This window comes from Acomys minous (genome assembly GCF_964271855.1).
Source record: "Acomys minous genome assembly, chromosome: 9".
In the NCBI taxonomy this organism is placed as follows: Eukaryota; Metazoa; Chordata; class Mammalia; order Rodentia; family Muridae; genus Acomys; species Acomys minous.
The window spans coordinates 60,525,918-60,814,275 of record NC_140490.1 but is presented as its reverse complement, the minus strand read 5'-3'; the positions used below and the strand labels follow the sequence as shown (position 1 = coordinate 60,814,275).

Here is a 288,358-nt window from a genome sequence, read left to right as displayed (position 1 = left end):
TGTGGAACAGGAAGGGAGGCAGGGAGCCTGTCTCTGTACTCCAGAACCCCAGCCCTGTCTTGTGAGTCAAAGGCATCTTCGACAGACATTTCTCTTCAGGATTTATCAGTGATACTTTTTTCCAAAAATTCTTTCTCTTGTCATATCTCCAAACTGGGCAATTTCCCCCAGTATCCAGGAACATTAGGAATTCTAATATCTGACCTCATTGAGAATAGCATATTTGGGAAAAAGAAACAATTTTAGTGTGTGTGTGTGTGTGTGTGTGTGTGTGTGTGTGTGTGTTTCTCCAGGCTTCATAAGAAGCAACATTTGAGGCCTAGAATAATAAAACATTTTTTAAAAAGTTGTAACCCCATGAAACAAATGGCCAAACCTCCATACAGACACAAAGGTACAGTTGTTGAGCGTCACTCACGGGTTCTGTAATTTACGAGATCAACATGAAATTTCTGAATTCTATGCTAAAATCTCAAGAGGAAGTGGTCCTTGGTATCCAAGTGTGTGGCATTTCAGGTGTTGACGGCCCGAGCTCTGCTCCAATGCTTGTTCCCAACTCTTTCCTGCCTGCCCGCTGTGATCTTAGCTCACAATCCCTTCTTATTTTGGAATGCTTTGCCCTATGTGGCCTAATTTTAGTCACCCCTTAGGGCACTGGTCAATGGTTCTCCTTTAAAAATCCTGAGCTCACCAGCCTCCTTTCTTGAAGTTCTGTTTCAATCTTCTGAGCAGCCATTACTGTTTGTCTGACATGCGCGTACCATGGGTATCTTGGCTATAGATACAATGAGAAGATTTGTCTGAAAGTGTTCACAGAGCGTCTTGCACTGCCTGGGCAGTGGCCTCTGCATGAGGGCTCAGGCTGGTTAACTTTCACAGTGGCCGATGGAATTTAGCCTTTTGTTCTTTTTAGTCCTTCCCTCTTCCATCTCTCCCTGAGCTCTTGTCATCTCTGCCTCACCTGATGAGAAGATGCTACCACTTAGCACCTGTCCAGCACTGGACAGGTGGAGTATGTGCCCTGTTCACTCTTCTGCCCTTAGCATCCAGCCTCTGCTTGGCAGGCGAGAGCCCCATCCTGTAGCTGAGTTGTAGTTAACAAGATGGCAGTTTGATAAAAACGACAAACTGTTTCAGCTTTTAGTAACTTATATTTCTGTCACTTTTTGGTATTCCTCTCAGCCTCCAGCTGAGCATCTCTGCTGTCCTCAGGGGTGTTTTGCAAATACAAGGCCACCCTATGCAGGGACTGTCTTACTTCCAAGGAGCAGGTACACCCAGCACATCTATCCTTTGGCTTGGAAGCAGTTGGTCCTCTTTTACCTGTGGAGTTGCTTTCCTTGGTTTCTGTCGCCCAAGACCAACAGCAGTCCAAAAATAAAATAAAATAAAATAAAATAAAATAAAATAAAATAAAATGGAAAATTCTGGAAGTAAACAATTAAGAAGATTTAAGTGATTTGCTGCTTTTGAGTAGTGTTATAAAAATCTCATCCTGTCATGTTCTGTATTTGAACATAAGCATCCCTTGTCTATTGTATCCATGCTGTAGATGCTTCCCATCTGTGAGTCTATAGCATCTTGAATGTCTGATGGACTGTCACAGTGTTGCACTTGTTGGGCACATGGTGGACCTAAAGTGCAAGAGTGGTGGTGCTGGCTCTTTTTATGCCAAAGAGAAGCTGTAAAGTACTCCTTACGTATAGCTATGAATGTCTACCTGGACATTGTACATAAAAAACAAAACAAACATCTGTGGTTTTAGGAATCTACTGTTGTATCCTGAAAAACAGCCCTCTTGCATGAGTAGGAATGATTGTGTTGTCATCAGGCAAGGCAGGCTCACCTAACTTTTAGAAATATGGGCATCCTAAACCTGTATTGATTTCCTCTCTTCAGTGAGGCATGCTATTATCTCTTTTGAATGAACTCTTCATTCTGTAACTTTATAAATATGTCTTAAACATTTTTCTTTGTATAGAAGAGGTATGTTCAGTGTAGACATGTTAGATAAGTAAATAAAATGGAGAAAAAATTAAAATGCATGATTTCATCAGCCAAAGATAAGCATTGTCAGTGATATGCCTGTCCCCAGTGTCCTCCTGATAGTCTTTCAAAGACCTGGGTGTGGCCTGGGTGTGGCGTCACATTAGCACAGGCATTGCTGCTACAGTTTGGAGATTTTTGCTGAGGTTTCCAGGGCATTATTGGCTGAAACCTGCTTTTTTTTTTTAAACGTATACATTTATTTTATGACACATGAATAAAACAAACTATATACAGCAGGGAGAACCATGAGACAACCATGAGTTATTATAAATGTTATATTCATAGTGATTTGGCTATTTGTATTTGTCAAACTTGAAGTAAACATCTTTCTATCTTGTTGCATCTAAATTTCTGAATGAAATTCAATATCTATCATATCTCATCTCTGTTAACGTAAATCCATTATCTTGATCTAAAAAGATCTTATCCCCTAACCAACTAAAATTGATTGTAAAACTAAACTGTCTGGTTTTCAAGCCTCCCTCCCCCAGAGACTTGAGAAGGAATAAAACTTAAATGCCTGAGTAAACTAGTAGTGCAGGTTGGCAGTTTCCAAAATGAAAAAAGTGAATGAGACAGTTTATTGCCTAAACAGTCACTCAACACTCTATAACATTGGAGCCTCATCTTCGGTCTTCTAGCCCAATATCTCTGCCAGACTTATTTGTGAGGCAGGACTGTTGAGGACTTGCTTACCCTGTCATGGCAGAGTTCAACCATCGACTCTGCCTGAATCTAATCTTGCCCATTTTTAGGCAGAATTCTGTCCGTGACAGAAATGAGGACATTTTACCCAGTGCCTGGTTTGCCACATTTGAAGCCAACTCTATAAGGAGGTTCTTTGATGCTCATCATCTTCTTTGAGGTCAGCTGGGTGTTGTCAGGAGTTAACTTGTCTTGTTGTCAAAGAATCTTTAGAATAATGAAAACATCTTTAAACGCCATATTCTGTGGGGTCTCTGAGGCTTTTGAAGATCTTATTTAACTATTTTTACCTTATATATCTATAGAATCATTTATCCGTTAGATTTAGGATATATATTCTTGTGCTAAATCAGACTAGTATTTGACATGACCATGATTTGCATCAATATACAAAATTCTATACCAATGACTTAGCGATAACCTTCTTTGTGAGTAACATTACGGCCTTGGGTTGAAGAGTAGGTCCAACCATCTACCTTCTGTTCTATCCTTCCTCTATAGTTCTATATCCTCCTTTCTTTCTTTTTCAGCTCCTATAACCACCTCATGATGAAAATAAGCATTTGTAGACTGAGAGAGCAAACAGAAGCCTACCCAACCCTCCTTAGAGGGAATGGGACATTGTTCTTTTAAGGTGAAACCTGATTTCTTTTCTCTTTTTTTGCATATGTGTATGTGTGGTGCACAGGCATGTATGTATGTGTGCTTGTTTACATGTATATGGGTGCAAGTGTGTGAGTACATGTATGTACATGTGGATGTGGAGGCAGAGGTTCATATTCTGTGTCTTTCTTAATTCCTCTCTGTCTTACACACTGAGTTGGAGTCTCTCACTGACTCATGCTCACATTGACTGCCCTGGCTAGCCAGTTTGCTCAGGGAATCCCCTTTCTCTGTTTCCCATGGGTGTTCTGAGAATATAGGTAAACAACCATGGCTACCTAGCTTTTACGTGTTCTATTATTAACTGTTCACTTGGTGATCCCGCCTCTCTATCAGTAGCAAACTATACTTCCATATGTACACAACTTCCATATGTACATGAACATGTACACAAACATACACATACCATACTTTTGCCCAACAGCCTTCCAGAATGTTCTCGCAGAGATCTCTGAGCAGCCCTTTTATCTACGACAGGTTCTTACAATATATACATCATTGCAAATTTAGCAGAAAACATTCAGAGCTGGGCATGCCATTTTTTAATATATAAAATAGCTCTACTTATTCTTTGAAGATATGTTATTATCCTTTCTTATCCCCTGTCCTCTAGTCAGTTTGCTGGAAAGTAGTCTTGCTCTTCCTGAGAGGCGAATTCCTGGGTCATTGATGTGTGTGTGGCTGGAAACACCTGTGCTTTCAAATGTAAATTTTGTTTTCACTCAAGGGCAGCGAGGCCACCAGGTCAGAAAATGCTCAGCATTGCAGAGCTAGATGATTGCTCTGTGTTCCCAAAATGGGGACACACCATGTTGTGCGGGAATCCAGGCGAAGAACCTGTGTTCTCAGGAGGCAGAGGTAGCGAGGGAGACTGCCTCTGTGGAAAGGAGCAGATGAGGTAGAAGAAAAGCCTTGTGGGACATTTCTGATTTGTGCCTCTGGGCCAAATACTAGCTAGGACAACTATATAGTGTCTCAGGGTGTGACAGCCTCAAACAGGGTGTGTTTAGGGTGTGACCTCCGTGTTAATTGATTGTGTGTGAGTGTGAAATCTCTGGTCTCACTAACTCTGACAAGTCAGAGTTAGCTATCAAGTTTGGGGAAGGAATACACCAAGGTCCAGGAAGCCCGATGCAGTGCACAGCCAGCTCACAGATGACATTCCTGTGTGGTGTCTACCAGGTTTTTCTCAGGCCTTACCTGTCACCAATGCTGGTGGCTCAGAATCCCCCTTGCCACTTGTACCTGGGTGGAGCTGAGGGCTCCTCTTCTAACTCCAGGATCAATTAGCCATAGGCAAGAGAAGCCTTAGAATTCATTGGCAGAAAAAAACAAAACAAAGCAAAACGAAACAAAAAAAACTATTGACAACATTACCTAACTCTCAACCCCCATTTACCAGAGGAGTACTTGGAATCTCTTAAGAGGGGAGGGGGAAAGTCTTGGTATTTAGAGTTCATTTTCCCTCACCACACATTCTATTTTTGAGGCTCTTATACATTTTATGCAGCCGAGGCTTTTTGCCAAGGATTTTCCAGCCCCCCACCACACACCACCATTTAAGGATATGGGCTTACTGTCTACAGTGTCTCTCCTGGGTTTGCCCGCTCTGTGAAGAACACAGCTAATTGATGGTGAATTTGACCACAGAAGCCTATTATTGGAAGTGATTGAATTCAGTAAGATTTATGGACTAGGTTTTTTTCTTCTTCTTCAAGAATTATAAGCTAACCCCAAATTACAGCAGGAATGCTTAAAACTCAATAATTAAAAGCAAAAAGGCAGTCCCTATGGAAAAGAACCGTGTGGTCTGGAAGCTATCTTTCAAATTGAAGTGGAGCAAGTAACTCCCAAGAATTATGGATACAAATTAGCTATATTTGATCACTGGATCTTATCTGTTCTAATTGTTCTCCATTCTGCGGTTTCTGCTTGGTGAATAGGGCACTTGGGTTGGAAGCTCAGTGCTGGGGGGGCTGCACTGTAGTGGTGGTGAGGGCAGGCTTCAGGTTTGGGGAATGTGGAGGAAAACAGAGGAGAGAGAAGGAGAGGAGAGGAGAGAGGGAGGGAGGGAGACAGAGAGAGAGAAACAGACAAAGAGAGAGAGAGACAGAGAGGCAAAGAGAGAAACAGAGACAGAGAGAGACAGGGAGAGAGAGAGAGAGAGAGAGAGAGAGAGAGAGAGAGAGAGAGAGAGAGAGGAGAGAGAAGCAGACTGAAGGTAAGAGGCGAGAGGGATAGGAGGGTAGAGAGAGACAGAGTTCTGAGATATATGCATTTCTACAGACAGAAGTCTTACACAGTCAGACCAAACACAACATATTCTTTGATGTGCAGTGTTCTGATTGTCAGTGGGAATGATTGATGTGAACCTGAGAAGAATTTGAACTTGACCAGCAAACAGCCAGAAATGATGACCTTATCTACGACTGAGTCAAAACTCTCCAGACCACAGTAATTAGGAAATCAGTGGTGGCAGGGGGTGTGCTGGGGGTAAGGTCTCTGGAGGAGGGCCTTTCCCACAAGAGTACTGACACTCTGGAGTTCTCAATGGATGAGAAATATGGCAAGAATGTGCATCACATTTAGTGTCTTTTGTCCTTTTCTCTGATTCGGAGTAAAAGTAGCAAATCAAGGGATGTGAACCGCAAGTAAACAAGAGTTCTCTAGGGAGCCATGTGGAGCAGGGCCCACTGGCCTGGCTTGGGGAATGTTGAGCTCGTTCTCTCTTCCCAGCTGCTTCTTTCCCAGAACCTCAGCCTGGAGTAGATGTGGCACTTATTATTACAGAGGACAGGGTGGCTTGGCACACGCTCCTGAATTCAGTTCTGGCCTGATTCAGCAAGAAAAACAAGTCTTGTAGTCTCACCCCGTCCTTGTGGGCATCTGTCACACTACCCTCTCGCATGTTTGCACACACAGACACATGTCCATGCCAAATCATTGTCTTGCTCTGATGGGATGTGAGCATCTTGGGAAGGTCCCAGGTAAGATGGGAGAAGTGCTGGGGACAGGATAGAGAGAGAGATGGTAGAATCCAAGCCTTCTTTCACAAATATCAGTCTCTGTGTTCTTGGTTTTGTCACAAGGGCTCAGGCATATGTACACTGCAATATCTATTCAGAAAGGAGCCCTTTGACTTCGATTAGCCTCTTGCCTTAGCTCCCCTGCACCCTGTGTGACAATACACCTGAACTCAAAGGAACTAATGCTGTGAGATATGGAGGCTTCATATGTACTGCAGCTCCCATCCACTGCATGCCATGTTGTGTGTATGTCTGTGTGTGTGCATGTATGTGCATTCACAGTGGTGTTAAAGTGCTCCTTGGTGATAAATAATCTCAGAAAGTTTTAGAGCTTCCTGCATCTTTCTGACACACTTAAGATGCTTGCATAAAATTGGATTTTCTTCCCCCATGTTCTCTTCTTCAAGAAACACGTGATTTTTCTGTCCCTAGACTAAGGATAAAGTGTCTGCTGCTCTGCATATATGCGGCTGGGCCCCCAGCACAGGCATGCAGACCTGGCTTTGCCCTGGCTATGCTGACTGAAGGTTGTGTTTGGCTGTCCACAGGTGAGGCTAGGGTGAGCTTGCTCCAGTTACGTCTATAGGGCACAAAGCTCCAGCCCAAGGAGAGAAATGGTGAAGAGGTTTTGTGGGTAATCATTTTCCCACCCCTTTAGGGCAAAGCTCCCTATTGTGGATGCAAGGAAGAAATGTACCCATTTTGATTTTCTTCGTAATATAAGGGAGTTGTGTCTCACAGACTTCTCTGAACAGCTTTAGAGACAAGTTGTTCTAACCTTACTGGGATGTTCACTGTTACCTCCACAAGAGGAAGAGACAAAGAGAAAGTATGTCTTGGAGAAAATAAACAAGATTTACTGAAGCCAATGCAGAAGCTGTTTTCTCGTGGCTTTAGAGCAGGCAGAGAATTCTCTAAAGATCACAAAGCTTGCCAAAGTCTCCAGTTTCCAGGCAGAATTTGTTTCAAGTTTAATGCTTTACTTTCAGATAGTTATATGGCCCAGGAATGTGGCTCGATGGGCAAGCGTTTGCCTAGAACTCTCAGAGCCTTGTGTTTGATCCCCAGCACTTCGTACATGGAAATGACCTTGTACTAAGCATCTCTCTCTCTCTCTCTCTCTCTCTCTCTCTCTCTCTCTCTCTCTCTCTCTCTCTCTCTCCTGCATCACACATCTATCTATCTATCTATCTATCTATCTATCTATCTATCTATCTAATTTGCTGCAAATTGTTGGATTTTATGCACTGATCATAATTTATTATTTATTTGGCATATAAAATATTTAACATATAAAAACTGTATGCGCTTATTTTTATAGACCCCACTGTCTGGGAACAACAACACATGCACAATCTCCCTCCAAATCTCTCTCCTTCTTCCGTTATTTCAAGCTATAGTGCTTATTTACTTCTTGTTTTTCTTCAACTTGAGGCAACACATTCTTCCTTCCCTCTTCCCTGCTCTAATGCTATGCGTCAAACCCAGGGACACATAGGATAGATAGGCTCTGTACCATCAAGCTATGACCACAGCTGTAAAACAAACCTTAAGAGAAAGTTTCTCCCTGACAGCCTGTAGATTTAGAGCATTAGAAACACCAATGGATACTTATGTTCATTAGCTTGAATTTTAGATGTGTTTCTACCACTCAGAAGCTCATTCAGCTCCCAACATAGATGGACCTGGTCATGTCTGTTTCCGTGACTGGATTAACTATGTAATTGTGCATTAATGGCATAAATACAGGACTTTGCACTATGTCCTTATTTCTTGCCCACCATGTAGTTGGGAATATTTGTTTGAAATAGTGACATTGTTTTGAAAATAAATATCACTTTCGTGAAGTGAATGATGAGTTTAATAGAAAGAAAAAGGCAGTTAAAAATCATGGTTCAGCCACTGACCTCTAAGAACATATATCAGTGGACCACAGTGGAAGTCCTGGATGTGTGGTATCTCCAGCAGGTGAGAGACCACATGTGTTTCACAGGGAAGTATCTCTGAGCTGAGGAGAATCCCGGGCTGAGGGAGAAAAGGTCCCTACATCCATGTCCAGGATTGGTGTTTAAAGACACACCAAGGCTTCTAACAGTGTAGCTAACCATGGGAGACTGTGGGCTCTCAGTCTACTGAAGGCTCTCCCTGGCCTCCTTCCTACTTATGGATTGATATGGGGAGTTCCCTGATGGTCAGCTGTGATGTCACTAGAAAATTAGTGACAGATGCGTGGTATTTTCAGAGCAATCTGATGTCCTGGCTTTTTCTCAGATGTTGCTTTGTGGATGTTTCTGGCTTGGATGTCAGTGTATTTGGCATGGACCCAGAACCCTGAGAGCACCCAAGGCTGAAAGTGATGTGTTAGGGACAGAAGAACCAGCAAGCCTTGGACTCAGCATGGCTTCAGGCCATACCTTCAGTTCGAAGGAGCTATATTTGAAAGACAAAATAATTCTTTTCTGTTCTATATGCAATCCTTGTAGAAACAACCATAGTCTCAGGTGCCCCTTTTCTGGGTTACCAGCAAGGCAGTCTTGCCCCACTTGAGCATTGGGACTACCTTGGCTTCACCTCACGTGTTATAAAATGTCTCTTAAGGAAATTATGTCATATTCTGAATTGACTTGGGACTGTAGATTTTAATGTTTTTTTTTAAATAGGTATAATTCATCAGAGTTAATTACTTTCAAAATTTTGGAAGTTCCTACTCATACCTAAATAGTAACATATAACACTCAAAAATTTGGGCATTTCTAAGTGCACGTGATAAGATTTTTTTTTTTTTTGAGCAGTGTTCAGAGCTGTCTGTTTCTTTTCTTTTTCTTTCTTTTTTGGTAGTTATTTTAGTTGTTTGCTTATTTATTTATTTATTTGTTTATTTATTTTGAGACAGGGTTTCTTATCCTGGATTCACTTTGTAGACCAGCCTGGCTTCTAACTCACAGAGATCAGCCTGCCTCAGTCTCCTGGAGTGCTAAGATTAAGGGTGTATACTACCACATCTAGCTGTTTGTTTGCTTTCTTGGTGTTAGGAGTAGAAATCAGGGCCTCATATGTGATAAGCCTGTGCTATACTAATAACCAACACCTGTTTAGTAGGACAGTGACGTACATAATCAACTGGGACTAATCTTCTCCTTACTACAGATTCATTAGATTTACTGTGAACCAGAAGGAGTTACATGCACATCACCAGGCCTTGCATCTCTGCTGTCATGGATCACGGTGACACCAGAGCCCATGCAGAAAAGGCCCTTGATGTTATGTTAGCTGGGCTGTTCCAGGTCTGCAGGAGATTTCCAATTATAAGATACTCTGATAAAAAGAGAAGGAAACTTCCTGAGAAAATGAAAGCATGCACAGCCTCTGTAAATAAGGCTGTGTCTTCACAGACGTTTTGCCCTGGGGGGCTGGGTACAATGGGTTGTCTGGTACTGAGTCATTGGCAAGTGTTAATTAGCCACTAACAATCAGGAAGTCCCCGTTTCTCCCTGGATCCGGGGAGAGAATATCTTCTCTCATGGACAGTTCCTTTCCTAGGTTTATTGTGGTGCAAGACCTTACCCAGTGCTACCTGAAGCTGGCCTCTGTATTTACTCCCTCCCATCAAATCTCCTGTCTCCTTAGTAGCAAAAGTAGGGCTCTATGTGTCACAGGAAGGAAAAAGTTCTCACCTTCTGGTTCCAAGTCAAGGGTCATTACATTCACCTGGGTTCCCGTTTTGAACAGCAAGAGTGATGCTCCTGAACATTTATGTGGGAAAAAATATTTGTTTGGGGGAGGGAATAATATAAGAGCTATGTTAACTTGAAGAATACCTTCTATAAATTTGTGTTCTCCAAACACTGATGGATACAACTTTTTTTTGGAAATAAGGTCTTTTACAATGCAATTAAATTAAGGTGAGATCTTGTGGGAGAAGGGTGAGACCCAAGCACAACAAACCTAGTGTCCTTATGAAGGGGGAATTTGGGCACAGGCACACCCACAGGCAGAGTATCATGGGAAAAGGAGTGAAATTGGCATGATCTTCCTACTAGTGGAAGAACGCCAGGGATTGCTAGTAACTTCGAGAACCTGGGCAAAGGGCACAGAACTAATCTCACTGGAGGTTTCTGAAGGGAATAGTCCGCCTCCTACCTGTATTCAGACTTATGGCTACAGGAATGGTGAGAAAGTAAATGACCATTATTCGAAACCACTCAGTTAGAGGTAATCTGATACCGGAGCCCATGGAAGTTAATACAGGGGTTTAGATTTGTGAATAAGTATGAAGGGACCTTATTAAGTTATCTGTGCTATAAAGCCAAACACAGAGACTCCATACCAGCTAGATTCCAGTAGCATTTAATCATCTTGTTGACAATAGTGTGGGTGAGTGTGGGGGGAGGGGCTCTACAGTTGTTTTTAATTTATCATTCCTCATCCAGTAACATTTCCCTAGAGAACGAATGTGTCGTTGTTTTCCTTCCTGGCAGATGATGAAAGCAAAAGGCAGCTCATTCTAGAGGAATACGACACACCCACTCCTCACCCCAGCTGGACACTACAAAGAGTGGACAGTCTTAAGGGCTACACCAATCTGTTTGTTCTTCAGTCATTTTCCAACTCACTCCCCCAAAGTCCACACGCAGAGCATGGGCTAGGAAGGGAAGGAGGGGAGAGTGACTGGTCCACTGCTCCAAGTCCATGATGATTTACCTGCCAAGTTTGTTTGAGAGTTTTCACCAACAGTCCCAGGGCCTAGAAAAGTCTTTTCAAGGCAGTCTTAATCCCAAGGCTTTTCTTTGGTCCAGAATCCCAACAAAAGAGATTTAACATATGCATGTATTTAGGAAGTTACTAAAATAATAAGTCTACTGAGGGTGAAAAGTGCTACAGTCATTCAGAAAATTGTTGGGATCTCCCAATGCCTGAGTTTCAACAGTCCAATCCACGCCCACAAAGAGAAATGCTGGAACCGTTCAACAGAAGACAAATGCAGGAGCCTATGGCAACACAGTTTTTCCTAACCCCAAGAATAGAAAGAGCCCAAATGTTCTAGCATGTGATGTAAAAAGATATTGTGATGTGTTCATAAGATGGAATGCTACACAACTATGTTAACAAGCAACACAATACCATCAATGACTGCCACAGCCACAATGTGATCAAATAGAAAAAAAAACAGAAAAGGAGTAATGCCTGCACATAAACATAAGGGCAGGAAGACAATGGGGCCTAAAGTTATACCTTAGGATAATGTTGATAGTGATGTGACTAGGGCCATGAGCAGCTCAGAGGGGTGCAAGTAACATCTGTCTGTTTGTCAGTCTGATGCTGTTGGCATAGCAAAAATTCACTCATCTTCTCACTTGAGTATGTGTCATCTCTTTGGGACTCTGTGGGACAGCCAGGTCAGTAACATTCAGTAGTGCAGTGTAGACACACAGGAACAGTGAGGTACACTGTCAAGAACTTAGGCAAAAACATTCTAGAAAAATCTCTTCAATACATAGACATCTGTTGACACTTGGGGCGGCGGAGGGGGACAGCACAAATCCTTTCCTTCTTGTCACCATCAAATTCCTCCTGAGCCTTGGGGAAATTCAGTCTGTGGGATGAACTTGATCCGAGTTGCCTTTTGGATCTCATATTAAGTTAGGGTCACCACAGGAAGTTATGTGCACCAATGTTAATAAGGATGGGAAGTCCAAAGATGGCTTCCCCAAAGCTTATGGGCAGAACCTCTTAAAGGTTCTATACCATCCCCAATACTACCAGCCTAAGGACCAAGCTTCCAACCACGAAGACTCAGAAAAGAAACCACATCCAAGCCATGGAAGCCCCATCAGGCAGCTCTCAGGAAGGAAGCTGAGGAGGAATAGCCTAACTTCATCCTCCATATCATAGCCAGATGCAAGACAGAGAAGAAGGGCAGCCCGTAGGTGAGGCCCAGGGAGCACCAAGAGGGCAGCAGAGGAGATCTGCAGAGACCAGGCCAGAAAGGATAGGCAGATTCAAACTGCTGGCTTAGAGCCCTAGGGCTGAGGGCACTGCTAACACCTGCTACTTCCTGGCTCAAGAGGCCCATGACTGACTGGAGAACAAAATGGAACTGAGCTTACCCAACTCTTTATCATTAGGTGTCGTGTTAGAAATGTTTTCGCAGGTGCATGGTAGCACATACCTGTAATCCCATCATTTGAGAGGCTAAGGTTTAAGGATCACTATAGCTTCGGCTGTATAGTGAGACAATGCCTCAAAAAAATAAAACAAAAATAAAGAAAAAGAAAAAAAAAAGTCTTGTTCACTGATACCACAAAAGGATGTTCAGCTAATTAAGAAACAGAATGAAGGCCAGGTGTTGTGGCACAAGCTTTAATCCCAGCAATCTGGAGGCAAAGGCAGAAAGATATCTGTGAGTCTGAGGCAAGCCTGGTCTATACAATAAGTTTCAGAGACCCTATCTCAAACAAAACAAAACAAAAGAAAACTAAACACCCAAATAACCAAAATTCAAAAACAAAACAAGACACCAGAATTGATTCCTTGAAGAAGGCTAACTAACCCAAGGGAAAAATACATAGCTAGTCAATTTGTTATTTTTTTTTTTATCTCCTTTCTTGGAGTTTGTTAAGCACAAATGCAACAAAATTTAAAATAGACAGCAGAAATTGTTGAACAAAGAGTGAGCAAAAAGGTGACCTAAGAAGATTCTGTAAGTGCATTTGGGGTGTGTGTGTGTGTGTGTGTGTGTGTGTGTGTTGCAGAGATTGAAGAAGCCCAAGCCGAGGGCTTTACACATGCTAGGCAGGTGCTGTTCCACTGAGACACACCCCAGCCTCAATAACTGATGTATGAGATGGAGACAGAGACTGGCAGAAGGGTGGGAGATGAGATTCCAGCCCCTGGCTCTCCCTCACACCCTGTCTTTTCAACATAATAAGCTGTACCTGTATTGCCAACATGCCAGTGAGCATTGCAGGACCTGACATTTGCTTGCTTTATATTAGCCTCAGCCTTGAAAAAATGAGGAAGAGATGGCGAGGGCACTTGCACGGTTATGGTTCAAGCACATGGGAAACAGGAATTATTCTCCTGGGGTATAAATTACACTCAGAAATATGCTCACAGAAGCAAATAGCTCAGTGAATTTTCACACCATGGATATGCCTGAAGAGACAGACACCAGGCTTTGACGTCATCTAGAGCTTTGTGGGCGTTCATCCGACAAGTTAGGCACAGAACCATGGGTGAGGTGGGGGTAGAGAGGTTCATGGCAGCCATCGTAAGGGTGGAGAGGCATAAATCAGACAAGCCTTGTTTCTGGTGTTTTTGGAAAACTGATTGCTAAAATATGCTTGCATAGAGTCCTGGAAAGGAAAGAAAAACAAGATAGTTAACTGGTTTGGACTGAATCAAAGACTATCCAGGAAGCATTATGGCGTATTCTATAAGAATAGTGGTGTACCAGTCAGTTGTGTCTGATTTTCTTTATTTATCTGATTGAGGCAAGACGCTCTGAAAATGTCCCATGTGGACATGTTAGGCAGATGTATTTAGCATTTTGGGTGGCTTCATGTGAAAGGGGATGCGTTTGAAGAAACTGAAATCTTGAGGCTGACAATGGACTTAATAAAACTGTCCAGCTTCATTTTCCCCACTTTATCACCTGAAATGTAGTAGAGTGAGTCAGAAGAAAAGTAATCTAATACAGACTGCCACTCCATCAAATTCACGTCACAGTGGGCCATAGACTTAATGATACTGACCAGACTTTACAAGTATTGGGTTCTCTTGGCCCATTAATAATATTTAGGGTGTGTAGTAACCACAAATGAAGTTATGGTGGTGGGGCCCATAATAACGAGCCCTCGGGTCGTGGGGCTTTTCCGACTTCTGGTTATGTTTTCCATATAGGATTACATAATTGGCTAGAGAATGCATAATGGTTTGGATGTAATAATGGCACAGTCTGACTTGCTAGTGGTCTCTCACTCTCTGAAAAACCAGATTCATCCAAAAACTTTAAAAACCAAATAAATATCCTGTCAAGTGATTACTGCATTCCAGTTGTCATCTGGCTTGTAATGACTGCCTGTCAGTGTTCTGTGATGGCCCAGGCATAAAATAAATCTTGTCCCGATCCTCCATGTCAGCACAGGCATTAAAGACCATAAACCATCGTCTGCCTAATCTGTCAGTCGCTCCAATGTCCTCAGTCCAGGCTAACATAAACCTGCCTCTGGCCCCAGCAGTTGCCAGACACACATTTTATGCTCGTGTTTCCCTAGGCCAGATGAAAGCGATTATAAACTACAAGGGCTCTTTTGATAGGGCCTTTTAATAGCCATGTTATTTTTGATGGGGATGGCAGGGAGCATTGAGCACAAGGTGGGTGAGAAGTGGGCACCGTCTTCTGACACCGACCCCCCCTCCCATCCAGGGGTTGCTTTGGGGTCCTTTCCCTGTCCAGCCTAGGAGCTACCTCCCACATTTCTGTGTTCAGCCTCCCTCTGTCCTTCCACTGGGAAAGAATGTTCGACATTCCAAGGAGCATCCTTGATGTCTCGTTTCACGGGTTCGCTTCACACAGCAGTGCGCCTGAGCTGTTAACTCTCATACCTCAGTTGTTTGTCTTGGCAGCTCCTCTTGTTTTGCTAACTTGGCAGAAACAGGCCAAAGCGGCCTCCCTAGCACACAAGGGAAGAGGTAACATCTGTCATCCTCCAGGCAGTGGGGCACCCTGCTGAGACCTCGGGCCAGGGCTGTAGGGCATATGCCCTTCATCTTCCTCTTTCTCTGAGCTTCAAAGAAAATGCTGAAGATTTTACACAAGCCTTCTGAAGAAACTTTGATGCAAAATACATGAGAAAGTTGGTAGAGCTGAATCAGCTGTGCTTATACGGGAGCAAGTAGGAGGTAAAGGGCACTGAGGGCTGCTTTTGCTCTCGGTCATCTCTGTGAGGCATCTTTTGGCACCTTGCCTACATCATAAGAAAGGTGTCTGTGCCGGTGGTGGTGTGATTTCCATGTGTCCATTTGCCATGTCCCTGGTACTCTTTCAGGGGCCAGGGACATCAGTCTAAGCAAATTGTCCCCATTAATTTGGAGATCAGAGCTCATGAAAACAGATGAATACTACATGGTGCGCCCACATGGTCCCTCACAACCATCTGTAACCCCTGTTCTAGAAGATCTGATGTCCTTTTCTGGCCTCCACAGGCACCAGGTATGCATGTGGGACACATAAGTCCTTGCAGGCAAACCATTCATATACAGAAAATAAAATAAATTAATTCATTAAAAAAGAATATGTGAACAAGAAACATTTTAAGTAAAGCATTGCTGCTTCAGACACAAGAGAGCTTTTCTTTTACTTTGATGCATTACGTTTTTGATCTTAGAAAAAATCCCCTAAACTCAATTTTGAAACTTTTTTGTTACAAATTCTCTTGAAAGTAGCATCAATGACCATAAATAGACTTATCATCTCTTTTCTAAGTATTTGTCACTCACCTGACAGTCCTATTTAATCATATCTGTCACATAGTCATTAAAAGATATTAGTTTAAACAAAACTTCAGTGAACTCCTGATACTGTTAAAAGCCAAACCAAAAAACCAAACCAACCAAGAAACAGCAAACATTAAATTCTGTTTTTGTAGAGGTTGTCCTTTTAAATTTTTACTAAGAGCTGGTCAACATTCTAACAAAGTATAATTGCCTTCAATAGAAAGCATAAAAAATACCCTTACAAACAACATTTTGTTAAGGTCAACCTAATTACCTGTACATCTTTTCTTATAAGATGCTGTTTTATAAGCCTTATATAAATTTATATCTATACTCCAGACAAATTATGAATAAGGTTGTAATCATTGTATATTTATTCATTAAAACATAACATCTTAAAAGCAAGAAAAGAAGATCAAAAATTCAGATACTATTTCACTATGCTGCATATGTCAGAATTTATATTGCCTTATACTATGTAGCCTATAAGAAAAATTTCTGTGACAAACATAAATATTGAGTCTAAGAATCTAATGAATACAAAAGCTCTAAATCTAACCTTACCTTTTTTGTGAACAAGGGTTTTAGCTTGGTTATTTTATTATGTGTATAAAATCCAGATCAGATATTAACATATGCAATTGCATAACATTAATTATAGCAAAATATATTTCATAATTAGCAATGGGTTGATGACGAATGAAAACTTTCACACTCATGTAATTTAGGCCAAAGCTGAAAAATCAATCCCTTATGTTTACATTTTAAATTTACCTAGAAAAAAATCAGTTTCAATTTTTCTGAGGAAAAAAAAAATCCCAAGGATTTAATAAAAGCTCATCTTAACAATATAGTTACCTTTTAAATACAAGATATAAATCATCATCTCTCTTTTGGGCAATACTCAATAGCATGGTCCCTTTGTCTATTTCACTTGGAGTAATATATAGCTCACTGCAATTCTCATTACAAGGAGATTTTCCAAGAGATCTTTGACAAACATATTTACCATCTTTTAAAAAGAACGTGTGAAAGTCAGAACCCACTCTCCACTCAACTGTGGAGAATGTCCTGTCCATTGGCTAGATCTGGGTAGGGGTTTGAAGTTTACGACCTGTATTGTCCTTGGCTGGTGCCATAGTTTGAGCAGGATGTTTTAGTTGTAGAACTTGGATTAGTGTAAAGCACCTTTATCTTCTTGGTTAGGTTATTCTTTATTATTAAAATGAATACACTTAATCCATTTCCAGAACCTGTTTTGGAGGAAAATCCTTATCAAGATCTTATATAGCCAATAACAAATTTTGTAACTTAACAAAAATTATTTTATGGTTCAGTAAGTGCTGCTTTACTCAAAATAGATTGCACTTTCAGCAGAGCGTCTTAGATGGCCACTGTCTTTGGAGAAGGTGATCTGTAGGAGATCAGATGCCCTTCAATGCTGTATTCAAAGCAGCTTAACGATTTATGAAACATTTTAAATATATCCTCAAATACTATTTTAATAGATTTTAAGAATTTAATAGCACTTAAGTTTATATGGCAGGGTAGGCTTATCAGATCTTGGAACACACTCTACCTAAACTGGTGACAAATTGTGATTCTCTGCTTTTATTTTAGATCTGTGCTGCAAATCATTTTGTGTTCTCTTGCCCCCTTCAGAGATTTTTTTCCTTGTCAACCCCAGTTTCCAGTATTTACATTTGAAAGCACGAGATCTACCACTAAGCTCAAAATTAATATTTCAGTATCTATATTTTTAAGACCTTGAAGAATCAGTTTTTCATTCTAGAGTTAACTCTTCTGTTGCTGTTGTCACCTTGTTTTTATTTTTTTAAGATAGGATCTCTCTATGTAGCTCTGTCTGGCCTGGAGCTCCCTATATAGATTAGGCTGGCCAAAACCTCTCAGAGACCTGTCTGCCCCTGCCCTGCCTCTAATGAGATTAAAGGCTACCACATGACACTGTAGTTAACTCTTAAATGGATGCATTTCAGCTAACTGGTGTGTGTGTGTGTGTGTGTGTGTGTGTGTGTGTGTGTGTGTGTGTGTACGTGTGCATGTGCACATGCGTGCATAGGGGTTAAGAGGTGGGGAGAGAAGGAGACAACAGCTTCTGCAAATTAATATATTCCAAAACTCAAATCTTATGTATCCATACATCTACAAGGTCAAATCAGGCACGGCAAGAATATAAATTTTAGGATGCAAGAAGTTGAAAAACTATAAAAATGAAGCAGTCATTAGTCAGCTTTGTTTAGGAATTCTGGGACTGAATTAAATTTGCCCTGTACTATTTTCGACACTAGATATGATGCAACAGTTGTCTTAATTCAGCATGACACCAGAAAGACCAAAAGTCTACAAATGATTATTTAGTTAGAATCCTCCGTGGGGGCGCCAGGGCAGTACGGGGCAGTACACTTTTCATAATTATACAAATTGCAGTAGAGATTGTCTCGACACCCCATTCCCTGTGTCCCTTTATCTCGCCTCTGTTAATTAACAGCAGAAGCCACACTTTCCTGTCATCTGCAGACAGCAGTCCTCAAACAGTTCACCAGATTTTCAGATTTGCTCAGTAGTTTCCAAAGCTAATTTCTGTCGCACAAGCAGTAGCCCCCCAAATGTTTCAGTCGTGCCTTAATGGTTCAGAAGTCCCTCAAATGACAAGGAACCCAGACTTCCTGTCAGACAAATGGCAGAAATCCAGTTTAGTTCATAAATAACCCAAACAGCTCACATGAGCCTAGAAAAGAAAAGGCAAGTCCCAAGGTACATGAGTCACAGAGAATTTGCCAAGGGCCGGTCTTCTGGACCCAGAATGTCAATAATGGTTGTAAATAGCTGTACCAGTCAAAGTGGAGTGATAAGAAAAGCCCCTGAATAAAGTGACTCCATCAACTGCATGGGACTGTTCAGTCTTTCATCTGGAATCAACTGGCTGTGAGTGGTTTGACATTCAAAAGGTGTCTTTCTTTTCTTTCTTTCTTTTTTTTCCTGGCTAATTCACCAAAATTGTTCCTCAAACATTTAGTATGAAAAAACCCTGAAACCTGGATGCCCCAGTAAGCTAGACTCAGTTGCCTATCTGTAACATGCCAATTAAAGAGACAAGTCATGTTTTAAAAAAAAAAGTAGAGAAAGGATGCTTATTCAATGTGGCTACAGTGGGGAGAGAAGGAAAGGCATCCACTGATTCCAAGTCCATCTTTGGGGTACTAACACCAGGTTTAGGCTTAAACAGAGAGCAAGAGGTATGCATAATTAAGTAGTACCAGTCAAGGTGAGTTTCTTTATCCCCAACCCATCTTTGAGCCCCATCTGTCCACAAGACAACCAGTCTGTTGTCAGGGCTGTGCAAAACTTTCCTCTGGTATTACGGACACGAACATGGCCTCTGACAGTAACATAGACCACAGACGTTGACGAGGCTTCCAGCGGCAGCAGAGATCACAAACATCTCCATGGCCCTCTGCAAGAAGCACAGTCTACAGACATCCATGTGGCCTCCAGGAGTCTGCACTACAGCCAGAGGACATGCGGATGTCCGTGGTCTGTCCTGACACCAAGGACCATGTTGGTGTCCATAGTCTTTCCTGCCTCAGGAGGCCTTGTGGTTCATGCTGCCACTGGAGACCATGTTGATGTCTGTGGCCCCTGCTGCTATCAGAAGTCAGGTTGATGTCTGTGATCTGTGCTGGGGCTGTGTCGATACCCGTGAGATGGTGATGAGGTCCGTGGTTCATGCTGCCACTGGCAGTTATGGGTTAGGAGTTTCTGTTGCAGTGCTATTGATGACTCCAGACTTACAATTAAGAATGAGAGACATTGAAGGTTTCTGTGATGAGTCCCACACCCCCAAAAGAAGCAGCCTAGACAGGTAGTCATTGAAGAGTCCTTAAAAGATGTGATAAAGATATTGAGGTGTAGTTTTTCACAGCTGATGGCTTCTGATGGGGGTGGGGGTGGGTAGGTGGGTAGAAAGGGACTCAGATATCTTTAAGGGGTTGGACACTGGAAGTTTGACCATGCTCTAGCGAGTATATAGGCAACACAAATAGCACTTGTGTATTTTGTGGGGCTGGGAGGACACAAGGGTGGGAGGGTGGGAGAAATGGAAAGCAGGCACAATCAGTTAACATCGAGGTACATTGTATGAAATTCCCAAATAATCAATAAAATATCGTGTTGGAAAAGAACCCTCCTCTGTAGAGACAAGTTCCTCCTCTGGCTAGAACTGGGGTATCTGCCTCTCCCTTGATCCAGAATGGGATTCCTGGGGCAATTTTAATTTGTGACACTCCACTGTTTTAGTAGTCTGATAGATAAAAAGAAAGACACAAGTGACTGTATTAACAATCACTTCTCTCCTTCCAGGATGGTTGTGGATAACAGGAAGCAACAAGACGAAGCCTTTTTCAAAAGTATAGATTAAAAAACAAAGCAGAACAAAACAAAGCACAAACAATGCCTTGAATTACACCAGATCTTGACATGTCCTCAAGGTCCTTCTCTCCCTATTTTGGCTGTGTCCTTTTGGTCATCTCTGCTCCCTGGCACACAACAGTCATTTAGTGCACCTGCTACACAGAGAATCAAAAGATAACACAGATATTCTTTTTGGGTAGTTTATGTAAAATTAATTTTAGTTATTAAATAGAAAAAAATCACTCTTTTATATTTCAGCTCAATTCTGGTCATATGGTGAACAGTTCGAGACTGTTGCCAAAAATCTGGGGAAACATCTACCCAAAACCTTCAGGTTAGTGAAATGCATTTAACCATTTTCTTCCCCTGATGGCTTCTTATTGGAAAGCTTTCCCCAAAGCCGAGCATTAAAAACATCTAAAGAGCGTAACTGAACTTATTTCCAATTCTAGAATTGAGAAGCATTGGTTTACAAAACAGCATGTGTTCCGATGTGGCCTGAGAGCTTGGTTTTATAAGCAGAGAAATGCTGAAGAAAGCAGAGATAGAAACCAAAGATCATCTCAAACCATCCCAAGGCTTTCCTTGAAGGGCAGGCATCTGGAGACCCACCAGCAGAAAAGACTAATTAGTATGTTAGGCCACTTGTCTTGGGTAAAGACTAGAGCAGGAAGCCTTCATTAGCATGCTGATTGAAACTGGCACGCTTGGGGAATTCAGTTGCTATCTATACTTCTCAGAATTTCAGATGCCCAGGTTAACTTCAACTCGGTGTCAGGAAACTTTATTGAGAATCTGGTTTTGTCTTTCTTCTTCCTCCTTTCTTTCTTTCAGCTCCGTCTGCTAATACACAGCAAAGGAGTTTAAGTAAAAAACAAAGACCTCCTTAAACTCTTACCTAATACTTTGGTGCCATTTTCATTAATGTAATTAATTTGCCTCAAATCAACAAAACAGAATGTCTGTAAGATTCTTATGCCTTTAGGTTGGTTAAACTCCCACTGGCCTGTTTACGATTTTGACCCAGAATCTGTTCATATTGATACAAATATTTTGAGTGTTCTGAATATTTTTTGGTTAGTGTGGGTTTGGATAGTCTCCGGTCACTCTAGTTTCTTGTCCATATCTATACTGGCCCTTAATTCCACTGTACTTAGGCTCGAGAAAAGAAGACACTTCATAGTTATCCAAATCATTGCTTTACTTGTTTTATTTAAATGGTTCTTCTTGGGCCTGGAGAAATGGTCCAATAGTTAAGAGCACATACTGTTCTTTCGGAGAACCCAAGTTTGGTTCCCAGCACCCAAGTGACATGACGAGCAACTACCCTTAACTCCAGCTTCAGGTCCCTTTCTGGTCTCTTCAGGTACCTACACTCATGTGTACCTACCTCTCTGTTCCCACCTCCACAAATGTATATGATTATAATACATAAAATACATAACACTAAAAAAACCTTAAATGTTTTCTCTTCCTCCATTGTAAGAATATGTTCATAATTTATCAAATATGTCACTCCCATGGAAAAAGAAAAATGAAAGCACAATCAACTTTGGTTGTGACAAGATGCTAGCAATTCTGTGTGTACAATTTGATGTAAGTGATAAGTGAGGAAAAAGTCCTTCAACTAGGGTCCGGATCTGCACCTGCTGGAGCTGCTTGCTTCTCCACCAGGCATTTTCAGGCGTTCTTGCTCAACTTGAGCCTTGTTCGTTTTATAGTAAGCCTATTCTTGCTAGTCATTGTTTGATTTTGATTCCCGTTAGGCTTTTGTTTTAATCCTATACGTGCCAGGCACAGGGAGATACCAAGAAAGATAGACACTTAAGAGTGGATGAAACCAGTTCACAGAAGTCAGGCTTCATTTTGGGCATGGAGCACTGTGCTGGGGTAACACGTCCCTGAGGCACTAAAATATTGTTGAGAAAGTAATGACTCAGATAAGGGTAACAAGCAGATTATTTGTATTTCTTTGCTTTTCATGAAATCTAATTAGTTTAGTGAAAATCTAGTTTAACAGGTGATGAATCATTAAGTAATATAGATATAGATCATGATGTAGTTTTTGGCATGCAATCAGAATTTCAAAGAATCGACCAGAATTGCTTCCTGTGATTGTTTATGACAACAGAGTTTCTTTATTTTTCATTATTAGTCATTTTTAATCATCGTGACATTTTCATACATATACAACATTGTACTTTTCCATATTCACCCCCTCATTAGCCTTCCCTTCCTCCCATGGCTTTCACACTATATTTAACTGGTAGATTTAAATATAAGTTTTGCACATAGGATAAAAAGATGTTCTATTTGTCCTTCTTTCCCTTATCACACTATCCCTTGTTCTTTCCCCTTTCTTTAGACTTTTTCTTTCCTAACATGGTTCCCTTTCTGGTTTCATTACACACACACACACACACACACACACACACACACACACACGTTTGAGGATTTGTCTGTTAATTTTGAGAACATATGACGTTCTAGCTGGTCTGGGACTCACTATGTAGACTAGCCTGAAATTTCTAGGAATTCTTTGGTCTCTGCCTCCCAAGTCCTAGAATGCCAGGTGTGTACTGCTGTGCCTGATCTCTGGATGCATATTAAATCTAGTTTTTCCGTATGGGAGAACACAGGAGGCACTTATCTTTCTGAAGCAGGCTTATTTTGCTTGGCATGATGATCTCTAGTTCTATACACATTTTCCTGTAAATAACATAACTTTATTCCTCCTCTCCCCCCTCCCCCTCCCCCTCCCCCTGTCCTCCTCCTCCTCTTCCTCTTCCTCCTCCTCTTCCTCCTCCTCCTCCTCCTCCTCCTCCTCCTCCTCCTCCTCCTCCTCTTCTTCTTCTTCTTCTTCTTCTTCTTCTTCTTCTTCTTCTTCTGTTTTTAGAGGTAGGGTTTCTCTGTGTAGCCTTGGCTGTCCTGGACTCACTTTGTAACCAGACTGGCCTTGGACTCACAGAGATAAACCTGCTTCTGCCTCCATGAGAGCTGCGATTAAAGGTGTGCACCACCACACCTCGCTCATCGTTCTTTCTAAACATCTTTCTTTAAACTTTTTTTTTGTATAAAATCAAAATTAGTTTTAAAAATAATTATTGAGTTCGTTCTTGTTCCAACAATAAGTAGCTTTTGTCCAGGGATACATAATAAGCTCAATAGGAAAACGACATGCACACAAACATAGAAAATTTTTGACAAGATTGAAATAGGCAAACAAGTTACTAGATGTCCTTTGTAGGGAGCCTTTTCAAATTAGCTCCGAGTTTCACCATATTTGAACTAGATTTTGGAGTCTCTGATTGAGCAAGTCGATAACAGTGTGAATAATTCTTAGATCTGTTGATTATGTCTGGTGACAACATGGGATAACTGTCTCTTCAAAGCAGGTAGACTTTGCATCTATTTGTAAATTTGTTGTATTCATTGTTGTTGTAAACAACACTCAACAAACAATGAGTGTTGTTTACTGGAATGTTGCTTCTAAAAATGAAGATTTTGCTGTTTTTCTTTGTGATTAGGGGTGACATCAAAGGACAAGGAAGCTACTGGGGATTGTCACTTGGAAGACAGCCATGCCTTAACCTCTCTCTTTCCCCCTTTTCCCCTCTCCTTTTGCTGTTCTCTTCTTTTCCTCTTTCCTACTCATTTAACTCTATTTTGAACAGTTGTAATTATAATCCTGTTGGTTTTTCCATTGGTTAGAGATGTAAATAAAATCTCTGTTGTGTTTATTTTGTGCAGGTTATGATGATTTTGTCATTTAAAAACACTGTAATAGGGACCAAAGACTTAGTGGTTAAGAACATTTGATGCTCTTGCAGAGTGCTTGGGTTTAGTTCATAACACCCAATTCAGGTAGCTCCCAGTCACCTATAACTCCAGTTTGAGAGAATCCGAAGCCCTCTGAAGGTTCAAAGTGCTCCCTCTCTCTCTCCTCTCTCTCTCTCTCTCTCTCTCTCTCTCTCTCTCTCTCTCTCTCTCTCTCACACACACACACACACACACACACAAACACATATGTATATGTATATATATGTGTGTATACATATATATGTGTGTGTGTACATATGGAAGCATTGACACACATAAAATAAATAGTTCCTTAAAATTGTAATATATGTTAGAATATAATTATATATTATTGTGACAGAAAGCAAACACAACTTGTACAATTTCTGTTTTGGAATTTTTGAGATCTTATTTTTTGCCTAACAAATAACCAGTTCGAGTGTTTTTTTTTTTTTACATTCGTTTTGTTTTTTCTTGTTATACCTTGATGAATGACAGTCTAGCCATGAAGTTGCATCCAACCAGCATCCCTTCTGATTGGGCGTGCATGAGCCTGAGAATAATAGGAAAAGACAGTGGGTCTGAGACCTTACTTTGGGGGTAGGAGTGTAGAGTGTAGAGAATGTGGAGTGTAGAGACCCAGAGGACAGTGTTGCTGCTGAATCAATGGTATCCTTGAGAGGGACTGGAGACAGCAGATAAGCAAAGCAAAGAATGCAAAGAGTCCCTCATCATGGCTATAGGAGAAACACTTGCATACCCACTGGCATCCACCTTAAATCAAAGCCCCAGATGCCTGAGATCTTTTGGGATATCTCCTTGGCTGAGGATATCCTATGGTGCTAGCGCATCTGTGCTTGTCAGAGTGATTCTTGCTCAGGAGCACCCCTTTCCTGTCTCATAATATGAGGATTACTTTACATTACATGGCTCCTATCAATGTCTGTTTGTGAGCACAAGGCCCAGCCCACCCTCTTCACATGTTTCCCCCAACCTGGTGACTTTTTATTTGCTTTCCACCTAGCACTGAAGATTTCCAGGTGTTAATTGCAAAGCCTGGTTTGGCATGAGATTCAGGTGGGGGCATGCTGATCACAATCTGGTTGGCTAAAACATTATGTTGACAGTTTCTTTCTTAACTCCTCTTGCCAATGGAAAACAAGCCCACTGCCAAGCCCCATTCAGTACAAAAGCGCTAATGAACTTCCAGCAATCAGCCCATTTGTGTTAGACCTGTTGGTTGGAACCAAAGCTTGTTGGCTTTGATTTCTAGCCAGCTTTCTCACACATCACACACGTGCATCTACTACATGTACTGTACACCCCTCCCATGATGTATGCATGCATGCACACACACACCACATCATATAGTCTCCCACAACACAGATTGCCCACATTTCGCATCCCTGATACTCGCTTATTTACTACACACCTTTCCACCACCTTCTAGAAATCTTCTACCTTCTCCTGAAAAGGGTATTGTAGGACATAGTCTGGTCACAGAGAGGCAGACTCTAGTCTTCAAAGAAAGCTATAGGTAGCGTGCTGTTTTCAGTGTGCCGTTTTCAGAACAGGAGTCTGCTACCGTAGATGCTTATGCGTGCAAACTCTGGCCACATCCAAGGAAAGAGAGTATCAGAGGGAATCAGTTGTCTTCTGGGCACTTTGTGTTTTATAACCAGTTCTTTGGCAGTAAAAAGCCCCAGCATGCAATGCCTGCCTATTTCTGCAGTATTAAACTCCCTCCATGGTTATTTTCAGTCCCCCAATATAAGGCTACTCCATGTGGAGGTGTAAAAGAAGCAGGCGATTGTCTCTCAGGTCAACGAGTCTAATAAGCATTGGTCTCCAGGTGCACATACAGGAATTTACAAAGTAAGTGTCTTCAGACCTGGAAATGGCATGGAGGGGGACCAGACCTGGGACTGGAATAAAGGGCATCTGAAAGGGCTTTTTACATCTAGTTCTGTTTAAAGCTATCTTTGGCAAACCGAGAGGATACTCGTTTTACGCACATAGCAAATGACTAGTCACTCACACGAGGCTGTGGCCATCATGGAGCCTCTCATTTAGCAAAGTTGGATAGGAGTTTAAAGCCAAAGAAGGCGACTTGTGCTTCCTATGCATACATAGACCCTAGATAGTTGCTTACCTATTTGAAGTTTCTGTCTCAAGATTTTTCATATAACGGTAGTGTAGTTGGATGAATTTTTTTGGACTTGGAAAAGACCTAGCCAAGTAGATGTGAACTTTGTCAGACCCAAGGCTCTTCCCTATGCACTATGGCAATGTGATGGGAGTGGATGCCTTGAGTACGATTTAACTGGTTTGTACACATTCACACCTTTAGGACCTTCACCACCATCACTGTCTTTTGAAACCATTCCGAGAAATGAATAGATGATGTAGCCCACCTGAAAACAGATTTTAAAAATCAATGTAATTACCAGTTACTAAATGTGAGACACTGAAGTCAGGTGGGTGTTTTGAACACAGTCATCTGGATTGCAACAGTGCTGAAGGGAACAGCTGCACACCCAACAACTTTCCAGTCTGCCAAGCGGCTTTCTGAGAGTGCACACCTGTTGGGACTGATCCATCAAGGAAAGAAGAAAGGTCCCCAGATGTAGAGATGTCTGTAGAGTAAGCCAATACTAAAACAGTTGGTGCTTTTTCTAGCCTTCCTTCCTTATCTGCTGCAAGACATGGACATATGCCTGAAATGAGGCACAGTGCCCACCCTATATATACTATATTTTCCCAACACATACCCATTACAGTGTTTATTGTATACATTAGGAGCATTAACTGTAGAATAATTATAACAATATATTGTTATAACATTGTTCAAAACTTAAGAATTATTTATTTCAAGAATTTTCCATTTAATATTTTCTCACTGTGATTGATTTGGGCAGCTGAAGCCATGGAAAGTTAAATCTCAGATAAGGGGTTACTATTGTATATGTACTGTGTAGGGGATTAAATTATAGAGATATACAATGTTATAATCAGAATTTTACCATTAGAATTATATCACAGAATATTCTAGAACCTTGTAGAATGTGCAATAATAACTTTTGAGTAAAAGTCTTATGTTTCATAAGACACATCCCCTCTAGTTATTGTGAGAACCAGAATCATTTGCACTGCTCTTTGAGAGGCACAGATACTATCTAATCCATATTTTATAGAAGCAATCCTACAGGAGGTGTGGCTTTGCTGGGAGACATATGTTTCTGGGGGTGTACCTTGAATTTTCAAAGCATTGTGTTATTCCCAGTGCTCTGTCTGCTTCTTGCTGGTCGTTCAAGAACAAAATACTCAGCCTTCTACTCCAGTTGCTGAGCCTGTTGTTTGCTGCCCTTCCTTCACACTGTGATGGACGCATCCATCTGAAACCATAAAGCCCAGCAAACCCTTCCTTTTGTAAGTTGCCTTGGTCATGATGTTTCATCAAAGAAGTACCTAACACAGTATCTTAGGGCATTCAGTCAGCTGTAGCAAACCAGGCAGATTATAGACAACCGGCTTATCTCTCACACTTTGAGAAGCCAGCCACCCAAGAACCAGGCACCAGCAGATTTGACATCTGGGCTGAAGTGGGGGAGCTTCCCTCCTTCACAGATGTCTATCTTCTCACTGTCTTTATATGTGCTTGAAGGGATGGGGGACTTTTTGTAGCTTTGATCGAAGTCACAAATACTCTACCCAAGATGGCTTCATAATTGTGGCATGCTCACTTCCAAAGCCCCAAATACCATCACATTGAAGACTGGTTTCAACACATGAGTTTTAGGCGGACACTCATATTTGGATCACAGTGTTAGGGTAAGAGATGGTGTCACCAAGGATGGAATGGATCACTGAACAAAATGAGGATTCTTCAAAGAAGAAACAAGGCCTTTGGCTGTAACTTAGACAGTATAGTGAAAATCTACTAATATACTGATTCTCAGACTGCTGGTGGGACTAGAGTAGAGATTTGCTGTCCTCAGGTTCAGCATCATGTCTTCCATGAAGGCAACAGAAGCATGTTGGTCTTAGAACTTTTTTATGACCAGCACACGCTAGATAAGTGACAGTATTTTCACTGTGTATTCATTCACTCCCTTACCAGTTCTCCTGGCGATATCCCAGAGCCACACAACTCCTGATGGAGATGGCTGGGGACACTTGTTTATTAAGGATTAACTGTATCTTATTAGGATTGTATCTAGGTGACAATGCTGGTTTATAATGATGGGTGAATGGCCCACAGATCAGGGTATGGTCCAGAGATGGAGAAAATGTCTTGTTTCAGAAGTGAATGAATGCTGTGGTTAGATATCACCAGTGTGTACAAAAAAGGTGAGATGCTGAAAGTATTTTCAACAGGGAGACCAGGGAGGGCAGAGAGAAAAGTCATCCAAGGAAGTGTTTATTGGGAAAACCATGGAAGAGGATGTATCATTTCTCTTTTTTATATATATATTTTATTAATTTATTCATATTACATCTAAATTGTTATCCCATCTCTTGTATCCTCCCATTCCTCCCTCCCTTCCGCTTTCCCCTTACTCCCCTCCCCATGACTGTGACTAAGGGAGACCTCCTCCTCCTATATATGCTCATAGGGTATCAAGTCCCTTCTTAGTAGCCTGTTATCCTTCCTCTGAATGCCACCAGGCCTCCCTATCAAGGGGACATGGTCAAATATGGGGCACCAGAGTTCGTGTGTAAGTCAGTCCCCAGTCTCCATTCAACTGTGGAAAATGTCCTGTCCATTGGCTAGATCTGGGTAGGGGTTCGAAGTGTATCACTTCTCTTAAGTCACCTGCTCAGTAAAGATGACATAATAAAATGTCAAAAGCTAAATAGCTGTGTTGAGGGATGGTCTAATGTATTTTGATGCCAATTACTGCTTGTTGTCTCTATGACTCACCTTTTGATTAATAAAAAGCCATCCCATGGGCAGGGCAGAGGAGATAGGGGTGTGACTAAGGTTGGGAGAGAGAGAGAGAGAGAGAGAGAGAGAGAGAGAGAGAGAGAGAGAGAGAGAGAGAGAGAGAGGAATCCTGGGAAGAAGACAGGAGACCAGAAGAGAGGGTCCTGAGAGAAAAGGAGAAAGAGGAAGGCTGCCATGGGTTACATGAAAGGGAAACACGTGGCAGGCATGGATGGAGATTTGGCCCAGATGAAGAACATTAGCAAGTATTTGGGATTATGGATGAGAGGTAGCTTGATAGACATTATTAGAAGCAGATGGCATGGGATTGGGGCAGGTATCACATACCCGCCTCACTATGGGAAGTAGTTTAGAGGATTGATATCTGCCCTGCCCCAGGTTAACTAAGGCTATTTTAAAATATAACAAGTATCTATGTCTTAATTGATTGCTAGCCAGGCATACGGAAGTACTGATAATACTACTAATAATACAGATAATTAAAAAACAATGTAACTGCCTTAGGTCTCTTGATCCACAGTCCTTTCCATACCCATTGACTAGTGTGAGTGGAGTTTGGTAAAGCTAAGCAAAGGTTTGGACAGTTCTAGCATGAGATAGGTCATAGAGAAGAAAACACCACCAGGAGGTGAGCTTAGGATGTGATGGGGAGATCAACAGGACAGGAAACTTGAACAAGATGGGACCATGGGAATGTCATCCTACAGAGTCTGCAGCATTTTGGGGCAGGGCCGTGGGCTTCCTACAGGATGTGGGACTGAAGGTTTGCCAGTTCTGTTGGAGTCCTGGAGGACCTGGCAGCCCAGATGGTTCCCACAAACCCTCTTCATTCTACGTTGTTCTGTCCAAAGGGAGACACGAGAACCTTGGACTCTCCATGCCACTGTAGATGCCAACTAGGATGTGATGAGCAATTGGCATCTCTCTTTATACCCACCCATGCATTCGTGTCTTGCTCAGTATCCCAGTGCTGGTGACTGTGCGTGGTGCCAGGAATACAAAGGCACATTAGGCATGTTAGGATTAGGCATCTCCTTAGAGGGATTTTAATCTCCTCACCTCCAGCCTTTTCGGGGCAGTTCTCTTATTATAGTTGCTTGTAGATAATCTGTTTTTCATTGCCTATGTCAGATGGACCTGACCTGGCCTTAATAGTTAGGAAGGAATGGCAGGGTTGATACTCACCTCAAAAGTTGATGCTAGCCAGGCAGAGAAAGGAGAGAATCAACAGCAGTTTAAAGAGTAACAAGTCTAAAAAGTATTGTCACTTCCACTCCCCACATATCTACTGTCTCCACCTCAGCAATGACTAGCTCAGTCTTGAAACATCTTATAAAATAGACTACCCTGAAAACTGGTGTGGACGCAGGTCTGGTGAGTCTTTACTGACACATGACTGCATGCTGTTAAGACACAGAGGCATGCATAACCACATTCTTTCCTCATCCTCCTGTGTAGGATATGTGTGTGTGTGTGTGTGTGTGTGTGTGGTGTTGTGTTGTGTCTTATCCAACTCATTTATTTCTTTTACTTATTTAGTAAAGAAAATCTGGAGCTTATCAAGAAAAACCTTTAATATGATTTAAGCCTGGGCAATAATAAGTAGAGGGAAAAACAGTGTAAGAAAAGGACAGGTGTACACTCTCAAGGGTGGATGTATGTTTCTCAAGAAACCTTGCTTCTCCGGGGTATAATCAGTGAGGATATGGTACAAAGGATGAATAGAAGATGCTTTTATGATGACACCTGTGGGAGATTTTGAATTTTTATAAAATAGAAGACTTAATAGTGACAACAGTACTTAAGATCACCAAGAATACTTAAGATTATATATATATTCCTACATGTGTGTCTGAGGGTTACAAATGGTTGTTAGCTGTCATATGGGTGCTGGGATTCAAACCTTGGTCTTCAGAAGTCCAGCCAGTGCTGTGGTCTAAACTGATGAGCCATCACTCCAGCTCCAATATTTAAGGATTTCCAATCTTACAATGACACATGAGAAAACTCATACAATCATTGCTTTTCACCTTCAGCAGTCAGTGAGTCATGTGTGACATATGATGCCTTGCTTTACAGTAGGTGTTGTTGCTCACTAGAACAGCATAAGCCTTGTAAATATGTTAGAGCAGACTCGGCTAAGTGGGGATGCTTGCTAGGGTGGATGTTCATCATATGCTTTTTGACTGAAGAGTGGTATCAACCTGTAAGGATTCAGCAGGAGGTAACCCCATCTGTGCTTCTTCCAAATCGACACATTTATGATTAAATTAGTACTGAGTCCAACCCACATGGGATGCATAGCCTCTCTGGCCTTGCTTCCCACTTCCAGCGCTGTGCTTGATCATGTCCATCTCACAAGTGAGCCTGAGGAGAAATGAGATGAGAGCACGGTTTGGTACCCGGGAAGCATTCTCTGAACAATAGTCCTGGGCACTGTTTCCACTTAGGGAAACTGTATGTGAAAATGACTTTAATTTCTGATTCACAGAGTGGCATTATTCATTTGCCTTTGGATCCAAAGCAACGTCCTCTCCTCTCACTTCAATTATTTCCCCATCTGTGCTATGCTTAAATGCTGGCTGATCTCTTGAAGTACAATCAAATGTTGCCCAGGAAAGCACAGACTGTCCCCGAGAAAGCACAGATAAGTGCAGTCCCCAAGGAACCTTCAGATGTATGGGTCTGAGTTAAGAGTTAAGAGGGCCAAGTTTAGGTGGATGTCTTACCTCCTGGGCCTTTTTTCCCCCACCTCTCTAACATGTATAATTTGTTCTGCTTTTGTGATTATACAACACAAAAGGGAACATACAAAAAAGTGCACGGCTCATTCTCACTTGGTGTTGTTCTGTTCGGGAGCAATAGTTTATTTAAGCTTTTAGGCCACATGAGGGACAAGTGGCTATAATAATTTTGCCATGATTGCCAAATGTTTGACAGATGAAAGGTGGTTTTCAGATGTAATACACCCTGTTGTCTTTAGTTACTGACAGTCTCAAGCTGCCATAATTCAACAGCAGTTTGTCGTAGGCATGCCATTAAGACTTCTGAAGCAAAGGGAAACTGAAAATGACCCCCATTGGCCAGTGAAACTCAAATCCTTTCCAATTGGTCTCCAGAATAAGTCTTTCTGAGTGATTGAGAGGGGTGCTTAAGGGACAGAGGATCCAGGACTAGTTTGTCCATAAAATATCCCCAGTGTAAAGTTAGCTGTACGTGTCTCTTGAACCAGTCACTTTGAATGGTTCTGCCATTAGAAAAGAATTTAGTGGCCTTAAACTAATATGAACTAATGGCTTCTGGAGGATTTCTGAAGCTGCATGGAATAGGTTTAAACAACCTCCTGAGAGGTCTGAACAATGTCACAAGCTCTGAAGCCCCTGGTAGCAATATATCTGCAATCTCCAAGAAGTCTTGGTGACTGGACTTAGCTAATACCATTCTCTGGAAATGCTAGGCCTACACCTTTTACAAGCACCTTCTCTTCCATTTCTTATAGTCGATTCCTTCATTCTCATTTTACAGTGTCCACCACAGGGAAGAAGATGGAGATAAGCCAACGGAAAGATTGGTTTTAATGGATACATGTATGTAACAGAAGAATGGACATCAAGTCAGAACTCTATGCCCTGAAATGTAGCAGGAATATTTTGGTGGGGATCTAAAATGCTTTTTTTTTCTAGATTTTTGAATGTTTTTAATTTGTATTTTATACCAACAAATAAGACCAACAACCATAATCATATATATTAACATACATAGCATAGAAGTTACCATCTTGACCATTTTTTTCAATTAATTGTACTAGGTTCTGAGCAACACTAAGGACATTTATAATGTAGTCTGTCTTCCCTACCTGGCGTTATATGCCATTAAGCACCTTTCATTTGTATTAGGGAATAGATAGGTTATTGAGGAAGACAGATAACCATGACACAGGTATACACAGACACTCCTCTTGGAGGAACAGTAAAGTGAGTTTCATCTACACGAGAAGGTGATTGATAGAGCAAGACACCTGGCAGCCCAGGCAGAGGATGGGGAGGTTGGTGAGTCTCCCACCTGCCAGAAGAAGCTGACTATTCTGCCTAAATTTTCTTTGACTCTGCAGAGCAACATGAAGGAGAGTTCACTAGTTATGTTTATGTAGCTGTGACCAAAATGCCTGAGAGAACAACTTATAGGAATAAAGATAGTTTTGTCTCTGATTTTCAGAGTGTTATGTCCATAGTCACTTGGCCCCATGTGTCACTGCAGTTGGGGCATAGGACAGGGGCTACTCATCTCACAGTAGACTGGAATCAGGGAGACAGAGAGGGGCAGGAGGCCATGTATAATCTTTAGAGTCATGTCCTTGGTGATCTTCTTCTTTCAACGAGGCTCCAAGTTATAAAGTTTCTAGAACCTTCTTCAAATAATAAACTTTTACTCTATGAGCCTTTTGAAGGACACTTTGAACTCAAATCATAAAAAAGGACAACTTCATGTCCCTGGTGGTCTTAACAACTTCCTTTTGTTCCTCTAACTTGGCTATTAGGTCATGGTACAGCATCTGGTAAGAGCTCTGCATTTGTGTCATAGCATAATGGGAACATCACACAGCCAGATGGGGCACGTGTGCCAGTGGGAGGTCACTTTGATGATAGTCACCATCTTGATAACCCACCAACCTTTGAGTCCCCAAGTGAATGAATCTGTTCATGAGAGTGGAGTCTTTTGGAACCAGTCACCCCCCACATACACTTAACATGTGAAATTGGGGGATAGGTAACAACATGTGAACTTTGGAAAACAACTATAAACCATCACTGGTGACTAAGGAGTACACAATACAACTCCAATGCAAATTTCACACATTGACCCTTTGAAAAGCAAACCGCCTAAATATTTGGTTCTTGCCATATTGCCCCTAAAAAGTGATCTTTGAGCAAAAAGAAAAGTATTTCTCACTCCTTGCCTGGTGACTTCTTTTCCAAAGCAAACATCATTGCCTTTCCAAAAATAACCATCCTGCCCATGGGTTTATGCCTATTTACACTGGGTCAGAGTCATAAAGAGCTTGGAGATAAGCCAGGAACAGCGAGGTTAGTGCATCTTTGGGGCAGGGCGCTCATTCCGCTGTCTGGACAGGCATACAGAGAAGGGGCAGAGACTCTCAGAGCAGAGGAAGGAAGCAGGGAACATATCTCAGAGCAGGTTCAATGGAAGCCCCAGGTGGCAGGCAAGGCCTTTGTCTCAGGTGCTACACTCTGCTGTAGACCTCGCACCAGGTGGCTCAGCAGGGCCGGCTGTGTGTCTACTGCCATCACTAAGCAGAAGGGTGTGTGGCCAGAGCGCAGTACTTCTGGGTAGTTAAGGACATTTAGAAATGATTTCTGAAAGCTAAGTCTAATGTTTCATGTTTTTATGGTCTGGAATTGCCCAGGGAGCCTTGTGGGGTTCATGAACTCTCTCAGGGTGTTGAGCATACTATGTGTATAAATTGTGGTCAGTAGTGAACTCATGGAGGCTGACACTTCTCAGGGTCCCCAGCATTGAGAAACATCCTTCTGTGTTGGGACACACACACACACACACACACACACACACACACACACACACACACACATCATGAAAGGAAACTGGGGAAGGACAGAAGAAGAAGGAAAAAGAACTAATGGAAAATTAATGGTGCACCTACTTCGCAAGAGGCGCTTTGCTGAATTGTAAAGTCTTCTGAGCTTGGGTTGTATTAAGGACTGTGTGAAGGTGTTTACCTCTTTGTTTAAGGGCATAGCTGAGGCTATGTATATCCTCTGTCTTTTTTACTTCAAAAGCCACCGTGTGTGTGTGTGTGTGTGTGTGTGTGTGTGTGTGTGTGTGTGTGTGTGTGCGCACGCGCTCGCGCGCGCTCCCTGAGGATCCAAATTTAGCACTTTGCTTATTGAACCATCTCCGCAGTCCAACTTTAAGAAGAAAACTTACCTTTATTTATGTGTTTTATTAGGCAGTGGTAGAGCTGTCTGTGTGACAGTACATCAGAGGACAGTTTGCCAGGTGTGAGTAACTTAAAGGAAGAAAGAGGTTTTTTGACTCACGGTTTCAGAGATTTCAGTACCTGCTTGCTTCATCCCATGCACTTGGCAAGAAGACCACAGTGATGCACAGGAGCACGTGGCGGAGGATAGTCTTAACACCACAGTGGACAGGACACAGAAGGAAAGAGGGGCCTTGAAAAAGATGCAGTCACTAAAAACATGCCTGAAATGACCTCTTACCTCTAGCTAGAACCTACTTCAGAAAGATTCCAGACTCTCACAAAAGAGTGTTACATACTGCTGTTTTGCTTGGGGCTCAGTCCTTCAGTACATAAGACATTTGGGGAAATTTTTTTTATATCTTTACTGATGTCTCAGTAAAATAAATGCCCCAACACACACACACACACACACACACACACACACACACACACACACACACACACACTCAGAACCATCAGTGCCACTCTCTTTTTTTTCCCCCCCCTTGGAACATGGTGTTCCTGTGGCTTAAGACCCTGGCATTCTTGCAAATCACCTCAAACATGTTTTAACCCTCCTGGTTGTGTGCCAGACCCATCCCAGCCTCACCCTCTGACAAAGCCCTTCTCAAGTACTCATCTGTGCCTGGGTAGTGATTTCCTCCTAGCTTTACCTAATTGAGTCCCATCCCTGCTCACTCTGCAGACTCAGCGGGGGAGTCCGTTCTTGATTTTGCCATTGGGCTAAATTCCATACTGGAAGACCTTGGTGCTCCGTGTTCTTCTTTGAAGCCCCTTTCACAGCTGTAATTTAACTCCATTCCTGTCCTATGGAATGCCGGTCTCCACCCTGGGACTGCGAGTCCCACCCAGGCACAGACAGGTCCTGGTTTTGCACTCTGTATTTTCAGATTGAGAGAGCAAATAGTAAGTGAGATCTCAGGCCAGTAGGAAATCGCTAATGGCATTTTGTGACCACTCCGCTTTTGAGAAGACTGGGCATTCGGTCTCTGACCACACTCGCCCACTGTGGTTTGCCAAATTTAGAAAAAAAGAAGTAGGGAAACAGTTGTACTAAGAACATCCTTGGAAGCAAAACACACACACACACACGTATTCTCTGGCAAGTGAACGTGCAAAATCATTGCTAACATTTGATTCTGCAGATATTAACTTTAACATTTACCCAGACCTTTTAATTCTCTCTTTCCGACCATTTTAATCCTAAGGCCAAGGCAGTCAGGCGTGCATTCTGCATAAAAGAATCTCCAACTGACTTTCCCTCTGATCGGCTTCTGTTACCGTTTCTATATGTTTTCTTTTGGCTTTCTCGGTATATTTGCACCCTTTCTGAGGACCCACTGAAAGAAAGCTGTCTTGCGAGCTTGGAGGACACTAGGTTTAGGGAAAGCTTTGCAGGAGACCCAGTTTTGAAAATGTCTTGAACATTAAAGTAATTAACCACACAGGCAGCTGGCTCTTTCAGGTTTCTGTTGTTTTTCACCAGTGTCATCCAGATAACCTCCCTGAAACTTTGGGAACAAACTGAAGGAACGAAACCAAATTTATCATCAAGGGTCTCATCTCCCGAGCGTGCCAGAGACGACACCAGAAGGTATTTTCTATCTGGGAACTACTCACTGAGTGGAAGTTGGAGCTTGGGCAAAGCTTGAATTGGATTTGCTCTGTAGTCTACGTCTACATTAAATTCTTAAGTTACACAAAATTTCCAAAGGCAGTGGGAACAAGAAGTGTTTATATATCCGTGGGGATTTTGGCTATACTGGAAATCAGCCACTCTGGCTCTGAGGACTGACCCGACAGCTCGCTCGGCCTTTACATTTTCAGACATAAGTCAGCCTCAGCCCTGGGTCCATCCGATGCGTCTTCTTCCCAGAAGACCACAGAGAACATTTTGAGAGCTTTTGGATTACAGTGTATTAAAATTCATAACTCCTCTCAAAAAGGGATATATGACCCGAGAAAAACAAGTACAGTTTTAAAGTGCCAATCAGAGCAAATCTCAGTGTTTTATACCAAACAACTAAATGTGAATTGGGCTGCAACATCAATTAAGTAAGTAAGTAAGTAAAGAAAGAAAGAAAGAAAGAAAGAAAGAAAGAAAGAAAGAAAGAAAGAAGGCAGAAGATGACCCCAAGCTTCCATTGACTTTAAGTCACACAATCACCACCATATAATACATATATTGTACTTAAGAACACGTCTGTACATTCGCTGTGTAACATAATATTGAGAAATTCGAGGCCTACTTTCAGCATCTGTAGCAGAAATGTCAGCAATTTCCCTGTGAATTAGGACCCGTCTGAATTAGCAGCCTGGTTAGACAGCCAGTTTGGATAATTCAAACCCAAAGTGGTATCTCAGGTCTGATTTATTTTCTTTGGCTGTCTAGTTAATTCGAGTTACTAGACAATCACCAGTGGACAGTCACTCATGGGGGAGTGTGCTTCTCGTGCAGATGTCTCCATCCTAGTGAGGGCTTTTAAGTGAGACGGTGAGGAGCCCCCTTCCCTGCAATGGAATGAAGGCCTTTAGAATGGCTCACATTTTTCTCTTCATTCTTGAAATCCAGACAGCAGTGGGAACCTCCTGAGCCCTGGAAAGCCCCTGGTGGCAATTGTGGGATGAAATGTCTTAATTGACGAAAGAGCCCCTTGGCTAAATTCTCATCTTTGTAGAACTTGTCACAAGTGTTCAGTCTCAAGCCAAAAACCTGCCAGACTGAGGGCCAATCACTAATGACAGAAAGATTAGGAGGGTGTGGATCAGTTGGCTGCTCCATGGTACATAATGAGGCAAAATACTGGCGAGTCAACTCAGGGTGGTTGACCCCTGGCCAGGGTGTAACAGGAGGGGACCACAGTATCAAGTGCCTACCGCCCCACACTGACATTTTTAGCACAGAGAGCAACACTTCATCGGTCTCTTATGAAAATAAAAATGCGGTCCTCTAGCGTGTTCTTTGCTGCATATCCACACTGTTCAGACCCTAAGGAAGATGAGGAATGAGAAAAATAAGCAGGCGACTTCACATTATTGACTTAAAAGATCCTGCTGAATAGACCTTCTTTAGCTCAGTAGCATCTGGATTATACCCCAGCTGTGAATTGTCTTTGAGGAAAATCCTTGTATCTCAGAATTACATGTGAGGCAATTATATGTAGCAAGTCACTTCCGTTGAGCAGATGGGAAGGGACGTGGTGGCGCTGAGCTAAGGGGGGACCTGGTCGTCGCTGTCCATGCTTCAGTCTGTGGTTCCATCTTGTTCCTGGTGCTAAGGGTAACTGCTCATAGCTTTGAGTTAGGAGGACGGCTGGCAAAACACTCCCCACTTACCTCCCTCCATGCACTCGTTCTGTGGGAAGAAATAAGGAGAGGAAGCTAGCAGAAGGAATTGCATCCAGTCTATCAGTATTGCTCTATTTTTAGCCTAGAAAAGAGACTAAAATTTGGCTAAGGAAACTGCTTGACTCTATTTATATAGGCACTTTAGTCAATGAATGCTTATGTAGACTATATCAGATATCACAAATATATCAGATAACCCAGGTGTGTAAGATAGAGGCTTGTGTCAGCACACTGTGTGATATTTACACATGATGCAATGATTCCAATAGCACATTTGTCACGATGACACTTTGTTGCTTAATGACACAGATGAGTCTTTATCCCCTTCAACATAGATGTTATGGGAAAATCATTAATAAGTACTTGCTCTTTCTTTCTGACTCCCACTCACTGAGGGGGAGTCAATCTTGGCTTGACCCTCTTCTAAATATTTATCAGGCAGAGATAAAAATCATGAGAAAGTTATGGAGAATATGGAAGGAGCTGGTTGATTTCCACAGAGCTATAGGAAAAGAGAAAGGGATAATAGACCAGAGGAATTGATCAGCTAATCAGTTAACGCCAGCATGGAGTATTTTAGAGAAAAGGAGCAGAGAAGCTGTTGGGGGAGACTGGTATCTGATTGGGACATTAAAAGGAAGAGAATTGGGGAAGAACTTTCCTGACTTTGTTGTGTATTTGCTCCACTTTTTAAATGAACAGAACTCATTTTATATCTTAAGGCATTCTACCAAAATACTTTCAATGATTTTTCTCATTTAAATTGTTTTTGTGTATATATTCATACCTCACTAACGTAGGCATCAAAGCGACAGAATGGCTGTGGATGACTTGGTAACGAGCCATGTCTAAAGGATGCTGACCATCAGTGGAACGCAACTGTGTCTCTGACCTACATGCCCTGTTGACTGCATTGTGCTTAGTTCAGCTTCCCACATTTGAATTTGAGGTGATGACTATGTAGATACTCAAGAATCTAAGCTCCTGGTTCACTATGTTACCGCAGTTGGAGCCCCAGAATAATAGCTGGAATGACTAGATTAAGGATAAATCTAGTCCTGTATCACTTCATGATGGAATACATCCTGAAAAAAATCTGTTGCTAGGTGACTGCTGTGGTGTGAATCATGCTTACACAAACATAGATAGTAGACTACTACATACCTAGGTTCTATGAAGCACATACACACATACACACACACACACACACACACACACACACACAAACACGGTGAGAGAGACAGAGGGATGGGGGTGGGGAAGAGAGAGAGAGAAAGACACACACATACAGACACACACACACACACACACACACACACACACACACACACCTACAGTTCATTCTTCTAGAGATATAATGAACAACACAGTATGTGATTTAAACAAGGGACATGAGGAAATAATGCAAAGAAAGGACAGTGGATAAGAGATGGCTGAGGTGACTTCTGGGCCACACAGATGACTTTGCAGCCATCTATCTTTCCAAGTAGAAGGATCACACTCTAAAATACTGTGGAAAGCACAGAGCAGTACTGGCCATGTTTTCTCACTGTTATGATCAAGTATCAATCCTATTGCTGTGTTCACAGTTGCATTACCACGCACAAGAGGAACAGATTGGATCACAATACTGTGAGCGCTCTGATGTCACTACATAACAGGAATTTCGGGTTTAATTATAATTGTCTGTGGCCACCTATTGCACATGCACCCACTATGGATTGAACTGTCATTATGTGATACGTGACTGTACCCGCATTTTCCTTCACATCCTCATCAAATATGTATAGTTGTTGAAATAAAATGGCTTCTTATATACATTGTATGTAGCTAAGGGAGGGCAAGAATTTGGAATCCAAAACAACATAATTTCTGTTGTTAAAACAGTTGCTATTTTCAAAACCAAAAGAGGGCAAAAAACAAAAACAAAACAAAGCAAAAAACAAAAAACAAACAAACAAAAAAAACCTTGACACTGTTGGTGTTTGTCTGACAATTTTCCATCTCTACAAGAAATTTTTAATAATACTTTTTTAAAAATGCAATGTGATTTTCACATTCATGGCCTCACAGGCACTCGCTTCCCTTGTTCAAGTGGTTAAGTTTGACTATGGAAGATCTATTTTCAGACTGTTTTCAGTCTCTATAATAAGCAAGTGCCCAGCGACATTCTCCATGCAGATCCCAGGATGCCACCACTGCCTGGCATGCTCTGCCTCTGCTGCATTAATCACCGCCCACACCCTGCCAAGTGTTGCCACCTCTCTTGATGACAGCTTTAGGCAATCTCAGAACGACCGACGCCATGCTTAATCTCAAGACGCTGAAAGACTTAGCCAAAGTGTCCTGCGTACCAGCGCTCAGTGAAGTCATCCCTGTTAGAAACATGGGCAGATCAGAGCCTTACATATGCCGAGGCATGGAGCCAGCAGTTTCTGGGAAACATGAAAGGTCAAGATCGCTATCTCTACTGTTTTCACAGAGCGAGAACTCATTTTGCTTAAACCTAGCTGAAGAGCTTAGGCTTGGAAAGCGGCAGCCATGCCTGCAGAATCAGCTGCCTGTCCTCACTTGCCCTATCCTGGTGAGTCCGGCTGGCGCTGGATGCCAGTGGGCTTGACGTCGCTGTCACCAAGATACCAATGGGTGCAGGATGTGCTTATCTCCAGATACAGCTATTTCAGCTCCCCAGTGCAATCATCTACTGGGTATGGATGGGGCGATTCGAAGTTGGTATGTAAGAGTTTCCCATGGGTTCCAGGCATGGTGGCACACACCTTCAGTCCCAGTACTCAGGAAGCGGAGTCAGGAGGACCTCTGTGAGTTTGAAGCCAGTTTGGCCTATAGAATGAGATACAGGACAGTCAGAGCTCTTTTATATAGAGAAACCCTGTCTCAAACAAACAAACAAACAAACAAACAACAAAGAATTCCCCCATGGTGTTGAAGAGATAAGAACATATACTACTCCCCAAGAGGATATGAGTTCGATTCCTAACACCCACATCTGGCAGCTCACAACTGCTTATAATTACAGTTTCAAGGGGGATCCAATGGCTCTGCTGTCTGTAGGCACCTAGCCTTCTTTGTGTGGACTTTGATAGCTATTTAGATAATCTAGAGGAAATGTGTATCGTAGCCTCCTGAGAGTGGCTTTGAACAATGTTAAAGAAGAAGGAGGATGAGGAGGAGGAGGAGAAGGAGGAGGAGGAGGAGGATTTCCTACATGTGGGATAGTCTGAGGCTATCAGACTTTTGAGCTTAGGTCTGTGGCCCTGGCCTGATAGTTACTAGTGCTGCTCTGCCTTTCATTGTAACTTCTCATTGTGGGAAGTTTCATTTATCATGAAGTTGTTCGAAGAGTCTAACAAAAACCCCACATATCCACTATTTTACTATGCTTGTATTATCTCATCTCTCTCTGCCCTCAAACCATTTGGATGTATTTCATAGTAAATTCAAATATCAATACCTTTCTTCTAAAGTACATTATTAACTGGAGTTTTTCTCTTTTGAAGTAAAATTAACATAATGTGCAATGTATATCATATATATATTTGCAGAATATTGAAAAATATGTAACCCAAATCCTTAAGAAGATATAAAAATTACCATTGTCACCCCAAAATACTCCCTCTCGCCCTTCCTCATCAGCCTCTCCTCCTTTTACCCAGATCAACCTATTGTTATAAACTTTTTGGTTTGGATTTTTAAAATTCAGATTATTTAATTTGTTCTAAAACTCTAGATAAACAGAGTGGGCATTCATTTAGGCAAGGCCTCTTTATCTCAATATAATTATTTTTGAAAATCATTTTTATTGTTTCATGTAACACACAGAAGCTTACTTTTAGCTTTTTTTCTATAAAAACTCATAAACTTTAAACCTTACTGAATCTAAGTAATTTGTTTTTGTGGTTGATTTTTAAACAAAAAACTCTACAGGCCAGCAGGCATTCTGACACATGTCTTTAATCCCAACACTTAGGAGGCAGAGGCAGTTGTATCCCTGGGAGTTTGAGGCCAGTCTGGGCAAGTTCCTGACCAGCCAGGACTACACAGTAGGATCCTGTCTCAAAGCAAATTAAAACAACAACCAAACCAAGCAAGCAAGCAAACAAACAAAAAGATCTCCACAGGTGACAAAGACATAAAACTTACAGAAATTCTGCTCTCCTAAGTGACAAAGTACACAAGACTGGAGAAATAAAGATTTGGTTCTTGACCCACAAAAAGGGAGTCAGAACAAGGAAAGCTCACCATTGTAAATGCACCGTGTCTCTAAAAGAGCTAAATTAACAGTGCCAGGGTACTGAAGTCTCCCCCCCCAACCCCCCCCCTCGCCCCTGCAATGCTTCAGCCAGCCTGTGAACTGTAAGTTCACGTTTCTTTAGCTGCTTGGTGGTGGTGCTTAGCCTTACTAGAGTTGTTAAATATTTTACGGCAACTAAATGTACTTGAGACCATGGGCATCATTCCTGCCCTCTGACACATTTTTGTTCTAGTGAGAAGGGGGATGGCTGAGAATGCACATAAAAATATTCCCAGTTAACAGAAGTTGAAATGAATTAAGGACATAAAGAACACACATGTTTGCATTTAGACATGGTATATGGCCAATTTTTTTTTTCATGAAGAGAGCCTTATTACTTTTGCTCTAAGCAGTATTCTAAATGTTTGACATTTGACAAGGGGAATTTCCCTTCCCTTCTCTCCTTTCCCTACAGTATATATTAAACTAATTGCTTTGTTTTAACAAGAGAGACCCTGTTTCCCTAACCATCCCCTCAACCCACAGCTCGACCTTCAATTCATGGGTTTTTGCTGGGAGATAATTGTACCACAATGTGATTTAATGCACACTGGCTTCTGCGCATCAAGTCTTCCCTGTCTTGGGAACATTTGTAACTCTCAGAGGGTCAGGCTCCCATCATGGAGAGTCACATAAAACTTAAATTTGGCTCAGAGTGTTCTTATCATTTATAATTTCCATAATGCTCTCAGAGTCACAAAACCATCTCGTGTTTCAAGGATGGACAATTTACTGTGTTTCATGGATAAAAACTCTCTGAAGAGCAAGGTAAGGAGGGCCAATAGGATTAAAACTGTCATGGGAAATTGTAAATAAAATCTATGCCACAGTCTACAGACTTACCTTTACAAGCACTCATTTCTTTAACTGCCTCTCAAGAGCTCTTCACGATTGAAGCAAACACGCTTTGGAAACTGGTGATGCCGGGAGGGAATGGTCTTGCTGTCATGGATGGACAGGGAGGTATAGCCAAGGACCAAACCCTTTCCATCCTTTCGGGCTCAGATTCTTTCTCCCTGAACAGCTCTCAAGGACAGAGCTGTTGCCAGGTCTATGGCATTCCAGACAGTTGAAATGACTTGTGTGTTTTTGATATTTAGAGTGGGTTACTTTGACTGTCCAGCCTTTTGCTGTTCTTAAACAGAGGGCCTGCATGAATATGTAATGTTCAGATTCACTATAATTTATGTTCTGTGTTTAAAGTGTTTTATGGACCTCGAAGTTTGAGGACTAGGTTGGAGGTTCAGCTCACTAGAGTCACTCTGTGCTTTGAATATGAGGGATTCCAGCATGTAGTTAAAATCCTCAGCTCCGACTGGTTTTAGTGAGTTAATATCAACATTGATTCTCCTCCCTTGTTGGTGGTCCTCTTTTATTCATTCATGTGAAAATAAACTCAGGCTAGAAAACCCAAGGGTTAGCCTTGTCTTTGTATATCATAACGGGACAAGGCCATACACTAGGCTTGGATTTCTGTTCCTCTATCTCAATTCCCTTGACAAGTTACTAATCCTCTCTGTGCTTGTGTCCTCACCTGTGAAACGGGTACAGCACTAAGAAAAGTGTGTGGATCAACATTTGTAAAGTGCTCAAACCAGTATTTACTTTGTGATGAATATCACCTAAGGGTGTGTGTGTGTGTGGGGGGGGGTATTTGTTTGTTTAAATAAAAACAACCCAGAGCTTTTACTCACAGGAAGGAATCATGTACACACCTCATTCTTCAGGTGCTTAGGGAAGCAAGGCACAGTGTGCCTCTATGGAAATTGGCTGGTGATGTGACTTTGGACTTTCATGCCTTTCAAAATATTTTCTCCTTGGCCCACTGAAGCCTGAAATCCCAGTGGCCTGCCTTTGATGTCTGCCGGCCAAGGACTTTGTCCTCCTGAGAGACAGAACACGTTAAACTTCTCCGGTCACTTTGATTCTTCACTGAGTTTATTGGGTCTTTCCTGAGAATGGTTTTCATTGCGTGGACTCAAAAGAAAACAAGGCAAGAGAAGAGTGGGTGCCCACCTTCTATATAGACACCAAGAAAGAACAAGGAAGCTTGGGAGCCTTGCCTGCTAAGAGTGACATCCTGAGAGAAGGTGGATCAGAGTTGCCCTTCCTTGTCAGAGCACTTTTGGGGCCAGCTCCACCACTTTTTAGTTTGGCTCTCTTGGACAAACTCTTAACATTAAACTTCCAATGTCCTATTCACAAACATGGATCATAATGTGGCCTTGTGTTTGGGTATTCAAAATGCTTGATGGTGCCTCTCTACAGGGTGGACTCAATACACTGTCCCCAGCACTGCCCACTTGAGGCATTTAAGTCATCTCTGACCCTCAGAATGCTTTTGGCATTTAGGGGAAAAAGGCAGCTTGAAAATAGTTACATTACTTCAGAGTCTAGCACTCCCAATGGAGTTTTTTTTAAGTGAAAAATAAAATTGATGAATCATTCAGGGTAGATATTTCCAAGCAAAATTGTGAGTGGCTTACGAGTTCACTTTAGGTAGCTCCCTAGCCAGCTGATCATTCAGACTCACGCTATCTACTGACTCAGGACATTGCCACTCTGTCATTCTCAGGTGTCACAGGAAACAGAAAACAGTGGCAGGTCTTTCCATCCAGTGACACTGAGCATTCAGACGTAGGAAGTGAAACATAACGAAGGGAATGGGAGCCATGTGCACACACAAGACTTTCTAAGCCCGAGGGGTCATATTCCACAGGTTCACCGTCTAGCTGCTACTTCCCCTTAAACAACACACCTGTTCTTTGAGGATGGGACCACGGAAATGCAGTTGCCCCGCCCCCTCCTTTGTCATAAAACTACCAGCATATGCCTGGGACCATGGATTGTAGAGAGCCTTATAGACAGATATTGGGGTCCATCTCTCTCCCCCGCCCCCATATATGCACACCTAAAGCTTACATTGTAAATTGGTCATACTAAAAGATTAACATCAGTAACTAATAATAAAACAATCATTATAATATACTGTAGTGTTAATAAAATCTATTTAAAAATTATGAAGTATGCACTTAGGGTTTTTTTTTTCCTATGTGATATTTTTAATCCATGTTTGACCTCAGGTAATTGAAATGGAAGCCAAACCACAGACAAGCAGGACTCACATAAATTCTAAGACTCACTCTTGTGGAATGCACTGGGTTCAGGCAGTCATTTTCTATCTGGTGTGTGTCCAGGCAGCCTGGGATTGTGGAATGCTGAGGACGTTGTTTCTGAAGTGTCAGGCATGCATTGGCTCCACCACTTAAGAGCTACAGCTTCTAGGTCAAGCCATTTTGCCTGCCTGGGCCCCAGCTGTATCATCTGTAAAGTGGGAATAAATGTTCTCTGTAGCATTATAATAAACCTGTGTACGAAAGCCTTTCACACCTGTGAAATGCTAGAGACTCAGTTAACAAGGAGCACATTTCCTATTAGTTAAGGACCAAGCCTTGTCAAGGCTGCCATGAGCCTCCCAGCTAAGTGTCATAGGGATAAAGGTGGGAATGAAGGCCAGCTCCTGGGGAAATGAACTGGACATAGGGTGACGATTCCTTAGGTAGGGCTTACTGTGAATCCTGTGTGCCTGTCCAATCTTGCCTTTCCTTCTGATAGCCTTTGAGAATCCTTTCCATTCCCATGAGACACCATCCCTGTGACAAGTGTGTCTCTATGGAGTGTGCAGAGCACAAATAGATTACCAACACTGTCACCAGCACCAAACAGTCTCATAGAACACGCTGTCGGAACCATTGGACCATTAGAAATAAGTGTCTTCCCCTGTGCCATGATTGGGATGGAAAAGGAAATGACTTTCCTGTATCCTGCCTGCCTCAGGAGATGTGTATTCTGAGATGTCCCCTGGCAGCCTGCTTCTTTAGGGACAGTGTTTGCTGGGCCTACCGTTCTCTCCTGCTCTTAATACTGGCTTTTAGCTTCTAATCTCAGCTCTTCCTCAGATGGGGGATGGCTTCTGGTTTTTATAATTTTAATTTTGAAGTTTTGTTTTTACAGCCTTGGAGTTTTCATGCAATGATGAACCATTTCCCACCCAATTCTTTTGATTGTCTTTGACTAGCCTCCAACGATAAACCCCCTGTCTTCATCTGTGACTTGTCGGTGTGCTTGACAACATTCCACTGATAAGTGCATAGGTTGGAACAGCTTTTATTTCTGAATGATTCAGTCAGACAGTGTCTCAAAAATATCTAGACAGCTACTGACCTAGTGGTATAGCAAGTGCACAGCCAGAGAAAGGACTGACTATTGGTAAAAATCTGTACAAACCCAGCAGCAGCTTTGAAAACTTGCTCTGAGGGAACCCTGCAGCTGGGCACATTCCTCAGCTCAGTGTTTCTCCTGTTTTACTTGTTTGTTTGTTCTCTTGCTTGGTTTGAGCCAGAGTGTCACTACGTTGCCCAGGATGGCAATCCTCCTGCCTCAGTTTTCTGCACAGCTTGCATAGACAAGCGCAGCTCCAGCATATTCTTAAAAGGCAAACCCCACTCCTGGCTTTCCTCTCTTAGCCCCTTTGCCTCCCACACACAAAGTGCCTCCCACTTTCCCCCTTGTCGTTCATAAATAAACTTGACTCATACTAGCTGACAGCGTTGTTTCAGCGTCAGGCTTCTATTCAGCAACATTTTTTTTTCTGTAAATGGGCAGATAATAACTATTGTCATCTTTAAGCCACACAGTCTTGGTACCGATGGCTCAACCCTGTGGTTTACAGCTCCAAATTGCAACAGTCAACAGTGAACACTTAGACTATATTCCAAGGAAGCCTTTGTTCTTGGTTACTAAAGTTTGCATTTTGCATAATTTTTATATGTCATGAGAAGGCAGCTTCAGGGAATTTATACTCCAGTAAGTCTAGAGGTCAGAAAACTCACCAGTGAGCCAAATCTTTTTACCATTTTAAATAGATTCTTAATCCAAAGAAAAATAAAAATTCATGACATATAAAAATTATGCAAAATAGAGTCTTGGCTATGACAGGAACTTGCTAAAAGTTTGTCTGGGAAGAATATGCATTAAACAGTTTTTTTGGAATATATAAGCAAATAGCATGGCCTTATGTTTACTAGGTCTTTTTAATTGAACACTCCAGAAATGTGATTTGATTTCATCGCTCTGCCTATGGTCCAGCAAGGGCAGTGGTGATCCTGCTTCATGTATTTGGACTGCACTTGGCTTTGTGCTTTCCATGGGAACCTAAGCAAAACCACCATATAAAATGCCTGGGCTGTTTTCTTTTGAGTTTCTACTTATGTGGGGCAATGTCTGGGGGTGATTTTTGCTCTCATAATTACACATTAGTCTTCCACAGCCAACTCAACTGCTTAGACTGTTCTCAGCCATGTGACAGTGAATCCCACCAGTCCCTTGTGTACACACAGTAAGAGAGAATCTTAGAAATTCTCCCCATGACCTAAGTGTTGAGTGACTGAGATACGCCTGTGGGGACGAGGAAAGCTTTATTAATGATCTTCCCAGATTTATTCCTCTCCCTTCTTGTCGGTTCTGTGCCCTTGAGGTTGGAGTCCAGGTGAGTTTGAGGAATAGGAAGCAGCAATGAGGAGCAAAGGGTCCTGGGAACTGAGATAGGATGCTCATCCTTATACTAAATGTGATGACCCTTGACATCTACCTGTTCTGGGTGTGCTACGGCTGTGCCTTCCATGGGAAACATCCTTCTAACTGTGATGGATGTATTGTGGTTATCCTTCATAGGGAATGTTTTCTTGCCTGTCCTGAGAATGCAGGCTCCTTACCCTTCATGACGGTTACTCTCCTACCTATACCGGGTATTAAATAGTTGCACCATTTATAAGGACCACTCCCCTGCCTGTTCTGCGTTCTGGCTGTGGTCTCCATGGAGAGCTCTTCGCTGATGAACAGAGTCCTAGAGGTGTCTTTAGGCTCCAAAGCCTCATGAGGAGGCCTCACCACCATGTCCCTGACCACGTTCACTCTGACTCTGTCCACACTTGCTTTGGCTTGGCTTGTCACCTAGTCACCAGGAATGCTATTGCTGCACAGGATCTACACAGGCTTGACTGATAGCAGGAGAAGGCATCCTCCTGTGCCCCAGTCCTAGACTTCTGCTTGAGAGTGACAGTCTGTGCTGACAGAGGAGAGGTGGCCAGACCCACTGCAGGCACAAAAGCTCTCTGCTGAGCCCTTGGAGACCCAACTGTTTGTGGAATGAAAGATACAAATATCAAACTCAAAGGGCTATGGACCAGCAAGACAAAGTGATGAGTGTCAAACAGTGAAACATTGGCTAAATACATGACTAATGGCATGGTATGTGTAAAAGTTAATGTCTGAGTTCCCCATATCCAAGGACTTCATGTGATCTACTATCTGTCTTCACACTGTCTCTAAAGTCTGTGTCCTTTGACTTCTCAGAGAACGAAGAACAAAAGAGGCAGGTGCTGGGTTTTTAGTCCTACAGAGATATTGTACCTAGGTTTGTCAAAAATTCAAAAACCGCACAAACATTTACAGTGAGACGTGTACCAGATGACACAGTCTAAACCACTGTTCCCTGGCTTCTGTATCTAGGACTTCCATCACTGGCTCATGGTCACACTATACATTCTGGAGACAAGCTGAGTGCCATGATAGTCCAAGGCCACCATATATGGCCTTACTTGTTGTTGTTGTTGTTGTTGTTTTTGAGGCACTATCACATTAGCATACTGCTCTGCATCTTTTTACTTTCTTAAACCTGAAGATTAGTCCCTACAACTCTTAGAATCAGTTCACAGAGATATGGTTTTTAAAATAGTGTAACCATGAAATACAATTAACACAAGTCTTCTGTAAGGCTTGTTACATTACTTTAGTTCAGGCCACCCCAACAAAAATATCTTGGCATATACCTTATTTGCATGAAATATGATCTACGTTTTAAAAACCTTCGTTTCCTGATTCAGTATAGTTTTCACTTTCATTTTCTTTATGTGAAGATGGATGTCTCTGATATATTCAAGAACCATTTATACAAATGCTTTTTGGTGGATTTTTTTTTCTTTTTTTCCTTCAATTTATTTTTATTTTATGTGCATTGGTGTTTTGCCTGTATATATGTCTATGTGGTGTGTCGGATTCCCTGAAAAGGGACTCACCGGCAAACATGAGCTACCACATGGGTGCTGGGAATTGAACCAGAGTCCTCTGGAAGAACAGTCAGTGTTCTTAACCTCTAATCCATCTCTCCAGCCCTTTCTTGCCTTTTTCATTTGATGATTTGATCTTTTTATTATTCCTTTGTGGGAATTCTTTCTGTGCTAAAGAAATTATACAAATGACAATTTAATGACTTGTGAAGTGTTTCCTGTATCATTTGCTAAGGGCTTTGATTTTGTTTGTAGATGTCTTTCCTGTGAGTAATTTAAAGATTTTTTTTAATATAGTGTGATTCATCAATCTCTCGTTTTTGTGGCTTCTGTTTTGTGTGGTACAAAAGAGGACTTTCTTCTGAGATTTACTACATTGTGTTATCATGGGTTTGGTGTTTTATCAATGCATTTCGTTATCCATGGAGAATATTTTTCTTGTAACATATCAGTATGGCAAGTAATACTAATTAATATGATCCCTAGCACTGAATCAGCATTGAGTTCTTGCCCCAAGTGCTTATTATTCTTTCAGTATTTTTCTTGCATTCTTCACTAATTGATAGGTAAATGACTATTGATTCAGCTCTGGAAAATATATTCTGTCTATGTATCATCAACTTTTTAGGGAAAATGTATCTTATGAACATATTTGACATATATATATATATATATATATATATATATATATATATATATATAAACATTTACTTATCAATTAGTAAACAGATTATTTAGGGCTTCCTTACTTCCTTCTTCCAACACTTCCTCTACTCTCAACCTCCTGCACTCTAGCAGCCATTAGGTCTTTGAGCCTGAGGGTAGTTGAGTCATTTGTGATTATGTTTGAGTTGACTGTTGAAGGGAAGGGTCCAAACTGGCCCCTCTGGCCTGTAGATCCCACAGCATGCACCTCCTAGAGTTTCTCAGTATCTTTTTTATTCAGTAATTTCACTCAGTGCCATTCATTCTTGTAAATGCAACAAATCCCAAGTATGACCAGTGTCCTAATCCTTCCAGATCAGATGAACCTGGATTTGCCTCTTGGTCCTGCCATGCTGCACAGAGGCACAAGGCCAGCCTTTGAATGCACAAAGGGGAGAACTTTGTAATATTTCATCCTAAGAAATGACAATATTAATGTAAGAACATGGGATTTTTAGACAAGACCAGATTGTTGTAGATTTTGACCCAAATTAAAACCACGTTTTTTATGATGTCTTGGTTACAAAAGGCCTGATAAGCAAAATAACCTAAGGTAGTTTATTCTTCAATGCAGAAGCAGCTAAAATTATGTATGTTTTGATATTTTAAAGTGGGACGCTAGCTGTTGGAAATTGTATTTTGAAAATTAAAAAGCTTTGTTTTATTTTATATGTGTAAGTCATTTGGCTGCATGTATGTCTATGTATCATATATTTCTAGTGCCCCCATGGATCAGAAGATGGAGTCTGAGCCCCTGTAACTGGACATCTGTGTGCTGCCACGTTGTGCTAAGAACCAAGCCTGGGTCCTCTGCAAGAGCCCCAAGCGCTCTTAACTCCTAAGTCATCCCTTCAACCACCCATATTTGGGGAATTTCAGCAAGGTATTAAATTAGGAAAGATGAACATCCAAATATTGCAAACACCTGGTGATATAATCGCAGCCATTTTGCTATTATTAACTCATGAACCATCACAGCAGTGGGTACCAGACAGGAATGAAAAAATGAAGGAATATTTGGTCACTTGCTTAAGCATGATCAAGCATCAGGACATGATGTTTTGCTCAGGAAAGAGCCACCGGGGCTCACTTATTTGTCAAGGCTGGCTGACTAGCAAGCTTCGAGGATCTGCCTATGTCTTTACCAGTATTACAGGTAGGTACTCCTGTGCCCAGATATTTACATGGGTACTGGGGGTCTGTCTCAGGGTTTCTGTTACTGTGATAAAACACCATGGCCAAAAGCAGCCTGGGGAGCAAAGAGTTTATTTCAGATCAAAATGGTCAGGTCGTGCTCCATTGCTGATGGAAGTCCGGACAGGAACTCAAGGCAGGAACCTGGAGGCAGGACTAAAGCAGAGGCCATGGTGGAACATTGCTACTCATGGCTTTCTCAGCTCTTTTTTTTTATATGACTCAGGACCACCTGCCCAGGGGTAGCACTGCCCCTCATCAATCATTAATCAAAAGGGTGTACTGTAGACTTGTCTACAGACAATCTGATGGAAGCATATTATCAATTGTGGTACCTCTTCCCAGATAACTCCAGCTTGTGTCAAGTGGAAACAGCAGCAGCAACAAGCACAACAACCAGGATAGTACCCAGACTCAGTGTTTCATGATTGTGAGGTAAGCATTTCACTGACTGCATCATCATTATATCCCACAGAAATTTCATTTTAGGAGTCAAAGCAATTCTTTAATATATTTTAATTTTCCAGCTTTTTCTTGATCAAACAAAGATATAAAAGATATCAAAGGCTATGTAAAACCTCTCCTCCTACCTTTTCTCAGTATCACTCAGCTTCCATAAAACACACATTTTTCTGTGTTTTGTCAAAAAATTTAGAATATCAGTATCGGTGTTTTAGTTAGCTTTCTAGTGCTATGGTAAATCACCATGACCAAATGCAGCCTAGAGAGGGAAGGGCTTGTTTTACTTTTGCTTCTGCATCACAGTCATTGAAGGAAGTTAGGCAGGAACTCAAGGTAGGAACCTGAAGGCATGAACCGAAGCAGAAGCCATTTAGGAGTGCTGGCTGCTGGCTTGCTCCTCGCTACTTGCTCAGTTTGCTTTCTTACACACCTCAGGACTCAGGGACTGTACCACCCACAGTGGACTGCCCCTCCCTCATCAATCACTGATGAAGAAAATACCCTACAGACTTACCTATGGGTCAACCTAATGGATACATCATCCTAATTGAAGTCCCTTCTTCCAGATGAATCTGGCTTATGTCATGTTAACAAAAAATAGCCAGGGCAGTATGTAAATATTAAGTATTTACATATATTTACAAGATGTAAGTATAAGTATACATTTTTCTCCTTTCAGTTTCATACAAAAGGAACAATATTGCCAATTTTTTCTTTTACTTTGTGTTTTCTACCAAATTGTGTGTCTAATATTACTATATCTGTGAATAAAGCATCTGCTATGGTTTGGATCGTAAATATTCCTCTAAGAGTCACAGGTAAAAAGAAATGGTCCCCAGCTGTTGACGTTAGTAGGAGGCATTGAACACCAGACATAGAGCCTAGCAGACAGGTCATTGGGGCCATGTCCCTGGGACTCCAGTCTCTCCTCGACTTGTCTGCTTCCCAGCTGCCATGCCATGAGCAATTTGCTCTACACACGTTTCACCACAAAGCTTCGCTTAGCAACCAACCCAAAGACAAAAGAGCTGACTAATCGTAGACTGAATCTGCAAAAACCATGAGCCAAAACTTAAGTTGGTTACCTCTGGCACTTTGTCATAGCAATGGGACTAGCACATAGCCTCTTTGTTAAAAACAAACTGCAAACAGCAAACAAGCAAAACAGATGAAACAACCAACCAACCACAACAAATCTCTGCACTCTAGATGGATGGAATTTGGGTTGCTTTTAGTCTTAGTTATTATAAAGTAACACTGAGTTGTTTATATTTATATTATTGTGCACACGTGCAAGTTTTTTGTAGTTAAGGTTACACAAGGGAGGTATAAGGGTGAATGCATTTGTAATTTCAATAGCTATTGTCATATAAAGCTTCACTATAGCTGTAGACCCTTGCATATCCACCAGTGCTGTACATGAGCTTGCATTTCCCCAGTACAAAGTATGAACAACTCAAAGCTTATGGGATTTTGCCACTGTAATTTATGAAAAGTGACACTCCTCTCTAGGTTTAACTTGCATTTAGATGCATTTTTTTTCCTTTCCCGTGTATTGTTTTTCTTTTCATATGAGCTATCTGTTCGTGTTTTTAGCTCAGTTTTCTACTGGAAGTTTGTCTTGGTTTTGTAATTTTAACCTGACTGAGAACTGTTAAGCACTATAAATTATTTGGAGTCTAAAATACTCTCAGAGCATTTTTAGTGTTATAAAACTTACAATAAGTCTGTCATTTTAATTCTGGTAAATATGACTTGTTATACTACAAACTAGTCTTTGTTTGAGCTGGAATTAGAAAATTCAAATATGGCTCATATGTATGTGTGAGCACATATAATGATGTCCTTCTTGTAAAGTCACATGTGGCCATAAAACTCGATGCCAAAATGGGAAACCAAACTCAAATGAGGTCTCCACGACACAGCTATTTTGAGGCTTAAATGTAAAGGCCCAGCTTAGCCTGGGCTTGCTCACTTACTTGGGATAACATCTAATTATTTCAAATCCATTTGCTGAAGAGTTTACAGTCTAAATCATTACTCTCCAGCCAGATTTCTTCATTGGCTATTTGGTGCATGGTATGTTATAAATATAAATTAGGCTCCATTTAATTAGCAATTTTCAAAGCCATAATAAGCACCATGAAGGAGGATGTCAGAGCTAGGCAGACCCCATCATCTTGCCTTTTATAAGCTTTTATATGGCTCTGGTTTTCACTTCTCCTTCTTCAGTTTTTCTTTGACTTCTGAAATGTTTTCGGCATTTGTCATCACAGCATATGGTCCACCCAGCTTCCTTATCGCATAGGCTAAGTTTTCTATGTCTGGTTGTTGTCTACTCCAGACATTAGTGGTCTCTAAAACACATTCTCCAGGACAGTGTAAATTCCACTTTTTAAAGGGTAGACTGCAGTTTTTCTTAGAAGTGGTCTGAAGTCCCTGAGATCCAAGCATCTGTGGGTTCCTAAGAGGACACGAAGGCAGGGTAACGGGAGTGTTCTACTTTCCCTGAGGAAAGGGCTGCCCCGATTTGCAGCGAAGTTAATATTTCTGCATAGCTTTGCTACATCCTATTTCCTGAGGTCATAACAGTCTGGGTTCCAATTACATCCTTAGAATAATGAGCCTGCTATAGTAAACGAACACTCAAGTGCAGTCAAATCTACTGAATGTGCTGGCACCTAATAATTCTCTCCTTGGCAGGGAATGAGTGGGCATTTTGGATGAGATGGGGTTTGTGAAATGTGATAAAGGAAGGAGAAGAATATGAGAGAGCTCTCTCGCTCACTCAGAGCTCAGGGCCTTTATTTAATTGAGGTACTTGGAAGATAAAGGGGATGGGTCCCCTCTGCAAATGGTGAGGCCCCTGACTTTGAACCGCTCCAGGGTTGGTGCTAACCTGACCTCAGAGGTCATCTGTTCTAAGTTTGTCTCCTTTCTCCTTTTTAAAGTTGTAGCTGATATCAAATGTCACATGAGCATCACGACTCTTGGATTATCGCTATCATACTGAAGGGAATGGGATTGTGTGGCCTGCGCCTTAGGAAAGGATAGTTTTAAAATGTTAAAACTGTGGTTTGTGACAAAATATACTTTATGCAGCAGGACTCCCTTTGGCTTTGTGGTATTTTCATATGGTTTTTATCGAGCCAGCTTTGCAACGGGATGTATAAACTGTTCTTCTAAAAAGGGCAGAGGAAACTAGTTGGTGCCATCTGAGTTTCAAGACTTAAAGGAGGAATCCCCTCAACAGGAACTGGTCCCGGCCTCCAACCAGTGAGAATAGAACTGATGCCAGTCTCCAGCCAATGAACATAGAATTGTTGCCGGCCTCTGGCCAATGAACACAGAACTCCAGCCATAAAAGAAATAAGTAACTTATGGCATTACCATCCACAAGCAGCTGTGCACATTTCTTCACATGTTGCTCTGGTCCTGTAATTTCTCATGAAACCCATGCACACATTTCCTACTTCTGTATTATGGAGAGTCCCCAAGCTCAGTGAAGTAGCAGCTTCATTTCCAAATGCTAACCTGGGGATGCTGTTGCTGAGGGAGATGTATACGGTCTTAGATAGTTCACTTTGAGTCGATGGCTCCATTTCCTATTTCCATTCAAAACAATAGACCATAAACATTTGTATTTATGTGAAATATACACTGGTATACATTAATAGTTTTAGCTACTTTCCTTTGTCAAGCCATGGAATTAGAGAGCCTGGTTGTTCTGAAAAGTGTTATACTGAAACATTCAGTTGATAACTGCAGGCTCTCTCTCAGGACAAGCAGCTTAGAGGTGAATGTGGTGGAAGGCTTGTTATGCCTGCTTTAAAGGTTAGAGGCTAAATCCCATAAAAATTCAAGATTGACAGGAGTCAGTAGGATGCCAAGATACCTTCTCCAAAGCTATCAGATAAGTGATTGCATCATGCATTCTGACCACAAAGCAGAGAACACACTGTATGATGGGCCTCTGAGTTCTTCAGGTAACAGTGCACACCAAGGCTATGCTTTGGCCCAGCACTGGCTGGCATGGAATGTTGCTAACTTTAAGAGGTGCCTTTAACAAGACTAGACAATGGAGAAATCAGTAAGATGTCAGTAAGACTACATGCATGCTATGGGAATTTATGTCGAACCCCAGTAGAAATATCAGCATGTGTATCTCAAAGGTCCCAACCGATACTGGGCCAACCCTGTTTGTAGCATGGCATTGAACATCTGATGAAAGATGGATCTTAGTAGGTAACCAGGACCTAGTAAAGTTAAGATACTTTGCCGTGAGTGGCTGGCCACTATCTGCCATCATCGGAGCCACCTAGTCATGGTGTTGTATAGGTTTAGAGCAGCTTTCCAGCACTGGGTCGGGCTGGTACATCTGGGATCTGATGCTGAGCAGGATCAAAGAATGTAGAAATTTGCATGAATAGGTGTCCTTATCCATGCATCACCATCCATATGGCTCATTTCATCTATCTATAAGTGACATGTCTCCTCTGTGACCAGCTGGATGAGGATCTTAGTTCAATTTTTGCATGTTATAAACAGGAAATTAACAACGGCCACACTGCAGGTACTTTCAGAGCTGGAGCTGGAGTCAGTGCAGTCTCCCATCAGGCTGAGCTGAGTATCATCCTGCTTATCCACGTTCTGTGACCTAAGGTAAGAACACACAGTGATGAATGGCTTTACAAGCTGGATGAGAGCATGAAGGGAGAGCGCAAAAGGAGACAAGAGGTTTGACTGCCACTACAGGTTTCAAGGTCAGACACAAACAGGGACAAATTTATATCCTACGTCATCCACCATGAACCATTCTCTAAAGAAGTAGCTAAATTATTCATCCAGTCGAGGCTAGCCAGCCTTTGCTATTGGTCTTCTTCAAGCACATGGGTGGAGCAGCCATAGTAGCCTTCAGTGCTAATGTTTTCCTTCATCAAGGTGAGCCCGGCCATTGTTATCTCTCAATGTTCAATTTCAGCAACAGAGAGCTATTCGGTGTCCTCAGTTTGAATCTGTTTCCAGGATGTCCCTCAGTGTCTTGGTGGCAAGATCCACTTCAGATCCTGTGGTGGGTAAACTTCATCGCCAACTTGACTAGATTTAGAGTCACTTAAGAGGAACCAGTGTGATGACTCGGGTTGTCTAAATGCTTGCTTGCCAGTGCAGACAACCTGAGTTCAGTACCCAGGACCCACATGGTGGAAAGAGAAAACCAACTTCTTAAAGTTGTCCCTGACTTCCACACATAAGCTATGCCATATTTATGTGCAGATAGATAGATAGATAGATAGATAGATAGATAGATAGATAGATGCTTAAGAAATAATAGCTCTCTACATGATTAAGAGGGCATTTCCAGGAAGGGTTGACTGATAAGGGAAGATCCATTCTGAATGTCAATGGTACCATATTATAAAGTTGAGTCTTGGACTGAATAAAAAAGGAAAAAGCAAACAGTGCTAGCATTATTCTTCTTGTTTCATGACTGTAGGCAAAATATGACTTGTTGTTTCATGTTCTTGCTGCCTTGCCTTTCACAGCATGATAAGCAGTACCCTTAAGCTGTGAGCCAAGATAAACCTTTTCTTCTTTACGTTGTTTTTGTTGGGTAGCTTTATCAGAGCAACGAGAAAAATTAAAACAGGTCCTCGTTCTCCTGGAAATGCTTGTAGTTTATTTCTATTAAGGGTGGATGCCGCTTTCAGGCACCAGTTGCCTCCCAGTCCTTCAGAGTCTTGGGAGTGAGTGCCTTCCTTCAGAACACAGTGTAAGCACCAAATCTTTTACTCCTTTCTATGGGTTGAATCTAAGATGTTTCCCACTGGTTCATATCATGAAAGCTTATTTATTAGCAAGCAGCAGTATTTATGGAAGACTGTGAAAGATTTGGAAGGGAGGGCATAGATTTGGGCCTTTGAGGATTGTACTTGTCCCTCACTCTAGCATGTTCTTCCTTTCTTCTCTGCTCCAGGTAAACTGTCCCTGCTACATGCACCTGCCATGACAGTTTGAGATGCCCTATTCCTGCCTTTCCTGATGGAATAGGCTGATACCTCCAAAACTACCAGCTAAGATAAGTTCTTAAATTGTTTCTACCAGATAGTGTGGCTACAACAACACAGGCATAGCTGATATCTCCTCATATAATGGGGGTTTCTACAACAAGACGAGTAAAGGCTGCTGTTAAAGCAGGGAACTCAGCAGGACTATGCACAGAGCTCAAGAGATTCATTCAAATACTGAGATATAACTGGGAATGGAAATCTGGATGCCACTCACTTAGAGGCCAACTTTGAGTCATATCAGCAGTCCACAAAGACCAGTGAAACAACCTAAATCCAAGATGGAGGAGTATTGAGTACATGTAGAGAAGAGGTGATAGGCATCAGTTGTGACAACCAGCAGCCAATTACATTATTGGGGGTTTTAGCTCACTCTGTCTATCAGTCACGGTTCTCCTCAAAAGCAGTAACAATGTTTGCATAGATGAAGTATCAATAACATTTCTGTTAATGTGATAAAACACTTCAGCCAGAAGCAACTTGTAGAAGGAAGCGCTTCTTTTTTATTTATTTATTTTTTTAATTTTAATTTTTATTTAATTTTATTTTATTTTTATTAATTTATTCTTGTTACATCTCAATGGTTATCCCATCCCTTGTATCCTCTCATTCTTCCCTCCCTCCCATTTCCCCTTATCCCCTCCCCTATGACTGTTCCTGAGGGGGATTACCTCCCCCTGTATATGCAGGAAGAGCTTCTTTTAGCTTGAGTTCAGTGGGGTAAGAGTTCATCATTATGGAGAAGCTTGGCAACTAGCAGAAAGCATTACAACTGGAGCAGGATGCTGAGAGATCACACACCCTCTCACAACACAAGTGGCGTCAGGCTCTGACCCCTCAAAGCCTGGCCCAAGCAACATATTTCATCTAGCAAGATCACCTCCCTAAATAGCACCACCAAATGGGGACCACGTGCTTGAGCCTTGGGAGACAATTCGCATTAAACTCCCACAGATGAATAGACAGACAGGTGGGCAGATAGGCAGACAGACGAAGAGACAGGCAAATAACAATGGGGTTGGCCTATGTAAGTATGGAGGCTGAGAAATTGAATCTGTTGAAAACTAGAAGCTGAGATAAGATGTCCCAGCCCAAGAAATGAGGCAGGACCAAAAGAATAATAAATTCTTCCTCTTTCCTCTTGTTCTAGTCAGATCCTCAGCAACCGTGAGGAGGTCAATCTACTGTTCTACGTACTAAAATGCTAATACCACAGACACACAGAAGTGTTTACCTAGATATTCAAGGCCATATTATGTCAATGCAAAGGGTCAGGCATCAAAGTCCTGTAGCCTCTCTTCAGGACTGTAGAGCTCTCTAAAGAGCCTCTGAGGAAAAGCTCACAGGAACTGTGAGTAGCTTCTCCAGATATGCACTTAGAAATGGATTATTATGGTATCCATGGAGAAGGAGTCCTTAGACGTTGCCTTCCAGGAAATCTACTGTGGCAAACCTAACCCTCGAGCCACAAGTCCTGTGGTCTCACCATGATGGCACTGCCAAGCCTGCGTTTTCCAAAATCTGTGGCTTGAAAGTTGACTAAACAAGGCTGAAGTTCTTGAGCTGGTCCAAAAATGGAACACGCCCAGTGAGAAACTTTAGTAAAAGATACCCTATGGGCTTACCTCAAATGCTCTGCTTCTCAGCGGAGTTAGACTGCTGTGGGTTCCAAATGCCTGTGAAGACAAAGGGCAGGTAGAAGGAGTCAGTCTTCACCTTTGGAGGTGAAGATGCTGGTTTCCTGGTTTCTATGGCATTTTCCATGTGCAGTCATCAGTTAATTTAGAGTTGCAGTATCTGTGTATTGTGATTAAAAGCTTCTTGAGCACTGGTTCTCAACATTCCTAATGTGATGACACTTTAATACAGTTCCTCATGTTGTGGTTGATGACTCCCAACCATTAAATTATTTTTGTTGCAACATCATAACTGTTATGAATCTTGCTACTGTTATGAACACAATGCAAATATCTGTGTTTTCTGATGGCCTTCGGAGACACCTGTGAAAGGATCTTTTAACCACCCCCCAATGGAGTTGCAACCCACAGATTGAGAACCACTGTTCTAGAGTCACACTACTCTAAGTTTGCTATCTGCTGTATCTCAAAGGTAAATATATAGACCAAGGTTCAGTCAGAAAGGAGCGCAGAGTTATTATTTTTCATTTTCCCAGAGGTCCTTCATCTTAAACACAATATAGTTGGTAGGTCATGTGTATGCTTCTTTGAAAAAATTGTCTATCTAGATCCTCTGCTCTTTTAAAAATTGGGTTATTTGCTTTCTGTTGAGTTATATGGGTTGTGTATACACCCTGAGTGATAATTTTATTGGGTAAATGGCTGGCAGTTTTGGAGGCTGCATGGCCAAGTCTGCAAGTCATCCAGGCTGGCTTTTGAGACTGTGGCAGAGAATCTGCTCTGTGTCTTTCCCAGACTGTCTAGGGGCTCACTATTCATTATTGTTGTGTCTTTGGGCTATAGCATTATCACCTTGGCTTCTGCCTTCAGCTTTTCGTGGATTTCTCCCTGTGTTCATGTCTCTGTGGCCAAGCTTCTCCCTTTAAAAGAAGTCAGTTGTGTTGGATTTGGGTTCATTCTGATGACCCCAACTTAACTTTGTAATGAACTCTTCCAAATAAAGACCCATTTAGGCACTGCAGGATTAGACTTTAAACCTCAGTGGGCCACTCAGAATCAAAGCAGACCACTGAGAATGACTTGCTACTTGATGATCTTTATCTCTGAGCTCAGACATCCAAGGAGGAGACACCAGGTGGAAGAAGATGCTGCTGATTTGGGGGCTGCACTGCAAGGATTAGAAAAACCTTACAATGATTCATCTACAGAAGAAACTCCAGCTTCCAGATTAAACAAGTATTTCTGGAGTGGAGCCAATAGGAACTGCTACCAGAGAAGAACAAAATCCTCACCTGTCCCTCTCAGGCCACAGCAACACATGGAATCTAGCAAGAACCGAGCTGGAAAAACTTACCTATAGTTTGCAGAGTCCCAGACCCAGCATAACAGACCAGAGTATGTTCATTACTCCTTAAATTCAGCTATAGTTACCCTGAGTGTGTTATTGTTACTTAAAGACTAGATTGTAAAGCTACCTTATATCAAAACACGCGCAGGGCCTGTCCAACCCCTTCAACAGTCAGGCATGAGTCACTGGGTCCTCTGTTCCCACGTAACACTCAGCACAGTTAAGACTTAGGAAGCAATGAGAACACCAAGCACTGAAACAAGAACCCACTCAGCTCCAGTGTGTCTGAACATTTGACCAATCTATGCTCATTGGATAAATCCAACATAAAAACATCATAATATGAAAAGCCAAGATAACACGTTTCTTCCAAGAATTGACATTCCCATACTAATAGTTACCAATCACAGTAACTTAGACAAAATTCCTGACTAAGAATGATTCTAAATATGTTCAAAGATCTCAAAAAGAACAAAAACAAATGCACAAATAAATTTAAAGGACACTAATCATCTCCTGGATGGTTTACAAGGACACACAAATATCTTAATGAAATAAAGAAGTAATTCAGGACACAAAAATATAATTCAATGAAAAGATAGAAATACTGAAGAAAAGCCAAATGAAAATAATAGCTGAAAATAAAAATTCAATAATCCAAATAAAAACTTCAATGGAAAGCTTTACCCATAAAATGAGTTACATAGAGACAGAACATTAAGGCCTTTGGGTAAGGTGGCAGAATAAGATCCTTTAATTATTTTAATGATGATTTTTAAATGTATGAACAGAATATATGAAATCAGTGATACACTAAGAAAAGATAAATTACAAGCTATCCACATAGAAGGAAAAGAATCAAAAGAGTAGATACCATTTAAAAATAATCACAGGAGAATTTTTCTCAAGTCTAGGGAAAGAGATACCCATCCAGGTAAAAGAGGCATACAATATACCAAACAGACAGAATGAGAAAAGAATCTCTTCAAGCAATATTACAGTTGAAATACTCAACATATAGAATCAAGAAAAGATATTGAAAGATGCAAAGAGGAGGTCTAAATCACTTGCAAAAGTAGGACCATCAGAATAAAAGTTTATTTCTTAATGGAAAATTTAAAATCCAGAATAACTTGAAGCAATGTACCTCAAATCCTAAAATACTGTTGATGCCAACACAGACTACTATATTCAACAAAACTATAATGGAAGAAGAAATAAAAACTTTCCATGACAAAAACAACTTGAAGCAATTTATATTTAATAAGCTAGCCCTACAAAGGATATTGGAGAGAATACTCTGAATGGAAGAGAATGCTAAACACACTCCAAAACTATGTAAAAATAACAAAAGAAGTTAAGACATTAGTTAAACAAATGAAAACCAATGAAAACCCAAAACATTACAAAATCAATTACAAATGACAGGAGTTAAAACACACTTTTCAGTAATAACCCTGAGGTTCATCTCCAAGTATCACTGGCCTCAATTCCTCAAACAAAAGGCGCAAATGGGTAGACTGGATAAAAAAAAAAAAAAAAAAAAAAAGAGTCCACATTTTGCTGTCTGCAGGAAACACAGTTCAACACCAAAGATAGACACCATCTTGGCTTGAAAAGGGGGCCAAAGATTTGCAAGTAATTGGAACAAGGAGACAAACAGGAATCATCATTCTGATAATCAACAAAATGGACTTCAGATCAACATATGTCACAAAACAACCAAAAAACAAAACAAAACAAAACAAAAAACCTCCCTTCATACTGATTAGGTTAACAACCAGACAAGATGATATCACCATTCTAATTACATACACATTGAACAAAGGTGTCCTCAATTTCACAACACAGCTACTACTAGATATAAATTCACACATGGATACCAACACAGTAATACTAGGTAGCTTCAGTGTTCCACTCTCTAATAAACAAGTCATCTAGGTGGAAAGTGACCAATGGAGATAAATGGTACCATAGAGCAAATAGACCTAACTTATCTACAGAATGTCAACCCAAATACTAAAGAATACACATTCTTTTCAGCAGTCTATGAATACACTCTAAATTTGCTAAGTTATTAGTATGCAAATCTCCTCTCAACAAATACAAGAAAATTGAAGCATCCATCTGTATTGTATCTGACCACAATGGTATAAAACCTGAAACCAACAGTGAAAGAAGCCACAGAAAACACACAAGCTCATAAAGACTCAACAACACATTATTGATCAATGACTAGGTCACTGGAAAAGTCAAGAAAGAAATTAAAGTATTAATAAAATGAATGAAAAAATGTTAAATGTATCAAAATTTATGGCATACAGTGAAAGCAAGTACTAAAAATGAGCTCTTTAGTTCTATGTGCCTATGTTATAAAATCAGAATGATATCAAATAAATAATTTAGTGCTGCATCTCAAAGCCTTGGGAAAAAGTTAAACCTTAAGTAGACAGAAGGAAATAACATCAGGGAATAAACCAATGAAACAGAAATAAGTAATGATAATAAAGTCCACTAAAATGAAAATTTGATTTTTTGAGGTGTACAAACAAGCAAGATTGATAAACTCATAGCCAAATTAACCAAACTAAAAAGAGGAAAGACTCAAATTAATAGTATTACATAAGAAAGGGGATAATTTACAACAGAAACCAATGAAGTTCAATGATTACAAATACATACTTCAAAAACCTATATTCTACCATACTGGAAATCCTAAAAGAAATGGGTGCATTTCTAAAAGCGTTTGACCCACCAAAGTTAAGCCAAGATGTGATTTTAAATTTTAAACGGAGGCATCACAAGCAATGAGATTGAAACCACAATAAAACCCTTCTTAAAAAAACAAAAACAAAAAACCCTAGGGCATGTCCCATGAAAGTCTTCACTTACAAGGAAACTGGGACAGAGGGGAGGACATCCTATTGGGACTCTAGATGAGAAAAGCATGGGAGAATGGCAAAGTAGAAGGATCCAGAGGGTCTTAGAAACCTACAAGTAGAACATTATGATAGGCAGATTTGGGCCCAGGGGTCCCTCTCAAACTATGACACCAGCCAAGGACAATACAGGCAGTAAACTTCAAACCCCTACCCAGATCTAGCCAATGGACAGGCCATTCTCCACAGTTGAGTGGAGAGTGGGGTCTTTCACACATACTCTGGTGACTCATATTTGACCATGTCCCCTGGATGGGGAGACCTGGTGGCACTCAGAGGAAGGACAGCAGGTTACCAAGAAGAGACTTGATACCCTATGAGCATATACAGGGGAAGGAGGTCCCCCTCAGTCACAGTCATAGGGGAGGGGAGTAAGGGGAAATGGGAGGGAGAGAGGAACGGGAGGATACAAGGGATGGGATAACCATTGAGATGTAATATAAATAAATTAATAAAATAAAAGTTTTTAAAAGCCTAGGTCAGCATGGATTCACTACAAAATGTTATCAGACTTTAAAGAAAAACTAAAGCCTATCCTTCTCTAATTATTCCATAAAATAGGAAATGTAGTGATGCTTCCAAATATGTTTTTTTTAAAAACCCACGTTACGCTGAACGCTTACTCTGATAAAGACACAACAAGAAGAAAATGATAGGCTAATCTCCCTGATGAACATAGGTGCAGAAATTCTCAACGGAGAGTTGCAATTAGTTTTAATTGTCAATTCAGTCCAACATAGAGTCACCTGAGAAGAAATTCTATATGAAAGGTTGTCTATAGTGGGTTGGCCAGGGCACATGCATAACTGGGTGGGTGTGTCTTAATTGTGTTCATTGATGTGGGAAGACTTAGGTCACTGTTGGTGGCAGCATGTCATAGGCAAGAGATTCTGAATGGTTAAGTGTAGTGAGGTATGGCTGAGCATTTTTCAGAACCCCTCTCAGGCATCTCTAACTGTTGACTAACTGCAAGGCTCAGGCTTAGGGCAAGGTGAATTAAATCATGGGGGCACTTGTGGTTTCTGCAAGGCAATTAGAGTTCATCCATCCACTGGAATGAGACAGCCCCTATCTGCCCAGACCCAGCACGCATGGCATGCATGGTTTTGATGAATACAATATCCAGGATTTTTTTCTGAGCAAGAAATGCAATGAAACTATGGCACCCTGATGCTTGTTCAAATGCCAGGCACAAAAAGAGACTAGCATGACTCAAGCTAATAGCCCCCTCCATCTGAAAGTGATACTTTCCTCTTCACTAAAGACCCTGCCATCTTCTCTCTGCCTATAAGGAGGAGGGTAAGTGGGCCTGCCTTTCAGACCTTACCATGTTCATCCTCATACGATCAGATGCAGAAGGGTGGTCAACAGCACAGGGCCAACAGAAGGGCTTCTCTGCCCACTATTCATCTCTGTAGCCTAAAGAACAAATCTACTCTTGGCACATCCCTGCAACATATTATGACCGGTCCCTGCATCTTTTCAACAGGGAGTGGCGGGAAGCATGCCTAGTTTACCTCCTATTTGAAGACGCCTTTCTTCAGTGGGTTATATCACAGTTGGACTAAAGCCTTTATTTGGGCAGCACAGAGGCTGGAAGAAGTGGCAGAGGAAAATTGTGTACTGTCTGTCGAGTATCTGGTGTTGCCTGCCTTCTCTGAAGAAACTTTGGTGACTTCACAGTGTCTCCAATGAAAATGAGACAGTGCTGAGAGTCACAAAGTATGCAGCTAGTGGCCATCCAGACAATCTTGAATTCTATGTATCCTGCAGTTGTGAGGCCTGATGTGGCCTCCAAATGCTGCGGGAGGAAGACATTGTCTAGACATGGTAAATGGTGACAGATTCTACATGAGACTCCAGCCAGTGCGGTCTCCAGACAGGAAGCTTGACTCAATGGGGATTCTTTGCAGGAAGACCCTGTTGTCACTGTCCTTATAGCTATTTTCATGATTCTGAATATAGTTTGCTTCTACCGTAGTTAATAAAAAAAAACTTTCATTAAATATTTGCATAAATATAGAAAGATACACATAGCAATGTGGTAGTCAAAAAAACTGAATTAAATCTACTTCAAAAGAGAACATTTATTTTAGTTCACAGTTTTGAAGGTATCAGGCCATGACTGATTGGCTGTATTGCCTTGGCAGATTGCAGGGTGGCATCACATGGCATAGTCTATTTACCTCATGTCTGGGTCAAAATGGGGGTGGAGGCAGGGGAGGTAAAGACCAGCATCCTAGGATCTCCATTGAGAGTACATCCCACAATGACCTAACTTCCTCCCATTAGACCTTTCCCCTTAAAGATTCTACCACCTCTCAGTAGGACCAAACAGAGGACCTTTAATTTTTTTTAATAAATCCTTTAACATATGGACTTTGGAGGACTAGAGCAAGCTGCTACTATCTTGGAATCTGTAACTGATCACAAAACCATAATTGGTACATTTATAGTGTACAGTTCAATAGCTCTTAGTATATTAGCAGTCACACAGCTATCACCACAACTATTTTAACCATTCCCAAAAGAAACCCTGAACCCAGTAGCAGTCACTATTCATTTCTCCCTCTCCCAATCCCTGCAACCACTAATCTATTTCTGTCTTTATAGATTTGCCTCTTTCTGACATTTCATACTCAGTACGAGTGCAGTCATGCAATACGTGGTATTTTCTGACTAGCTTCACATACTTACTTTAACATGTCCAAGGTTCTTGATGTTTCTCAGAGTTGATTTTATAATGGTTTAGTAACTGCCACAGTGGGTAATAACACTTACTTCTACAGTTGCCATGGGGACTAAGTGAGTTAACACAATGAAAAATACATAACAATGCCTGATAGTTGCTCTCTAATAAATTGTCAGCTGTCTGGCTTAGCACAGAGCTATTTACAGAAAAAAAAACAAAACAAAACCGACTGACTATCTATGTTCCAGCCAAACTGAAAGACGAGCAGACATTCAGAAAAATATGTACATTTGCCTAGCAAGAAAATGGTGTTTATCAAAATACTTGATGGGAAACTGAAATTTCCCCTGGGTTTCTCCCTGTGTAAATCCCACATTTCGTTATGTTGTGTCCTAACAGCTTCAGGGTAAGGTCAGCAGGCAGCTGTTCCTTTCATTTCATCGTAGAAATATAAAAAAGCACTTCAAGTTGTGGTATCATATGTAATAGTTTCTGAGTACAGATAATGGACTTTGTTTCCGTAAATGTAAAATAATATATCAATGTATTTCAGCCAGTTAAACTGGGGAGCTGCTGTTTAGTGGGTGCAGAGCCTATGTTTGGGAAAATGACAGAGTTTCTGAAGATGGAAGGTGGGGTGTTGCACTGGCTTGTGAATAAGACTTGGGGTGCCTGAACTGTGCACCTAAAAGAGGTTAAGATGGTAAATTCTGTTATATTCTACTCTTACGGACAAAAAAAAAATAAGTTTAAATAAAGACACTGAGTCTGGTGTGAGCATGATGACGTTCCATTGCTTAATTGTTTGTGCTCTGAAAGCCTGTTTTTGAATGTATAAAATGAGATAATGCTTTCTCTTTCATGTAGCTGTTACAGCCACTAAATGAGAGACATGCAGAACTGGCCCTCCATAGCTACATATTCCATGTTTTTTAATTAAACCAAAATTGTGTCAAATTTCTTGTAAGTTTTCCCATGTTCTAAACATGGACAAAAATATTTTTTCATTGTTTTCCTGAAGACAAAACAGAACAAAAACAACAAACAAACAAACAAACAAATAAACAAACCTCCCAAACCCACAGTATAGCAAGGTTTGACTGAGTTGACAATTAAGAGGAATTGCAACTCTCGGTTGAGAATTTCTGCATCTATGTTCATCAGAGAGACTGGTCTATATACACTTGTCTTCTTGTTGTGTCTTTATCAGAGTGAGCTCTTGGGTAGAGAAACACACTTGAGGATTTGTGGATTTAAGTCATGAGCTCATTGAAGGTGAGTGTAAATACAAAGCCAAAGTGCAGATCTAACTTTATTGTCCAGTGTAAAAGCCTTTAAGAGGTTGAAGGGCCAATCAGACCATCCCATACTAGCCTCAAGCACCAATAGCAATCAACCAGGTTGGCGTAGCTTTGAGGAAATGTGGGAGATGTGGGGCAGCAAGAGTGGGGATTGACTTTCACATGAACTCTGGTGCCCCATATTTGACCACGACCCCTGGATGGGGAGACCTGGTGGCACTCAGAGGAAGGATAGCAGGCTACCAAGAAGAGACTTGATACCCTATGAGCATATACAGGGGGAGGAGGTCCCCCTCGGTCACAGTCATAGGGGAGGGGAGTAAGGGGAAAGTGGGAGGGAGGGAGGAATGGGAGGATACAAGGGATGGGCTGACAATTGAGATGTAATATGAATAAATTATATTTTTTAAAAAGACCACCTTGGACTTCGATGATGGAGGGGGAAGCAGTCACCGCCGTAGCCTCGGATCCATTTGGATACTTCACGAGTGTTCTAGGAGTCCCTAGTAGGTCAGCACTGCGTGCAGTGGGTCAGGATTGTTCGAGAACTCTGAGGAGCCGCTGGCGCTACACTCGCCATTCTCTGTGGGTCTCCAAAAGGCTTCTCTCGTCACTCCCCACACCGTTTGGTTAACTACAACAAGTTCCTGCTCCTACAACTGGCCCCTTCCTTGACCTGTAGACAACCTTCGCATCTTTGACACACTTTCCTTCCCTGGACTCCCAGAATATTTAAAATTTCCTGCTTGCGTTAACCGGCTTGTTTCTCAGTCTCGCCTGCACCTTTTTTCTTACAGGACGTCGGACGTTCTAGTGACGTGGAATTTTCCCTTTGGCCCTCGTTTTCTGTCTTTACACTCACCTTGTATGAGCTCATGGCTTTAATCTATAAATCCCCAAGCGTGATTCTCCACTCAGGTTTGAAACGACACTGGACTCCATAGGCTCATGGGGCGTGATTTTGAAGGCTATGGGGCCTGATTGGTGGAAATGGGTCACTAGGCAGTCTTAGAGCCTATGGTTTATACCTGCTTCCTTCTGTCTTGGGCTTCTGTCATATGAAAAAAATACACCTCCCCGCCCCCGCCCCTGATCCCACCCCAGCACTTCTTTCCCCACAGACTAAGCCATGGCTGTCCCATCATAATAGAAGCCCTGAGCAAAAAGAAACCCCTCCTCTCTTAGGTTGTGTCTATGAGGTCACAGTGATGAGAAAAGTGACTAATAAAACGCACTCGTCTCACGCGCCAGTATCTAACAGCTCCCCCTGGACTTCTAACAGACTGGTACGGTTTAAGACAGAGAAAACTGAACCTCACGAAGAGAGTCTCTCATCTTGTTAACTGGCAGCGGCATCCTCACAGTTTCTAAGCTGGGACTTTTAGGTGTTACCCTCCACTCTCCAGCCACACACTCTCACAGCAAATGCTTGTTGGCTCTAACTTCTCTCCAGAACACAGGACTCCACACCATGTGGAACACTGCTGGCTTTCTTTCCTGGGTCACTCCCACGGACTTCCCAAATGGTGTGCACACGGCCACGCTTGCTCCTGTGTTTTCTTACGGTTACGATAGATCTTGCTGTCCCGCTGGAACGCAGCCCATACGACTCTGCCAAAACCCTGCTCCCAGGCCTGAAGAAGCGCCTCAAATCTGACACATCCTCATTGCCTCTAATGTAGATCCTGTGCTGTATGTGGCCTTCCAGCCCTCCTCAACACCCTGGCCACTCTCTATCTCAGGATTTGCTGCCTGGAATGTTCTTTGTCCAAAACCCCACATCTACAATACCCTGTCACCGCCTGTGAAAAAAAATCTCTGGAATTGAAATGGAGTCATTTGTGTCAAGTACTAATGAAAACGTACTGGAGCTTAAAAAAAAAATCATGTTTCTACACAAGCCTGATAACAAGAACTGTCATGAAAGATTCTTCTAGAAGTACATCAAACTTGCATAAAAGCACTCCGGTGAGGACTTCGGCATAGCAACTGCCAACTCACCCTTGGGCTGGCACGAGCCTTGTACAGTCTTGTAGCCAAGAGTAATTGACTCAAAATGGCTTGTAAAAGCTCTCCCCGTTTTGCCTCCACAAACCTCTGCTTGCCTCAGCCCGTTTGGACGTGCTCACACGTTACTGCGGCGTGGTGCTCCACTGAGATGTTAAACTCCTGATCTTTAGACACTTTCCGTCTCCCTCATAGGCTGACACTCCCATCCAGGATTTGATCGGATCTCACATTTCTCAAAAAGCCACGTGTCACATTTCTCTCTCTCTCTCTCTCTCTCTCTCTCTCTCTCTCTCTCTCTCTCTCTCTCTCTCTCTCTCTCTCACACACACACACACACACACACACACACACCGCACTATTTACAATTCTGAGCACACTTTGCTATAACACTTACTAGGTAGTTACTGTCTAACCTTCTCCTACTGGAATGCAATCTCCATGGCACTGACATTTTTGTCTGTGTTGTGCATTGATGCTCACATGTGGGAAAATGTGGTCTGGAACATATGAAACATTCCAAATAAGGAAGGAATGAGTAATAACAGTGCTATCAAAAATTGTGGGCACTCTCATCTTTATGCGTCATCTTCTTTTGTGACATTTCATAAACAGGCTTCATGTGCAGATGCTCCTTGACTTACTGTGAATGGGGTTATATTTATAGATATAGTTAAACAAGCTCATAAGTTGAGAACATCATCAGTTGAAAATGCATTAAATAGGGGCCAGGTCTGCAGTTCAAATCCTCAGGACCCCTTTAGAAGCTAAGTGATGCAGCATCTGCCTGCAATCCCAGTACTGGGCAGACAGAGACAAGATTATCCCTGGGGCTTGCTAGCAAGCCAGATTAATCAAACTGGCAAACTTCAGGTTCTGTAAGAGACCTTGTCAAAAATTAAATAATTATAACATGAAGAGTGATAGAGGAAGTCATGGCACCAACTTCTAGCCTTCCCTACATGTGTATCTATATATAAACAAACATACAAGTACATGTCTCTGTCTATGTGTGTCTGTACTCTTTCTATGTGTCACTATCTCTGTCTCTGTCTCTGTCTCTGTCTCTGTCTCTGTCTCTGTCTCTCTCTCTCTCTCTCTCTCTCTCTCTCTCTTTCTCTCTCTCTCTCTCTCTCTCTCTCTCTCTCTCTCTCTCTCTCTCTCACACACACACACACACACACACACAAACACACACACAGACAATAAAGAGAGAATATAATAAACCTAACACTTACTAATTATAAGAATGATTCCTATTATTCCTTATAGGAGCAGAAATAAAAAATTCTTCTACTCCTGCTTAGTAAGCCTACTGAATGCCTTATCTTGGCAGGAAGATACACTGTAGAGTGTCTCTTGTTTCTCTTCATACTCACTGGGCTGAGAGCCACTGGCTAACACTGGGAGAGATGAGTGACAACGGAGTCACTTTGGAAGCCCTGCTGACATTGCAGGCTAATCCCTAAAGCTCTCCTCTTATCTGCAGCATAGGCCTTTTAACTTTGGGCTTATGTTTGCTTGCTGTTGTCTGGTTTTTGTAGTCCAGTGTTTAAGAACACAATTTTAGAACCATGCAGCACAGTCTGAACATGGACACGTTCTTTCCCGAGTGTCCTTATTAGTCAAATATGCATCATAACATCACTTCCTGTGTGTTGTATTAACTGCTGTAGTAATAATATAGTGCAGGTACAGTGCTCAGCAAGGTACTTGGAACCTAGCTTTCTGAGATACAATTTGCTCTTTGTGTTATTTGATACCTACAAATAGGCATTCAAAGGCACATTTTCTACTAACTTTTCTCACCTCTTGAGATTTTCAGTTTTAAAAATATTTTTTTGTCAGTTTCAGATTTTTTCCCTCCTTTTGCAGTCACTCTTTGGGATTTTCTAGTTAGCTCTTCCTGACAATCAGGCCTCTGAGGTGGCTGATTATCTTGACATTTCCCCATTTCTGAGCCCTGTGCTGCCCTCTTGGAGGCTCTACCCAGAGGTTGCGGGCTGGGCAGCACTGACCATTGTTCCAAATGAGGCAGACAATCATAGTTGGGGTAAGCGTCACCTTAGCCTTGCTGCAAAGCTTTGGCACCTCCCAGAGGAGGTGGTGGCTAAGTCAAGGAGCAAATGACATGATGATCAGGACTAAAAAGACTATTCTATAAACCAGGCTGGTGGTCAGAATGTCCTATATCAAAGGATTTTAAAACACTACTTTGTTATTGGTGGTCTGGGTCTAGGCTCAATGTTTCTAGGCCATTGGCTTCGTCTCAAAGAACTGAAGAGCTGATTATAAGTCATCTGGAAACTTTATAGTACAGATCCCACATATTGTCAAGAGCAACAGGAGGCCACATGAGTGAGGGGACCTAATTACTATTTAGGGCTTTGCTTTATGGGGTTCAAGAGAAGGATGAATTTGGTCATTAGAAGATGGAGCCGGGTGGTTCTGTTTTGATTGACAGGCTTGGATTACATAAGCCTTTGCTCAGTATGTGTGTCCCTTCTCATGAGGCAACTGATTTTAATCATATCCATGCCCAGCTATGCATAGGCATAAGATGGTAAATAGGGATTTGTCCCTAGAAGTTCACACAGAGGACACAGTTTGCTTTATTGTACCCTAAACCAGTCTAGGCCAGATCAGCCTGTCTCCCTTGGTTTAAGCATAGGGTTGCTGATGGTGGTAACTTATTCCCACTGTGTAAAGCAGGGCATATGTGCAGCCCTGAGGTGGGGGGGGGGGAGGGGATCAAGCTTACAACCAAGTTCTCAGATGTAGTCTTAAGAAAGGGATGTTTGCTTATACTACATGGAAGTGAGGCCCATAGGTTGCCAAGGGCATTGTTAGAAGGAGGATGTATATATAGACCAATGCCATGTAGAGTCCCAGAGTACTGTGTGGCTCCTAAACTTGTGTGAGTCATTTCCAGAAGGGGGAAAAAAGATCAATGGGAGGTGGTATCGGAGAGGTAAGCAAGTTTCTCAGGGCCAACCACACTGAGACTGACCCGTCCCCATGCTCTAAACCATAGCAGGCAGATGGAATTTACACCATCTTGTTGCCCCTGGCAAGCAACGCTCTCCATGAGCCCTCTTTCTCTTCATGGAACTTCTTACATATATTCTGGCCAGAGCCTGCCAGGCAGAGTTTTCCTGTCCTGTGTGTTTCTTCATCTTTTAGCAGCATCCCTTGATCTTCATGATTTGGTTTTATCTCTAACACTGGTTGGAAGTTGAAAGGTGTCAAATTCATGTCTTAAGGACCCAAAGGCCTCCTTATTTAAAAATGGGAGATACCTTTGATAATTAAAGTGCTTTTAGAGTGGACCAATCTCTAATCTGATTGGTGTCCTTGTAAGAACATGTGCACACATGTGTGTGTGCATGCACACACACACACACTCTCTCTCTCTCTCCCTCTCTCTCTCTCTCTCTCTCTCTCTCTCTCTCTCTCTCTCTCTCTCTCTCTCACACACACACACACACACACACACACACACACAATGTCCAGGGACAAGAGAAGACATCTTCGTAAACCAATGTGGGAGGCCTCGGTGCTAGCCAGCTCTGCTCACACCTTGTTATTAAACTTTCCAGAACTGTGAGGAAGGAAGTGCATTTCTGTGTTCAAGCCACCAAGATGGTGGTGTTCACTCTCAGCCCTGCAGATCAGGACTCTTACACACCATGTGACCTGTGTCACCGGATCATGGCACCCGGACCTTTCTGACTCATGCAGACAGAGGAGAGCTCTAAGTGTGCATCTCAGCAAGTCACTCTCCAGCTTTTGATTCTTCCAGGATTCTTCAGATGATGGCCAGGTCTTCATATCTCTCTCTGGCCTCGTTTTCTAGCCTTCTCTTGTATCTCTCACCTCTTCTCCCTCTCTTTCCTGTCTATTCTTCACATGTTTCTCTTCCACCAAGCCCTTGGACATTAGCGCACTCTGACCTCTCTCCTGGCTCCTTAGCTAGTATATGTCTCTCTTTCTTATTAATTAATTAGTTAATTAATTCACCTTACATCCCGATCATAGCTCTTCCCTCCTCTGCTTCCAGTCGCACCCTCCCTCTCTCTTCCTCTCTCTTCCCTCTCCTACTCCTCAGAAAATGGGAGACCCCACCCACCCACCCCTGCTCATCAAGTCCCATCAGGACTGAACGCAACCTCCTCCCCTGTAGCCTGGCAAGGCAGCCATGCCAGCGGAGAGTGATCAAAAGCATGCAACAGAGTGCATGCCTGAGACAGCACCCCACCCCAAACCCACATGAAGACCGAGCTGCCCACAGACTATATCTGTGTAGGGACCTAGGTCCAGTCATACACACAGTCCGTGGTTGTGCATCAGGCTCTGCAAGCCCTTCTAGGCTATGCCTAGTTGGCTCTGTTGATCTTCCTGTGGAGCTCCTATCACCTCCAGGTCCAACTATCCTCCTCCCCGCTTTCCCACAAAGCTCCCTAAACTTTGCCCAGTGTTTGCTGTGAGTCTCACCATCTGTTTTAAACCTCTGCTGAGTGAAGCCTCCCAGAGGACAGCTATGTTAAGCTCCTGTCTGTGGGTCTCAAGTTGGGCCAGACACTGTTTGGACATTCCCTCAATCTCTGCTTTATCTTTATTCCTGCACATATTATAGGTAGGGTAAGTTTGGGATTGAAGGTTTAATAGGTAGGTTGGTGTTCCCCTCCCTCCACTAGGAGTCCTGTCTAGTTAGAGGGTGTCCTCTTCAGTCTCCATGACCCCTGCTACTAGGAGTCTCAGCTAGAGTCATCCCCATATCTTCCTAGAAGCCTACCCTGTCTTAGCTCTCCAGCTTGTGTGTTACTTTTTACACACCATTCCCACTTCTCCTTCTAGATTCATTTCCCAAAGAGACTTCCCTCCCATTTCCACAACACAACTTCTTGAATGGCCATTTTATGCCATGCAACATAATTGTAATTATTACACATAATGAATTGAAACCCCCATCATTCCATATTTGTTTACTCCGCAGACAAGTCTTTGACGCTCTTGGAAATGTTATAAAATTTATGCCACCATTAGCCTTGTATGACCAGGTATTAAGTTCCTGAAATGTGATAGAGCCACTTATGATTTACTTGCTTATTTTATTTTATTTTAGTCACCCCTGAGAATGGAACCAGGGGCCTGGCATACCATAGGCAAGTGCACTACCAGTGACCTCCACTCCTGACCCAATGTGTGTCTTTTATTAACTAAATTTAGAGTGGCCAATCAAAGTTGACAGCCGTGAGGCCGCATCATGGCTCTGGACCGTTGCTCCACAGAGGTAGGTACCACTCTCTTTAGATCATTACTATGTCTGGTGTGGTACCTCTCGTGTGTGCTTTCAAATACAAGTTAGCAAATAAACAGACTTAACTAATCTGAATCTGAGTAGAGGTTGTATCTGAACCCAAACGTGCTGAGTGGAGAATGCTATAGACCCGCACCTACAGCAGAGCATCTCCTGACACTAGCCTTCCCTTACTTAGTCTTTTATTAGAAGACAAATTTAGGCCAGCAACAAGTGTTTTTTTTCCAGAGTGTTCTATGTACTGCAGAATTTCCCATGTACCACTAATTAACTAGTTTCACACATAACAACAGTTTTTGCAAACAATGATGAAGTTGACAATTTGATAGAGGCCAAATGAAAACTATGAAGGAATGTGGGGTGGGCAGGAAAAACTCCTAAGAAGCTACAGACATTCTTGTAGAAACCAGCACGTGTGTTTGGCTTGTATCAAAAATGAATAAAATTAAAATATCGGAGAGCAAGACCAAGCTAAGGGAGTAACACTGAGAAACTTCCAGCATAGAGATTTCTCCAACAAGTGCAACACAATCCCTCCAGAACTCCGTGCTTTCTTCCTGTGGAGCCCCAGCTGTAATTAGGGTTAGCGGATTCAACACAGGACACTGAGCTGAATCTGAATTTAGGATCTTGATCTGGAAATGAAGTTTCGCTCCATTTCTTGCTTTTGCTTTTGCTCTTTGGCTTTGCTGGTGCTGTTTGCTGAATCCTGCAGCCTATTTTAGAGCGTGGAAGCTGTTAGCCTTGGACAATGGTGAAACCAGCTAACCTGGGTGTATACTTTAGAACTCAGCTTTAGACTTTAATTCGAGGAAGTGGCTGAAGATATTTCTCTCTCCATTTCTCTGACTTCTGTTTGGTTTGTTCTTCTCAGTCAGGTTCCCAAGAGTAGACAAAGTTTTAACAATGCTCAGACCTTTGTATTTGCTCTACAGAATGACACTTTGCATCCTGAGAGGTCGTGTACTTTTAAGGCAGCAGAAACAAAGGCAATGGTCATGTAGCTGTAAGGTCCTGGGGACGAGCCTTTTCCACTATTTGTCCCAATAAACTTTATAGCTGTTGGGCCAGATAGTCCCTGGCTCAGAGTAGATAACCAACTGAAATGGAAAAGGATTGAACATTCACCAGTGTGACCGTGTGTGACTCATCTTTTTTATTCCTGTTGTTGAAGCACCTCAGATATAAGAAGATGACAGCACATGCCCTTGAAACGGAATCAGCTGATTTAATAACACGAGATGCCTTCTATTAGGATAGATGGAACTTGAGAAAGGTTTTCTTTTCACCTCATGGAAATTTAGATTTGCTAAACACCTCATAGCCATGATTATTATTTTATTACTTTTCTATTCCTCTGGGCTTCTTGCTCACGGCACACAATGCTCGCCAGTGTGACAGATCTTGGCATTAGTGTGATTCCAAACCTCACCAGGTTCTCATCATCTAGGCCAGTACAATTACATGAGAACATGTGATTCTGGCTGAGTAGGGAAAGTAGATGTAAATGAAGCAGACAAGGTAGAAATGAACTGAACAACAGCTGGGCAGGACCATGGCCAGGACTCAAATCCAGCCTGGCTCTAGGTGACCTTTCTCTTTCACTGCCAGCTCCTCCACACCAGTGCCTGATGGTTACAGGACAACTCACATGGCCGAGCTGGTGTCCCCACACAACCTTCACCCCTCCAGATAAGCAGCAACAGGGCAGATTGCGGGTCATTTTTCCAAGCCTTGGGCTAAATTTGGGTCTGGCTTGTAACCCCTGAAAATGATCCTATGTGTAAACTCTTAAATAATCTTTAAAAGTCTCAGATTTCTTTGAATTTCCTACACAAAGTTCACATACAAGAATTCCAGCTTGGCCATGGTTGCCTTAATTAAATTAAAAGTAGAAGGAAAATGAGACTACTAGCCGTCCAGGTGGTAGAATGTTTGGGTTTAAGGTATGCTCACTCTTTCCTGGACCTCTCAGATAGATTTTATGGTTTTAATCAAAAGTATAAGCTTTCAGGATAATGCTGAGAGATGGTCCATTGAACTGCATTCTTAAACTATGAAAGACATCCAATTGCCCTACAATCCCTGTATTGTAAAATTTTATGTCTCAACTATATTTAATTTTCCATCACCCAAGCTCTTGGCTGGACTTGTACATTTTCTCAATAATGACTTTTACTTGGCAAGTCCTGTTAAATTTAGCAGAGGCTGGGATGCCTAGCACCTCTGCCCAGGGTCCCCTCCACGGGTCACTTCCGGGGCTGTCCTGGGGGCTCTTTCATGTTTGCATCCCTGCATTACTAACGCTCTGTGTTGACGGGAGACAGACTATTTGATGACCCACCCAAACAGCCCCATCAGGCCTTTTATATCAGTTACCCTATAATCCAAACTGGTGTCTACACAAAAGTGGCCTTGTAAGCTTGCAACAGTCCTGGGGAGTGGAGTGTGGTATCTATTAAAGCATTTTGTTCCAATATCTCATCCTGCTTGGATGTTTTGTGTCTTATGTGTTTATTTTTTTCTGGTGCTGGGGGATTGAACTCGGGGCTTTGTGCATGCCATCAAGAGCTATATCATCCCATTGAATTGCAAACCCAGCTCTGCTCAGATGTTTTATAAGCTAAAAATAGAAAACAATCATTGTTTGCAAGGAGCATGTGGCTTCAATGTCAGATCGCCTCCTCTGTCCCACACCTGCCACAGTCAGGTCTTTCTGTGTCTTACACAATGATTACACTGAGGAGAAGGAGGAAATGGGGTGGAGACAAAGTTTGAAGATTTTCAGGTTCTACCAGGAAACAAAGCACAGAAGATTCTTGCAGGGGTTATTGCTGTAGTTGCAGGTGAGTTCTGAAGCATGCTGGGAGCTCCCGGGTGCATCCTTCAGCCTGGGTCTGTCTCTCCTGTCTCCCCCATGTTGAGCCTGCCCGTCTTCCTGACCCACACTCACAGCTGTATTCATTCCAAAACAGTCCTTTCTTGGGCCTCTCATACAACTTTTCCTCTAGAAAGCACTTTTGTTCTTCCTCCTATGCATTGCCTGGCTGTCCATCCCTGTTCATCCTGTCTTGCAGGTCCCCGTGTGGTAAACTTTGTGCCCTAGACTTAGGTCTGCTGATCCCTAGTGTAGTGTTTTGTGGATGTTTACCTCTAACCTGTGAGCACGCTCCCCACTTACACATGTAAGCATGGGCAGTCTCATATGCATGCTCTCATACCACACACGCAAGCGCACAGTGGGCATGTGTACGTTGGGACGGACATTCCAATTTCAGTGCATGTTCACATGCCATTACAGATGTGTACACACAGTGTGAGCAACCCATGGGTCGAGACATTGCATACTTCACCACGGTAGCCAAGATTCTTGCTCATAGTATGTGCTCAGTAAGCAACTGCTGGATAAGTAGCAGATGAGGAGCAGCATACTGAAGCGCGCACTTGCCTGAGCGTCAGCTGCTGCAAACGTTTCATCAGAGCTTCTTTATTCATTTTTCTTCCAGCCAAGCCTGCTGACAAGAACGCGGACTACGAAGCCTCATTTCTTCTCCACAGTTCTCTGGACATATCCAATCAGATAAAGTACAAGGTTTCTGTCAAGAACAAGGTAATTCCATCCCCCCGCCAAGAGTTTCCATCAGAGGCTCAAACAAATAGAAACAAAGTTTCCCGCTCTTGAGCAAACACTGTTGCTATTGACAGTAGTCAGCAAGCAAGAAGAAAGAGCAGCATATACCACAAGTGGAAAATCATGTCCCTCTTCCCCATCCAAGATCAACCCACAACACAGATGGAAACAACAGAATAAAATAAAACACTAAAGGCCACATGCTGCTGTAAGGACCAAGACATTTCAACCTCATGAGAACCGTAACTATAGAGCAAAATGCATGCATGCATGCATGTATGCATACATACGTATCCCCATATACGTAAGTAAATGGACAGTAACTAGGTAAACAGACAGATGGATGGCCAAGAAATCTAAATGGAGGTTGGGGGCAGACACTGGCCTGTCTGTTTAAGGCTGGTGATAAAACAAACAAATTCATTCACGCTCAGCTTGATGATAAGAAGGAAGTAAAAAGCATGCATTGTGGCCAAAGCCTTTGCCACACTAAGCCCTTGGTAAAGATCTCCAGTGCCACCCAGTGTTTTCTAGCGTAGGAGTCGTTTGTCTTTTATACTCACACTCACTAACACAGGACCTAGTACGCTGCGCAAAATAATGATGGTGATAATGTCATCTGACATTTACTTTGTACATTTCCTATCTCAGTTGGCCTGTGTGTTTGAAGGCATGTTACTTCCACGCCCTACCTGCAAAGCTTTGAGCTGCCAACCCTCCCTTTACTCATGGCAACGCCCAGTCTCAAGGGCCTTTGTAATGTGCTAGACTCACATGTGCTGGAACAGTGACTCAACTGTGCACAGTGCACAGCCTTCTAAAGGCAAAATTCCCATGTGCACCTCAGAGTATTCCCCGAGGCACATTGTCAGGCCCCACAAGGGAACATCTTTATTTTTGACAGCCTGGAACTTTCATCCAAATGCTCTTATTTCTCTTTATGAAGTTAATCTAAAGATCCTAGCTGCTAAAAATGCAGTTCATGGGCAAGTAGTAATGGCAACATCTGGGGTCTTGTTACATGGAAATATCCAGGCCCCTCATCCCAGATCTAGGAGGTGCCAGGGATTTATGTATATATAAAAGTTTGAACAGCTATGTTACAAGCACTTCACACTAATTACACATATACACTTGCATTGTACATGTGTTTTATGTATCACTATATATAATATCTGTATGTATATATAGTACATGCATTCAAACATACACTATCATGCTTTATGCATTGTTACCTATAATGAACACACATAATAGATACATTTTTATGTACAATGCCTATACATAAAATATTTACATTGTACCTACATGAAAAAATGTTTAGCATACACGGAAAACTTAAAGAACATTTTCTTGATAAATTTAGTATAGATTCTAGGAGTTTACTCCATAGGTTTTGCTAGCTTTGCCGGGGTACTGAAAACTAACTGAGAGTCTTTTAAACTGATAATAAGTTGAGGAAAGGACTTTGCTACTGATTTGATACATTTTAAACACTATATAGGACTGAGTGACCTGGACCATTCCATCTTGAACACACATCAGATACCAAGGAGATGCACATAAAATTCTTATGGACAGATGTCATCTCTTCAAACAACAAGTGATGTAAACGTTCTAAATAATGTGAAAACAGATTGGCTACATGGTGTCCAGCTTGAAGCAGATACCCTCCCAAGCCCTGCAGGAGTGAAGGTGAACTGCCTCTGTTTCCAGCTGTCCAGAGCAGGACTGCTCTGCTGACAGCAGGGACAGAGGCAGCCTTCTTTGATCTTCTTTTTTAAAAAATATGTTGTATTGTTTGTATGTAGGTTGTACCATATGTTATGATTTAGATAGATAAATAGATAGATGATAGATAGATAGGTGATAGATAGATAGATAGATAGATAGATAGATAGATAGAGATAATAATTAAATTAAAACCTTTGCTATCTTTCATACCACATTGTCTTTCTGTTTTCCTCTTTGTGTGGTAAGAGCCTCTAAAATCCTTTCTATAGGTTTCAGAAGTTCCATGGCGTTTACTACCAACATCAGGACTCACATTTTCACTATTTGTAGCTCTCTAGATATAGCTTGGCCCAAGTTTCTTTAAAGGAATCTTTTCTCCCTCCCACTCACCCTTTCTCTGTTTCTTTCAACATACAAAAATAAGCCGTGGGAGTAATCGGTGGCCTTGCTGCTCGCCATTGGATCGCTGGCGCCCTCTGCAGCGGGAGCTGGGTGCTTACTAACACTGCCAATGCCTCCTATGCACAGTTGCTCAGCTTATTTTACTTAGTGCACATATTATAGCCAACTAAATGTCTTCTCCAATGAAACACACACACATCACATACACAAAGCAAATACTGACAACACATAATTGTTCAAATAGGATTTTTTTCCCCTGGGCTCAAGTTTTCCAGGTCTGTTCTGAGATTTATCATCTTTCCCGCATCCTAAGGTGCGGTTCCACCTAAGGTGCTTACCTGATACAGCAGTCACGGGACCCCAGGATGTGCAATAGGCCTTTGCAGCTGGCACAGTGGGCTCAGGTGCAGCCGGGACTCTAAAGCTTGCCCAGGGATCAACACCACAATCAGAGGCTTGGACTTGGTTGAGCGGAGCCTCCATTCGAAGGCTTTATTCCACTGTGGTATCAGAACAGCTGTGGTCAACAGCTGTGGGCTCTTTCTTGCTTCCGGTTTGTTCCCCACCTCACACTTTAGTTCTTTATGTATGCACTCCTGGGTATATATGCACACCACAGAGAGATTTTAGAGCAAAAACTCAAATGTATTCTACTCCAGTGGTAGGTTTTGAACATCTGAAATGAAACCTCTCTGAGTTTGGACTCAGCATAAACTATCTCATCTTTGTAGTTTGCCTAGGATGTAGATGTCCATGGAGTATTTTAACCTAAGGTGCACCCACAGACGTCTGCCATTGCCAACACCGTTTGCACCTCAGCTGCTCCTCACTACCAAGCCCACAGAAGCCTTGAAAAGCCAGATCTTAGAGCCACCTACTGCCACAGATACATGCATACTCCTTCCTTGACAGGACTCAGTCCTGACCCCTCCCTTCTAGCACAGTCACTTTGGCCACTGTCCTTTGACTTCAAATCATCACTGTCCAGGAGCATGGGCGCTTCAGAGCCCGCGTTCCATTTCCAGCTCTGTGACTTCCAGCCACCACCCTGAAATACTAGGTGTATGTGGGAAGGGGGAGCGGGGATGAGAATGCTCCTCATAATAAGCTTGGATGTGAGCACTTGGTCCCCAGTTGGTGGTGCTATAAGTAGGTGGGATGGTCTTGCTGAAGGGCCGCCTTCACCGAAAGTGGGCTCCGAGGTTTAAGAGCCTCTTGCTATCCTCAATTTGACATTTCCTGAGAGTGTGAACTCTCTCTCAATTTGCTGTTCCAGCCACAGCATGTGCTGCCTCGGCTCAGCCATCATGGACTCTAACCCTCTGGAACCGTAAGCCCAAATAAACCGTTTGTAAGTTTCCTTGGTTGTGTTGTTTTGCCACACACAGCAGTAAAAAAAATAACTAGCATGGATTCAGGGGCGGGGGCATTGTTTCCGCATTTACCTCTTCTTGTTCCTCACTGATCCCTTGGGCTGGTAAAGTGATAGTTTCAACTTATCCACATGTGTAATCACCTGAAGTGTATGTGTATATGCATGTCTATGGAGTGTGTGTACACATGTGTATCTCTGCATGTGAATCTGCTTCCTAAGCCTGCTGCTGTTATTCTGGCGGTGACTATTGTCACCCTAACTGCATCACGAAGAACACTAGGCCAGCAAATATGGCTGCCAGCGAAGTAGCTGCCTGCTACTGTGATGCCTGATGGGGACACAGTTGTGGATAAGAGTGAGGGTCCACAGCCAACTCCTCTAGCTGTATAGATGAGCTCCCCCATCATAGTCCAAACATACTGTAGGCCTGCTCTCTTTATGTGTGGACATATAATAAAAGCTGCCGTGAGAACGAGAACAATGGATGCCCACAAAGCGCTGCATGCACAGTACTTGCTAAAACAATGCCAGGTGCTATAGACAGCCAGAACGTCCCTACTAAGAATCTCCTGTTTCCCAGAACACAGAGCCTCCCTTGTATGTCCCTTGAGCTCACTACCCCTCTTCAGTGGCCCTTTGTGTACAGTGGCAATTGTGACAGCCCTCTTTCCTGGGCTGACTTAAACGCTGCAAAGGATTCAGTAAGACTCGGAGGCAGATGTCTAGTTTATCTCTCTTTCAATGTTGGTGAGACCCTGACATTAGGCATAGCCCTCAGGAAGCCTTGTCTGCAGAGGGGCTGCTTGCATGCAGGTCTTCCCCTCTCCCTTCCAGATGCCACACACCTGCACTTCTGGCACATCAGGTAAGCAACATAATGTGTCCCCTGCACTTACTTCTTGTTATGAGGCAAGAGGAAAGGCAGAGAGGGCAGAGCCCTGCTCCAGTTTGTGCTCTCTTCTCTTGGGGAGTAAATGGCAGGTGCCCGTGTTAGGCAGGGTGTGCTTGCTACAAGCGGTTGCCCGTACCAGGTCCACAGCCCACCCCCATTGGCCCTGCAGCCATCAGGAATTCCATGGTAACTTGCAGTGTTGAGACCAAGGTCAGAACTTGGGCAAGTCCCTCAGGGGATGTGATCTGAATGCACGATTTATGCCTTGAGTACCCAAATGTATGGCTTATACTTTGAGTTGATAAAGGAGCCAAGCCCCCCACATTCCTGGGGGCTTCCTCAGCTTTGTTTTTACACAGTGGAGATGGGTTGGTGACTTAAGGGCCTGCTTATGGCTCTTCTAGGTCCCTAGAATGACACACAGAAATGTAATGATGGGCTGGTGGGAAGAAGAAAGATCTATGTTGATGTGTTGACCCCATGTGCTTGGGGTCTCTAAATAAACCCAGCTTCGGAGAAAATATCCTACACAATTCCCCTCTTTCCTCTTCAAATGTGATTTTGGGAGAAACTTCTAGACATTACCATCCTTTGTTTATAAGGCTCCATTTCAATGATCAGCCCAAAGCTCGCATTTCACAGGCTTCATGTTGAAGTTCTCACCTCCCTTGTTTGTGAAAAAGCAGAGTTTTGTTTTTCAGCCTCCCCTGTAATTCCAGTGGGCCAGGCTGGGTTTGTGAGTGGGCTGCCCCCCCTCCTTCAAGAATCTCTGAGCTTGGGACATTCAGTGTGTGGGTGGCAGATGGATCAGCTGACAGGAAGCGCGCGTGTGAAGGCAGCCACCCAAGACTTTGGGTCACCGCTGACTCCTGACTGATGGAGCTCAAATCTCAGAGGCAGGAGGGCACCTGCTAGCTCTGCCAAAGCAAACCCGCCCCTGCACGGGGCAGATGGCAAAGGAAGTGGGGCTCTGCGCACAGGGGTTCCATGCTTCACTTGAACAGTCTCAGATAACCAGTTTACAATGATGGGATGTTCTTAGGCACTGGAGGTAGCGGGAGGGCTGAGGCTCCACTCCAGATATGCTGAACATTAATATGCATTGCAGCAGCGTTCTAGAAGCCAGCCAGCTGCACGTCTGGCCGGCCCTTGCTCTGGTGGTCCTCTGCCGACAAGACTCTGAACTGCTATTTGTTATCTTTAGGCCTGAGAAGCCATCTGGTTTTGATTCAGGTGGCCTCAGGCTTGCCTCAGGGGTGAAAAGGGTGCACGTTCAAATTGAATTTCTCACAATTTCCAAGTGAGAAGAATCCTAGTCTTCCCACATGGTGGGCAGCCCCTGGCCTCTGTAGCCTGGCATAAATCAATTTCACCTGTGTGGCTGAATGTGCACATGTTAGCCTAATGGAACCAACTGTGCAATCAGATAGCTTCTGCACATGTTCTGATGTGATGAGAAGAGCTGACCTCAAGTTGACCTTTCTACCCCATCTCTTGGGGTGGGGGCTGTGGTTCTGGGCACAGGTAGATCTGGTGGGGGGGGTCTTTCTACCAGGCTCATATCTAACCGTACTGGACATAGTATGAACGTATTGTGTTGCAACTGGATACATATGGGAGAAGGAAGGTTTTCTTCAGATGAAAAGTGCTCGTCGCACACTTCTGATGTTTACTTTCAGGTCAAAGCTTGAGCAAGCTCTTGCCATTGTGCTGAGTGATGATATGAAAAGTCTGTTCACAGGGTGGGCTAGGCTGAAATGCTTGTGTGTTATAAAGAATATTCCCTTAAATGTGAAACAATAAACATGAAAAAATGCACGTATGAATGATAGATGAGCAACCTAGGGACTGTAGCTTATCATCAGAGTTAGTATTGCTTCATCAAAATCAGGATGTTAAATCGACAAACAGAAGTGGAATCTAGGGCTCGAGATGTAGCCCAGGGGTAGAAAACCTGCCTCTCCGAGTTAAACCCCTGGCACTAAAAATGAAAAAGGAAAGGAAAATGGTCGAATTTAAAGCCGGATAAGCCAAATCTGAGGGCCAAATCTGGATTGCAGGCTGTTTTATGAATAAAGTTTTATCGTAACATGACCACACCATTTGTTTAAGCATTATCTACAGCTGTTTTCTCTGTGGTTAGTAGTTATAATTGACTGCTATCTGGCTATCTAGTCATTTGTAGACAGTTTCCCTGTTCATGTTCTGCCATACTGTAATTCCATTTTCTTTCAAATGAAGGGGATACTAGCCTTCTTTTCTAAATAGTAATCAGTGCAGTCTGAGGCTATAGATTGGTGTTAGAACACACACCTGGGTTGTTTTCTTATCCTGTTGGCCTTGCTTTTGATGCCCAACAGCACAGAAGATAAAGGTCACTAAAGACAATCAAAAGTTTAGCAAAGATAGCCAGTTCCACAGGGTGAGGGTAGGAGGCCCTTGGCGAGCTCTGGGTGAGGTGGCAGTTCACTTGTTCGTAGCATTCTCCTCACGATCCGTTCTTGTACCTAATGAGAATGAAGCCAAGTTTCCATTTCAGAAAAAAAATAGCAGTGCATCCTGGCTGCAGCTGATACCTGGAAAGGGCTCGGCATGAGCCAAAGTCTTGGAAGCTTTTAGTACCAGATACGTTGAGTCTTTGTTTGTTTTTATTTTGTTTTGTTTGTTTGTTTTGCCAGCACTATCATGAACATCTTCTGAGAGTATCACTGGACTGAACGCTAAGGGGTTCCAGTGCGAAAAGGCCACTCGAAGCAATGCTATCTGGCAGGAAAGTCCAATCCTTGTCAGAGTTGACCATTTGAAGTTTTGGTTTAGTGTATTTTTGTTTTTGTTTTTAAGGAAATGTGGAAAATAGGAACAGCTTCTGACTCAGAATGGATGCTCGCTCTAATCTTCTGTACCTTGGCTCGTGTTTCCCTTTAGAAGGCAGAACACAGCCAGATTCTGGGCTCATTCAGTGACAAATAGACCACACAAAACAAAGATGGCAGTGCTGTGAACTAACAGTGCCACCCGTGGTCTGCTCTCCAGGGTACAATTTCAAGGAGTCAGTTAATGGCCTCACTACAAAAGAGCCCCAGGGGTCCCCCAAGCTTGACCTCAAAACTTAAACTCTACCTGAACTGATCTTTTTTTTTTTTCATTTCTCTTCTTTTTTGAGGTTTGAAAACATTTAATCAACTCCCCTCCCAGGACATTTGATTTCTGTGCACTTTTGCACTTCTGGGCTCCATCTGGGGGGGAGAAGTGCCAAAACCGCCATTCGAAAGGCTGCCCTGGAGGTATTTTCAGTCGGGCTAGAAGCAGCAGGTAACGGAAATCTTCTGAGACAGCTTGTTCTCTGGAGGGTTTCCTGTCCAGTTTTGCTGACTGAAGCATTCCCAGGGTTTGGATAAACTTTGGCTTAGCAAGTGCACTTTGATAGCTGCCTCGTGGTTCTAATTGCAATTAAAATGCTAGAAGCCCTGGCCCCAACTCTTTCTTGCCTCTGGGCATGCCTGGTTTTGTCCCATAAACAAGAGTGTCCTGGTGTCTCAAAAGCCTGTAGCTCTCCTTGCAGCAACTCTGGCAACAGACGCTTTCACTTTAGTCACTGCATATCCATGGAGCATTAGCAATATTCCCAGCCCGTGCTTTGGAGCTGGGGACAGAGCCTAGTGTTCCAAAATTGCTGGAAATCAACTTGGCTGAAAAGGCAACCAGTGGAAGCACCAGTTGCAAGTAATAACAGGTCAAGTTGAGCCCAGTGGGAAAGGAGCAGAAACAGGGGATAAACAGTGCTCAAAATCAGGTGCTTTCTTTTACCTAATGAATTATAAAGTTGCTTTCCCCAAACTAATGTGCCCCCAATGGTCTAAGTAAATAGACTAGAAAGCAGCAGCTAAGTGTCAACGCTGAGCTCATGTAATGGATTGCTGATGTGTCTCAGGAGTCTGAAGCCATGTTTGGTGTCACCAGGAAATAATGCTGCAGTAGGTTGGTTGATGCCTTGTGTGGAGAAGAGAGGTCCATGCATGCCAGCCCCATGTAAGCCACAGCCCAAGAATGAGTCACTGCAGGATTGCATCAAAGCTCAAAACAGACTAACTCAGCCACGCGTGTGAATGTTCCAAGAATCCCTTGTAACAAGGACCCCTTTTCCATTGATTTGTGTGAACCATGGGTCAAATACTGGTTCTCAAAATGTGAACAAATCAAAGACAGTAGCAGATTAGAATATTGATGTGTATCTAGACGGCCTGGTCTGTGATCTTTGCTGTGTTTAGATACCATGTCCTAAAGAACAGTAAAAAGAAAGCTGTGCGTGACTTTGCTGTGAGAGTCTGCAGATGATCTGCTGTGTGTAGGGTAAAAATCAGGGTACTATTCTAAAGTAGATAGCCGCAGAGGCAAAGTAGGTACTTTGGAGTAGAAACATTGCATTGCCGAGAGATGTGGCATAATCGTGCTCATTGAGAAATGAGATTCCCAGTTAATTTTGGAAGATTGAAGGGCCAGCCAGGGCCATCCTGACAGCCAGTTACCAGGCGGCTGCTGGTGGTGACATACAAGAGTGTATTTGTCATCCCCAGGGCTCCAAAGGGAGAGAGGGATACTATGACTGGAGTGCTATAAAACTGTCTGGGTATTTTGCGTATTATTCTTATTAAGTTAGAGTCCTGTTAGAGGGAAACATGTTCCTATTTAGATTTCTGTCTGCTTGGCAGCCTTTGCTTCATAAATCTCACAGAAGAAAATTGGCCCACTGGAATTGGACTTTGGATATATAGCATTTCTTCAACTTCAAGAAAATGGCCACACATTTTTTTTCAAACTGTTTCCCTTGCAAATAATTTTTAAACAGCCTTACAAAAATGTTTTCCTTGCTTCACTCCCCAGCGAGTTAAAAACGCAACCCACGGTTGCCAATTGGCAGAATGGAAATCGCGTGTGATTCCAGCGGACGGCCATGGGAATGTACGAGGTGATCGCTGGGGTAGACAGGCAACTGCTTTTCCTTGTGGGATGCAAAATGATCCTCTTTATTTTTAACTAATTCCCGAAGCAGAAGACCCTCCCACCCACATGTGTGGCCTAAGTAAGAGACAGAGAAAATGAGTGACGAGAGAAGCCACAAACTGTTCGCTGCTTCCATTTTAGCACTAATTAATATTAATATGGTTGTCAGTAAGCTGAAGAAACAGAAAGGAGTACACTGTCTAAAGCTTTTACCTGGGCTTGAAAGGGATGTGAGGGAAGTGGTCCAAGCTCTAAAAGGTGGTTAAAGGCCAGTAGTAGAGGCCTGCAGGAGCGCCTGCACATGCACCTCTTGTATGAAGGATGAGGTGTGTCACTGCTGGTTTGTGGTTGTGCAGCGACATACTTTTCTACTCCAGTTACATGGTGATGGATCAAATGTTACAAGACAATCACGAGATAGACCAGCAGCTGCACCAGGAAAAAAAGAAAAAAAAATCAGGTGCTTGAGGTTCTAGATACAGTGGCTATGCATTGATTTCTTAAAGTATTACACAGGATGCACCACATTTGGGTCTTAACTACAAACTCCAAAGAAGGCAGAACTTTGCTGACATATTCCTGTACAAGTTACTCTTTTGTTACTACGATTAAAACTGCCTGACAATACAATGTTAAGAACAGCATTGTAGCAGGAACCTGAGGCCGGCCTGGCAGACATAAAGCAGGCTGATAGCATTTCATACACACACACACACACACACACACACACACACACACACACACACACAAACACACAAGAAGGAAAGAAAGAGAAAGAACAAGATCCAAAGCCTCCACCATGGCTCCACCTCCTGAAGGTTCCATAGGGAACAGCGCTGCCCCCTACCGAGCAGCTGTTTGGGTACAAGATCTTAAGAGGGACCTTTTGTTTTAAAACTCCCCTTCTTTGCTTTTCCACCCAAAGAGAGTCACTTCTGTTTGTACTCTCTAATCCACAAGGGTGTAGTCAGACAGTGGAAATGTCACTGGGCAAAGACTGAGTTTATTCCTTGATTTATTTAATAAGCATTTGAGTACCTGTTGACGCTTGGGCTCAGTGCTGGGCATTTACAATGCAATGCTGAGCAAAGCCAGCATGGTCTATGATCTGAAACTGGAGAGAGAGAGAGAGAAAGAAAGAGAGAGAGAGAGAGAGAGAGAGAGAGAGAGAGAGAGAGAGAGAGAGCTGGAGAGAGACACTCATATACTAGGCACTAGCAGGCTTGTTGCTCTCCGTCTTGAGAAGACCCAAGAACTTAGAAGAAAGACCTCACTGACAGAAATGCAGAGGTGATGATAGCTCAGCGGGGCTCTTTAGAAACTTTCCTACAGCTTCCTGGATTCCTGTGCTTGGGGTAAGTGTTGGCTAGCTCTTTTCTCAGTAGATTAAAAAAATGTGAAATACCAACTAATATTTCAGAAGCAAAACCAAATAAGCAAACAAACCCCCATAAACACCAGTCTTGTCATGCTACATACACCCTAAGAACTGGGTCCCATGCCTACGGCTTAACAGTGACAAGGGCTTATGTGATCTTTATTTAATTCTAAGCATCCAGAGATGTAGACATCTGGTCACATAAATCAAGGACATGTGAATTTACTGAAGATAGGAATCATTTCTTACTTACCAAAGTGTCTGAGCTTAGAGACAGGCTCAAGTGGGAGTTAAAAAACATAGATAATTTGTTACCTTATATAAAATATATGTCTATGACTAATGTTATAACAATAATCTTATTTGCAGATCTTTAATATAAATACTAGCTTGTCGTTCCGTGTTTTCCGGGAGGCCCCAGATGCTACTCGGCCCGAAGTACGGGGGGGAAGGTCAAGTGCTGTTGGTTTCTGGGCAGAAAAGGGTGAAGCATGAGGTCAAAGGTTCTACCTCACCCAGGAACACCAGTGTCCCAGGAGAAGGGTAGAACACTGAACTGAGTTCTGGGCCAGAAGATCGCCAGTTCAGGCAGAAATGATTTTTCTGCAATAAGTGTTACTGTTCTTTTAGCTGCATTACCAGCACCAGACCAGTTGGCGGTGAGCTAGGTGACAACAGAGGCCCAGTCTGACTCGGGCTAGTTGGTGGCTGCTTGGAGAACAGCAAGTAAAAGAGGCTCAACACCGAGAGGCAGTGGTGGGAGGTTTGGCCGGACGGGACAGGGAATGGCTGCTTTGAGAACAGCTGTCTGCTCGCCTTTGCAAATGGGCATTGCAGTGGGCTGGGTGGCACTAGAAAGACGGCAGCATCGATCTGCACTGACACGCTGGTGAATGACGGAAGCTCAAGAGGTCCAAAGCCAGCAGTGGTACTGCAGGGTTACGGCCCTTTGGTTAAGCCACCATGCTAATAGCCAAGGGTGCAGGCAAATATCCGTGCCTTATCAGTTCACGGCTAGAATTCAGGTCCTGTGGGTGCTCCATGGTGGTCCGTGCCTCATAGCGATGGAGCAGGCTTCAGCAGTGACTGAGGCAACTGTGGCTGCCTGCCAGGCAGCCAAGCCCAGGAAGCCAGCTGTGAATTCTTTGGGGAGGAGAGGAGCCCTTCTTACCCCAGAATAAATGATGAGTCTCGGATAGTCATGGTGGAAGAATGGAGTGAGAGAGCGTTTATTTCATGGATGTGTTTGATTCACTGGGGCTAGGAGTGCCAGGGTTACTTCATTTACCTGCAGTAGCACAGTCCTGTCATAAGAAGGGGAACACAGTACTTAATTACCCTATGGGCAGTGAGGATGGAGGGTAGAGGACCTCCAGGTATGGTTAGCAGTATGGGAAAAGGTCATTGGTTGAAAGCTAAGGTACCAAGACATCTCATTAGCATGGGGATGGGGTATTTCCAGGAATTCCTAGGTGCACTTTGAACTAGTTTCTTATGATGGGAGAATTTGGGCCAATAATCTCCCTGTGAGATTCCTTAAAGGATCTGGGGTTTCCCCAGATCGGGCAGAGAGGAGGGAACCCAGCTGAGGAACGGAGACCATCATTTTAGCACAGAGCTCATGCGCTATTCAGTAATGCCAGACTTCAACCTTAACAATAGGGTCCAACACTAGCTTTTAAGAAAAAAGCATAGCTTGTTACTTTAAAAAACTAAGTAAACTTTTTTATTATAGAATAGACTTGAATAGACAAGTCTCTGAAGCATTGCAGAGCCAAGAATATCCTAAATATTTCCTGTCTTAACCCTAGGACCAAGTGTTGTAGGGTTCACTGAGAGTGGAACAACCCATTTCTTGGTTCAGGTTGCCTTGGCCCAGAGAACTAGGATGCTCAGAACTCAACAGCCACCCATCAGACTGAGCCATGATGATAATGAACTGACTCTCTGAAACTGTAAGCAAGCTCCCAGTTAAATGCTTTCTTTTACAAGAGTTGCAGTGGGCATGTCTCCTCACAGCAATAGACAATGACTGAGACACTGTTCCTGAACACACTACCAATGTCTGTGCCCAAACCAGGAAAAAGCCTTGCTGTTTGCATGAGTCTGAGGCACTGTGGTCTTTGACATGGTTGCATACTTGTCCTGTTGTTCACTCAGGGGTCCACTTGCTACCCACAGGAGGCTTAGTTTTGTCTAAGATGAATGGGTATAAGGAACTTAGGCTTGGTGGCATGCAAGGTAGGAGAACATAGAACCAGGAAGAGTCCACCTGATGGGAGGAAAAATAAATATGAATTTCAAGAGGGAAGAAAAACAAGGAAGCCAAGGAGGGCAAGGGCTTGTGGTCTGGTCAGATATCAGCAGAGCAAAAGCTATTACTCAGCAATTCTTGTAAGCCAGCTCTTTGTATTATAAAATCCATCACTTCCAAGGTAACCTTGTAGACAGTGCTTTTTATTAAGTAGAAGCTGTGCTCTCAAGTCCCAGTGCAGTACTCACACACAGAATGAAGGTTTCTGAGCTAAACTAACAACTTCCAAGCTTCGTTCAGCTAATTCAGATTCTAGATCCACCTTCTGCATCCACTGCCTGTGTAGAGTTCAACCAGAAGCCGAGTCAGGTTGTTTGTGGAGGTCTCCTGAGATTAGCTTAAGGCTCCTACCTTGGTAGAGCTCACGGAGAAGCCAGCTCTGCCAGTTTGCAAAGGCTTTTCTTCTCTACTGGCTAGTTTTCCTTATCTAACTCCTAAAAAGGAAGCTGCCCGACTCTCATTCTCTATCCCAAGGACACATCACTTTAACTAGAGATGGAGTTGCTCCTTGCGACCTAGCCTCTGGGCATTCTTAACTAGCAGAACAAGGAAGGCTGCATATAGACAGATAGTCAAAGATGTTTCTCAGTACATTATCTGTACATTTATCAAGCAATCCATGGGTTTGCATCCATGTCTCTAGCTCCAGTCTTTTGCTTTGTACACCATTCTAACCTCTGCTGTTATTGTCTATCACCTCAAATAGTATGGCTCCTTCCAATATCTACCATCTATGTTAATTGTTGAACAAATTTTAAATTAGCTAATGTATCTTCACAGAAACAACTCTATCAGCTAGACTACAGGGCACATGCATAGCAGATTTATCTTTAACTTTCCCTTTAGATTTCTCAGGAAAGTTCCATACATTTTCTTAGAGTGTTTGGTTGTAGTCTATATTCCATCAAAGGCTCTTTAAACCAATTTAAGAAAAAAAACCTCATATGTATTAAGGTTCATTCTTTGTGCTAAGTATACCACCCAGGAGTAGCTCATTGACCAGAGAAAAATCTCTGTCTGGTCTGGTAAGTTTTGGCAAAGGCCCAGTATCATTGTCCACTATAATGATCACATAGCTCTAAAAAATTCTATTTAATCTGCTCAACTCTCTCTACACCCCAAAGCAATGGTTTGTTCATTGTCTTTATGGTTTTATCTTTTCCAAAATGTCAAGAAGTGGAAGCATAATAGACAGCCTTTTAAGATGAGCTTCTTTTACTCAGAAATCAGCATTTTAGGCCCCTCTTTTTCTTAAGACTCACCTTCACTATTTTCATGTGTATCTGTGTATGTTCATGTGGATGCCATCCATCTATTTGAGGGCACATGTAGAGGACAGAAGGAGCCTGAGCTCATTACATCTGGAGTTACAGGCAGTCATGGGCCACATGATACGGGTGCTAGAAACTGAATCTGGGTCCTCTGGAAGAATAGCAAGTGCTTTTGTCTGCTGGTGGATCTTTCCTCCTCACCCTCAACCTCTCTAATTCATTGAATAGCATCCCAAGGTATGGACACAAGCACTGGTTAGCTTTTGTCAACTTGACACAATTAAGAGACATCTAGGAAGAGGGAATCAGAGCTGAAGAATTGCTTCCATCAGATTGGCCTGTGGGCATGCCTGTGGGACATTTTCTTGATTGATAATTGATGCAGGAGGGTTTAGCATCACTCTAGCCCACTATGGGTAGTGATATCCTTGGGCTATATGAAAGAGGTAGCTAAGAGACAAAGTGAAGGTTGTAACTCCCTTGCATGGACTCTATCAAGTGATAAAAACTTAGCGCCATGATGGCCAGGTCCCTCCCACCTGCTGTCTGATGTGTGTCACGGACCAACAGGCAGGGAACTTCTAACTGTTCGTGGAGCTTCGGCTTGACTTGCTCTCTAGTTTATGCTGCCTGCTCAACCACCATCTGCCTGTCCCAATGCCTGCCTGTGAATTCAGAGCTTCCTGTTCTAATCTGGTTCTGTGCTCTTGTCTCTATACCTGACCACGTCTTCACTCTCAACACTGACAATCCTGCAGCTTGGTCTGGACAGCAACAGCATTTTCTCTGCAGCTGGTTTGAGTTGTTATCTTTCTTTTTTCCTCTCATACAACACATCTCTACTGGTTTCCACACACACCCCACTCCCACTCCTTCCAGTTTCTCTCCCCTCTTCCTCTCTCCCCCAGATGCACTCCTCCTCCGTTAACTTTCTGAAAAGAGTGGGACTGCTGGAGATATCAACCGAAGGCAAGATAGCCAATGAGTTCTTATCTTATCAATACTTTCAAAGTCAAATACTACTCTTACCTCAAAGCATCTAAGAGACACTCTACTCTGAAGCCAAAGATGAATGATCAGTAGCCAGAGAACACAGGGTCAGATTATCCAAAATTCCATGTTCCAATGAGGTAGAATTTAAGATGCTTCTACAGAAATAGAACAAAGAAAGCCATAAATCAGCATGCTTTTCAAATGACTTTTCAGGGTCACAAAAGTAGAAAAATCTCAGCTATGGTCCCTCGATGCTCTGGTGACATTCTTAGCACACAAGGGTTTGGTAGAAGTTACTAACTGCCTGTAACATGGTTCCTAATGGTTGTGAGGAACAAACACACGTGGATGGACACAGAGACAAATGCAGGAGAAGCCAGATTTTTAATGATGATCTTGTTCTTACAGTGTGCAGGCACTTGGGAGTCAGTTACAGCAAACGACATGTCCACCATTATTTAGTTCCCTCTCCTGGCCTCTCAAGGTATACAGTCTTACCTAGAATTGCCTATGTTTTATTATTTCCTTGTAGAACATTCTTTGTTTCTCTCCTGCTTTAATATGTCCTTCCTTCAACAAAGAGTTTCCTGCTGGCTTCTTTCCTCTTCCACCCCCATGCTGGTTTGAATGAGCAATGTCCCCTATGGGTTTATATATTTGAACACTTGGTCCCCAGTTAGTAGTGGTGTTTGGGAGGCCTGTAGAACCTTTAGATGAGAAAGCCGTTACTGGAGGAAATACATCACAGTGGGCAGGAGCTGAGGCTTTAAAGCTTGGCCTTGCTTCTGCTTCCAGTCCCCCCTCTCTCTCTCTCTCTCTCCTTCTGGTGTGCTGATAAAATGTGATCTTTTCCTGCCTGCTAGGCCAGCCTCATACTCCTGCTGCCATGCCTTGGTCCATCACTTTATACTCCATCCCACTGGAACCATAGGCCAAGCAACCCTTCATACCTCAAGTCCCTTTTGGACAGTGTTTTATCAGAGCAAATGAAAAACAACCAGAACAGATATTGGTTCCTTGCTTTACGTTGTTAAGTGTCTGCGTTCTTTGCATTTTAGATAGAAGCCCTTTATCCGACGCTCATTTTACACACATTTTATACCAGCCTGCATTCTCATTCGCCCAAGAATTTCTTTTGAAGAGAAATGTTTAATACAAACAAAACCAATTTGTCAGCAAGTTTTTATTTCATAGGTTGAGCTTTTGAAGCTACCCCTGAAAGCTCATCATTAAGCCAGGATCACATTTTCTTCTAGATATTTTAGAATTTTGAACTGTTTTTACTTAGGTCTATGAACCATTTTAAATGAAGGTGATAGGGCGGTGTTTAGCACCTGTGTCAAATATCTCTCTGGCATCTTATAAGGACATGAGGAAATGTATTTTGGGCCAATTCTGAATGATCTTTTGTTGTATGCAGCTGATATTTTGTTTGTTTGTCTGTTTAATTGTTTTGATTTTGTCTCTTTTTTTTCTCATCTTGGACTTTTCCCTGGTACCCATGGCAACTAAAGTAGAAAAAATACAATACTAGCCAGGTCTATGATAACGGGAAGGAGCTTTAACACTCATTAAGGAGAGCCATAAGACTCAGCTTGGGGGATGGGCATGGTGGCACAGGCCTTTAATCCTAGCGCTCTGGAGGCAGAGGCAGTGGGATTGCTTTGAGTTCAAGGCCAGGCCAGTCTGATTTACAAAGAGAGTCCAAGACAGCCAAGGCTACACAGAGAAACTCGGTCTCAAAAAAGACTCACCTTGGATTCCTACGCTAACTCTCTTCCATACGCAAGGAATCTTGGGAGATGCTGGAATATATAGGAAGTAGATGCAGTAATGGAGTTGTTTGGGGGGTCACTCCTACTCCTGTAACTATTTGCTCATTCTCTGGAAAGCTCAATAAATTCACTGATCCCACCATATTGTACTTTAGGCAAACTGTACTTATCTTGGCCTATTCTTTGGTGTTCCTCTGTGATGGACAGACATGTTCACATCTCTTCAGGAACATTAATAGATATTATATAATAATAAAAAAGATAAAACCCCTAGTTTAATCATTCATGATGATTTTATTTTACTATAAGAGGGAATATTTACAGGCTCCCAGAATTATGAGCTGGATTTTACAAAGAATATTACTTAGTCTACCATAACTTTCATGACATCTTAATTAGGCTGGTCCTTCCACTCTGTGAACATAGGGCTTGTCTTCACGTTTATTTAGATTGAGTTTGATTGCTTTCTTTCTCTCTTTTTTTGGTTGTTTAATGACAGGGTTTCTCTGGCATTTGATTTCTTTCATTATCAACTTGTAGTTTTCAGCATGCAAGTTCTACACAACTTGTTATATTTACATTTAAGTATTTCTTATTTTTAGTAATTATAATTGTGTTGTATTTTAAACTTGTTTTTATATGGTGTCAGTTAGTAAATAGAAATTTGGTTGTGATAAGTTTTATGACATTGCCAGGTTTAATAGCTTACTGCTAATGTTATTAACTTAGAAGTTTTTACAGATACTTTGTATTTTCACATAGATGATCATATCATCTACAAATAGCAACAAACAGTTTTACTTCTTCCCTTGTGATCTCTATTCCTTTATTTTACTTTCTTGCTTTATGGCACTGGATAAAACTTCCAGTGCTATGTTGTGGAAGCATTTCCTTATTTCTGACATTAGGATCAACTTGAAGAAGTTCTCTGGGCTGGAGAGATCACTCAGCAATTTAAAGCACTGGCTTCTCTTCCAGAGCACATACATGCTGGCTGACAACCACCTATGCCTGCATGTTCTAGGGGATCCAACACCCTCTTCTGGCCTCCGGGAACACCAGGCACACATGTGGTACATAGACGATTTACACACAGGCAAAACACATATCCTCTAATTAATTTAGTTATGTATTTTTAAAGTATGCTAATGCAGAATGTCATATTGATTCTTTTTTGAATAGTTAATAAAATAAACTTTATGGAATAAGCCTTATTTGATTATGATGTATATTTTTAATGTGTTACCAAACTTTATTTGTTAATATATTAATACATTGTGTCTATACTGGCCTTGCATTTTCTTTTCTTTTCTGGATTTTGTGCTATCTTTTCCTGATTTTGTAGCCAGAGAAATTGTGATGATACGGAGATGTAGCTGAGTAATAGAATCCATGCCTATTACAAACAAGGACTGGGCCACACCCAGCCACATACTAGATTAATTAAATATAAGACGGAGTTGGGAATGTGTCTTTCACTTATATTTTCTGAAATAGACTGCTTAGAATTAGTGTCAATTCTATGTATGTGTAGTAGAATTCCCTAATAAAACAGGTGGATCTTGCGATTTAACTTCTGTGTCTTTAAAAATTAAATTCAAATTTGCTAAGGATTTGCCTAATCAAAGAATGTATTTTGTTTTGGAGAGTTATGGAAAGTTGTCATTTTTATTTGGTCTATTTATTTAAGTTGGCAAATTTCTGTGTTGTGTGGCATTGATTTCATGCCCTACTGGTACCTCCAGGATCTCTAGTGATAACCCTTGCCATTTCTGGTAGTCACAATTTTGTCTTATCTCCCTCCCCCCCCCCCCCTCTCTCTCTCTCTCTCTCCATCCCCCCACCTCCCTTCTTATTTCAGGCAGGCATGTCAATTTTGTTGATCCTTTACACACACACACACACACACACACACACACACACACACACACAGAGAGAGAGAGAGAGAGAGAGAGAGAGAGAGAGAGAATTAGTTTTGTCCACTGATTTTTAACTTTTTTCAGTTTTATTGCTATTGCCTTTTAAATTTATTTTTTCTGATTTTTACCTTAAAAATCTTTCTAGATTATTAATGTGGAAGCTTATACTATTGATATGAAGTCTTTTCTTGTGTTTCTATTTGAGCATTTAAGGAGAGACATTTCTCTGGTAACATGATTTCATTACTCCTCTATGGATTTTGATGTGTTAAATTTTCATTTTCATTCAGTTCAACATATTTTTCAATTTCCTTGATATTTCCTCTTTAAGGTAATATTGTTTAAATATATGTTATTTAGTTTCCAAATGCCTAGATATTTTTCTCTTATTCTTCTGTCATAAATTTATAGTTTGATTCCACTGTAGTCAGAAATGTACTTTGTATGACTGAAAACACGTCAACAATCCCCTAGATATTTTTTTTTTGGCCAATGCTGTGTTATGCTTCTGTGGATGCTTTTCTGCATTCTGCTATTGTTCTGTTCATGTCAATGACACCGTCTTGATTGATACAGTCATGGAGGTTATCTGCATCCTTGCTAAATTTTTATCTAACAGTTTCACCAATTGTTGAAAGAAGCACTCTAGAAGTTTTTAAATATAAGTGTAGAGTTTTCTGGTTATCTTTTTTATTCTACCTACTTTCCCTTTACGTATTTTACAGCACTGTTGTTTGATGCATATGTTAGGATGCTCTGTCTTCTTAATAGACTGGCCTTCCTATCCTTAGGCAATGTCTCTGATAATGTTTTTGTTGTTGTTGTTGTTGTTGATGATGATGATGCCATTTATTTTAAAAGGTGTAAGCTAATTTTTAAAAATTATTTCTTCTATTTTTTGAGGTTACAGTATAATTATATCATTTCACTCTGTTCTCCATGTAAACCCTACCATATCCCCTTCCTTTCTCTCTTTCAATTTCATAGCCTCTTTTGTTATTAATTATTGCTTTATACACACACACACACACTGATACACTCAGACACACAGACACACAGGGACACACATGCATACACACACACACGGATACACACAGACACATGTACATACAGGGACACACACATTGCACATATACTGACACACACAGACACACACACACACACACACACACACACACACACACACACATTTCTAAGTATGTAAGTGCAACCTGCTCAGTCTGTATAATGTTGCTTGTGTGTATGTTTTCAGGGATAACCACTGGACAAGCATTGTGTTCCCTTCCCTAGGGAGGACTGTTTCTCCTGCTCTCAGCATCCTTAGTTCCTTCTGGTTCTTTGTGTAGATTTGGGGCCTCATGGTTTTTCTCCTATCTACATTAGAGCATGTTTACTGTTGTCCTTGTTCGTCTCAGGCTTAGGCAGTCATGTTGGTGAACACTTATGAGTATAGCTTCTGACATTCCTAAGAGACACAATTTCACAGCAAACTCCCTGGTCTTCTCTCTCTTCCACAGTGATTCCTAAGCCTTGGGTGTGGGAGTTGTGTAGTAGATAGATCTGTTGGGACTGAGTTCCACTGGTTTGTATTTTGATTGGTTGTGATTTTTCTGTAATAGCCTGCATGCTTTGCAAAAAGAAGCCTTCTTGATGAGGACCACACACACATACACACACATTATATATATACAAATATTCATAAATATATGGAAAATATTTTTTATTTTTCTTTTATTTTTCTTTTTTATTTTTCAAGAAAAGATTTCTCTGTGTAACCTTGGCTGTCCTGGAACTCACTCTGTAGACCAGGCTGGCCTCAAACTCACAGAAATTTGCCTGCCTCTGCATCCCTAAGTTATAGGATTATAGGCGTGCATGCCTAGCTGAAAAATATTTAGAATGTAATTAGAAAGTGGGGGTTGTAGGCTTTCTTCCAAGATCCATGACTTTACTAGCCCTGAGTAGTTGGCTAGCTATCTAGTACCAGGAATAGTTATTCTCTTGTTGAACAGTTCTTAAATCCAATCACAGAGCTGTTGGTTACTGTGAAAGAACCACTACTACACCTTTAGAGTAATTGTGCCATGCTGGCTAATGCTGCGGTTCATAGGCATAGCTTGGTAGGACCGTTGGTTGCCTCCTTCTTTTGGAAATTTGCATGCAACCTTATGGTAACATGAAAACTAGTCCTCATGGAGGAGGCCTCAGGTCAGCTTCAGCTCAGATGCCTCTCAGACCTGTATCTGAAGTGCGTGGTATCTTCAGGAACAGGAACTTAGTTTCCATCTTGGGGTGGGGAGCAACCAAGTGAACTAGAAAGACCTTGTAATGTTTTAGAAGTCAGACTACCTTGGCCAATAAATCAAAAGAGGGCTTCTCATGCCTACCAGCAATGTGGCAGGAGATGTAATTTACTGAATTTGTGCAGGATACTGCACAAATCAACACCTTTGTTACACACCAACAGCTGGCATACAGAGTAAGACATGCTACTATTACTATAGCCTCAAAGAAAATAAAACATCTAGGAATAAATCCAACCAAAGTTAAAACTTTAAACCTCTGGTGAAAGAGATAAAGACACTAGAAAATAGAAGATGTCCCATGCCAATGGATTAGTAAAATTAATATTATGAAAATGGCCATTTTACCAAGCATAATTTATACATTCAATATATTTATACATTTCCCATCAAAATCCCCATTGCATTCTTCAAGAAATAGAAAAATATCCTAAAATGTCTATGGAACCACAAAAGACCCTGGAAAGCCAAAACAATCCTGAGCAGAAAAGTACAATATAGAGGGATTACTGTCTCAAATCCCATCATCTATCACAGAGCCACACTAATATAACCAATATAGTACTGGCACAAAAACAGACATGTAGACCAATGGAACAAAATCACAGACTCAAATACAAGCACATATTACTTCAGAAACTTAATATTTGACAAGGATGCCAGGAACATATGCTGGAAAAAAAGAAATCATCTTCAACAAATGGATGTCTGCATGCAGAAAGAGTAAATTGGAGCTGTGTCTATCGGTTTGTACAGTAATCAGAAAGTCCATTACCTTTGGCTTTTGTGATCTTTGGACCCTCTTTCCCACATCCTTGGCAAGGACTAGTGGGATAAAGATGTCCAAATTAAAGCTGAGCACATAGCAGTCTACACACGGACCAGTTATGAGTCTACACTGACGGGTCTGTTGCAGCAAAGGACTGCAGCAGAGGCAATAGCACACTCAGAGAAGAAGAGAAGGCAGAAGCAGACATATTGCCTCTTCCTCAGGCCTCTCTTATCAGGAGCTGTCTACACCAAGGTTGGGCTTTCCCTCCCTTTTGCTAGCCCAAGATATCCCAAAATCCAGTCAAGGTAACAACTATGAGAGTAATTTTTTTGTAAACTTCTACTATTCAATCTTCAACTTCACCCATTTGTTTTCTCTGCCTCCTCCATTCTACAATTGAACCTGTACACTGAGTTGTTTTCCCTCCACTTAATGTATTTATTTAATCACTTTACATCTAAATCCCAGCCCCCTCTCTCCTCTTCTCCCAGTCTCACCCCATACCCCCTCCACATATTCCCACCTCTCCTTCCTCCCAGAGAAGATGAGGCCCCCAAATGGTACTAATTCACCCTGGTATCTCATGTCATGGCAGGACTAAACATATCCTCTCCTCTCCTACCAGGGAGTGACAAGGCGGCCCAGCTAGAGGAAAGTGACCCAGCGGTAGGTAGTAGATTCCGAGACAGCCCCTACTCCTATTGTTAGGGGACCCACATGATGACTAAGTTGCATATTTGCTACGTATGTATAGGGGGTATAGTTTCAGTCCATGCACGCAAGATCTTTGGTTGGTGGTTCAGTCTTTGTGAGTCCCCATGGGCCCAGGTTAGAGTACTCTGTAGGTCTTCTTGTGATATCCTTGACCCCTCTGGCTCCCTTTATCCTTCTTCCCACTCTTCCACAGCACTCCCTGAGCTCAGCCCATGGCTTGGCCTTGGGTCTCTGTATCTGTCTCCATCAGCTGTTGTATGAAGCTCTCAGAAGACAGTTATGCTAGACTCCTGTCTGCAAGCACAGCAGAGTATCCTTAACAGTGACAGTGGTCTCCCCTTTCCCATGGGCCAGTTTCTCCAGCTGGGCCAGTCACTGCTTTGCCAGTCTCTGTTCCATCTTTGCCCCTATACTTCTTGTAGACAAGACACATTTGAGGTTGAAGGTTTTATGTGTGGGTTGGTGTCCCCCTCCCTCCCCTAGGAGTCCCACTTGGCTACAGGAGGTGCCAACTTTATACTCCTTAAAATCCATTGCTTAGCATCTCAGCTAAGGTCACCTCCATAGTCTCCCAAGAGCCTCTCCTGTCCCAGAGATGCTCCCTACCAATTTCTGTTCTCTCTCCCAGTTCTCCTCACCCCCTCCTCCTCTCTGCTCACCTCATCCTCACTCCTGTTATCCTCCCCCACCCCATCTCCCACCCAGTTCCCTCCCTCCATCTACTTCAGATGTCTGTTATATTTCCAGTTCTGAGTGAGCTTTAAGCATCTTACCTTGGGCTTTCCTTGGCTACTTTGGGGTTGTGCATCGTAATATGGTTGTCCTGTATTGGTTAGGTAATATCCACTTATAAGTAAGTACATACCAAGTGTGTCTTTATGGGTCTGGGTTACTCATTCAGGATGAAGATGTGGTACATTTACACAATGGAATACTACTCAGCTATTAAAAACAAGGAAATTATGAAATTTGTAGGAAATGGATGGAACTAGAAAACATCATCCTGTCCATTGAGTTTTAAAGTTTAGGTTATTGTTTTTTTAGTTCTAAAGTTTCTGCTTAGTTCTTCATGCCAAAACAAACAAACAAACAAACAAACAATAACAACAAAAACTTTCTATCTCTTTTCCAAGACTTAAAAAATATTTCAAGAGTGCTTAGAATTGATATCGAAGCATTCCATACTGACTACTTTAAAACTTTTATTAGACAATCCTGGTGTCTTCATAATCTGTATGGGCAACTATCATTTCTTTTTTTCCATTCAAATTGTGGGTTTTCTGGTTCTTAGCATGAATAATAAAAAAGCTATTACTACTACTACTATTATTATTATTAATTATTAAGGACTGATCTCTTTGAGCATTCAAAGATGGGATCTTGCCTCTTATTTCTGATGTAGCTGGCTTATGTGCTGCTTTACTTGAGACAAAGAGGGCCAAAAGTCCAACTCCCTGTAGGACATCCACTGACATCTGGAAAATGGAGCCGGGGAGGTGTGGGGACCACTACCCTCTAGCATGGACAGAGAAACAGCTCCCCACTCATTTTTTCCCAACACATTCCAGTGCAGAGTTGGGCTTCTAACTTCACAAGAGTGCAGGAAGTCTGGGTTTCCTGTTTGGCTGCTGTCATGTGGGTGGAGCCAATGCTCTCTTCTGCAGTGTTTGACTAAAGCAAAGAGCTTATTGTTAAGCTCTGCCTGGCCAGTCTGCCCTTTCCCTGGTCCTTTGGCTAGAGAGAGCAGAGTTTTGTTAAGCAGTCCAATCTTCTAATTCTCTATAGAGACAGAATGTGTAATAAATATATGTATATCTTATTTGCACTTCAGATTGTTTCTCTAGGATAGATTCTTTTTCCCACCAGTGAAGATTTATTTATTAAGCTCATCAAGGCCAGAGCAGAGCTCAGAAATGCTTGTTCCATTCATGGACGATACACAGCTGTCCTTATCCAGGACCACTTCCTCACTTTCTCCTTTGCTGGGAGCATCTCAGACTTATATCATTTTCTATAACTACACAATATCCCAAAGGGTAGTGATAGGCTTGTTCAGAAATTGGAGTTTTCTCAGAAACTAGAAGAGTGACAGTCACTCTTGGTGGACACTTCATGTTGTTTTAAAGTTACACTAAGGTGAGCTCACCTGTTTTGATGGAGGTGCCCATTTGGTCAAAATCTTTGCTCATGAAGCTCTCTATCTGGAATGTATTGTAACCACTCTGGTCTCCCTGGCTTCTTCCAGAAAACTGAAGGTGACTGTCTGATTGTCAGTAGAAGACACAGATGTCTGTGTGAGTTCCTGATTCACATCTGTGTTTGGCATGAGGTCTGTGTTCTGGTCAAGGTCAGTGATTGAATCTCTATTCATGCCAACTGTTAATTCCTCTCCATCAAAAGTCTCCTGATCCACAGTCAGTTCCTCTGAGTCACTACTTGATTCTTGTTGGTCACTGGTTGAGTCTACTAGGTCAACGGCTGAATCTAGAAGCTCCTTATTGGTTGAGTCTAGTGGGTCACCACTGATTGATTCTGGAAAGTCATTGGTTATCTGGGAGAAGCCACAGGCAGGGTGCACAGGACAGAGGGGCATCATGACCTTGTAGAGCATGTTGCTTTAATAAGAATATGGCAACTAGAGACCAAGAGAAAGGAATTTAGGATAGAGCCTTTCAAGCTAAAAATGTGTGCAAAATTTCAAAATTTTCTTATTCACATAAGCAAATTTCTAGAAAGTTCCAGTGAATGTGCAGTCAAGGACCTCCACTACTACCTTTACCAGTTCTGAGAATCAGCAAGGGTAAAATCTTCTTGGATTAAGGATCACCAAAGGCCCGTTTTGTTACAGAAGTGATATGAGTTGAGGTTTTGAAAGAACTTTGGAGGCTGCCTTGTCTAATACTGTGATAAGTGAGAAGAAAAGTGACCAGGGAAGTCCATGTGACTGACTAATTTTTTCTCTCCTAAAGCCAACACTGCCTCTCTCAGAGAAGATGTTAGACATCTTGGATTACTTTCTAAAACCATGCTTCCTAGGAACTTAAGATGAAGAGTGTTTGCCCTCTATAAATATCCTGGCAGGGAGGAGGCACAGCACTGTGAAAAGAAGAGACAGCGTGGCCACTGCAGCAGCGAGCTATAGCCTTTAGGAAATAGTGAGCCCAAATTCCAAATTCTTTTAAAGGGTTTTATGAAAGAGGTAGAAAAGGGACTCCAGAGGTGGGCCAAAGTTCTCTCTCATGATCCTATTAATACTGGACACAAAGCTTTACTGTGCTTGAAAATGGGTTCTGTATGAGGAGAGAGAGAGAGAGAGAGAGAGAGAGAGAGAGAGAGAGAGAGAGAGAGAGAGAGAAGATAACAGCAGATGACCTCTGGATGTGCTTCCAGAACCTTATATGTCTTGTTGTGCTTAGAGCCTTGTAACTTTGAGAACCACATTGCCTCCACCTTACCAGGATCTACCCACATAGGTAGGTTTCCCTTCACCTCCAACCCCAGCTTGCCTCATACATTGTTAAAAATTAAAATACGCTTAACACTTTTGTAAATATAATTGTTGTTTGTTGATTTGATATTTATGAATCATGGAAGCTTCTAGTCTAAAAAAAAAAGAATACAAACTTCCATGCATAAAGACGGAATGATGGCTTTTGTGACTGGAGATGATGAAAACGGAGCACCAGAAGGACAGCCGACTGGTTATAACACCAGGTTACTTGATGTTACACTTTTCATTGAGTTGACGCATCTCCATCTGATTCCTTTAGGTTTTGATACACTTGTTAGGGCATTTAACAAGAGAGACTCCATTTTGGTTAGGTTTGGTCTTCTGGACCCAATGCAGGAACCTACTTGAAAACAATTGGCTCTCAAAATTTTACTAAGCACTGTATTTTCCTAAGCCCCTTTCAGAGGTGTAATCTAAGCTTTTCCAGGTTGGGAGAGGTGAGTAGGAGACTCCAGAACACAGGAAGTATATTCTCAGCACTAAAAGGCTTTCATAGAGTCTTCCAGGCCTCATGGGGATGCAGGCTGAGGGGATGAAGTGTTGCTGACAGCGTCCATATTTCAGTCAGTGTATTCACAGCTCCCATTGCCACAGGGCCTGGGTCATGACCTCTGGCTAGCACAGGCCTGTACAGTCACACATTGTGGCTGTGTAGTCAGAGTGAGTTCACTGGTCCTGACAGGATCCACATTTCCAGTCAGCAGCCACACACATGATATTATCTGTGAAAGAAAACTGTCACTGTTATGTTTCTGCTCTGCCTCTGGCAGCCAACCCGGCTGGGATAGCGCATCATCACAGACTAGCGGGAATCAGAGTCCACTCTGGGAAGATAGCAGGGGTTCAACAGACCGCTGATATTGAGCCACACTCCCAGAGCACCAAGGGAGTCTGTGGCTGCTGAAGTGATGGCTTGGCCAGGAATCAGGACTGCTTTCCCAGGAGGGGCAGTTTTGCCAGGCTTGTGATAAAGAAAAACAGAGAGCCAGGACAATGAGTGTCTGGAAGTTTCTAGAAAAACCTGGTAGTCATACATAAGAGAAAAAGAAATTCTTTAAGTGAGAGAATGTAGGAGTGGTGGTATAGAACTTCTTGGAAATGGGAAGAAAATCACACAACTGTGTCATCAGCAGTAACCTTTCACTGTCCCACCAGCTGTTGTCTGGATGGCTCCCCTTGTCCTTTTTGGTGTCACATAGACAAATTATCCAAGAATGAGATCATCTTCCCCCAAGTTGTCTCTTTTTCCTAATTCTGCCAGCAGGACCATAGTTTTAGACACTCAAGGCAGAGCCTTTCATTCCCTCTTTCTTCCCGTTGAATCTGTGTCTAGCCCTCACAGTGACTATCAACGCCCTGATGTCTCTTTCTGACTTCTGAGTCATGATCTCAAAGCCACTGCTCAGAAACATGACTAAAACTAAAGTTACTGTAAAAAAAAAAAATGAGTTTCAAAAAGGAGAAATTTTAACAAACTGGGAGATTTCACATATTGATGCTGCAGGCACCAGTCTCACCCAGGCCTGTACCTGCCCAGGTCTGTGAGTCCTAGACTTTGATAAGCCAAAGGCGTTGAGACCTGCAATCTACCTTGCCAGGTTCCTATGTATAGGCCCTATGAAGCTGTTCCTTGTACATCTTCTTCTTCATAACTCATAATTCTATCTTTCTCCCATCGTCTAAAACACCCTGACTTTGTACTTGATTTCTGATTATTTTTCAAGACCTGGGTTGGGCATTATGAGTTCTCCTTCCCTGTACTTCTCTGATTTCTCTGAAACCTACAGCCGCAGCTCATCACCTCTGTTGTAGTTTTTCTTATCCTCTCATTTCAGGTTTTCCTTCTTTGATTTATTGAATGTGGCCATCCTGTCTACCCTACTAAATTGTATATTCTTGGAGGAAAAAGATAATGATATGTTTCTATTGTGTCTTATTCTGGCTGGTACCTCCCAACACACACACACACACACACACACACACACACACACACACACACATACACACACACACACACACACACACACACACACACACACACGGGGTGGGGGGGCAGGGGCATGGTCAGGGGAGAGACAGGAAACTCCAGGGAAATCTGAGTAAATAGTTACATATCATAACCTTCTGGTCACCCATGTGTATGAAGGAAGGAGTGCTTCGTTGTGTATAATAATGAAATGAGCCTTAAGAAATAGAGAATTGGCTACCCTACCCAGAATGGTACTGATAAGCCACAGTCATTTAATCAAATGTATCAATGAAGGATAGGAAAATGTGATTTTATTTCATGGAATTTATAAAAATAGGTAACAGGAAAACTGATGGAATAACAACAGCTCCTAGACTCAAGATTTCAGACCCCACAGAGGAAATGATTAAAGATGGCAGAAGAGACCCCAAACTGCAGCACTTGGCAACAGCTGTCTCACGATTTTTCTGGGTCCAGGAAGAAAACACATAAAGAATCTCTCCATTTCTGATCTATAATTCCAAAACCACTTTTCATCAAACAAAGCTAAACTAAAGGTATAAAGTTGAAGGAGAAACCAATAAAAGGGAATTAAGGACAGGAAAAGTGAACCAAAACACTGGAAGGCTCTTTTATCATGTTGTGCCTTAAAACAAAATTGAAAGACATGCAAACACAGCCCTCAAATCCCTTGCTGCTTTCCCAGTCTGGGACTTACCAGAGAGTTCCTGCTGGCCCTACTGTTGTCTCAGTCAAGCCCTCAGGCACTGATGCTATCTCTCCTGACTTATTCATTTCTTCTTTATTTTCCTATCTCTAAAATGTACCATTGTACAGAATCTGGGCACAGCTACAAAGATTACCCCACAACTCAACAATTATCTACACCAAATCCCTGTTCTCTCTCCTTCCAGTCTCCAGTGTGATGACAATGAACAAGCCTGCGACCCAGGCAGCAGTCTTCTTTAGCTACTAGATGTGGGTCATTGGATTAGGCCCAAAGTGGGTCAAAACACCACACACACACACACACACACACACACACACACACACACACACACACACAAACCTAAAGAAGCCTGGGAAGTGAGTTCAGTCAGTGAAGCATTTACTTCATGAGCAGCTGGGCTTGATGTTAAAGATGGGCACCCCAGGGCCCACTTGGGCCTTGCTGAGTGGCCAGCCTAATAAACTACATGGTGATTTTTCAGGCCAGTGAGAAACCCTGTCTGAAAACAAAGGTGGGTGGTGCCTGTGGGATGGCACTTGAGTTTGTGTTGTGGTCTCCACATGTACCCACTGAATATGCGCACATGTTCACAGACCCACTAGAAGTCATTGTCTCCATTCCTGATGGTAATATTAGAACTGAAATATTTGATCGTTAATTCACTGATATCTCTCAGATGTAGCACTGGTCCTTGCCAAAAGCCATGTAGAAGCCTCAGAAACTGCCCCTCCCTCCCAGAGAAGAGTCAGTAAAAAGTGATACTGCGTGCTATAGAAATAGCAGAGAGGAGAGCCATCCTTTAAAGCATGAAGGATGTATGGTAGGGAACCCCATTTGAGTCTTTATTTCACCTACCAGTTTGTCACCCAGATCTTCAAAGAGTAAAGTGCACAACCATTGTCCCAATTGTAGTTGCCTTATCAGCTGTGACATTTTTAAAGAGCAGATGAGCAATGTATATCCACTGATAGGTATCTCTCTACATAAAGGAAGACAAACCCAGCTAACCTGAACAGACAGCAGCGTGTCCAAAGCTGTAACCACTCATCACTGCTTGGATGCCTCTGAGACATCACATGGCACACTCTGCTGAGGATTTCCTGCTAATTAGAGCATCTAAGCATCTACTAGGGAGCTCTGGTCAGGGATAATGGCTGAGAGGTGTTGGGCGTAGCAGGTGCCATGCTTGGCCTTTATTCCAGATACAGATGCTGCTGGACTGACTAGCCCGTCATAAGTTGAAAATGGTACAAGTCAAAAGTGGATTGAATCCCTCTAATCTGCTTACCGCCACAGTTTATAACAGCACACTGTGGGTGGGGTGGTCTCTTCTCACCACTGTGGGGCCAAGGGAGCTACTACTGCTTGCCAGAGATCAGAAAGGACCAGGGACTTGGAAAAGAGACAAATTTCAAGTCAGAAGCACTGTTTCTACTGACTGTTCATTGCACCTTCGCACAGTTGAAAATGCGTTTATTGTGTTATCACAAATCGGGGACCATTTATATGCAACTTGCTGAAAGAAATTGATACTACCAGTTAAGTAGCTTAAAAACATAAACTGTTCTCTCAGAGTTATGGAGGCCAGAAGTCTAAATCCAAATGTTGGCTGTTAGGCCTCGCTCCATCCAAAGTCTCTAGGAAAACGTTCTTCCTCCCATTGTCTGTGTCCCCTTGGCTTGTGGCAGCTCACTCCAGTCTCTGCCTCTGTTTTCATGTGGCAACTTCCCCCATGCACCTCTATATGTTTCAAAGCTTCTCCTTTGTCTAAGGGCATTTGCCCTTGGATCCAGGACCCAGCTGTGATGGTTTGAACAGGAATGGCTCCTATAGGCTCAGCTGTTTGAATACCTGATCCTCAGTCGGGGGAACTATTTGGGAAGGGTTAGGAGATGGGGCCTTGTTGGGGGAGATGCGTCACTGGGGGCAGGGCTCAGGGTTTCAAAAGCCCCTCACCATGTCTGTTGCACTGTCTTTCCCCGGTTTGTTGTTCAAGTTGTGAGCTCTCAGCTGCTGCTTCAGCTGCCTGCCACCTGCTGCCTCTGCTCTACCATCATGGACTCTGACCCTTTGAAACTAAACACCCAAAGGCTTTTCTTTCCTTGAAGATTTCCACTTCTGTCAAGCTAACAACCAGGAATCACAGTCATCAATCACCTTCTGCTCAAGGACCTTAGTCAGGTAGCTGCCAAGACCATTCTACTTGTGAGGCTGCTTGCCCATGGTGTGTAGTTTGTCAGCTCCAAACTCTTGTTCAAGTTCAATGACCATGGCAACAGCATTAGGCCTTGAGGCTTGTACGGCAATTAGGTCTTAAAGGTTCTGCCCTCAAGGGCAGGATTCTGCTGTTGTTAAAAAAAAAAATTTTTTAAAAGTGGGTTGGTCCCTCTTGCCTCTGCCTTTCTGACCTATGCTGTGGGAGGATCCAGCAAAACGTTCTTGTCAGATGGTAGTGACTAGGTCTTAGATTTCTCAGCTTATAGAAGCGTGGGAGCGGGGTGGGGAGGGGTCATTATAAATTACCAAGTCTTGGGTATTCTGTTCCAGCAATGGGAAACAGCCTGGGACCCCCACCCTGTTTTATTATTAGATGACTGTGTAGCTGTGGTTAGTCGTTGTACTTGAATTACACAACAAATTAGCTTATTACAATTGTGAGAAGTATTGTGCTGAACAAACACAGTCTCTATGCAGCTAGAGCCAGGTCTTTTCTGGTAAGGGTTTAGGGGTGGACGGAAAGAGACTCCATAACCACTGAAACCATAGCCCCCTCTCAGGCCCCTCAGTGTGTGAAGCCGTTTTCTATTTGAAACTCTGCTACCAGTCAAAGAAAACAGGCCACAGACACATAGCTTCCTCCAAATACAAAACCACACTTCCTTCACATAGAAATAGCTCCAGAAAAAAAAAATCATTAAGAGAAGAAAAAAAATGTTGTTAAAATAAAGTGAATGGAAACATAAGGAGGTCCTTTACCGGCTTAAGAAAATAAAGCAAAATCCAAAATATTCTAAAACACACATTAGAGAATTAGAGTGGATCAAAAAGTCCACAAAGGGGCCAGTTATGTGTCAGGCTCAGAAACTGATTTCCCTCTACACCAGCAAGAGCCTCAGTCCTATTCCCAGCATGCACTGACTCAGAGGAACTCACATTGGCCTTCTGGTTTCTGTCAGAAGAAGGAAAAATCTGTGGGTCTGTCGATGTGAACAGAGATTCTTTCAGGATCCTTTGAGCTAGCTCTTTTGGAAACACAAACACTCCTGTTACCCAATGGGAGATGCCCTAAGATTAGAAGACACCACTTGGCCCACACACCTCAATGGAAGCAGGCTTTAGGCAAGGACTTGCCATGATAGACGAAGGTTCACCAAACCTTCAGCAGTGCCTAGGACTTTATCTTGCCAGGGCCTGTGTTCAAGACAGGTGGTAGGGAAAGGGTTAGTGTCTCTCTCTCTCTCTCTCTCTCTCTCTCTCTCTCTCTCTCTCTCTCTCTCTGTGTGTGTGTGTGTGTGTGTGTGTGTGTGTGTGTGTGTGTGTTGGTCCTTTATAGAAAGAATGATCCTGATGTCTTCTTTTCTCCTTAATTAAATAGAAGTATTGTCAGCCAATTATATACATCTCTTACCAAAAAAAAAAAGAAAAAAAAGCAACTTTTCCACAGGTGCTCAGCCATCCTGGCAAGCAGCACCAATGGCTGGGTGTATGGTGTGTCCATGGGTATCTTGGTGGGTGGGTGTGGCTTCCTCTCAGGATTGGCTGAGGTTGGCTTGTTGCTGTTGTTACTACCGCATCCTTGATATCACTCATGCCATCCTCCACATCCCAGTCATATTGCCTGCACTCCACTATCCCCTCCCCATTATGGACTTTCCTCCACCCTCCCATCCACACACCCATAGTCTGTGTGTAGCTTCCTGGGTTCCATAGATACTCTAAGTTAAACACACACATCCAAAGAGTAAACGGCTTTATGGCCCTATGCACTATCAATAGCATGCTTTGAAATGTTTGGGAAAATGGGGCTGAGAAAGATTTAGTTTCTGTTTTATTCCTTAAAAGAGAGGAAAGTTTCAGATCTGCATCTTCTCTCATTAAATTCTTTGTTCTTTTTACCTTGGGTGCCTTAATAAATGTTTCTTGCTTTTTTTTTTTTTCCTTAGAGAGCCTTCCTTGGTGAGAAAAGGAACTTTAGTCTTAAAGACTCTATAAAATCTTATGCTGTGCCCAAAGGTATAAATGAAAAAAAAAATAGCTGAGGAATAGGGGATAAAAGGAAAATATGAGTCAAGTGAAAAGGCTAGTGCTTCGTGCCAGCTGGACTGAGAAATATGATGGATTAAGTCTTTTCCTGTGAGGCATACAGAATGAAGAAGATCAGCTACGTTAGAAAGCAGGCATCCTGGGCAGCGGGAGGTGATCTTTACATGAGATGCGTTTCTTGATGGGAAATAACATGTGTCAGTCAGTTTTCATTCCTGTGATAAAGTACCTGAGACAATCAATCAACTTGCAGAGAGAAAAGGTTAATTTGGAGCCCTAGTCCACAGCTGATCTGCCTCGTTGCTATGGAGCTGTGCTAGCACATTATGGAGAAGTGCACGTCAGGGCAAAACTGCTTACCTCATGACCAGAAAGCAAAAGAGAAAGTGAAGGGTGTGTCAAGCATACACCCCACCCCTGCCCCCAGTGACACAAGGACCTCGCTTTGGGCCATCTCCTAAAGGTTTCAGTGTCCTAGTAGCACCACCCTAGAAGCCAAGCCTTTAGCTTACCCAGGCATCTATCCAAACTGTAGAGAGAGGCCAGGAAAGTCAGAAACAGGAGAAAGAAAGGGGGGGGGGGAAGGATGGCAGAAAAGAGCCAAAGGTAAAGACCTTAGAGAGAGTCAGATTTAACTGAGTGTGAAAAAGATAAGACAGCAACAAGATCCTCCCGTCCCTCCCCACACCTACAGAAGATGCTTGAATTGAGCAGCTGTCAGAACCAGAACATTCTGACTTGTTTTGTGGTCAGGCAGTATTTATAGACAAAAAAAAAAAAAAAAAAAAAAAAATTGGAATGGGAAAAAAAACAGAATTTAATTGGTTGCAACGCCACAATCTTATTTGAGTCAGCCAGTCCTTATAATTGACTAAATCTCAGTTGGTGAAACTGCCAGAACCACTCCTACAGGAATTAGTTTTATTTAGTACAAACATCCCCACATTGGTTTGGTCTGTTGGGTCCAGTACAAGAATGCCATCTAAATCAATGGCCCGCTACGTATTTTATTTATCATTAGGAAAGCTGAGGAAACAGAACTCTAGGAACAAGACCGAATGCTCTTGGGTTTCCATAAACATGTCCCTGTAAGGTAAACTGCTTTCAGGTAAGGGTCATAGCTTCATTATCCCCACTCCACCCCCCCCCCTTAAAAAACCCCTTCTGCAGAAACCAGCCAAGTGTGAGGTATCTTGTGTTCTCAAATCTCTTCCAACACAGCAGTAATGCCAGTGTGAGCTCTTCTTGGTGGACGGTCACTTCTGATGTCCACTCTGTAGCCTGCAATGGAAAATTCACTCCAGTGTCAATAGTGTCAGTAAGACAGAAGTCTATTTGACCAAGCCTCAAGTCGAGAAGAGTGAGCCGTGACCCTGCAGAGTTGGAAGCGGCCAATGTCTGCTTCCTGAGCAGGCTGTTCCAAGAGGGAGAATGTCATTTCAGTTATTTGTGGTAACGAAACCAGTGTATTTATTCAGAGACACCATATACATCTTTCCACATTCCCTACCTCCCACCCTAACTGAGGTAATGAATATCAAACTTGGAAAGGAAAAGAATGAAGGCTCCCCGCCCCCCACAGTTAAAAGCCAAAAAAAAAAAAAAAAAGCTAAATAGTTTCTCTTGACTCCAAATAAAATCTTGGACAAGATGGCAGTTACGTGTAGAAGGATCACAGAACTTTTTACTTGCCAGCATTCCACTTGGAGAGCTAGCTGATTTGTAGGTTGAAAATATGCAGTGTATGAAAGAGGGACTCATTTGTTTCTTTCCTCTCTCAACTGACCTTGGGCCTTGATGTATCTCAAAACCAAGAGAATTTTCCTTTTGGTAAAGGAGAATTTTTTTTTCAGTTAGTCTTTGATAGCTTATGCCATCAAAAACAATCCATATGCTGAGTATGCAAAACCACCCTGAAGCTGAGACAGGTGATGTGTTGTGAGGAGCGGAGAGGAAAGGGGGCCATGAAATAAAAAGGAAGCTTAGAAAACAGGGAGGGTGTGCTGTTTAACAAACGGTATGCTTTTCAATGTATTATAGAAGGCCAAGCAATGGGAGATGCACAGACACCATCCTTATCTGGTGGGGCAAAGGCCTCTTGTCTCATTCATGGCAACTGTCTCAAGGTCCCAGTGCAGTCCTGGCTGAAGCTCTGGCTGACCTTCCTCTGACTCTGACAGGGAAGGAATAGTAAGGCTCTGTGTCCTCCAAGTCAGGCCTTCCCCTGACCTCATGAACCTCTCGGCTCCTTTCCCATAATCCTCCAGCGCAGCCTCGTCAGGGCTCTCGGTTTATTTTTTCAGGTGAGTAAAATCTGGATTGAATACTAGTCTCTCAGTTGCTTTTAATTAGGCTTCTGGGTTCCACTCTTTCATCTCGCTGAAGTGTGCGTCACTTTGCTCCAGCTAGTTCATGTTCCAAAGCCGTGAGTTTGCTTTCCTTCAGCTAATTGAAGGCACACAGGAAAGGAAAAATGGGATAATCCTAGTCATTGGCATTTTTTTAGGGTTGTGATGAACCACACATTTTTAACAACAGAAAAATCATTCAAAATGTTAACCTTGTAACCTCTTTCTTTCGTGGTTAAGATCAGCTGGGCTTCTTTAAGGCTCCCAGATGCAAGTGGAAACATGGCTAAGGCAGGTGGTAAGGTGTGGCACAGAGTCCCTCCCTAGCTTTCCCTTTCTGGTGCCCAACAGCTAGGACCCTGACTACTGAGAGATGTGCTTGCAGAGTTCTGGGATGGGAGTTCTTCCTGGCCTTGCTCAAACAACACAACCCGATGTAGAGTTGCTGGCCGTGGGCCAGGGTCTGTCAGGCAGCAAGGCAATGCAGATGCTCCTTGACTTGTGGCCGGGGACATCATGGAACTCATCTTGCATTGACATATCATAAACTGAAAATGCATTTACTTTACCTCGCCCACTGAGTATCCTGGCTTAGTGACACAGCAGTGAGTGTGGTAGTGGCTTCTGCTAGGGATTATGGGATGGCCTGGGAGATATGGGTCACTGGAAAGGAGGGTTAGATTACTTATCACTAACCCTGTTTGTAAAGACTCAGATTCAAAACTCACAGCACTCTTTTACTGCCTTGGCACTACCATAAAATTAGAAAAATTTAAGTTGAACGATTCCAAGTCAAAGGTCATCCCTGAATGTTTTCGGTAAAGTTTAATGAATTCTAATGCATTCATTTTCTTCTTTGGAGCAGAATGTTATATTGAAATTATATTCATGAGTTATGAATCAACTTCTTTGTGTCAATACTCTTCAGCAAGAAAATTTGACATTGTGCCAGGATGATATAGAAAATGTTGAAATTTATCATTTTTATTTTATTTGAATGATTGGTAAAAAAATATTACAGGTGTTATGGAGATTCTTCCAAATCAGGGGAAACACTATTCATGTGTTACCAAAAGAAAGAATCAAACAAACTCCCCACGTGTGTGCATGCACATGTGAGCGCGCGCGCACACACACACACACACACACACACACACACACACACTCACATCACACATATGCTCACATCACACATACAGTCAATCACACACACTCACACTCAAATACACATACTCACACACATCACACACACATCACACACTCTGATCACACATACACTCATATCACACACACTCAAATACACACTCACACATTCACACACATACCTACTCACACATACATCACACACACAGCACACTCACATATACATAACACACACAACACACACACACTCACAAGACACACATACACACACACACACATTCACATCCCAGCAGCATGGATGAGACCTGTGGTTGAGTCCTCGTAGTCCCTGAGCCTTGCAGGTACTGGGCAAGCATGCACCTTTACTCTTATATGGCAATATACAAGTCATTCCAGAGGATGGAAGAGCATAAACCACTAACTTCTTAATCTACAGAACTGGACCCTCAAGTAGATTCAAAAAATGATGAGTTAAGGATAAATCAGAATCCAGCCTAAAGTAATCTCCATAAAGCAAATGGGGGAAGTGCTGGCAATTCACAGAGTTAAAGGGATGATTTGCCCAATTCCCAATTGGCTGCACAAGTCAATAGGAAAAAGACAACTTCTCAGCAGATTACTGGGAGAATGGCATGTGCTAAGCAGTGTTTCATCACCAACAGATACCTGAGATCAATCATCTTGCGAAGAGGAAATATTTATCGTAGCCCAGGTTGACTTCAGCCATGCCTTTGGGTGTCTGAGGAGTCTATTTATCAAGGCAGAAGTCCATGGAGGCCAGGAAGAGAAGAAAGAAGTAGGAGGGGCTGACGTGCCAATAGCCCTCTATTAACACACCCCGATGACCTCGCTTTTTTCCATAACCTCACCATGGACTGGGTGTCAAACCTTTAACAGAACAGTCTTGGGGACACTATGGACCCAAACCATAACAGCTCTGTACAGATAAGAAAATCAAGTACATGATAAGACTGACTTCAGTCACTGCAATTAAAATACAAATGAAACTGTTCTTAAACTCTATTTACCAGTTCTGACTTATTTTTTAAAAGATAACATGTCATGGTTTCGAGGGAGTAAGAAAGACAGTTGTTTCTAAAATCTGATGGGAAATGTGTTGAATTCAACTTCTTTGGGGAGTTCACAAACACCTATTAAGATTACAGGTATATATACACCCTTTGATCCCAGAATATTTTTCTAATAATTTATTCTGCAAATATATCTACCTTGAAGAAAAGTTTTCATTCTGCCCATCTGCATCCCAGTCTCTGGACTTTTAGAAGTAAGACCGTGTGCTATCTGAGCCCAGATTTATTGTGGAGAGTCATAGCCACCCCCCTAAGGGCAACGTATTTGTACAAATTATTTGAAATTTTATGTGCAAAAGTCTTGTCATTTTTACAATTTATTTATTTGGTCATTTGTTTGTAGTAGCATGGGTTCATGGACAGTTATTTAATCCTTTGGGTTATAACCCAGAGATAATCTGTTTATTTAGCTGAAATTTTTGATGACATAGGATTGCTTTGGCATCCTGTGCATAGCAGCAGACAACCCAACACTCACCATGCAATATGGTTGTCTCTTTTTATGTGCTTGCATGATACCCATTGTTTCTAGTCATTCATGATTCGGGATCTGTGTCCTATGCCTTCACTGTTACAGGCACTGGGTGTATGGCAACAGTGGGGAGTGAATGCACCATGTACAGTCCCGTGGGGGTGTCAATCTACAGTTTGATGTGTTTCTGGTGGACATAGCGTGTCATGGGAAATCTGGAGCAACATGAGGCTCTACCATGGTCATCTTCAAGCATCTCTAATGGTCAAGGTGTGTGTGTGTGTGTGTGTGTGTGTGTGTGAGAGAGAGAGAGAGAGAGAGAGAGAGAGAGAGAGAGAGAGAGAGAGAGATATACGGGGGGTTGGAGACAGAGATGGGGTGGTGGGGGCAAATAGAAACCAGACTCATGAGAGATTAAAGAGGGAAGTAAGTGCAATAATCTGCCTTACCCTTGGGGGTTTGGTCTAAGATCCCCAGTGATGCCAGAGTTGCTGACTGTATCAAATTATGTGCAGTATTTGTTCCTGTTCACACAAACCTACTGTAGACTACCCACTTTATACTCACAGGAAACACATTATACCTTCTCCTTGTTGTAAGAAAGCTGCTAGTCTCATCACTCTTACACTTTAAGGACACTCATAAGTCAAATAACAGCTACTTTAACACAGCTCTGCAATACCATGGTAGATAATCTGAAAACTGAGCTGGCTGCTAAGTGACTAACAGGTCACACACACGGACACACACACATAAACACAGAGACTTTTGAATTGCTTGTTTCTGAAATTTCCCATTTAATATCAGCTGTAGGTGACCTAAGTCATGGGAGATGAAACTGAATAAAGCTGCTCCAATCATATGTCACAATACTAGACCCATCTGGCTTTGAAGAACAATGTTAAGGGCAGATTTCTTGAGATGGCACAGGAACAAATTATCTTGGAAAAGTTTTTTAAACTTATATGAAACTGGAATATGAGAATATTTGGGAAGATAGAATGAGGGCAAATGTAAGTTTACTTTCGTGTGTGCAGGTGTTTTGCTGGTAAGTACATCTATGCAGCCTTCGCATGCAGTGCCTTCAGAATCCAGAAGAGGGCGTCAGACGTCCTGTAACTCTGAGCTGCCATGTAGATGTTAGGAACCCAACTAGCGTCCTATGGGAGAGCAATCAGAGCTTGCAACCACTGAGCCATCTCTCCAGCAAAGGTTTGTTTGATCTTTTAAAAAAATTTTAAATTTATTTATCTTTATTTCATGTGCATTGGTGTTTTTGTCTGCAAGTATGTCTGTGTGAGAATGAAAGATCTTGGAGTTACAGTTGTGAGCTGCCATGTGGGTGCTGGGGGGGGAGGAGGCCCCCCCCAGTCACAGTCATAGGGAAGGGGAATAGGGTGAAAGTGGGAGGGAGGGAAGAATGGTAGGATACAAGGGATGGGATAACAATTGAGATGTAATACGAATTAATTAATTAAAAACGGAAAACAAAAACAAAAAAAAAAACAAAGAAAAAAATGTTATACCACTTGTTAAAAAAATGTTTACTTTTGGTAGTATTTTTAAAAACAAAATGGCAAATTATAACATAAAACAGAGGAGGAGGCCAGCAAGATGGCTCAACAAGTAAAGGCACTTGCTGTGCAAAGCCCAGTGGCCTGAGTTTGTTTCCTGGAACCCAAAGAAAGATAGGAGACAACTGGCTTTGCAAAGTTGTCCTCTAACATCTGCATGAGTGCTATGGTATGTGTGACATCATCCACAACACACACACACACACACACACACACACACACACACACACACACACACGCCATAAGTGCTACGGATAAGAGGTTGCTCATACAACAGATGACACCAGCACAGACAGCATGGAGAATAGATGCTAGAGGTGATTCATGTGGTGAACCATATGTCACGTTTGATTTTAAAAGGGACATATATTGCTAAGCAAATAAAAGATATTCCTTATGCTATAAACAAACGACACAGAAATAATGTACAGGGATATGTGTGTAGGTCGTATGCAAATACAGTTTTAGAAGGGAATTAAAGATACGTGAATTTTTGTTATCTGTAAAGGGTCTCTCAGTTTCCATCCCATATAGATAATGAAAGAAAATCACATTTTATGATGAACTACACCTGCAGTTCGAGAACTGTCCATTTTCTTACTACTGTAACCAACTCTTATAAGCACAATGACTTAAAGCAATGCTAGACTGCACTGTTTCTGCCTTGGAGGCCAGTAGTCTGAAACGAGCATCACTGAGCCACAGCAAAGATGCTCTTAGAATTGTGTTGCTTTGGGAAGAGTCCACTTCACTCTTCTCCATTTTCTAGACACACAAGTGTCTTCTGCTTGCCATTTACTTCATCAAAATCCAGAGCCAAGATCAGCAGTCTGAGTTCTCACTTCCCATAATTTCTCTCTATATCATGTCACATTCTGTTCCTCTCCCATAGACCCATGGGAGGACCCTGGAATGCCAGGATCTAGGCTCAGCCCCACAGCATGTACTCTTAACTTTACAGCTTCAAAGCTCCCCCTCCCTTACCATGTTAGGGGACCACGCCCACAGGCTTCAGGAACTAGGAACTGGACAGACATCTTTGGACCCTTTATGTGGTCTTCTACACATGGTAAGCCAGGCAGTCTCTGACTTAATGAGGTCTATCTGTGATCCCATTTCTAGCTAAGAAAAGTTAGAAACAAAGAATAAAATGGCCCCTCAGGCCATAGGAAGTGCTATGGTGCTTAGCAATGTCACGTCATAACTACTCATTTAAGGTTTGAGGAAGCAAACATTTTATGAAAACACTGAAGGGTCTTCTATTTAAGAAAATACAGTAGCACACCCGACTCATAAAAGCCAAGAAAAAGCCAGATGCCAATGGTTCTTCATTGAGTCCCCACCACTGTGACAGAATGCCCAGCCACAACAACCTGATGAGGTTCTTGTTTTGAACTTCCAGTACTTTGCAGCAGGAAAGAGATGACTTGGGCGAGAGACAGAGAGTGCAGGACCGAACAGAAGCGTAGATAACTGGGAAAGGCCCACTGTGGTGAGCTGATGCCCACCAAGGCCATCTCCTAACGGCTCCAGAGGCTTCACCACAAGCCAAGAACCAACCATTCAAAGCCTGGAGGTTCAAACTGTTACAACCTCCCAAAGACACATGTTCACATTTCTTAAACTGTGGGTCACAACCCCATGTTGGGGGTCACATAACCGAATTGGGGGAAACCAAAACTTAACAAAAGGCTTCTGAGCCCAGGACCAAAAATCAACTCAAAATCAAAAGTATGAAGAGTCCAAGGTGATTGCTTCTGCACACTTTCCTGGGCTGCATCCACTACTTCACCACCCACATGATTCTGAACATATGACATGTGCACGCTGCACTGCTCATGTGAACACACGAGCATTGCCAGTGAAGGCTGTTTGAAATACTTTGGCTCTGATTAAATACTATTGTACATATGAATTGTGGAGCTTTTACTACACACACAGAGTTCTGCTCTTATAGAAGCACTGTGTTTTAATTATGTAAAACAAACACTGAATATCCTAACATCTTTTGTAGGCATAAGGTTACTGTGTAATTCAAATGCTGATTTCTGTATCCCCCATATATGGTTGCAAACCTTGTTCTGAGAATCTCTTTTCTCAATATTGTATAAAGTCTGCTCCTCAATTGTCCCCTTGTATACTAATAAAGCAGCTTACAGCCAATCACTGAACAGAAGAAAGAAAAGGACTGGATTTTCTGCCAGGTAGGGGAGGAGGAGTTAGAAAAGGAAGTAGGGGATTCAGCCAGGTGATTGAGCAACGGGCAGAGGTCCAGGAAATATAAGGAGAGAGGAACAGAAGAAAGAAAGCTACAAAGTACAAGTATCTCTGGGATGCATGCTGGGAGAAAGCCAAGTTAGCTTAGAGGGTTGCAATTAGAGTAATAACTTCTCAGTTCTTGTGCTGTGAAGCCTATTATTAAATAACTATCTCAATTATTTGTATGATAGATGAGTTCAAAGAAACTGAGAAACAAACACAGTTATATAAAAATAACCTTCAACAACTATTATTCAGCTTGGAAGTATCAAATTGGTGTGACCTTGGATTGTGTCATTTTATAACGTCTCAAGAAGAAAAAAACCTCAATATTGTGTTGGGTTACAACAGGAATATTATCTAACTTGTACTTGTCTGTGTATGTACGTGTGCTGGCATATACACATGTTTATGCACAGGCATGGGTGTGTGGGTGTGTATATGTGAGTTTGTATGTGTATGCTTGTGAGTGTGTGTTTATGTGGGAGGGGGGTATGTGCATGCAGGCTATAAGTCAGCACTGGATATTTTTCCTCTGCGCCTGGAGTTTTTGAGACAGGGTCTCCGTGAGTATCTGAAGCTCACTGGTTAAGCTGGGAGGCTAGCCAGAGAACCGAACCACAGAGAGCGACCCATCTCCCCTTCCAGCACTGAAACCACAGGTGTGCAGCGCCATGCTGAGCCTTTTTCACGTAGGTGTTTAGGTTTGAACTCAGGTTTTCATGTTTCTATGGCAAACACTAAACAGACTGAGATATCATCACCCCAGCCCCTGAAATATTATTTCTTACAGACACTCTGCAGTGTCAGGGTTGAAGACACACAAAGCTCATTTATACGGCACCACTGTAGGAGAGGTCTGTCCTAGTAAAGAGCTTCCCAGGACACCGTGAAAGATAACACGCCTCCGCGGCAGGCATGGTGTGGGTGGAACCTACATTTGGTTGGCAGAGTTTTCTTTCTTGGTTAGTTTGCAATTGTATTATTGTGTTAAAATAGTTTTAAAAGTTGATGTTTGATGTGCTTACTTTCTATAAAAAAATTTTGATGCTTTTAGGCTTGGGATTAAGACAAAATTTTCAACAATTTCAAAAATGGCTCTAAATTTACTTCTGCTATTTCATACTATGTATTTATGCAAAGAGCTTTCTCATACTATGTATTTATGCAAAGAGCTTTCTCAGTATTAACAATTATAAGATCAAAATATCGACCAACTTTGAAAAAGGCTAAAGATGATCTGTGTCCTGTAGTATCAAGTATCAGCAAAATAAGCGAGAAAGAAAACTCTGCCAACCAAATGTAGGTTTCACCCACACCATGCCTGCCGCTGAGGCGGGTTATCTTCTACGGTGTCCTGGGAAGCTCTTTACTGGGAGAGATTTCTCCTACAGTGTGCAGTATAAATGAGCTTTGTGTGTCTTCACCCTGACACTGCAGAGTGTCTGTAAGAAATAATATTTCAGGGGCTGGGGCCATAAATAAGCAACCCACCTCATGACTGTATAAATTGACTTTCATCTTTAAAAGGATACAAAATTACCTGTATAACCAAAACTACTTTAAATGCATTATTATTAGTAGTGGTTGTTGTAGTCATATTATAAAGGGGTCCGCGTGCCACGGTGTACATGTACATGTGGAAGTTGGAAGCCAATTTTGTAGATCAGTTCTGGGAGCTGAACTCAGTTACTCAGACCTGTTTGACAAATACTCTTAGACATTAATTCATCTTGTCAGCCCCAAAGAATTACTTTAAAATATTTTTAATGACTTATTATTAGTTAAAATTCAGTTTTCATGCCTATTTTAGAGGCTTATATATGTAAGTATATGTGTATATATGTTTATATACTTATAAATGTATAAATTTTGTATATGTGAAAATTTTCTAAGGCAGAAAAGTTTGGGAGTATTCTAGCTGGTGTTTTCATTTTTGCTTTGTTGTGTTTTGCAGTTCTGATGCTGGAGCCCAGGACCACATGTATGCTAAGAAGTGATCTATCCTGGAGCTACATGCCCTCCCCTCTACTTTGAGTTAATGTCATACACATAATTATCTCCAGAGATGATGTTTCACATATATTTTTAAAATGTAATTGAAATTATGCATTTGAAATGACACTTGGGGATTATTTTATTTTATTTTATTTTAATTACAAAAATTATCCTAGTTACTTTTCTACTGCTCTGAAGAGACTCCATGACCAAGAGAACTTATAAAAGGAATCATTTAATTGGAAGCTTGCTTATAGTTTCAGAGGATTAGTGCATACCCACCAAGCCATGGAGCATGGACACAGTCAGGTAGGCAGGCAGGGATGCCACAGGACCAGTTTTTTTATAGCTCACATCTAATTTATAAGCACATGGCAGAGAGAGATGGAGACTGGGGCTGGTATGGACTTTTAAAACCTCCAACCCACCCCCACTGACACACCTCCTCCAATAAGACCACGCCTCCTAATCCTTCCTAAACATTCCACCAACAGGGAAACAAGTATTGGCACATATGAGGTCACGGGGTCAACTATCACTCAACCACCACAGACATTACCATTTAAAAACAAAATACAAGATCTGTTTGAGAATGGGTAAAGTCCGTGTCAATCAATGCCTTGGTTTTAACTTTCTGTAAAGGAGGAAGGAGGAGGTCTAAGATGGCTTGGCAGGATAAGAGCATGTCTCACCGAGGCTGATTACCTGAGTTCACAATTTGGAGTACAGATGATGGAAGGAGAAAATTGATTCCAAGTTGTCCTCTGACCCCCTACATGGGTGCCTGTGCTCTGTCTCTCTGTCTCTCTGTCTCTCTGTCTCTCTGTCTCTCTGTCTCCCTCTCCCTCTCCCCCCCCCCACACACACACTACACATTTTTAAAAGTTTAAAGCCTAAACACTCCCTCCCCCGGCATCGCTGAGTATTTGTGTCTCATAGAGCTACAGAAAGCTCTTCACTGTGGCTGAAGCTTGTCTCCCTGCAGTCTGTGTGGCAAATGAATTTGAGCATCAGACTTTTGATGTTTCAGGGTGTCTATTAGAAACCTTTCCACAAAAGATTGATTACTGGTGTTTAGAAACTAAAGAAGCTGATAAAAATAGGTAGGTGTATGTGTGTGTGTGTGTGTGTGTGTGTGTGTGTGTGTGTGTGAGAGAGAGAGAGAGAGAGAGAGAGAGAGAGAGAGAGAGAGAGAGAGAGAGAGAGACAGAGAGACAGAGAGACAGAGAGACAGAGAGACAGAGAGACAGAGAGAGACAGAGAGAACACTCACCAGCTTATAAATTCTGTGACAACCCCTCTGCTGCTCTTTAAAACCCTCTGGGTAAGTCTAGAGTTATCAGTGCTACTTGCATATGACTCATGCATGTAACTCCCTGTGCATCACCTGAGATGCTATTTTGACAGGCATCAAAAGGGCATCTTTACTTAGGAAAAAATGGGAACACATCAGCTTTGTGCTGCGTGCCCTCAATGAAAGGAGACAGACTTTTCACGAGCCAGACTTGCCATTGGAAGCCACTGGGATTTAACCACATCAGTGTGGTTTCCCTTCCATAGCTAAGATGTCTGGGACCTAGGGATTGGCTTTATACTAATAGACTCCAGCTGAGTTAGGTGGAAGACTGTCCCACAACAAAAACCCTATCTAGAGACAAAATGGCAGTCTGTCCCCAAGGGTAGTTAGTGTACAGGTCAATGGGTGTGGTAAAGACGCCCTTCTTTGGTGGGAGATCTGTAAAAGATACAAGTGTTAATCTGCCCCAACTTACTATTTTCTGACTGGAGCAGTGGGAGCCCAGAAGGCTCAGGTGACTGGCTGGGACCTTGCGGTAGTTAGTGGCAGAGCCAGGATGTGAATGGGACCAATGACTCATTTCAGACTTTTCTGGGCTCTGAACTCAGCGGAGGAGGAAATGCTTTGTTTTCAAAGTTAAGTTCTTTTCCTTCAAAACTTCACTTCCAGCATCTATGGGGGGAAAACAAACAAACAAACATATTTTAAAGAATGTGGTCAAGAACAACCAAAAAAACATATGGTGATGTAAACACCATGTCATTGAAGAATTGGATGATGATATCAGGACAGTAATAGGAATTGAGGAGGAGTGTTTTTAAAATGCAGAAAACATTCCAGATGGAAGCTAATGTTTACATATACAAATGCCATGTGCTTTCCTAAGTTCATGCCTTACGTGTCTAATAGCTACACCCTCTCTTTCCCTGTCCCGCTCCCCAGCCATTGGTCTCCAATCCCACACCGCCAGCCTCCTTTCAAATCATAGGCTGCAGGTATGCCAACAGTATCATATTCACCAAATGTCCCACAGTTTCAGTGCCCCCAACACACACGTTACACATGCAGCTGTCCCTTTGTGTCCTCGCAGAATCAGGCAATCGCTTCAGGATTCGAAATAGCAGATGTGCAAATCTCATGCATAAAATGCGATAGTTTTTTAATATAGCCCACCGTATATTCCTATCTTTTAAATCGTCTCTGGGTGACTTGTAATGACTAACACATTGCGTATACTGTGTGAGTAATTCTAGCACATGGTGTAGGAAATAATGGCAGAGAACAGTCTGTACATGTTCAGCATAGATGCAGTGTCTGGCTGGGTAATATTTTCTATACTACATTGGTACAAACCCAGAAACACTATTCTCCAATATTTTCCATTGATGCATCCCTACCATACCTGATAAACATCAGCCCAGGCATTATTTCCCGGGTGCATCCTCCCATGACCCACAAGCAGAATTTAGTAATCTCTACTGCGTTGCCTTGTTGTACGCATGGTGACTTCCACTATAGCAGTTGGAGCCTTTGATTCCCTGTTATTTGGTTACTAATGTTCATCATCTCCCTATTTGATACACAGATGGGTCCAAGGCGTATCTGATAAAGAAATGAATCCATAAAGGTCTCTGGCTTTAGCTTGGGGCAGAAGTCATGGCAGACAGAAATCCCCATCAAACAAGCAGCGCCTGGAAAGGACAAAGTTCAACTTGAGGGCGCTTGACATTTAAAGAGTGTTGTGATTTGTTCAGCCTTGGAGAACGTGGGCATTGGAGGTATCTAAAGGTAACCAAGATAACTGTCACCCTCAGGTATTTCAAACTGGAGCTGAGATCTGAGGAAGTGAGTCTGGGGACCTTTCTCATGCTTTGTTCTTCCCAGCTGTTTCACATCACTGGTATTTCATATAGGAAGAACAATGTACCAGATACAGAAGCTGGGAGCAAAGTGGTCTGTCGAGATGTAGGGGGGACTATGCATGACACACGTGGTAGAGTTTGCTAGAACCCCAGAGTGAGCTGAAGACTGATCCATGCTTAGGGAAATCCTTGGCTCCACTTTAAGGTATGCAAAATAATATTTCTTAGACATGGGTCACGAGAGGCTAAGCGGTAAAGTCCATAGACTCGGATCAAAGATTAGCTTGGGTCCCAAGCCCAACACTGCCACCTGCTGATAGGTGACGTTGGTGAGCTTCCATTCCTTCCTCATTGAGGCTGCCGGTTAGAGGGATGGTTGTAACTGAGTAAGTACAACACGCCATGTAAGATGTTAAACACTGTCTATTGTACAGAAAAGACCAAAATGTGGAAACCTGGTGAGAGTGCTCTGGTAATGGTCATAAAACTGAATTTTCCTATTTCTGAGAAGGTTGTTGACTTGACCAGTTGTAAACAAATGTAGCATGCATGTGGCACATACATAACCAAGATCACTGAAATATGAAAAAAAAATCACCCAGTAACTACAAATGGTGCTGTTTGTCTCAGAAAGTACATGTGTAGAGTCCATTTGGCCACTGTTGTGGTTTGGAATTTAAAACCTCCCCTATAGGCTCATATGTTTGATCACTTGGTCCCTAACTGGTGAGGCTCTCTGGGAAAGTTATAAAACCTTTAGGAAGTGGAGCTTTGGTGGGGAAAGTACATCACTGGAGGAGGCAGGTTTTGAGGTCAGATAGCCTGGGCCCACTTCCTGCCCTCTCTGCTTCCTGTGCACAGATGAAATGTGATCAGCCAGCTTCCTGACTTCCCACCCTGCCTAACATTCCTGCTGCTGTATCTTACCCATCATGATGGACTGTCCCTGGGGAAATATGAACCAGAATAACCCTTTTCTTTTTTTAAGTTGATTTTGCCAATGTATTTTATCTCAGCACCAAAAAGGAAACTAATACAGTCGCCTAAGTGACAGACAATAATATTCATATTATATCAAGAATTTGCTATGTAAATACTAGCCCCTAGACCTCAAAAGCAGGTGAAAGGTGCAAATATGAAAACGAGGCCACAACATGATCCCAACTGTGAAACACTCTAGAAGATGCAAGAATATAAAAGCAGTAAAAATATCATTGATGCCAAGGGTTGGGAGAGAGGGAGATGAGTCTATGAACACAGGAGATCCCCAGGGCAGTAAACCTGTGCTGTCAGAGACCTCATGACCCAAGACACCACACATTTATCAAAGATATAGAGTTACATCATGGAGAATGCACCATAGTGTGAACTCGGAGCTCAGTTGACAAAGATGCACCAGTGCCTGACTCTAGCTTTGCTTTCTTATACCAACCAATACAAGGAAAGGTTTTTTTATTTTTATTTTTGAGTTGGGGTGGGCTCATAGTTTTAGAGATTCTGGGCCATTTTTCATTATCTCTGTAACTTTGGGGTTCGTGGCAGGGCAAACTACCACTGTTTAGAGTGTGCACCAGAGCTGCCTGCTTCCCTTACAGCAGCTGGGAAGAAAAGAGAGAGGAGAGTGAGCAGGGTACAGAATCCACTTTAAGGCCACAAGCTTCAGATACTTAAAGCTCCCAGTAGACTCCACCCTGTAAAGGTTCCGAAATGCCCCAATAGTGCCAAGCTGGGACCAAGCCTTTAACACATGGGCTTTAGGGGAACGCTTAAACTCAAAACCGTAGAACTTCACAATCATAACAAATGGAATATACTAACAAAAGTGTAATAGTGAAGGACACTGGGGAGGTAGGGTGGGGACCCACGGGGTCAGGGTATGTGAGGACTCACAGTACTTTCCAGTCAGCACTTCTATCAGTCTTAAAATTGCCCTAAAGGTAGTATATTTTTTAACTGCCCCAAATCTAGTGGGATCTCAGAATCTAAGGAAGAGCATATAAATTTCCCTTTGCAGTGTAAAGGATAGCAGAGTCTGTAGCCTGGTTTAGCTGACAATGACCTGCCTATGATAACTAGTTAGAAAAAAAAAAGATTAGAAAAAATACACACAGGCTGTACGGACAGCATTTAGAGGGACCCTAGCAAGAACTGTGACATGATATGGTAACTTTGACACAGGATTCATTTCCAAAGGTTCTGCACTCCCCAGGGCAGCAGGGCACATTCGTCATCTGTGTGTGGTACGCCAGCCTGTTACATGACAGTTTTACAAGGACTCTGCAGATCTCAAGTGATAAGATTTGTTACCCACAGAGCCTGACCCCCCAACCCCAGACAACAGACTCAGTGCAGAAGCTCACTGATCAAGTGGAGTGAATAGAGAGGACCCAGAGCCCACCACGGGCCCAATTTCTGGAGAGTTCACTGGATAGCAGGGGACAATTTCAACCAGAAAAGGCTACTTTAGAGTCAAGTGGAAGAAGCTCCCCTTTTTTGGCATAGGACTGAAGGGGAGCAAGCAGAAAGAACTTCATTCAGTAAGCAAAAGGTTGCTGCTTAGTGCACGAATTACCTAGAAATGGTTTTTAATCCTTTACAGTGTTTTAGACAGACTATTCTGCCCATGTTTTTACAATTAGCATAGCCTTTCTCCTCAGAGAACAAAAGCAAACGTTAGTTAATGCTCCTTAACCCAAATCACAGCTTTGGTAATCGACACACTTCCCTTTTTCTTTGTACCATCCATTAGAAAGATAAGCAGCTCTGAGCTGTATCTCAGAGCCATTGTCACCAGCACCTCCAGAAGGTCTGGAGAAGGTGTGTGTGTTGGTGGTCGAGCCAAATAGCATTTGAAAGCACCCAGGAGGGGCTCTGTCTCTGGAGCACACTTACTTAAGGTCCACAAATCATTTCCATCTGAGGAAGAGTGGGGGCTGAGTATGACAGGAGGAGCGGGGGAGGGGGGGGTGTCAGCCAGTAATCTGATCTCAAAGAAAATTGTCACAATTACCACCTGTGCTGGTGGTCTTGGCCCAAGTTCACACTGCCTGAGATGAGAGACTGACACTGCCCTACAGCTCTCCTTCTGCTCCTTGGAGGTGTAGCTGTTGCGGCTTTGGGGCTGTCTGCGGGAGCCAAGGGTGGAGGTCAAGCATGCCACCCATGTGGGAAGAGCAAGTACAGGACAGAAAGACCCAAAAACCACTCACCCAATCGCTTCACACTTTTCAAATTCTACTAGGGCAGATGGAAGTCTGGCCTTGAGATTTCTGTCCCTTGCTCTACATCCATCTCCATGTCACTTGGTTCAACACTAAATACTGCTGTAAAGGGTTTTTGTAGATGTCATAAAGGTTCCGGATCAATTCACCTGAAAACAGATAAAATGCCTGTAGACCTGACTCAATTACCTGCATCCTTTGAATCTGGGTAAAATCCGATAGCTTGAGGGGCTCAATGATGAAGGATGAGGAAAGGAAAACCCAACTCATCCTTAGAAGATGGAAGGAAGCTTGGGGGATGTCTAAGAGGGTCAAACAGCTGCCAGAAAATCATGAGGACCAGAGATCAAATCCCCAGAAAACATGTAAAAAGCTGGATGGAGTACTGGCTGAACTGTAATCTCGGAACATGGGAAGCAGAGGCTAAGAATTCTCAGAGCAAGCTGGCTGCCTAGCCAAACTGGGTGAGCTCCAGGTTCAGGGAGAGACCCTGCCTCATTGTTCAAGGTAGAGAGTGATACAGAAAGGTATGTGACATCAGCCTCAGGTCTCCTCTTTTGCACACTTCTGCAATTACACAATGCAAACACACAATCACAATCACAAAGAGGGGAGAAAAGAGGGAGGAAAGGAGGGAGGGAGGGAGAAATGGAGGAAGGGAGAGAGAGAGAGACAGATGAGAGAGAGAGAGAGAGAGAGAGAGAGAGAGAGAGAGAGAGAGAGGAGAAGCCATGATTTGAATCAGCTGGTCATGCTATTTGAACATACCATGGAACCTCTAGGAAGTGGGGCCTGGAGGGTCCAACTATGTCACTAGGAGAACTTTTTTGAAGGTGGTATCCAGCCCCTAGTCACAGTCACACTACTCCCTGCTTCCTAGCTCAGCTTGATGTGTGGGGCCTCTGCTATGTCTTTCCACAACCATGAGCATGCCTTCCCACCATGATGGATTGAACCGGAGCCTAGGTAAGCTTAGGAATTCACCACAGTGTCACAAAGGAACTAATAGAGACCACAGAGGAGCAACATGGCCAAGGAGTAATGGCCTTTAGTTCTATGGGTTCTGCTCATAGTGGAAACAAGGATGGAAAGAGGCATTTCCCCAGAACTGCTAAAGGAGAGCTCAGCTCCGCCCACATCTTGATGTCACCTTTTACCCAGAACAAAGCCCAGCCCTTGGCAGCCCTGTGGACTCTGTGGGCTTCAGAAACTCAGTTCTGCACATGTGTTGCTTTGCCCTAGTAAAAGCCGTCCATCAGTCCACAGTAAATGCTCATTAGCTTCTTTGTCTCCCTGTACTGTTAGTCCTTCTAACCTTTGCATGCTAAATCATCCTCTAGACCAAACAGTGATGCAAGATATTTGAAAAAAAACTTTAGCTTTTACTGAACGTGTAAAGACTTATCTTCATCATTCCTTAAATAATCCAGTGTAGCAAGATTAACGTTCCTGGTATTAAACATTGTAAATCAGCTAGATATTGATTTAAAGTGCAAAGAAAGCTCTGGGTGGGCTCTATGCAAACAGTTATTTATTTCACATATGGGACTTGGGCATGTGTGACTTTGGTGTCCTTTGGGAATCTTGGAACCTGGGTCCCGTGGAGACCATGGCCCATTGTGTCTTCCTTCTTCTCGTCACTTATTCTGGTCTCTCTATCTTTGATGTACATTAGATAAAAAGCAAGACACATGAGAGTAATTTTATTTCTCTAAATAAAAAAAAAAACCTCTACACACTTTTAGGTAAAATAATATTTATTTATCAAGCCTTTGGTGAATAAGGCCTTATGTGTTTAATGGCCAAACAGCCTGGTGCCTGCACACAATAGAGACAGAGACTCTCAGAGATATGGGTAGCTCCCTACCATAGTACCCAGCAGCTTCTGCTTCTGAGGCGGGAGAGCAGGGCCAGGGCCATAGGGAGGCAGGTGAGGCATCCATAGAGCTGAAGAGAACATCCAAAAGTCAGTCACCAAAATAAATGATAATATTTAGTTACAGTGAAACACCATAACATGTGTCAGATGTACAGTTCAGCAATAGAAAGTACATCCGCAGTGTGGCATGGACACCACTACCCTCACAGCCACAAGCAGGAATCTTAGGATCAAAGCAATATTGGACAAAAGGGATAAAGATTTCCCATGCATCCCCATCTTCCATGTTTACAGCCATCCCTCTTATCAGTGCCCACCCTATGGTGCTTTTGTTAACACAGATGAGTCTACACAGACGTATGTATCATCGTCACCCAGCTCACCAGAGTTTACACAAGCATTCGCTCTGGGTGTTGTTTGTGCTCAGATGTGAACGAATGCATAATGGCATGTGTCTATCACACAGTATCACGCTGAGTAGATTCACTCTGAGTAATTGCTTAAGCCTCTCTTCCTCTTCTCTTTACTCGTTACTTTGCACTATTCCTTCACTTTGCCCTTTCCAGGGTGACATTTTGTTGGAATTACATAGTATGGCTATATTCGGACTGGCTTCTTTCACTTAGCAACATGCACTTAAGTTTTTTTTTTTTTAATGCAACTTTGTTTTTGCTTTGCTTTGTTTTCTGTATTGGAAATGAAACACAGAGCACTGCACAAGCTGGGTAAGTGCCCTACCAGTGAGTGACACCTCAATCCCTAATAACTATTAAGGGTCAGAACAAATGCAAACATATCCAGGAAAAATGACCAGAGTGTAACTACTGGCATCTTTGTATGGCTGCTCGCCTGAATTCATTGTCTTCTCTGATAAAGTCGTATCTCTGCCCTCTTATAAAATTGGGTCATCCTCTATTGATTATTTGTCGCCAGCATATATTTTTTTTTTCTTATTTTGAATCAGCTGTGACAGTCTGGGAATCATTTTTTTTTAGGCTACATGAACACGGCCTAAGAGTGGGGTACATTCTTTCTCATCCCCACCCCTCCCCTGCTGGACACTTCTGGGAAGTTTCTAGGTGGTGGGTGGTGTAGATTACAGCTGAGAAATTAGTTCAGATCATGCAAATAAATAAGAAGGAATAGGGAACCCAGCATGGGGCTCTGTCCTGGCTTCCAGCACAAGCTCCCAGCCCTGTTTCCAGAGCTTTTACTGGCAGGACTTCAAATACCTTCGCCCCGAATCTCAGCAGTAAAGTGCCTGCGGGGATGAGAGAACTGCTTAGTGACTAGGGAAAAAGGCAGAGAGCCTGGCGCCTTCACCAGCTGGCTTCTTCTCTCTGGCCTTCTCCCCACCCACAGGGCGCCGCTGCAGGCACTGGCAGGTGCTTTACTCCCTCCCTTAACAAGGAAGAACTCAGAAGAACACCGCTGGGAAGGCAGCCAGAGAAGAGAGCCTCTTCTCTGGGTGCCCGGTGGGAAGCTGGGGGTCTCTCGTCTCATATGAACTGGTACATTTGAAACCGATGCAGGGAGGGACCTCAGCGAATGTCTCTCCACTCTCCCTTAAGTGGAAGATGGTCTCTAAAGACTTCTCTAACGTCAGGCAGGGAGCTGGTTGCTCTTTTGGGATTCGTGAGTGAAGGAAGAAGTGTTTCTGGTCTCACAGCAGCTGCTGTGGAGAGACAGAGAGAAAGCTAAGGGGGCGAGGTGAAGCGGGACAAGAGAAAGAAAGAGGAACTTGAAAGCCACTTATAGGCACTGAGAATCATAGACGCTTGGATGTGGTCCAACCCTTGGCAGAGTGCTTGGGTGCCACAAAAGCTTTTAGCTCTTCAGAGATAAGAGAGCATAATCCCATTCTCTCTGGGCGAGAGGATGGAATGTTCTGAATTAGACCACGCGTAGATCCACGAACTCTGGTGTGAGACAAGCGCTCCTCGTTCCCTATGCTGGGCCTCTCACATCCATCCTGGACAGCCCAGTTTTAAAGGGAACTTCATGGATATTCATCATTGATCTCCTGGAAACCGTCTGGCTGATAGAACAGGGACTGATCTGTAAGGGTCTTTCTTAGCAATTGTCCATGAGCCTATAGTGAGCGGGAACAGTACTGCCCTGCGCTGGATTTCTCAGCCGTTCTTCAGAGCAACGTCTCTACAGAAAAGAGACAAAAAGACTACTTGGGCGGGGATGGGGTCTGGTTGGAAGCAAACCTCAGTGCTTGGGTGTTTCCCTACATCCCCCACACAGGCTTTCTGTCTGCTGTGCAAGGGTGGATAGCCATTTCGAACTTACTAATGAGAAAAGTGGGATCAGGGATCAAGTCAACAGATGCAACTACAGATAGAGCTGTGCATGAGGTACTTTGTCCTGGACACTGCCCTTCACTGGCTGACCCAGAAAAGGCGGATTTACCAGAACAGACGAAGGTACATGGGGTGGGGCTCCCATAAAGTTCAGTCAAACAGTGCAGGCAGCAGTATTCGAAGGCTTCCCTTTGAGAAATGGAATGTTTGGGGTTGGTTGATTAGACGGTTGTTTTACCCAGGGCCTCACAAACGTTAAGCAAGTGCTCTACAGCCGAGCAACAGTCTCAGCCCTGGAATGTTTCCCATTATGGATTTTTGCAGCTTGTGTGGTATACAGTGAAAAAGAAGAGCTGGGCTTTGAGTTGTTTTTCCCCCTACAAATGGTCATTAGAAGATTCTTGGGGTCCAAATCCAGCGATCCCCCCTTTCAAGGACAGTGAGAAACTGCAGTTTCACACCTCTATGGTTTTCTGCCATTCTGTCTTGCGTAGGCCCAGGAATCAGAGGGCGTGAGACTAAAACCAAATCTCCTTTGAAGCGTACGGAAATGATGTCCGTGGGAGTCATCAGGAACACCCTCTAATCCCCACTCCTGTCCCCAAACTTCAAGCCAAGTTTCTGGACTGCATGATTCCACCCCAGGGTGTGCTGCAGGTCATAGTGTTCATTGAAAGGGTAAGGAGTGGGTACTTACTGGAACCCCGGGGTTCCTCAGTGTCTGCGTGCTACGCCTAGCTCCTGAGAGGTTGGAGTGTGGCTTCCTTTTTGCTCAATGGCTTGGATTGAGACTAGGGAATGCAAAGAGATCTGTATTCCTACTGACAAGGGAAATGCAAGGTATCACATGTAGGCCCAAGAAATTGTACACTTGCTGGTGTGTTCTACAATGAAGGACAGGCTGCCTCTTTGCTTGATTTAGATAGATAGATAAATAGATAGATAGATAGATAGATAGATAGATAGATAGATAGATAGACAGACAGACAGACGGACAGACAGACCGTGCATGCAGATATACACCCTGGCTCTACACGTAAAACCTTCCTGAAGCCATCCTTGGAATGGTTTGTCAGCGCCACCAAGATGAGCTCTGTTCCTGACTGAACTGCTAGAGAAGGGAAGGGAAGCCGGGCAGACCTGCAGGTGGCCTCCACTTCCTCTCATTGCACAGGCTGCCCACAAAAACAACCAGCACTAAACACGGAGCTGCGTGTTTGTCCCCATTTGTCACTGTCTGTGTGGCCCTTTTGCTATGTCTCTGCTGCATCCTAAGCCTCTAGTATTAATTTTCCCTTTTCCTTAGCTTTTCTGTTCTTTTGAACTTAGGAAATGTTAGTGTGGTTTGTCTCAAGTATCTTTGGGCAAATCTTTTTTTTTTTTTCCTCTCTCTTAACAGTCAGAGCAGGAAAGGGCCATTCGGCTTATCTTGCTTACTTCCTGAAATCTAAACAACTCTCAGAAAACTACCTCACACCCTATCCATTCAAATACATCTCTGCCCTTGGACAGAGTCGGAGCCATTTCAGCTTGACAAAAATGTTTAGAATTAGTTTGAAAAGCCTCCACAGACTTTGAGAAATAAATTAGAAATTCTGATGAAAAAAAAAGTGGCTTGGTTACTTCTCTCCTATGGAAATGGTTTAGGAAAACAAAACAAAACAAAACCCCTTCTTTCTTCAGAGAATGGTACCCCGATTGGCTGCCCAAAGCTCCCCAGTGGACTGACAGCTGATATGTTCGAACTCTGCCCCAAAGTGTGTGTGCCCACTGAGGTGGAGGACATCTGCTTATTCTCACAACTCCCCTTGTCCTGACTGAGACATGCACTTTGGGATTTGTGTGTGATGGAAATGAAAGGTTGTGAAGTCTACTTGCTCTCAATTAGATCAAATGCATTTAGAGATCATTAAAAGAACATTAGGGTTCTTGCATGTTATTTTTAAAAATGGTAAGAATTCTAATGCAAACCTGTCCTTAAAAAAGAAAACAGTTACCAAGCATGTAAGTGATCTGCACTGTCAGAGCCCAGGATCAGGAAGTAGTCATGAGCGACTTTCTCACTTGACATGGCTCCGAGATGTTCCTGCATGCTTGACAGCATCCCCAGTGTGGTGTTGGGAACATGGCATGGGCTTAGATGAGTTGGTGGCTAAAGTCTGGCCATTATGGCTGCTATGATGTCTCTGCGGTCATGCCTCTGAGTCCAGAGGCCTGCCTTGGCTGGCTGCTCTGCCTAGTTGGTGCCACCAGGAATCTGTTTATTTGTTATCAATGGAGAATGACGGTGGACGTATTCAGCCACCAGCCCTCACTGCTCATGTGGAAATGGTTAGCCAACACGCATCTGAGGAGCCAGACTTAGAGTATGGGAAGTTCCATTAACAAACCCCTGGATTTGTAGTCATATTTCATCATCAGAGTTAAAAATAAAACCCAGGCACCTCAGAACATGACATCTCATCCTTTTTACTAGAATATGATTATTTACTATTTTTTAATAAATTCCAGTGGCATTTTACTTACTACGTTGCTTCGTTAAAGACTTACTGAGAGAGCCATCAAGACAATTCTTTTTAACCCTTTAAGCAGCTTTATCTATTTACCCATTTTTGCCTTAGTAGTGGAGCTTTATTTTAATCTTTGCTTTTTATTAAAAATAGTTTTTTCACATAATATATTCTGTTTACAATTTTCCCTTCCTTTGCTCCCACAGTTCCTCCCCACCATCCAGATCCAGTCCCTTTATGTCTCTCATTAGAAAAAACATGCTTCTAAGGGATAATAATAAAATATAACAAAATAAAATACTATAAGATAAAACAAAAGTCAATCACATCGGGGTTGGAAGAGAAAAATAAAAAGAGGGAAAAGAGCAGGAAAATAAAAAAGGCAGAAGAATCAGAGACTTACTCGTTCACACACTCAGGAATCCTATAAAATCACTTAAACTGGAAACCATAGTATATACACAGATATATATGGGGCTGGCCCATGCAGGCATTGATCACGGTTCCTCAGTCTCGGTGAGCTCATATGAACTCTGCTCTTTGATTTAAAAGACCTTTTTTTTTCCTTAGTGTTCTCCATCCCCTCTCTCTTACAGGAAGCTTCTCTGATGATGGCTGTGCAAGGTGCTGATCTATGAGTGGAGCAAATAGTCATTAGGAATCATTTTATCGCTACTTTTTTTTTTAAAGGACAGTAGTCTTTGGTCTTACCCTAAATCTTTGGACTATCTAGTCTCTGTTTTTTGGTCACCCGAGCAGTGTTGGGTATGAGTCCCACCTCATGGACTGGGCCTTATGTCAAATCAAAGATTGGTTGGTTATTCCACAAGCCTTGTGCAGCCATTGCCCTAGCGTATCTTGTAGGCATCATGGCTGGGTTGGTGTCTACATTTCTCTTTTGGTAGCATGCAGAGTAGCTTCCTGTACTGAAGATGCTAGAATCTAGTAGGGGTGAAGAAGGCTCCAGCTCCACTTCTCCATGTTCAGTGAGTTGTGTCAGTGTTGTCTGCAGCAACAGGGCCTCCCTGTCAGCTGGTGAAGGCAACCAATAGTCTTGGCAACAGCCTGTGGTGTTGAGGATTCCAACTGGACCCCTTTGGCCAACAACAGAATTAGATATAATCCGATCCTGGTACTGGCAGCTTTATTTGGTACCAAAAATGGCTGGTTGCAACTCTGTCTTCCCCATTACTTGGCTATTTCATTTAGAGTGCCTTCATTATATGTATATATTTTAGGAAATTCTGACTGAATTATGTTCCCATACTACCCTTCAGATAATCCCTAATTTTAACTGTCTCTCCCTATATTCTCTCTGATCTCCATGCCCTTGATTCTTCCATAGCAGATCCCCTCTATCCGTTCATAACTATATATTCTATTTCCTTTTCCTAACAAGATCTGTCTGTGCTCTTTATTACCTTACTCTGTACCTAATGTCTGTGGGTCTATGGATTGTATCTTGGCCATCATTGACTTAACAGCTAATATCCTCATATAAGTGAAAACATACTATACTTGTCTTTCTGGGTCTGAGATATCTCTCTCAGGATGATTTTTTTTTCTAGTTCCATCTGTTTACCTGCTGGCTCACTGATAAGGGATCTTACCACAGCTTATTTATTTGTTTTGTGGTGCTGGGAATTATACTCAGCCTCATACTGGGCACATGCTCTACCACTGACCTATATCACCAGTTTAGCACTTTTTTTTTCACTTTAACCATTTGGATTATATCCTCCCCCTGAAATACATCAGGAAGCCCTCAATTATCTTAAAAACTAAAGACTTTAAACAGTGACAGAAATTCAAAACTTCTGGGCAGAATGATAAATGCCTGTAATCACAGACAGTTGGGAGGCCAAAACAGGAAGATAAAACACTTCCAGACCATGGAAGCTTCATTCTGGAAAGTACTATGAACACTGTTAGAGGAGAAAAGTGGTCATCAGTCTGTGCCAGCTACAAACAATGGGAACTACGATAATGATTGCCCTGGCAAGGCATGTCCATTGATGCAACAGTGGTACAAATGTTGTTAGAGCAACCACACACTTCCTGATTGGATTTAAGGGCTGTTTCACAAGGTGGAACCCATACCTGGCATTGTTACTGCGGCCAAGAACTTGTGGCTAGAAGCAGTAAGGGAGAATCAACTATGGTTACCTGCTAAATGGCTCTAATAGTAAACTGACTCCTAATGACTTACTGTTATAGCCATATAGTAGTATACACCTCAGCCTTCATCAAAGCAATTTCTTCTTGTAGTAAATGGTGATTAATATGGAGATATACAATTAATTAACATACAGAGAATAAGAGAGCACAGTGTTCAACCCTAAATGGAACATCTGTATCACACTTTTCTCTTCAAGGCTCATAAATCACCACAGAAGAGGGAGCGGACACAACAGCTTGGTTAAACACACGGACTCACAGCAGTCTCCACAGCCTGTTCAATACCTACACAAGTTTAAGCCCCCAGCATGGAGGAGAGGTAGAGGCAAAGTCACATCCATATCTGAAGAGCTATTAGCAATTGATACCTGTTGAAAGAAGGTGAGTCAGTTTTCTTTAAGGGTGTGACTCCTGATAGGTCAACCAAGCTCCAGGGTAGATATCACACCCAGGAGTCTCTGGGCAGCACAACTGGACTCCATGTGTTTAGAAAAGAGGACATAACGTTGGATGGATGAGGTTTGGGGGTTGATCTGGGAGGAGAAGGGAAGGGAATGAATATGAGTGGCATATTTATTAAATTTTCAAATAATCAATTTAAATATTTCGGAAGAGTTATGAAACCATAAATTAAAAACAAACAAATAGAACAAAACAAATGAAAGAATCTCAGGTCAGGCTGGGGAACACAATAACTTCAAGACCAACTTAGGCAACTTAGTAAGACCCCGCCCCCCAAACAAAAATAAAAACAAGCTTCGAGAAGATGGAGCTTAATGGTAGAGTTCTTATCTAGCACACACAAATCTCTGCATTTAATCCCCAACAATGAAAGAAAAAGTATCCTGTTCATTTTTAATTATATAGGCCAGTGGCATGAAGAGTGTGTGTGTGTGTGTGTGTGTGTGTGTGTGTGTGTGTGTGTGTGTGTGTAATGGTTTATGAATGCAATTGTCTGTACACATATGTGTACGGAGACCAGAGGTTGATGTTGTGTGTCTTTTTCCATCTTCCTCCACCTTGCTTTTTGAGAAGTAGTCTCACACTAAACCTGGAGCTCGATGATTTGATCACACTGACTGCCCAGCAAGCTCCTGTGATCAATCCTGTCTCTACCTTCCCAGCACTGATTGTGTTATGGGTGCACACAGCCAAACCTACGTTTTCACATGAGTTCAGGGAATCCAAACGCAAGTTTCCGTGCTTCATGCTTAAGTAGCAAGTACATTTCCAGTAGAGCCTTCCCCTAGCCTCATATGGTGCATTTATATTATCCAAGCATTACGCTGTTTGTACCTTAGCCTTGCCTTGATATAAGAGCTGATAAGTTTACCATCAATTAGCGTTGTCTTGATAACTTCCTACTATTGTTATACCATCCAACACTTCATTCTACTGTAATGTTTTCCAGGGGAGGCATGAAGTGTCTATGGATCTTTACCTATATGCCAATGAACCTCAAGCTTCCAAGGCATTGGAAGTCTTAAAATACTATTATCTTACTGCTCTTGTTTTTTGTTGTTGTTGTTGTTGTTGTTACTCATCTTCTTTCATCAGAGTGTAAAAAATATTTTTTTTTTCCTACTTGCAGTGACATTCACTGTTTCCTGAACTGCTCCATGGACATCCGATAGTTAACGTCCAAGTCTGGCTTTGTAAACCTCTCTGTGAGTATAGTCCCAAATTCTCCGTGAATGCATTCCATGGCATGCATCGTGGTAACTGGAAAACACCCTTGCTTCTCCTGGGATCTTTGCAGTGGCTTACAGTGCAGTGACTGACAGCTATCTGACCCATAAATAAAGGATGACTCTTATTCTTATTTATCTTGGTTGCCTTAAACTTCCCTTAACATCAAAAGACAGAGTGCAGTAATAACATCTGCTAGCTTAGTCCCCACTGTGAAAGCAAAGGAGAAAATTCAATTAAGGAGACAGAAAATTTAAGCACAACTCCCTGTTAGGTTTCCTATCATTTCCTGCCATCAAAATAGAAGACAGATTCTTTCTGTATTTACTCTTGGTTTGTCTTGCTCATGGAGTTTACTATTTCCTTCTATGTATCAGGCGGAGAGCTCTGGCCAGAATCTAAATCTTTAGGTCAACCAGAAACAGGCACTGTTGGAGGAGACGCCAGGTGTGTGGGAATGCTTCCACATACCTTCTCCACTTTCTCCATCAGCGTGTCCTAGACAGAGGAGAATTTCCTGGGAACATCCGCTCCCAGTGCTGTATTTTAGAATTTCCATTAAGTCATTAAGTTCTCACTGTGGGTGATTTGGCCAGTCAATACATATTTGACAATGTCAGTAGACATTTGTGAGTGTCACAAAAAGAGTTGCCGACACTGTAAACATCCTACAGTCTATAGGTCAACCCTTCCACAAAGCTTCTTTGCTTCCAATCGCCAAGACTGCCAAAACTGTGAAAGGCCAGTATTAGCGTTGAAGAGAGCATTGGGAAGAAGAAAGCTAAGCACAGGTAGGTCCTGGGGAGAAAGCAAGGCACCAATCTTTGCTAGTAGTGACACAGGCACCAAAAAGTTCATGAAGTGTCTGTAGATGGCAAGAGTTCCTGAAAATGGATTCAGGAGGCCAGAGAGCTGTTGTCTGAGTTTGAGCCTACAAAACGTGAATGAGCCTGGAAGAAGTTGTGGCTGCAATGGTGAGCTGCCTGGAGCATTTGGGGCTATGTTTTTGTGGCTCCTCTAAGCATGTGACTAGCTCTCTTCCACCCTAACAAGCAGCTAAGATGAACTAAATCTGGCGAGTTCGACATATAATGAAATCATTCTAGATCTTTGAAGAACATCCTGCTTTGAGTCATGGTTTTGAAACTGCCATCCAAGGTCTATTGAGCCTACTCTGCTGCTTTTGGAATCGTGGGGAGACAACACACTAATGCAGGGGTGTGGCTAAATAGTCAAAAGATAGAGGGGGAGGATATTAGCTTCTGGAGACCCCTTCAAGGGCATAGTCCCAATAACCTAGGTTTACTTTTACAGGCTCTACCACCTCCCAGGAACACTGTGGGACAGGACCAAGCCTTTAACATATGAGCCCATGGGACAATTCCAGATCTAAACTGTAGCAAACAGGGGTGAGACAGACAGACGTGTCTCAGATTGGAAAACAGCTCTCATTCCTCCTCCCTCAGTTCTGCTCCTGCCTCTCTTCTTCACTCCCCCCCTCCATCTTCTCTTTTCTTCCTTCTTTCCTCCCCTATTCCTATCCATTAGATAGATCTCTTTAGTTTTCTATATAGCCTGCTGGTTTTGTTCCTCTGAAGAGAAACAATATAGTCTGTAAGAAAACAAAATTGAAGACCATCTAAATTGCTAACGTCAACGAATTTGATAAATAGCACCTAGCATATTCATAGGCTATAATACGGAATATCCACAGAATGAGTAAACTGTGACGTTCCATTTGAACAGTTCTTGCCAAATGAAATGTTGACTATGTAAAATAGTCTTAAATATTACATTCAACAAGATGCCAATTATGCAAATTTTTTAAAAGAGAAAACATTCCTAAGCCTCAACTATGGAAAATATAAGTGGAGAAGAAAATACAGAAGCGTGGACTGAACAGATGCACATCTAACTAAGCAGGGGTGTGACTGATGAGGAAACAAGTAAATAAATGGCACTAAGAAGGGACCCAAAGGAGGCTCCAGTTTTTCAGAAAAACTTAGTTGTTTTGTGAGAAAAAAAAATGCCTGGACCGTATATGACACGATAGTAACATTTGCCCTTCTCAAGTAGTGTTTGTGCTGGGTTGAATAAAGTCTCTCCCCATCCAAAACATAGGCCCACCCAAACCTGTTAATGGACATTGTTTAGAAGACGAATTTTTGCATGTGTAATTAGGGATCTGCATTTGATGACATCAGTCTGGCTCAGGGTGCATCCTAAGTCCACCGATGAGCTTTCCCAGAGCCGAACTCAGTTCTGATTCTACAATTCAGAGCTATTACTCCAAATTGCGCCAATATACCCTGGAGAAAATGCAGACCCCATTTAAGACACGCACTGAAGTCTGGCTGGCCCAGCAGCCCCACTGCCTCCTGTCCTTCTTGGCTGGTTCACAGACCCAGTCTTGGCATTAGGATGTGATCATAAAAAGCTGCCTCCTGTCCCTTGAGCCTCTCTTGGTTACCTTGGGGGCCATGAGTTCCAGATGTGAAGGCTACAGGTAGATCAGAGTTGCTCTACAGAGAGCAGCCAGAGCTTGCCCTTTAATGAGGAAAAAAATGTACACTTTTAATTTTTAACTTATTTATTTCGGCTTTTAGAGACAGAGTCTCATGAAGCCTAGATTGGCCTTGGACTTGCTATGCAGTTGAAGCTGAACTCCTGATCCTTCAGCCTCCATCTTGTCCACATGCAAGAAGTGTAGGTGTGCACCACTGCGACCAGCAGGAACCCTTTCACTGTGTAGCTGAGACCTCGGGCTGTGACTGCTCTGCAGCAAGCTTTCTTCCTTACATACAATGCCTAGAAGCAACTATCTCCTCTCTAATCTAACTGACCTCCCTTGACATCAGCATTTTCAGATCTTGCAACCCAAATTCTTCTTCTCTTATCAGGGGCCTGTCCGTTCTCCTCAGGATTACTAAGCTATTAGTCAATGTGCATTAAAATCAACCACAGCCTCTTCCCTTCGGACCTCGCAAGTCTCCCATAGGCAAATAACAGTTCACATCTCTCCTCTGACTCAGAAAAGAAAATCGCAACGCAACGTGTTTTGCCCAATAGTAAAGGCACTTTCACTTAGGCTCTGGGCGCCAAGCATTGGAAAGGCACTCAGCTCTGCCCTCCGATGCCCCTGCCTTGGTTTACTGACACTTCAGAAAGGGATGGGACACTTCAGCATGGCTCAGGTGTGGAGTTGTTTGTTGCTTGTAACAACAAGCAAGTTGTTTGAAGTTTTGTCTTGTCTCCCCTCCCCACTCTCCTTCTGTCTCTCTCTCCATCCCTCCTTTCTGCCTCCCTCCCTCCCTCCCTCGCTCCCTCCCTCCCTCCCTCCCTCCCTCCCTTCCTTCCTTCCTATTTGTTGCTTGCTTACACCTATTTATATGAGCTTACACCCTTCTGCCTTAGCTTCCCACGTTGTGGGATTACCAGCAGGTGCCCTCTCAGCCTTCATCCCTGATGAGCCACAGGCGATGGTGTTTGGGTTGAGTAGTCAGTTTATTTTGTCAAATCTATGCAGCATTTATTTTTTAATGAGAAGAAAACATGAAAATAAGAAGGAGGACCAGCCAGAATCCCAAGAGGTTCTACCTCTTTGGCTGAGTCAGAAGCCAGACTTCAGATTCCAAACCGACCCCTACTGAGTCCTGCACGAGTCACAGAGCCCCCCCCCCCAGGACCTCAGCTCTCCGTCTGCAGAATGGATGCAGTCGTACTCAGCTCCTTGGATTATCTGAAACGTAAAGTCGGCGCTTTCTAGTGCAGACATCTAGATGCAGGCTCAGAATGTGGTGATGGTTTTTTTTTTTAAGGAATTGCTTTTAAAAACTCTAAACCAAGTCATCAGAGAGACCCACTTTCCACAGAAGTGCTCCTCTCAGTGTGGAAACCCCAGGACTATTAGGGCTGAGACATTTGATGCTACTTTCTAATGCTCTGACGTGGGTTGCAAGGGCATCAAGGAAGTCATGGGCACAGACAGAGGACGTTCTTTCCACACATCCAGGTTTTAGCATGGAAGCCAAACTGAGTCACAAACGCTTACCCCCACACGCTACTCCAGGCCCATCTTGCCCTGCCAGTGCCACCCACCGAGGCCCGAGCCAGGTGGCTGTGACTCAAGCCTGTCTTCTTCCTAACTTGGCACCTCAGAGCTTTTGAATGGAGTCCACGAATACACGAGACAAAAATAGGGCTCTCCAGGCCTCACTGGAGCCTCATTGTTGAGGGATGACATTGGCTGGTGGTTACACAACCGAAACCTGGGCCCACCACGGAAACGCCAGCTCAGCCATGCACAGGGCTGAGCTCTCTACCCACGGCACTGTCCTTTGTTCTTTATTTTCTCTGCCACTCCCCCAACCTTCCATTCTTTGGGATCCAAGTTTTTAGAAAGTTAACAGGTTAACTGCTGACAACTCTCCTTGGCTAGCTTCCCTGTCCTTAGATTAAATTCCTGAGAGGACTTGGGAGCCTCAGTGAGTGGGTCGCCATCCATACTCCAAATCATATTGCATTGGAGGGGTACACTGACAATTGGTTCTACCTCTCCTGCCTGAACTTATTTCTCTGGGGCATCGGTTGTCCTTCCTCGCGTCATGTCACCACAGGAACCCAGCAATGTCTTATTGTGCCATTGACTATTCCTGGTGACTTTTCCCATCACTTTTTACAATTTTGTAGTAGAGAGATCTTTCTCAATACACTGTAAAATACTGCTCTCGTTCAAATAATTAAAAGAAGATATTTTATGTGGTTCACAACAAGGTCCTTTTTTTTTTTTTAACAGACATAGTTTGCCCTTTCTCTAACCCAGTTTGCATGCCGCCTGCCTGTCCTGGGGGACAGTGGCCTATGGCATCCTCTGAGACTTGCTTTGACTGGTTCTCCGGCCCTTACTCAGACAAGGTCTCCTCCTTGTCCCTCTAGGTTCTTATTTCTCCCACTTCCCTCTGCTTCTTGAGGAGGAAGAACAAGAGCAGAGTGGATCTCAGGCTCCTTAGAGAGGTTGCAGCCAAGCCACTTGGGCAAGGACAGAACAAAGCACGCACAGGCTCCAACACTAGACAGCTCTCATTCGGTCAGCTGACAGACCTGCCATGGGATAAAGGTGAGCATCCTTTTTGCGTCCCAGCCCTGGCTGCTCATCCACCCAGCTTTGCTCACAAAGCTGGGAAAGCACTGGCCAGTGGGAGTGTGTGTCCCGGTTCCCGAATTATCTCATTGGTTGGGTAGCCTTGAACATCTGACCTACAGTTTTGCTTTGTTTTGTTTTGTTTTTTTTCAATCTGGAAAACAGTGAAGCCTAAAACCCACGTTGGTGGAGTGCTGTTAGAACTAAATGTGGCAGCCTGGTTGTAGAGCTAGGCGGGGCTGGGTCAAATAGCTCTGGAGGGGACCTGGTTTTCCTGGCAGGGCACAGCAACCTGCCAACTCCGAGGTCTCTTGCTATCTGTTCATTCTAAGTGCTGTGCCAGTTATCAGGCGGTCTCTTTTTATTATTCCATCAACCTAGGAGTCTCTGGTGTGCCCCACTACTGACTTGCTCTTTTCCAGTGCCCCAGTCTATAGTGCCCACTGGTGGCACACCCCACCCCAGGCTCCCAGGAGTCAGTCCTCCTCAGTCTTGTGGTTGTGGGGTAGCCCGAGCCCATTTCCTCTCTTCCTTAAACCAGGAGGAACACAATAGTTTGAAGCCAGGGGCAAGGTTGGACCAAACACGAGGTGATTCTGGCCTAGAAGGTCTTGGCTACCAGGAAACGCATAGATTGTTGAAGTTCAAAGTCCGCCTTCCCTCTCTTATGAACGCCCCACTGAACACAGTTATTTCCCCTGCTTGCTGAGGTAGCCTCCCCACTCTGGACAGGTCCTGTACCTCCCTTCTGTTTTTGCTTTTGTTTTTACCTACATACCACTTGAGCGCACCCATCAGTCCACCAAGCTATGTTTTGAGGGGCTTGAACCTCTTATTTCTGTTTGCTTCTGCGAGGTTATCTGAAACAACTGGGCACAGGGACGAGAGGAGAGATCTGCTGAGGAACAGCGCTTTAGAAATAAATAATAATAATAACACGAAATACTATAAGCATTAGAGGCTGCGAAGAGCTTGAGAGCCCCGTGGGGCGGGGCGCAGCGTGCTAGTGAATGACAACATTGCCCCCTGGTGGTCAACATGAGGAAGACACCCAAGATTGTAGACAACAGCCAGGGGTCTCCGTAACTAAGTTTTCCCACTAATCCCAAAGAAACCATAACTGAAAAATGTAGAGAATCCCCCATGGAGCTCTGAGGCCAAGAAGACTCAAAGGAGAAAAACTCATGTAAAAATTTCATTGTTTTAGAATGCTACAGTTTGCTATTTTCTTTTGCTTTAGTAAAAAAAAAAAGCCACATTCCATTATTGTATGTTTTAATGTTTAGTTTTCACATTGTGTTCTCTATCTATAAACTCATAATTTAGGTTCTCTGTGAACCAAAAACCTGGCTCCAGTCCTCCCCTCTAGGCCGAGTGAGGGCAGTCTTTGGTAGGCGAATGTGTATGAGTGATGAGGCCCCTTTTGGCTGTCTCTTTAACATTTCAGTGGCTGGGTGTGAACTCCTCCAGTCTAGGGTGGGAAGATGCCTGAAGTATGCTTGGGAATTTGATTGAGGATTAGAGTCCAGAACAGCATATTCCTTTTGCTTTTTTTTCACCCCAGGCAGGATAATCTTGGATACTTACCTTTCTATTTCTTCATAAAGTAAAAGTTTCCTGTTTCATTTGTCTGCCACACTTTCATGTGGAAAAGATGTTTTCTCTTTGTTTTTGGTTTTGTTGTTGTTGTTGTTGTTGTTGTGTTGTTTTGTGTTAAGTGGGCCCTTGGAGTTTCTTCCAAAGAAACAGCTTTGTAAGAGTCAACTTCTGCAAAGCAGAAATTTATTGTATATCAGTGACTGAACTTCAGAGCTGGGGGTAGTGGCTAAGGCCCTGTCACACCAGCGTTCCGGGAGGTGAAAGCCAGAGTTCAAGGCCAGTCTGGGCTATGTGAGGCCTCAAAACAATACAAAAAAAGAACCAAGCTTCATTATGGCCTTGCACTTTCTTGTGTGGGATATGATTGCCTGATCAATAGAAGCGTTAGTCTTGACACCACACAATGTTTCATTGTTGATTAACCTTTAAATTTTATTTATTTGTATTGTATGTACACGAGTGTTTTGTCTATGAGTGATGGCTATATATCACATGTGTACCTGTTACCCAGGGAAGCCAGAAGAAGGTGTTAGATCCCCCTTGGGGTTGGAGTTACAAACAGCTGAGAGCCACCATGTGTGGATGCTGGGACCTGAACAGGAGTCCTCTGCAAAAGTAGCAAGTGCTCTTACACTGAGGCCTCTCTCCAGACCCAGGCAAGTCATGTTTTTGAATGAAGTAATAAACGCCACAATTCAGAAAAGGTAAACCTAAATGAACACCACGCTCTACAATCTCAGCCCCTCCCTACCACACATCTGTCACGTGATGCCCCCAGAGTAGGGTAGGGCTCCCTGCGGTCAAATGGCAGTGTATGTGTGTGTGTGTTTCCTCTACCATGGAAACAAGTGTCCGCTGGTTTTAAAAGACATGTTCTTTTTGAAGTGATAGTAAAACACGTCTAATATAGAGCTGCCCGCCCCTTTGGAGAGGCGGCTGCTGTTCAGCCCAGCAGAACATTCACACTGGTGTGTGACCACCACGGCTGTCTAGACCCTGGGGCTCTTTTCCTCATCTCAGACCAAAACCACACTTGTTAAATCACATTAACTCCTGCCGTCGGCATCCAGCTCTCTACATTCTGTCCTAGTGAATCTGACTTCCCTAAATTCCCCCCCGCCCACTGAAGTGGGTCATAATACTTGCCCCTTTGCCGCTGGAGTATTTCGTGCAGCATTACATCATCAGTTAGCATGTGTCCCAATCTCCTTCCTATCTGAGACTGACTCATACCCCACTGCACAGATGCATCCTATTTGCTAGTCCATCTGCCTGTCAGTAGACACTGATCGTTGTCCTGCTTTGAGCTGCTATAAGTAACAGTGTTGTGGGAGTAAATGTAGACATCTACTCAAGACCCTACATTCAATCCCATGTCTATCTCCCCAAAGTAGAATGAGCATGCTGTTTTCTCACAGAAAACTCTGGCAAAGCATGGCGTTCCGTGTCCTTCTGCCCTTGGCCAAACTTGTGATTTTCTCTGTGTGTGTGTGTGTGTGTGTGTGTGTGTGTGTGTGTGTGTGTGTGTGTTTTGTGTATGTGTGTGTGTTTGTTTGATTGTTTTTGTACTTGTTTGTTTTGTTTTGTTTCTGGGTCAGTTGTTTTTTAAGCACAGCCATCTTGAAGTGGTTTGCCTGCCTGCTTTTGAGTGATGTGACAATTGCGCTCTTCCTGGGAGCTTCAGAGATAGGTGATTTCTCCTTGTGGTGCCTCAGAACAGAAAGCAATGCAGTAGTGGGTACAGCCAGCTCATGATGGGACTCAGCTTCCCCTCCCCCCCCCCCGCCCCCACCAAGTACTCCCCATTCTTTCTGCTTCCTTCTGCTGCTGCAGCCGGATCCCCACCATCTAAAAGCAGGCTGGAAGCTGGGGACAGACCACTCAGACTTTGGGGAACCTCAGAGTCCTTGTGACCTAGTGCCTGGGTGGCATCTGGACAGTGAACAGCAGCCAGGCTGGACCACACAGCCCCAACGTTGTAAGGTCACCCTCCTTGTGGCCAGAGCTGCCCATGGTCTGGTAGCCATCCTGATTGGGTGGGGCGCTATGCCGATGTCCAACCACACAGTGGTTTCCATGGAGCCTGGGAAAAGTGAGAAACCCTGGATTATGAGGGAACAAGACCCAAAGGACAAAAATGAGTGAGTGGGAAGCCAACATAGGCCTGGCCAGGTCTGGGAAGGAGACGGGATGGGAAGTCATCTAAATATAGCCTGTTTACGGCCAATGATGGGCTCTCACAGACACTGTTTGTGTGCGAGTGGGTGACTGCAACACCACTAAGTGACTAAACCAGCATTTTATCACCGGATTTTACTTGCATCTAAAGTGCTCTTGTTGAGTGTGCAGAGAATGAAAACCCCAGACTACTGCTGTGGCCAGAGGGTGGGCAGACTTTCCCGTGGGAGCTTGCCATCTCTGCCTATTGGGTGTTTGAATACTTAAAACAAAGTAGGTCTGGGGCAACTACTTGGTTTTGTTGTTGTTGTTGTTTGTTTTGTTTTGTTTTTTCATTCTAATAGTCACCTTACTTCCAGTTTCTGGCTGAAAAGCTCCATGCCCACTCTTTCCTTTTCCTAAGAGTTGTAAGCATCAAAACAAGAGTGTGAGCATTTCAGATGTTGGGGGACCGGGGAGCCCCAGTTGTGCTTATCGCTTCACTTCAGACAGTGGAGCTCTCCAAATGCCTGCATTTCTGGCAGAAACCCACTGGTGTCACCTTGCCCACGGCTGGTGGGGCGTCCCCGGATTCTGTGGATTCTTGCATCTCTGTCAGTTGACCTAAACCTTGGCTACGTGGGAAAACAGCCTGAACAGATTCTCGACGCTGCATACCAGGCTGCACCCTACATGGCTCAGGTCGGAGCTGCTGGGGTGGTGCACTAGAACTGGCTGGCAGAGCCTCGGACCGCACCGTGGGTGGAGAGGGCTGCTTCTGAGGCAATGGTACACAGAACTCGGGGGCTGCTCTGATTGTGCAAGCTAAGGAGCAAAAAGCTCATCTTAGTGTTAGTTATTTTTATTTTCAGCTGACACATAACTACACAAATATGAGGCCTGGTACAATGTGTTCTTTCTAGTTCTTTCCCTTTTTTCTCAGTACCCAGGGCCCCTCACATACCAGGCAAACTCCTCCTGCCCCACCACTGAGCAAAATCCCCAGGCCCTTCTTGTATTTATTTCTTGTTTGACAGGGTCATGAGGTTGCTTAGGCTGGCCTTGAATTCATTTCAAGCCCAGGGAGATCCTGACCTTGTCATCTGCCTGCCTCATCAGCCTCCCATCCAGATGAGATGACAAGTCTGTGCCACTGTGTCCAGACAATGTGGTACCTCAGTGCATGCAAGTAGAGCATACAAAGGTGTCACAATCAGATCAAGAGAAGAAGGGCTATCATGGTAGCGCCGACTCCAACCATTTCTTGTAGCAACAGGTACTTTCAAGATGATGGAGGAGCTGCAGAGATAGCTCTGGGCTTAAGGAGCTGCTCTCCCACAAGACCAGGGTTCAATTCCCAGCAGCCACATGGCAGCTCACGACTGTCTGTAACTCCAGATCCAGGGGATCCAATGTTCTCTGCCCCACAGAATTCTGCAAGCATATGTGGCACATAAGCTTGCACAACGATATACATATACAAGTGAAAGATCAATAAATAATTTTTAAATGAAAACCTTAAAAGAGAAATGAGGAGGAAGACCCAAGGTCTGTGGCTTTGGGCAGTGGGTGCTGGGCTCTGGCGAGGCAGGACTTTTTGGGGAGCTCTAAAGAGAAGTACCAAAATCAGTAACACAGGTGTCAAGTCCCAAACAGACCCGAGTCCTATGCACCCCTCCTCACTCAAAGGCTTAATCCCCAGACACAGGGCCTTAAAACTCCCCCTTATGTCCTCACTCATTGGAACACTTTGGGGGCTTGAAGGCAATTAATTTATCCCAAAGAGTAAACGACCAGTAAGAACCAAACTTTTCTGGAATCTTCCCACTGACACCTCTTCCCCGCACTCAACAGGGAAACCCCAAACATCATTTATGCATTCACATCCACACATATCTCTCTCCACATACATGCTCGCATGAGCACACACGCGCAAACACACACACACACACACACACACACACACACACACACACCTATACAAATACTCACACATACACACACACAGTGCCTTTGTGCTTATGCATGGTTTACATGCTCATGCATACTTGTATATACACATGCATATATGCATGTATGCAGGTATGTCCTGGGATGTGCACAGGTGGATGTGCTCATTCCTACATGTGCATCCATGTGCACACACACCCAACTCCAGTAGTAGCTACTCTCTTCTCAGACCATTGTTTCAGTCTCTATTTCCATTAAAGTCCCAGAAAGTGACGTTTCCCTTGGCCATTTGGAAACCTTTGCCTCTAAGACTAGTCAGTCCCCAGGTCTTCTCTCCTATACTTCTAGAAATATGTGTACAAGTCTTTTTTTTTTTTAATTTTTAATTTTTGCTAACTTTCGAGTGTTTCTTCAGAAAAAATACAAGGAAATAGACAAGGTTTCAGAATTGACAAACAGGTATGACGATTCAGAAAGATGGGTCTCTTTTCGTGGTATCTCTCCTTCCTGACCAGGGATCGGATTGGCCTCTGCCTCCTGCTTGTTTTCTGGGAAGCCAATAGCTGCTGTATTTGGTTTCATTCGGCCTCATTTGCCTCTCACATGAATTTCTGCCTTATCCCTACCTCCTGAGGGATTCTGGTTCCCCTATGACAGCCTCTTCCATCTCTGCTTACCGGTCTGGGGAGACGTTTACACTCTTGAGAATCTAAGCGTATAGTTAAAAGAACAACCTGACACAAACTCTGGTGCCCCATATTTGACCATGTCCCCTGGATGGGGAGGCCTGATGTCACTCAGAGGAAGGATAGCAGGCTACCAAGAAGAGACTTGATACCCTATGAGCATATATGGGGGAGGAGGTCTCCTTCAGTTACAGTCATAGGGGAGGGGAGTAGGAGGAAAGTGGGAAGGAGGGAGGAATGGGAGGATACAAAGGATGGGATAACAATTGAGATGTAATATGAATAAATTAATAAAATATATTAAAAACAAATATAAATAAATAAATAAAAAGTAAAAAAAATAAAAATAAAAGAACAACCTGACTGAGCAGAAAGAATCTGGTGATATCATCAGATTGGTGAGGGAGAGTGAGGCAACATGGGGCCCATTTCATGTGTTCCCAGGTTCAGGAGGACAAATGAGAACCTGCCTTCCTACAAGCCCCAAGTGGACCACATCGGTGGAGGGGAATTCTTCACAGCAAAGAAACTGGCAGGCTTGCTAATTAAGCATGTGACAACACCATCTGTGGAGTCCGGTAGAAACAGCGGTGGGCTTAGTGGAGTAGAGGGACAATGTCAGACAGTTGACAACCAACATCAAATGATGACAAATTAGACAAGCCAGAATCTGTCTGTCTCAATCCGAGCTCACTGACACTGCCTATCTGTGAGACCCTTTAGGAATTTGGGAACAATGTATTGCCTTAACCCTAGTTCTGCAAAAAGCAATGTGGTTCTGTCATTGAACCATACTAAAGGGCTCAGCTCTTTATCTGCAAGTTAGGGGTAATTAGATCCACCCCAGGGGTGGATGCATCCCTTAAGGGTATTTTAGGATGCTACTTAGCATATGAAAAACCATTCAATGTATTATGCATCAGAGAGAGGTAACTGTCCTGCCACATGGCCGTGACTTTGAGGGGCAATGGGAACTTGAACAGACTACTGACAGGAAAGCGAATCAGTATAAACACTCTGGAAAACCTCACAGTAATATGGCAAACACACTGACACCACACACATCTAAGCAATTTCCCAGGAAAAAGGAATCGCATGCCCACACAAATTCAAGTGCTGCTGCTCCTGGCCCTATCAGATAGATAGCTAGAAATGAGTCAGTTGAGCCGTTGACTGAAAAACAAAAGGGTAGCCTAAGCAGGGTAAGCACTGAACAACAGGAAGGCACAGGACAAGTAGAGACCAACACCATCCTGACAAATGAAGGAAATCTGGTAAAACACACACACACACACACACACACACACACACACACACACACACACACACACACACACACACACACACATTGTTTGGTGCCCTTATGCAAAAGTCTAGGGAAGGCAAAACTTTAGTGGCTCAAGGTCGTCAGCAGTTTCCAGAGACTGGTGACTGGTGATCAAAAGAGGGGATCTCCTTCAAAGGGCCCCTGGGACATTTTAGAGTCACAAAATCATTCCATATCTTGAATGTGGAGATGGCTGTATAAAGTCACCAGCCTTCACCACATTGTCCCTATCGTCTGTGACAAGTGGAGAGCGTGTATGCTTCAGATATCTGAACTTCAGCACATGAAAATATGCTAGACCAACAGAGCTAGAACAAATCATTTCTCCCCATCCAACCTCTTGGTAATACTATCACTGTGGCATTTTCCCCCAGGGCACCCAACACTAGTCACTCCCCAGCTACTGAATGGCCAGTGCCAGTCGCTATGGTGGCATTTGGCTCTGTGGCGCTTTTGGAGAATGTGGCCATCTCTGTCTGTTTCCCAGGGTAGAGGAGTAACAGCGAGCAAGCCACAGTCTCTCTTTCCAGAGGAACCAAACTGTGTAGCAGTGAAGGCGCTCTTTGGGACAAAGCTCAGGGCGCAGAGGCTGATGACAAGGACACTGTTCTCAGGGAGCCCTGGCCACCAACTTGGTTGCCTGCCGCCTTACATAAGAGAGTGAACCTTGAATACTGAGATTCCAAAGGTCTTGGGTCCTGGGGCTCCTACAGCAGGCGAAACTCAGTGAGCAATAATCATCTTATGATCCCATTAAAAGGAAATGACCAGGTGGGCTGGTGTCCAAAGACCCATGTATCTTTGGTTCTCCTCAGTGTGTGGTAGAGCATGAGCTAATACAGCTCTAGCTGCTGGTCGTTTGCAGGGCAGCCCAGCTTCAAGGCCGTCTAGTCGGAGTCTCTTTGAGTTTGAGCTGTTTTAAAATCTGGAGTTGAGCATCTGATGCCAGTGGTTTACTAAAAAAGCAATTCCAGAAAGCAAGGGGAGGACCTGAGACAGGAGACTGAATTATAAGAAAAGTCAGCAGAGACTGTGGCTGGGCTACAGTGGGCAACTGGGCTGGCCCTCAAGTGACCATCTGAGGCAAGTCAAAGACCATGCCATAGAGACTATGTCTGTTCGTGGAGTGGGTGCCTGAAATAATCACCATGTGGGAAAAACAAAAACAGGTGTCGTGTGGCCTGAAGGTTTGGAATAACAGTCTATGGCCAGTTGGCCCAGTTGTTATTGGGCTTATAGGAAACCAGCATACCTCAGAGGGAGCACATGGCAGAGCAACACTTCTCACCTCCTGACAGGAGGGAAGAAACATGAAAAGAGAAAGGGCTTGGGTCCCAGAAGTCCCTTCAAAGACATGCTTTCAATGGTTAGAAGGCCCCACATACAGAGCCACAGCCTCTGAAAGTCCATCCATTCACAATGACACTGAGGCCAGCCTCTAACACAGGCCTTTGAGAATCAGTCCAGATCCAAACTGCAAAATGCTTTCTCTCCCCCAAAGTACAAGGAGCTTGGCATTTCCCGCTGGCTCCTAACTCTCGTCTTTGTCCGGCCCCCACCACAGGCCTGTGTGCCCCTGGACAAAGGTAGTATCTGGGACTTAGGGAAAGTCCCCGGGGCTGAAGGGAGATGGGAGACAACTAGGGTACCCACCTGTGCAAGTTCAGAGCTCCTTACATCAACCACACAAAAACCAGGTGGGTGGCAGAGTAGGCCACTTCTCAGCATCAGGACCCAGAGGAAGGCAGCCATCAGTGGCAAGCTACAGGGCAGGCCAGTTCATTCCAAGCTGCTTTTCAAGCTCCTTGAGTGCTGCTGGGAGGCACTAATGAGCATGAAGATTTCCATGGGTTGCCAAAGCCCTTGGGCTTAGTGATGTTGATCCAGCCTCTGAGGCTCCTCGAGACTAGAATATCCAAAAAGGTACCATATTTTTACCAGAGACCTCTCAGACCAAGCCTTGTCCTAAACGAGCATCTGCAAACACTTCAGTGGGGCTCAACTTTAACCTTGTCTAAGTCCTCCAGAGCACACTTCCTGTGCCTTGCACCTGCAGTGAAGGCCCCGGCTCTAAATGGGAGATGAGCTGCCTTAGGGACAACCTGATACTCTAGCCTTACCCTGGAGTTGTTCCCAACACACTGGCATATAACCGGAGCTCCAAGAGTTACCAGACCCTTGCCAGAAGACCTCAGGGGCAATCTGTACTCTTTAAATTGTGTGCAGAGAAGACTCAGCCTATTTCTGCCATGTTTCAAAAAATATTAGCTGGATGGGCTCTGCTGCTCAGGGAAGGTCACTCCAGCTGGAGCTGGGAGTCAGGGTCTCATTCTTTGAGAAGCTTACATCTGGGAACATACTGCTGCCAAATCCTCCCAGCAGAGGAGACTCAAAACCCGTGCAGTTCTAGAGGGGCAGTTGAGAGGCAAGAGGGAGAGAGTAAGTAGGCTCTTAATAACCAAATCCTTTTCTCAATAGTGGTGCTTGTCTGTCTCAAAGCATCTAGGACCTGACTGAGCACTTTGGGTACGTGCCTGGCCAGCCCATCCTTAGAGGGGACATGAGACTCAAAGAAAGGCTTTCACTAAGTTAAATAGCTCCAGAATGGCCCACAAACAGGAGCAAAGCTTGTGACTAACAGTCAGAGTATAGAAGTAAAGGGACAAATTGACTTTAAACCAGCCAATGGACGCAGGCCATCTACCACAGCAAACTCACAAATGTGTCCACAACCAACAGCCATCGGGCAAACATGTTCCTCACCTGGGAAAGGGGTAGAGTTACTCCCAGGTGTGTGTCTTTGTCTTTCTGACTTTAATTAATGGCGTTCTATAACAAGGGCAAGACTACAGCAGGCAGGAAGTCCCCCTGCCCCAAATACATGTGTGTGAGAGCAATTTCCATCCTTAAGCCAGCATTACTAGACTCTGGTTTTTCACATATGAACTCATGTGCACCTTACCTTCCAAGGGTGACACAGTGTGAGGAGGCAGGTGTGTGTGAGGTCATGGAGAACAGAAACATGCTACCAGTTAACGCATAGGGTAGTACCACACATACAGGTGCTGGCTGCCTTTATGACTGCTGCCACCGCTGCTGCCGCCGCCACTGCTGCTGCTGCTGCCACCACTGCTGCTGTTGCTACTGCTGCTGCTGCTGCTGCTGCTGCTGCTGCCGCCATGTCAAACAAACATCTTCTTAGGGGCCCCGGGAGGATTTTTTTCACAGTGGGAAGTTGTTCAAACTTGATCAAATGGATTCTTTCCTGAGTCTCTCTTCTCCCACAGTCCTTTGCTGCCAATGCTTGCCTCGTCAGCACCCACATGCTAATAATATTTATCATGTGTCTGTGATAGAATTTAGTTTGGAAAACTTGGAGGGTGACCTTCAATCTGACCAATTCTAACCAAATGAGCTTCCTGCTACCTTGCTATAAGACTCAGCTTCCCTAGCTGAAAATCAAAAACGGTTTACAGTAAAACCTAACACTGTATGGATATTTGTGAACATAAGTAAGATAATGACCAAAGCACAGTGCCAGGCACAAAGTATATGCTCAGTTAGTAGTGAAGACTATGGATATTTCATGTCAGGAAACTTTTTATGCCACTAGACACACTCCAATGCTTCCTTGCCTTGTTTTTTTCCCTGGGCCCTCCCGCTTCTCTGAGCAGGTACCCTGAGACTTCACTTTAACTTTGGACAGGTGATATAAAGCTCAGTGATGCTCATCTGCCTCCCACTATATCCAAAGGACCAGAGACAGGAAGGATTTGAACAGCCACAGTTTTACCTGCAAAGATGCTGCATGGTGATGTGTTTGTGTGTGTGTGCTGCTGCTGCCAGAAGTCTGCCAGCCTTACTCATCCAGCAGTCTCAGTTGGTTCCCATCTGCCTGAACCTCATGGCTAAAGCAGTTCTCAGGGAATTTATCAGCATTGAATGACAATCCAAGGAAGGAGGAACCATTTCAAAGGAGTGGCCCAAGCTTCCTGAAGAAATTAGAAAAAGTGCCCACACTCAGCCTTCGAGAAGGAATCAATATAAATGATAGTAAAGACCAGAAGTCCCCTGGATAGAAGACAGAAATGGACTGATAAAACAATAAAACGTAAGCTAGCTCTTTAAGATAATCATTAAAGTTGTACAAGAGAAGCCAAGTTTGATCTCCAGGAAAAATGGCAAAAGAAAACAAATCATTTTTTTCAGAACTCTAGAAATTAATAAAGGTATATGACAATCCAAGGGATGCCCATTCTGGAATAAAGCTGAATGCATAAGAACGGCCAGCTTTGACACATCTTACTTTCCTGCTCTCCTCTCTCTTCAGTCCTTGGTGGCTGTGATGGTTAATGTTGATTCTTTCTGTCAGGGTCTAGAATCACCAAGGAGACAAGCCTCCAGGGATGCCTGGGATTATTCAAATTAGGCTCAGGTGGGAAGATGCACAGGAGCAAAGGTCTTCACTGCTCTCTGCTTCCTCACTGCTCTCTGCCTCCTCACTGCTCTCCAATTCCCCACTGCTCTCTGCCTCCTCACTGCTCGCTCTCTCTCTCTCTCTCTCTCTCTCTCTCTCTCTCTCTCTCTCTCTCTCTCTCTCTCTCTCTCTCTCTCTGCTTCCTCACTGTGGGCAGTGTGACTAGCTGCCTCACGCTTCTGCCGTGTGATTTCCTCTGCCATGGTGAACTGTACCTCTTCTGTGAGCTGAGAGAACCCCTCTGTCTTTAAATTTTCTTCTGATCAGATCACTAAAACAACAATAGAGAAGCAACTAATACAGTGGTCTTGAAATTTAGCAGCCTAGTTGGCTCTGGGCAGGGTGCAATGGGTGTGACTTCCATCCTGAGGACACGGTCAACATCCTGTCAGATAAGTAGTTTCTTGGGGACTTCCCCAAGGATTGTTATGATGTAAGCCAAGCTGGTAGCTCACTGGAGGATGAGCGGTGTGCACAATCCTGTGTCCAAGCCATCTACCCACAACAGCCAGTGGCAACTGTTCACCTGAGGTGGTGTTGCCAGTAGAAGCAAAATAAGAGGCTGTCCAAAAATGATAAAGAAAAACTAGGAGGACAAGATGTTTATATGGGACTTTGAAAAGTGCTGACATATGCTGTGTCCGTGTGCAGGCTGTCTTCATCCTTCGGAATTGCCTAAGAAAGACAAGGTCTCACCTCTGGCTTTGACCCTCATGAAAATGGGAACATGAAGACTGTGGCAGGGTTCTACGTCACTGTTGCATTTAAGATGTAGCTCAATCCAGGGGAAGCTCTTTAGCAAAGAGTAGACTTGCCTAAAAAATGAGTTAATTCTCTATATGATCACTATTTTTAAATGTATCTCCAATTATTCTTTTTAAAACAATTCTTCCCAAATCTTTAAATTGACTCTCAATTAACGTGGCTGAGCAGAGACTTAATAGAACCACCATGACAGGGAATCAATCATGTGACAGGGAATATAAATATTACAAGACTGGTACAAAATAATGATTAGACAGACACTGTCCTCAAGAGCAGCAACAGCAGAACCTGGGAGGGAGGTGCCTCATTTTTAGAGTAGACACATCATATAACTTAAAATGCCCAATATTCATGAAAACAAAATCCAAAAGACACTGAATAAAAACAGCAAGTATGGCTCATGCAAAGAACAGACATGGTCAACAGAAAGTCTGATTCTGGAACCTACCACAAGGTCCTTTTGTGGAAACGGGAGTTTTCTTTATGGCCCAAATGGTGCCATTGCAGTCCTGCCCCATCATGCCAGGCATAGAAAACCTTTTAAATAGGTTCTTCAGATATTTTCAAAACAGTGCCCAAAGAAGTTAAGTATGAAACTGATATGCTACCAAATAGCAAATGCCAACAGAACTTAATTTTAATTAATGATTCTATAGCTGAGCAAGTAAAATAACTGAAGAGAAAAATTTACCAGAGGGATTCCAAAAATAGATTTGGATTAGCAGAATAAAAAAGTATCAGTGACCCAGAAAATACATCAAATGAGATTATATAGTCTGCAAGTGAGAGAGGAGAGTGAATAAAGAAAATTAGCAGAGCCTCAATTGTCTGTGGGACACTGTCAACCTGCCCAGTGGGATCTTTAGACTGAGAAGAGAGGAAGAGGACCAAAGCAATACCCAAGGAGTGGCTGAAAGCTTTCACATTTGATGGAAAGCATCAAGATGCTCAAAGGACACCCGGCAGAGCATGCCTCACAATGGCTGTAACACGTGCAGGGCTCATCTGATTCCACAGCACCCTGGCAACGTGACTGTGAGGGTAATTTCTAAAGAGTCATTTCAAACATCCTTCAAGCAAAGAAAAGAGTTGAGAAAGTACCCTGGATACAGCGGATGGCATTTGAGGGTCACAACCACTGGAATGTGTAAGCTGTAGGCATGTTTCAAAGTGAGCTGTGCCTTCACTAACTCCCTGGTTACTTTATGTGGCCCACGGTGACTATCTGCCATTATCCCATCCGCTCCACAGTAACAGGAAGTTAGAATGGTGAGTAGTTGAGAGTTGGCTTAGAACTTTGGTTCTTTAGGTCAGGTTTATATTGCTCAAGAAAGGTTCTATTTTGTGTTCATTTTATTTTTCTACCATGGTCTCTTAGAATGGACCATCTGTTCACAGCTCTGGGGACGTGTGCACTTGTGTGGGGGTGAATATGTCAAATTAAGTGAATATTTTTAAAGTGAAAATGTCTGTATTCCACATACATCTGTTTAACTTTTATCCTCCTAGTTGACTCTGTACTGTCATACAGAGTAACAACCAATAACAAATAAGAAAAGCTGTCTATTATGCTTTACAAATTACTACATACAGGATAAACACTGTTCACTGTGAGCAGGTGGAAACCGCAGTCTGCCAATATGAACACGGTGCCCTCATATCCTCTCCTGTAAGGAGCATTGTTTTGAGAATGGCAAGTCCACACAGATGGATCCAACAGGAGCAAAGCCTGTGTGTAGGGGGAACAGCGGATGTTATTGAGTCTTTTCCTCTTGCTTGACCGCAGCCTCGATGATGTCAAGTGCTTCAACCAAGCAACAGGGATGGTCTGAGACACACGTAGATGATTGTCAAGTTCGCAAAACTGCACAGTCTGTATCGAGAGACCATTGAGTGAGGCAGAAGGAAATTAAAAACTACCACAAGAAAACAGTGACCCAAGCTGGAACCTGACTGGTGTCAACTTGGCATTGAGTGTGTGTTTCACTATGGAAATCTGCGCACACAAGAGACCCACTGTTGAATTAACGATTGAATGATAAGACTTTGGACAAATAAGAAGGTTTGGAGTGAACGGATTTTTAAATAAGTTTTTGAAATGCATTCATAAATGCAGACCATATGCTATCTTTTGAAACCTTAGAGAAGCACTTTTTTAAAAAACATAAAGTTCAGTTTTATTAAGCATATGGGTAATTTCAAAATTATTCAGAGTAGTAAAATTAATTTGAAAATAATTAAAATTCGGAAAAACTTCAGGTGTGTATCCAAGTTCTGAGCAACTCTAATATGGCATAAAAATGGCTGAGGAAATTTACAGTGAACAGGTGTGTAAAATAATTGAAGGGGAAAAGTTCAGATACTAATTAGCAAGAATTATGAATATCTTTGTTGGATTGCTTTTCTCTCAAATTGACATGTTTAAGCATATGTGTAAAGAAAACACGTAAAAATATGAATACAGACCTTAAGACTTACTCAAGGAGAACAAACTTTATAATTGTACTTTTGCCATCAGTCACTGGATGAAACATAGGATACAAAATGGGTCTCTAAAGCAAAATAAAATACGATTTCAAATAATTTTGGAACTTTATTCAGTAAGTCTTAAAATAGTGTTGAATTGCCCTCCATCAAAATCCAGTCAAATAAGGACACATACACTCAGAGATTATCTCGGCTTAGAGATCAATATGCCAAAAAGAAAACCCTGATTCGTGTATGCAAAGATTTTAAGCATTGCCAATTAGAAAGGGGAAATCAACACAGTTAGAAAACAATGTAATGACTACACAGAAAGGAAGCCATGTGACACCAGGTCTGTGCCAGGAGTGAGAAAGGATGGCGATTTGGATGATCACCAGGTAGACAAGACTTGTTTTGCTTTGTTTTGTTTTTTAGGTTCATAAAAATTATCTTGAAGAAAGAGAAGATGCATAAAACTTTAGAATTACAAAGACATCTGCTTCGCCAGCACGGGCAGCATGAAGCAGGGTGCTGCCCTCCAGGTGCTGTGCTCAGTAGAACACTGTGCTCGGTAGAGTGAGTACAGAGCTCGGCTGAGTACTGTGCAAGTTAAGTACTGTGTGACAAATACCGAAGGGGCAAAAGGGGCTTGGCATTGAGCCATGTGAGGAAGCTGAAAAGATTTTGAACAGAATATCTAGAGCTAGAAGAACCTAAAAGAATGTCTCATGAAGTCCTAAGAAGGCTGTAGGTATGGTAAGGACAGCGAAGTACAGTGCACTTGAAATGACAGAGGTAGCTGCTATAGTCTGGTGCAAAGTCCATCAGGAACAGGCTGTCTCTGCAACAGTGGGGGACCCTTGGACTATATGGTCTAGCTGAGAGTCCCAGAAAGCAGGGAGCACTTCCTGACTTCTTGCCTCTTATAATAAACAAAGAGAGAGAAATTTAAAAAAAAAATCCAACTTCTGCAGATATCAAATGATGTTAACACTTAAGATTTAAAACACTGACGCACAGAACTTCTGGGTAAGATGGTGGACTGGAAACCTCACCACTGAAGCGCAATGGAATAAAGCATCAACGTGCGGTCCTATGCCAGAGGCAAGGTCTGTAACCCAATTTATCAAGCCGGAGGGAGGGCTCTGCAGGAAACAGGTGCTAAAGCTGAGCCTGGAGGCCAGGCGGGCATCCTCCCCGCACCAGCCGGTGACTTGCAGAGTACAGCTGCCCGGGCAACAGTGGTAGGAGCTACAAGGGGACTGTTGCTTTTCATCTCCACCAGATCTGGAGAACTGGGAATGTTACAGTGTAAGCGTGCCAGCCGCTCTCAGAAAAGGACTTGTAACCCCTCCCTTTCCCCACAGGCCAAACCCCAAGAACACCAAGGTTTCAGAGACTGGTGGTTCCCACTCTACCACACTGCGCCACGAGGAACCTACTAGAAGGAGAGGGACCTAAGAACTCCACCTTTCGACACAGCGAAGCTATGCCAGCAACTCCCTCCGCGGTTGTTCCTTATGTCTCATATTATCTACTACTTGATTTCTCCTTTCGCACGTGCGTCTCATGGTGGTTTTGCTTCTGTTTGAACACTCATCACTTAGGGTTAGGGACAGCTGTTTGTATCCCTACCCACTTTACCATATGCATTCTTTCCTATACCCCTCAGCCACGCCTCATATAGTCTGCTTTTATTCCTATGTATTTTCTTCTTTCTTTCATTTTTATTCTCCCCTCTGTTTACTTCTTAATTACAACCTTCCATAGCGTTCACGACTTCTACAAACCTGTGGACCCTAGCAGTGTTGTTTTACCTTTCCCCTCCTAGCTATTCTACTCACCTTGGGTGTTTTTCTTTTTCAAAGCCAATCTAATAATTAAGCCCTATCTTTGTGTACATTATCTACCTCTCAGTCCTAATTTACCAGGGTATACTCAAACAGCTTTTGCTTGTTTATACTGTAACAGTTACAGAAGTCAAAGGGTCTGTTGTTGTCAACGGCTAGCACAAAGATTGCATGCTGGTAGCATCAAGCAGCTGTGCTTGCACTCCCAATTAATATCCTACCCAGGGCTTCTAATCTGGGCAATTATTTTCTAAAGTACAATCACTGCTATCACACCCAAGTCCCACTTGAACACTGAAAATTCTTCAATTGAAAGAATGCAGATGATTTTAAAAGTGAACCAAGCAAAAAAGTGATACCACGTATGTAAATACCTCTGCAGCAGCAACATAAGAGGCATGTGCAGGAGGAAAAAGCCGCAATTCCTCCAAAATAATATTAACTCTACACCAATGGCATCTAATGAGAGTGAGTTAGATAAAATCTCAGATTATTCAAACTAATGATTATAAGTGTGTTCAAAGATACAAACTGCTGAATGAAATAAAAAAGAGGATGGATTATATGAACAAAGATAGAAATGCTAAAGACAAACCAATTTGAAATGTGGGAAATAAAAGCACAACAAGTCAAATAAACTCTGTAGAGAATCTAAGCAATAGAATGGATTAAGAAGAGGGTGGTGGATCTGAGCTTGAAGACAAAGTGGAGGAACCTGGACAACCCAACAAAGACAAAGATAAACAAATAAGATGGTATCAGTGGAAATTCCATACACAACACTCTGTGAAGACCATATTTACACATTATGTGGCTAAAATCAGAAAGCATAGGAAACATTTTTAAAAAGAATCATGACTGAAAACTTCTTAGAGTTAGGAAACAAGATGCCAATCCAGTAGGGACACCAAATAGTCAAAACCAGAAAACACACACACACACACACACACACACACACACACACACACACCAAACCACCCAACTAACCAGACAACAAAAACAACAACAACCCCCCTCCCTTTGTTCTTCTCTATCCTACTGGAGCCTGGGCCTTGTCAGGTACTCTATTGGAAAGCTCAGGTCTGGAGTAGCAAGAAAGATGGCAGCAGCAATCAGCACTGGCACACCAGTGAATGGCAGAAGCTCATGGCAGACAGCAGCATGTGGCTTCATGACTGACAGTCAAGCCGGAAGTCCAGCAGTGAATTCTTCAGGGTGGAGGGGAGCCCTTCTTTCCACAGAATAAATGATGAGTCTCAGATGGTCATTGGGGAGGAATGGAGCGAGAGAGCAAGCATTTATTTTGTGACTCGGGGACATTATAAACCTTGGGCAGTGGGAGAGGTTTCTGGAATGAATATGTTTGGTTCACTGGGATCGGGGTGCCAGGGATACTTAATTTACATGTGGCAGCACAGTCCTGTCATAAGAAAGGCAATGAAGTACTTAATTATCATGTGGGTAGTGGGGATAGGGGAAGAACTCCAGATCTCACTAGCATGGACGGTATGTCCAGGAATCCCAGGTACAGACTTAACAGGTTTCCGATCAGGAAAGGGTTGGGCCTATAATCTCCCTGAGGTCTATGTGACACTCTTTTAGAAGATCCAGGGATTCTGCAGGTCAGGGGAAGAGGAAGAAACCCAGCTGAGGAAGGGAGTCTGTAATTTTTGCACTGAGCTCAGGAGATATCTGGTAATGCCAGATTTTGACCTTAACAGCAGGGCCCATCATCTCTTGTCATATTACAATTAAAACATTAAATTTACAGAAATAGGAAGTATAGTGAAAGCAGTAAAAGAGAACTATCATGTCATAATGGAGGCAAGCTCATCACAACAATTATCAGATTATTCAGCTGAAATATTAAAAACTCAAAGAGCTTGCAATGGCATATATCAAATTCTGAAAGATAACAACTGTTAACCCAGAATATTATTATACCCAGCAAAGGTATCTGTCATAATTTAAAGAATGTTTTAAATATTCAATGACAAAAATAAACTAAAAGAATTTATGAGCACTAAGCCCATTCTGCAGAAGATAAAAACTGAAGAGACTGAAGAGAACAATAAATTCATCCATTAGGCCACAGGAAAGAATAAACCATGCTAGAATAATACTAAACAAGAGAAAAGGAGAAAGAATAATGGAAGGAAGGAAGGAGAGGGGAGGACGGGAGGGAGAAGGAAGGGAGGGAAGGATGGAGGAAAAGGAGAGAAAGAAAGGGATATTGAACAAAGATCAAATCCAGGCACTGTGATGGTCAACTGAACAGGAAACCAGGAATTTAACTCTTTCCTTTCCTTCTTTTTGAGTTCCTTTCCCCCTTCATTAATTAATTTATTTAATCACTTTACAGCCTGATTGCAGACCCCTCCTTTCTCTCCTCCCTGTTTCACCCCCACTCCTCCTCCTCTTCTCCTCAGAGAAGGGTACCAACCCACCCTGGCATATTAAGTGTTTCCTCTCCCACTGAGGCCAGACAAGGCAGCCCAACTGTGGAAAGGGGATCCAAAGAAGACAACAGAGTCAGAGACAACCCCCACTCCAATTGTTAGGGACCCACATGAAGACCAAGCTGAACATCTGCTACACATGTTTAAGGTGCCTAGGTCCAGTCTATGCATGCTCTTTGGCTGGTGGTTCAGTCTCTGGTGGTTCCCATGGGACCAGGTTTTTTTTATTCTGTAAGTCTTCTTGTACTGTCCTTGACACTTCTGCCTCCCTTAATCCTTCCTCCCGTTCTTCTACAAGAGTCCTCAGGCTCTGCCTATTGTTTGGCTATGGGTCTCGGCCTCTGTTTCCACCAGCTGCTAAATGAAGCCTCTCAGAAGATGGTTATTCTAAGGCTTCTCTCTGCAAATAGAGCAGAGTATCATTAATAGTGTTGGGGGATGACTCTCTTCCATGGGGTGGGTCATAAAGTTGGACCCGTCATTGGTTGGCCATTCCCTCAATTTCTCCTCCATCTTTATCCACACACTTCTTGCAGGCAGGACAAATTTTGGGTCAAAGGCTTTGTGGGTGGATTGGTGTCTCCCTAACTCCACTGGAAGTCCTGCCTTGCTACAGGGGTTCGCCACTTCAGGCTCTCAACTAAGGTCACCCCTTTAGACTCCCAGGAACCTCCTCTTTCCCAGAGATGCTTCCTGTTTCTGTTCTCTCTCCCAGCCCTCTCCCTCCAACCTCTGCTCTCTCCATACCTGATACCCATCCCATTCCCTCACAACACCCTCTTCCATCCAGTTCCCTCCCTCTATCTCCTTCAGATGTGTATTTTATTTCCCCTTCTGAGTGAGATACAAGCATTCTCCCTTGGGCCTTCCTTGTTATCTAACTTCTTTGGATCTGTGGGTTGTAGCATGGTTATCCTGTACTTTATGGTTAATATCCACTTATAAGTGAATACATACCATGTATGTGTTTCTGGGTCTGGTTACCTCACTCAGAATAATCATTTCTAGTTCCATCCATCTGTCTGTAAATTTCATGATGTCCTTGTTCTTAATAGCTGGGTAGTATTCCATTGTGTAAATGTGTCACATTTTCTTTATTCATTCCTTGTTTGAGAGCTATCTAGGTTGTTTCCAGATTCTGGATATTACAAATAAAGCTGCTATGAATATAGTTGATGTCATTATTGTATGGTGGAGCATCATTTGGGTATATGCCCAGGAATGGTATTAGTTGGGTCTTGAGGAAGACCTATTCCCAATTTTCTGAGAAAATTCCAGATTGACTTCCAAAGTTGTTATACAAGTTTGCACTCCCACCAGAAATAGAGAGGTGTTCCCCTTTCTCCGCATCTTCACCAGCGGAGGTTTTTTATCTTAGGCATTCTGACATGTGTAAGATGGAATCTCAGAGGGTTTTGATTTGCATTTCCTTGATGACTAAGGACATTGAGCATTTCCTAAGTGTTTCTCAGTCATCCCCAAGATTGCTTAGTTGAGAATTCTCTGTTTTGCTCTGTACTCCATTTTTTAATTGGATTATTTGGTTTATTGTTGTTTAATTTCTTGAGTTCTTTATATGTTTTTTGATATAGGATTGGTGACCATTTTATCCCAAATGTGGGCTGCCATTTTGTCCTATTGACTGTGTCCTTTGCCTCGCAGAAACTTTTCAGTTCCATGAGGTCCCATTTATTAATTATTGTTCTTTGGGCCTGAGCTGTTGGTGCTCTGTTCAGTAAGTTATCTCCCACATCAATGAATTCAAGGATCTTCCCACACTTTTTCTTCTAACAGATTTAGTGTGTCTGATTTTATGTTGAGGTCTTTGATCCACTTGGATTTGAGTTTTGTGCAGGACGATAGACACGGATCTATTTGCACTGTTTTAAAACTCTCCCTAAGACCTCAGGAATGCCAAGGACAGTGATTTAGAGAACCACTCTGTCCAGAGGCTTATAAAAAATCAAGATAGAGAGGGCTTTATCTGGATGTATTTTCTGGTACAGTCTTTGTCTAGTGGAGTCAGTCTTGACATTCATAGGAAATCTATAAAGTTTTTAGGAAGCCTATACTGTCAGAAACATCATCAGCTTACACTGAAGAAGCTGGATAGAACTCAAGACCGCTGTACACTCACACCTCTGCAGAACAGACGGAGGCTGAGAGGCGTGCATGGTTGCACGTGCACACTCGGCTTCCTGGGAGCAGGTGAAAATGACTCAGGGAATGAAACCAAAGCATAGAAGGTGGAGCCGAGATCTCTGGAACTCAGGCCTGGGACTGAGTAACCGTGAATCCAAACAACTGCCCAGCTGCTCTGGACCAGTAAATCACCTGATTCTTTTTCACCTCTGGCTGTCTTAACCTGTCCGCCACTGTCTACCAGGTCTGGGATGGAAAGGAAAAACTCCTTAGTTTTCTTGTCTCTGAGCTCAGATGTACTTGTACTCTGAGAGTTAGACTTCCCTTGCACCCTCGGTGAGGCTAGACTTGGAAGGTGATACTCTTGGCTTTTGAACCATTGAGCTGACGTCTCGAGGACCTTGACTTTGAGAGGCATTGACGTGGGAGAACGTTCTGAGTGGTAGGGATCATGTCCCATTGGGGATCCAGAGAATGGACAGTGATGACCAGTCTCAAAATGACCCCATGATTTTCATTTTCTATTGTTCTTGCCTTGTGCAGTCTTCTTCCACACTGAAGCAGGCATTGTGGGAATTATGGGGTGTTGCTGCTGGGATCCTCATAGTCCTCTCTCTCCCTCAGGTTATTGTTTTGAGAGGAGAGCTGTCACAGAAGCAGGCCTGTGGGAAAGTCGGCCTGGCAAGGACCTGAGGCTTCTGCCATGATTCATACCAGCCTGACAGTTCTGCACTGAAATGCTGAGAAATGGCTCCTCCAGCCTCCGTCATGGCTTTTGTAGCCTTAGTTATAATAAAGAAGAACAACACCAGCAGCAATGACTTGACCCTTCAGTGGTTATGTGTTCTAAAAGTGTATGAATCTACATCATAGTATCTAGAAAAATTTCCACCCCTGAAGGCCAGACATGAAAAGGTGGGCATAGTGTGGCCTATCAGAGGCCTAGAAAGCAGTGGCTGTACTACAGCTTTAGTGTTGAAGGAGTGAGGGAAAGGAAACTAATATATCTACAGTTTCTAACCTTTAACCTGACCTGATTAGACTTTAAAAAGAAGTGTATATCAGTGTGAAACATGTGCTTAGCATGTACAAGACATTGAACCATATCCCCCAAACAGCAAAAAGTAAAACAAAACAACCCTCAATGTGAATGCTTCAAAGAGAAGATCCCAGGAGACCAGCAATGAAACATGAGATCTCTACAGGGTGGTCCGTCTAGTGCTCCCAATAATAAAATTGGGGTGAAAAGGTGAGTGGTGTGGGTGTGGCAGAGGGAGGCAGATGGTAACTTTGTCATTGTTATTTCAACTTGCCTCAGAAATTGTAGGACTTACTTTAAAGGGGAATGAGGGTTATTAAGTCTCTGCTGGAGCGTGGAATGTCCCTAGTGTTGGGACGATCTTCTTTGACACATTGTGTCCACTGTGAGGCATTAGGCATTCCTCACTGGACATAAGAGGACAAACATTCTTGTTTAACAGTTAGCAGGGATTCTGGGATGTATGCTGGGCTAGTGGACAGGCACCTTTTTGGAGCCGAGAATGCCTTCAGGGGAACACTGGGAAGAGATGAGTTCATTCCCAGGGACTTGTGTGTTCCTCAGCCAACTCAATGAGAAACTAAGGGAAGAAGCTAAAACAGAATTATTTTTTCCAGGAAGGATTATGTGAGATTATGTGGCCAAGCAGAGTGATTTTGTCTGTGATTTCTTATAAAAGACTCATACAGAAGTGAGGTAAGATACAGAAAATACTGGCTTAATCAAGTCTACACCCCAGAGGCTGGAAGGGAGCATTTAAAATTAGAATTCCTGTCTTCTTTTCCTGTATTTATTTGTTCAATACCAGAGGCTTTTTAATTAGCATAATGGATATTACAATCATTTTTAATTAGTGAAATAAGTAATGTCTAAAGTATGTGGACTGGCTAAAAAAGCAACACATATTTTTGCACCTTTACAAGGAGATTGGAAATATAATAAGACTATAATTCATGGTCCTACTTGTCAACTCCTAAGTTCAGGTGATTGATTGTGTTGTCTCAGCTTCTTAAGCAGCTGGGACTGCAGGCATGTGCCAAGCTCCTTCACCACAATCTACTCCTATGTAATAAAGAGCTCAAAGGCCCAGGAACGTACGCTCTTAAGAGTGGCTCTCAAGCCTTCTAATCCCATTGCCCATTTGTCCAGCCATTCATTGAGGATGCTGTCACCTGATCTAGCTAGATAGCTGAACCAAGGTTCAATTATCATTGTAAATTCACTGTAGGTAGATATTGTCATATCAGTGTTGGATGGACCCTCGTACAAGGCACTTACAAAGGCCCTATGAGACCAGAAAGGGAGGGCTTTCTCACACTAGCAGAGTACTCGTCTGCTTGCTATTTACCATTTGTGAGTGTCTCATAATTCAGCCTAAACCTTGTTCTCCTTGTTGTAAATCTCACCTAGAAGACAAGTTGTAGAGATCAGTGGAAGATCTATTCGTTAACTTCACTGCTTCTAACTACTGAAAGCTTGTAGTTGCTCCAGAGAAGCTTGAAATGGTTGTAATGTCCCCATTGTGACTATCTGAGCAGAGAGACTGAGGCTAACACGGTGTGGTGACTCCTTTCAGCTCTTCTGTCTCACTGTACCCATTGCATTAGTGAGCCAGGGACTTCAGAAAAGATGTCACCACTGCCTCCTTGACAGCTTGCCTCTGCTGGGGGATGCTCAGAAGCAGCACCATTGGCTGGTGCGGCTGGGTGTTAGGAAGAACCAGAACAGCTGCAGAGAGATGATCGGCAGTGCTGTCCGGCCGCAGGGTGCGACTCCTCCTGACATGTTGGTACCTAAACTTGTATAAGAATATTTTGGAAGTTTTCAGAAATAATAGTGATTGTTGAGGGACCCATGAGCCAGCTAAATAAAAAGGAAACAGTTGAATGAAGACTGTATTTATACCTAGTGCTGTTCAGAGAAAATTGAAAGTAATTTCTTAAGGAGACCTACTTAGGAAGTGAGTAAAGAGGTTACAGGCAGGAAGATACCAAGGAAACATCCTCTTGGGACCATGAAGCCAGAATGGTGTCCCACTTACGTGGTAAGGAGTGGGAAGGAAGCAAGAAGGGTCTGATGCCCTCTTTCTGTAGCATGTTGAGGGAGACCAGCCTTCCACTCCAGTTCACCTGCAGGGAGAGGTACAAAGGAGAACAGGAGAGGACTTGACTGGCCCTCAACCCCAAGTGGCAGGTCCTTGAGACTGTATACAGAGAACTTATTTCTGAGGAAAAGTGGGTCCATGAACACTGATGCTGTTGGTGAGTAAGTGTGGCTTCCTCCTTGTGGAGAACAAGTCAGATGAATCACCTAAAGGATCAGGCCTGAGAGACTGGGTTCAAGAGGGGTGTATGATTACTCAGGGTGGAAAGCAAGCTGCTTTCTCCACCTGCTACAGAGCGACTACAAAATGCATGTCCCTGTGTAGGGACTCCATGGTTCAAGCAGTTCCTCAACCAGTTCCGACATTGCCCCAGCTGTGCCTTCAGATTGGGGAGCTGAACTGTCACATCTCCAGACTCAAGTCCAAAAGACAGCACTGCAGCCTATGGCAGGGCATCCATTTGCCACTGGGTTCCGTGCTGAGGGTTCTCACTGGCAGATGCTGAGGGCTCATGAAGCTGTGTTAAAGGGACTGGGTGGCTCCATTCCACTCTCTCTAGCCCTACACAATTTGCACATACACATATGTGTTAGTCAATATTTTTGGATCAATAGTTAAAAAAAAAAAAAGCTAAGCTCCTATACTGGAACAACCACATCTTCAAGTGGGACAGCTACTTTTCCACTGCGGAATTGTCTGCTAGTCATATAGATGGTTCTGGAACCCTATAAACCTGAAGCTCCTTTAAGGCACCTTGAATCATGTATCATCAAGCTGTCAAAAAAGAGTGTTGCATTTGCCAAGGATTCTTTATTGAATAATTTAGATCATTAACAAAGATGAATAAGAATAGAGAAACAAGTATTGTTCTTTAATATAATACAGATGTATGACTTACAGTACACCTTCATAAGTCAAGGAGATACAGCCAAATGCCCTTACTACATTCAGAAATAAAAATATACACAACATATGCAGTCACCACACAATCCACTTTTAGTTCTGATCTACATGAATGAACCTCTTCAGAAGGACACACTGACATCTGTTAGCTAGGGTGACAGCGAAATGCACACACGTCCAGCTTCTTTTAGCCAGTTGTTTGTGTTACATTACAGGCCTTCTTGGAAGGTGAGACCCCACACATATAGATCACTTATAGGAACACACCTCACCAAAATGGGGCAAGAAGACATGTGCGACACTTCTAATTTGAGAAACTTCAGATTTCAGGCTGCACAAGGACATGATCTGAATCTGGAACCCAGTGTCACTCATCCATTTTCTCGTGTCACTGGAAGCAGTTTGCCATTTGGAAAAGAAATTTTCATCTCAAAAAGATCACAGAGGAGATGATGTGCAGCTCAGTGGTACAATGTGTGCCTAGTGTGTATAAGGTCCTGGGGTCCATTCCCAGAATGAAAGAAAGGAAAAAAGGAAGGGAGGGAGGAAGGAAGGGAGGGAGGGAGGGAGGGAGGAGAGAGGAAGAGAAGGAAGAAGGAAGGGAGAGAGAGGAAAGGGAAAGCAGGCAGGTGAGAAGGAAGGAGGAAAGAAGGAAGGAAGGAAGGAAGAAAAGGTAGGAAGAGAGGGAGAAGAAGGGAAGAAGGGAGGGAGGGAGGGGAAAGCAGGCAAGAAGGAAAAACAGAAGGAAGGGAAGGGAGGGGAAAGCAGACAGGTAGGAAGGAAGGGAGGGAGGGGGAGAAGAAAAAGAAAAGAAAGAAGGAGAGAGAAGCGGGAGGGAGTGGGAGGGAGGGAGAGGGAGGGGAGGAGGAGCCAGGCAGGCAGACAGGCTGGCTGGCTCTTAGAGGAATATCACAATGAAGAAGGTGGACTAAATTCTAACTTGAGATTAAGAAATAAGTGAAGAAACAGCAAGTACAATGTCTGTGCTCTGGAGACTCTGAACAGTGAGCTTCCAGCAGCGTGGCCCACAGGCACGGCAGAGCTGAGCTTAACCTCCACAGCCCACAGGTTGCTTATACTTTTACAAGTAAATTTTCCAAGTGAGCTGGCCCAGGGCCCAAACTAAACAGGCACATGTATGCACATTGGCACCCCTTGCCCAGGCGAGCAAGTCACAGGGAGCAGTAGGGGTGCAGGCGAAGAAGGAATGAATTAAGAGCATAACTCTCATTTCCTTAGGATAAAATCCATATTTTGATTCCAAAACAAGAAGAAAATTGACTGTGCTAATGTCCATAACTATTCACATGTTCCTCAAAACATCAAAGTGCACATGCCTATTTACATTTTTAAAGAAAGAAAATAAATTAATATCAGTTGGACAAAAACACCAAAAAATAAACTCTACCTAATTTAACCTGTAAAGCTTTGCACTAAGCTTTCTTCCCAAAAATTTTTATGGGGCACGTGGGAGCCTGAACCCATTCCTCCTTGTTCTTAAATATCAACAGATTCTGGGTAAGTGTTGGTGTCTTCCAAATCCTGAACATGGACACGCTTCCTTAGCAGGTGTTCACAGGCTATTTCTCTCTGAACAGCAGGACATGCTGGTGTTTTGTTTCCTCCACAAGCTAAAGAAAGAAGCAGCTCCAAGCACTGGGCAAAAGTGGGCAAAGCCTTCTGTCCAGGGAAAGGGTGGAGGAGAATATAACCCCTCAAAATCCTGATAACCTCCTGGAAAAGTTGGTGACAAGAGCCGCAGAACAGCCGGACTCAACTCCACAGTCCACACTGGGGATCTGGTTCGATCCCCTGGCTTTGCAAAGTCCCTGCCCCATCCCAGCTGACATTTAACAAGTCAGACTTTTACTGGAATGGCATCTTGTGGGTGTGGAGCGAGGGGACAGGCAAAGTCAGACCGATCATCTGCACAGCTACAAGTCGGTCTGTAATCATCAACTTGGCGACTGAACTCGCCTCAGCTCGCCTATAAAATGCTCCGGCTGGCATGAGGCTACCCACCTTCCTATCCAAATGCGCAAGCTTTACTGTATTTTGGAAGATCGACTCTCAAAGCAGTCTCCTTTCTAAACCTTAGAAAACAGTAACTGAAGAAATCACACCCACTATTTGTAGGGTCGTCATTCCTCTGTGTGACCTAAGCTGTCCCTGCCCAGCTGCCTGTCAACGTGAGTTAGAATGAAAGCTGCATGTTCTGCTGAAGACCTCTTCCCCAGGTTGGAGGAGAGTCCATGCCCAGGACTGAAAATGCCCTTCTATGTAGGGTTTCCAACTGGACTCTTGTGTCCCATTTAGCATTTGAGTGAATGCCAGCCTGCTGTGGTCAAGGAGGATTAATATATGAACTGGCTTGTGTATTTTCTCCATAGTTAGTGAACAGCATCAGCTAAGCATAGAACCGTAATAGAAGATTGAAGTCAGAGCTTCTCTTGCCTGTCCGAGGGTGGTGCGTGCGTGCTTGAGTGCGTGCGTGCGTGCGTGCATGCGTGTGTGTGTGTGTGTGTGTGTGTGTGTGTGTGTGTGTGTGTGTGTGTGTTCTTTTTAAGGAAGGAAGGAAGGAAAGAAAGAAAGAAAAGACTTTAAGCTTAATAGGAATATTAAAAGCAACCTTGGATGAACGCAAGGGCCAAAAGGAAGAAAGACACGTGTCTCAGCATGAGAACACTGGCTGGAGCAAGCAGGCTTTTATGGCTAGCACAACAGTGAAGTGGATACTAGCCTTCACTAAGTGGCACCCACTTCCCCTTCACTTCAGTGTTGGGAATGAAAAGGCAATGAGGAGGCATTAGTTATTGGGAGGCGTGCTTACAGTTGTGAGGGCATGGTGGTTAGCCAAGTGCCTTAAGTTGGCCCTCAGTGACAGGGACACTAGCTTATTCTTACCCACTGCGACTGCGACAATTCATGCCTCAAAATGGGGCATTGTTTGGCTGAGCTAAACACGGCAGCTATTTGGAAACGAGAGGCTGGACGTCAGTAGACTTTCAAGGAGCTTTGTAAAGTCTTGTCTTCGTACACTTCCTGTTTTGCTTTCTGTAGCCCCAAATCACCCTGTCCCATAAATGCCACCTACAGTTGTGCTCATACTCCTTATTAAATATCTCACAGCAAATGGCCCATGAGCTAGGAAATGAGCTTGTAACCAATGCCAGGCAGGTGGTGTGTACTTTTAATCCTAGCACTGGTTTACATAGCAAGTTTCAGGCCAGGCAAGGTTACATAATGAAACCCTGTTTACCCCACCCGCCACCACCCCTACCAAAAAGCTTGAATCCAGAAATCATTGACCCCCACCCCATAAGAATTCATATAGTTGTGAATTTGCATAGTTATTTTTCATTCGTCTTTCAAGGGTTTCAGTTTACCCAGAAGCTGGAGAGCCACTTTCTAGTCACCAACCCTGGAAGCTGAGCATTGTCTTTCCCCATTATGCACAGATCCATCCCCTACTGGTGACTCTTAGGGCTTAAGGGAAGCTCTTATGACTGTCTTCTCAAGGTTGCCATTTTAAAGACTGACCACAAATATACACCTCCCCAAACCACCATGGGGATGAACTTGTCCATTAGAGCAGAACAAGGAACATTCTGGAAATGGTGGGTTATGAGTCTGACTAGGAATCAACTACTGCATACAAACTGTTGCACTTGGGAGAGAGAGAGTTCAGAACACATGAAGGTGCCATGTGTGATGGCTCTTGCTTAGAAGTCTTACATTCTAGCAATTTAATAACCCATGGAATTCATCCCATTTCAGGCCACATAGAAACACAAATCAAAGCATCCAAACCTTAGGATTTCCCTGGTGCCACAATTGTCCCCTTAAGAAGCACAGTGCAACAACTGGAAGCGGTTTTCTCTCTCCAAATGCATTCTCCGGGTTTTTACATTTCAAGCACTGCTCTGCTAGTCCGAGAAAAAGCATAGCATACCCGCTACCCCACTAACATCCAAAACTAAAAACAAACATCAAAACACGAGAAGCCAAGAAGGCAGAGAAGCGTCTTCCCCTCTGTGCACTAAGTGGGATGTGGGCATCTGCCAGAGCCCCTAGGGAGCGGTCCTGGGTCACCCTCTGAGCACAGGAGAGCCTCTCCAAGTTCAAGTTCAAGGCTGCCCATGCTATGGCTGCCAGTCATCGCAGGGGTCAAAGCACTAGAACTGCTGATTTTTCCAAAAAGCCTTCTCAAAGCAGCAGCAACCGCAGCAGTTTTCCTGCAAAGCAAACAAAATACCAATCTTGTTAATTCAGCAGGACTTTAAAATTGTAATTAGCTGGTTGTGCCCCTTAGGAAAACCACAGATGACTTTTCATAATGTATGTGTGTACGTGTGTGAGACAGAAAGGACCCGTTTGACAGATCCCACTGCACACCAGGGCTGTGTGTGTGTGTATGTTTTTTTTAAGTCCCTGTGAGTATTTTAACATTATTTGCAACATTGAAGGACAAAGCCCTCTTTGTTTCATTCAAAGCACAGTCACTCCTATGCTGTTGTCATCAGTCCACGGTCAACCCAGTTTCAGCCCCCAAAATGTAGATTTGGGCTAGGCAGGGAGTTTGGTTGCCCATCATATCTGGTGGGGGCGGGGGTCCACTGACTCCCACAGTTGCCAGAATCCACAGAAGCCAAACTTTCTTATATAAAGTAGCACAAAATTTGTATAAAGCCTACATACAAATCCCTGCATGTTTAAAATCGCCTGTAGGTGTCTAATAGTGCCATCAATATAATGCTGCCTGAATAACTGTGCCCCAGAAGAGATCTGAAGGTCAGAGCCACACAGAGGTAAGGGCTACCATGTCCCCAGCTCTGACTGAGGCTTGTGTGCTGTTGCTGCCTGTTGCCCTGAGCAACATCTCAATTCTTATGACACAAGGTTGGGAGCGATGAGCAGAGATCCACCAGGCTGGTTTTAAAATCGTTTTTATTGGTGCATCAAGAAACTGCTAACGAATTGAAGGAGACTTATGTGTCTCAGATTACATTGTGAATTGTGCCTTATTTGTAGGACCTACATCTCTTTTTTCTGTTTCTTTTCCGCAACAATAATCTTAAGCCACCAGATTTTTATACAAAAAAAATAAATATTTATCTCAAATTTAAGTTTCATTTTATAAGATCTTGCCAGAAACCTCATTCAGCTTCTCAAGTGGGCTTGCTCGGTGTTGATTCGTACTGCCTTATACACATTCTCTCCACCTCACCCCCGCCCCCCGCCTTTCTGTGTGATGCACAATGCTGAACCTAGGGTAAGATCTATGTCATTGACATGTAGCCTTAGCTCTCTTGGATAGTTTAAATTTTTTGAGACAGGCTTTAATGAGTTGTCTGGCCTGACCTTGAAGTCATTCCACAGGCCAGACTGGGGTGGAGTTTGCCATCCAGACTTAGTACTCTAAGTTTAACTTTTAGTTTAAGAGTAGAGGCTTCATGGTAGAGTCCGTGCTCATTAAGCATGAGGCTGGCTTCCACCTCGAGAGCTGAGAAGAAAGAGGAAGCAAGAGAAAGATGGAGCAAACCATTCTTCTTGGCCTGCAAGGAGACTCACGGGCCAAGGGGGACCGGAGGAAGCCAGAGAAGGGAGGCAGGCAGCCCACAAGACCTTCAGGAAGCAAACCTGTAATTCCAGTAATTCCAGCAAAGAGTGTACCCCGCTGTACGGTGCGACCGACTCAGGGCTTCCGTTTCTGTCCCCTCACAGGCTGCACTGTCTTCCATCACGTTGGGTTCAAAGTGACAGCTTTGGCATGGAAGGATTTTACCTCCTCCCACCACCATTTCCTCTCCATTCTTTCCCCCACAGACCCTGGCGACAGGCCCGCCTTGGAATGCAACCTCCTGTCACCCAGTGCATTCATGCCCACCAGGCCTCAAAAGTGACTCCAGTACTCTCTGTGGGAAGGTGGTTTGTGGCAAACCCTGGGGGTTTGTGGTGGCTGGAGAGAAAACTGCTTCTAAAGGAAAGGGCTAGGGAGAAGAGAGATGGAGACTAGCGTTGCCTAGTTGTTCTGGGGCCCAGGCTGTCCACAGCTCCCAGTGTAGGCTGGGGCTGAATGCTGTCACTTAGGTCTGGGGCTCCTATGGGCCTTAAAGCAATACTTTACCTCTGCTTCCTCTCACCCTTACAAAATTGCCCTTATGATTTTTGACAAACATGAATGTCCGGTATATATGAATTCCCAAACTCTCCATGACTGTTTATAGAGTCTTAAATGAATGACAGACTCTTAAATAACCCGGACACAGAAGGCTATGCATTTTCCAAACCTTGGTTTGAGCCTTTGACTATGATGTACTGATTTATTCCCTCTCTGTCTTATTCTTTAAAAGATTCAAGGCCACTTGAAAGAAAATATCCTGGCAGCCAGAGAAGCAGAAACCCCTGGCCCAGAAAAATACAGATCAGAATGAAAGATTAAAACCAGTTCGAGCTGGAGTTAGGGCTCAGTGTTACTTGCTTAGCATACATATGGCTCTGGATTTGTCCCAGGCACAACAAGATGAGAGAGAGAGAGAGAGAGAGAGAGAGAGAGAGAGAGAGAGAGAGAGAGAGACAGACAGACAGACAGACAGACAGACAGACAGACAGAGACAGAGACAGAGACAGACAGACACAGAGACACAGAGGGAGGGAGAGAGACAGAAACAGAGAGGGAGGGAGGGAGAGAGAGAGAGAGAGAGAGAGAGAGAGAGAGAGAGAGAGAGAGAGAGAACCAGTTGCCCATTGAAAAAACATAAGCCCTGTGCAGTTGTTAAATAGTTGTTAAATTTTAGCTGTATGAATGACCGTGGGCTTTCTGTCTAAAATTAGGGAGGTATCTCCTTCCAAAGGATAATTTTTGGGATTTTAAGTCTCTCTTGGTTGATGCCCTGTTGTTTTAAGTCTTCTCTAGAATATGCCTTGAATTCATTATTGGTATAAAAGAAAGCATACGTAAAGCCATCCCTAAATAAGCCAATAAAACTGACCATGAGGCAGAGACCACACATTGTGTGGAGTGGTGTTTCTTGGTGTCAGAGAGCAAAGCCAGGGTTGGCGGCAGCTGCTGTGTGGGGGAATGCAGCCTCTAGCTTCTGAAGCAACAGGGTGTCTCACTCCACTGCTTTCAGGTAAAGGGCGCATCGCCTCACTTCGTTCTCCCGGCTATCACTCCCTGCCTCTGACATTACCCAACCATGAGGGTTACCTGAGATAATGTCTCTGCAGTCTGGAGCCCACTCGGCCAGGCAGTCTCAGGGCTCTGCCTGCGTTATCTCAGTGGGGCCACTCTGCAAGCTGGGCCATGAGAGTATCTACAGTCCACACAATGGGCGAACCGCACTTCCTCTGCTGGGACATGGTAAAGTTGGAGGAAGAAAACACAACAATCTGATTGGAGGCCACCAGCTCAAACACTGCCTGTTTCTCTCAATACCGGTGCAAGAAATATCCAATTTCTCTCTTACCCCTTTTGCATAAGCAATACACAGACACCAAACAGTCTCAAGATCAGAGGAGCACATTTCCATGATGTCTGGAATCTGGTTTTCCTGGGGGTGCAAACCCCAGCTACCCACCCCCTGGCAAACAAGTGAAATTTTATTTGTTCCCATGGGAGGAGGCGGCGGAGGCTTGAGACCAACCTTTTGAACGGGCTCCTTCCATGAGTTATTTGGTCGTGAGGTTCTGAGCACCAGAGTTGCAGTTCTTCTAGGGAAACAAGAGGTGTTGGGGGAAGGGTTAGGACAGCTTTTATCAGCCTCTGGCTTGCAACAGGAGAGCATGCGAAGAACTGATAATCTGCCACTGGATTCATGGTCCTCCTCCAGAGACATCCAAGAGGAAAAGGGCTGCCAGCAACCTTCTGATAGACACACCTGTTCCTCATCTGCCGCAGCATCCTGCCATCACTTCCCTTCCTTCCTCTGAAGCCAGAGTCAACCACTCATTGTATTTAATTTGCAAATGTATGTTTGCTCAGAGCCGGCTTTGGCAAAGCAAAGAGCCAGTGTTCAGGTCAATGGGGCCATGATTACTAAAGAACACAGCTACTTCTGGGTGTAGCAGAGGAAGGGATGTTAAGAGGCATGGAAAGATTTAAGGAGACCTTACAGCCATTGTAAAGGAGGTGACATTGAACATCAGCCTTAAGCAACAGGACTCTAGATGATAAGGAGGGACAGATACAAGAGTGGCCTTTGGGGTAAATTATAACAGCTGTGGCTGCTGGTGTGTTGGGAGATAAATGAAAACTTCCTGGTTGGGGATTGTGACGAAACAGTTTGGATCTTACCTCCCCTCTCCCGGGACCATGTGCTAAACAAAGGCTGAGCCTCCAGCCTATGGTGCTACTGGGAAATGGTGGAACCCCTAAAAGGTTTAGAGGGCATGACCTTGAGGGGGATGATAGGACCCTAGCCTGTTCTTTCCATCTTTCTCTTCCTGACCCACAACGTGAACCCTCTTGCTCTACATCTCCACAGATCCAATGGTAATGATATTATAATTATGATGTGAAATTTTTAAAAAGTCTTATCACAAGAACTTCATCATCTCATATATTTGTTATAGTGAGGGAAAGATGAGTAATATAGAAGTTGGAAATAAGGAAATCCTTTAATAGCGTACGAGTGGCAGTGGGCACTGGCCTATGGTGTTTGGTGTTTTACTGTCCACTGGGAGAAGAGCAGAATTCATTGATCTGAGAACAGGAAGAATCGAAGAAGGGAGTTTTGTTCTAGGAGAAAAGAAATCACACATCATCCCTTTCCCCATTTCTTTCTTCTGGCTCCAGAGGCCCGAGGAATTTTGTAGGCGGTGCCTATTGAGTTCTGAGAGCTGAGGGGGCTGTTTCTGGTGGGGGTATGTTGTGCATGGTTGGGGACATAAGACAGAGCAGAATTACTGTGTGTCACTTGGAGCCTAAGCCAGAAGGCAGAGGAATTCCAGGCCTCAATTTCTAAAAGAGAGAAGCATGTTTCTTAAAAGAAGACGGCATAGTCAACTGATCAAAAGCTAATTAAGAACTTTCAAACATAAAACAATTTAAAAGGGATAAAGAAGAAAAATACAAAATATTTGAAAATGAAAGTTAGGTCAAAATGGTAGGTTTTGATTAGAATTAAAATTTTATTTTAATACAAAGGTGAATTGTTATTTTTGAGACCATATAAAAACAGATTACTTCAAAAGTCAATCTGCAAAAGCTTAGTCTCAACACAGGTTTAGTATCCCTAATCCGAAAATTTGAAACTTAAAATGCTTCAAAATCTAAAGCCTTTTGAGTTCCAATATTATGACTCATAAATACAAAAGCCCAACTTGACCTTGTGTGCCAAGTAACAGTCAAAAGATACAGACACACGGAAAACACTGCACACTGTCTCCTGAAGACTATTTGCATAAGGTGAATATGAAACAAGGGTTGGGTCCCCTTCTTAAGATATCTCATTATGTATATGCAAATATTCTAAAATATAAAGAGATCCGTGATCTCTTCAGGCCCCAAGCATTATAGATAAGGAATGCTCAGCCTGTGTTTCATTGAAAAATAAGATGTACTGGTTGGAGACAAGCACCCAGGAACAATAAACATATATAGTACTAGAGTAGGACTAGAAATGTGCTCCAAGTCTCCTCCCACCCATCAGGAGAGTGATAAGTCTTTGCCCAGCACTTCCCTGGCCCCACCTCAGTGTTCTCATCTACAAAATGGGGATACTAATAATGCCAGGTTTACGAGGTCAGCATGAGAGTTACATATGTTAATCTTTGTAAAGCAGTTAGAGTCAGTGTCACATAAGTATAACTTTAATAATTACTAGGTTTATTGTATGGAGATTTAAAATTTTATTTTTTTATAATATCTATTTGCCTCAAGTATCACCAGTTGGGTGGCATAACAAAAAGGTGATTTTTGTAGCTGTGATCACATGGTTTAAAATATTTTTAAACACTTTTTAGCCTAGGTAGTGTCATTAATTCCTTGCTGTGGTTTCTATATTGTCCTGACATGTCAAAGTGTATTTAGACTCCTGGTTAAAAATACATTGGTGGAAAATGGGCTCAAAATAGATTGGTCGCTCTAATAAGCAGTTTATGCAGTCTGGGTGAGGTACAGGCTAGGTAATAAGTCTATTTTTATTTGGCATCAGTACCAATTATCAAGGAAAGGTATATTCAGACACAAATAAAACTCAGTATTGATGCTGAATTTAGATGTAGATTTAATTTCAATAAAATGTGGCTGTGGAAAAAGTGAGAACCTGACACAGAGTCATTCCAGGGGTTGCTGGTCAGAAGTTCCGTTCCAAAGCCCAGGGAGTGTGGACGATGAGGAGGAGAGCAGGAGGAAATGCAAATGTGGAGAGTATGTGCTGTCCCAGGCATGGTACCCAGGCATGGCACCCAGGCGTGGCGCCCAGGCGTGGCACCAGCCACCCAACCAATGCACACGTTAGCAATAGCCGCCTAAGCCAGAAGCAGAAGTGGAGACTGCGTGCTGCCTGCCCTGTGTTCATCTATCCGAGCTAAGCAGCTTAAGTGTTGAGTAGAATAACTTAATACAGTGCATCATCCACTTTTGTGTTATGTCTGTGAGGCATGGTTATTTGGAAGGAAAAAAGCCCAATGGGCAGAGAAGCCAGTTAGAAGGCTACTGTAGCAATTTGGGAAGCAGGTGTCCCAGGCCAGGGCAATGTGACATGAGGAGAGCTGGAGAGATTCCCAGAGCATCTACAATATACAATGTGCAGGCCTTGGAGATTAGTGAACCATGAGACGACAGAGAACTGAGACAGGAAGGAGACAGGATGCTCCTGAGCTGATGGGTGCCACATAATGGGCACACTTTGCTGCTGAGAGGACAGTTGAAAGTAAAGTAAGATAGAGATGACTTTGATTTAGAGCTGAGAAGACCCAACTGGGAACATCTAAGATACAAGTAGGCATGGGATTCTGAAGTTTAGAAATGAAATCTGCACCAAAAAGACAGATGAGGGAGTTGGGACACAAAAAATAAGGCGATGGGGGGGAGGGGGAGGGGGTTGGAGGGAGGGAGAGAGAGAGAGATTCCCTTAACATATTAGCACCATGTGAATCAATTACACTTAATAAGCACTCCAGTCTTTAGTCTCCAATAAAAATCCCTTTCACATATGCCCATACCAAGCCAAGTATTATAACTAATATATGGTGCCCAGAGGAGAATAAAGTATGCAAAGCAAATAGGGGATTTAGAATTTCTGAATTTTGTTTTAGGGAGAGAGTTCTTCTAAATGTACACTAGCCTGTCTTCTCCAAACTGTTATATATCCCAAGCCATATACCTGCATATGTGTAAGAGTGTGTGGGGCAATATATTTTTACAACAGATACAGTGATTTCATAATGCTAAAAGCAATCTATGAAAGGTATATAAAATATAACATTAATATCTCATAAAAAAATACTTCGAACAATTTCACTCTAGCAGGAGATTTGAGGCTGTGAGCAAAGCCATCAGGAGAAATCTCATTTAAGGCTGAGTTGACCGTGGCATCTGCTGAGACAGGCAAATGGGAAACAACGAGAAGACAGGAACTGTGCTCACCTGTGCGCTCAGCCTGGCGTGGAGCTGGCGGTCGGACAGCCAGGGGTGCTTGAGGGCTTCACTGGCACTTATTCTCCAACTACAGGGAAATTCAGAAGTGTGTTAGTGTTAGAGGGACACACCAAGCAGCACCTGCATCAGCAAGCCATCTCTGGCTCTGGCCACACAGCCCTTAGCAGGAAGCTCACTCATATTCAAGCCTGTCTTTGGGAATCATGTGCTATGAAAATGTCCAGAGGTGACCATCAGATGTAACCACAGTCACAACAATGGTAACACAAGCAGGGCGGTAGCCAAATTCTTATTAATATTTGAATGTTCTTTCAAACATAAGTCATTATTCTGTGATATGACATACGAGCTTCACAAGTTGAACTCTTAGCAGACCATTGAGAAATAAATGCACATTTCTTAATTATAAGAATAAAATGCTACAGTACTTTTCAATGAATACAAAAGCAATTACCGTGGGAAGTCATTTGACTGTGGCTGCTAACTTTTGAATGAAGGAGTTTCAAAGAACAAGGAGAGTTGCCATAATCATAATAGAATTACTTACATATTAGATTTTTTTATAAAGAAACTATATTCTTTTGGAGATTAAAAAACTTTTACGGCCGGGTGTGGTGGCGCACGCCTTTAGTCCCAGCACTCGGGAGCCAGAGGCAGGTGGATCGCTGTGAGTTCGAGGCCAGCCTGGTCTACAAAGCAAGTCCAGGACAGCCAAGGCTAACACAGAGAAACCCTGTCTCGAAACCCCTCCCCCCAAAAAAAAAACTTTTACAAAATTTGAAAAACGATTAACAGGAAGAGTAATAAAGGTCAAAATGCATCCTAACTCTAAAATCTATGAGCTTACTTGATGTGCTGATAAACATCACATTAAAATATACTTTCAAATTAAAAGCTGAGTGCAGCAATCTGAAATCTGCTTCTGCAGAAACATCAGAAACTTCCAAGCAGTCACAGAACTTCAGTGTGGAGGATTACTTCAATACAACTGCCAAATATTGAAGTGTAAGTCTTCACTTGCAATGAAGTTATTGAGAAAAATCACCGCCAAAGGACTCTTGAATGTGCAGAACTTATTAAGAACTCCTCAGCCCCAACCAGCCTCACAGGGCTCTGGTTTGCATCCTACGGTTTTGCTCTCAGGTCCCTTGATCACTCCACAGGAATGGTGCTGAAAGATGATTATTCCTACCCTTGCTAATGAAAAATGTTTAAAACCTATTTTAAAAGTTATTAAGATTGTACTCGTAACTGACTTTTAATAACATTCCGGGTTCATTTTTGTACCCCAGATATTTATTTGATGACAGTGATATTTGGCTGAATTTCATCCAGGTGTTGACTTGAAGGCTAAGTTAGGTGCTCATCTGTCAAAATGTTATCTGTGTTAAGATACTTAAGATGCTTCTTGGACACTTGAGAGCCCCCAGGCTGTAGCAGTGGGCAGGACTCAGGTGCTCGGATCCAATAAACCCACTTCTGGATCTGCTCTGTACTAGCCACGTGACTCCATGGCTCCCAGCCACTCTTTCCTTACATGAAACTGAGATGATTACCTCCACATATGACAGGAGTATCCAGAAGTTAACATAGATCTCTCTCTCTCTCTCTCTCTCTCTCTCTCTCTCTCTCTCTCTCTCTCACACACACACACACACACACACACACACACACACACACACACACACACAAACTTTGTAATAAATGCAGAATTTTTCATCATCCAAAGTTTTAAAAAGTTGGCATTTTCACGTCTCTATATTGCCTAGAATCCATAAATGTAAAACAGTAACAACCTTGGCTACTATTGTGCCTAGAGGTCAAGGGCAAAGAAATTAAACCTCTAAATTGCTCTTCCCTGCCCCAGACTGATGCTATTATTCAGCTACGTCGTCTCATCTTTTAGGGCCGTGGTGCTCAACCTGTGGGTCCTAATCTCCTCGGTAAGCTTCTATCTCTAAAAGTATTTACTAACTACTCACAACAGTAGCAAAATTACAGCTCTGAGGTAACAGTGAAAATAATTTTATGGTTGGGCATCACCACAGTGTGAGGAGCTGTATTAAATGGCTGCAGCATTAGGAACATTGAGAACCACGGCTTCAGAGACTCAGATCTGGCCCCGTTGTTTTATGAACTGCTCTGTATCATCTCTTTCCAAAATAACCTATCTTGCCAGTCATGCTAGTGCATGCCCCTAATCACGGTACCTGTGAAATAGAGGCAGGCAGATTTCGATGAGTTCCACACCAGCCTTGACACATTTGCCAGCAACAGGTGGCCCAGTTATCTGCTTATGTGAAAGGATCCCCAACCTGACATTGTGACCTATTACCTGGGTTGTTTCTCCTACTCTCCATTACCTCCTCCTCCCTCTCCCTTCCTAATCATGTTTATTAACGGCCTTAAATGCTGCAAAGAGATTAAGTGAGCTGTTACTGGCTCTGAAGATCTTAAATGTGATCTACTGCCGTGTGGTTTAGATATAAAACCATCTAAAGTGAAGACTAGTCAGTGCCCTTCCCACTCTATGACCCTAAAACCAAGCCCCTATATTTCAGTATCATACTTGTTCATCACTAAAATTTGAATTCGTGTGTTTTTGGCATGAGAGGAAAAATTAAGGCTGTATGACAGCCTAGAGTGTGAGCTTGAAGGAAGATCAACTTCCGTTTAATGTATTCCTGTCCCATCCTAGCAATGTGATCATAGGTGACTACACACCACCTCGTCATAAAGTAGTCATAACAGAAACTTCTCCCTCTGGGAGTTAATGGCTGTGATTAAAAGAAATAATGCCTGAAAGGCAGATGACACTGTCTGGCCCATAAATGTTTATAGACATGAAAGGACTGAGGGCAGGTCACCTGAGGCCTACCACAAGGGCTCAATTGCTGGAACTTCATTACAAGAGTAAGAAAGAGACAAGTTTTGCAGCTCCATCGAGCCTCGTGACTGAAACAGTCCTGGGCCTGAGTAGGCAGGGTCAAGGAGTCAAGCCTCATTGCATTCAGAGCCTGCACAAGCATTGAGATGGCACTGAGGGAACGGGATCTACTAACTCCATGGTGCACACTGAGCTGCGCTTAATCAGCCCTGCTCCTCCCACAGCACCAGATGGACTTGGCTTACCTCTTCTCCTTAATCAGGAGCTTAGAGATGAACTCCTTGGCCTCCTCTGAAATGTCCTGAAATTCTTCATCTTCCAAATCCCACCTACACGCCAGGATATTGGTCAACGTCTCTGCATCGTTATCACCCAAAAAGGGGGACAAGCCACTGAGTCTACAAGACACAGGACTCAGGGTGAGTATATTGTAAACTGTCGTGGATCCTTTATAAACGGGATGCTTTTTGGTTTTTCCATTTCACAATAAAAGTGAGCAAATAGCAGTAAACTGTTAAGTATGTAGTCTGTCGTTGCAGCCAGCACCATACCTACATTTTTCATCCCAATTCCCAATCATCAAATGCAGCAAGGAAGTGTGAAGTTATATTTGAATAAATAGCAAATAATAAAGTAAAATTTTTTTCAAGTATTTCACAGCTGGCAAAACAAGGTATCGCCGCATACCCACAAAGCAAATGCCAGAATGTCACTGCTGAGGTGCAATCCAAGCAAATCAGTGTATACTGATTCAAACAGATCAATATCTATAATTTTTTAAAATTATGTTTAGGAGTCCTAGTGGTGTCCCGAGACTCAAGATGAGCTGTGGGAAAAGACATACATCAAATATGGTGAGAAAGGAATTTACTTCTTTCGAGTGTAAGACTCAACCTAAGCAATAGGAGATGGCACATTGCTATTCTTGAAGACTTAGGCCAAGGCTTTCATTTTAGAATATTCACAGATTAAAGATGAGTGAGTGAGAGACTGGGAAGTTGCTTACAGCATGTATGTGATGACGCCCACACTCCACATATCTGTAGAAAAAGAAACGAAATCGTAGTTCACAACTTCGGGGGCAAGAAATTCTGGGGTTCCAAAGTTCACCTTCAGCTTCTCTCTGGGCTTGTATCTGAAATAGAGGGAACACGGCGAGGGTTGGACATGTCAATCAAAATCAAAATTAATGAACATTGAAACCAGGCACCACTTATAAGACAAAACTAACTTCAATTACACAGCAAAAACTAAAAATAAACAAACCTTCCCCAGAAATTGCATAGTGTCAAAAACTGGTTTAAAAACAAAAACAAACAAACAAACAAATACCCCAGGGAGTTAAAAAGCAAAAATGAATCCTATAAAATCTTAATATTTTGAAACAGTTGGGAGGAATCCACCCTAAAGACGAATTGTGACAAGTACCCTGACATAGTCCCTCACATGCACATGGCCAGGACAAACCTTTCCAACCTGACAAGATGCCGCAGTACTTCACAGCATCTGCTTTCTGCATATTAACGTGCTGAGCTGTTAACATACTCATGTAAATTCTCTGTCCCCCCCCCTAAGAAACTGGGCCCCTCTATAGTCTTGTTTAAACCATTAGCATTTTTAAAGTCTTTTCTTTATAAATGGAACAAACACAAAAATTGAGATAAACACAAATTCTGAATTACTGCCTTCTAAGTTAATAAACTTTACTGGACTAAGTGTTCATTTTCCTTCTTTATTATGTGTATTATAGAAATTTCTCAGTGCTCAAATCTCAAATATAATGGGGTTGCAGCTAATGTAATTTTCATTAAATTAATTCTAAACGAAGGCAGGAGAACTGGGCCATATCAGATATAGCTTTGCAAAGATGTGCATGCACCCCACTCCCTCCCTCTCTCCCTGCACTTACATCCAATCAGACATACCTTCTGGCCAATCCAAAATCAATAATTTTTATTTGCTTAGCATCCCGATTCACACACAGGATGTTCTCAGGCTGCCAGGAGAAAGAGACACATTAGCAATGAAAACAACCATCCTTCACTCAAATTGTCCTTGAACCACAACTAAAAATACAGGATGCTCAGGAAAACCATATCAGGCCTTTCACTCGGGGCCTGGTTTGTCTGTGTGGGTATTTTCTCCTTTAATTATGTGGTGGATGAGGTTGTGGGTAGCCTGCCAACCTTGCATTACCCTGCCTGTCCCTCCTCATGGTTTTACAGATTGCCATAACGCATGAGTTCAGGCAGGGGCCTTCTCAAGGAGAGAAAGAGGAGGCTGCACTAGCATTTTTCCAAACGGGCTGGTGGAGGCCAGCTCAGAACTGACAGAGCCCTCCTCCTGTTAATATATTAAGTATATTTCCTTCTTGGAGGAATATTTCCCTCAAGATTTACGAGTTCCCGGAGAAATGGCCTGATTCAGTTAAACAGCCATACTGAATATGCAATATAATGCGAACATTTTTGACCTCTGGATTTTTTCCCTTGTGCTTTGTCTATGGGAAAGTCGCACGCTAAAGGAAGGCTTTTGTCTCCTACTCATTCTTCATCCTCCAAAATTCCACGGTTTTGCTGAGCTCGGTCTCAGTGCTTAAAGTCCTTGACTAAGTGTTCCCTTGGAGTTAGATGCTAGTAAAACTTGGCCCTGCTCATCTGACAGGCTTGGGGGAGGGGACAAAAATCAAGCTATAGCGCTACTACTCTGTGTCCCTGGAATGTCCTACAGATGTAGCTTTATTTATTGGGATAGAAAACTTTAACTCTGGGAAAAATAAGTAATTTCATGTAAAGCCAAGGTCATCCATAAAAAAAGAAATAGCATTTTCAAAGAGGAGCCAAGAACTCTCAAATCCTAATTTCAACTCCACTAAGAGCTGGGCATTAGCTCAGTTACCAGGTGCCAGGGATTCCATGCCCTCCTTCACATGGACCATGCCCCATTCCACATCCTGTCTGGTAGAAAGGAGATCCATGCGAGGTAAAAACCCAGACACAATTTGTGAAATGATGTAGCTTCTCCATATCAATATTTAATCGCCCATTTGGTTGTGTGCAGTATCTTTGGAAGCCCTTTCCTAAAACATCTCTAAAACAGATGTCTGAGAGTAAAAGCCATTTTACATAGAAGTGGGTGTTGTACTAGAGCAGTTGGGAGTCGTGCTTGAATAGGGGACTGAACACGTAAAAACTGTTCTAGCATCAAAGAATACTGTAGCATCCTAAAAATCCTTCTGCATCATCTAAAGAAGCATCTCTGAAAGACGATCTCCATGATACTAAAACTAAAGAATGTCCATTATCAGATAAGATTTGCAGAAAATAAAATTACAAGGGAGACTACTTTAAAGTCACCTCTGGACTCGCTGCAGCGATGCACACTTAATGTCTTCAGTCTTTTTCTTCCAAGGAGCTCTCTGAAAAAAAACCCTGGTCCTTTGTGGCCCATCCAGCTGTCACCTTTATTATTATCTTTATATATAAGCCATAACTAAACCTGCCCATCGCAAGTCTTCAATCAATGTTGCAAAGTCAAATGACACAGATGGAGTCATTTGACTTACATGTCAGTTCCTGGCTCCAATTGCCAATCAAATCCCTTAGGAATATCTGTAGAATTTCCACAGTGAACGAAAGTGCTCCTTGAAAATGCTCATTATAATATTCAGTGTGGCCAAGGACTTTGCTAATGATTTTTAACCTCTGACTTGGTCGTTTTATGTACCACTTCCCTTCTTCCTCCTCCTGTGCAAGAGTGAATAGGAAAGGCAAGGCACATAAATCCAGACAGCGAGGGAAGCCAAGCTGTGGGAAGAGAGGCCCATGGAAACCTATTTAAGGAGGCCGGATTTACTCAGCTGTAGCATCCCTGGAGACTTGCAATATATGCTATGTTACACAGAATACACAATTTATCTCACTGTCATGCTGTGCAAACAGGGAAATGAGAAAATGTTGAAGCCACACAAGAAGACGCACTTTGTGATACTGACTTTAACATAGAGGGGACCAGGGTTACTGGGGTTCAGTCTTTTGTTGGTTTTATCTAAATCGATTTACAGTCTAGTTCTAGAGACTGTGTAATGAGAGAGATAAAGAGGGGGAAGGAAGTGGACTGGCTTCCCTCATGGTTTCTGACTTGTGAATGCTGCCCTTTCTGCTGTTTGGCATTGGAGCTCCACCCTCCCGCTTCCCTGCATTCCATTCTCCATGGTTCCTAGTAAGTGTTCAGCAAACTCATAGGAAAGTAAATCCCAGACCAGAGTTTCCAGAAGACGTCAAGAGGCTGCTGGGGATTCTTAAGATCAGGAAAGGGTAGATACAACTTGGGAATTGAAGACTAAAATCCTCCCACCACCTCCTTACTCTGATAGTAAGGAGTAAGGAATAATGTGGGAATGGAGCTGCTTTTAATTCTACACTTGTAGGGAAATGACCTAAAATTCATTTCTGAGGAGACTGAATTGAGAGGAGAGCTTGAGGCCGGAAGTTCACGGTTGGGCCAGGTGGAGGAGCAAGACATGGGGGAGGGGGCAGGGAGAGAGGGAGAGATGGAGGAAGGGAGGGAGGAATGGATGGATGAAAGGAGGGAGGGATGGAGGGAGGGGGGAGGGAGGGAGGGAGGAACAGATATCCAGATTTGTGTTAATTCCTGAAAACCTGACCAGAGACCGTACAACATTTCCAAGCTGGTACATAATATTGCACAGGTCCCCTGAACAACATGGGAGAGGAACTAAGGAGGCTTTGCATTTCACAAGATGGAAAACGTGCTCTACCTTGAGATCCAAGTGGAGGATGTACATCTGGTGCATGTACTGTATCCCCTCACAGATCTGCTTCATGAACAGGATGGTGTCTAGTTCTGTCAAGTTGCAGTTTTCATCGATGATGCGATCAAACAGCTCTCCACCCTCCACACTGCAGAAGGAAAAGGTGGAACATTTAGTCCTGATTTCTTAAACACCACATGTTTTTCTTGTGCTGCCCAATTCCTCTAGCTCTTCCACAAGTGCGTGCATGTGTGTGTGTGTGTGTGTGTGTGTGTGTGTGTGTGTGTGTGCTCGCGCGCACGCGCGCGCGTGCGTGCATATGTTTGGGGGGGTGTGCGCGAGCGCATGTGCGCACATGTGGGCGCGATCAGTTATTTCCTTACCTTCTTTAATGTACAGGCTACTTGATTCTTATGTTAAATACCTTCAGTACACATTATGGATATACCTTCAATGTCACATAATAAAGTCTCAAAGTCCCTGTCATTGTTGGCTGTAGCTCTGGGTGAGTTATCTCTATCACTTAACAGATATTGTGGATGAGGAGGACTCAAGGACACACTGAGGTGGGACTCCTGTGTTAACAGAAAGTGAGGCAGGGCCTCACTTTTTGAGTTCTTAGGTTAAGTGTTAGTGCAAAAATGCTTACATGTAGCCAATATTGAATATTTTATTTTTTCCAAATGCCTTATATACTATGGAAAACAAAACCTAAGATTAAAAAAAATTGAAATAAAGATGAACCTATCTTGTTTGGTCAGTATTAGAACTACTTGAATTTTGTGGTGGGTGTGCTGGTTGTTTGTGGGCCTTTGGGGCGTGGGGGCAGGCACCAGGGAGATTATCATATTTGTTAGGCCGGCACTCTACCTGCTGAGATGATTGAGTCTTTACAAAAGTGATTCTGAGATGAAGCTGCTTAGCCTAGTATCAGGGGCTTGGCATGTGCTTTGTACTCATGAATGCTTAGCCGTCCCTCATCTGCAGCTTCGTTTTCCTAGTTTTAGCTACTCGGGGTCACCGTGATCAGTGTAACACAAGGTATTCTGAGATAGGGAGCACATTCGCATGGTATGTATTGCCACAATTGTTTCTGTTTTACTATGAGGTGCTAACTTATGAATTAATCTTTACTATATTTAAGTTCCTATAAGTTCAGTACCCTTTCCAATTTCAGTCGTCCACTAAAGGTGTTAGAACATATCCCCTGAAGGTAAGGGAAAGCATCATTGGAAGTAACATGGCTCACAAACCACTTTCCTCTAGATTGCCCAAGATAAAGTCCAGCCTTGGTTCTGAACACAGCTTAGATACAGGCTGTGTCTCTTTTGTGCTGCTCTGCCTGATGAGCGTGTCACACTGGGAGATTGCACTTATAAGCAGTTTCCTTTCCGGCTCTAGCAAGATCTCATGTCTCCTGCAACTCAGATCCAGAAGTGCACTGCCCATGGTTCTGGCTGAGGTGTGCCTGCTGTGCAGAAGGTATGTGAAAGTGGATGGGAAAGGAGAGGACACCTACTACTCCATGACAAGGATGATGTCATGCCTGGACTCAAAGGCATCATATAGCTGAATGAGGTTGACGTGGTCCAGCTGGTTCATGACGCTAATCTCATTCTTCACATCCTCCTGAGGAGAGGGGAACAGCCAGTTAGTATGGTGGAGACTGGTCCAGATGGAGAGGCCCACCTCCCACAGCCTTTACCTTGTCCTTTACACCTCTAGTCTTAATGATTTTAGCAGCCAGCTTCAGGCCTGTTGCTTTCTCTTCACACTTGTGAACCTGGCCAAAACGCCCCCTGTCAAAGAAGAGTTCAGTGAGGCACTGTGGTCTGCAGGGCTCCATATCAGTCCCTGTCAGGGATGAGTACGAGTTCCCCAAGCATTTGTCTGTTGAGTGAGCAAACCTACAATTACATCTACAGTATCTGGAACAGCACTGGCCAAGGTGAGTTCTATGGGTCAGCCTACATTGCTCTCGTATATGGAGCATTAAGAACACTGTTTCCAGGGCTCCGTGCAGTGATGGCTATCATGGCAGAGAGCAAAAGAGAAGCTTCCAAACAACACAGTGACCCAGAAAAAGACCACATTCCTGTCGCCTGCAGAGATGGGGGTGATCATGCTTGACACATACAGCGGTAGTAGCAGTCCAAAACTACTCTGCGTTTCTGAACATAGAAAAGTGGGTACCTCGCTTCCAACATTCACTCCAGAGGCCCTCTGTGCTGGCACACACGGACACAGCCCCAAGTACTCCCTATGTAACCTCCATTAAGAAAACATCTTTTTCCTCGTTAGCACTAATCTTAGCAGTGCCTTGTCAGCAGGGATGGCCCATCACTGTCTGACTCCAGTGACGTCCATACTTAGGCTCTCACATGACTTGTTATGGAAGGACCTTGAGACTGAGGTCACCTCATCGGATCCATGCTGAACACCAGACTGGTAGTCTCATGCTGGCTGAACACACATGGGGTATACACAAGATAACCTAAGGGAAGAAAGGTTTGTTTCCACTCCTGGCTTCAGAGGGCTCAGCCCATGGTATCACGGCCACAGAACTGTTCACTTTGTGGTAGCTGGGCAGCAAGTGGCAGAAGGGGATGAGAAGCTGCTTAGTCTCCACTACTCCCTTCAAGGACATACTCCTGGTGACCTAATTTCATTCAGCTATGCTCCCTCCTTCTAAAGTCCCCACTACCTCCCAATAATGCCTCCTCGTATCCTATAGTCTCTTCTTATACATATTGGGAGAGATTTCTTAACCCAAATGATGACATTGATATAAAAATTTGCTAATGCCACAGAGAAGATGAACCTAGAAAAACTACTGAGAACCCAGTGATATTTGGCCTGCATCAATATTGGCTCCTGGTAAAAAGATAAGCTACTGCACAATGAATGCATTACCACTAACGGGCTATCCTGTATTTGGTGAAAATAGTTTTAGCTCTAATGCTAAAACATCAGGAATGGAAAAACGAGCAAGAATGCCACTGAGAATACCTAGATCAGATGCCCTTCTCCTCCTAGGGGTTAGCCTGGGTTTGGCCAGTTCCTGGACCTTCCTCTGGTGACTCACACTGCCTTTTTTCCTGTCTCAGACATTATGACATGGCAAATAAAGCAGATGCTAGATAGGAAGTATAGCTACCACGTCAACCTTCTGGGACAAAAGCCGCTTAAAATGTTTGTTTTTAGTCTTCACAGTTCTCGAGCCGCGATCAGCAAACATTTCTTCTGTCTTCAGCCCTGCCTCGGGAAGGCCCTCTGCTTTTTACTGAGGGACTGTACAACCAGAGCCTCACTCACCCTCCTAAGATCTCAGATTTGCTCACGGCGTACAGACTGTCGACTGCAGCGTGTTTGGCCGTTACAATCCGATGATCAAATGGGGCCGCAGGAGCAGGGGCATCATCTGTAAGATGAGAGGAGAGGGGCTGTCCATCAAAGACTCCGACCTCCTTTCAGCATCAAGCAGCATGTCTCATAGTAAAACTATGCTCACATAAAACTGAAATACAATCGGCCACCTGCCTTATTCCTAATGACCCTAGACTATAAATTTCCATTCCATGTATGAATGGACTGTAACTCAAGAATATGCTATCTACTGTCTTTGAAAAGAAGTATCACTCACAAACTCTTTTGAGTAACTTTTAGAACATATAAAGCAGTGAGAGATTGCAGCCCCAGGACAGTCCCACCTCTAGGGGTGGAGCTGACACTGCGGAAGAGCACTTTCCTAGATTGGACGAGATTCTTGACTTGATATCCAACACCACATTTATTTTTTTCTTGTATGCTTTAAAGACTGAGACCATTTTTCATTTGACCATGAGGAATTAATTGATCCATCTTTTTGGAAAATGCTCCTGTATAATTCATATTTTAATTAAAACAGGGAGAAGGAGGAAACATGAATTATTTCCTGTGTCATTGAAATAGTTGATATTATATATTACTTTTTAAAATGTTTTAGGCTTTATTTCAGAAGCATTTAGAGTACAGAGATGAATTTCTCCTGGCTGAATGGAAATAAAACATCCAATAAAGCTACGTAAGTTATTTTCTACATCGATCCAATTTCTCCCACTTTTTACCTAATAGCATAGGTATGAATAATAGTTCTCCTAATTAATGGTCTTCATTTTTCCAGTGACCATTGCTGTTCGTGAACTTGCTCATCTCCCTTTACTTATTAAATAGCTACTACATAAAGACAGCAAGGGTCCAAAGAGAGGGGAGTAGAAATATTTATTTATTTATTTATTTATTTATTTTTGGTTTCTTGAGGCAGGGTTTCTCTGTGCAGCCTTGGTTGTCCTGGAACTCAGAGATCTTCCTCTGCCTCCTGAGTGTTGGGATTAAAAGTATTGACCACCACGGCCTAGCTTCAAAACAGCTATGTTCTTTCAACTTGGCATTCATTCAATATCTATTTCCTGAGCACTTACTCTGTTCTAAGTATACTGTCAAATAGTAATATTAATTTTGCTTAAATTAACAGCATTTTTATATTCAGAAAGCACACATCTCTTGGAATCTAATTTGATGTAAACATTCACCTCTCATGCCATAAATATGCTCAGAAATAAAATCATGAGAGGATTCTTCAGAAGGCATTCGCTACTTTAGACTCCGTTCAGGCTGGGATGATATCCAGTGGGCAACAGTGCTTTTTGTGAAAGCTTAAAGACCTGAGTTCAGATCCTTGGGATCCAAGTAAAAAGCCTAGCATTGAGCCTGTAACCCCAGTGTTATGGCCACAAGCCTAACTCAAAGGAATATGGTGGAAAATGATGGATCAGGACACGTGATGTCTTCCTCTGGCCTCCACACATGTACAGGTGCACACCCTGAGCACGCGTGTTCCTGGGCATCACATATACATACTACATAATAGTCACACGCACCTAAAATAGACAGGCAGATGAAATATTGATAGATAGATAGATAGATAGATAGATAGATAGATAGATAGATAGATAGGACTATTTCCTTCACCTACACAAAGAGAGCTCAAGTTAAACATACTAATTGCATTAATATGGGATATGTCTCCAGCTGTCAGGATGAGGGAAGTTAAGTTGGAATCCTTGCTGGGGATAGTTAGGAAGCTTTTTAAAAATCCAGAATAAAAGGCATTTCCTACCCAGTGGGACCGCCTGGTCTTGCTCTTTCAAAGTGGTCATTCCATCCTGTGCTCTATCATCCAGGCTCCTGGCTTGTCTGGTTTCCTCTGTCCTAGCGATGAGCTCTTCCCCTGTACTCACTACATCTATTCTGCTCTTTTTGTTGTCCTCATTTAGGAAGCACTCCTCTGCCACTCTGCGCTTACTGCTGCCAGTAGACTCTGCCTGTTCAGCGTTTTGGAAGGTGGATCCTGATGATGAATTTCCATGGGTTCCTGGTGTAGAAATGGCCTTTTTATTACTGATGCACCTGGAAAACAAAATACATTTGCAGATTTCAGTGTTTCGAGGAAAAAAAATGTTCAGATTGCCCAAACTCCTGCAACTGAAATGTTTTTATAAAGGTGTCTGAGGAAGATGATGTTGCTCTGTGACACAGATACAGCTGTTTCCAGCAGTTGAGGACATCAGTCTAAGTAGATTACCAGACACAGGGAGTCATCCAAGGACACCACTGTGACCCAAAAGTGGTCGTTTATGAAACCTAAGTTAACAGAAGAAAGAAATTATAAAAAAAAAAGAGGCAATAATTTCTCTAAAGATTGACAGCCACAGAAGAGCCATTATTGGTGGGAAAATTGGCTTAATTAGCATGTTCTGGCAGGTTCGGGTCTTCTTAAGTATGTCTTATGATAATGAACTTCAATAATGATCCATGATTAATATATTGAAAATGAGTTTTATTATTATTAAAGCTAAGTAAGAATTATGTCTTAAAACCTCCCTCATCAGAAGTGTTTGGATATCCTTTGTGTCAAACAAACTCAGAGCCACTAACTTTAATTAAACACAAAAATTCCTAAATTTGTGTTTGACATCCTACTGAGACTCTAGGTAAGAGAAATATAGGAGGTGGGGAAATAGAAGGACCCAGAGGGTCCTAGAGACCTACAAGAAGAACATCGTGATGGGTGGATCAAAGCCCAGAGGTTTCTGCTCAAACTATTGCACTAACCAAGGACAATACAATAGTAAATATTGAACCCCTACTCTGATCTACCCAATGGACAGGACATTCTCCACAGTTATGTGGAGAGCGGGGACTGACTCTGACATGAACTCTGGTGCTCCATATTTGACCACCTCCCCTTGATGGGTAGACCTAATGGCACTCAGAGAAAGAATAAGCAGGCTACCAAGATGAGACTTGATAGCCTATGACCATATGGCGGGGGAGGAGGTCCCCCTCAGTCTTAGACCTAGGAGAGGGGAATAGGGTGAAAGCAGGAGGGAGGGAGGAATGGGAGGATACAAGTGATGGGATAACAATTGAGTTGTAATCTGAATAAATTAATAAAATTTAAAAATAATTAAAAAAAAAAAGAAAAAAAGACACTTCTTAATTTTAATTTTAAGGAAGAAACTTAGTCAGTTATCTACTTTGTACATTAGAGAAGAAACAACCAATGTATAATGGATTAGGCCAACTCTTTCAGATTGGGTTTTTAATTTACACATAATTACACATAAAAATTATTTAAATCTTAGACTTAGAAAGGATATGTTTTTTATTGTCAAAAAGCAAAACTTTTTACTTGGTCTTTAAAGGGTACTGATTGCTGGAGGTATTAAAGATGATGATCTTAGTGTTGGTGTAAGACTTAGAAACAGAACAAAAACGAACAAACAAAAAATCAAATGGGATTGAGGGAGGAAGCACAGGCTTAGATGGAACAATGCTCTGAGCTCCAACCCACACCCCCAGTGGAGGGAAGCAAGGAAAGAAGGAAGAAAGGGACTGAGGGAAGGAGGGAGGAGGGAAGAGAGGGGAGGAAGGAGGGAGGGGAAAAGGAGAGAAATAACTGAAAATATGGGCAAGAAGAAAGAGAAATAGAATAATAGGAAAATGTAGCCATGAAAAATTAATACAAGTCAGGAGAGTGGGTTCTAAACATTGCCTTTAAGACTATCTTTGTTTTCTTCCAGAATGGTCTCAAATAGTACAGCAGGAAGACCTATAAGAGACACCACCTGTGGATGTGTAACACTGTAACAGTACCTCTCATGGGTCGGGCCAGCATTCAGTTCATCAACAAGCTGGTTTTCAGTTGAATGTTTGTCCAGCAGTGTGTCACTTGCAGCTGTTGAAATTCTGTTCTCGGCTTCTCTTCCTCTGGTACCTTCTTTAGAAGGAAGCCCGTTTCCCCCTCCTTTGAAAAATGGGCATCCATTTTTATCCTCGGCGCCTTGTTTATCTCCCTGAATGTTGCTTTCTTGTGTCTCCAGACTTCTGATGCATTGACCATCTTTTCCACCTGCATTCTCTCTTAGCTCTGTGGAATTCCTTGGAATAAAATTTGCCTTGTCTTGTCTTTCCATATGACATATGGCATGACTCCTCTGACCTTCAGAGGCGCTGGTCTTCTCAGCATTTTTCTTGTTGAGTTTAGTAACTTTTTCTTTCTCAGCAGAGTACTGGTCTTCCTGGTCAGATCTCTCTAGAAGCCACAGAACACAAAACATTGTAATCAACAATGCACACAATCACTTTAATTTTGTCTTTATTTAATGGCATCTTTATTCTGACTTCTTTTTAGCAGCAGATTTAAGCTTTCGGAAGCAACTCAGAACAAAGTACACCCAGATGACTGATAATTGGATGTCAAGAAATTTTCTTATTTGTCTCTAGTAGGCCAAAGCCAATCAGATAAACACATTAATAAAACAGAACTCCTTTCTACAGAATTCAGGAATGTGTAATTTCCTCTAAATACGAGTAACAACAGCAGAACTTGGGAGGCAGAGGCAGAGGCAAATGGATCTCTATAAGTGAGTTCCAGGGACAGCCAGCACTACACAGAGAAACCCTGTCTCAAACAACAACAACAACAACAGCCACAGCAACAGGAGTACCAGCTGGTGCAGTGGCACACATCTGTAATCACAGCACTCAGTGAGGCAGAGGCAGGCAGATGTCTGTGAGTTCAAGGCCAGCCTGGTCTACAGCCAGGACAGTCAAGGATACATGAAGAAGCTCTGTCTCAAAAGAACAACAACAGTAAAATCAACCAAACAAAGAAACAAAGAGTACCAAGAGAACTCTCTGGATGAACACTAAGTCTCCTAAGATTGTTACCTGTGATAGCTGATGTCCTTCCACCTTTGGCAATTGTCCTTTCATTCAGTGCTGAGTTGGACCACACATTTTCATCAACCTGTGGGTACACAACCAAGCAATTGAGATTACCTACAGTATTCATATTGCTTAGCCTCAGTGCTACTGACACAGGCTATGCAATTCTTCATGTAAAAAGCATCATAACATTATACCTGGCCTCTCCCCAACACTGCCAGGAGAACCTTGCCCTCCAGAAGTGAAGACAAAAAAAAATTACTTCAGATATTTGAAATTTAATTTTTAATTAGTTTTACAGTGCATAATGCATTATTGCTGACTATATTTACCCTGCTGTACAAAAACTATTCTTCTTGTCTAACTGAAATGTTGCTAATTAAAAATGGTATTAATAAACCAAAATGTCTCCAAGGATTACTTAGTTTCCTCAGGAGTAAGGGGAAAATTATTCTAAGTTGAAACTACTATATTGTATAATCAAATATTGGTGGGGAAAGCACAGAAATTGACAGTCATGTAAAATGTAAGATAGTCAAAATTAATGAAACCTGGTATGGACAGCAATATCAAAAAATGGAGTCACTATTTTTGAAGGAATTCCACAGAACTCTGTCATGGTGTGTGGAAGGTAGTCTGTCTTTGCTACTTCATTAAGGGGTATTACTAATGTGTATGCCACGCTTGACCTCCATTTCAGTTGTCTTTATGTGTCTCACATATAAATTGAATAAAAACCAGAGGATATATGTGAGTGAGCTTTCTAAACTACGAGATTAAGGCAGTATGCTTCTTAACAATGGTGCTTCCTTTCCCTAGAAGATGCCTTCCTCCCAAGCAGTTAAGTGTTCTCACAATCCTAGTTTCCCAGATTAGCTTAACCAATACTTTCTCACACCATGTGAAAGGTGAACATTAGCTTAGTCCACACAAATTCTATGTTATACATTGTAAATGTAATGAAATCACATGAAGCCACAGAAAATCAGTTCCCCCTCTTTGGAGCAGAATACAACTTGCTCTGGGGGTGGTAGTGTTAGCAAATATGAAATGTCACGTAAGTGCAGAGTATAGGGACTAAGACAAATTGCAAATACACTTATAATTCAGAAAGCATCTCTTCCCCAAGATGGGCACCTCACAACACATTTAGCACATTTAGTCCATCTATAGAAAGCCAAGGTTGGAGATCAAAGCTATAGAAAGCCTCTCACTTTTAAGTGCAAGTACAGAGATGGCAGCTAAAAAAATTAAAAAGTCCTTCAATTTCCTCAAGCAAAGTCAATTGCTACTTCTGCATGTGGGCTCAGACATGGGGTGCTCATGCCAATGCCAGTGTCCCTTGAAATACTTCATTGAACTGTTTTTACCAGTCTGTTTCCTCCTAGATGTTGGGTTTATTATGGCTTTGATGCTTAGACCAGAACTATCACAAAATGATGAAGAAGAAGAGGAGGAGGAAGAAGAAGAGACAGTGGTGGTGGTGGTGGTGATGGTGATGGTGGTGGTGGTGATGGTGATGGTGGTGGTGGTGATGGTGATGGTGGTGGTGGTGATGGTGGTGGTGGTGATGGTGATGGTGGTGGTGGTGATGGTGGTGGTGGTGATGGTGGTGATAGTGGTGGTGGTGGTGGTGATGGTGGTGATGTAGTGATGGTGATAACAATGAAGATGATGATTATAATAGTGTGGTAGTGATGATGGAGATGAGGATGAGGATGAGAGCTAACATACACAGTCTATGAGAAATTCTTCAACACACTTTGCATGGTTAACTCACTTGTGAGTCACAGAAACCCTTTGAGAAAGACTATCAGCCACAGGTTTTTTTTATAATGAAGTCAGGGTCCTAATTCATTTCTCTGCTTGGTCTGGGCTCTAAGTGGCAGCAGACTCTGTATTGCTTTTCTGGTATAGAAAGGGATTTTAGCCCACCTGCAAAGTTAAGCACTGATTGGGAGCTACTGCAGAGTAGGCACCATAGAATAGAAAGAGTAACAAAACAGGCCAGAAAATAAAAGCATTAGTACAGCAAGGAAGATATATATGTTCTTTAGTTGAAAGGTTAGAATCAACACGGAAGAGGGCAGAAAGAGATAATTTAATTTTAAGTCTGAAAAATCTATATTCAATTAGGGCAGCTTAACAAATTGTGTTGATGGCATTTTATATTTGACTCTTAGTAATTCTCCTTCTGAAATAAAAATGTCTGGTGTATTGGTAGACACAATGTTTTGGGATTTATCCTGTATGGCATGTACACTACAGCAAGAGTGGAGGTGAGCTTAATAATGAAGGAAGCCTGGTGTGTGTTCCTTTATTCTAGCTCATCAAAATATGCAAAATAACGAGTCTGGCTACAAAACCCCTTGGAACCAGTCTGGCAGCGAGTATCCGGTGGCAAATGTGAGCAAGCATGCTGTGTCCATCCATACTCTTCAGGCAGAGTCTGGTCTGGCCAAGCACAGAATCTGTCAGTCCTGAAGGCAAGGGAGCCAGTCACCAAGAGGACTGCTCTTCCTTGTTGTAATTATGTGTCACATATGTTTTACCATTTAAATAATGCAAGGCCTCCATTCATTGCCACAGGCTATTTATAGTTCCATTTCCCTATGTAATACTGACATCTAGAGGAACTTGGAAACGAAGCATCTCTCCCAAGCAGAGGTAGTATTTCTCCTTTCTTCTCCTGCATAGCAACCGTGTGGACTTCCATTCCAGAGCCTTTCCACTTTGCATTTCAATTCCTCCACTACAGTTCCTAAAATAGGACATGGGTCCATGGATACACTTTAGTTGTCATCCAAAAAAATGACCTTTGTTTTTTATGAATATAGAAATTGGGACTGGGGCTGTTGAACAAGAAATTCATGAAACCGGGTCCCATCATCCTGCAAGAACTGTGCTCCTCTGTTGGATTCACGTTCCATCAGATTCATCTGTGCATTCATTTTTAAAACTTTATGCATTTGCATATGGATACCATTGCCAGTTTCTACCAATTCCTTTCATAACAACTCTTCTTAAACTTTTATTTTACCCCCTGAAAAAAGGAACCTCGGCTGGGGAACCACCTCCAACAGATTGGCCTGTGGGCATGTTAGTAGGACATTTTCTTGATTAATGATTGATGTGGCATTGCCCAGCCCGCTATGGCTGATGCCCACTCTCGGACACACAAGAAGGCAGGCTAAGCGAGCCATGGAGAGCAAGCCAGTAGACACTGTTTGGTTCCTGCCTTTGCTTCCCTAAGTCACTGTTTGGTTGGGGTGTTTATTACAGCAACAGAAAGCAAGCTAAGATACTAGGTAACAGTATTACAGTCACATTCGGATTTTTTTTTTTTTTGAATCTTGTGTTTTGGAGAAAATAAAACATTCTAATTAGCTGGTTCAAGGACACATACATCATGAGAAATCTCAGTTCATTTCTTACAAACTATTTTTTTCTTTCTTTATGCAACGTACTGTGTATATGAGGTCAGGAGTCATGGCCCATCACATACTTTATTATACCCATGTCACCTCCAGAGTTTGACTTGCCACAGGCTCCACTGCCCATGCACACTGAAGGGTACCTGCTGCCTGGTCATGAGTTTCTTTTTGTACTATACTTCAAACTTGCTTCGGGGCCACATCCAAATTCTTTTGGTAGTGGTGGGATGACTGAACTGGAAATTAATCCACAAGGACAATTTTGCCTCCTCCCTCTTTCTTACCTATTCAATAAAAACTATCCTTTAAAAATCAATTCTAAAATGGATTTAACCTTAACAGTGACAGTGAAAGTGAATGCTCAATAGACCTCAACGATACTGTAGTCAGTTTTGGTGGGGTCGTGACACAAAGCGACACACATCTGTCCTCCAACTGGAATATGGAGTCGTCTCTCTATTTTTGTTTCTTTAGCACTTCCTGGGAGAATCTAGGGCTCTAAAAATGCCCAGGAAAGCAAGGGAGGAAGTGCTTGCAGAAGTGGTCCTACCAGAGTGGGAGTGTTCGGCCATTAAGCTGTGTCCCAGGAAAGCAAGCCTTCCCCGGGAACCATCTCAGACACATCCCTGACACTGAGCCTCATGTACTTCGCTTCACTTTGGAACAACATGCTACATGATGATTGCACCCCTGCTTTGGGGGAGTCATAGTTGCTTCAGAACGGTAAAACATCTCATGTGGAACATGGCCAAAACTGAACCCCAAATAGCGGCTTTCTATCTATATCTTGTTGCTATAACAATGCCATGGTGAACAGTTTCTCGTCATCTGAACCTAACGTCTAGTAATATAAAAACAAAATTTTAATGATTTAAAATGACTTTGTTAAATTTTAGTGAGGTTCCTCATAAATAATTCCTGAAAGAATGTGAAAAGAACAATTTTTTAGAAAAAGTATTAAAAGTACCTACATTTCCCTACTTGAGTGTAGAGATTAATTTTAACATTTTGTGTGTATTCACTGTTTGTTTAGAGTGAGTGTGACACAGAGGAGTGCTGGAGGTGACAGGACAGCTTGCTGGACTTGACTCTCTCCTTCCACCACGTGGATGCTGGAAACTGAACGCAAGGCGACACGCTTGCAGCAAGTGACCATCTGCTGACCATCTCCCCAGCCCGATGAAAGATTCATTTTAGAGATCACTTGAAAATAAATCTACTTCATCTGCAGATGCTCTCAAATTCCCGGAGCACTAAACGCAGAGAAAACACCCTGTGTGTCTGCTCAGATAGGAAGAATTCTCTCTCACAGAGCAGAGCCTGTGTTGTGGGGCTGTTGGGACTGGCATGTGGTAAGCTAGGGCAGGGTCTCACTGACAGAATCCAGGAAGGAAAGTGGTGGCCTTGACCTCAGAAGCGAGGGAGCGGCTCCTCCCTGAGCTGTGGATGACAGCAAGCGGAATCAGTCACCTGAGTAAATAACTCTGCCCGGGAAATGAAAGCCTCCGGATGTGTCCACAAACCTGTGAACAGTGCATCATTCAGAACCATGAAACCGGGACTTCAGGGGTCTGATGTAAGAGCTGCCAGTTCAGCAAAGTATAATTAGACCATCTGTTAAATGAAGACACATGAAGATATAATGTGCACTGATTTTTTTTTCTTAAGTTTCAATTTTCAAAATCAAACTGTGTTCCACAGCCTTCTCCAGAAGAAAAAGCCAGTAAAACACAATGTTGGTCCTGTCATCCTCTTTGGCTGTTCCTTGCTGACAAGAAGACCCTTTCTGGCCACAGAGGACAGAGCATGGATCCCCAGGGTCTATCCCACCTTTACTGAGGCAGGCTCCCAGTCACAGCTATGAATGTTTCCCTTCATGCTGTTATCCAGCCTATCTCTGTGAACTTTAAGAAAAACGGTTTAAAATAAGGAAACTGTAAGTTTTTACCTAATGTTTCGTCCCACTGGGTACTTTGTCATGCATCTTACACCAAATGGATGAGCTGGCTCAGGCTAAGATACCTTATAAAAGACCCACATTCTTTTTAAAATTTTTACTTTGTGTGTGTAGGTGTTTTGCCTGCACGTATATGTGTACTGCATGTGTGCCTAGAACGCAAGAAGGTCAGAAGAGGGTGTTGGATCCTTTGGAACTGGAGTTATGTTGGAAGTCTCATGTGGGGAATTGAACCTAGATCCTCTGGAAGAGCAGCCAGTGCCCTTAACCACTGACCCATCTCTCAGCTCCTCACATTTCTTCCAACTTCCATCCTCCTGAAAGAGAATACTGAATTCTTTGTTGTTGCTTGTTTTTCCTCAGATGATGACTTTTCCTGACCTGTCACCCAACCTCCACATCTGCCTTATTTTGCTCCAAATATTCTTGGCTGTGAATGTCAAGTCCCCTGCTCCTAAAGACTCTAATAGAAGTGGTAGGAAAGGGGGTGGGCCCAGGACCCTGAGGTCTTCTTAACCCCACTCACAGTTGTGTGAATGTAACATACTGTAACCCTTGTGAGCCATTGTCTCTGATGGCTTAGACCAGTCTGCCAGTCTCCTTGTGCCCCTTTTCACTTGTCAGGTGCTTGTTTCTCATTCCCATCAAACCTGTGATCATCTTCGATCTCATCCAATGGCAAAGTACCTACAAACCCCCTGCTTCTTTCCCATCCTTGACCCAGGTATACAGTATGTAGGTGGAAATCAGTCCAAATCCCCTTGTAAAAGAGACCTATGGGTACCCAAGGAGAACTGTAAAATTAAAAAAGCCAATACTCCTAACTACATCTCTGGTCCTTTGTCTAAAGACTCTCTGCTTGCTTCTTGGTCACAGATAAGTAACCAGGGAAAGGCTCAAGCGAATAAGAACAAACGTCATCTGACAGGACACAGAATTATCTATAGATCATTATATAAAAGCAAATCTGAAAAGTATAAGCCATGGTGTCCTTTAGCCTCCTTGGGAATTTGTGGAAGGATAACACTTGAGCATGTTAAAAAAACAGTTGTGCCACTTCTAAAGGACTGTGAACGCGGATCGGTGTATGAGAAGCCAGTTTCCAAAGGAATCATCGCTCCTTCACATTCGTTTGGTTAAACTGAGTCTTACACGTAAAATTCTTTTTATACTACACAAGACTAACTCTTGGAAGATCTGCACACAAAGTTTACAGTGCTTTTTCATCACCCAATAAACTTTTTTGATTTCTTCCACTGCAGACAGTTTTAAGAGTATTCATTTCACTTGGTGTTCTCAGTATGCATTTTATTTTAGACTCATTTTTATTTCCTCATCTCCTGTCTCCTGCCCCAGGCATTCATCCTCTCAGCCTCCATTCCTCAGACCAGCTGTCTGTGGGGTCCTGTGACGAAGCCTGAAGAAGAGCACAGTGTCTCTTAGGGGCTGTGTGGTCCTGTGGACAGTAGGGACCTCAGAGATCTAAACTTAGGCTCACCGGACAAAAATACTTAAGCTCCTAACGGCTTGCCTTCTGCATGTTCCCCTACAAGCAGGAAATGCTACGGCATAAGAAGCAGAATGGCTTTTAGAAGATCACCACTTTAGAGCAACAAGAAGCTACAAAACTCTTCAAAGTGGTCTCAAACTTGGTATATGTAATATGAACCCTAGATAAAAACCAGCGGTGTGGCTGCTAAGATGGCTCTGCTGGTAAAGCCTACTGACTTGAGTTGAATGCCTGGAATCCACATAGTGGAAAGAGAGAACTGACTCCCAGAAGTTGCCTTCTGACTGTACCTATGTCATAGCATATACATAGCACTAGGTAAATTTAAAAACCTAATTGGAGCCAGGAGTGGCGGCGCACGCCTTTAATCCCAGCATTTGGGAGGCAGAGGCAGGTGGATCACTGTGAGTTCAAGGCTGGCCTGGTCTACAAAATGAGTCTAGGACAGCCAAGGCTAACAGAGAGACCCTGTCTCAAAAAAAACCAAAAAATAAAATAAAATAAAATAAAAACCTAATTGGTTCTAAGCACATGAAACCTTTAGTCGTCTGGCTACTTCTACTCAAAGTAGGTGCATGGACTGGCAGCAGTAGCATTACCTGAAAGCCTATTAGAATTGCATATTAGGGCTTCGAGAGCAGCTCAGAGGTACAGTGTGATTGGCATGCATGACTCTAGGTCCAGGCACCAGCATAAGGAAGGAAGGAAGGAAGGAAGGAAGGAAGGAAGGGAGGGAGGGAGGAAGGAAGGAAGGAGGGAGGGAGGGAAGGAAGAAAGGAAGGAAAGAAAGAAGGAAGGGAGAGGGAGGAAGGAAGAGAGGGAAGGAGGGAGGGAGGGAGGGAAGGAGGGAAGGAAGGAAGGAAGGAAAGAAGGAAGGAAGGAAGGGAGAGGGAGTGACAGAGGGAGGGAGGGAGGGAGGGAGGAAAAGAGGAAGGAAAGTGGAGGGGGAACAATGAAAGTAAGCAGAATCCTAGCCCTTCCCCAACTACCTAGAACCTGAACTTCAACCAGTCCTCAGATAATTTCTATGCGTATTAAAATTTGAGAACATGGAGCTAGAAAATCCATATAATGGACTGGTGTGAAAATGCACACAAATATTTGTCATGGTCTTATGAATCTTTTTTAAATGCTGCCTCCATCCTTACATATTCTTAACTATATGAGCTCAGAGAACTATTCAGCTAGTGCCTTGGTACTATAGTGATTACTAAATAGGGTATTCCTGAGACTTCTAGGAGCCCCCTCCCTCCTGCTGAAAGGACCTTCATATAATCAATAGCCAGAGGGTACGTATCAGGATTGTTTGGGGCCTCCAGACCCATGCTGTACTATGGTACATTCTGACAGGTGAGTTCTGGTGAATTCCTCTAAGTAAACAGTACTGACCGGAAAAGACCAATAGACTTTGAAATGGTCTCTCCAGAGCAACAGGCTGCTGGCCGTGTGGTTTTCAAGAAAAAATCAAGTGATTCTTGCTATCTCGGAGCTATTCCTGTAAGCTCACTGCAGTGGGGAAGTGGATTGAAAGTGTGATGGGCGGTGACTGAACTAGAGGGCACGCCCAATGCATCTGTCAATCGTAGAGCTTGGCCAATGGTCCTAAAACTTTTATATCTCCCTCTTTCTGAGATTCTTAATCGGTCTTAGATCCCAAGAACATCTCTTATGAATTTGCAAGTAATTCTGATACAAGTGCTGAAGAAAAAAAAAAAACCACTCCATACTTTGACAAAAGCTTGTGGAGTCCCTAAGCGTTACTCCAAGCCTAACTTGGCACGGTATGTCTTTGTAGATCCATTCTCAAAAATGCTCCTTCCACGTCCCCATTCTCTACCATGGTTGGGCATGAATTGCATACACGTATAACATCAAACTGAGTAGGAAGTACCTGTTTGCATGTTTGGCCCTGCCTGGACATCTCAGTAATCTCCAGCATCTATCCTAGTGTCTGGCATGAGACAAAAAGCACGTGTTGGCTGCTCTACTCATTAGTAAGATGGAGGAGACGAATTCCAGGAGGTGACTGAATGTATTGAACACCTGTTCAAAATGTTTCTTGGGGCCTGCAATAGAATACACTTTACTATTCTCCTTCAGCCCCAGGTCCTGATATCCAGCTCCCAGAATCCTCTAGTGGCCTAAAGTACTTTCATGTAGGGAAAATTGCCAATCTGTACCTCTATGAAAAACTATAGTCTTCTTGGACCCTTTTCGGACTACAAATGTTTGTGTCACCACTAACATCTGGAACTCTATTCCTAGTGTGGTTTTGCAAAGCAATTTAGCATTTGGGCCACTTTCTCAACAAATGTCTTATTTCTAATGAAAATCAGAACAGGGACTGCAAATGTTCATTTGCTTAACGTGCATGGTTAAGATCTGTTAGCCCACATTTCTGCCCTAACTGTAACTTCTTCAACACGCTTTAACACATTAGCACAGAGAGACACTTCGTGAGTGCTTTTGATGAGAAAGGAGATGTTTGAGTTGGTCAATGTCACTGCCACTGTTCACTTTACAATAATTATGGAATGATTCTTCCAGAAGGCAAGAGCAAGCAGCACCTATTTTCCTTGAAATAGCCGGTGAAACTGCTATGTGCATTACCTAGGCTAACGCTGAATTAGGTGTGAAATGAATGCCTTTACATTTTACTATTAAAGTTCTTCACAGCCAGGCATGTCAGCACCTGACATGCCTATTGTCTCAGCTATCTATGACACTGAGGTAGAATCATTTTTGCCCAACAGTTCAGAACAGCTTAGCCTAGACAACATAGTGAACCCTGCCTGGGGGTGGGGGCAGGGGGGGTTGCATACGTGGAGGCTTCTGACATAGTAAAGCACTGCTCAGGCGCTTTGCCAAGGATATTCACTCCTGGAAGCTGTCCTCTGCTGTGAAGGACTTCCCTGTGGTGGAGCTCTTACTCCAGGGTGTCTCTGGAGCTTGTGGAAGGAGGTAGTCTCTACTTATTTCCTTAGCATTTGCAGTTCATGTCTGCTTCTCAGAAGGCAAGAAGGGGGCTCTGCTTGGGCTCTGATATCAGGCTCTCACTGCATCAGCAATGTCAACCGGAATGCTGCTGCAGACCCAACCAACAAAGTTTCCCAAGTGTCCCTACCTCTACAGGTGGCCAGAGCACACAAACTCAACGTTCCATTTGCTATAAATGCTAGGTTTTGTGTTCAGAAGTAGACATACTGTGTCACATGTTGGTATGCATGGAAGCCTTAATTTGTGTTCTAGTTAGATTCCTCTGAGAAGAAGCACATCGGTAGTTAACTCTGAAGTGACTGTTTTTATTTGAATGAAAATAGCATGCAAAGAAACACAAGGAAATTTTTTTGGGGGGTGGATAAGCTTAGGACCTTGATCAAGGTGATAACGTATCTTTTTGTGTGTCATTTACACCTCAGTATAAAGATTTTTTAAGGCATAATAGCAGGCAGGATTAAGAAAGCTCAATTAGCTACTATGCTAATAGGCTTTACATTACTGTAACAGGTTCCTAAAATAAGCAACACACAAAGAGAAAAGGAAGGTTTACTCTTGCAGTTTGGACGTTTTGATCCAGGGTAAGTTGGGCCCATAGCTCTGGGATTTCTGGTGATGAGTCATAGACAAACCTTTACACTTCATAGCTAGGATGTGAAAGTTAGAGGAAAAGGAATAGCCAGTATCCCATAATGCCCATCAATGCTGTGCTCCCAATGACCTAAAGACTTCCAACTGGGTCACACCTCTCAAAGGCTACATCACTCTCAACTGTGCCACCTTGGGGTCTAAGCTGGTAATACATGGGCTTGGAGGGGATACTTGAGATCTAATTTAGTAATGCCTGTGGTGTCTAAAGAGAGTCCTCGGACTCAGCCTTATCCCGTGCAGTGCTTGAAAACTATGAGGGCTACCTTCCACTCTTAGCAGTGGAAGTCTCCAAATGGAACTCTCCAAAGGAGAGAAGGAGAAAAAAAAAAAGACATATCAGGCAGGGCAGGTGCTCATAGAAAGCAAACAAATACAGATTTGCTCTTCTACTACTACACTGAGAGCTGCAGTAAATAAATGCCTGCAATGAGGTGACAGCTGGCCTCTGCAGCATACCACCATCACAGATGGAAAGTTCAATTATGGGTATCCCAAGAACAGAATTAAAGTCTGTTTCCAGTTAGAAGTCTCATATAAAACCACGCTCCATCTGTGTTTACTGCATGCAGCTGCGCCTTCCCAACTGCTTAATGAACTTTTTCTTCTTTGGGAACACTGCCCTACAGAAGTGCACAGACACAACCACCTGCAGCACATAGCATGAGCAAAGGCTGCATAAGACAACATACGTGTGCTCTTCTCCAGGACTGAAGCCCTGGGTGCTTTACATTCACAGGCCAGGATAACTCACCAAACTGTGGAGAGGCAACTCATCAAATTGAAAAAAATGAGATCAACATTGTGAAGTGAGAAACAGCCTTAGAACATACATACAAGTAACGTTCCCCCACTATTCTGACTGTACCTCATTACGTGTGTGTATTAATGGCCTTGGCATGAAGTCCTCCTGTCTGCTGGACTAGAAACGCACTGTGAAAATGTGCAAGCTTTGGCTCCAGGCAGATGCTATAAACATGATAAGAACATGTTATGAAGTCTGTTTTTAGTTTGCATCATCTGAAATTTTTCCTCTACTAACAATTTTGTGACAATAAATGTTGAAGTCAAATTTAGTTTCTCTTTTGAATTATAAAAAAACAAACAAGTTAAGACCACACTCTTATGAAAATTAACAATATAAAAATGAGGATTCCAGTTGCCAAAAAAAAAAAACCCTTCTACTCAAAATCCTAAAATCTGTACTTTTGTCAAATGCTTAAATAACCAAGGTTGGGTTTTTTAATATAAAGTGGGTATTTATTTTTAATGAAATTACATTATTTTAATGAAATTTAAATGCATTATATTTTATTAAAATATCGTTTCCATCAGTGTTGATTTAACCAAATTCATTTTTATAGAGTACACATAAAATTTTCCTTCTAAAAAATAATCTAGTTTACTGGCATTTAAGAACAAAAATTTTGATAGCAACAATCTCAACTTTATATTGAGAGATACTCTCTCTAAAGCAAGTTTCACTTGAAATAAGCAACATTGATGAAAGTTTCCACTAAATTAAAAAAAAAATGATCAAAGGACACTAGTTCAAAATAAAAACAAACTGGGAAATCCAGCAATGAATCTTCAAACATATTTATACTTAGAAATATTAAAAGACATGGTTGGACAGCCAGATAGGTCAGTGGGTAAAATGACTTGCCATGCAAGCCTGAGGACATGAGTTCAATTCCCGGAACCCATGGTGGAAGGAGCGAACGGACCCCTAAGAGTTGTCCTCTGACTGCCCCCCCCATACATACATTAACTCACTCACACATGTAATAAGGGAAATTTATATGTGTGTTCATGAGTAATATTTCATAATGAAAATGCCGCTTTTAAAACTTGGCCTTGGAGAGTGACATGTGGTTTCACTCTTTTGCAATGGTTTTGTCAGGTTTTTTTTTTTCAGGGTATACAAGAATTGATCATTGCATATTAGAATTTAACTTTACATGTTTGCCCCACAGTGAAATCGTCTTTGTCAACTCTTAACTGCTTGAGGGGGGAAGAAATGATTCACCGGTTAACAAAACAAACGGAACTATCCTAAACCAAAAAAAAATTTTTTTTTATATTTTCTTTGACACATGTGTGCTCTGACAGCCACCATGATAATCCCCCAGTGCTTGGGATCCTGGCAGCTCACAGGTACTGACAGGGGCTACTCCGGGTTAGTCAGGACTCTGTGTCCTAGCCCACTTCATCATTTGTCACTTTGCCCTCCTCCTTATCACTACAATTCTGGCTCCATAGAGGAAGTGGTACTTCCATGTGGAACCTTTATATTATAGAAAGAGCAGAGTTCATCTTCTGAGATATATACATTATCCTGCACAACTCATATCATGGGGTATCTTTATAAACGAGAAATTCTGATATGGAACCTTTTAAAACAAAATCTACAAAATTTAACACACACACACACACACACACACACACACACACACACACACACACACACAAAGCCAAGATTGTGGCTGTTCTCATAGAAGATGCTTGGACCAGTTCACCACCATGGCTGCTGTGGCCTGCCTCCTGCTTGCGATGCCCATCACTTGTCCTTTTTGACAATTCTCTCTACCCTGGCCATCGTGACACCCCGACAGTCCTCTCCCCTGCTAGCCCTTCTTGGCATCAATGAACGCTGAGGACATTTGTTCTCACTCTTCCTGGTAAATTCATCTTGCCTTCAACTCTACACCAATCATTTCAAACTGTATCTTTATTCCTCTAAAACAAATGTGTGTGTGTGTGTGTGTGTGTGTGTGTGTGTGTGTGTTACATGTGGGTGTGCACACCTGTGTGTACATGGAGGTCAGGCGATTTTGGCTGTCTTGTTGTTTCCACCTTACTCTTTTGAGACAAGGTCTTTCAATGAACTTGAGCCATGCTGGCAACTGGTAGCCCCAGCAATGTCCCTTTCTCCACGCCACACAATGCTCATGGGAGGCCACACAGAGCTTTTTACAAGAGTGCTGGGAATGTGAACTCAGGTGCTCACACTTGCCCAGAAAGTGCTCTCGCCTAATGAGTCATATTCCCAAACCCAAGGCTTTTGAACTCTGAGTATCAAAAAGAGAAATGACTCCTTACCAGCAATATCTTATACTCTAATTGCCTTGTTGCTATCATTTGGATCTGGAATATTCTCCACAGGCTGTGTGTTAGAGCTTTGGTCTTCAACTTGGCGCTGTTAGGAGGTAACGGAACTCATTCAGCAGGTGAAAACACTTGCTGTAGAGCCTGACAACCTGAGTCTGACTGAAACCAATTTGGTAGAAGGAGAGAACAAGCTCCAAGCTGTCCTCTAACTTCCACCACACACTATGGACGTGCAATGCACCCCCACTCCTTGCCATTAAAATAAATAAATATTTTTTTTAGAAAGTTGAATATAGCGGTATGCACTTGTAATCTTACTGCTGGAAAAGTAGAGAAAGAGGCAGGTCCTTGGGCTTGCTGGCCAGCCAGCGTAGTCGGTAAGCTCTAGACCACCGAGAGACCTTGTCTCAAAAAACAAGATAGATGACTTCTGAGGGACAGTGCTGAAGATGGACCTCTGACCTCTGCATGCACATTTATACATGTGTGCCTATACAATGAATACCTCTCTCTCTCTCTCTCTCTCTCTCTCTCTCTCTCTCTCTCTCTCTCTCTCTCTCTCTCTCTCTCTCTCATCCATGCACCAAAATAAAAAAATTTAAGCTAAATTTGTTTAGTTTAAAACAGAACCAGCCAAATTAATCATTAATGGTTTTCAGGGGAGTTTGGTGGTTAAGAAGGTCCTTGAGATACACCTGTCTTCACAGAGCTGAGCTCCTATACTTCAAAACAATTAGGCACCGGTGAACACTCTGTACCACTCAACAGAGTAGCCTGCCGCAAGCCCAGAAGAGTCTTGAATGGGAGAAGCTACCCAAAATCCATCAAGTGTTCACTCCATGGGATCATCTCTGTCAAACCCAAAGACTGACTGGAGCTGGATGCCACATATTGAGGTCTGAATGAACATTACTCGCAGACCTGTGTGTACGAAGTCTGGACACCAGCCAAATGGCGCTGGGAGATGGTGGGACCTTTAGGAGGTAAAGCCTAGTGGGAGGAAGTTAGGTCATTGAAGTTGAGTGTTGGGACCTCAGCCTCTTTCTTTTGTTACTTCCTTGCCACCATAGGTGCACAAGCTACTATATACTTTCCACCATGACGTTGTGCCTTGCCACAGGCCCAAAAGCAATGAAGCCAACCAACCAAAGACTGAAACCTCTGCATTCATGAACCAAAATAAACTTCTCTTCCTAATAAGCTAATGTCTCAAGTATTTTGTCACAGTACTGGAAAGCTGAGTAACACACAGGCTCTGGTCCCATGTCTTCTGACCAACCACATGCCCTTAAGGAAGACGTAGACAATAGCTACCTCTGTCTGCTGCATATATCCCACAGAACCGTGAGAATTATGTACTGTGGCATATGTAAAAGTGTTTGTAGAAAAAGAAAAACAATGAAATGCTAACTCAATTTCATCTTCTCTAGACCAGGCATTTTCAAGGTCCACACAAACATAGCAGTACACACTCTCTCTCTCTCTCTCTCTCTCTCTCTCTCTCTCTCTCTCTCTCTCTCTCTCTCTCTCTCTCCTGCTAAAATAGAAGGTTCTCCATGTATGGAACTCAGTGTTGGCCTTTGTCACCTCTGCTGAAATTGGAGGAGTGTCCATGCTTGACCCTTACACGTGGAAAAACACTCTCCTTTTTACATAACAGCCACAGAAAGCTGCCCCTAGTGATATGTCAGGCAGCACATCCCCCACCCAAGGTGTCAGGACAGGATTTCACAGCCCAGACTCTCCTGGGAGAGGTCATGAAGGAACAGCATGGGCTGGCGGTGCAACCAGTACCTGTTAAAGGTCACACCCCACTTTTAGCCCTCAGCAGAAGCTGTCAAATGTGTCCTGAGTTGCCATTCAGTAGGGGATCTAGATTTAATTTTTTTTCCTCTTTAAAGCATAAGTTGTGGTCACTCCCCATCTAAAGTCATGATGAAGAATGACGTTCTCCTTGTGTGAAAAATAATTCATACCCAACCAAGGAGAGGTGTGTTCTACAACAGGGACTATTGCCAAAATTGGGACGTTACTAAGGAAGTAGAGAAACTGGAATATTTTGTGCAGTGCTAACAGGTATGTAAAATGGTATTGTGTTGTGATAAGACATGTGAGGTCCCTCAAACGAGGGAGCATAGCGCCACCATGTGATCCAGCAACTGTACTTCTGGGACTTCTGGGTCTATCCACACAAGAACGGAAAGCATGGAGTCTTAGAGTTTTATTGCTGTGATGAAACCCCATGGCTAAAAGCTTTGCTTACACTTCCGCATCATAGGCCACCATCAAAGGAAGATAGAGCAATAACCCGGAGGCAGAAACTAAAAACAGAAGACATGGAGAAATGATGATTACTGGCTTTCTCTTTATGGCCTGCCCAGCCTGACTTCTTACAGCCCAGGACCACTAGCCCAGGGGTGGTGTGCCCACAGTGAGCCCCCCCCCCCACACACACACATACACACATCAGTCATCAGTCACACATCACGTACCACGGGCTTGCCCAGAGGCCATTCTGGTGGGGGCATTTTCTCAACTGAGGTCCCCTCTTTCAAAACGACTCTAGCTCGAGTCAAGTTGACATAAAACCGGCCATCACATGGGGCCTGATGCACATCAGTGTCCACAGCAACTCTACTCACAACAGCTACAAGGTGGGACCCAGCCAAGTAGGGATAGAGGAATAAGTAAACGGCATGTGGTAAGCACTTACAATGTAATGATCAGCAACATTAAAAAGGGGCATTCTAACACACTTCTACACAGACAAACCTGAAGAACATTATTCTTAGTGGAATCCATCAATTTAAAAAAAAAGGATAAACGATATGTATGATTGCACTTATGGGAGAACTTGGAATAGACATGATCATAAGATCATGGTTTGCCAAGGGCTAGGAAGGTAACGGGTGTTTAATGGTGTGCTTTCGGTCTATGACGATGAGGAGTTCTGGGGATGCTGATGTCAGTGGGTGTCTGGAAAGGACTGAGAGTAATTGGTGCAGCATATGAACGCACTTAAAGCCTGAACTGTGCCCTGAAAGATGTTGAAACAAGGTGGGCATGGTAAATCACCTGTAACCCCAGCATTTAGGGACCTGAGGTAGCAGGATTACTATGAGTTCAAGGGTAGCCTGCGCTACAGAGTGAGACCTTTTAGGGGGAACTGACACATTTATTAAAATTAATTTAGACCCTACGTTCATATCCCGACATGATTTTTCTTAGCTAACCAATCTTAGGCAAGCTATTAAGTCTTTCTTTGCCTCAACTTTCTATGCCTGGTGGTTTTCATAATTGCTTAGTGGGTGACTACGTGGGCGCACAGAATAGGGTCAGCACAGGGTAAGCTCCCTACAGATCTCTGAGGTCACTAACGGTGAGAGACAGGAAGGGATCTCTTCTGCCAGGTTCTCAATTCCTGAGGCTTGGACCGGAAAGGAGAGTCAGATAGACAATCAAGGCCATCGGGCAATTGCAAGATGAAGAAGAAGGAAAGATGGGGGCAAAGGCGGCCCTAGGACAGCAACCAGTGAGGCCATGTGAACTCCTTAACCTTTCCTCCAAGAGCAGCACAAGGAAATGAAAAAGAAAGCAACTTTGTTCATATTTTAAAAGTCCAGCGGTAATTCCTGTAAAGTCTGACCCTTCGTAAGGCATTTTAGGCTCACGTGTTAAATTTCTTTTTTTACAGTCTTCTTGGTAGAAGTTCACACCTGATCAAACATCTGTAAATGAGCTAGTATAAAAAGTGAAAACCCTGAACTATAAGGCCAATCCCCAAGCAGACCTCCAGGGCACAGACTGCCTCACACCTCTGAAATCTAATTGACGCCTGCTGTGGGTGTTTGTGGCTGAGAGAGGACCTGTGACCTTATACCCTAGTACCTACTAAGTGGGATTCAGAGGTGCAGTTCTTGCAGGTCATATGCCCTCCCTCCCAGATTGGAAGTTAGACTGCAGTCTTGGGCTACTCAACTTGGAGGTCTTATTGACTGAAGACAGATGTGACTCTGAATTAAGACACTCCCATCCAAAAGATGGGGTGGGGGTGGGGGGTAGGGGGTGGGCGTGGCGGCTATAGGCAGACCTTAATTGTAAGCTGGCATCTGAAATCCAGAGTGATCCAAAATATGTAATTTCTGGAATGCCATAGAATACTACAAGTAAAAACACCACACTCAACCAGCCTCATATGACATACTAAAACCACGATACAAGGTGACAGTCAGTACATGTGTACAAAGTGCATATACATCATACATGGATTTCGTTAGACTTCAGTCCCATCTCCAAGATATGTCACTGTGCAATGCAAATATTTCCAGATATGAACCACTTCTGACCCCGGGTTTTTCAGATAGGAAACACCCTGTGAGTGTTTCTCTTCTCCTGGAGGAAAAAGCTGCTAAGAAGACAAGCAGCTTGACAGCTGAGGAGCTGGGACTTAGACCCACATCTTCCGACTTCACATTTAGCGTCCCTCACTGCTACCTTTAGCTACCTGCTCTGAGAAGTGCCTTAAACCCAATACCTCAAGATGTCTCCCAAAGCCATGGAGTGTTCTTGTGGATCTGAGGGGTCTTGTCACCCCCAACCCACACACTGAGACTGCTATGCACATAGGTCCAGCTGTATCCCAGCATTGTCTGACAATTAGACAAGTCAAAGGCTGGTGGGAATCTCTCCAATACCCTCTCCTGTCTTCCATCCACACAGACATCCGTGAAGCTGTGTCCTTCAGGTTCCATTGCAGATGGGGCTATGGGGATAGAACAAGCATAAAAGAATAAAAAGTCTCCCAGAGAGAACTGTCTGCTGTCTGTCGCCCATCCTTTTTCAAGCTGCCGGAAGAGCAGTATGGCAACAGAAGCCTGGCAGCTACTTTTGACCCATGGGGAAATAATTCAAAGATTTAGGCCCTAAACTAACGCTTTAACCAGCACCCCTGGAATTCTTTGTCATGGGGCTTACATTTTTCCATGTTTAATCTGCCGTAGTTAAGACTCTGTTAGAAGATGCTTAAAATCCCCAGCTGACACACCGCATGTGTGATTGCTGGGTTCTTCCATTGCTTTTATGCCTGTGTGGTTAGTAAAAAGCCACATTTATTGAAAGACTGGTGAATAAAAATATCCATTTGTCATGATTTAATTTCTTCAATACAAAATAGCAAAAGCACTAATGCCGTTATGAGGGAGTCTTTGAATGTTTCTTCTTCTTACATTAAGAAGCAGCGGGGGCAGGGCGGTGGGGGTGATAGTTGGTCAGCCAGGTGGTGGCTTTCAAAGGGCAGTTTCTAACCCATAACACGGTACTCTTTCACCCTTCTGACACCCTCTCGCTGCCGTGGCTGGCTTTGAACAAAACTCTCCCAGGAAAAGGCAGCAAGCATTCTTCACAAAAAGACTCTTCAAAGGGCAGGATGCACAGCTAAATCTCAGGCTACATTCCTGAGTTACATCCACCCACACATGGGGAAAAGCACTCTCGCAGCTTCACACAAACAGCAGGCACACTGGAGGCTTATCTGGAACGGAGGAGAAAGCAGGAAGAGAAGGGAAGTGGAAGGGAAGGAAGGAAGGAAGGAAGGAAGGAAGGAAGGAAGGAAGGAAGGAAGGAAGGACGGACAATGGGCAGCTATGGGAAAAACAAACAGAAACACCGTGGCCTGGGATGCAGAGACGTAGTTTGCCTCCATGTTCCTTAACAGTACTGAAGGAATCAAAAGGGGGTGACAATGCCCCAGGGAAATGATCAGTTTAAAATCAACAAAATACACAGTACCATTCTCTCCAGCTACAGAAGAGAACGGACAGTGCCAACAAGTCAGTATGGGCTGGCTATGAGAATACACAGCATCTTCTAGCCTTGTGCTGCTCACCTGTGCTGACCAGTTTATCAGTTATAAATGACACCCGACCTTCCACAATTTGTACTGCCACTGTTTTCATAAGAACAAACCCAAAGAATTCCAAGCTCAAGCAGATGGGAAGGCTATTGGGAAATTACCAAGCTGTGGGTCAAGTGAGTGAAACATCAGGTTCACATCGTCAGGCAGCATTCGGAATTGGAAGACCTAGTTGGTTTTTCTATTCACATTTTATTCTGGTTATAAACACTCGTGTTTTCTCTTACCTGTGTTAACCACCAATTTGTAAGCATGACTATTTGTCTTCAATGCTGGGGGGAGGAGCAGAGGCTATCCACCATAGGAAACAGCTTACTAGCACATCAGCTGTGCATTGCATTTGGGTGCAGTATGATAAAGTCAAGACTGACCAGAACTGATTTAGAGAATTTTTTTTCCAAGACCTTAAAATTTATAGACTATCTAATGCATCTAAATGTGCGTAGGAATGATTTAGATAATTAGTATATATAGCCCAGTTTTGAACTAATGATAATTTTTACTAACCAAAAAAAAAAAAAAATACAATCAAGGCAACCAATAACTCTTGCAAGGGGCAGGGGCCAGTTAAGCAAGGAATAGAAGGATAATATTCTACTTTGCAATCAGCCATGAGTGGGATTTCCCAGAGGCACTTAATTCTTACTTAACAAAAGTTGTAATAATACCATGTTGAGAGAACAGGATCAAGAAAGACAGCAAATAAGCCGTGCACACGCGCACGCCTATGTGTGTGTGTGTGTGTGTGTGTGTGTGTGTTATGTGTTAGAGGTGGAAGATAGGAGAGATATAATTCTTATCTCCTGTTTTAAGTAAGTCATTTTTACTTAAGTATGAAAAGCAAAGAAACAAGCACATACTATTTGGACACACAGAGGCAAGTACCAGAGGCATCGGTTAAACGAAAGCGTTCTCCTCTGGTGAAGAAGGGATGGGGGAGGATATGGACCTCTGGTCTCACAAAATCTTTGGAGAGCTTCATGAGTCTATAGACCACACAAATATATAATAAGCATATCATATGCATATCATATATAACAATAGTAAACACTTAATAGCACAGTTAAAATGTATTATCCTAATTTCAGCATGACAGTCACTGCTACATCGTCTAAATAATTAGCATTTCTTCAATAAGAAGGAAGCGTCTTATGTTTGTATTTCTTGAACATCATTTTACTGAAGATGGAGGTGTCTTATGTGTATATGTGTGATGGAGGTGTCTTATGTGTATACGCGTATACTGCTTGTACACCTGGTGCCCACAGAAGTTTGAAGAGCGTGTTGGACCCCCTGGAACTGGAGTTACAAGTGTTTTGTGGGTCACTGTGTAGGTTCCAGGAACTGAACTCGGGTCCTCTGCAAGAACAACAAATGCTCTTAACCACGGAGGCATCTCTCCAGACCCTTTCCTTGATTTATAAAAAGCCCTGTGAACGCCAACAATTGTTAAAGCTGTTGTGCACGATTTGAGACACATTTCTTCTATTTCCCATCCTCGAAGGACATGGGAAAAGTTCACTTTACAGCTCTAATTTGAAACAAATCTGCTCAATAAGTCCAGAAATCAAATATTTGGAAATGCAGAATGTGCAAAGGTTTCTCACAATAGCTAGGTGGCCGGCCTCCTGTGCCCTGAGTCACCACGAGGCTCTCCTACTCTTACTGGCAGTGCTGGGCCTCTATTTTCTTTTCCATATTACTTCTTCATTCATGGTCAAGTCAGAGATTCTCAGAAACTCATGACTTGGCCTTTTGACATTCATTGAGAGCTCAGGGAGAGATGGCCAGGCTGTGCATCCTTCTGGCTCTGGTCCTCTCTGGCTGGACAGGTGCCCTTCATTGGGTTTCTAACATTCATGGAAGTATCACACCTATGGTCAGCTGTGCCACCTTTCACTCTGGCTCTAAGACAGAGCACTTTGAAGCTGACATTGCCCTCTTCATGTAGCCAAAAGTGACATTTCTCTCTACCCAGCATCCACCTCAGATGGACTATGCAGGGATCCTAGAGGATCTAATCTACAAGAGCTATAAAATGGCACTTAGGATTTTGATCCCACTGAGGAGAAATCAAGACTTAATTCATATAGAAAGGTAGTTTTATCAGCCCATGCTTAAGGTATGATCTATGAAGGGTAAGTGGAAGACATGGGGAAATTGTTTAGAGGAGAACATGTGCCATAGTTGGGATGTGACGCGCTACAGCCTTGGTTTCCTGTATGGCGCACCTCTGGGAAGCAGTAGAGCCTTGAAGATAGAGGGCCCAGTGGGAAGACACTGACAAGTATGTTCTAGAAGGGGATTGTGGCACATTCAACCCCTCATGCCTCTCTTTTACTTACTATGGGATAAGTGGTTTGGTTTGCTGTACACGTCTACCATGAAGGGTTACCACTCTACCAGGGACCTAAAAGTGCCGAATCATCCCAATCATAGGCTGAAGTCTCAAAACCTGAGCCCCAGCAAACCCTTTCCTGCTGCGGGCTGATGATCCCACATACTATTATTGTGATATTTGGCTAACAGCCAAGAGATTAATATTCTAAGTTTCTTCCTTGTTTTCTTTTTAATCGGTTGCTTAAAGGGCACTTGAGCCTACTCCAATGCTTATCATTTATTGGTTATCTTGAGGAATCTGTTCTGTAACGACGGAGTTAACAGTGGAGCCCTACCTAGTCTAATGTTCTAAGCAGGATTTTAAAAAATCTCACACTACACAAGGAGAGGATTATCAAATGTCTTACTGGTAATATGTGGAGAGCCTCATACTCCAATAATATAAGAAACGCAAAATTCAAGTATAATGAAACTATTGAGAGTAAGCTGTAGGTAAGATGCTGAACTTCCCTTTTAAGTTAAATATTGTTAGGCATAGCATTTTTAAATATCTTTATGTGTTTGGCAGAGCATGGCATCTGAATCCAGAGTTTATCTGAATTCAATATTTCAAATAATTCTATAGATCAGAAGCCTTGTATGTGTAGCGAGCACTTGGCCTCTTATGATACACCTGGCAGGTGAATATCTAGCCACAAATGTCTTACTTCACAAGCCTAATCCAGAATAGAATTATCTCAGTATTTGGAAGGCCTGATTTTATACACAAATTGAAAATGCCTTGTTGCTTATCTTTAAAACATTGACTTGGGAGGGGGAGGGCGGTGAGGTCTCCCAAGAAGCAGGCTGTACCAAGGTGCTGTCTCTTTCTCTTGGCTTACTTTTCACCTTATCAGATATACATACTACAAATACCTCACACGGGCAGGAGTGTCAGAATACCTGTAAAAAAAAAAAAAAAGCTTGCCTATACATCAGAGATGTTTAGAAAATATGCAGTGCATATGAAAAGTCCAAAAGTAGTATTGAGACTCCCTGATGACAGAGCGTCTACGGGTAAAACGTTTCAGGTCAGACAGATGTAATAAAAAGCAGAGAAGGTAGAGTAGGTGGTGAGGAAAGAAAGGGGATCTGGACACACAAAGCCATATCCACTTCTCCCAAGAAACGGTTTTAAGAGTTCTTAACAGGCGGGCAGGCAGTCGGCATGAAACCAGACCTTCAGTGTTAGGCACTTGCTTAAGCAGATTCAAACTCTGGCATGCTCTCCTTTCCGTCCTTGAGAAAACTACTCACATGCAGAGAAGACAAAGGCCATGGCCAGAGTTGCTGGGTTCTTACCAAAGATGAGGAAGCACCGAGTAAAGCTGAAGTGGCTCAAAGGAACCGCAACCCGAAGTAGCCCCCTAATTGTCAGCTCTGTCCACAATTAACCGAACATGACTCCAGGCTCAATAAATTACCAAGTAAATGCCTCCACATGGCGTGATTACCTCACAGCAGGAAAGACCCATTTTGTGGTAGCTAATGCACTTAAATTGGGGACATCTCGAGGTGCGATCTAAAAGGGTGGTCCTTGCAAAGAAGGCCTCTGTGCAGGGAGCAGAGGTGCAGGCAGCAGCGAGGGTGGAGCCCAAAAAGCAACAGGCACTTACATTCTGTTCTCTTGGCCAGTCAGCCTGAGAAAGAATGGCCTCTATTAAGTAAAACTCGAGGACAGTTCCCACCAACAAAACTGAGCAACTGCCCCTTCAAGCACAGCACATTTCCACTACTTTAAGATTCTGCCTTTGAGGAAAGCACAGGACTCTGGAAAGCCTCACATGTGCTTAGAAATGGACATTGAGAAGAGTAAAAAGAACGAACAGTGGGCAAGAGGGCTGATGCCAACTGCAGAACAGGAGACCCATGACAGTGTCACTTTCCAAGCCCACCTACCCTCAGGGAGGAGAGACGGACGCTGGCTGCTAGGGATAGCATTCTTTCCCAGAGAAGAAAGAGCCAGGAATTCTGCGCTCACTCCAGCAGCACTTATTCTAAACTTGAAATGATACTGAGAAGATTAGCATGACTCATATACAAGGATGACACCTATATTTGTGAAGCATGCCATATTTTAGAGAGAATCTGAATTCTGGTGGGTAGAGAGGTGGGAGATAATCCAGGAGGAATTAGGGAAAGGAAAAGAATATGATTTAAAAAAAAAAGAAGAAGAAGAAGAAGAAGAAAGTCTCAAAGAATAAGTGAAAATTCTCTTTTTCAAAACTGGTGACTTAAACTTTCAGAACACGTAAGAACTGCCAGTTATATCTCTGAACGTGAAGATCATAGACTTCTATTCCATAGGTCGGGAATGCTTGATGTATTTTTAAAAGGATGTGGCTAGCTCTCATGTCATTGCGATCACTATTAATAGCTGTCATTTATGAAAGGCTTACTCTGGTCCTGACAGTCCTTATTTAATGTCTGCCTCTCTCCCTCATACATACTAATACACTTGAAAGGTTAAATAATGTATCTGAGGCCATAGACTGCTAAGTGGCAGAACAGATAGCTATTTTTTTTTTAAACTACAGTTTTAAGGACTGGAGAGTATGGTTCGGTGGTAAAGCACTTGCCTAACCTTTAAAAGCCCTGGCTTCCTTCTCTAGCCGTGCAAAAATAAAATGACCATTTGAGCAGCAAGTTCCACTGCATTACACTTTGCTTTTGAGTATTTTTCATGGTGGATACAGCAGGGGCGAGAAACCCGGCTATCTTCTGCAGAATAGACCCCTCTGGAGGGTCCACGTTACATCTTTTATTTAACTTACCCTTTATCTATTATCCAAAGAAAGAGCTTTGAAACAAAACAAAACACGCTGGTAGTGCCTGGCCTTTGCAAGTTGAAAGTTCTTTCATCATCAGTGCCCCGTGGCCTAAGCCCATCTGCCTTCCCTTGCTTGCCTTCAACAAGGTCCTGTTTCAGGCCATCTGCCTGTGGCCTCCGCAGTCTTTCCTATCTGAGACCTCTCTCTTCCTGTTTGCTCCACTGGCTTCCTAGGCATGAGCGCTCCAGAGATCGCTGAGGCTGAGAACCAGCTGGAGGTCCACAGAATGGACTTCTGTTCTAGTTGCCATAGCAACCAAAAAATTCCTAAGGACCTGGCAGGCTTCTCCCTGATGTGGAAATCACGCAACTTCACATGCGCTTTCTCTTGGTTTTCAAAGCCCTTGTCAACTCTACTCCCAGTGAGTAGACTCCCTGAGACCTCAATTTTGCTTGGACTGAATGTTCCATGGTCCAACCCCCAAAACCACTAGAAAGAAATGGAGAACATTAACTGTGTTCAGCAGCGTTGGGCCTTGGGTCCTTTTACCTTGTATTTGCTGACTCCTCGCTTTGCAACCCCAGTGCCCAGTACAACAATGAAGTCTTTGCTGCCTGCTATTCCTACTTGCAATGCAATAGTTCCCAGGGTGTCCCCACTTCCTGTTAATGTCCACCATCTGTGCTCACATAGAACTCGGTTCTTCAAACTTGCTTATGTAAGCCTGACCCTCAGTTTGGAGGAGGAAAAGGTCACATTTTTTTTTCTAGAAGGCTCCTTTTTAGGAGCTTTGTTTGGCATTTACACATTGAGATCATTGGGAGGGAGTTTTTGACAAGCAACGGAGAAAACTGTTATGATATATCTCAGAAGCAACTAACCACAAAGGGTCACTTGACTTGTTTTTCCCCCCAGCAGAACCACTGAGCTCAAAAGATCGTAACACCTCCACCCAGAAACACAGCTGCTGCTATTTGAATGCAGGGTTTTCTCGCTAAAGCACTGCTTTACCCAAGCCCGGCCAGCCATCCTGCTGACCAAACAGTGTTAGCAGCCCAGTGACAAGCAATGGGCAGCTGGCTAAGAGCAAAGCGCTGGGGATGTGTCTAGAGATGGCCTGGCCACCCGTAGCGCATGGATCACACACTGAACACAGCTGCTCTTTGGAGCGTCAAATCTTCTGTGAGCCAGCTTGTGCTCCCGTGGCCAAGCCCAAGAACGCGAATGTCAGCTGGCCAAGAAGTGAGTCTACAGCGCACGTAGAAGGATGTCCTTGTCAATCTCTGGCCCCAGAGGGAGCGTCTTTTTAAATTTTGTAAAACTGCACTTGGCTGACTTCGAGTTGTTCTCTACTCTGAGAGAATTTCCTGGTATTGGAGATGCATAAAGCACAAGATAGGCACAAGTCTCAAAAAAACAAAAAAACAAAACAAAACAAAAAAAACCAACCAGTTTTTCTTCATTGCCACGTTTATTAAGGGCGTCCAAATAACCATGGGAGCAGAGCAGATCCCTGTGTGGTTCAAGGCTCAGGGGTCCACTTAAGAGAGTAATTTTCAGGCAACGGTCTCTTACTCAGCACTTTTAATCAAAAAGTTCAGTGTCTGAAGAGGAATAGTGAATGAATAGGGCCATGTAGGAATCCTCTGTTGCTAATGACGGATTTAAAAAATCCAGGGCAGCAATGGTTTGTGCAGTTTGATACAGAGAAGAGCCTCATCTTGGACTCCCACTCCTTGATTCTCCCACTATTTGAAAGAGGAAAAATGTAGACTTTATGCACCTTAACAAACTATGAAGTGAAAAATTATCCATCCTCACAGCAAAGACCTATTTCCAGGAAATGGATTTTAAAAGGAAAGTCTCGGGGTCCTAAGGTTGAAACCAGGAGGTCTCCTGCCTTTGAATGTGAAGGATAAAAGGGCCTTATGTCCAGATGCAGGTCAGGCTGGCCTCGTTTCAGCTGCTCCAGGAGGCTGCTTAAAGCCCTGGTTGTGGTCCAAGAATATCCTGGCAGTTAGTACCCTGCATTAAAATTTATAAACCACAAAAGACCTTTTCTCACAGAGAAGTTAATTCAGGCTTCATAGCCTTTGAGAGAGAAAAAAAAAACCTTTAAAAGAAGGTAGTCATCAGAAGAGGTTGTGTGTGTGGAAAACTAGGAGTAAGTGATGCTTTTTACTCCCCCCAAATGTACTAAAAATACAGCAATAGGAATTTCAGAGGGAAGGGAAATGGCACCACGTATAATTTTATTTCAAATAGGTCCCAGGAATGAGCGATGGGGTTGCCAGAATTAACTTTTAACGGTAACTAAAATATGGGAAGACTATTACAGGCTACGGGCCCTGCCTGAAGAATGGAAACTATCTCAGCTTGGTGTCTCACTCTCTGGAGACTCCAGTAAGGCAGGTCTGAAAAAAGTTCCCAACCACTGGCCCCAGCTGTGACTGTCCCCAACCACCCTTGATCTCTGCCCTATCCTCTGTAACTCCCTGCTGAGCCTTCATGGGGTGCCTTCTCTAGGCCACCCTGGCTCAACCTGGCCATCTTCAGGGCCAGCTGCAACCCTACTTGTTCAAGAAGCCATTCTAATCACACAGTTTAGGTTAATCCCCCTTCTGTGTACTCTTCCTGAGCCTGCTCAAACCTTAACCCTTGGCAACCTTCTCCATTACCAGGTGAGGATGGACCATGCATAGGCTGGTGCTTTTATTTACCACTATATCCAACCTTCACTTATCCACCCCAACATCTGGTAAATCCTCATGAAGTAAATTAATGTCCCTCCCTATGACCCCAGCTGTCTATGCTGTGTTATAGCTCTTCATTATTATTCCTACTCAAGACAATCAACTTGTAAAGAGATGTTTGAGTCAGGCTTGTAGTTTTTAAGGTTCCAAGCCACGATAGATCGGTCCTGTCATTTGGGGGTCTGTGGTGACATAGTACGCCACGGTGGAAATGTGCAGCAGGGCAAAATGGTCACAGACGTGAAACTAGGAATAAGGAGAAGCTAGAGCCACTCAAGCCCTTCAAAATACATGTTCCCAAATGTTCTGCATGCCATCTATAGGCCCCGGTCCTAAAGATACACCACTTCCTGCAGTGTCAAGCTGGCCCCACCTTCTACAGATCTACCACCTACTGTAAATCTGTCTGTCTCTCTCTGTATCTCTTACACACACACACACACACATACACACACACACACACACTCACACACACACACACACACACACACACACACACACCTCTGCAGCAGGAGCGAGCATCTTTGACATATGGTTTTTGGAGGGGTGGGGACTGAAACAGGGTATATCCACATAGCCCTGCTGTCCTGGAACTCACTATATAGGTCAGGCTTGACTCAAACTCACAGAGATCCACCCGCCTTGCCTCCTCAGCGCTGGCATTAAAGGCATACACCATCATGCCTGACCAACACACCGGCTTATGGTAGGGAGAGCATTTCAACTAAAGCATATACTTCATTTACGTTTTATTCCAAAAGTACATGGAGAGTTGGCTCTGAAGTTGGTTTTCTGAGGATATTGGTAAAGAAAATGAAGTAGGTAAAAGAGGAAGGTTAAAAAACTGATAGTTACAGTGCTATCTGGAACACAGTGGTTAGGCCAACAGATGAGAACTGAAAGCATTTCAGGTTACAGAACATAAATGAATACACACACACACGCACACGCACACGCACACGCACACATACACACACACACCTAGCTGTCTCAGAAGTCAACTTGGTCCAGCCCATACTGCACCTGTGGGACACACTTTGCAGGTTACAGGGCACACCTGGCGAGGTACAGGACACACCTCAAGGGGTACAAGCCACACTTGCAGGATTACAGGACACACCTGGAGGGTTACAGGATCCAAAACTGGTACCCAAATTTTCTTGGTCTTGTTTTTGTTCTGATTTATGTAACCAGTCATTTCAACCTCAACAAAGTAACAATTTTCTAGAGTAACATTAACAATAGTATTAGTAACTATTGTTAGCTAGCATTTGCTGAGTGATGACACAGGCCTAACCATTCTGTGCAGTTTCTATTTATCTTCCACAGAAGCCAAGATGAGAGCAAAGGCATTAACTTATGCATTGCAAGCTACACAGAAAGCCGAAGAATATATAGGTTCCACAGCTGCTCGTGGTAGACACAGGCAATTCTGTCACTACCTCCTCAGCAGGTTGTGGCTATCTGGGCACACAGGAAGCACTTAATGAAGCTTTTGAATCAGCTTGAGCAGCGTCTTAGAGGGGCTGCGACCTTGACCCTTGACCCCACATGGGGACACAGGGTCTGCCTGATAAGACCCTGATATTCACAGAGTTTATCAGCCAGCTCTGAAATGGCGTTGAGAATGCTATGTCTGCTAAGCCAGACCTGAGGCCTGAAAAGCTGATGAGCCCGAGAAAAGTGTTGGATCAACATCTGTGGAGACTGCAATCTTCTACTAAGGCTAAAACTGAAAATCTAGAGTGTCTTGCAAGAAAGGCCAAAGGGGCTGGGCTGGTGTCTCAGTTCTCCTGGGAGTGACCCGTGTTGCATAAACTTTGGGCTTTCCTCCATACAGTCTTGGCTCTTCCTCCCAAACACGAAGCCTTCCTTAACCTCTGTCCCTGTCTGCTCTCTAAATCTATTTTCAGATGTGAGTTAAGCTAATGCTGTGGAGTTGCAGTTTAATCAGTTCTTAAGTAGATGTCAGAAAGATAGACTGCTTTATAATTATTCAGGAAGATGCCTTCTACCTGCTTTCACATAGAGCAAAGACATTCTCTAGTCTTCGTTCAAGACTACTGTCAGCTATATTCTTCTTCAGAATTACTCTTAACCTATCGGTCTTATATATATATATGTGTGTGTGTGTGTGTGTGTGTGTGTGTGTGTGTGTGTACACACATATATATATCACTTTTGCTACCTCAGCTAACTGTTAACTCCTTTATTCCAAGCTTTCTCACTCGATGGCCAATGAGATAACCAAAATTTTTAATCACAAGCTCATCGTTTATTCCAGTGTTGCTGTAGCTTACACAAAGGGAGGAGACATGGGCTGCAATGTGCTGAAGCACAAGCGGAGTCCTGAATCCATGCCCACCAAATCAGAAAAAGGAAACATCACAGTGATAGAGGCAAAGTGTTCATGAAAAACTACAGTCCTGACAACTGTCCGTGCCACAGTCCCCGTAAGCCAAGCCCACAGAAACCAAGCAAAGCCATAGAAGGAAGAGGAAACCCAGGAATTAGTCTTCTCATAGGCCTATAGCATCCACTCAGAACAAAGCTATCTAAGAGGTGTTTGTTCCCAGCTTCCCTCTGCCAGGAAACCTAAGGAGCCCCAAGCCTAACTAAGCATAAGAGCTTATGGGTAGCCAGCCCAGAAAGAGGGCAATCTGTTAGAATGTAATGGCTGTTTAATGGCCTAAAAGAATCCCTGGGAGTAGCACGGTATCTCTTTAGTCACAGCCACAAGTACAACGGGAAAAAGAGCGAGGTGTGGATAGCGACCCGGTGGCTACACAGAATGAGTGCTAACCACACTGATCAGAACTTTAGTGTTAGTAGACACATGGACTCTCTAGAAGTTCCTGCTAAACGGTCCTTGTGGGACCTAGGAGCCTGTGTATTTATCCCAATGGCTGCTTACTTCAAGTAGCTCCCCTCCTGTACAAACATCAGAGTGTCTTGAAGTGCACAGACATTAAGATTGCTTATCTAATGCAAGTTACAGAGCCCAGATGGAGCCGTAAGCTCCAGACCCTACTGACCTTCCCATATGACCTTGGGAGCTGTGAGCCTAACCTTTGCATCGACAAAAGTCCGTGAGATCCAGCGGCTCCCTGCCATAGGCACTTTCGTTTATAGACCCTGCCAGCGAGTACCTGGCAGAGGTAACTTGGTGACAACCGGAGAATCTCGCAGCCTCTTCTTTTACTCAGCACACACATGGCTTTCAGTTAAACCACCTGCTGCCTTGTTGACAAGGGCAGACCAAGGAATTTCCATGATGCACAGTCTGTTGCTGTCCTGTCACACAACAGCTGCCTTTCAAATGGGTAAAGAACTTGATGTCCAGATCACCTCCCTGGGGATGAATGTGACCCTTCCAGGGAAGGCAGTGTCCTGCCATTCACATGTCCCCTCACCCCAGCTTATCTGACTGGCTAAGAGACAAGTTCTGTGTTTTGTCTGCCTGGGAAATCTAATGGAAACATCTATTAATAGACATATTTATTTTATCAAGGAAAATATGCTCTTAAAATGTTCAAGAAAGGATATTGCCGAGTTCTCAAAGACTAGCCTGACAGAGCCTTGGGAGCACACACACACATACACACACACACACACACACACACACACACACACACACACACCACTATAAACACACATATACTTGGTGTGTGTGTGTGTGTGTAAATATGCACGCATCTATTGCCTAGTTAAGCATATATGTACAACTGCACCAGTATCACATTTCAGCAGTTTTCATGGAAAAAAAATCAGTTAATTTTTCATTTTCCAATTGGAGGAGGTAATTAATATTCTGGTGCTCCTCAAATGTTAACAGTCACCCAAGGAAGCAGCACATGGGTGGGCCTGAGAGCTTGTGCCTGGGACAAGTCCCTTGGTCACACCAATGCTGCCTGGCTGGCATGGGCTGCTGTTTGAGAAATGAGATTCAAGTTTATGGTGAATGGCCACTTTTTTTGCATCATCATAAAATACTAACTGACAAAGTAGAACCATAAAGCAAACTATCTTATTCTTTCCAGCTTGAGTCTAGAAAGGACACCAGCACCGGGTCATTGCCTTACTGCTGTTGTTAAGAACACTTTCCAGTGTGCGAGGGCCACTGCAAGAGGAAAAGTTATCAAAGGTTGACTGAGGAGAATCACACTGCCGTCTTCTCGAGAGGACAGAAGGCTCCTAGACCAACTGGTTTATTATTGCTGATAGTGAATGAAGACAGTCAGGGCATGTCAGACTACACTGACCTTACAAAATTGATGTTATCTTCAGAGAGAGTATTAAAATTCACTCTAGTGTATTCTCTTTGGAGATCTTGGAAAAAGATATGCAAACCCAAGTTATCCAAATATTCTGACTGGCCGTACTCATGACTTCTAGAATTTGAAATAAGAAATTATTCCTAAAAGCTATAGATAAGCAGTAGACAAATGGAAATGGGCTTATCTCGTTGAAGGATATGATACAAAAATACTTGAATCTGGTTTTGAAGAATTCCAAAAGCCATGTAAGGGGGTGAAAATGGTCAAACTGTGGATAACCAAGAAGCAGGACCAGGAGTCAATGTGGCGGCTGTGTGTCTGTGCCATGCATCAAGCCGCTTGTTTATAGGCACATTGTCTTATGGAATCCGTCCCCCCAAATAATTTGACAAAATTGGTGTTTTTATACCAATGCCATGATACAAGAACTGAGACAAGGAAAAATTGAAATGAGCTATTGAGTGGACCCCAGGATATGGATGTGAATAGAAAGGACCCTGGAATCAAGAAATGAACCCTGCACCCACGTGCTATAAATCTTTATTTTATGGACTATACTATGACTCAGCACATAAGATCAAGAGCATGAAGTGAACACTATGTGGTGGAATCCTATCCTTTGGCTTGTAAGATCCAGATAGCACAGGCCTCACAGAACACGAGGAACAGCAGAGATTTGTTATTTTATTGGCCAGATTCGAATCTGTGCCTCTTGACTTTCAAGCCTTCCATTTATTCCCAACAAATGTCATTAGAATATAATACCACGTTAGTAACTGGCCTCCTGGGCTTGAGACTCGTGACAGCTCTCTGGGGCCAAAGATAGAGAGTAAAGAGTGGGGCGTAGAACCTTCTCGGTGTGAGTCGGGAACAGCCCTGCATTATTTGAAAAGACAAGGTTCTGGACACCAGGAGGACCCCTTCTGCTCCCTTTGTCAGGCTGACAATAGTAATTGTCATAATTTCAGAGCTGATGACGTCTAGAAACAATTTGCACCAGGTTTGGCCTAGATGTACACTGCCTGGCTCCTAGGGGCTATTTAGTAGTGTATACCCAGTAAAGCAATGGGCTTCTGCCTCATCTCATGTCTCTCAAGCCCATGTCACTTGATTTATATGCACGTCAGATAGCAGGGTCCCATCACACAGTAGGTGCATATTCACATGCGCCTGTGTATGCTCTTGGCCCTGCAGAGCAGCTTATTCCTGATGAAACTCCTTTCTCCTTCTTCATGGTATCTGATGGCAACTCTTGTATACATCCTTGCACAATGGTATGGCAAACTAACCATTCTGCCATCACTCCAGTAGGGATGAAAAGAAACATCTCAAGAAGTCATATTCTGTAACAATGTCTGATAGGGTATAATGGTGGGGTAAAAAGAGTCCAGCATGGCAGTACAGTATCAAGATGTCCAAAGATGAGCCCAGGTGCCTCAGAAACGTGGCAACTTCCACCCACTGAAAACAATAAGACGTGAAAAGACATGGAAGGAGATATGTTTTACTTTCCAGGAAAGTAGATGTGGGGCTTTGTGCAGGAAAGACATCAGGCCCCTGAGAAGGTGCACACAGTTGGGAAATGGCTCCATGGCAGCTGATAGCGGAAGCTGGGCTGAGGGCAGAGTTAAGTGGTAGGGAGGGCTTGTGTGAGCTCCTCTGTCCAGGCTGCACACATGGGAAGTGTGTTGTCTTCTTTAACTGAGCTTTGTGACTTCTCTACCAAGCCCTGTGCAAACTGTAGCACACAACAACTCGGTGAGGTCAATAGCACTAACCTCACATGAGAGTACACTGAAAATGTCTACAGAACATGCTCAGTGTCACAGAGCTGGCAAGAGGCCAGTTGTAACTCAAACATATGTAAATACGTATGTCAGTCTGTATTACTAGTCAACATGCCTCAGACCACAAGCATGGTGAGGTGCAACACAAATAGGCCAGCCTGCAAGGAAAAAAAAAATATCAAGCCGTGCTACAAAAAGAGAAACAGTATATTTTGGGACTGTCTGTCTTCCTAAATCTAGATTTGGTGAAATATCAGTTGCATTTGATAATCAATACCTGTACTGGATTGACAAAGTACTGAATTCATAGGAGCTATTGACAAAATAGCACATGGTTTTAGCTTACAGTATTCTAACCTTACTATGCATACTTAAATGAGTCGGATCCAGGGTACTGCGTCTTTTCTCATACAGAGCTGAGAAAATGCTAACACAAAGAGTACTGTGGGCTAGGGTTGCAGCACAGCGGTAGAGCACCTGTCAAGTATGCAAAGGCCCCGATTCCATCCTCTGCAACCAGGAAAAACAAAAAGCCTGAAAGATCACTACACACTCACACTAGCTTTTCCAACTTCTCTCCACTGGAGGGCGCTGTTGCCTTGCATTTGCTGACAAGAGCCTTGGTTTGCTGGTTGGCAATGTAGACATTAAAACCTACCCAGTCCTTGTCTTAGTACTAGAAAGCAAATAATTAAAGCAGTCATTAAATTGGAAAAATACTTCAGATCATGTAAGGATAAGGCAAGTTGCCCTTAGAAAATTCTGGTTTTCTACAAATACTTAATAATTTTAAATTTAAATTTCTATAATGGTATATACATGAAATTTACATTTGTTCAAAGCCACAGACTGTACACCAGCAGGGGTGAGCCTCTCTGTAAACTATGGAATATCAGTGTAGGCTTGTTGGCTAGCACCGCCATGCTATGAGGTCTGTGCTGCGGGAAATGGGAATCCATGCATCAGTCTATAACTTTCTCTTGACTTTGCTATGAACCCAAAACAAATAGTTTTTTTTTTTTAAAAAAGAAACTATCTAAAATTTCTGCAAATAAGTCTGTGTATCGGTTTTAGATGTTGAGCAAGTGAATCCACTCAGAAAGAAATACCATTGTGTGCATGCAGCTGCATCCCTGTGGTCAAGTTCCTAGCCCCAGTAAGCCTTAGCTTATCTGTAGACAAAGAGCTTCATGGGGCCACTGAGAAAATCAGCACGCAGGATGTGGGAAGTACTTGGCGCAGTGCCTGGAGCATGCAACACAAAATCAGCCAGGGACGGATCTGTCTCCTGAGGTGGTCACTGAGTTTTTGCTGCTGCCTTGCTAGAGTCTGAGCCCAAGGCCTCACAGTGGTATGCAAGGCCCTGAGCTCCATCCCCATGTATAAAGTACTTAGAGCAGGTACTGACACACAGTGAGGACCATTTACCTATCTGTCAATACAATACCTGGGTAAATAGAGAAATACAGCCAGGTTAAAGGCCTAGATCCTAAACAGGTAGTCAGCATACACAGCCCTAAGACCATAAGAATTGAGGTAGGGTACAGCACGTGTGCACAGAATGAGAGGTGCCATGGGCTGTACCCCCACTCCTGGGGAGGGACAATATATTAGTGCAATATGCTCATTCTAGAAAGTTCAGAACTAAATGAGACCTAGCACCATCAGTTCTTATGTTTCTAAATAACTACAATCTGCCATGTCATCTGAATGGGTCCCCTAACCAAACATCTCTGTTAAAAGGAAAAGAGAACCCACAAACAGAATCTAATTCTGTTTAACACCTAAAGGAACAGTCTCATTTTTCCAGGTTCTGCCTCTTTTTGAGACTACCAGTGACCATGAGCAAATGAAATTCCTTTTGTCAGTGGGTTTCGTGTATTTTCCCTTCAAGTTCGAGTCATTGCTTTACACTTTTATTGGCATCTAAGCATAGCCAACACGGCATTTTCCCAGCTTAGTAATAGCTGATTTTTAATTAAGTTAATATAAAACCTGTATGTAATGGTTTAAATGAATACCGAGAATCTGATATGGGTGGATTAGATACATTTGTGAATTAAATTTTTCATTAACATTTTATGCTTTATTCTAATTTCATTAATATGAGAATTAAACTATGTAGAAAGGGTAGGGCTAGGCCTAGCTTGCTCATGTGTGGAACACAAATGCTGGAAGCTAAAATAACTTAGACAAGTTGGAATGTGAACTCACACTCCACTGGCCTCTAGCCTAGTTCTTTTTTTTTTTTTTTTTTTTTTTTTTTAAAGAATTTCTTGATGCCTAGGCTACTGACAAGATCATTAACCCCACACCTGTTACAGCCTGAGTCTCTGGGCTCACCCCCTGCTGTGCAAGCATCCAGCTCCCACACTAAAGCATTCAGAGAATTTCTGGGTGTGGCACTGGGTCCCCTGGAAATTAAACACCAGTGAAGTGACAGCCAGTGCAAGAGCTAAAAACCACGAGCCAAGGTGTAAGCCTCAGGGCCTCTCGGGCTGATGCTTTGTCAGCCTGCAGGAGTCAGGGAACTGAGGCAGATCTGAATGTGTAGATCCAGTGTGGGAAGTGGCATTGGGGAGAACCCTAAGAGAGGCAAGAACTCTGAGTAAGAGCTGACTGGCAGCACAGAAGGTGAGTTGGAAGAAACCCTGATGTTCAGAAAAGACAGTCAGTGCCTCCCTCAGTGTCAGGAATCTGGACAAGTCCACTTCACTTCTCTTAGGTTTGGAGTCCTCCTTTCAAAGATTTGGATAAGCTGGCCTCCTAGATTCCTCAGGATCTGTGTGTTAAGGCTGTGTATGTGTGTGTGTATGTGTGTGTGTGTGTGTGTGTGTGTGTGTGTGTGTGTGTGTGTGGTCTCTCTGTCAGAAAGCAAATTTAGAGCTGTGTATTGTAGGCACATGTTTGCTCATAGAACTGTGCCCCAGAGTTCCAATCCTTGAGTCCTGACAACATGACATAGTACAGTACTTTAGAGTGTCTGCAGCACAAAAGATATTAACAAAAAGCACCACCATCATCTGCAGGCAGAGGAACCTCCAACTGCGTGAAGCCACAAGCCATGGAGTAATAGTGAAGACTTATGAAGGCATTTTTAAAAGCACATGTCATCTTAATTCCATAAAATGAACTCATAAATCAAGTGACTTTTCTTTCTGAAAACATTAGATGGGGCTGAAAATATTGCTAAAATAAATACTGGGAGGCAATACACATACAGAGGCTATCTCCGTGCTTAAGGCCATCTCTGTGCATAAGACGGACATAAGGGCCTGAGGCTCACGTGTGTAAGAAAGCATGCACTGAAAATAGTAACCGTTACAGCCTTTCCCACTTTACAAAGCAGTACCACATATACATGCTACTTTATTTTATTCAAAGAGTATGCGAAAATGACAAAAGGGGACAGGAAGGAAAATTCAAAGAACATAAAGAAGTCCCCTGGGGTAGAAGAGTTGGGACTGGAAACTGTCCCTATTCTCAGAGCTGTTCTCAGTGTTGGCTTTGAGAACACTCAAAGTGGCACAGGGGCCACTCTGAGGTCACCTCTTACTGCGTGTGGACCCGCGCACAGTCAGGCGTTCCTTCACTTCTGTTGTGACAAATACACTGACAAACACACAACCCAGGGGAGTGAAGAACACTAGCTGAGGAGAAGCAGGAGCAAGCACACACTTACTTTCTTGTTTGTGAGCTGCCGATGTGACATGACTAGCTTAGTGTTCTTCACTCTTACACGGTCTAGGGTCCAGCCCCTAAAAGGGTCCCTCCCACATGCAGTTAACAGCCAAATAACACCCCCCCCCAAAGACATGCCCACGGGCTTGATCTAAATACTCCTTCTTTAAGATTCTCTTCTCAGATGACCCCAGGTTGTGTCCTGTAAACAGTTAAAACCAACCAGCACAGCAGATCAGATGACCCCAGCTACCTGCAGATATACTAGTGTGTGCCTCTGCGACAGAACAGGGAAGGCCCTTGTGCCCACTGAAGACTCCTGCTGAAGACTGCCTGCTTTCAGAAAATGGTTTCCACCAATGACTAGGCTCAGAAAGCTGCCTTAACACATAGCATAACCAGTGCCCCATATCGGTGTGAGGAGCAATTATAATAACCTCCAACATTTTTTGTGAGCTCAGTGCACCCAATATTCATGAGCACATGACACAGTCAAGTGCAAGACCATATGTGGAGAGAAAGACCTGACAAAGTGTTCAGGCATCCTGGGACCCTGTGAGCACTGTGTCCGGTAAGCCCAGACTTTTTTTCTGTGTAAACTTATTTTGAGGCAGGGTCTGACCGTGTATCTCAGGCGGGCCTCCAACTCACAGATCTGCTTGCCTCTGCCTCTGCCTCCTGGAATTAAAGTTATGCACCACTAGGCTGCATGTGTATATAAGCTTTGTTCCTAGCTGACTGTGGTGGTGCACACTTTTAATCCCAACACTCGACAGGCAGAGGCAGGCAGATCTCTGTGAGTTCGAAGCCAGCCTGGTCTACAGAGTGAGTCCAGGACAGCCAGGGTAAAACAGAAACCTTGTCTTGGAGGGAAAAAGGAAAAAGAAGGAGGAGGAGGATGAAGAAGAAGAGGAGGAGGAGGAAGAGGAGGAATAATAATAATAATAATAATAATAATAATAATAATAATAAGAAGAAGAAGAAGAAGAAGAAGAAGAAGAAGAAGAAGAAGAAGAAGAAGAAGGAGCAACAGCTTTGCTCCCAAAGTTTCAAGACCCAAAGCCACGCACACTGTTTCCCTTCTGCTCAATCATAGTCCCCAATGAAGCCTCGTTTTGATGTTAGTACTTACTCCTCATGATGTTCATCCTAATAAGCAAAAGTTCCCTCAGACGAGCCAATGATGCAAAAAAAAAAAAAAAAGAGCTGGTAACACTACAAGCTGGAAACTGGTAAAAGCTGGTAACACCAACAAAACTCAAACGCAACCTGAGCAAAAGAACACTGTCTGGATGGGCAAGACCTCCAAGGCTAATCTTTGAAACTTCAATGTATTTGAATATGTGTTCCTCTCTGTGTTCTTTACAGTGTCGAGTTTACCTCTGCTGCAGCTGTTGCTGAAGCAGCTAAATGGGGACTCTTCCTGTCCCCACTGTCCCTCCTCAGAGCTACTGCATCTTGCCTCCTCCCTAGAATTCTCTGGAATTTCTGTGACATTCGCTGGGTGAATACATGTTTACACAGAGACTGGTAAATATGCCATAAGCCCAGCAGTAGAGACAGAGCCTGGTGAGCATCAGTCCTATGACAGGGGTACAGCTATGAGTCGTCTTGCCCACAGTGGTCAGCTCGGCTAGCATCATGCTGGGGCTTTCTTCTTTCACTCTCTCACACCCTGAGGTTCCATGCCTACTCCTAGGAGGCAATTCTCAAATTTAGGACCCAAACAGAAGCCCTCGTTTCGGGGTCTGCTTTCTGGTGAGAATTTGGAGACATTAGACATTCAGTGTTGGCCACATAAAAACCCTAAGCAAAGGTTCCCAACATCAATGTTCTATACTAAATGCCTCTTGTTCTCAATTTTCTCTTTTCTCTAGAAATAAGACTTTGCTGTCACCTGCTTATTTCGATTTCCCTGGACTTTGTTATTGCTACCCCATGACAGACGAAAAATGAGGACCAAAGGGAAAAGGACTGAGGTCCAAGCATAGACCTGGAAACAGTTCCGGGTGCAGGTGCCCAAGGCTGATCAGGGACCACTTAGCTGTGAGGGATTTCAGGTTCATTTAAAAATGTATGTTGTGCATGCACTGCTGTGCATTTGGAAAATCTGTACTTAGCATACCAAAATCGTACTTTTCTTCCATTTTTAACTTTGCTAAAGATGTTTTAAATAGGTTGGATACTAGATTGTTAGCCAAAATAAAAGTCACATGAAAGGACATCTTTTGGCATGTATGCTTGGGAGATCTGTCCCCAGTTTAAAGTCTTTTATACAAAATGGCACAAAGTTTACTTAAGATCATGTACCTCCTCCTCTCCTGTGCTTTAAATCATCGCTGGCTTTACTTCTAATACCTAGCACACTGCGGATGCTGATAGCTGTTAGTCTCTATTATTTGGGGAATAATTACAAGGAAAAATGTCTGCAGATGTTCAGTACAGACATAATGTTTTCTCCATGGCTGACTGAATCCACAGATGCATAATTCAGCAATATAGAGAGTCAATTGTATAGCAGAAGTCACAAGATAGTCTGTGAAACATGGAAGTCTGGGTAATGCTAATAGAAAAATGTACATTTTTATGACCATAATGGCTTGGGGAGATACATAAGAAGACAGTTTGGTAAATTATATTTAGAAATTTCATTAACATGTGTGTTAAGCATTCTCTTACCTAGAAACATAGACAGAACTAGCAATATTTAATTATGTTATTTTAACTTTGATAGAAATAGGTAAAATAAAGATATTTCTTTATATTGTAACTAACAGAAATTATATAGTGATCCTAATTTTGATTCTTCAGAGATACTGGAACAAAATTCACAGTAGGGTTACTCATATGAATATGTATTCAAGGGCATACAGGATTTTACATGAGATGGAATCTATGCACAGTGCATTGCAAAGCCTTTACCCCTTGACTGGCGACAACATATCAACATTACAAATGGATTCTCAGATGCCTCTGTGAAAGACAATCCACAAACTGTTGCTCTTGGGCAAATTTCGAAGATAATCAGTTGCCAACATTATAAATAATCATTAGTGATGAAAAAAGGTAAGAGTTGTGTTGTAAATATGACATAAATGTGCTTTTCTTTACAGTTAAAAGGCTATGGAAAAACCTGTAAGAAAATATGGGTGGACTTCTAATCGCTTGTTAACCTTTTCACTGGCAGATACCAGAGGAAGAAATATACCAGTGGTCCACATCACAGAGCCTAAGCCAGTGCCATTCTTTTCCACACAAAAGCTGAAAGCCCTCACAGTAGTTCTCACAGAAGTATCTACTTGATACTTTCCATAAAAGATATGCTAAACAGCCAGACATGATTGATGCTTGGGCACCAGTGCCTAGGTCTGAAGAGATCGACAACCATGGTCAGGACTGACCTAAGGACAGGTTGGTATATGCTTCAGGAGCTTTTTTTCTGTTGCTGTTTTTCTGTCACTGTCCTCAACTGTTATCTCAAGATGTGTCTGTTCTTCTTAACATAAACTTGATAGTCACAGAAGTGTCCATGTTTCCCAAGAGACCTTAGGAAAGGCTCAGGTTTTGGGGAAGCATAGAGCTGTGTCATCTGAACCCTACCAAGAGGCAGAGCTTGTGGCTTCTCATAGGATAAAAGGCAAGTAATGTATGCACACACAGCACTGGAGTATGCTATCAGAGCACCTCTTCAGGAAATATTTTAAGCTGTAGCGCCAAGGGGGCAATAGTACCATAGTTCTTTGTGGAAAAGAGATGAAGAAAATCTCACTCTTTATATGTGCAAAGGCTGTGCATGTGCGCACACACACACACACACACACACACACACATATGTGTGTATGTGTGTGTATATATATACATCTAGATAGCCAATAGCATATAATGTAAACAGGTTATCTGTAGAAATAAAGTTCATGGGAAGAGGTGTGATGTGGCTCATCAACACTTAACTGGAAACCTCAAGGTCCTGGATTTGATGCCCAGCTCTGTATGCACACAAAAATCTACACATGTGTGTGTATTGGGGGGTAGATATCCTCAGAAACACCACCCTCCCCAGTTTGAAACAAGTTCACTAATTAGACTAGACTGACTGGCCAGGAAGCATGCAGATCCAAGATTAAGGTTACAGATAGGTCACCATGCCCTATATTTTCACATGGGTTCTGGGGTCAGACTCACGCCCTCATGCGTGCCGTGCAAGCACTTCAGCAACTGAGCCATCTCTCTAGCCCTTCAGAAAACAATAGGTTTTTTTTTAAAGGAAAGGAAATAAGATTTCACGGAAGAGGTCACTAGGGAGGGATTGCTGAAAGAGGATAGAAAATAAAGAAAAAGGTGCTAAGAAACACTGCCGCAAGCCAGTCCTCCAGCGGGAGTGCTGAGCCACAACGGTCATCTGTAGTGCTTGCTGAACTGGCTTAAAGTGTTTAAAAATGACTTAGATGATAATTGATAAAAAAAAAATAATCAAGTACATAGGAGAGCTGTTTCCTGGGAATGAACACATTCTCTCAGAAATTACTAAACTATTTTCACTGAGAATTATTTTTCTTCTAGATTTCTTTCCACAGAATTTCATCCCAGGAACAGCTTATGGAAAGCCATATCAACAGCAGCCCAAAGCACTGAAGGTGACATTCCCAGCACTCAGTTCCCCAACAGATTTCCTACAAACAGGACAAATCTTACATTTTTTTTCTAACTAGGACATACAAAAAAGACAAGAATGAAGTGATGCCAACATTATTTTTAGCTCTCATACCCCAAACAGATTGTCAACTTAAATTAAATCCAGACACAGCGGCTGCATGATTCCCCGAAAGTTGGTACAATTGCTAGAAATGGTGAAAGGTGCCTCATGTCACTATTATTATCCCGGGCCCTCCTAAGACAGTGAGGAGTCCTGGGCAAAGATCCAGCAAGGCACGGACCAACTGCCTTTGGCGAGCATCACTCCTGGCCTGGAAATGTTCAGAGAGAATTGCAAAATGAATCTGCCTTAGTTCAAAAGGATTTCACTACCTGTGCATCCTCAAGTGCAGGCACCTGCTTGGGGCCTCCCCAGGTCACCACGGACCGAAACAGGCGCCAGAAGACTGAAGACGACAGAAGGCACACACTACCTACAATCCAGACGTCTTTTCTTCCAAGTGTGGAGTCCATTCTCTGGGAGCAGCTGTGAGGTCCCTGGGTTTGTAGGTACCTGCCCCGCCCTGACCTAGCACAGGTGCTTTCTAAATTCCCCAGGCTCCCTGCTCAGCCCTGAGCACTGGGCATTGCGAACCGAACCTCACCAGGGTTCTTTGTGCAGTCCCACACTGGGCGTCTCCGGCTACACCGCCAACTACTACTCTGCTTCTTTAAAAGGAAACACGCGAAGGCTTTTTGTGACAGATCAGGGACAGGTGCAGGGACTGAGGGAGATCTCCGGTCATAATTTACACTGACACACATTTGTTTGTCCCCTGGTCAAGGACTAGCAGCTACATTGTAATTGGCATCAGCTGCCTATGCTGGGCCAATGTCACCTAGGAAGCTTTCTCTTGTTATTGCAGGGCAAAGGGCAAAAGGGGGTGGTGGTGGAAGAATGTAACTTCAAATATTAAAAACCTCCATCCTTAACTATGCAATTTTGAGACCTAAGAATAGTCATTATGAACACGGCTGGTGGCACAATTTCATAGCAGCTGTCAGGAAATGCCATCTGCTGTTAAAACAGGCAACTCAATCAAAATAGGGACACCCATTTTTTTTCCCAACCCTCTCTAGGCTTTTGCCCATCCGGCTAAGAAATATTTTTGTTTGGTTCAGTCCTTGAATATCTGTAAGAGGCATTTAAATATCTCAGGGACTACAAGAAGCTGTCTCTATTTGGACCATTTTAATCTTTGCCCCTCTAGACGGGACTATGGAAAAATTGAGCCTGTTTGTGGTGTGTGTGTGTGTGTGTGTGTGTGTGTGTGTGTGTGTGTGTGTGTGTGTGTGTTATTGTAGTTTGAGGTAATTTCTTCTTCTTCTTCTTCTTCTTCTTCTTCTTCTTCTTCTTATTATTATTATTATTATTATTATTATTCCTCCTCCTCTTCCTCTTCTTCTCCTCCTCCTCTTCCTCCTCCTTCTCCTTCTCCTCCTCCTCCTCCTTTCCTCTTCCTTTTCCTGCTTCTTCTCCTCCTTTTCGTCCTTCTTCTTCTCATCTTTTTTTTTTGAGGAAGGTCTCATGGATCCTAGGCTGGCCTCAAACTTTCTGTGTAGCTCAGAGTGATCTTCAACTTCTTGTCCTCCTGCTTCTACCTCATAAGTGCCAGGGTTACAAGAACAGAATGGGCCATCATGCCCAGTTTATGTGGTGCCATTGCTCAAGGCTTCGTGGCATGCATCTCACCAACAGCGGTATCTCCCCAGCCCCTGGGGCTTTCTAAAGAAGACTCTTCTGTACAAATCGTGATGAGCATAGATTCAGAAGTAATCCACCTTGAATAAGCCCCATAAGCTCAATACTGGAGGAGTGGCCATCAAAGACGCATTTTTGAAAATAGACCATCCACATGTTAATGCCCCTTAGTTTTTGTACTTGAGGCCAAGCCTTCAGGGTAAATGACAGAAAACTAGGATCATATAGGAAGGTGGGGAAAACTAAGGGAAGTGAGCATAAATTGTCTTGAGTATAAATGCAGAAATACGGGTTGGAGGTATAGCATATCCTCAAGACCTTGGTTTGGGTCTCTGGCACCAAAAGTATGAATATAATCATATAATGAAAACTCTACATCTTATTATATCAAGTAGTTACAATTGTAGTTGTGAGAATTAGCTGTCATTTACAACCCAATAGTATATACATGGTGGCTAATAAGCTCATCACTCAGATCAACTACTTGCTAAGTTGTACTTGGTTTCAGTATATATTTCAAACAAGTCTGGAGCAAGTATATTGTGTCACATGATTATCTACTGGAAATGCTTTATTCAATCATTTATTTAATTTCCATATATGTATGGTCTCTTGAAGGAATGTTGGGGGTATCCTTATGGGAGGGCTGGGGCAAGGCATGACATGGCCTAGGAGCAAATGTAAAATCTAGGCTGTGTATTGGGCATTTTCAGAGAGGACAGGAAAGTTATTGACCTGTGCAAAAATCTTGCAGGTAAAACAATCATGGTGGTGAAGAGCCAGGATAGAGATGGCCCAGAGGTGATGAATACAGGGTGTTGATGGTGGTGCTACTAGTAGAGGTTGAGACTGAGCTGAAGAGTGGTCTAAAGAGGCAGAGGGGCACACCTGGGGAAGGGAGTTGAGGTGTGGCTTTATTCTTAGGGCAGGTGACTGTCACTTCCTATCTATTGTCTGCTCCTCATTTAGGGAGAGGCCTCTGCCACCCTTCACCGTCTTTAATTTTGAGATATGGAATGGAAAAGAAGGAGAAAATTGAAGCAAGCCTGTGAATTCCTGCTTTAAGTCATATAGACCTTTCTATATTCAGCAATACTGTAACAAAAAAAGGGCATTAGGAAAGAGAATAAAATGGAAAATAAAGAAAAATTCAAGAAACAAAATTAAAATTATAAATTAAATGTTTTGAGTACAAAGAAGTAGAGCATGCAGTATTTAATAATTCACCCAAAAACTAGAGGAAGAGAAAGGTAGTTTAAAATAAACGCAGCCAAAGGAAAATACATGAAATAGAAAATCCTGGTTAAGAGCAGGAAAAGAAAAAAGAACCCGAGTTTCACTGCGCTATTTTTAACAAATACAGGTTGTTAAATTTATATACAGTTTTTCTGCTCTTGGGACTGAGAGAAGATAAAGTTGCTTTTGGAAACTGTTCTCCAAGCTTCCAGAACAAAGCTGTGTCCCCAGAGTGTCTGAAATCCAGTGAAAATTGCCTTTCAGTGCAGCCAGCAAATGTTTCTGCCATTAGCAGCCCTAATCTTCTCAGAAAGAGAATGGGGAGGGGGGAGAAGAAAAGAGAGTAAAGTGAGAAAGCTGACAAGCCTTTTTAATAGTCCCTGGAGAGAAAAAAGTGGCGCAGTAAAGATCTATTGCAGCCCTGCAGAAAATGGAGGCAGCCATGGTAGCCCAGCTGTGTCCACACACCCGAGCTGCTGTGGTGGCTTTCTTTACCTGCCAGCTGCCGGGCCTGCTGGCTGTGCTGCACCCGCAGGCTGGGCTTTGACTACCGAGCCTCTGACACCTGTACCTGTCCGTTCTGCACAGCCAGAACAGGACAGAGCTACTGACTGCTGACATCTTTGTGCCCTTCTCCGTTTACAAACAAAAACTGGGAGGGACATAGGGCACTCCTTGTCACTGGTTTCTATCTCTAATGGTGTCAACTGTACAATGGACACCTGAAGGGCACTGCTAAAAAAAAAAAAAGTTTGCTTACTTCTTTTAGGGTCTCTGCAGATTCAGTCTTTTCACCCAAAGCCCAAAATATGTAACTTCCAAATTAAGTTTCTAACTTTCTGGAACAGTTGATAATCATAAAAGCAATTCTCCCTAAGAAAGCTTATAGTCCAACTCACCATTACCTCACACTTTAAAGGCAGTTAATTTAAATGTTTTATCACATAAGCTTTGCATACTGGCACACCTGTGATCTTAGTTCTTAGAAGGTAGAGGCAGGAGGATCAGAAATTCAAGGCCAGCTCATCCTAAGTCAGCTCATGGAGTTTAAGGCCTGCCTGAGGTACACAAGTCCTTGTCTCAAAACAAAACAAAAACAATAGTAACAAGATTATACCACAATCAAACCCATAGAAACTACTAGTTGATTTCTGTCACGCAAAGTGATGAATGATAAATGGCCTTTTGTTTCCTACAGAAATAATGAGGAGAAAATAAATTCTGTTTTAGTTGTTTGTGTTATTAATAGTCCCTACAAAGGTGTCTTTCATATGTCACTTACACTTTGCCCATGATAGTTTCTTCTATACCCATGTAGCCGGATGCTTGCATGCACATAGATAGGTCCGGCTTTCTGCAGCAGGAAGCTGGTTTGAACCCAGAAGCTTAGGGCACCGAGTTTTACCATAATAGGCCTCCTCTCATCCCAAATCTGTACAATACACATTGTAAAATAACTGTGCACTTTCATTTGCCAAAGCAAATTCTTTAGGATAAGAAAAATAAATAAACCATCTTATTTTTATTATGTGTCTGAGGTGGAGGGTGTGCCTATGAAGGCCAGAGGTGTCTGGTCCCCTGGAGCTGGAGGCACACTTCTCATGGGGCCTGAGAATCAAAGCCAGGTCCCTTTCAAAGCCAGTATGTGCTCTTATCCATGAAGCCCATATATATATAGCCCCTATAGCTAGCCCCTATAGCTAGCCCCTATAACTTTTAAAATTTGCTTAACCTTTAAACCTTTTGTACATTTTTTCTAATTATTATGTGTGTGAGAGAGAAGCGGTACGGCAGATGTGCCACCACAAGTGACAAGGAGTTAGAAGACAATTCTGTGGAGTCAGATCTTGCTCCCACTTTCATGTGTGTTCCTGGATTCTAACTCCGGCTGTCACGCTTGCTGGTCAGCACCTTTACCCACTTAGCCGTCTCTCTGGCCCACATTCTTTGAACAGTGCAACTTAGAAAGCCACAGAATCAGATGTGAGGACATTGTCCACACACCTAGATACCCATGTCTTAAATATATACTGGTTTCCTATGTATCACACACACACACACACACACACACACACACACACACACACACACACACACCAATGCCCACCTATGAACTAGCTTTTTTTCCCGTCTACTTAATAAACTCACCAACTTTGTTTCACTCTGACTCATCTTGAAATTCTATTCCAAGGATACGCTTTTACTTGGATGGAGGTTCCTGGGGTCAGGGGTCAGGTCTCCTCAGTATTGTGGTGACAGTGCTGACTATTCTCCCTACCACCACTGACACTAACACTCCCTGCCCTGACACACACACACACACACACACACACACTAACACACACACACACACATCACAAGTGCTCCCATGCTTCAGACACATTATCCAACTTACTTCCACAGCACCCACCATCTCATTGATCATATTAGCCAACTCCATGTGTGAGTCCGCTGCCGCTCAGAGCACTTGCTCTGCACAGTGGTCCCAGGGTTCTACCACCATGCCAGCAGCAGGGAATGCTGTCCCTTCTCTGGACTTTGCTGTCAATAGCTCTACCTGTCCCAGGGCTTGGGATTTTTAAATTAGAAGCTTTGCGGCTGTGTCCCCCACAGTGCTTCCCTGAGTTTTCAAACCGGAACACATTATTTTAAGTGATCCTTCTGAAAGCGTGTTCCCACACATATTCTGTAAATATGTATGCATGTGTACATGTGCACATGTAACTTTGGTTGAGAGGGGTGATGACATGGAACCCAGGGTCTCCAGCATGCTGTGCACAGCCTCTTCCTCTGAGCTACACTCCCAGTCCCCAGAAACTCCCTTCAAGCCTCCTCAGCCACTGCAGGTAAAATACATGTTGTTCAAAGCCTCTGAACTATCAACCCGACTCAGCTGTAGAGTTTACACACACTCGTTAGAGCAGGGGAAAGGAAATGAGAGTGTCACATAAACAGTGCTACCCATGATGTCAGGTAGAGAGCGTGATTACCTCATTGTCTCCAGACTGCAGGTCCAGATCACTAGAATTCTCTTCCAGAAAGCACTTCACCTTCTCCACCTCTTCCATGCACTGAAAAAAGGCCACCTCCTCCAGGGGGTTGCTGCTGTGGCACGAGCTGATTTCCTCCAGCCTCTTCACCTTCAGCATGCTGGTAGTGAGTCTGATCAGGCTACTGTCAGGAGTGCGGTTCTCATCTCCCTCCGTCTCGGATTTGTAAATCAGGACACAATCGTGACCTTTCAGTACCGCGGTCTCTTCGCTATAAAGAAAGAAACAAAAAAAGTTCACATTGCTTATTCACCGTCAACGTCCCACATCAGGAGCAATGTGGAGATTCACATCAGACCTTTTTCTGTTATTGAAACTTTTAAAGGAAAAAAAAATTTTTTTTAATTACAAAATCAAATAGTAAGAAGTGCCCTCCCTGGCAACTACGTAACCCTTCACTGCATTAACAAGACATACACTGAGAGAGCAAGACGTCAGCCCCTAGTTATGTTTATGCAGCATATTTCAAGTTGGCTGTTCAAATAAACCAAGGACCTTTTACACCCAGGAATGACTAGAAAAATTCTTTTGGGAAAGGAAGTTTATATTCATTTATATTCATCTACATTGAGAAGTAAGCCATGAAAATAGAGGCATTCCTATTTGATATATCCCCCCCCCCCTTTCTAGAGCCTGGGGAAGATTGATTCACCCACAGGAAGAGGACACAGAGGGCCTGACACCTGTGCTGACAGAGGTGACCGTGGGTGGCTGCCACCTGAACGATCTCGTTTGCACCCTTGATGTCTGTGCATCCCTTCTTCGACCTTCCAGAGACTTCTCGCTTCCTTTCACCCCAGAAGTCCAAACTCCTGTCTCTTTAGGCTCTCAGTAAAAGACCATCATGCTGCCCTGGCCCTGCCTTCAGCTTCATATTCCTGTGCTAGGAGGATGCATTTTTAAAAATATATCTGTTCATTATCAGTTTTCTCTTCTTTATGGACTAAAATTAGCCAAGCTGTGGGACCTAAGGGGGCCAGGCATGGTGGCACACACCTTTTATCCCAGTACTCACTCAGGAGGCAGAGGCACGCAGATCGCTGTGAGTTCGAGGCCAGCCTGGTCTACAAAAGCGAGTCCAGGACAGCCAAGGCTGCAAGGAGAAACCCTGTCTCGAAAAACCAAAAGCAAAACAAAACAAAACAAAAAAACCCAGAAAACAAAAACCTCCAAGTGGCCAGTTAAAACACAGACTGCTGACTTGGGGGGTGGGGTGGGTGTTGACTGCGATGGCTTGGGGGCAGGGAGCTGTTGACTGCGGTGGCCCAGCTTGCCCTTCAGGGTCCTACAGGAAAGAAAGGCTTGTCTAGGAAGAGGGACTTCCCCTTCTTCCTCTGGAAAGTGTGTCTCCTTCTTGGGCAGTGTCTCCCACCACAGTGGTTCTCTGCCTGTATCCCCTCTTTAAACTATTCAGTGCTGGGGATTAAACCCAACAGCCCACACGTTTTAGGCAAACACCTCTACCTCTGAGCCACACACCAGCTCCTCCTGCCTACGTCTTAAGACATTTGGCATTAATTTTTCACAAGAAGTTCATCTCAGATGAAGGATGTAGCCAAAACACCTTTTCATGCATCCTTGCTAACAGCTGGGCACTGAGCTCAGCTTCCGTGCTCTCTCTGAAATACTCTCCATGTTTCAGAAATACACACATGCTATCAAGGAACGATTCTAGATACATAAATGCGTCTATGTATTCACACATTACTTTGCTATACAAGGAAACAAAGATTAAGATTTGAATTTGTGCTTTCTGGTTGCTAGCCCCCCAGATCCCCTGCTGGAAATTCTTTGAAATTTTCTTTATCTCCTCTAGTAATCATCATTTCTAATTCCGCCAATGAAGCTTCATTTTTACAATCCACAGAGTAAAATGACCTATGAGAGTTATAAAGTATTTTACATTCGGAGCTTTACAAATTTCTATACATTGCTTAAAGAATTTACATTTTAAAAAATGCAAATAACATCAACCAGAACTCTATAGATACATTATGGACCATTTAATTAGTATTTTGTAAAATTCTCTGTAAAAAGAATTCTTAATATAAGAAGAGAGATGCATGTCTGCTTAATGGTGAGCTGTGGCTAAGGTAGAATGCTGAGCTGCAGGCAATGCCAAAACTAGATCAGGAACCCACAAAAATCGACATATTACAACAGAAGTTTACGTCTGAAATACCATAAAGAAATACCAAGCCTTGAGCTCTGCCTGGAGTTTTGAAGGAATTGTTATTTAAAGCAACACAGAGAGAAAAGCGAGATTGACGCAGTTCTAACAATAAACAAAAGTGATTTTACCACATGTAGGACATCCTGGAGTCTGAGCCACTCCACCAGCGGAGGATTCTTTCCAGCAGATAACGGGAATCCGCAGAATTCAAACTGACTGCAGGACTCTCTGTAAGAGACTTCACTCTCGGTGCGCAGAAGTCATCTGGGAAGACAAGTGCCTACCACCAGAGGAGGTGTCCTCCCTCTCAAATGCCACTCTGAGCCCCTGTTTAAACTAACAGGCTCCTTGATCTCATGTTGCTCAGCTGTTGCTTCCTTGGTCAGATGGGGGAAGAATATTAATTTCAGATGCCAGGCCTTTCAAAGCTGATGGCTCCATTTCAAAGGTCAGGTAAGGAGAGGATGAGCTGAACAGTGGATGAAATATCACCTTTACCTTCCCCCTCTCAGTACCCCTGTAATGACTGGGCTGGATTTGTGCTCTGTGGTCGCATACTCGGCTCAGACCTGATTGCAGCTGCCGGGATGCAAGAAATATGAGCCCAAAGTTTACATGCGCATTTGTTTTGATGGTATGAAGCGATCCAATTGTAGTATGCGGTCCCTCTGAATGCTTTTAATAAGTGTTGTTTAAGTTGCTCAGTCTTTACGGGATTTAAAAGGTCTCCGCTGAGGGGAAAGGTCAAAGGCACACATATCCAGGTAGGAACAAAGGCTAGAGGTGGATTTCACACAGAGTGCTCTCATGAGTAACACTGTGACTCTTCCTGGGTCATAATGAAAAGAAACACTTCCCCAGGCCTGCTATTCCTAGATTTATATACTGATATACAACTTATATTGCTGACAAGCTAAAGCTGACATTATAGATAGCACCCTAACTCTTCACGACCCAGACAACTGTCACCTCTTGTCCAACCTTTTCTATGCCCTCTCTGCCACGTTGCTACCAGCAGCCTGACATCCTTTTTTTTAATTATTATTATTTAAATAAAGGTTTGCCTGTCAAGACAAAAATGGGTGTTTTCCATCTTAAGTATCATTTAAAATATTCTAGCACAATCTTATTTGAAAAGCTGGACTGCTGCTATTTTTCTAGAATTCAAAAAACTTAGTTCTTCAAGGAGGAGACACACTATGCAACAAAATAGTCTCAAAAGGCTGAACTGATGCGAGGTTATCAACTTTTACAGGCATGATTAAACTGTGTATAAGTGTTGACAAGGCAAATCCTTCTCAGAATAAGGAAGATGTATGTAGCCACACCCTCCAGTCAGAACATAAAAATGAAGTCATAACTCCTGTCTCCTTAGCTCTTGGCCACAAGCATTAGAGAGCCAGGGCCAGCAGATGCATTACTATTAGCAAAACCCAATAGTAAATTTTCTTCATTTTTCTGCTAATTTTTTGTTTTTGTTCTAGAACCCTAAGCATGCTTCCGCACTTCATTTGGAGCCAACGGGGTTTCTGATGGACTAGATACAGAGTAGAAAGGGAAGACAGTAGACGGGATGATTTGCAGATTCCCTCTGCACACCTGAAGGGCAAAGGTGACGTGAAATGAGATGCATGTGGGATGTGCAGAGCTGGGGGCAAAGTCTAGAACTCAGTTTTTGACAAGTTCATTGGACATTCTGTGACTAAAGTCACAGAAACGGAGATCTATGGAAGATGTATAGGTTGCAGATTCAAATTTGTACGGCTGTCTACATAAGGGTATTCCCATATAGAATATGCACCCAATAAATAAATATTTGCTACTTAAACACTAGAAATAATGATTTTGATTGTACTTAGTATCCTAAATGTTTAGTTAATTGAGAGAATTTGTGTTATCTGTCTTATAAACTTGGGTGACAGTGACACAGTTCTGCTAAGTCACACTGTTTGAGCTTGATGGTTTGGAACACAAGTTATCTGGTACAACAGTTGACTAGGTGTCTAGGTGTTATGTTCATGCTCATATTCCTTTGCCTGTCCTGAGGACCTGCAGTCCACTGCATGCTCTGAAATGCTGATTTGCCTAGAAAAATTAAAAGTAAAGATATGAGCAATTGCCAGTGTTTCCTTGGCATTTCAGATTTACCTGACTTTTAAAAAATATAAATCAAAGGAAAATAGCCTTTCACAGAGCTAAGAAATTCTTGATTGTAAAACCAAGTGCTGAGCGCTAATGTCCTTTTTTCCATTATACTTTATTTTATTTTTTAATTTAATCAATTTATTCAGATTACATCTCATTTGTTATCCCATCCCTTGTATCCCACCGTTCCTCCCTTCTTCCCTCCTGCTTTCACCCTATTCCCCTCCCCTAGGTCTGTGACCAAGGGGGACCTCCTCCTCTACTATATGGTCATAAGCTATCAAGTCTCATCTTGGTAACCTGCTTATTCATGTCTTTAGGCATATACTGCCACCTTCCTCCACTATCCCACTACCAAAGTTCCGGAAACAGCACTAAAGAGGAGGCAGCCAGGCATGGTGGCACATGCCTATAATCCCAGCACCAGGGGAGGGCAGAGGCAGGGGCATCTCTATGAGTTCGAGGCCAGCCTGGTCTACAAAAATAATTTCATGATACTTCTGACCTCACGGCAGCTGTGCTTACCTGCACACGACCTGCACAAGATCAAGGCCGCCAAAAGGGTGCTCTCTATGCCTCACCCCTTAACTAGCAGTTGATGGCTGCCGGAGGTTGTGGGGGTGGAGGAATCATTCCTTTCAGGAGGAAGTAAAGTTAGGAGGGGGACATGTTGGAGGAATATGAGGAAGATGAAGGAGGGAAATGGGGGTGGATATATTTCATTGTATACATATATGAAATCCTCAAAAATAAGAACAGAATTCTGCGATTTTTTTTTCTCTTTTAAACAACATTTCCACTACCCAAGGAAGAGACTGCAATCTGAGGAGTCGCGTGAGCCAGCATCATTGACAGCTCACCTTGTCTTGTCATTTAAAGCAGGCTGGAAAATGCTGATTGTTTCTGTTTATACACAGCTTTGGCGAATTTCTCCAGAAAAACAGGCTTCCGCACACAAGGGTGCCTCATTCCAGCTGCCCCCCAACAATTACATGTACTACCTTCCATAAAGCACCATAGGGTGTCACCCTAAAAGCGGAAATTGATAAATTGCACTCCATCGAAATTCAAAGACTCGACTCTTCCAAAGGCAGCATTTGAAAAATTAAAAGACAGTTACGGCCCAGAGAAGATGCTTCGATAGCACAGATTTGATAAGGGGCCTGTATTCAGAAGATACAGCCGATTGTTGCAGCTCACTAGTGGGATGACATGCATTCCAATGTTAAAAGGGGACACAGGATTTGAATGGACAAGTGGACAATCAGTCATCAGGGAGATGCAAATTCAAATCACAACAAAATAACATTTTGGGCGCACTGGGAGAGTGTTGATTATAAAGAGACAGAGAAAGACAAACCTGGCTAGAACGGGGAGCTTTCATCGGACAGGGGACAGGAATGGAAAATAGGTTTTGAAAATGGGATATGAGTTTAAGTTACTTCTCAGAAGTCCTGCACTTCTGTACACACAGGGAAGAGAAATGAAAACACAAGAGCATGCAATCCTTGGTCATAAGTGTTGGGAGGTGCAGTACACACACCAGCCACAATAAGAAACAACCCAAATGCCCAATAGTTATAATACACAATGGTATGTCCATGCAATTGGAATACTAGTTGGAAATTAAATGTTGATACTTCCTATAACACGAATAGACTAAAACATGGTGATAAATGGGAAAAGGCCAGAGATAAAGGACACATATTATGGGATCATATACATTAAAAAAAGAAAAGAAAAGAAATAAAGACCAACCCATAGACATTGAAAGCTGTGTGGTGTCAGGAATTTAGCTAATTTAGTAAACAGTATCTCGCTGGATGTTGTAATGATTACACAACCCACCAAATGTCTTAAAATACCATTGAATTGTATACTTTAGATGGGACAATTTGTGATCTGCAAAGTATACTTTACTAACGTAACTAAGAATAAAAGAAAATCCAGTTTAATATGATTCGTAAAAATAGTCTTGTTAAGAGGAGGAGGAGGGAGCGAGGGCTACGAGGCAGTTTGGAGCTGGTTGTTCCAAGTGACCAAGGCAGTGATCCAGGGAGACATAAATTAAACCCAGAGTACCGAGGCACCTGGAGCTGAAGAAAGGAAAAAAGATGAATGGGAGAGCGAGCCTCATACTTTTCCTCCAGCACAAATGTCATGTAACGTGAGCTTTTGTAATTAGTAAAAAATGTGTGCTATATGAAGTTAGCCCCTGTCACTTACTATCTCCTTGGAGACAGGATGCTTTCAGCCAAGAAAGCAATGATGTTACCTAATGTCCAGACTTGTTTACAGTCCATTTGATATTAGACCTTTAAATTTTCCAAGTGACAGTGAGTAAGTAGCTAAATATTTTGTAACAAAAACCAAGGAGTCTAAAACTCCAGGCAGGCTGCAGGCATAGTTAGTTGGGAGAGTTCTTGCCAGCAGATACGAGGCCCTGAGGCTATCTTCAATCCACAGAAATAAAGAAAGAAACAAACTGAATTTCTTAGGCATGTAATTCATTTTCTGTTTCTTTTCCTGTTTAAAACATGAAAGGAAAGAGGTGTTAAAAAACCGCATAAAATGTAAATAGGAGCATTTAAGAGTAATTTATTTGAAACATACTGAAAACTGTATGAAGAGAGTTCAGAACAGCTAAAGCTATCTTGAAAAAACCAGCCCAACCAATCAACCAAACATATCAAATCAAACAAAACAAAAACATACTAAAAATTCTTAGTGAATTATTCCTATAGTGGTTGAGTTAGCTGTTCTTTTAATTATATGCCATTTTATTTATTGTAGAATACAAATACTTATCCCTGAGTTGATAGGTTACTGAGAAAATAGCACATGATGCGTCCTTAGAAGTACAACATGCAATACTTATCACAAATGAATTGGTGAATAAGTTCCCAAAGCTGTATATGACTTTTACACCATTTGTTGGATACCTTTGCATCCCAAACTTTTAACAAACAAACCTGAGCCAGGCTGTGGTGGCGCACGCCTGTAACCCCAGCACTCAGGAGACAGAGGCAAGAGGATCTCTGTGAGTTCAAGGCCATCCTGGTCTACAAAGTGAGTCCAGGACAGCCAAGGCTACACAGAGAAACCCTGTCTTGAAAAACAAAACAAACAACAAAAAACAAAAACAAACCTGGAGGCTAAGGCTGTAGCTCAGTAGGAAAGTATTTGTCTAAGATGCATGAGGTTCTGGATTTGGTCCCTAGAACAGTAAAAATAGAGAATTTCAAAACATTTTAAAGTTCAAACTTGCAGAGGCCTTATAAGAAGAGCACAGTAATAGCTATTTATGATTTTCTTATCATCATTAAATGCTAGTGTCTTTCATCTGCTGTTTCTGTTTTCCTTCCAGAACTTGCGTTTTCCTGAGACTTCATCCTACATGCACGAGCATGTCTCCCCAGAAGGAAGACATTTCTCACATTACAGAGTCCAGTCAAATGTCCCATAGCGCATTTGCTATAAATCCTTTTTTTTTTAAAGCCCATTTTCTCTATTTAGGAAGCAATCAACCTTTTCTCTTTTTCCTTTTATTCTACATGGAATTGTTAGTTTTGAAAACTCCAGACAAATATAGCTTCATAAATTATCACAGTTTGAATTGCTTGATTATGTCCTCATATAAGGGCCAAGTTAGACTCGTGGCAAGAAAATCAGAGGCATACTGTATTTTTCTTAGGATATCCCAACAGGTGGCACACAATGCCAACCTGTGCCATCCTTATTTATTAAAGATAAATTGATGATCTGATGATGGTGGTGTCCACCAGATTTCTCTATTGTAAAGTTATCTTTTTCTCTTTCACATAATAAGTACGTTATGGGACTCTGTGGGACTCCTGGGTTCTGCCGACTCACTGCCCAGGCCCTTAGTATCTATTGCTGATTGGACAGATTAGCATGGTGATTATGTAATAGTGTGTTTCTGAGCCTGTCATTTCTTCCACGCCCACTGAAATTCTTCTAAATCACGATGCTTCCTTCCCGAACCTGCATCTCTCCCTTTTAAGTATCAGTATAAAGTAAAAGAAACAAATGAAACAAATCAGAAAACCCCTTACATCCTTCCTTTCAATGCTCGACTTGTCAAATTGTTGCATATTTGATCAATAGAGCAGCTGTGTTCGCCGCTGTGTACTTTTGATACACCAACACTATTTTATTGCTCTTAACTTCCTCTACATTTTCACTCTATTTCTGGGATTTTTCATTTCTTCAAGGAACTCTGGTTCTTTTAAAAAGAAAAAAACAAAAGACATTTCAAAATCAAAGCCAGGTCACAGAAATGTTCCTTAAAAATCAAGAACTGGGTACAGGGGTGCTCCTTGATTGCTTCTGGTCATGACAATGAAAATAATAAGTGTTTCACATCATGGGCTAGTTCACACATATTTATAATTACACAGCACTGTAGGATCTGCCTCTTCCCACACCCCTCATGTGAAGCTCCCTTCTGTCACTTCTTTAAGTACAAGTAGGAAAGAAGAAAGGAAGATGCTGGCTACCAGGTAAATTCACACTCCTGTTGTGATTCTCCACTCTAAGCAAGCGAGCGGGGTCCAGGAGGCCGCCGTTCACTTACAATTCCCCTCTCCTATGGCGTGAATCATCATTTTTCAGTTTCAGGAACTAGAAGAACAGTGTATTTATACTGACGTGCTTAGAAATGCTTTTCTACCTCCTAAATTGGAAGAGGATTTGAGGAGCCAGACGCAGCTTATGATAGCAGCGAGGCATGAAATTACAGAAGAGCAAACCTCCAGTCATGTTCTCTTACCAAAGCTGGCTGGCGGGCTTCTCCCAGAGGGCAAGGCTCGGCGGAGAAATTTTCCACGAGGAAAAACACTGAGCTGGGGGCATGGTAACGGCTGATGGGGGCGGGGGGGGGGGTAATCTGGGAAAACCTCACGCACTGCTGGGATGTGTTATCTACTGTGAAAGGTGAAAGATGTTTAGGTAGAATGTAAGCTGGGCAGCTTCAGAACAGGTCCAGTAAGTTGCTAGTGTTCAAAAGGATTGAAGAACTTGGTTGCAGGTACTTCAGAGGTCTGTAAAGACTATGTGTCCAAAAGGACTGAAGAGCGTGGTTGCAACCACTTCAGTGGTCTGTAAAAACTCCTCGTAGCCACCAAGAGAATGAAAGGCATTGCTAATGCAGTTCCCACCCGGAACACGTGTTCACTGTAAAGGAAGCTGGGCGAGGCCAGGTGGGGGGGATGCTATGACTCTCACACACTTGGTAGAAAAAGAAGGAGGCTTATTATGAAAGGCACCTGAGCCACACCCTTGGACCACATCAATGCATTTTTTAAAAGAGTTTTATTTTGAAGAAGTGCATTATATCAAGATGTTATCCTTGAAGGTATCATAGTGATCTTATTTTTTATACTTAAAAAAACTAATTAGGGGGTGAAGATGTAGCGCAGTGGTAAGAGTATCTACCACTTGTATTCAATCTCCAACGTTGCCAATGATGATGAAAATAATAATAAATTGCAATAAAATATTAAAATAATAATAACATAAAAAGAAGAGTTGCTTAAATAGGATAGTATCTCTATAGAAAGAGTAACATTATTTCATCAGTCATACCTAACAATAAAAGAATAAATGTAATGATCAACTCAGAAAAAAAAATGGAAGATTACAGAAGAGTATTTACAGGAGTTTCCAAATGTGTTTGTCTGAGACCAATTTCACTATGTAGCTCTGGCTGTCCTGGAACTCACTATGTAGACCAGGCTGGCCTCAAACTCACAGCGTTCCACCTACCTTTTCCTCCCAAGTGTGGGATTAAAGGTGTGCATCACTCTGCCTACCTATGTTCCCAATTTTTATGGGTTAAAAGATACCCCATCAATAAATATTAAGTGAATGATAATATAGAGAAAAAATAAATTTTAAATGTAAGGCAAGATTATCGCAATGCATATGATCTATGCTTTTCTAAAGTCATCCACTGGTCTACAAGCATTTGTTTCCTTTTTAACCTGAGTGAAATTACATTTAAATGAAATGATAGCTCTCAGAGTAAAGAGGCTAGCCTAGTGGGAACTCATGAGCATTACAGAGAGCGAGCAGAGGTTTGAAGCTACGATTTGCTCACTGTGTAAATGCACTGTGTAGAGTAGCTGTGTGGCCATCCTAAGCTTTGTTCTTTTCATCTGTAAAATGACAGTAACACTATTTAAGTCACAGAGACGGGAGCAGGGGGGTGGAAGATGAGCATCACAGGGACTTGACAGATGGCAACGATTGTGGTTATTAGTGGTAATATTCTTGCTATTAACATTACTAAACCCCCCCCCCCAAAAAACAAGAGATATCAGCTAAAACTTTAACCTGGATTCTAAGAGGCAAAACATTTCTGAGTATTTTAATTTTATTATTCTACAGTGTGCCTGTAAAATAGTTTCCTGACACTGAGCTGCCACACATAGGAAATACAAAGGAACAGCAAATATAGCTTAAGAAGAACTATGATCATTCATAAAGCCACCACGAGGTCATACACTACGATACTGACAGCACCGCTAAGCCTCGTTCCTTTGTCTTCTCCCAGACTAACTTCTAATCTGAGTTTTTAGATGATAATAGCCTTGATTTTAGTCATTGTTTTCCCACTTACATGTGTGCTATAAACAAATAACCTGATGCTAATTTGGAATTTGTATGTGAACGTATCCATACTGTTTGTGTTCTTTTGTATCTTTTTCCTTTTAAATAGTCTAATATAGTTTACTATATTTTTGTGTCTGCTGGTTTTACTTATGTAATATTCCATACGATTTATGCTCTTATTATACTACTGATTGATGTTGTAGATTATTTTGGTCTGGGGCTGCTATGAACAGCACAGTGCATATATATAGGTAACAATATATTCCAATATATTCCATTAGTGCACCAGTAATGCTTCTTTGCGCTGCTTTTGACGCTTTTTTTTACTAATTTAGTGACCATGTAACAACATAGCACTTTAAACACTTAAATTGTGTTTCTTTAATGACTAAATGGTTATATTCTCATATGTATATATACATATTTCGCTTCCATTAAACGCATGTAAGGATTTTCATCTCATGCTTTGACAAATTGTCTATTATTTTATCATTATGTAGGAATTTTCAAATACATCTTAAATACTATGTTCAATATATTTTATTTATAATATTTATAAATAATTTTATTTATAGTGTGTTTGATATTATATTTTATTTTCTGAATATAATTTGAACTTCCCATATAGGAATTTGTTATGAAGTAAAATAGATCCAGTATTTGCATATGTTCTCTCTGCATCTCTTATGGAAAAGTCTATCTTTTTTTTTTCTCACTATTTTTTAAGACAGTCTCTTCCTGCAGTAATATTCGTATGTTTGGGGGCTGTCTTTTAACAAGCGTCTACACCCACTGAGGATGTCTTGGCTATTCTTAGCACATTTAAAACATTTGTAGAGTCAGCTTGTTAGTTTATAGTTACACACACACACACACACACACACACACACACACACACACACCTGTGGCCTATCAACTGGGATGGAACTGAATCTACAAATGAGTTTGGCAGTAATTCACCTCTTACTCTAATGGGTGTTAGGAACTGCAATTATGTAGTATCACTCCATTTACCACATTCCTTTTCACTTTCTTTCAGGGAGATTTTACAACCTCCCTCCTATGAAGGAAGGAAACCATCTCTTTATATCTTTCATCAGATTTATTCTTAGGTAATTAATAGTTTTGCTGCTGTTTCCTGCTTTTGCTCTTAAGCTTCTTTCTATGGGTGTCTACTTACAGCATTGACTATTTAAAGCAGACAACTTGTTAAATTGATATAACTTAAAATAATTTTTCTATACATAATTCTTCAGTGTATACAACCTACAAATAAAGATGTGTCACTTTTTCATTACAATCCTCAATCTTTTTATTCCTTACAACATTGAATAGAAATGGTCTGACAGTTATTACATATTTTCTTAGCTGAAATGCAATATTATCAGTAGTTTTGGTTTGTGCCATTCTGGTTGGAATGGGGTGACATCCATTGTAATTTGCATCTAAATTTATGTCTCTATTTGGTTATTCAAACACCTTGTCATGGAACTTTTACTCACTTACAAAGGGGCTATTTTTGTTTTACTATTGCAGTTAGGTCTCTTTCCATACTCAGAACACAAATCTCTTTTCTCTATTTCTTCATGTGTAGATTGTAGTTTCATTTTTCTAAAGGTATCTTTTTAATGTAATTAATTAATTAATTAATTAATGTTTGTAGCCCAGTCTGGCCTTACATTCATAGAGATAGTTTGATCTCTGCTTCTCAAGGGCTGGGATTACAGGTGTGATTCATCATGCCCAGCACCCAAAAATGTCTTTCTAACAAATGCATTTAAATTTTGATAAAGTCAATTTTAGATTTTTAATGATCAACACTACTTGTGTCCTTTCCAAGAAAACATCTACACAAAGCCATCAAGTGACGGTGCTTTACAGAATTCTCCATTCATTGAGACCAGTCATCTATGTTGAATTTATTACTTTTCACATGAGATCAGGCTCACTTTTTTTTTCTTTCTTCTGGATAGTTAAATACTGGTCTCCAAATACTTTTAAAGGAACTTTTCTTAAATTCTCTCTTTTCCTTTAGCATTCAACTCAGCAGAGCCAAGTGTGTCCTCTACATAATTCTGGAAGCTCCTCAAAGACTCAGCTGTGTTCACAACCAGTCCATCAGTGAGGCGGCTGAGGAAGACCTCACTGCTGACCTGCTGAGGATGCCCACATGCACCCCCAAGGTCAGTGCTGTAGATGCTTCGAGCAGGTGTCATCCTCTGGAGCCAGAGCAAAGCTGGGGAACACGGGCGCTTTGAACCTTCCAGATCTTGGAGAAAACCTTGTTTGCCCGGAAAGCTCTGCTCACCTGCAGCCTTCCTGCCATTGGTCTTCCAACCCAAGACAGTATAGGAGGAAAAAAAAAATGTATGGCATGCTCCCCACACCTCTTTTGTCAGTCCCACGGCTCTCAAAAAGAATCTGTTTTTTCCTTTCTAGTTTCATCTCTTCATTCTTCCTAGATGACTATTTTACTTTCGCCTCTAAAAATGTTTCTTTTCTTTTCTTTTTCTTTTTGGAAGGCTTCTCTAAATATCTAAAGCAGCAGTAGGTCTTCATCTTACTTTTACAAGTTTAAAAGCCCGAGTCAGGTGGTTTTCTCAGTAGAAACAGAATGTTCCAAACATTAGCCTTGGGCAAATGAGTTAAGCCTACACATTAGGCCTGCCCAGTTGCTTTCACCCATTGATTCTGTGCCAGCACAGCCCACAGCATGTGAGGCCCAGTACTTGGCACCGAGCTGGCAAAGGGGGAAGAACTTTACTCTCGGGTGGAGGTTGGCAGGAGGAGTGGAAACAGATATAGAAACTGGCGGTTGGGCTCCTGCCAGGTAGCTGCTATGAGGGACAGTCCGGGTAGACTAAGCATATGGCAAAGAGCAGCCAAACGGCCTGGGGCCAGGGAGAAGCTAACAATAGCACCTCTATGCAGAAAGGTAACCTGGGGTTCCAAACCTAGGGGAAGGCTAGAAAGGCACTCTAGGGTGAGGAGGCGTGGTGTGCAAGGGTGGGGAGCTGGATACGAACATTAAAGCCGGTTTGAGCGCCCCTGATCATTAAACATCATAATGAGCGCTGGCTGAGGAAAACCCCATACCATGAAGGAGGTGTCTTTAATAGAGTTTTGTTGTTTGTAAGTCAGGGATGAACACGGACCGCTGTCAAATGCTCACAAGATAAAGCTGCACGTTTTCTCCAATAGTTTGACAACATTTAGTAATAGAACGGAAGACTCAAGAGTTATTATCCTAATATCAGCTGTGTATTCTGCCATTCAGCTCTGACACGCCACTGCTTATTTAGTACGTCCTTTCCTGGTTAAGAGCAACGTTCTTCACACAACGGCTCCTCCCACTTCAGACTGAACTGACATCCTAGGAGTTACTTTCACTTCTCACTGATAAGGTGCAAATGCGGGATAGTTAAGTAGAAATTCTTAACAGAACTCACCAAAAGGAAAACCATACTTAAGTGATTAAGGTTTCGTTATAAAGCAGCCACAAAGGGAGAGTGAGCAGGGAGAAGGGCAAGCAGGGAGTAAACCAAGTCCTGTGTGTTGTTAACAATGGGCACAACGCTGTCAAGGATACCAAAGCCTTGGACCCAGGGGACACTGGCAAAGCTGGTTCCCCATGTGGGCCGGGCTCAACAGGGGTGGCAAAGCTCTCCTCAGGAGTCCAAATATTAGTGTTTAAAAATGACTGGTCAGTGTGTGAAAAGACTAGCAACTTTAGCTTTCCTATTCCCTGATGTTTGCTGCCTGAGACTGCTGCTCTCCAGAGACCTCCTATCCAAGTGAACTAACCACTCCCCAAACCTTAACCAATGCCAGGCCCCACCCCTCCACCACAACCCTCACCCCCTAACTCTCCCACCCCTGTCACACCCACCCACACACACCACATTCTGGGCTGTACATAATAAACATGCTGAAATTTCAGATTATACAGCATAAAGTTAAAAGAAACTCCCACCATAACCCAGTGATGTGACTGTGTGTCTGTCCTTTCTTCATTCCACCCTCACAGTTTCTCAGGGTTCTGGGGTGCAAGGCTTCTAGGCCATGGTGAGTGTGTTCATCAGCTTTCTACTGCTGTAACTAAATGCTTGAGGCAACGTTAAAGAGGGAAAGGGTTATTTGGACTCACAGCTTTTGAGTTCTATCAGAATCAGTTGACTCCATTTGGGCCTGTGGTGAGACAACAGAACATCAGTGCGGGAAGATGAAGGGGAGAAAGCTACCTCGTAGCCGCTTTCCTTACTAGGAAAGGAACAGGAAGGGGCTAGGATTCTAAATATCCTCTTCAAAGACACCTCTCCAGCAACCTACCTCCCACTAGGACTTGTCTCATAAAGGTTTTATCATCTCCCAACAGTGCCACAAGATGGCAAATATGGCTTAGCAGATGGGTCTTTGGAGGCACACTCCAGATCCAATCTACAGTAAGGCCCAAGGTCCAGGCATAGCCTCCCATGCCCTCCCTCTTTCCCTTATATAATGACATGCCACCCTCCCTCTCCATTCAGTGTGTTCACCACTGGGAAGTTCCACTGAATTTTTAGCAGAAGTTCATCTTCTAGGCAAAATTGATTAAATCGCCAACCAGGTTCCAATCCTAGGGAACACTGAGTGTTGCCTTATTTGCATAACACAGGCATTGTATCACTCAGGAAAACCCTAGATTTGGAAGATCTGTGCCAGCTGGAAAAAGATCAGATAAAACAAACAAACAAAAAAAATTTTTTTACTATGCTACAAATTAAATTGCCTAGAAACTAGTTATAAAGTAACCAAGCACAAGGCTCTTTGAAGCTGTTTTGCAAGGACTACCTCTAGAACCTACCAGAAACCAGCAAAAAAACCAAGAGCTATCTCTAATTGAGCATGTGTGGAAGAAACCTGTTCATTCAGCTGATGCCCTCTGCTGTTACAAACTTGCTACTCACAGAAAACAAGATCCTTCTCCCTGAAAGGAGCATGCAGAACATGACTGACTGCCTGAGCACAAGAGCTTCTTATCATGGGGCTAGTAAGCAGCTCCTCCCCTCTCTTCTTCCAAACTGCATCGATGCTAACACACGGCATGCGTAAATGTGAACGTGCTTCCTCTGTCAGGGTCAGTTAATCTACAGCAGAAGATCTTTCTGTTTTACCAAAATTTGGTGTCATAACCTTGGCTTTTAAGTTCATGGAGAGGGTGGGCTGGAATTCCCAGCACGAACCTAAAAGCACTTAAAACTACTAGGATGTCACAAGTATGAAAGAAATGAACTCTAAAGAATTGATGCATTTTTATGTCAAGAAAGGTAAGGGAATAGAGTTTAAAGGTCCTACTTGCAGTGCCAAGAAAATATCTAAAATAAACTTAATAAGCAACGCAGCACAGAATCAAGAGAATGCAGAAAAGAGAAAGAGACATGAGCTTTGGGTACGGTTAGGAGAGTCATGGAACTGCAGCAGACGATGAGCAGAGCGGTAGCCATGATGAAAGTGACTGAAGATGGCTGAGACGCTTGCCATGTGGGATTTGCTAGACTTCGTGAAAATGAACATGAGGTTTCAAGACAATGCCCAGAGGTTTAGCAGCCTGAGCAGGCTCACAGTACACCCGTGTCCAAGCACAGCCGGGAAACACTGGTCATGCTCATGGACCATCTCAATCAGAAGGTCTATTCCAGCCTTCAATGACCACATGGCAGACTGTGAGGCAGAAGAGGAAAGGTGCACACAGCTCAAAGTAAGCACTCAAGGACAGCTGTCCTGGCTATGTAATGGATGTTTTGGGTCCTTTGTAAACTCAGTTATGTTATAATCCCAAGCGCGGGATCTCCATTTGGGCTTTACTTTGTTCATAGTTTATAATTGTCTCCTGCAGGTTGTGGTCTTTGCCAGCTGGTAACGGCCTGCCTTGGACAGCACAGAGAAAGGCATGGTTGAGGACTCTGAGGAAGATACATAGGAGAGCACACACAGGGAGAGATGAAGTGTAGCCTGTGATGGTGGCATCAGCAGTTTGGAAAGGTCAGAGATGGATGTGGCTGGCAGAGAGAAACGTTTCAATACAGTGGCTTCAAGGAGACCGCTTGCTACGATTGCTGGTCTTGACCCAAAAGGATCTGATTGACCCTAAACAGCTGGGAGAAGTAAAGGGGTCTGCACCCCCTCTCTCTACTCACCTTTTTTTTCTCTCTTATACAGGGTTAAGGGATTGGTGGAAGGGAGGTAGAGGCGTCAATACCCTAAATAAAATAAAATAGAGTTTAAAAACCAAGCATCAACAGACAGCTGAAAACTATCAGTGACTTCTTAAAGGGGAAAATTGACTCTAGGCTTGACCAGATTTCATTTTGTGTAATTTTACATCAGCGTTTACATGTATTTGCATTTATGCTGATTCAAAAACAAAGTTTGGCTAGGCAATACAAAATAGTGATATTTTTTTTTTTTAAGTGCTGGTATGGTTTAATTTTGCACCATCACCATCTAGTGGAGAAAACCTTGAACTTCAAAGAGCTAAGGTTTTAGAAATGCGGGGCCAGTATACTAATCCTATTAATTCAGTTCTTGTGTGGACTATGAGGTCATCGTTCTTCCTAAACATTTGGAAATAGAGTCAGAAGTTAAGTAGCTTTACCCAGGGTCAGGGTCACACTGTGACTCACTCCTCAATTCCGGATAACTTGAAATTAAATATAGGGCATTTTCACCACATAGTGCATTCAAATGGTTCAACTCTATTCTTGTCTTCTGGAAATATATATATATATTATATATATATATATATATATTATATATATATATAATATATATATAAGTTTTTTCCTTAATTATATATGTGAACAAATGACATATGCAGAAGGAATAGGATGAAGACAGGGTAAAACATCTGGGTAGAGGTTAGTATGTACAAGGCCCTGGCTTTAATCTTTAACACAGAACAACAACAACAAAAGGAACTAAACTACTAAAAAGTGGGGCTCCCAGAGACTGTCCCACCTTCTTTTACCCCCTGAAACCCTACTTCTTCCTATATGAGCCAGTCATTTTTTTCCTCTTTGAGTTTAATATTCTCACATCTTAGGTATGGTGGCAGAATTTGTAATTTCACATCAAATTAGCTATTGCATTGCCATTTTACTTCATAAACTAAGATAACTAAACCTTCAGTGGGAAAACAGTAAATAAAAAGGATTTCTATAGTAACTCTCAGTGGCATACTGTTGGGTAGTAGATTAAATAAAAACTCAATTTTTGTCAAGGTTCATAAACGTCTTCATATTCTATTAATACATTTAATTTCTGATGATCAACAATACAATAACGAAAGTTTGATACTTTCGGTACCCCAGGTATTTGAGAGGTTGAGAATTCCAGCCCTATCAACAAGTGTCACTCCTCACAATCTCTCTCTCTCTATTTATGCGTCTTTTAAAGATTTATCACTTTTATATGTACATGTTTTGCGTGCATGTATGGCTGTGTACCACCTAGCTGCAGTGCCCCTAAAGGCTAGAAGAAGGATTCAGATCCTGTGGAACTGGAGTTCACAGTTGTGAGCCGCCATGTGGGTGTGCAAATTGACAGTGGGTCTTCTGCAAGAGAAGCAAGCGCTTTTAACTGAGCCACCCATCTTTTAAAGGGGCGACTCACAGAAAAGCATAATAAAATCATAATCAGTAATACATAGATGTAGACTACCACACCTACTTTTTTGTTTGCTTGTTTGTTTTTTTTTTAACAAAAGTAAAAATAACATTTTGAGACAAGGCCTCATTATGGAGCTCTGGCTGACTTGGAACTCAAAATGTAAACCAGGCTGGCCTCAAACTTAGAGATCCACCTGCCAGTACCTCCTGAGTGCTGGTATTATAGATATGCAGTGTCACACCCAGAGAATATTCTATGAATGTGTATGGTGCTCACTTCCTGTTCCTGCCTGCTGCAATTCACCTTTAAGTGCTCCCTGCCATCATTTTGTTATGGGGACACAATGCTTGGTTTTCCAGTTTACAGCTATTATGTCAGCTACGAGATATCTCTTAAGCAAGTGCTTTGGGTGACAGGCCCTAAAGTAAAACTAAGGGGGACAGGGTGGGGGTCTTTTTATTTGCACTTCATGAGCATCCTTCTGAGTTGAACTGTTTGTCCACCTGCGTAGCTGCTTGTTTCTTCCTGTCGAAATCCTATCTCCAGTTTTCTAGGCACCTCTCGGGTATTTTCCACTTTGTTTCCGTCTTCTACAAAGAATCTTCCCAGACTGAGCATTTCTCTGGTTCCGCATCCAGAAGGCCAAAATCCTGGAAAGCCAGGTTCCCAAGTTCTCCGCTTTCGCGCTACTCGAAGGGCGGGAGGCAGCTGTTTTCAGCACTGAGCAAGCGTGCGCACGCGCACCACGTCTGTCTAAGCCGCGCCTCGGGTTCAAGGCCATTCCCCAGGATGGAAGAAGACAAGAAGTCCGGTTAAATGATAGTGAACTACATTTCCCAGAGTGCCATGCTAGAAACTGCCGGCGGCTATTGGGGCTAACGGTTGCGGACTAGGTTGCCCCCTTTGGACTACACTTCCCGACACGACGCGCGAGGCGTTGCCAGCTGCCGGCCGAGGGCGAGTTGACGCGGGAGCTCGGGACGTGAGGCATGAGCGGCGCCCTCCCTCGGCCCGTGCCTGTCCTGCTGCCTCCCCGTGCGAGGGTCGCGCGGCACGGGGCCTAGCGGCGGGTGTCGGCGTTCTCAGGGGCCAGGGCAGGTGCAGCAGGCTCGGGCGCCGGCGAGGGGAGCTGCCGCCATGGAGGTGAGCGGGCCGGAAGACGACCCCTTCCTGTCGCAGCTGCACCAGGTGCAGTGCCCCGTGTGCCAGCAGATGATGCCCGCCGCGCATATCAACTCGCACCTGGACCGCTGCCTACTGCTGCACCCCGCCGGGCACGCGGAGCCGGCGGCCGGGCCGCACCGCGCGGGGGAGCGGGCCAAGGGGCCCTCGCCGCCGGGAGCCAAGCGGCGTCGGCTGTCGGAGAGCTCGGCGCTGAAGCAGCCGGCTACCCCGACGGCGGCCGAGAGCAGCGAGGGTGAGGGCGAGGAGGGCGACGACGGCGGGGAGACCGAGAGCCGTGAGAGCTACGACGCACCGCCCACGCCCAGTGGCGCGCGCCTCATCCCGGACTTCCCGGTGGCGCGCTCCAGCAGCCCGGCCAGAAAGGGCTTGGGGAAGAGGCCAGCGGCGGCTGCCGCGGCGGGCAGTGCATCTCCGCACAGCTGGGACGAGGCGGAGGCGCAGGAAGAGGAGGAGGCGGGGGTGGACGGCGATGGCGACGCGGACGTGGACGGCGAGGACGACCCCGGGCACTGGGACGCGGATGCCGCCGATGCTTCGTTCGGAGTCAGCGCGGGCCGTGCGCATCCCCGGGCGCTGGCGGCCGAAGAGATCCGACAGATGCTGGAGGGCAAACCGCTGGCGGACAAGATGCGTCCCGACACGCTGCAGGACTACATCGGGCAGAGTAGGGCCGTGGGGCAGGAGACTCTGCTCCGCTCCCTGCTGGAGACCAACGAGATCCCCTCGCTCATCCTGTGGGGCCCGCCAGGCTGCGGCAAGGTGAGTGCCGCTCTGGCCTAGGGGCCTGAGGATGTGCCCCAACCACTGGGTGCGGTCCTGACCCCCCCCCCTCAGGAGAGGGTGGCTTGGGGGCGCGGTCCCAGTGCGTGAGCCGAGTTTGTAATGAGCAAGCAAGTATGTCATTCCCTCATATTCCCAAGACCCCCTTGTTGGGCGTTTCCAAAGGAAAATGCCAGAGTTGCTTGGTTTATGCGAAGATGTGGACTGAGATTCGAGATATCTTTGTGTTCACACATACTCTCACAATTTTAGTGACCTATTTCCAAGCAAAGGTTATGTTGCAAACATTGGGGAAGAAACATTTTGTATGCTCTATTTGTTGTGGAAAAGTAATTAAATTTTTTTCTATCATACTCGCCTCCTACTAGTTGGTTTATTCTAACTGCTTTATGAAACTAATAGAAATCTCCTTTTTGTGCCTGGTTTTCAACAGGCATTTCCGTAACTTTCTCATACTGCCTACTACTTGGAAAAGCACCAAGGCTTTAGTGTCCTGTTCTGTGTATCATCTTACCACAGCCATAGGGGATTGGTTAGGAAATGTAAAAAGCTGTTCTCTGTTTAAGGTTCAGACTGCTTCATACACAAACATGTTCCTCGTGCTTATCCTGTTTTTCTTTGCAGCTCATCTCTCAGCCACATCTCTTTATTTGCTGGAATACATCATTCCTTTTGTGCCTCCTTGTACTCATGTTCTCTCTGGTCAAGCATAAACCAGATGTACCGTAGATAACATTTTTTTTTTAAGGCTTGGCCCTTGCTCTACTCTATCGTCGAGCCACACTCGACGCCTCTAAAATAACATGCTAATTGTTCAGTGGTTAACATCTTTCCCACGCCTCCAAGATTTAGTGGTCACACCATTTAGGGCCTTGGTCAGTAGCATTGGTAGTAGTTATGACATCTGTGTAACAACATGAGACTGTTAAGCTATCGATGCTTTGCAGGCTTTGAGAAGGGTCCGCAGGGAGATGAGTGGTGAGTCATGGAGGATTGAATGCAAGAGATTTGCTGGGCTAAGGCTGCTCAGTGAGGCAGGTGGTGATAGTCACAAGCCTATGACAGGGGAACCTAATTCCAAAAGGCACAGGTAAACTGGGATTTGTTACCAAGCAGCCAATGTCTAATGACACTCGATTGTGTAACTTTTAGAAAATAAAGTACTACCTTTCTATTCAGGAGCGGTTTGTCATTCAATAAACAACCTTCTCTTTTTCCTTCCCATTTTTAATACTGAATTGCTAACAGTAGTAATGGAAAATACATATTTATTGAGCACTCATTAAGTGCCCAGATACTGAATCAAGAGTTTTCGTGAGTGACTTGAGAGAGAGCTTAGCAATTAAGAGCATAGTGTGCTCTTCTAGAGGACCCAGGTTCAATTCCCAGCACCTACATAGTCATAGCCACCTGTAACTGCAATTCCAAACCATCTAAAGCCCTCTTCCAGGAAATCTCACATCCTCTTCTGACCTCCCAGGACATGAGGCTTATACCTGGTGCAGACATACATGCAGGCAAAACACTCATATGCATAAAATAAATTCTAAAAAAAAAAGGGTTTCTTGAGTTTGTCCTTTGTTTTCTGGTAAGTACTAATAAGATCAAATTTGTGATTTTTAATTTCTTTCTAGAGTAGACATTCAGAAGTGGCATGCAGCCACTTGCCACACCTCACGTGCTGGTTGCTTATCATTCGGTTTGCTTTTCTCAGCTCATCTGCTGGCTTCCCATTTAAGCCAGTTTCTGGGATCAACTCTTATCCTGGGGCCTTCACTATTGTACCCTTGGCCAAAGGAGAAAGAATTTTCTCTTTGGTGAGAGGTCACAGCTGTCACCCTGGCTTTGCTAAATCAAGACTGCCATTCTTTGTTGGAATTCATGAGAGTCCACCAAAAGAGAGTCAAGAGTTAAGGATGGAGGGGACGTCAGAATTTGGCCTAAGATTGAACTGTCTTCCTAGTTTCACTGTAATGCTTTAGTTTTTAAATTTCGTAGTCTATGCTTCAGCATTCTTCCATGTTCAGCGTACTTGGTTAAGTAGTTATGGTACTGCTTGTGGTACCTATGCATGCTTCCCAGTCTGTCTGATGAGTTTTTCAAACTCTATGTTTTTTTCTAGACCACCTTGGCTCACATCATAGCCAACAACAGCAAGAAGCACAGTATAAGGTTTGTGACATTATCTGCAACCAATGCCAAGACAAATGATGTGCGAGATGTCATAAAGCAAGCTCAAAATGAAAAGAGCTTTTTCAAAAGAAAAACTATCCTTTTTATTGATGAGATTCATCGGTTCAATAAATCTCAGCAGGTATATTAATTTTTTTAACTTTTTCAGATATTATATACATAAGATAAGACACATAGAATGTAAGATCACTTTAAAAAGTATAAAGCAACAAATGTTAATTGTCCTCAAGACACACAAGCTTGCTACCCTTCTTTAAGCCCTCTTTTCCTTTTTTTTTTTTTAAGTATTTTTAGATGACAAGAGAATTCTCTATTCCTCTGATAAATGAAATGATTGCTATATCTCTGAGCTGCCCATGGGGAAAAAAAAAAGATTCTTTTGATCCAGTTTCCAACTTCTAAAGGTTTTTAATCTAAAAAGACATTATGACCAGTTGAACTCAATCTAAAGATCATTATTTAAGGCTAGGGTATAAAACATTTATCTAGATTATGAAAACCGTGGACTCTAGCTCTACACACAGACCCCTCAAAGTTCATGGCTTTATCTCTCCCCAGTACTTTTATGTTCAAAATTATTTTCTGATCTGTGCCTTCTAGCTCTTGTCAAGGTAAATATCAATACTTTGTTTATTTTAAGGGCCTTCAGAAATACAATGATACAATTTATTTTTATAAATAAAGCTTTAAAAAATTACCTAAATAGAAAAACATTTTAGCACACTTTTTTTTGTTTTTAATTGTTGCAGCTTTTTAATTACAGATAGAAATATTTCCCAAAACTGATAAACCTCATTTCTCCGATTTTAATCTTTTTGAGTAAAATAACACTTTAGAATTCTGCCTGACTTGGCATTTCCCCTTTAGACAATGGCTGGTGGTTGTATATTCCCCAGTTTGTTAAGACCAGTAATGTAATGATTGAATACTTGTAGGAGAAGACCGCTTTAGAAATAGTAACACTGAGGTCTTCTGTAAAAGGCTGGTGTGCATGTGCACGCACTCTGTACTAGCTCATTATTGGGTAGAAGGTGCTTTTCTAAACAAAGAAGTAGTTTATGTTGAATTTGTTGGACTTGTACTTAGAGATGGGTATTCTACCATATTCTTCCAGCAAGATACCAGGCTAAGATACTGGCACCCAGAGGATGAATTTACACACCAACCAAGAGTGATACTCTTGGAGTCAGTCTGTCTACACTGATGAGTAGCCTGAAAAGGTAAAAGTAGAAAATGAAAGAGAAGAAAGACAACTTACATGGGATTCCGCCCGTGGCTGTTGAGTGGAATCACTTTCTTCTCTTTTCCTCCCATGATTAGGACACTTTCCTTCCTCACGTGGAATGTGGGACGATCACGCTGATTGGTGCAACCACCGAGAACCCTTCCTTCCAAGTTAATGCCGCTCTTCTGAGCCGCTGTCGGGTAATCGTCCTTGAGAAGCTTCCAGTAGAGGCAATGGTGACAATTTTAATGAGAGCGATCAACTCACTGGGAATCCACGTCCTAGACTCGAGCCGTCCTACTGACCCTCTGAGCCACAGCAGCAACTGCAGCTCTGAGTAAGTAGATTGTGTGCAGGCCCTGGGCACCCTCAACTCCCTGAGAATCTCTGGCAGAGGGCCAGAAGGGGCTGGGCCTCAGCCAGTGGAGGGGGTGGAGGCAAGGATGAACGAACTGAGGAAGAGAAAAGTGCCTAATCTTGCCTGCAAGACCTCCCTCAGGGTTCCTTTCTCTTAGGTGGATCTTGTGGCTACTGATAGGTGTGTCTACATCTCTTTGAGTTTTAATATTGCTTTGTTTACCATAGTTACCTGGGCATTGGCTTTTACACTTCATGCTTTTTCCTTGTTCACTTGTTTTAAAGGGTTAGAAAGACCAGGAAGCCTTATTTCAAAGACTTCAAGCCACCCACTAAATAGAAGAAATTGATACATACTTCTAGAATTAATGTACAAATCTTTGGAGATTTGTATTATATTTGTTTTCTTTTTGCCCCACAGTGTAATTTTCAAAGTATTGGGGAAAAGTTAATGTAGCTCCCCATACAATTACTTAAAACACCTTGCATATTCCCAAAATCATTTCCATGAAAGTAAAGATGTGTTAACTTCTTTATGTGACATATAAGAGGCTGTCTCATTCCTGTTGTTGATTAGTATCATGACCATCAAGTAGCATTTGTCATGGTTAATTTCTTGTCATGTTTGATTTCTTGGGTCAGAGGTTTCCCTTTATTGTCAGAAGTGTTCTTCAGAAGTCATTTGTTCATGTGCTGACTGAAATACTGCGGCAGAACGTAGTGTGGTCTGAGGAGAAGCCATTTCCACCTCCTCATGCTGTGGCCCAGACAGCTGCTGCCCTTGCTCCAAGGCCAAGTTCTGGAGCTACTTTTCAGTGAGGATTAAAGTACAAGGCATAGTTGTACTTTCAGGTTTTAGGTTTCAACAGTTTCTCCCCATGTCTGGCTTCTCCCATTTGCGTCTGTCTTACATGAAGGAAGAATGCCGCCACCGTGCCTCATGAAGCCTTGAAACACTTGGCCCAGGATCCCTGCACAGAACGAGGCTGCTTCATTGTAGAGTACAATGGTGGAATGGTCATTAGGAGTGGCCAGAAAACATGTGGGACCTGCAGTTATCCAACCATTGTGCTTGGAGCCCTTTCAGCCTGTGTCTCAGGACTTTGTATCAGATATAATCACTCAGTCTCCATAGGGGATTTGTTCAGAACCCTTCACAAATAAATATGTAGGAGTTTGTGTACTTATATAAAAAGATAGGGTTTGCATTAATTCTACACACATTTTCATATATACTTTAAGCTCTGATTAAATTGTTGTTTTTAAATTTTTAAACTTTTTTGCAGTGAACTTAGTACTTTGCTCATGACGATAAATGTTTTACTACTGAGCCATGCTTCCCCTTCCCTAGAATACAATGCCTAATATAATACAAATGCTCTATGAATAGCTGTAACGCTCTATTGTTTAAGCATAGGGACAAGGAGAAAAGATCTCCACATGTTCAGTAAAAACACATTTTTTTTAAAAAGCTAATTTTTTTCAGTCAAAGATTGTAGACTCTTGCCAGCATGTGGTAAAGGCAAATTGAAAAGGGAAAAGCAAAGAAAATTGCCTAAGCTTTGGGAGACTACTTTTATCTTGTGTGCTGGTTCATATAATACGCCATAGCTTTATGTCCAGCATATGCAGGGTCATCAGTTCATGGGACTGAGTTGTCCAAGTCCCCCAGGTTTCGCATGCACTGCATTGCCATGCCTGGGATGAGGTCAGTAGAGCCCTGGAGCTCATGCTTATGACAAGGGGTTCTGTGCTCTGAGATTTCCAGGTGATCTACAGGCTAATAATGTGTGAGAATTAAGGTCTAACGTAGTCACAAGAACTGAGAGACAGAGACAGACCTGCTGAGATGGTATTGCAGACCAGCCACATCCAGCATTTCCTCTCATTTCTTTACAGCTGATCCTAGTTATGGCTTCTTTTCATTCTTGCTTCTGTCCTCCACCTTCCTGGGAATGCTAAGAAAGCAGGCAGTTGTCCTTGTTTCCATCCCCGCAGCCTGTCAAGCATATTTCAGGTGCTTGGTGATTGGTTAGGGTGTGACTAAATCCTAGCTTTTAATATGAGAGACCTGGCTTTTTCTTCGGTGTTGTCCTTCAAAGGAGATAATTGCCCAAGTATGAGAACTTTTCTTTAGTAAAACTATTCCTTCTTATCTGCTGTAAGCATAGTAAAATAAGTATTAGCCTTAGTTCCATTAATTGGCTGACTTGCCAGCCTTTCTGACAAGTTAAGAGATGTCACAGATCATAGAAAACTAAACATATTCTAGATGACTTCCTGAAAGTAGCTGCTACCTCAGTTTACAAGGATACGTTTTGTCTTTCAGTTATTTTGGATAAAATTTTACTTTCAAATCTTTATTTACTGACATCAACTGTTTATTCTATAGAGATTACTCAGGCTTGGTTACACTGATCTAGCTAGAAGAAAAGACTCTGACCCCAGTCATTGATCCTTCTCTGGGAAGATTGCATGTGCATTTGCATTGATATTTTGTATTTTGGTGCTCTAGATAGAAACTAGAATATGCACAGAGAAATTCTAGACCTTTGAACTGCGCATGAGATTGCAGTAGGGCATCCAGGACTGCTCCGGGTGTTGCTTACGCCACTTGACTGTATTTGCAAAACCGAGTTCTCACACTGTGTACGTGTCTATCCCCATTACAGCAGGACAGAAGTATTCAGCTTCTTGCTTGCTTTGCTGCTGGGGTTCATACTCAGATCTTTTCAATTGCTTAACCACTAAGCTCTAGGTATCTCCACTCCAGCCTTCATGCTGTTTTAAAAAAAATCCTTAGGCCTTTAATCCCAGCATTCCTGAGGCATTGAGAGTCCTGCATATGCTAGATATTGGCTGAGTGTTGAATAGTACATTTCTGGACCTGTAGAGAGCATGCAGTGTGATAGAAGCCAGATGAGCAAAAGGCTCATAGTACTCCACTATGCCAGCTGCACAAGAGAGCTCCTTAAATTTTGGAAACTAGTGACCCTTTTCATCCAAGAACTGCTATGACCCCAAGTATATAAGAGAGGAATACAGGTCGAACTTGGATTGGTGACAATTCAAGTTGTTCTTGTTGTTGTTATTATTTTCTTCAAGACAATGTTTCTCTGTGTAGCCCTGGCTGTCCTGGAAATTGCTCTGTAGACCAAGCTGGCTTCTAATTTAGAGATCCACCTGCCTCTGCCTCCTGAGAGCTGAGATTAAAGGTATGTACCACCACCACCTGGCTAAAATTATTTTAAGACAGTTGTTTAGTGTGTATGTAATTTTTTCACTAAGATGAAAGTTTATTTGCCTAATAATGAGATGGATGTAGTTGTTTGTTGTCTTGGGACTGGGAATGTAACTCAGTTGGTAGAGTGATGTCCTGGCATGCATGAAGTCCTGGGTTTGATCCCAAGCACTGCAAAACTGGGCATGGTGACATATGTCTGTAATCCAACACTCAGGAAGTAGAGGCAGGAAGACGTAAAGTCCGTGATCATCCTAGGCTGTTCAAGGCTAGCTTGTGATATACTTGACTCTATCTCAAAATAGAGGAGACAATCTCTGTCTGCCTGCCTTCCTGCCTCCCTACCTGCCTATCTTTTCTCTCTTGTCTTCCTGTCTTATCTACCTACCTACCTACCTGTTTATCTAAATTTTGGTTATTTGAGACAGTCTCATGTAGCCAGGCTAGTGTTGACCTTGGTCTGTAGTAATTTCTCCTTCTCAAATGCTGAGGTTATAAGCACATTCTGGATACATTATGTTGGATAACAAACACATTCTGAAAGAAAAAAGCGTGCTACCTGTGTACTTGGTTAATTTGGGGCCGGTGCTGAGTGTGGTCTGTGGTTGGTGAGAATGAGTGTGAACTACTGCTGTTGACCTGCACGACCTGCTGTGTGTGTAGAACACCGGAAGAAGCGGTTGTTTGTGAGCCTGATAGAGTGCGTCTCTGCGGAGATAAAAGGAGGGTGGGATAAAAACCAGGCTTGCTCTTGGTTGTCCAGCTAGGCAGGATGTTAACAACAGGATGGAAGGTGAGTGAGGCGTCTGCCCTTGTGTGGGCTGTGGTGTCTGAGTCATGGCTCTTCTTGATAATCTGGGAGTCCCAAACAAGGTAAGCTCTATGGCCCCAAAACAAGAGAGCTATGAGTGCTGTTTTACTTTCCCTCTCACACCCCCACCCCTGATATCAGGACCTCATGCGCAGCATTAGGTGCTTTACCATGGAGTTACCTCTCCCAGCATTTTCACACACGCCCCTTTTTATTTTAATTACTTTGTTTGACTCTGACATGTTTTCTACCACTGGATAGTGAAAGAAAGTCAAATGCTACAGTAGAAGATACCAACTAGAGTAAATTTTGAATATAGAATACATTGTATTTTTCTCTTTTTAAATACATTTTTAATTAAAATAGACTTGCATTGCTTTACCCTTCCCTCTCTTCCCTCTAGCACCACATTTCCAGAAGCTGAATCTACCTTCCCAGCAGCCATTAGTTGTCTATAGGCTGAGACCCTCTGAAGTTTTTTCCCTTTTAGATTATCGTGTCTGCTGATGCTATCATTGCTTGGGTCTTATTTATGGAGCTCTTTCTAGGAGAGATCATTCCATGCAAATTTCCTGATTTTTTTTTTGTTTGTTTTTGTTTTTAGCTCTTCCAGCATTCCTACTTAGTGTGATGTTCCTCGAGCCTAGATACAGGAGCTATGATATGGATGTATCCATTGGGGCTGGCTCCCATGATCTGTAGATCTCGGCATTGTGTAGTTGTGGTTTTCTTTGATGGTCTCATTTGCTGCAGAGACAGCCTTCTTTGATGAGGCAGGGATAGCTACGCTTGTCTGTAGGAGTAAGGTGTTACGCTGGGTTAGCAAAGTGGCAGTAGTCGATTGACTTCTAAGATTTATGGCTGCCAGAACCAGGCATGGTTTCCCTCCTGTCGAGTGGGCCTTACATCCAGGTACACTGCTGCTGGCTACCCCAACATGTGAGTGCACCTTTACATATATTTACTTATTTCTACTCTGGCTTCTTTTTATTAAACGAACCAAGCTATCTTCCTTGGTTCTCCCATGAAGTTACAAGTCATTTCTCTTTCCAGTATCATATGTTTTACATTTATTTTGTATGTGGGTCTGCATGTCATGAAGTCATGTGGAGGGCAGAGAACAACTTACATCAATTGGTTCTTCTTTTACTGTGTGGGTTCTGGGAGTTGAACTCAGGCTTAGCAGCAACACTAAGACACCCTACCAGCCCCTGTCTGTGACCCCATAGCAGTACAACTTGCTGTTTATTATTTTACTGCAGGATAGTGTGAGATTTTGGTCAGTAGATTATACCCCCAATTAATTCTCTTTAACTGTTGTAGTTTCTTTCCAAATTGAAATACTACCCCCCCCCCCCCAGGTATGTGCTTGTGTGTGTGAAGGATAGAGGGCAATTTCTGAGAATAGTTTTCTTTCATGTGAGTTCCAGGGATTGAACTCAGATCGTTTGGCTTGGCAGCAAGCACATTTGCCCACTGGGCCATCTCACTGGCTCCTATTTTATTATTCTTAGTATGTATTGTCTCCTTATCTCGTTCAATCATAGGGTATCTTACTTTGAAAATGTAGTATTTTTAAAAGATGTTGATTATGATTAATGTATTACTGTGTGGGCTTGTGTAATGCATGGGTATGCAGGTGCTGGGAGAGAGTCAGGCATTGGAGCTCTCAGCAGGAGTTAAAGGTGGTTGTAAGCTGCACATTGGTTCTAGGAACAGAACTCAGGTCCTGCATAGAGTATTAACATGCTCTTACCCACTGAGCCGTCGCTCTAGCCCCTACATTTTTTTTTTATTTTGTATTATTTGTGTGTGTGTGAGGTGTGTGTGTATGAGTGCATGTGTATCGTGGAGGATATAGGAGGCCAGACAACAGCTTTGTGGAGTTAGTTCGTTCTTTATGTAGGTTTTCAGAGTTGATCTCGGATCTCCAGACATGCAGACACACCACCCACCTTTACCGGCTGAGTTTTCTTGCCGCTCCCAGAGTATTTTAATATACCTTATGTTACTATTTCTATTCTACAGCTTATAAAAGCAGGAGGCCTGGACATAACTGAGTGGTGGGTAGAACTTTGGAACTTCCTACACTGCATTCTTAAGTGGAGAGTTTCATTTTATGATTTGTTTATGACTATTGAATGCCATCAGCACAGCCCCCTTTTTATTATTTGGACAGAGTTGCTGAGAGGTTTATTCTGTTATTAAAATACTCTGGAGGGCTGAAGTTACAAAAATGAATCATATTTAAAGGGATGAAGCAATGGTGGCTCTTGTGACTCCAAACTGGAGTAGTAGAATGACATCTGCGTTAGAACCTATAACAACAGCTAGCTAGACTAGCCCTGTAGGCGCGCTCTAGGTTCATACAGAAGGTGGATAGCAGCTGAGGCATGCACTGTGTATCAGCCTCTGGCCTCTGGCCTCCACATGCACCAGTACACTCATATGCACTCACGCGTACTCATGTACACAGGTATGTGTGTGCACACACTGAGAGAGGCATGCGTGTGTACACACACTTTGCTTAAGTGTTTGAATGTCTAAGAGTATAAACTCCATGTCCACTCCTGAAACCTTAGTCACAGTATGCTATTTATAAATCTTTGAAACAATAAAGGACACACACATGGAAGGAACATATACCACAATACTAATTTTAAAGTCCAGCATTGTGTGGCTTTTATCCTTTGACTATTTGTAGGTTTAATATAACATGTACTTTCTTTAGAAAGAGATTGATCAGCTGTTTATTTGAAGAATATTAAACCATATGGTATGATCCCAGTTGTGTTTTAAAAATTAGTTACACTGTTAATGGTTGGTTGAATCATAAAGGAAAATTAACAAATGACAATGTGGCTGTTATCTCTGGTTGACAGAGATAGGAGTTTTGTTTTCTAATGCGTGGGGTTTTTTTTTGTTGTTTGTTTGTTTTTGTTTTTAAAGAAACAAAGAGTGTCTCACTATGAAATAGTAAGGAAACTAAATCAGTCCACTCGTTACTCCAACACTGAGAACCTGTTATCTACCAGGCTACCAGGCATTGGGACTGCAACAGAAAGATAGACCCCACCTCTGCCATCCTTGTATGGTAGCCTTGTAGGATAATAAAAATAATTTCAAAATATGACATTCTCAAATAACATCTCAGCATTTGTTGGGGATGCTAAGATGAGAAAGATGGGGCTCCCACTTTTTGTGTTGCTGGGGAGCTTTCCTAGGAGATGGAATGCACTGATTTTATTAGTTCCCAGGCAAAAAGGAGGTATTCAGGCAACTTTGTTACTTCCATCCCCTTCCTTCCTGGCATGCCTGTCCCACTCAGGCACAGTGGGCTGTACCCTCTGATCCTGCTCCCCCTTTACATGTTTTATTCAGTATATGTCTTCTGATTTTCTTGTAATTCCTATTCCAGAAAATCCCGTCTCTAGTTTATAAATGTTTTCCTCAGCTCTACAGAATGGATGTGGTGTAGTCTAGGTCTCTGTTGACTCTTCTGGTGAAGTGTCTGCTGGTTGGAGCTGCCATTAGGAAGGGAAAGGCCAGAGCTGTGGGGCCCAGGTGGTCCTTAGACTCTGAGAAGGAAGTAGTGTTAGAAAGCTACAGCAGTGTCTTCACTTGTCAGCTTCGCACACTGGAGTCAACTGGGGAGAGAACAGGAATGGAGGTAATGCCTGCATCCACATTGCCTCACAGCAAGTCTGTGGAGTATTTTCTTGGTCAGTGGTAGATGTGGGAGGGCCCAGCCCGTGGGAGGCGATGACATGGGCAACCCCTGGGCAGGTTGTCCTCAGTTGTAGAGGAAAACAGGCTGAGGAAACCATGGAGAACAAGTCAGTAAGTGGCGTTCCCCTGGCTGCTGTTTAATTTCCTGCCTTGAGTTGTTGCTCTGAGCTCTCTCAGGGAAGGACTGTAAGATGGAATAAACTCTTCTTAAGTTACTTTTGGGCATGATGTTTTAATCCTAACAATAGAAACTCGAAGACATATAACGAATAACTAGAAGTCTAGGATACCTTTGGTAAAGAAGGGAATGTCATTTTAAAAAAAAAATATTTTTATATCATACAAAAATTAAGTTTCATTATGGCTTTTTTCAAATAAAATTTGGTGGGTTTATTGTTATTTGTAATTCCCCCTCCCTTGGGGCCTTTTAAAAAACATTAGACATTACTTTTGTGGGTGGGTAGGTAGTAACAAACACTATGTTGGATTCTCTTCTCCCCTTCTGGACCCTTCCTCAGCCCAGCCCAGTTCACTATGCGCTGTTTTCCAGGTAGCTAGTTTAGACATGTGTGGTCAGGACTCACTGTTACCATAAAGAATTTTACCTGACGACTGGGAATGGCATGAATGATCTGTAAATTAATATATATATTTTTTCCTTCAAAAAATGTAACTAGCCACTCAACCAGAAACATTCTAAGTCATATGTGTTAGAAGGCTAACTAGATTGGGAAGAGATAATTTGCTAAATCAGACTTGAAAAGTAATCATGGTTCAACCTTCTTTATGAAGGTCTGAACTCACAAGTGTGACGTGTCCAGACAGTATGACAGAAGTGCCTAAGTCCAATACTGGGAATCAGGAAGAGTGCTGTAAGTTAAGGCTAAGTTTGTTGGTCTACATAGAGAGAAAAAAACAGACAAATATGTCCATGAATAAATGTTATTGTAAATTTCAGTCCTAACAGGTTAGGTGACTTACCCAGGTTCTGAGAGAGCCTTCTAATCAGTTTCCAGGATATTGTGACGTTCCTCCTGCTCTTCACTAACTCTGGGCAGGTTTTGTATGATTAATACCCACAGAAAGTGACAATGCTGCCACTCAGGAATACCATGGCAAAATTCCAAGGACCTGTTTCTTGGTGTTGAGATCCTTGTCTGCTTATAAGATGAGGGATTTGGGCTTTCTGATTACAGAATTATCTACTCTGATGCTGCCTCTACCCTGTGTAGAAGGTGATTTTTTTTGTGTCATTGGATGTAGTTTACCCTTGACATAGGCTTTCCATACACTATCTTGAAGTGCTAGTATTTCTAGTAGTTTTTATGACTCTATAGGCTAGAAACAGACAGCCCACTTGTCAACAGTGACTTTCCATACCATTTGATATCCTGCTTTGTGTAAGCCTGTATAAATTAACTTGTGTAGTGAGGTTCATAAGGTCAAATATGGTGCCTTAGCTTGTGAGATGAAGTTGAGATACCCTGTAGCTCATATCTGGTAAAGTGTAATGACATACCCTCAGGACTTAGGAAATCCAGTCAGTTCTAAAAAATGCCCAATTATCTATGTTAACAATGTGTATTCAGAATAAATGGTAAAACCTCTGAACTAGAATGCTTTACTGAAGTTATAAAGTTTAATTAAGATGTGCTGCAAAATGAGAAGGTGTGACGTGACTGTGCTGGTGACGAGCATTGGTTTCTATTGCAGGCCCTCTGTCTTCATAGAAGATAAAGCAGTGGACACTTTGGCTTACCTCAGTGATGGTGATGCTCGGACTGGCTTGAATGGACTGCAACTGGCAGTGCTGGCTCGGTTAAGCTCTAGAAAGATGTTCTGTAAGAAGAGTGGTCAAACCTATTCTCCTAGTCGAGTTCTGATCACTGAGAATGACGTGAAAGAAGGCCTACAGCGGTCCCACATTTTATATGACCGTGCAGGTGAGGAATTGAAATATGGGAAAAGCAGAACCTCAGGGACAGTTTCAGTTCATTTCCCCAGTTCATTTCCAGCCTCTGACCTTCAGCTGGGGCCAAAGCAGGCTCCAGATTCTTAATTTGATTTGCATATTATAACAGAAATAAGCCTCCTACTTAGGGCTGAACTTTCTGAAGACAGACAGGCATAAAACAAGCTGTCTTGATAAGAATCACGAAGAGCTTGGCAGTGTGAAATTGGAGTCTCCCTTCTCTCTTGTAAGGTGTGAGATACAGATTTCCCCTTGCTCTCTGGTAGCACCTGGGAGAGAGCACGGCAGTTTAAAAGCTCATGAATTCTTGTGATCATTTACAAAGGCAGTAAGGGATTAAACAATTACTGGTTTACTTGAGAGTTAAAAATCCTCCATTTTTATTCTAAAAGGTCACTTCCCAAGGATTTTGATAGTTTTGTTTTGTAGTAGCTTTGAAAATTTTAATTTTGCAATGTGTATTAGGTGTTCGTGTAGAACTGTTTATAGATGACAGATATCCTAGCTATTATTAAATCTGTGAGCTGGCAATATTAAATATCATAAGCGTGGCATATTTGTAGCTCTTTATGAAAGGTAGAGATGAAGTTGGGTTATTGTAGATTAGGCTGAACTCTAGAGAACATTTGTGTGACTCTGAATAGTATCATCTTGCATAACTACGGAGTGGAATTTCCATGCCTTTAAAAAGAAGCAGATAATTGACCTCTGCAGGTCTCACATTGACTAAGCCCTCTATTCTGGCATTTCTTGATGATGAGCGTTCTGTACAGGCTAGAGAACTGGGGAGGGACTGTAGAGAGACTCTGGCCCTGGCTGCTGCTTCTCATGAGTGACCTGTCTTGCTGCACATCTTGAGTGACCAAAGCACCCCTGATAGAACTGTGTGGTGTAAATAATGCTGAAGACACCCAGTCCTATCTGCACTGTGCTGGGAGTGGGCCTAGCCAGGGCCTTTCCACATGCTCCGCTTGAATGTCTAGTCAGAACCTGAAAAGCTTGTGAAGTAAACCATCTAGGCATAGCACTCTGCTTTGCTTTCAGCCAAACACTAACATGAGATAAGGGCAAACTGGACATATTCCACAAGTGAACACATTCTCACCCACCCTTTTCTGGAAGTCTAGTAACTATAGTCTTCATCTCCCCTTGTGAGTGTCCTTTGATTGGACTGTCTTTTACATTTATCGCACCCCTAGTCAAATCCATAGAACATTCATGAATGATGTTTGAGTGTTTTATAGGTTTTTTTAGATTTCCAAAACAATCTTAGAAGGCAGCTTATTAATATTATCCACATTCTATCATATCTCAGTTCACAAAGTATCGTTAAAACTGATCCTAAAATCCAACTTTACCTACTTCCCAAGAAGATGTGCCTGCATGTGCCCTCATGCCAGCCTCAAGGAGTCACTAAGTCCCTCTACCTAGAGCATGTTACTGAGAGGAGGCACTCTTGGGAGCTGTGTATGGAGGAGCACCCTCATACTCGCTCTTCACTGTCCCAGGAGGAGGTAAAGGCAGTGGAAGCTGCTTGGTAGCACAGCCTGGAGGAGCCATACACCATGCCCTCCTATATCAGTGTGCTCGCACTGCCACCCACACCAGCATGTGTGGTATCATACACACATACATGTAATTTACATTCTCAAGAAAATGCCCTGGAAATGTGTTAGCTTAGACTCTTGGGCTTTTTTTTTTTTTTTTAATAATTCTGAAGAGACCAAAGCAAACAAACAAACAAAAAAACTACCATTAGAAGAAGGCTTTATTTATTTTGCCTTTCAATGTCACAAATTACAGCTGCCCACTAGAAGGATCCAGTAAGTCGTTCAGATGTTTCTACATCAGAGCGAAGGAATTTCTGAGTCAGAATAAAAGGTCTGCCCTATACTGACATCATGCTTTTAAATTAATAATATGAAATCTCTAACTATTGAGCAGTATGTGAAAATGCAAAAATAGACTTATTACTAATATAGGCTAGTAATTAACACTAACAGGTTTAGTTCTTCTGTAGTGTTTTTTCCATACAGGCCTGTATGTTTAAGACAACCACATTTTATCCACTGAGAACCCTGAGGCATGGAGGCTTTGCCAAAGTCTGCATTGCTACTGAGTTTGAGGTTCAGGTCCAAACTGCCTTGGGTCAGAGCCTGTGCTTTAGCTCACTGTACCCTATGGGTGGATTACATCTGGGGTTAACCTAGTACAGATGAGTAACTTGTGTTAGAGAGTGTAAGATTGATAGGCAGAGAGTGGGCTAGAGGTAGATGCCTGTTCCTTCCCAGCCCTGCCCTGTAAGGAGAGAGGAGGATTCAGAGTGCCCAAACCAGAGAGGCAGAAAAGGAGCCCAAGCCATGTAGATGACCCTGGACGCTGCAGCCTGGTCCATGACTCTCTTCATTAGAGAAGCCCCAGATAGGGGATACTGCATATTGATAAAAGTTGAGTAACTGGACTCGTGCCATTGACCTGGCTAGATTTCCTGAGGAGGAGAAATTTTGGGGACCCTGCAGTCAGCCTATTAGCATAGTTTTCCTTTGGAAGACCAGTTTCTTCTCACTCCATTTGAAGACCAAATATCATCTTAGCAGCTGCTGAGATTTGTTCCTGGAGCCAGAGTGCTGTGCCCATCAGAACACAGTGGCGTTGTTGATGCGGCTCATTATGCCTAAGAACAGGTGCTTCTTTGTTAGGTCTTAGAACCAGTGCACTTTGGCTCCTCAGGTGTCATGTTCTTAAACTTACAGGAGAGTATGGTCAGAAAGACATGAACCACATGTAGAAAGCAGTGCTTATTTTTGACAACTGTTTAGCTATTATTTCCTGTCCTTAAACTTTTTTTCTAAAGCATATTTGCTTATTTGTTTGTTTGTGAATCTAGGATTAAAAATGGACTGAGGCCAAATGGTGAGGATGGAGCTCCAGTACTTTAAGGATAAGAACCACTAGTTCATTTGCCAATACCCTCAGATCCTGCCCCACAAATGTTACCACACAGTCTGTGGTTTAATGACCATGGGCTTCAGATATTAGAGTGTCAGCTGGCAATGACACTGAGGAACAAATGGGCTGTATCAGCTGTCCTTGCCACTTCCCCTCCATCCTGATGTCTGACCAGGCCCAGTCAGTTGTACTCAAATAGACTATGTGGGTGGACGATGGAACCAGGACATGAGAGTGTCTCTCCTGTCTCTCTTGTCTCTGACAATCCACTGTGATAGAGATCACCCTTGAGAGTGCCTGTCCTCTCCCTTCCTTTTGCCAGCCTCTGTCTGTGTGACCTCAGTGTGCACAGCCATGAGGGCTCTCTCCTCTGAACAGGACTGTGCTGTGAAACAGGCTTGGGCCCCCAGTGAGCTCTGGGCTAATCCAGGTTTTGCCCCACTGAATATGGCTGGAGGGCAGCTGCCATGCCTGTCTTCCCCAGCATGACTGGAGCCTGTTTCAGTGCTCCCTGATGTGTCAGGTAGACTCATAAGGCAGCCACATGACAGTGCTCTCTGTGTACAGGAGAAGAGCACTACAACTGCATCTCTGCCCTGCACAAGGCCATGCGTGGCTCTGACCAGAATGCCTCCCTGTATTGGCTGGCACGGATGCTTGAGGGAGGAGAGGACCCACTCTACGTGGCCAGGAGGCTGGTGAGGTTTGCCAGCGAGGACATTGGTGAGTGGAAGAGAGCCTGTGGGAGTGGGGGGTTCTGAGAGGGTGTGTGTGTGAGTACTCTTAATGTCACATAATCATGCAGAATAGACAAGAAAGACTTGCCAAGCGCTCAGTGGTCTGTTGCTTCATGTGCATGTGCTTTGACTGTTCGTAGAGTCACTGCTTCTGTTCCTGTGGGGGCAATCTATAAATAATAGCATTCAAAACATCAAAATACAAGAGAGATTTTTTGGTTTGCTTTGCAGCCAGATGTTAAGGTTTTCATGGGCTAGTTCCTGAGGTAGAAATGGGAGATTCTGACTACTATTCAAGACAAAAATCAGAAAAGTTTTCCTTTTCTTAGTCTTGTAGATAATGTTTTCATATGTCCATCCTTACAAATGCCTTCATGGCATGTGTACCTTCTGTCTGTCTTATATAGTCTCCTACATGTGTTGTTTTTCCTAGTAGGATGTATTTTTCCACAAGAGGCCATTTTTTGACACCAACAGTAAATCAATAAATAGTTCTTGTTTAATATGGTTAGAGATCAAAGATAAATCTGTGTAATTGTGCTGGGTGTTCTGTCCCTAAGTCTGCATACAGTAGTGGTTGCTGGTTGCAAGAGCATACTGACAGCTCAGAACAGTGGTGTGCTGTGACTTAAACGTTGCTCTGTCTCTTTCTGTATGACAGGTCTGGCAGATCCGTCAGCATTAGCACAAGCAGTTGCTGCCTACCAAGGCTGTCACTTTATAGGCATGCCCGAGTGTGAGGTAAGATACCAGCTCAGTTCTTTGCAGCTCTTGTTAGTCCTGTGTTCTATTCTCTATGGATTTGAATATAAATCCTGCCTTCATCGCAGGCGTGTTAAACCCACTGAGCAAGCTGCTCAGCTTTTCTGCTTTGCTGTGTAGTCTTAGCCTCCTAGAGGGACGAGCTTCCCGTGTGGTTTTGATTTGTATTTGTAACACTTGGACCCAGAGCTTGTATGTGCTAGTCAGGTGCTCTACCACAGTGCTGTCCACAGTCCTGTCTTAACTTTTTGAAATGGGGTCTTACAGGTTGCTCAAAATAATCCTTAACCCATTCTCTGGCACAGGCAGGACTTGAGCCTGAGATCTTCCTGCTTCAGCCTCCTGAGTGACTGATGTCACCAGAAGCAAGGCCGTGTTTTCAAACTGTCCTCAGGAGTCCTGAGGCTCAGAAGTGTTAGAGCTTTCTGGGGACAGGAAGCTGCGGGCTCACCTCCATGCAGAAAAGCTTTCTATCTGCTTTATGAATCAGGGCAAAGATCTGATTTAAGGAGAAGTTCTTAAGTGAAAACCACTGATCTAGCTTCCCTATCACCTCATAGAACTTTCTCCGTTGTCACTAAAAGGGGGACTACAAGAGTTAATTAATTTGAGGCCAGCCTGGTCTACAAAGCGAGTCCAGGACAGCCAAGGCTACACAGAGAAACCTTGTCTCAAAAAAAAAGTGTTAATTAGAAAAACAAACATGGGAATTGACTAAGAATTTAACTAGGAGGAATCATACATACTCTGCCAAACTGAAACTTCATGGCATCTTCTGGTGACATGTGCCCTTCTGTGTCCTAGGTGCTTCTGGCCCAGTGTGTGGTCTATTTTGCCAGAGCTCCAAAGTCCATTGAGGTGTACAGTGCCTATAACAATGTCAAAGCCTGTCTGCGGAGTCACCAGGGGCCTCTGCCTCCTGTACCCCTGCACCTGAGGAATGCACCCACCAGGCTGATGAAGGATTTGGGCTATGGCAAAGGCTACAAGTACAACCCTATGTACAGCGAGCCTGTGGACCAGGACTACCTGCCTGAGGAACTGAGAGGAGTTGACTTCTTCAAGCAGAGGCGGTGTTGACTTTTAGGCCATGAGTAGGATGCTTGTACCTTGAGGAAGGCCAGAAGTCACTGGATCTTGGAGTTGGTTGCCTGGGGACAGTTAAAACAGACCAACATTTTGTGCCAGAAATTAAGAGTTCCATAGACGGAGGTGGTTACTTCAGCTAAATGTGTACCATTGAAATCGTGTTCATTTGCACTCTGTGCAATGATTATGCTTATGAAAATACCTGGCAGCTTTGTGCAATTAATTAATGTTATAAGGAATTATCTATTTTGTCATAGTATTTAAGTCATAATGTCATTTCAAAATTCTGTTCAGTAGGTTCTTTTCTTTTAAAAAATGTATATTCTGGGTAGTTCCAATTGGTAAGAGAAAATGTAATTGTGATTTAATACTGCATAGTGATTTGGGTATTTTTTTTATATGCAAAGGTCTTATGAGCCAATAAAACTATTTCAAAGTACTCTTCAATTATTCAATGTTCCTCCTCCTCTTTGGAATGGTAGGGGATTTTCTGAAAACCTTACTGGGTAACCCAGACTATCTTTGAATGTATGGTCCTCAAGTTCAAAGTTCCACTCAGCCTCTCTGGTGCTGTGATCATACAGGTGTGTGTCAAGACACCTGGCTCATATTATTCTTTTAAAAGACTCCTGTGTTTGTAGCACATTACCTCATAGGTGTAATAGTTCTTACTTACCTGTAGCCCTATGTTTCTAAATGTTTCTTACTTTACTGAAGTTAGGCCACTGTCCCTAGGCTTGCTGCCTTTGGACTAGATGCTAATTCTCAAACTCATTTCGAGGGCCATTGTGAACAATTTACCCCTTTAATGTGATCACTCCTGGGGATTCCTTGCCCAGAGGAGAGGTGATGCCAGCTGCCATCCTGGGAGGGCCTCTGCCTTCCTGGTGAGAATACCCGTTTTCGGCACATGATGTCCTGCTGCTGCGATATGTAGTCTTATCAACCTAGAAAGGCTGCAGAGGCTTTTTACTCATGCTCAAGCATAGTTCTTTCGGTAGTTTTGTCAGTGAAGGGTGCTGAGAAGACCGTGTAATGCTTACAGTCTGTCTCCATCAGGTTTGTGTAATAGTTCTGCTGAAATACGTTCTAGGTAAGGAGTTAACTCATCCATTATCTTCTGCTTCCCTATCTTGCTCTTTAGAAGTTTGAGGATATTCTGATCTGGTGTCTTTGGTTGACAAATACAAGTTTATAGAACCTTCTGTTTCTGGTGTATACAATGTTTTCAATAGTTTTCATGTGTGTTTGTTAGGACCTTCCTAGATGGAAATCCATGTCTTAACAGTTCTAAGACCGACGCCCTTCCCACCCCCCCCACCCTCCCACCCCCCCCACCCCGTCTGTCTCTTGCTCTCTCTCGCTCTCTCACTCTCTTGCACTCTCTTGCTCTCTCTTTCTCTGACTCTCTCTGTCTCTGTCTGTCTCTCTCTGTGTCTCTCTGTCTCTCCCTCCCCCCCCCATTAAATATAACCTGTTTCACATTAAGCAGCACCAGCGCAGGAAAGACACAGCCTTGCATTTATTGACTGAAGAGTTAGTCTTGTGCTACACTAAAAACTGAACCAGGAATGAGATGGACAAGATGAACAGGTGTGGTTAGACTTAGCTGGAGCACCAGTGGGGACTTCCGGAGGGTTATGCTGTTATCTTTCCCTCTGCCCTAATCACACCCCATTTATTTTTCTTCCTTGTTGTAGTTTCTGGGAAATTTCTTCACCTTTAGTTTTTAATTCCTTCATTGCCACCCTGTCTTAAATTTCCCAGGGCTTGCTTTTCTCTTAAGTACTTGCTTCTCTGGTCCTTCTGTTTCCCTCCCCTCTCCTTTCCTCCTGTCATCTATTCCCTTTTTCGGAAGC

General features: G+C 42.9%; 2 protein-coding genes and 4 long non-coding RNA genes across 12 annotated transcripts; 4 read left to right on the top strand and 2 right to left on the bottom strand.

Annotated features, from left to right (window-relative positions):
• The first annotated feature begins 18,760 nt into the window (after nt 1-18,760).
• LOC311604299 lies at nt 18,761-24,110 on the top strand. Its single transcript, XR_014781447.1, has 3 exons — nt 18,761-18,887; nt 20,631-20,706; nt 23,900-24,110. It is a non-coding gene; the product is annotated as an uncharacterized lncRNA (long non-coding RNA).
• Nucleotides 24,111-55,896: 31,786 nt separating this feature from the next.
• On the bottom strand, nt 55,897-69,329 carry LOC311604297. Of its 4 annotated transcripts, none has more exons than XR_014781442.1 (4): nt 69,130-69,329; nt 60,840-60,907; nt 59,976-60,026; nt 55,897-56,935 (listed from the first exon to the last, which is right to left on the bottom strand). It is a non-coding gene; the product is annotated as an uncharacterized lncRNA (long non-coding RNA). The 4 variants fall into 4 exon arrangements; XR_014781444.1 differs by lacking the exon at nt 69,130-69,329 and adding an exon at nt 68,687-68,753; XR_014781445.1 differs by lacking the exon at nt 69,130-69,329 and adding an exon at nt 66,972-67,011.
• A 63,873-nt stretch (nt 69,330-133,202) lies between these two features.
• Nucleotides 133,203-140,425, top strand: LOC311604524. Its single transcript, XR_014781540.1, has 3 exons — nt 133,203-134,672; nt 138,880-139,063; nt 140,274-140,425. It is a non-coding gene; the product is annotated as an uncharacterized lncRNA (long non-coding RNA).
• A 31,712-nt stretch (nt 140,426-172,137) lies between these two features.
• MYLK4 (myosin light chain kinase family member 4) lies at nt 172,138-270,990 on the bottom strand. 4 transcript variants are annotated; one of them, XM_084794601.1, is made up of 15 exons: nt 270,886-270,990; nt 246,809-247,079; nt 198,976-199,054; nt 197,899-198,337; nt 195,860-196,149; nt 194,017-194,122; nt 192,407-192,500; nt 192,221-192,330; nt 190,708-190,849; nt 187,853-187,923; nt 186,934-187,062; nt 186,173-186,325; nt 183,029-183,107; nt 179,082-179,148; nt 172,138-175,670 (listed from the first exon to the last, which is right to left on the bottom strand). In XM_084794601.1, exons 1-14 carry the CDS (start codon nt 270,939-270,941, stop codon nt 179,107-179,109), a joined length of 2,061 nt encoding a protein of 686 aa, XP_084650727.1. In that variant the 5' UTR covers nt 270,942-270,990; the 3' UTR covers nt 172,138-175,670; nt 179,082-179,106. The 4 variants fall into 4 exon arrangements, with proteins under 4 accessions (XP_084650727.1, XP_084650728.1, XP_084650729.1 ...); XM_084794602.1 differs by having other exon boundaries at nt 179,082-179,145; XM_084794603.1 differs by lacking the exon at nt 270,886-270,990 and adding an exon at nt 249,170-249,335.
• Nucleotides 255,687-259,999, top strand: LOC311604490. Its single transcript, XR_014781517.1, has 3 exons — nt 255,687-255,709; nt 258,862-258,934; nt 259,870-259,999. It is a non-coding gene; the product is annotated as an uncharacterized lncRNA (long non-coding RNA).
• WRNIP1 (WRN helicase interacting protein 1) lies at nt 266,273-286,946 on the top strand. Its single transcript, XM_084794605.1, has 7 exons — nt 266,273-267,413; nt 269,557-269,748; nt 270,948-271,189; nt 280,704-280,933; nt 284,479-284,634; nt 285,310-285,389; nt 286,215-286,946. Exons 1-7 carry the CDS (start codon nt 266,607-266,609, stop codon nt 286,488-286,490), a joined length of 1,983 nt encoding a protein of 660 aa, XP_084650731.1. The 5' UTR covers nt 266,273-266,606; the 3' UTR covers nt 286,491-286,946.
• The last annotated feature ends 1,412 nt before the right edge of the window (nt 286,947-288,358 follow it).

Coding starts and splice junctions, on each gene's coding strand:
- WRNIP1 (XM_084794605.1), top strand. CDS start 266,607: ATGGAGGTGAGCGGGCCGGAAGACGACCCCTTCCTGTCGCAGCTGCAC. Junction 267,414..269,556: donor GCCCGCCAGGCTGCGGCAAG/GTGAGTGCCGCT, acceptor GTTTTTTTCTAG/ACCACCTTGGCTCACATCAT. Junction 280,934..284,478: donor CATTTTATATGACCGTGCAG/GTGAGGAATTGA, acceptor CTCTGTGTACAG/GAGAAGAGCACTACAACTGC.
- MYLK4 (XM_084794601.1), bottom strand. CDS start 270,941: ATGGGAGGAAAAGAGAAGAAAGTGATTCCACTCAACAGCCACGGGCGG. Junction 247,080..270,885: donor AGCCACGGGCGGAATCCCAT/GTAAGTTGTCTT, acceptor CTTTCTTTATAG/CGAAGAGACCGCGGTACTGA. Junction 198,338..198,975: donor AAGGACATCAGCTATCACAG/GTAACAATCTTA, acceptor TGTGGCTTCTAG/AGAGATCTGACCAGGAAGAC.